This window comes from Phascolarctos cinereus, unplaced genomic scaffold, assembly GCF_003287225.1.
Source record: "Phascolarctos cinereus isolate Bilbo 61053 unplaced genomic scaffold, phaCin_HiC Scaffold_5;HRSCAF=322, whole genome shotgun sequence".
In the NCBI taxonomy this organism is placed as follows: Eukaryota; Metazoa; Chordata; class Mammalia; order Diprotodontia; family Phascolarctidae; genus Phascolarctos; species Phascolarctos cinereus.
This window is the reverse complement of record NW_027555958.1, coordinates 288,889,683-289,125,395: the sequence shown is the minus strand read 5'-3', so window position 1 is coordinate 289,125,395 and position 235,713 is coordinate 288,889,683. Positions and strand designations below refer to the sequence as shown.

The 235,713-nt window shown below is 40.2% G+C and overlaps 1 protein-coding gene, 2 long non-coding RNA genes, 2 other non-coding genes and 1 pseudogene across 7 annotated transcripts; 4 read left to right on the top strand and 2 right to left on the bottom strand.

The window, feature by feature from the left end:
• Positions 1–15,239: 15,239 nt before the first annotated feature.
• On the bottom strand, positions 15,240–20,353 carry LOC144457740 (uncharacterized). The gene is made up of 2 exons (XR_013487199.1): positions 19,887–20,353; positions 15,240–16,080 (listed from the first exon to the last, which is right to left on the bottom strand). It is a non-coding gene; the product is annotated as an uncharacterized LOC144457740 (long non-coding RNA).
• Positions 20,084–20,468, top strand: LOC110219384 (uncharacterized). Its single transcript, XR_002327607.2, has 2 exons — positions 20,084–20,158; positions 20,350–20,468. It is a non-coding gene; the product is annotated as an uncharacterized LOC110219384 (long non-coding RNA).
• Positions 20,206–20,271, top strand: LOC144458094 (small nucleolar RNA SNORD104). The gene has a single exon (XR_013487646.1). It is a non-coding gene; the product is annotated as a small nucleolar RNA SNORD104 (small nucleolar RNA).
• Positions 20,469–20,510: 42 nt separating the features above from the next.
• Positions 20,511–20,649, top strand: LOC144458127 (small nucleolar RNA SNORA76). The gene has a single exon (XR_013487679.1). It is a non-coding gene; the product is annotated as a small nucleolar RNA SNORA76 (small nucleolar RNA).
• Positions 20,650–28,469: 7,820 nt separating this feature from the next.
• Positions 28,470–181,668, bottom strand: TEX2 (testis expressed 2). 3 transcript variants are annotated; one of them, XM_078155935.1, is made up of 13 exons: positions 181,559–181,664; positions 149,716–149,855; positions 130,843–132,485; positions 101,196–101,396; positions 99,947–100,289; positions 80,213–80,460; positions 63,060–63,209; positions 59,222–59,321; positions 49,098–49,230; positions 37,954–38,079; positions 35,695–35,904; positions 32,792–32,912; positions 28,470–30,240 (listed from the first exon to the last, which is right to left on the bottom strand). In XM_078155935.1, exons 3-13 carry the CDS (start codon positions 132,445–132,447, stop codon positions 30,115–30,117), a joined length of 3,363 nt encoding a protein of 1,120 aa, XP_078012061.1. In that variant the 5' UTR covers positions 132,448–132,485; positions 149,716–149,855; positions 181,559–181,664; the 3' UTR covers positions 28,470–30,114. The 3 variants fall into 3 exon arrangements, with proteins under 3 accessions (XP_078012061.1, XP_020858142.1, XP_020858143.1); XM_021002483.2 differs by lacking the exon at positions 149,716–149,855 and having other exon boundaries at positions 181,559–181,668; XM_021002484.2 differs by lacking the exons at positions 149,716–149,855; positions 181,559–181,664 and adding an exon at positions 181,278–181,424.
• On the top strand, positions 87,158–88,390 carry LOC110219271 (tubulin alpha chain-like; annotated as a pseudogene).
• Positions 181,669–235,713: the final 54,045 nt, after the last annotated feature.

Genomic DNA, 235,713 nt, shown 5'->3' with positions numbered 1-235,713 from the left:
TTCCTGACCAATCCAGTCATATATACCTAGAGAAGCCTGAAGCAAACAAGCTGGGAGTTAATTTTTTAATTATTACCTTGCCAGGCTTGCAAGCTAAGAACAAGACCCTATGAGGTCAGAGTATGGTACTCAAAGAGAAATGTGAATGATGTAGGCCCCTTTCAGATACCCTTCTCACCCTCCTTGCCACTATTCCACCACATTCCACATTTGTTTGGGATTTTTGTTGTGTTTTCCCCCTCTCCTTAAAAAGATGTCTGAGAGAACTTTCTCCTTAGGAACTCTAGTAGCCTTTTTTCAGATTAAAATGTCACTGTGACCTGACCATAAGCACCACGGATGGAACTCATGGAAGTGGTGCCTCAGCCAAAGTCATAAATCAGATCTGAATATCCAGGAAAGAAAATGCTGAATAATAGAGTCTCCATCAGGTGAATTAAAATTGAACTGGCGCAGATTTGTCCAGATTGGCAGTATTTCTACAACCTTCGACATTCTTGGTGAATCAGTGGTAGAGTGGGATGGGATAATAAGCATGACTGTTCAACCACTCACATTTCCATGCCCTATCCCCCAATCCCCACTATTGACTGATTCATTGCCTAAATTGGGAGGAAAGTCTCCTGGGTCCTCAGCTGCTTTCCTGGCCTTTTCATATGTAAATGAATGACTCAAAGCTTCAAATCCTTTAGAATATGAGACAACTCAAAATTTTAAATCATTTATTAGGTATGAAATGATCCACTAAAATATGAGAGACTGACCTTCATAAGGCAAAACTGCAATCTGAAAAGGATAGGATATAGCTTTTCATCAGAATTTCTTGTCTACCCAACAGAACTGCTCTTAAAACTTGGCTTCACTTTCCTAGGCAACAGATGGGTTTTTGCAGGCAATGATTTTGTTGTTGTCTGACTCTTTGTGACCCCATTTGGGTTGGGTTTTTTTTTTTTTGGCAAAGATATTGGAGTGGTTTGGCATTTCCTTCTCCAGCTCACTTTACAGATGATGACACTGAGGCAATCAGGGTTAAGTGACTTGTCCAGGGTCACACACCTAGCTAAGTGTCTTGGGCCAATTTTAGACTCAGTCTTCTTGACTGCAGGCCCAGCACTCCATCCACTGTGCCACCTAGCTGCTGTTGGCAGGTACTGTATTTCAATAGAGGATCATACTCATAATCCTATTCCAAAGTCACAACATTGCTTCCTAGTACTCAGGCCAAACCATAACCTATTGTATAGTTATTGAGTAACACAGCTCCTGCTGGACTCTGGAATCTCTTGATATGGGCAGGCAACTGTGCCTACAGCAAATTTAGTGCAGTAGAAAGTGTGGGAGTGGTAAAGAACAATCACATAGCAGATACTCCTCTAATAAGTATCATCTCATTAAAAGGGTTTGGCCTGATCCCTTGAGACTCACATGGTGCACCCTATGCCTTGAAGATCCTGAAAGGGAATCATCACAGTAAAGACGTACATTGGGGCAGCTAGGTGGTGCAGTGGATAGAGCACTGGACCTGGGGTCAGGAGGACCTGCGTTCAAATCTGGCCTCAGACCAAACACTTGACACTTACTAGCTGTGTGACCCTGGGCAAGTCACTTAACCCCAATTGCCTAAAAAAATTTGAAAAACAGAAGTACATTGACTTTGGCACATAGGAAAAGGTGCTATTTGTGTTATTTACGCCTCTGACTCCAAGTTTAGTGTCAGATATTTGAGTTATAAGCAGGCATGTTGTTGTTCAGCCTTCAGTTTTCAAAGTGGACCAATGACATCACATGGAGATGTCTTAACTTGCAAAAGAATTGGATTTAATTGAGGCAGAGTTGTACAAAGTCCTCAGCCTCACTCTCACTTCCAGGGTCACTGAAGTCCAGTGGCAAGACAAAAGTCAGGATGACTGCTGAAAGCCTGGGATGCAGTGGATAATTTTGGTATCTTTGACGTCTGATCAAGCTCTAAGATTGCCATGGTGCCCACGTCAGCTGCCTTCATGGTCATTGGAACAAACTGTTCTCATCTGCCCATTCCACTGCAGCAGGTCTTCCCATGCTGGGGGTAGATATCCCCCTACCTCACTGATGGGTTAGAGGTCTTCTGATTACCCTCAACCTGGTTTAGCCTGTCTGCCGAGGCTCTAGCAATCAAGTCAGAGTCAGACTACTGCAGGCAATGTCTGACTCAGGCCAGTCTCATAGTTCAGATTTGAATTAGAAAGAAACAAGATGCTCATACATTATCTAACAACTAACAAAAAGAGGTTTACCTATACATAGCATGGAAAGGATACTTAGCAAGGATACAGCACTGGTTCAGGTAGAAGTAGTTCCTCTTGTCTACATATATAAATACATCTGGTCAGGGTATAATGTTGTTCGTCCTTCATAGTCAGAGAGGACCAGTGATATCACAATGTTAGGGTTAGGATTCGACTGTGGCTTATCAGATCAATACTGGCTCAGAAGGCTCTACCACAGGTCAGGCAAAAATAGTCCATATGAACATTTGGAATGGAGATGTCTAAATTTGCACATCTCATGGTTTTTGGTTTTTTGGGGGGTTTTTTGAGCTGCTGCAAATCTGCTTTGCTTATAGAGCATAGCACCTTCTTTGATGGGGACATACCATGTTGGGTGGTCCAGTGTTTCCCATGTCTCACAAGTGATTCCAAAGTTCTTCAGAGAGACCTTGAGTGTCCTTTTACGAAAGATTATTTATTTTATTCTGAACTTAAGAAATAAAACAATCATTTCCATAACATAGTAGAATTTTAAAAAGATGAAACTGTAAATCTATTATAAACAACTTGGTATTCCTTCTAAATGAATAATAAAGTTAGCATGTAACTCTTTTTTTTTTAAATATTCCCTACCCACCCTAGAGATGATCACTATTAGACACACACACACACACATACACACACACACACACACACATACACACACACACACACACACATATACACAGAATATGTAAAATCATTCTATATATAGTTCTATTTATCAGTTCTTTCTCTGGATGCAGATAGCATCTCCCTTCATGGGTACTTTGAAGTTAATTTTAGTATTAATAATTTATAAAAGATACTGGAGTGATTTGCCATTTCCTTCTCCAGCTCATTTTACAAATGAGGAAACTGAAACAAACAGGGTTAAGTGACTTGCCCAGGGTCACACAGCTAGTAAGTGTCTGAAGCCAGATTTGAACTCATGAAGATGAGTCTTCTTGCCTCCAGCCTCAGTGCTCTACCCACTGTGCCACCTAGACCCAAAGGACTGAGTCCCAGATCTTAACAATCTTATCCATGTGGTGGATGATGCCGAATCGTCACAGTTCACATCAGTTCTCCTAATGTAAAATGGTGTCACAGAGTAGGAACAGCACATCATGGTGAAAGCACAGATGATAACGCCTAGGGCACAGTCACCAGTTCTCAACATGGGTCAGGGCCATCTGTAGAAAGGAGGCTGAGAGATCATGATCCTCCCGCATGCAGCTTGTCCTGCTGCCAATGTCACTACCCAGGCTTTCTTGGTACCATCCCCTTGGAAATAAGTGTTCCTCAGCTCACCAGCTAGGACGTCCCCTTCCCTTGGAACCCCATGGGAGGTCATACCAAATTTCTGCCCCTTTAGAAGCCTCTGCTGATGGTCTGCCCCCTTCTTTTGCAGAAACTGGAAGAGGACTCTCCTATATCTTCATTTAGAAACTTGAGACGGTGACCAAGTCAGCTAAACACACATTTGCCATAACTTATGCAAAGCCATTATCACCTCCTCTGTGTCATTAGAAAGCAGGACACCTCCCTACAATATCAAACCTTGGCCTTTTCTAGGAAGGAGTTGTCTGACATCTCAGGGGGGAAAGCATATCTGCTAGTTCAGGATTCTGTGAATTGTTTCTCAAGGGAATATGTGGCACTTTGGCAGCAATATTGTCCCTCTGAGCCAGGGAAAGAACATAGAAGGGCTAGAGAAATTCAATCAGAACTATGTCCAAAAGCAGTCTGTCCTTATCCTGTATCTTCCTGGAAGCTGGATCTGAGAAGCTGCTGGACCAGAGAGCCCTTCCTTTCTTTATGTGTCATTGATTCATTGTAGATATGGCCTCTGGGAGGTGTACACCCAACCCTGGTCATCAAGGGGATAATAACAAAGCTGTTATTTAGCAGGAGGGCAAATATCTTTCCCTAAGATGGAGGAAAAAGGCAATTTTTCCAGTTGGGAGCAGATCAAGGACTAAATGTTCAAACTGGCATGAGGGGTCCTGTCAGGCAGAAATAGCTGCCTCATATTTAAGTAGGAGGATCATACAGTTCCATGTCTAGCACTACATAACATTGCAGCCCCCATGTACAGATTGGCAACAGACCCACTTCCCAACCTCTTCCAGACTTCAGCTTGGTTTTTTTGTTCAGTGGAAGGCATATAATGCTCTGATATTTGTTAATACAGCCTACAAACAACTATATGTGGTGGGAGGCATCCCCCAAAAATCCTCCCCCAAAGAAGAGTCTATATAAACGTCCAGTCCTGTTCTCTCCAGGCCTCAGACCGCTCAGCCATAAACATGGCCACCACCAGGTAGGAGAGTAGATAAAGATCTTATTTCTCAAGCTATCTCACAGACCAGCCATGTGGCTTACAACTCAACTCATTGGGAGGACTTGCCAGGACCCTCATTCTTGGGGCATCCCAGAGTCCTGGATTAAGAACCATTAAAGTCCAGTTGTTTGCCTTTCTCATAGCAGACAGAAATGTTATCAAACCAGGCAGAACAGGAACCAAATCCTCATAGGCAGAGGTCATAGAGCTAACAGAAGAAGTCACTTAACCTCCATTTGCTTTGGTTTCCTCAACTGTAAAATGGTCATAGTAATACCACCTCCTCACAGAGTTACTGTGAGAATCATATGATCTAATATTTGTAAAAAACACTTAATACTACACCTGGAACATAGTAGGTACTATCTAAACCCTTGTTTTCTTTCTCTTGTTCCCCTGGAGGCAAATAGGTGGCTCTGGGCCTCACCTAAGGAAGACTCGAATTCAAATCCAACCTCAGACTTACTGGCTGTGTGACTCTAGACAAGTCACTTAACTTTTGTTTGCCTTAACACTCTGGAGAAGGAAATAACAAACCACTACGGTATCTTTGCCAATAAAACCCTCTTAGACAATATGGTCCACAGGGTCACAGAGTCGGACACGAGTGAATAGCAATAACCCTTCCCCAAATGTCTGAAATCCTCTCAGAGTTTAGAGGACACAGTCCTAGCCTGATCCCCGCACATTCTATTCCAAGCCATTTGATAGAATTCCAAAAGGTGAGTGATAGGGGTAAATACAATTATTCAAATGTATCTTGAGCCCCCAAATAGTGCATTCTCTACTAAAAAACCAGGCGTGAGCCTTTAATCAAACAGCAAAGTATGTGATTAGGACAGAATAGCAAAGTAAATAATATGAGGAGATTAAGCAGTAGACTCATTTTCAAACCTTCCCCTGACTCTATACACAAAGAAATCATGTTTAATCCACTGGAGAAGGGAGTTCTCTCCCACACTCCTAGGTGAGGAAATGTCATTGTGGCCATGATAACTTTCATGTCTCCATCTCCCAGAAACTACACATAAAGTTCTTTGCAAACCTCAAAGCACTAAATATTAGTGGTTATTGTTACTGCTTCCTCCCCCATTCCTATTCCTGTTCCCACCACCCCTACCAGCACCATTGACACGGTACCTGACCACTGCTGTTCCATGTCACCTTCTCAGCTACTGCTCTACTCTGCTTCCATAGCCCTCGGCCATCGAAGCTCCAGTCTTCCTATACAGATGGCACTTTTCTGTGCCTCTAAAGCTTCCATTTAATCTTCCTCTACCAAGCTATTGCTGTCATTTACTATATGGAGCATTTGCAGCTATAACTTCTTGAAAGGCTATTATACCTTTTCTGTGAGACTCTCTAGGCCAAAAAGCCTTGGTATCATACATACAAAAAAGCGCTGGGCAGCTCTCAAAATCTTTTAGTTTTAGATCAGTGGAAACCTTAACTTGTGTTTGGGTCTCTTTTCATATCCCCGGCAGTTAGCATCTGAGACATGCTAATGGCCTTGAGTTTCTAACTGCCCCAAGGGGGGCACTCTGCCTTATTGGAAGGGGAGAGGAAGAGCAGGTAACCTTTGCCCTCTATTCCTGCCAATATGACATACATTGGGTTGCCACCTACTTTACAATTCTGGAGCATTATATTGTTATATATGTTGCCTTTTCATTCCTGATAAACTGTAAACTTCTTGAGGGCAGGTACTATAATTTAACAATCTTTGTATCTCTCACAGCCTCTGACTTAGTGTTTTTCACACTAGTCATCCATAATAAATGGTTGTTTCCTATTATCATTCTTGCTCCTACCATAACTAATCATATTGTTAGAGTTAGAAGGGCTTAAGTTTCCACAGGTAGAATAATGCAGAGATTTAAAGAACAAAGGTCCCAGGAAGTGCTACACTGTAGGTGGGCTGGGCTTGACCAATAGGAAGTAAGTGGATTGCTCCAAGAAGACCCCAAAATCAAGATAGGGGTCGAGCCAGCTCAGACCAGTGAGGACACCTGAAAAATGTTAGTGCGCCTGCTTAATGAACTTCATTACTATTATCTGACACACCCCGCATAAAATTAGAGCCTCATTAACGAGTCATGGGACGTATGACCAAGGGAGGGGGAACATACTTGAGCATATCAAGGGGAAACATGTAAGGAAAGGCGTAACCTGGGAAGGGCTGGACCAATCCTGGCCTGGGAGGTTTCGCCCCTAATTCAACTGCATAAAAGCACACTTTCCCTTGCACTCAGGGCCCAACCCTCCTGAAGAGGGGTGGAGCCCGCTTCTGGCCAGAAACGTCTAAATCCTCTGGACTTTCTTTATAATAAATTTTCTTGATACTAAATTTTTGGTGTCAAGCCTATTTCTAACAATATCAATACAGGTGAACTCAAAACACCAATCAAGAGTAGGATGGGGTTATGATAAAATGGGAGATGAACATCAGTTATAAACTAATATAAATGGAGATGTTTTGCGTGATGAAACCTTTGAAACCTTTATTAATGAGGGGTAGACAGGTGGTGCAATAGAGTGTATGACTTGAAGTCAGGAGGATCTGAGTTCAAATCTGGTTTCACACTGGCTGTGTGACCCTGGGCAAGTCACTTAACCCTATTTACCTTAGTTCCTCATCTGTAAAATGAGCTGGACGAGGAAACAGCAAACCATTCCAGGATTTTTGCCAAGAAAACCCCAAATAGGGTCAAGAAAAGTCAGAAACAACTGAAAATGACTCAACAATGACATACTGATGAAGAAGAGGGCCTTGTGTGGGACCTTGAGGGCAGGAATGACATCTTATTTACTTTCTATTTTTTCCACTATTACAGTATATTACACAGAGCAGATGCTTAGTAAAGGTTTGTTGAATGAATGAATGACCACTCCAAATAAAAAAAGTAGATATATTTTTGGAAATATTTTTAAATAACATGCACTAAAGGCAGAGTATTTTATCATTAGTGTAATGGAGGGTTCCCTCTTCCTGACAACATAAACTCTATATTGAGTTCAGTATAATTTGGGGAGAGGAGAGAAAGATGCTGACAAAGTTCTTCATTGCATAAACCTCATTTTATCTTAGCAAATCTCACCCTCTAGTGGGAGCTATCATGCCACTTGCTTTGAAAAAAACAAAAAACAACCTTTGAATTTGCAGCTAACCTTGGAAATCTAATTAAGAAGCTAAAAGGGACTTAGAGGTCATCAAGACTAATCCGTAATTAGTTTCTAGGGAGAGATTTTTAATGAAGCATAGTTAGAGATTGGTGTTCTCTGAAGAGGAAGACTTCAAAGACCAAGTTGGAAAGGAAAGTGATGAATAAAAAGCTTCCGATGAGGCAGTAAGAGATACGTATGAACACGGCTCCATCACGATAAAATGAATTCCACTTTTTTCAGTAATGTTACTACAGGTTCTTCTGGAAGTGCTTCACTGGTAACCAGGGCACGGTAGGTATATAGAGCTCAAAGAAGCAAGAATTGAGTCTTTATCGGCGAATCTGATTCTTCTCACTGAACCCTGTGTAATTATAATGACCAATCTTGTCCTGAAGAAGAAATGAGAAAATGTACCTTTCTCCTTCCAGTGGAGAAGTGGGGGACAGAGAGTGTGACATACGTTGCCAGATGCAGTCATTGGGTCAGTTGGTTTTTGCTTAGTTTTTTCTTTTTCTTTCTTACAATGGGAAAGTGAAAGGGAAAGAAATGGTTGGTTGTCATCCCTCTAGCTCTAAAAGGACTAAAGTGACATCACTATGTTGGGGTCAACACGCTGTGTGTCCAACTGTGACTGATCAGATGAGCTTTGAGGGTTCTACCACGTCAGGCACAAATAGTCTACATGAATGTTTGGAATGGAGATGTTTCTAAAGTTGAGCATCTCATGTTTCTTGTGAGCTGCTGAAATTTTGCTTCGATCATAAAGCACAATACTTTCTTTGATGTGGGCACACCATGCTGGGCGATCCTGTGCCAGTGTGTCCCATGTCTCACAATCAATTCCAAAGTTCTTCAGAGAGACCTTGAGACTGTCCTTGTATTTCTTCTTCCGACCTCCAGGTGAGCACTTACTTGCCTTGTGTGAGTTCTCAGTAAAACAGTCTTTGAGGTAAATGGACATTTGGCATTCAAACAAGATGGCCAGCCCATAGGCGTTGTGCTTTCTGCAGAAGAGTCTGAATGCTTGCCAGGTTAGCTCGAGGCAGGACCTCATTGTCCACAACCTTAGCTCGTCAGGTGATCTTCAGAATCTTCCTAAGACAATTCAAATGGAAGCGATTCAATTTCCTGGCAGGGCACTGCTATACTGTCCAGGTTTCACAAACATACCACAATGAGGTCAGCACAATGGCTCTGTAGACCTTTAGTTTGGCCGTCTGTCTAACACTTCTCTCCAACACTTTCCTTCAAAACCTTCCAAACACTGAGCCAGCTCTGACAATGTCTGTGTCAATCTCATCATCTTCCCTAGAATGTGTATTGCCAAGGTAAGTGAACTTCTCCACAGCATTTCCTTTCTCCATTTGCTGTAACCGATGGTTCCACATGTGCACAATGCAGCGCTGGCAGATGGAGAACCTCTGTCTACTTGATGTTAATCACTAGGCCAAAATTAGCATAAGCAGCACAGAATCCATTTATGCAGTGTTATATCTCCGCCTCAGAGGCTGCATTGAGCGCACAAACATCTTTTAACAGAAAGTCATGCACCAACTCTCCCTCCTATCCATTTTTACAATGGGAACAGGAAAGAAAAGGAATACGCTTATATAAATAGTGCCCACTACGTGCTAGGCATTTTTACAAATATTATCTCCTTTGATCCTCACTTATAATCCTAAGAGATTGGTGCTACTTTTATCCCCAATTTACAATTGGAAAAAGGAGGAAAATGTGGCAGCTAGGTGGTGCAATGGATAGAACACCGGCCCTGAAGTCAGAAGGACCTGAGTTCAAATCTGCCCTCAGACCACATTTGCTACTTATTAGCTGTTTGACCTTTGGCAAATCACTTAACCCCAATTGCCTAAAAATAAATAAAAATTTTAAAAAAGGAGGCAAATGGCAAACAGGGTTAAGTGACTTGCCCAGGGTCACACAGCTAGTTAAGTGTCTGAGTGCACATTTTAACTCAGGGCTTCCTGACTCCAGGTCCAGCTGTTTCTCCAGTGTGTCAGCAGCTCCCTATAATGGGAGGCTTATTAGGGATGTAGGAGGCGAGAGAGAGAGAGAGAGAGAGAGAGAGAGAGAGAGAGAGAGAGAGAGACAGACAGACAGACAGACAGACAGAGACAGAGAGAGAGAGGTAAATCTGCAAATTACTCTTCCCTAAAAGACATCCTACCTGTGTGACCTTGGGCAAGTCATTTAACCCCAACTGCCTCACCAAAAAGCAAAAACAAAACAAAACAAAACAAAAAACAAAACAAAACAACCCCCCCAAAAGACATCAATACAACTTAGTATACTTTTTTTAAAAAAGCAGAAATCTTTTCCTTCTAGTGTTTAAGGGACATAAAACTGTAAAAAACACTTAAACCGTTTTATTTATACATGAATTGGCATTTCTGTTCTAAAATCACTAGATTTGAAACTTCAATATTCTGTTCTAATATACTCTGTTGCTTCCTTGTATCTTGACACAGAGAGTCTACACTGTAGCCGTTCACCTTGTTGCTTGACAGCAGCACTAAAATGAGGTTCTACCATCAGCTACCTTGATTTTGAGAAAGTACAGAAAAGGAAGATATATATATTCTCATGAAACTGAGGAGGTAGGCAATGGGAGTTTACTCTGTGCCACAGAGAGCAGCTAGCAGCCGGTGGAGCACCTGGAGTCACAAAGGCCTGAATTCAAATCCGACCTCAGACACTTAGTAAGCGTATGACCCTGGGCAAGTCACTTAACCCTATTTGCCTCAGTTTCCTCATCCATAAAATGAATTGGAGAAAGAAATGACATACCAATTCAGCATCTTTGCCAAGAAAACTCCAAATGGAGTCATGAAGAGTTGGACATGACTGAAACAACTGAATAAGTATGCTCTGTGCTCTGCTAAGTGTTGGGATCTAAAGACAGGCAGAAATAGTCCCTGCCCTCAAGAAGTATACAGTCTAAAGGAGGAGACAACATATAAATAACAAGATAATATAAAATAAATATGGGGTAGATGGAAGATAATCTCAGAGGGAAAGGCATTAGAAACTAGAAGGGTACCATGAAAGGTTTCCTGCAGACAGTAAGACTTGGGTCGATGCTTGAAGGAAGCCAGAGAAACCAAGACGTGGAAGTGAAGGGGAAGAGCCTTCAGGTACAGAGATTAGGCAGTAGGAAGGCATGAAAACAGGGGATACAGTGTGTGTTTGAGGACCTACTAGTAAGGCCAGTGTAGCTGGACCATAGAATGTGTGGAGGGGAGTAAAGCATGAGAAGACTAGAAAGGTAAGAGGAGGCAAGTTTATGGAGAACTTTCAAGCACATAACAGAGAAGTTTATATTTCATTGTGAAGGTAATAGGGATCTGCTGGAGGTCATTGAGCAGGCAGTTTGATGCAATCACCCATGCTTTAGAGAAATCACAGAGCAGTTAGGTGGCACAGTAGATAGAGCACTGGTCCTGGAGTGAGGAAGAGTCATCTTTCTGAGTTCAAATCCAGCTTCAGACACTTAATAGCTGTGTGACCCTGGGCAAGTCACTTAGCCCTGTTTGCCTCTGTTTCCTCATCTGTAAAATGAGCTGGGAAAAGGAAATGGCAAACCGCTTCAGTATCTTTGCCAAGAAAACCCTAAATGGGGTCACGAAGAGTCAGAAAGCAGCCAAACAAAAACCTATTAGGTTTTTGAGCACGTTTTACCCATGCAAAGTTTACGCCTATTGCATTTCATTTTAACAGGATACACCACCGCCCCCCACCCCCCCACCAAAAAACTTGTGAACAAGGGGCAGCTAGGTGGTGCAGTGGATAGACCTCCAGCTTGTAGTCAGGAAGACCTCTCCATAGAGAGGAAAATATTGGAGCAGGAAGAGCTGTAAGCAAAATAAAATTCCTGATGCTGAAGGGGAGATTAAATGGAAAAAAGAAAAGAATGAGCCTCTGAGGGGATGCCTGTCAGTTGAGAAATGATTGAACAAACTATGGCATATGAATGTAATGGAATATTACTGTTCTTCAAGAAATGACAAAGAGATGATTTCAGGGGATTCTGGGTAGCATTGACTGATGATGCATAGTGAAGTGAGCAGAACCAGGAGAGCATTTTATACAAGGAGGAGGGGGAGGGGGAGAGAAGAGAAGGCAACAACATTTGTTAAGTTCCTTCTCTGGGCTAGGCACTAAAGGCTTAGGACTTGACAAGTATTACCTTGTTTGATCTCACCACTACCCTGTGAGGCAGAATCTATTCCTGTTTTACCCTTGAAGAAATGGATGCAGACTGAGATTGTGATTTGTCTAGGGTCATACAGCTAGTAAGTAACTCTGAGGCTGGATTTGAATTTGAGTCTTCCAGACTCCAAGTCCAGTGTTCTACCCATTGCACCATCTAGCTTACTTCTAACGTACAACATTTTAAAAAACAATAACAAAAACCCAACTTTGAAAGACTTAAGAATTCTGGTCAATTTAGCCTCCAGATAACAAAACATGTTATCTGCCATCTGACAGAAATATGATTAATTCAAGGTACAGAGATAGACATTTTTGGGAAGGGTCAATGTATGAATTTGTTTTACTTGACTATGCTTATTTATACAAGGGTTTTTTTCTTTCTCTTTGATTTTCTAATTGAGAAGGCAGTAGAGTAGGGGTTAGTAGCCTCGATGAAAAACAAAAGAGGGCCATTTAAACATTTTTTCTAATGCCTGGAAGAGAACAGAAGGAATATAAGAAGGAAGCACAGATAAAAAGGATAGCTTTTGAAAATTCCACACAGAAAAATTTTATATATAATACACACACATAAATACATATATATGTATGTATAAACAAGCAAGATGAAGTGGACATTCATAGTTTCACAGACAGCTCTTTTGTGTTCTGCTGTGTAAATGGAAATGTTTGTGGTTTGTTGTTGTTGGGTTTTTTTTTTGAGTGGATTAAGTTCAAAACAAAAAACAGAATGACAAAAGACAGAAAAAACATATCAGTGATTTGAGTATGCAACTAAAAAACAAACAGGAAAAGCAGCGCAGAGGGAGGGGGGGGATGACACGGAGGGCGGGAGGACCTGTTGGCTTTGCTCCCATCCCTTATTCCTGCTCCACTTCCTCCACCGGGTTGAGGAAAGGGTAGGTTTGGCCTGGTTCGTCTCATACTCTCTACGTTCTTAGTTTTTCTCTCCCTTTCTCTCTATTAGAAAAATTTCCACATGTAGATGTCCTGGGAATTGGTCCAGTCAACAAAATATGATCTGCAAACAAGACCATCTGGAATACCTCGCCATCTTAATAGTTCTTAACCTAGGATCTCTTGACCAGGGAGTCCATGAACAGATTTCCAGGAGTCTATAAAAAGCTTTTTTATGTCGTTGATAACCAAATTTTAATATGATTGGTTTCCTCTCTAATCTTATGTATTTATTTTATGCATTTAAACATATTATTCCGAGAAAGGATCCCTAGGGTCCACTAGCCTGCCAAGTGGATCCAAAAGGAGAAGGATGAGATGGAATGTCCTGTGTGATGGACAGCAAGTAAACCAGTTTGAACAGACCACAGAATCCAGTGGAATACATATGTATACGTGGATACACACGTGTGTGTATCCACATATAATATGTATACATATATGTATACATACATATAACACATATTCTAGAAAGGTAATTTGGAATTAAAATGTGAAGGTCTTTAAAAGCTAAACAGAGGAGTTCATATTTCATCCTAGAGGGAAAAGACAGCTTCTGAGTTTTATTGAGGAGGGGAGTAACACTTTTAGACCTGTGCTTTCAAAATATCACGCTGGCAGTTATGGAGAGTATAAATTGGAGAAAAGAGAAACTTGGAGTCAGGGAGACATATTGAGAAGCCCTTGAACGCACAGAAGCTGATGAGATCACCAAACGGGAGGATGCAGATAGTGAAGATGGCCCAGGAAAGAGCTCTGAGATACATAACCAGTTAATGGGCATAATATGGATAGAGATGTGGTAAAGAGACTGAGGAGCAGTTGGAAGGTCATGAAAAATCCAGAGAAGAGAGCTTGTGTTGGGAAGGAAAGGGCAGTCAACAGTGTGAAAGGCTGTAGAGGCAAAGAAGGAAGAAAATTCTGTCAAAAAGACAGAGCCTCCGGGCCTCTCTGAAACCCATAAAGCTTACTGTGATAATCTGTGATAATCTATTCTGGACACTGGGTATGTCCCTTCTTGACCAACATGCTCTTCCTACCATTTTCTGGAAACTTCCCTATTTCTTGCATAACAGTTGGTATATGAATAATACTTGTGCCATTATGCTGGCCAGCTTTGAGGGGGGTGGGTGGGGGTGATTAGTTACTTTCTCTTTCTGTCCCCCATCCCCAGACAGCAGTCTTTTCCAGTTCCTACCTCCAGGAATAACTCTCTATGATCAACTCCAGACCATGAGAAAGAAGTGCCCAAGGTGGCCCCCTCAGCAATACTAGCTCCTACATCACTTGTCACCTTCCCCTCTACAAAGGCTATTTTTTTCATGTGCCCAGAAATCAATTCATTCATTCTTTTTTGCTCTGAGAAGTTATACAAATATGAGCTACACTGAGCAAGGTCCCAAAGGTTCTTTGTTGTTGTTCAGTCATTTCTGACTCTTCATGACCTCTTTTGGGGCATTCTTGGCAAAGATACTGGAGTGGTCTGCATTTCCTTCTCCAGTTCATCTTATAGATGAGGAAATAGAGGCAAACAGGGTTAAGTGACTTGCCTAGGGTCACACAGCTGGTAATCTGAGACTGGATTTGAGCTCAGTTTTTCTTGACTCCAGGCCTGGCTCTCTATCCACTGTGGGAAAGGATTTAGAACCCGGGAATTCGGAGGACGACTTCCAAGGTCTTTCAGATAGCCCCTCAACTAATCAGAAAGTATCCTAAACATTCTGCAAAAAACCAGCTCCTTAAAACAGAGCCCTGGAGGCTAAACTGGTTGCAATCTGTCAGGGTCAAGGACAGGGCAAAGGCTTTTCTCCACTGGGCTTGTTTAATAAGCTTATTGAATATTAACTGACACACCTCAAGGGTGGAGATAGCTGCCATTTCTGAACATGGGACATGTGAACTGGGAGGAGTTAACATGACAAGGAGGAACATGGGATGGGCGTTTTAGGAAGAGAGTAACCCAGATGAGCTGGTCCAATCCCGGCTCAAGTGGGAGGAGTATGGATTTTACCAACCATTTAAAAGTTAACTCTACTTCTGTACCGGTGCGCACATGCCACTAGGGTGCGGTGTGCCCACTTCTCGCTAGAAGCATAATGAAGGCTTTCCTTCACACACTCCTGTAGCCAACTTTTGTTTCAGATTTTTCTAATACCACTGAGCCACCTAGCTGCCCCAAAATTCTAGTACTGTAAAATTCTCTCTCTCCTCTCTGTTACTCTCTGTCTCTCTCTCTCTCTGCCACCCTTTGCATAAGAACACACAGATCAACAATAAAATAGTTAACTACTTTATTATAAAGAGAAACAAATTAAAAAAAAATTCGTGAACAGAAAGCAAATAAAACTCTCCAGAAACAAAGATTGGGAATAGAATCTCCTGGCTCTTAGGGAAGCAAGAAAAGGAGTGGGGAAAAGAGGATGGGAAAGTGAAGGCCCACCCATTCTCTTCCCAGCAGAAGGAAAGGCTTTAGCCATCCTGCACCTGCTCCATGTGGCTCCAGAATTACGTGGCCACAATCTTCGTCTTGTTTTCTCATTTTCGCTCCCAGGTTACTCATGTTAGCCGGGGCAACAGTCACAGCAAGCAGTTTATTTGGTGACTCTGTCTTCATTTCCACTGGTTCCAGTGGAAGGGAGGAAGGAAACCAGCATTTATTAAGTGTTTACTATGTGCCAAGCACTTTACAGATACTATTTCATTTGATCCTCACAACTACTGGGGGGACGCAGCTGCTGTTATGATCCGCATTTTACAGTTGAGGAAACTAAGGCAGACAGAGGCTAAGTGACTTGCCCAGGGTCACAAAGCTAGGAGGTGTCCAGGCTGGATTTGAGTTCAGGTCTTTTTTTATTCCAGGCCTAGTGTTCCATCCACTGGGCCACCTGGTGGCTTTGATTCCTCCTGGGTCCCCAGTGTTCCTGTCTCCCAATCCTGTTCCAGCTCCATGCTCACAGGTCTTGCTCCATTTTGAGGTTTCTTCTCCCCTTCCTGAAAAGGTAAGGTCTAGGTTAATGGTCAGAGGGTCCCAATGGTTCTCCAGGGGCAGGAGTAGGGGGCCGCTGGAAGTTTCTGTCCCTCTGCGACATCTTCTCCAATGCGCTGTGACATTCTTTCCTAAGGTCAGAAATTTCGCAGTCTCTTACAAAGTCAGTCTTGGTCTAGCTGACATCTGTCATTATACATTACAGCACAAAAATAAGCATTAGATCTTAACAGAATAAGGATGATTAATCCTGCACCCAAGGGATCTATCCAATGTCAGAGTGCCATTCATAACAAATATACACAAACAATATGTTTAATAGAGATAGCATAGTGTAAAGTAGGGCAGGCATTAGGTGGCATAGCAGATAGAGTATGAAGATTCATCTTCCTGAGTTCAAATCTGGCCTCAGACACTTACTAGCTGTGTGACCCTGGGCAAGTCACTTAACTGTTTGCCTCAGTTCCCTCATCTATAAAATGAACTGGAGAAGAAAATGGTAAGCCACTTCAGCATCTTTGCCAAGAAAACCCCAAAAGGGGTCAAAAAGAGTTAGACATGACTGAAACTTACTGTGTGGCCTTGGGCAAGTCACCTAACCCAGTTTGCCTTAGCTTCTTATTTGTAAAATGAGGGGGAGAAGGAAACGGCAAATCACTCCAGTTATCTTTGCCAAGAAAACCCCTAAAGTCAAAATGACTGAACAGCAACTAGTGCAAAGTATTGTTTGATCCAAGGCTTTGGTGGCTACTAGTCTAAATTATGCAGGGAATATTACTCGCACACATCATAGAAATTCAATGCATATCCACTGAACAAGCAAATATGCATAACAGCAACAGAGAAGCAAGAACATCAGTGAGTCTACAGAGCAGCAAGACATACATAAATGCTGGCACACACACACACAATTATGTAAATGTATCAAGGGGACATGCCTGGTACTAAAACAAAAAAACTAAAACAAAAGTGAATAACCATGAATAAGAAAATAACAAAAGCAACCTCAAGCCACCAATAATTAATATGCATATGAATAAACATAAACAATTCCCTGCAAGACCCACAGTAAACATTAGCATTCTCCTTAGGCTACTCTGTCACCACTTCTACCGTTTCCTCTACATAACACTGTTTGGTTTGCTTTGCAAATGTTAAAAGGATTTAACTGAGCCAGTCTCTAACCTGACAAAGTGCCAGTAATCAGGTGGCCGTTTAATTAATTAGTTTCATTATGAGGAACAGATGTGCAAATCAGGAATTCTCCTGATGAGAATTCCACCTTGCTGAAGTGAAGACAGAGATTATATACATAAATCACAAATAAGAAGGGAGAGGGGAGAGGTGGATTACAAACAATCGTTCCCAGGGCCAGAGTGGTTTCCCACACCCAGTCTTTACAACAATTCCCACTATACAACAATTCTTTGCCAATTTTGGGGAGCGTGACCATCCCCCAAGACACAGAACCGGAGTTCTGTGATGGGAATAGTTTCTACAACCTTTGATTTGCTTCACTTAAGATACACAGGTACAAGTATGCCAGCGATTGTGTGTTTGAGTGATCATTTCAAGCTGCATTGTGAGCTTCTGATTCACAAGCCAGAAAAGGCAATTCTGAAAAATCTAATCTATTAGTATATTACCCATATCACACGAATTATTATAAAAATCATAATTCCTTCACACGAACTTGACAGTACTTTATAAATATTAGTTATTCTTAAGTTATATATTATCTATCATTATTAAGTTATTATTATCATTATTATTAAGCTTAGCAGGGATGAGAGTGAGAAAGGTGTAAAGACAAGAGGTTGTGATCAGAGATGGGGCTTTCACTGTTTGAGATTTTGAAGGGAGAACAGTTCTGTGTGATGATGATGCAGCCTAGCCTTGACTAGATTGGTGTGTGCTTGAAGTGAAATGGAACTAATGAGAACTCACATTTAATTTATTTAATTCAATGAGAACACACACTTTCTTTTTTTTTCTTCAAATTTTATTTATTTATTTATTTTTGGCTAGGCAATGGGATTAAGTGACTTGCCCCAGGGTCACACAGCTAGTAAGTGTTATGTGTCTGAGGTCACATTTGAACTCAGGTCCTCCTGAATCCAGGGCCGATGCTCTATCCACTGGGCTGCCTAGCTGCCCCCATTTTATTTTCTAACAGCTAGCATTTATATAGCACTTTAAGATTTGTAGCAAAGTAATAACAACAACAATAATAATGACTAGTATTTGTACAAAACTTTAAGGTCTGCCAAGCACTTTACAAATATTTTCTCATTTGATTATCACAACAACCCTGGAAAGTAGGTGCTATTATGTCCATTTCACAGATGATGAAACTGAGGAAGACAGAAAGGTCACTTGTTCTGGTCAAACCTGAACTCAGATCTCCCTCTATCCACTCCACCATCCAGCTGCCTCTAAGTACTTTCCTCACAACAAGCTTCTGAGATAGGGCCAGTATCATCCCCATTTTATCAATAACCAAAATGAAGGAAGCAGCCCTTAACTGATAATTAATTATTAATTCTTCTGTCTGTTAACTGATAATTAATTATTAATTCTTCTGTCTGTTCTTGTTCTCTAATTAATAATACTTCACAATTATGTAGCACCTTCCCCCAGTCAGTCAATTAAGAAACTTATTAAGCCCTTGCTATGTACCAGTTACTATGAAGTAGGTAGTAAAAGTGATTATTCTTTTCTATCATGCAAAGAAACGGGGTCAGAGAAGGGTCCCACAGCTGCTAAATGCTAGACCTGGATGAAGGGTACTTCTAAAGTGATTATAGAACTTAACAGGTAGCTTGGTGGCTCAGTGGTAGAGTTCCAGGCCTCATGTCAGGAAGACCTGAGTTCAAATGTGACCTCAGACACTTAGCTGTGTGACCCTGGGCAAGTTATTCATCCTCTTAGCCTTAGTTTACCCTTCTGTAAAATGGGGGAAATAATTGCACCTGCCTTACAAGGTTGTTTTAAGGATTGAATAAGCTAACTTATGGGGAGCACTTTGCAAACTTTAAAGCACTATATAAATGCTATTATTGTTAATACTACTACTGTTACTCTTGTGGTTTGTCCTTTGTTCTAGAAGAGGACCATGACATCAGGGAGATGATGCTATGGCATGCAAGTGAATTGGATTTAAGTGAGGGAGGACTGTGTAAGGTCACCAGCCTCACTTTCTCCTCCACAGCCATCTGGGTCCAGTGGCCAGATATGGATCAGAATGACTGGAGATGGTGCAGCACTGCTACTATGACAAGACAAGACAAGACAAAGGCAGCTGGGTGGTGCAGTGAACACAGTGCTCAACCTGAATTCAGGACGACCTGAATCCACATCCACTCTATCACTTGCTAATCCAGGGTGACACTGGGCAAATCACTTTAATTACTCTCAGTCTCAGTTTCCTTATATGTAAAATGGAAATAATAATAGCACTTACCTCCCAGAATCGCTGTGAGGGTAAAATGAGATAATATTTGTAAAGAAATCTGTAAATCTTAAAATGTAAATGCTAGCTGTCAGAAAATAAAATAAAAAAGAAAGACAACAAGGATTGTGATGGGAGGGAGGGAGTAGTACATTCTAACTATGGGGCACAGTCTCTGCAAAGGCTCAGAGTGAGGAACTTGCCAGAGACGTACTGGAGCAGGTCACAACTGGAGCCCATTGTTAAATTTTCGGTGTGAACGGAGATTGGCAAATGCTACAAATCAGGGCTTGATTCGTTGTCTTGTCGATTGTCTAGACTTAAGAAATTGTTAATAATGCGAATGATATTTAAAGGTGTGCCATGCGTGCATACATTTTAATTTTTTTTCCTGAAAGGCTGTTGTTAAATATTTACTAGCACATCCAGGGGATGCAGTTTGGCTAGAACTTAGAACTCGCGAAGGTGAAGTAAAACTTAACTTACTTAAGAGGGAGCCAAATCTTGCAGAAAGCAGGAGCTCCTCTCTTGCCCTCTCATGGGCTCTTTCACGTCTCTATGGTTGATGGAGACCTGTCCTATGGACTAGACGCCTATGGGAGAATGACCAATCCGAAGACGATTTCAGAATCACATGGTTAGGATCTGATCGATTATTGGTTGCCTTCGGTAAAGCACGCCCCCTTCTGCTCCCGCCTTCGGCTTTAACTCTCCGCCGCTCAGACGCCCGCTCCTTTCCATTCGGCGTTGGTCTCTGGGTAAGTCGTGCTCGTTGCCCGGGAGGTGGGAATTGGGGAATCTGGCGGCCGTGATGACAACTATGAAAGCGTGTTAGACTACTGACTACCGTGAAGTGAATCGGAGTCTGAGCCAAGGCCCTGCCGAGCGGTCCGGGTCGAGACTTTATCACCTCGAAGACCCTTCACTGACTTTGCCCTTGTCCCCGCAGGTCCCGGCGTGTCCGGACGTAGCGACGGAGCGGTTCTGCGCACGCGCGCCCCCATACGACCTCCGCCGCCCCTCCCCTTCGTGTAAAAGCTGCCAATAAAAAAGGTTCCTAAGGTCTCAGCCTTGTGTAGCGTCTGTGTCTGAGTCTGATTGACGTCTGCCGCACTTGCCTTTGAACCCGTGGAACGCCTGTGCTGTGGTATCCCGGGCCAAGTAGCAGTGCAAGAGCAGCCCAGGCTTGTTTATAACTGGTTCCGCTTAGCCCAAATTTGAGCGGATCTTTTAAGGACAAGCGACATACGGCGCGACCCCCCTTGGGGGGGAGGAGTTTCGAGGTGGGGGTGGGGCGCGGAATAGAACTATGCACGTGGTTATTGGTAGGAGATCACCCCTAAGTGCAAGCTTCAGGAGTGTTTCGCCAATCAACCCTCTCTGGCTGTTATCGCTAAGTACTTTTGTGTAAAGACAGTGAAATGCATCCTCCTCCAGGAGCTTATCTTTGGCATAGAAAGGCACACGTGTGTGATTATGGGTAAAATATTTTTAAAGACCTGGTTTTGGGCAGTACTAGCTGCCGGGTGGGATCAAGAAAGCGTTCAATGGCGGTGGCACCCGAGTTTTGAAGGAAACGGCTTTCTAAGGAGTGGAGGGAGCAAGTTAAGTTACCCGACTGAGAAAACGGCAAAGAGGCTGGAGATGTGAGAGGACCGAGAAGAAAGCCGTTTTGGCGGTAGCTTAGGATGCATCATAACGTGGTAGGACTGGAAATTCAGGCTGTAAAAATCTTTTGGTTAAAGTGCTTACAGGGTAGTTTTAAAAAAAAGTAGAACAGCTCCTGCCTACGAGAAACTTGCTTTCTAAAGTGGGGGAGATGTGCAGCATGTGGTTTTGTGGGAAAGGAACAGTCTTTGCTTCCTTTTTATTCCCAGGGCCTAACACAGAACGGGAGGTGCCTTGGGAAAGAGAAACCTATTGGGATACTCTGTAGTTTAGGACAAACCTGTCATGTTAAGGGGGGGGGATCCTGTAAAAGCTTTGGGGAGAAACACTTTAGACAAAATAGTACAAATTTTTGGCTGGGGGGAAAAAGAATGGGCAATTCAAATAGTTCGATTTTAGATTTTGAGACTTTGCTTCTCAAGAGATAATTAGGGATAGTCTTAGAGAAGACATTTTGGTAGTTGGCAAAAATGTTAAAGATTTGAGGTAAGGCACTCACTGTAGGGTGAAGGGCCCTTGGGTTTTTGGCTGGGACTAGAGCTTCCATCTTGGAAATATGCCTCAAACGTCTGATCTTGGCCCCCTTTCTTAAAAATTCCTAGCTCTGGCATAGATTCAGACTCTTCAGCTTGGTCTTCAAGGCTCTTAGTAATGCAATGTGCCTTCTGTATTTTATGCCACTTTTATGAATTTTACTTTACCCCACACCTCCCCAAAATTAACTTGCTGTGGGCAATAGCAGTCACCCACTCCTGGGATGTGTTACCTGCCTAACTACTACTTTTGGAATCATTTCAAAGCTTAGCTGATTTCACCCCCTCCGTTTTTGGTTCTCTTTACCCTTATATAACCCTTACAGAAACTTGCTTAGCTTGGTTGAATTTAAGGAAGATTAGGGTTATAGCTGGGAGTAGGAAGTCAGGAGGTAGAGATCAGGGTCTAGAAAATGCCAGGTGTGTATTAACACCAGTAAAAATGCTTGGAAATTGGAGAGTGTCTAACAGTCCCTACTGTAAAGCTTCCTCTTTTTTTTTTCCTTTTTTTCTCTTTTTGGTGAGGCAGTTGGGGTTAAGTGACTTGCCTGGGGTCACACAGCCAGTGAGTGTCAAGTGTCTGAGTCCCTCGATCTTACTTTCAAATGGAAACAAATCTATTGCTCCTTTCTGTATCCTCAGTGCCAGGCATGCAGTAGGTGCTTAAATGTGTTAGAGCAAATGACATTGAGGGAAGTGGGGGAGACTTAATGTGCCTCCTGCAAAGAGGCATAGGTTGGAGATAAGAGAACCACCTCTTGTAGATTCCAATTTCTGTACTTTTTAACCATTCAGTCTTCTGTCCTATTGTCATGACCACTGAATGTTGGCCCCTAGATACTTGTGTTCTATACACATTCATTCCCATGGGTTTAATTATGTCTGCAGTTGATTTCTACATGCAGACCGGGTCTCAGTTCCTAAGCTCTAGACCCAAATCAAGTGGGAATAGCTTACAGGACATTTTGAATGGTTAGAACTCACACTATTATGGGGTAGGCCCAAATTTCATCATGTCCAAAACAGTTCACCTATCCTTCCCTCTCCATGCCCACTCCCCCTTTTTAAACTTCCCTATTATTTCCAAGACACAGGTTTATCCCAATCTAAGGTCTGTTTTTGACTCCTGGCATACTTTAGCAGTGACTAAAGCAACATTTTTATTTCTGTGACATCTCAAATCTGTCCCCTTCTGGCTGTTATCACTATCATCTGAACTGTGCAACACTAGCCTGATTTTACTTTTTCCTGCCTCCTGTCTCAGGTCTGTGTTGTATTTAGGTGCTAGAGTGAGCTTCGTAAAGTGCAAGACAGATCATGTAACTCCATTACTAAATAAACTCGCTAGAATCAAACATAAAGTGGCACTTAAGTCAGCATGGCTGCTTCCTATATGTTTGTTTTTGGTGAGGCAACTGGGGCTAAGTGACTTGCCCAGGGTCACACAGCTAGTAGGTGTTAAATGTGTCTCAGGCTGGATTTGAACTCAGGTCCTCACTGCAGGGCTAGTGCTCTATCTGCTGTGCCACCTACCTGCCCTGGGTATTTTTTTATGTTCTTTACTAGTTAACAAACATGTAGTGTCCACTTAGTAGGAATATGAAAGGCAAAAAGGACCCAACTGTCCAATGGGGGACATGACAAATAACTATGTATAAACAAAATATATACAGGATAAATTGGAGAGAATCTCAGGGATTGCATAATGGAGGCACACACCCCATCCTGAACTTAACCCTGGGAAAACTGAATCATGAAGACCTGGGTTCAAATCCCACCCCATCCCCTCCCCCCAAACCCCATTTCACCATTTTTGATTCTATCACTTAACCGTTGTTTCTTTATCTGTAAAATGGGGCTGGAGGGGAGGATGGATTTGATAGTCTCTTGTCCTTTTTAGCCCCAAATCTTGTGACTACAAATGTTCTTTGCATTGGTTGTCCCTCTCAAGCTCTCTCTCTTGGAATCCCTGGGTTCAAGACTCAAATATCTCCTACAGGAAGCTTTTCCCAGTCCCCTTAGCTGCTAGTGTGTATTATAAATGTATATATAACTCCCATTAGAATGTGACCTCCTTGAGGGTAGAGACTTTTCATTTTTGGCATTTGTGCCTTGAAAGGAGCTACTTTTTATTTTAAAAAAATTCTAATTTAAATATTTGTTATTCAGTCATGGACCTTCATGACCCTATTTGGGGTTTTCTTAGCAGAGATACTGGAATGGTTTGCCATTTCCTTTTCCACCTCAGTTTACAGATGAACAAACTGAGGCAAACAGGGTTAAGTAACTTGCCCAGGGTCACACAGCAGTTAAGTGTCAGAGGCCACATTTGAACTCAAGATGAAAATTCCTTATTCTTCTATCCACTATACCACCTAGCTGCCCTAATTTAAATAAATTGAAATATTAACATGTACAATTACAAACAACAAGCACGTTTATATGGCAAGAACAGATGAAACTAAATCTTACATATGGCTTTTAAAAAAGGTTTCATTGATGCTCATTGCAGTTGCTACCCTTCTCTCCTCAGCCACCCCCCCCCAGAAAAAACTCAAAGCCCCTCCCTTACGTAATAAGTAATCAGTCAAGCAAAACAAGTCCATGCATGGAGTCAGTCTGAGAAGGCCGGTCAGCTTCCACACTAGTTCCCCACTTCTCTGCCAAGAGGTGAAATGCACAACGCTAATCACGGTTACTGTGTTGATCGCAGTTAAGCTTTTCAGTTTTTTCCTTCATAAGAGCTTGGTCATTGTATAACCTATTCCAATTCTGCTTACTTAGTTCATATAAGTCTTCCCACATTTCTCTAAGTCCATTCCTTTTGTCATTTCTTCCTGCAACAAAATATTGTTACATCTATATGCCATGATTTGTTTGGCCATTCTCTAGTTTATAGCCAGTCTACTTGTTTCCAGTTCTTTGCTAACACACAAAAAAGTCCTTGCTAGAAGTATTTTTGCCAGTAGGAGTCCTTTTCCTCTCTGTTTGATCTCTGGGATATTTGCCTACCAGTGATATCACTCTCAAAGGGACAGTTTAGAGACCTTTGGGGCACAGTTCCTACACCCCTCCAACTGCAATTTTTTGAATTACTGATTTGGGGCCTTTTCTCAGGTTGTTGATAGCTTGATTTTCTCCCTTCAAAAACTAACTGCATGCTCATATCCTTTAGTCATTTATCTATGGGGGAATGGTTCTTTTTCTTATGTTTGTGTCAGTCCCCTAATATTTAGGGTTTCAGACCATTAGCAATAATAGTCAAGGTTTTCTTTTTCCCCTAGTTAACTTTCCTTTCTAAATACATTGATGTTTATGCAAAAACTTCTATATAATCAAAAATAGCAATTTTATGTCTTGATCCTCAGACTCTTGTTTAACAATTCTCTCCCTATCTACAGCTGTGAAAAGTACCTTATTCCTGGAGGAGTTAGAGCAGGGGTTCTTAACCAGGGATCTATGAACTTAACTTTTGGTAACTTTTAACATAATTAATTTCTTTTCTAGACCTTATGTATTTTATTTTGTGCACTTAAAAACATTGTTTGAGGAGTCCATAAGCTTCCCCAGATTGCCAGATGGATCTGTAACACAAATAAGGTCAAGAACCTCTGAGCTAGAAGTTCTAAGGGTCGAGTTGAGGGTGAGCATCAGGGAATGAGCTCTGGTCTTGTTACCAATGCCAAATAGGATTTAACACAGGATGCCATCCCCGCAACATTTGACCTCCACAACCTGATCTCTTCTGTCCGCTCACAGGTCTACCACCCTAATTCAGGACCTAAGGACCTTTCTTAGGCTACTGAAATAGCCCCATAATTGATCTTGCCCCAAGTCTTTTCCCCTCTCAATCTTCTACTACTGCCAATGTGACATTCCAGTACCAGGTCTGACCATGCCAGTGCTGGTCAAGAGGCTCCCATGCTCTTATTTCTAGGATAAAGTGCAAACTTTTTGTTCCATATTTCCATAATCTGACTTCATTTCTAGGCTGATGACATTATTCCCCTTAATACACTTCATATCTGAGTCTAACTGGCTTACTTCCTGCTGTTCATTTACAGTATTCCATCTCCTTTTGTATAGTCGATCCTGAGCCTAATTCCTGGAATGTGCTCCTTCTTTGGTCCTTCAGCCTTCACTTCCTTCGTAGCCTAGGTCAGGCACCACCTTTTTTTTTTTTTTTTGCTAGGCAATGGGGTTAAGTGACTTGCCCAGGGTCACATAGCTAGTAAGTGTTATGTGTCTGGGCCAGATTTGAACTCAGGTCCTCCTGAATCCAGGGCTGGTGCCTGCAACCCACTTTTAACTTTGGGTCAAATTCACCTCTGCCACCATCTAGCAGTTGCTGAGAACAGAACTAATGTATTTCTGGGTCGCAATGGAACAGCCTTCTTCCCTCATCTAGAATAAAATGTGGGAAAGTAGAGTTTGGGACAAAAGGAGGTAGTTATTCAGGGAGTTTCATTATCGGTTTCCTTAGATTTTAGGACTGGCTATGGCAACCACCTTTTTTTTTTTCCTAGGCAGTGGGGTTAAGTGACTTGCCCAGGGTCACACAGCTAGTAAGTGTTATGTATCGGAGGCCAGATTTGAACTCACGTCCTCCTGAATCCAGGGCCAGCGCTCTATCCACTAGGCCACCTAGCTGCCCCCCTCAGGCACCACCTTTCTCATGAAGCTGTTCCTAATACTCAAGCTGTAGCTGCTAGTGCCACCCTTCAGAATAAATACCTTGTATTTATTTTGCATATATTTCAAATTTACTTATGTGTAAACGTTTCCCCTGATGGGATGCAAGCTTCTTAAGATAGGAATCTTGTATTTTGGTCTATCCCCAGGATCTGACAGAGTGCCTGGCACAAAGTAGGCAGTTAATAAAGGTAAATTGATCAGTTTTCCATGATTCTGATAGGCTTCTTATGAATCTTCCCATGTTATCAGAGTATTTGGGGAGGGGATCTTCAAGTAGGCATAGTTAGGGCTATTACTCTTTGTACTCATGGTTTGTCATCTTCAGAGACAGTGGGAGTAGCACCTGGGTTTCTTTTTCAGAGCCCTGAGACCAAATATCAAGAAATCATTGAATCTAACGATTGGACATGTATAGCCTATATCAGATTGCATGCCATCTTGGGGATGGAGAAAAAATTTATTACTCAAAATTTTATAAAAGTGAATGTTGAAAACTAAAAATAAAGGAAAGCTTTTATAATGACAGTCCAAATGTACTGGGCAATTTTTGCTTTTGAGGATTGGGGGCCAAGAGGTGAGAAGATTCTCAGGTGTGAAGGGGAAGATGTGGGAATGACTTCTGTTGCGGGGTAGAGAGATTCATTACCTAGGGGACTGGTGGTGACGATTCTTCAGGAGGCTCAGGAGAATGTGCCAAGGTTTATCCTTTCAGTGAAGAGATGACCATGCATGAGCATTGGGTTATGACAGCTGACAACCTATTTAGATACGATTAGATTGTCAGATCTACTCAGGCACCTTAGAATTCGAAGGATAATGGGGATCTTAGGTTATCTCCTCAAAATCTTTCACTTTACTAATGATGAAACAGACTGAGCAATCGTTGTCTAATGTCACACAACTAGTTAGCATATAGCCTGAGCCAGGTCTCTTGTGCCAGTTCAATCCTTTTTCTGTATTTTCAAATTCATTGCTGGGGAATCCATAAGAGATCACTAAATAATTTGTGTTTTCAGTTTGAGCCATTATAATTAGACTAAGCTCATCTTTGATTTTGAAACCCAAAGTAGAGCATACTGTATTTTGTACGTGATATACGTGAACCTGTCCATAACTGGTCTCCATATTCATTTTTTAAGTGAAAGAATAGTGTCTTCCACATACACAAGCTTCATTAGCGACAGAACGTGGGCAGCTGATTAATTTGCTGCTTAATAAAGTTTTTGAAGTCCTCTTTAGTTAACCTTCAGTCACTAGCAATTTTTATGTTATTCTTAGTGACCATGGGATTTTAAACAAAATCCAACAAGTGTATATTATGCATTGACTTTCTGCAGAACAATGGGCTTGGCATTTCAGGTACAAAGTTTATATAAGACACTATCCCTTTCTTCATGGACCTTTACCATATAGAAGTAGGAAGACGAAAAACGTTTCTAAATAATAACAACTGGTATTTATATGATGCTTTATAAAGGTGTACAAAGCCCTTTACAGAAATGCTTTCACACAGTCCCCACACAACTCTCTGAGGAATGCAAAGATTCTCATCTCAGCCCTCAGGGTTAGAAAGGCTTGAAGAAGCGAAAACCCACTTTAATACCTTATGCATCCAAAAGATATGTCTGTGCGAAAGAATGAGGACCATGGAAAGACAGATTAGGAATACACGTGAAAAGAGTACAAGTGTAAAGAACTAGATATTACAGAAAAATGTTACTAGCTGTGCAACCCTGGGCACTCCCTTCACCTCACTCTACCCCAGTTTCCTCATCAGCAAAATGGGGACAATAATAGCACCTACCTCCCATGGCTGCTGTGTGGATCAAATGAGATAATATTTGTAAAGCAGTTAGCAAACCTTGAAGTGCTACGTAAATGTTGGGTATTATTATGTTATGCCACGGGATTCCATTCAACATTCATTAAGCACCTACTATGTGTGAGAGACCATGTTAGGTACCGGGCAGACTATGACAAAACTGTCAACAGTTTCCCACAAACATTCTGCTATGGCTTAGCAGCTCTTAACACAGTTGAGCACATAATTAAAGTCACAAGCAGCAGGGGAATTGGATTTGCAGGTTATGTTCCAGGGCCAGGCAATCTTAGAATCTATAATCTGGCTCTATTAGCTAAGCAGGGTCAAGGAAAAATCAATGAGCTGCTCAGGTATTAGACATGAGATATTTATTTTGTGAGACAATGCAAGTGATTGTAATTCCCCACATACTTCTGATTAAGTGCAATAGGAGACAGTCGTGTGTAATCTCTACACAATAATGCACCTCGTCCTTTTATTTTTAGTTATTGCACAAAAATCAAATCATAAAGACCAGTGAACAAGACATGCGGACTTTATGAAAGGCATCTAAGCCTACATAATGAGAAATTAGAACTGGACACAAACTGGAATGGTCAAGAAATAGGAATTTAGTCAGATAGAATGCAATTAAAAGTAACCAAAATAAGTGTTCAAATATAATTTTCTTCAATATATTAAATGCTCTCTTTAAATCACATTCAGGCAAGGTGCACATTTTTTTTTCTTTTTTCCTTTTTAAACCCTCCACTATTAGCTTAGTTATGTTAGGTATGGATGGTAAATTACCCAAAGTTACACAAGGTAATTTTGATTTGGGTCAAATGCTGCTTTAACACAATGTAAAAAATAAGATTGACTTTCTGAAACTAAATTAACATTCTGACACAAATACAGAAAATAAAATTTGGCAACATTAAAGAGATGTCACAAATGCTTATTCTCAGCTATGTAGTGTTCTGATATGCAAACTTTTGGTTTTAAATCTCACGACAGGATAAGAATCCAGGAGCAGTTTTCTTTCCATTTTGGCCATTATTTAGAAAAAGAAACTGTTCCTAAAACCAGTTTACAATGAACTTTAGTAAGCATTTTAATTCCTATATAAAACTTCCAGGTATAACACAGTAAACACCAGATGGGAAGCCTGTGAAGTACAAAGGTCATCCCACCCACCATGATATCAAGATTCTCTTTCTACAAGCAGAAAAATTGGATCTTTCTGGTCACTGGGTGCAATGTTAGACATTTTCATGTGTGCTCATGTTTCAAAAAACATTCAGAGAAGTTACAAAGCACTGTGATTGTACCTCACTGGTAAAAGGCTTAGTATGGTTTGATCTCATGGCTTTGCCTGTTTCACAGAAGCCCAACATCCCCACCCTGGCTGAGAGTGTGTTAGTGTGTGTATATATTTTATGGCTACTTGCTTCCAAAGATGCGCAATTTAATGTGAAAAACAGTTGCTAGGCCTATCTCCTTACTGCCAATACAATCAGTGGCAGAACAACCCTCGCTGCAAGCGGTGCCTCCCCAATAAACACCTGTCATCAGAATCACCGCGACTGGGTTTTGTGACTGTCCCACACAGTTCCTTCGTACCGAGGCTGCCTGCGGACCAGCGCCGGGGAATTGAGGAGAGAGGGTGTCTTTGCTTCCCTAGGCTCACCCCCTTCTTGCTTGCTCTTTGTCCCTCTGTTGCCAAGGCATTTTTTGTAGTCCAGGGAGGCAACAGCTCCGACTATCTGTTGTGTGCTTAGAACTTCTGGATGGGCTGGGACGGCTCTTTCATCCTCTGCCCAAGGCAAACCTTCACAGCTGACCCAGGGAGAGACGCCTCACAGTGGAATGGGAACAGGCAGGCAGAGACATGGCAGAAGCAGGCCTTTGGGGGGAATCTCTGGCACAAGTGAAGGGCACAACTACAACACAGCTCAAAGAACCAAAAACCTTGATGAATAATCTCATAATACTGTAAACCACAGGTCTTGACACGTCACAGCTGATCGGCGGCAGCTTCCACAGCTGGATCTTGGAGCAGACAGGATGCTGATCGGGGATCCATGGCCGAGTGCATTATTGGGATATAAACATCATCCATGTTTGGCATGACAAAAATTTTCTGTAAAAAACACAAGAGAAAAGGTGTAATAGATCTAGAAATTAGGAGTCTCCCCAAGAAGTTCATTCTGTTTTCCCTAGCAAGTAAGTCATCCTACCCCATTCTACTTTTATCAAATTCATGTCACAGACTTTCTATGCACATTCTCAACTTCTCATTTCTGAAATAACCATTTTAAAAAGTAACCTAGCAACAATTTTCATCTAGTAAGCTTAGTAACTGGCCTGGAATGCAGTGGGTGACCTTGGCATCTTTGATGTCTGACCAAAGTTTAGGATTTTTACCAATCACTCACTGAATTCCACCATAACAAAACAGTATGAAAGTTGAAATTCAATATACTGGGATTTTTTTTTCTGTAAATTCTTCTAAACCCTTTCATAAAGAAAGTAAGAGGCTCAAAAATGTTCTAAAGGGCTATCAAATTACTAAGGAGCTGGCACAGTAGAATTTTTAATTTGGTTCTGAAGTTACAAGCTTTATCTATTTACATCTATTTCTCCTCTTCCTTTCACAGCCAACCTTCCAGAAAAAAGTCATTGTGCCTTCACTTCCTCAGTTCCCAGTCACTACTCAACACCCCTTGCAATTTGGTTCCCAACCTTGACACTGACTGAAACTGCAAAGTTACCATGGATGTCTCAGCTGCTAAATCTCACAGTCCTTTCCAATCCTTATCCTCCCTCAGTTTCTGTGACACTGCTCTCACCTACTTCTCTTCCTGCACACAGCTGATCTTTCCTGACTCCTGTGCTGGATCATCATTCAGTTCCCACCCTCTGAGCAGGAGTGTCCTAAGGCTATCTGTTGGTCTTCCTCTCTTCCTCCTTTATTCTCCCTCTTTCTGTGAACCCATTTGCTGCCATGGGTTCAACAGACAATGCTCAAATCTACACATCTATTTTTAGGTTGTCTCCTGACCTCTAGTCCCACATCAACTTCCTGCTGTATATCTAGCCCTACCAGGGTGACCTACAGGCATCTCAAACTCAACAGAACCAAAGTAGACCTGGTAGAGGAGCACGGATGTAGAGCTCATATTGTGGTCCAACCCGTCATTTTACCGACGAGGAAACTGAGGCCTCTAGAGGTTAAGTAACTTGGCTAACATTATGAAGGGAGTAATGAGTGGCAGATGGGAGATTTGCACTCCTCTGTTTCCAAATCCAACAGCTCTTCACTTCACCACACTGCTCCCCAAACTCACCCTTCCTCCCAACTTCCCTATTTCTGTTTTAGTCCCCCTGGTTCACAACCTTGGAGTCCTTCCTGGCTGCACTCTCATCCTCTTACATAGCAGCAATTGCTAAGTCTGATACAATCCACCTCACTGCTTTGCTGCAATCTGTCCTCTTGTCTCTTCTAACATAGCCACTATATCTTAGTTCAGTTCCTTACCACTTCTTGTTTTTGGTCTGGACTATTTCAGTGGCCTGCTAACTAACTGGTCTCTCCCCTCCCTAATCCACCTTCCACACAACTGCCAAAATAATCATTTCACTCCTCCCATGATAAAAATCTTCAGTGGCTCCCAATTGCCTCTAGGATGAATTTCAGATTCCTCCACATCTGGCTCCAGTGTGCTTTTCCAGACTTACTTCACAGTACAGTAGTCCCTTTATATTCCAGCCAAACTGGCCTTCTGCCTTTCCCCAGCACTTCACGTTCTGTGCCTGTGCCTCCCACATGCTCCACCCTGAGAGCCCAGAATGGGCTCCTGCCTCACCTGTGTCTTAGAATCCTCAGCCCATCTACTTGTTCAGACTGAACAGCTTTCCCAACCACCTACTCCCAGGGGTGGGTGTGCTCTTCCTCCTCTATGGACATTAATAACTGATCACTGCTTGTGGATCAAATGATGTTGTTTTCCCTCGTGGAAAATACAAAGTCCTTTGAGATCCAGGACTTCTTTGTCCATCTTAGCATCCCCCAATGCTTTGCTCCCAGTAGGTGCTTAATAAACATTTATTAAATTGAACCAATGTTGCCTCTAGTGCAAAGAAGCATTTGCCACCAAATGAAGGAACTGAAATGGGAAGAAGAAACTCATCAAGTCTCTTCATTTTTAAATTCCTCAAATTCAAAAAGCTTTTATTCCATCTGCCCCGAGTATGTGGCTCTCATTTCATTTGCCACAAGTGCCATAACTGGTTTCACACAAAGGACAGGAGGTTTGCTTAGGTGACTTCAAAGATCCTTAATAATGGAAACTCGTATCATTTTATGAGACTGAAGTGCTCATTAGCAGCTGTGGGAAAGGATACTCATGGAATCGGGGAAGATTGAGTTAACCCCCACACTTCACCACCCAAGATGCTTAGGAGCCAACAAACAATGAGACAGCCCTGGGCAGGTGGATCAATCTGGGATCCAACTGTGGTTCCAATAGGTAAGGAGAATGTAAAAATAGTTTTAGCATTTTGGCAGAGAGCTCCTGAGACCCAGGGAACTTCCTTGCTGACTCTACTGGTCAGCAACATTTACTGTCTGTACTGTTAAGAACTGAAAAAGTTCACAATGACTCCAAGGCTAGATGACATAATGAATGTACCTGAAACTCTTGTTCCAGTTTCTTCTCTATCCAGTCAGTTACATGAACTATAGTCACTTCTCTCTCACCAAGTTTTGGCCGAGCCTTCAGTTCCACATGTGGTGGCTTTCGGAAGCCATACCTTTAAAGAAAATACAAATACAGAAGTACAATTTCTTCATAAGCAAAGAAGATCTCCCATGTGAGATATATGGGCTATAACAAAAATATGCATGATGCATAAAAAAGACAATGTTTTTAATACCATTTAAAGTATGACCTTAAAATGGGGGTAGAGACACGCCAAAATAATAACTGATTCAAATGCTGTCCGACACAAGAGAAGTACAGGAAGCGCCTCCTAATTCTTTTTTGGTCCTTTAAATACCACTGTGCCATCTATGATACCGAAATGAATGAATGAATGCCTGTTTCAATTTTGCCACTGATTTCCTTGGAATACACTTACAGAGAACAATAATGGCGTATGGCCAATGGAAGGCTGTCGTTCCTGCTTTAGTGTTCTGGGGTGGATGTTTACAAGGCCAGCCAGAGTGAAGGTGCTCTGATCACCGACAGGTTCTGGAATGATTTAACAGCACTGGTTCCTGGTAGCCTTTGTTGGCTCTGACAATGAAAAGCTGCATTTGCAGCTTTGGAAAGACCTACTGGATCAGCATTTTAAAAAAGTGTTGTTTAAAAAAAAGTCTTTTATTTATATATGTGAGATATTTGAGTTATTTCCCACATCTCCTGTGATAGAGAAAAACAATTAAGTGAAAATATTCAATACGTAATTATATGTGACAATGTATACAGTGTTCTGTCAGTAGTCTCCCATTTCTCTGCTGAGAGGGAAGAAATAAATTTCTTGATCTAGTTTCTCAGTTACTCAGTCTGATTTCCTCTTAGTGATATTTTCATTGTGTTAGTCACTGTGAATTCTGTTCCCTTGGTTCTGCTTATTTTGCTCTGTATAAGTTCAAGTAAATCTTCACACACTTCTCTGAATTTCTCATATTCATCATTTTTTACTGCACAATAATATTTCATCACATTCATGCACCGTTACTTTTTTCGGCCATTCACCAACTGATGGACATTCACTTTGTTTCCAGCTTTTGCTACTCCCCAGTGCTGCTATGAGTATTTTGGTCTTAGGCTCCATATCTCAGATTCCCCACCCCCTCTGACCCATCTTCCACACAGCTGCCAAAATGATATTCCGAATGTGCAGGTTTGACCATACCGTTTGCTGTGCCAGAAGCTTCAGTGGCTCCTGGAGCTTGTCTACAGGATGAAAGATCAACTCCAGTCTCCTCTTCTTGACATTTAAAGCCCTTCGCCATCTGGCTCCAGCCTATCTTTGTAGTCTGATCATACATTACTCCCACTAACTCATTCTACACTCCCACCAAACTGGCCCACTTTCAACACCTCATACATAACATTCCAGCTCTCATCTCCAGGCCTTTTCACAAGCTGCACCCCCCCCACATAGAATGTTCTCCCTCCGCCTCTCTGCCTCTTGGGGCCCCAAGCTCCCTTCTAGGACCAGCACAAGCACCAACTACCTCCTCCAAGAGGTTCTCCCGATTGTTAGTTCCCCTCTCCTCCACTATGGCGTATTTACTTTGGGTACAGTTTGTATTTATTTATTTGTGACCTGATTGTAGCCCAGTGGGATGCAAGGTCCTTGAGGGCAGGAATTACCTCAGCTTTGTATTTGCATCCTGAATACCTAGCACATGATAAGTGTTTAATAAATGCTCCATTAACTGACAGACTTGACAGTCATCTCTGTCTTTGACTTCCTTAGAGTATATACCCAATAGTTGGATTGCTGGGTTAAAGAATAATAACAACTAACTCCCAGAGCCTCTAGCAACTCAGGTCCCAGGCAGTCAGTCCAGGTCTTGCTACAATGACTGTTCTGCTTGCATAATTAAAAAAACAAAAGACCAAACCAAAACCTGCAAGCCAGAAGGCTCAGACCATTTTACAGCTCTGTCAGCACTGCTTCAAGAGCATCTATCCTCCCACACCTCTTCTCCTTGTCACCTCACATCTCTGGGACGACTTCCCCTACTAGCTCCTCCTTTACTCCCTTCTCACTGCCAGAGTCAGCCTCCCACCCCTCAACCTAATCCTATCCCTTCTTGTCTTCTCTAGCAGGCTGTATCCACAATCTTTCCCCTTCACTCTCTTCTCTTCAAACTTTCCCTGTTCCCTGGTGCCATTTCCCCCCATCCTTAACAAACCACTCATTAGATCTTGCCATCTCACAGCATGGCTGTGACTGAAGAGGGTGTGGTGGGAAAGGAACAAGAATAATATTTTTAAAAGTTAGATAATTTTCTCCCTCTCACAGCTTCCAGGTCAGCTCTGGCTGAGAATATAATTAATATCCAGAACCTCCAATTCAACAAACCTCCCTCCCATACTGGTGTGTGTCTGCAACTCCTGGCAATCCCTGATCCAACGTGTTCTAGGAAGATGAGGCCTTATTGAGAGATGAGTCCTGGTGCAAGCAACAATGATGCAACAGGACTGGGGCTAGCATAGCCACAGATAAAACCCTTTTCTCCCCTGTCACAACAAAGCTCAAGACTCTGGCGTGGCCTGGGGTGGGAGCACGTGAAGCCAACCATCAGGCACTGGCTTCCTACTCACTGAAAAGGAGAGTTTTCTAATACATGAGGACCAATCCAATGTGATTCAATCTTTTGCAAAAGAATGTGAAACCAAAACCTAGTTAACTACCATTAAACTAAACTAAATCATGGTGAATCGATGAAAAAACATTTGGACTTCCTGTGGTTAGGACTGTGCTGCTTTCAACGATTAATAATTAAGGAAGCCAGGACCTTCTAACCTCAAAGTAAAGATACCTGAAAGGAAGAGCACAGTCTTGCTCTACGTACCATATTCGGTCAGTTGGAGGAGGCGGAATGTTAACTGCTAAGGTTCCTTTACACTCTTGTATTTCAACAGTCAGAAGCAGTGGAGTATTTGAGACTTCCTCAATCTTCTTTTTAATAAATTCTGTCTCAGTTGCTTTTTGGAAATATTTTGACTTGGTGATTTTGTCCACAAACCTCATAATCTTACTTGTCCGGTATCCTCCAACATACCTTCAAATTTAGGACAGGAAAAATTAAGTTACTATAATAAACTCTGCTGTTTCAGAAACCATCTAGTTCTAGTGGCACATGAGTGAAAACCTTTATTTATACTGTCCGTGTTCTGACTTAGAGACAGCTGTGGTATTGTGGAGAGAGTTGGCCTTGGAACCATGAAGATCTGGATTCAAGTCTGGCCTCTGATACATACTGTCTGTATGACCTTGAGCAAGTCACTTGACAGTTCTAGGCAGAGAAGATACTAACCTAAACTGAGAGAAGGAGTTTCCTTATTCATGGAGTTCCTATAACAACAGGTTTAATCCTTACCCTTCTCTTCCATCCTGAGAGGCAGCTAGTTGCTAGAGGACTGGCATTGGTGTCCAAAGACCTGACTACACTAGATGTGTGACCATAAGCAAATATTCCCAATGACCCAGGCAACTTTGGAAGACTCTATAAATTACAGATGAGTTGTCCAGCTGCATGATCTATGATCTGCAAGAGTAGAGGAGTTTCCTTACAGAGAATCTGCCACACCAATTAAATCACAGGTCTTTATATATGTGTGTATGTGTGTGTGTGTGTGTGTGTGTGTGTGTGTGTGTGTATGTGTGTGTGTGTATATATATAAAAATGCTCCATCTACTCTGAGAAGATAGTAAGAAAGTGTATAAGATTTGGTAACATCACAAAAAAGGGGGGAAAAAAAGAGTTACATGCAAACATCACATTTCATCATGGCCAAAAGCATCTCATACATTAATTTTTAAAAAAAAAACACCTCTCAGATATTAGAATATAGTCAGAATACTATAATATTCTTGTTATAACAAGTGATATCAATGACCACAGACTGAAACTCAGTTTCAATCTCACTAAATCACTACCATCTCTTTTCAAGGTCATACCACACGTGTATATTCTCTTCCCAACCAGACTGAAAACTCTGAGAACAGGTGCTATCAGGTTAATTTTACCGGCATTTCCCTTCTCTACAGCATCTAGTGGCAATCTCTACAATCACTGGAACAGCCAACAAACAGCCTCTTCTCCATTTCCTATTGAAAGCCTGACGTTCTCACACCATTACCAAATAGTGCCTGCTCAGTGGCATATGGTCCCCTAATCTGCGCTTCTTAAACTGTGGGTCCTGACCATATGGGGTCATGGCCCATAGTTTAAGAAGTACTGACGGGATGAGAGTGGAAAACGTTTCAGAGGCCCTGCCCCAAATGAATCTGGGATGAAATGCTACACAGCTTTAACTAAAAAGTCAGCAGATGGTAGGGTGGGGAACTGGGTTTTCATGTCTCATTTTCTAGTGGAAAAAATGCTCTAAAAAGAATATTTTGTACAGTTTTGAGACAGAATGCACAAGCATATCATGTCTAGGGAAACCAGAAGTAAAAGAATAAAGCTCACAAGCAGACACTTCAAATAAGGGCAGTAAAATTTAGTGTCAACCCGTCTGACCTAACGATTCTTTGCCTCCTACATGCGATTTCATAAGTGAATGGGGTGGAAATTTTCCTTTAAGGAAGTACTGAATCACTTGGTTTCTTTATAGTGATCTCTTGGATTCCAGTCTGTCCAAAGTATCAAGTGTTGTATTTACAATGAGCTCCTAAGAAACAAAACACCTAGGAAGTCGGAACTTTCAGAGTGGCTCCCTGAAATACTATTAGATCACCCAAATCTTTACTCTCCACTGAAAGAAGTGACCCCAGTTTTCTGCTGTCGAACCAGAAATCAGAATTTCTGTGAACCAAACATAGGGAGGAGCAGCTTCCCAGAGAAACCTAGTTTCTCTCCTCTCCGTACACAATCAGCCAACACTCCGGCACCTCAATAAAAGGGGCTGTCCACCTCAGCGGGAGATCTCCATCTACTCTGGTGAGCCAGAGAGACGAAGCATTTAGCTTTCGGACTCAGATTTTAAGCAATGACACAATGGTTATCAAAGCCTGAAGCTCTCAACTCAACAAAGCCCACGGCTGAAATTCACTGAAACATTTAACTGGGGGGAAGGAAGAAGGAAAAATGTTATGAACCACAAACCCTTCAGTCCCTGGAGTGAGCTGCTTGTCTCCACCAACCACTTCTGAAGCATCATCCTCATCAGAGGAGCCAGCACTGGAGGACTCCTCATCACTGTCAGCAAGGCAATATGCCCTCGGCCTGAAACTGAACAAGAAAGAGTCACCACCAAACTTCTGTGGATTGGAAAGCTTTAAAAAAAAAATCAGTTATCACACAAACACGGGAAACTAGGATGGACTAACAAGGTTAACATATTCTAATATTCTCTTCTGTCCAGCCCAAATAAATAGGCTAATCCTAGAGACCATGAGTAAGTATAATTAGTCATACAACAGACAAGCTGGTCCAAACACAGGTTGTACTTTTCCCCTCAAAATCTGTTTTGTATAGAACTTGTGTGCAGCCTATGATCATACTCTTAATTACCAAAGACATTATTACTTAGGCCTCACTGGTTGTCCCAGCAAGGAGTAGAAACCGTTCCTGCAGGAGCATAACTAGTAGCAATCGCTTTCCTCTGTTGGGGATGCACGTGAAGCCTGTCCCTGCTGCTGCGGTGGCAATGTAAGGGAGGCAGGTACTGCCCTCTTGCAGGCCCGGAGTAACTGTCTGCATCCAATCCCTGAATCCTTAGAGAGAAATATTATCAGATCTTCCTTCCACTGTCACGTCTGGGGCTGGAAATGACCCAGTAGGGACAGGTAATAGGAGAGGATTCTCAGAAAGCCTCTTCACCACAGAGTTTGCACTTTGCCCAGAACAAGTTTGCAGTTGGACTCTCCTCTTTTCCACCCTTAAAACAAACGACCCCAGGTTTGAGGACTATTCTGCCCTGAAGTGGAGCAGGGGAAGGAGACAGGAACTACTGAATCCCAGGGTAACAGTGAGGTTGTAGTGAAACTCCAAAGATTTGCTACCTAGAAGGCTTGCTTTATTAGGAACAGAGCTGGGAGTTGAAGGGAAGGAGAGAAGAGTGGGCAAGTGAGCATGGCCCATCTGTCTTAAGGGTACTCGGAGCCCTGAGTATCAGGCTTTTCATCCCTGACAACGAGGCTAGCTCCACAAAAGACAAGGGGGCAGAAGTAATTATTTTTCAGTGTCTATTTTTCCCCCTTCAAAAACATCTTGTTTTAATGATGCAGCTTATATTTGGACCAATACAGTAAATTTATTTAAAGGGATAGTAATTTGAGGCTAGAAGACTTTTTTGGCATGCATCAACAAACAGGAGGGTAGTTCATCACATTCTATGTATATAAAGTGCTCTGCAAACTTTAAAACACTTTGTAAATGCCAGTTATTATTCAATGGAATGCAATGATTTTTATACAAAGTACTGGCCATGTTTAGTTTATGGATAAATGGAAAGATGGTCATGATTTCAAGGGTGAGGTGATGTTTTGTCCCAGACAGGGGAATCCCTCACCAATGACAACAGGAGCCTCTTTGGTTAAGTTGCTCAACTTTGAATCCCAAAATCTCTGAAGCTGCTCTAAATTTTCACAAAATCAGTTTTGACTCCAAAGACCTCTTTGTAGCAGAAACTCATACCACCACTTGGATTTTTTTTCTTATGACTTCCTAGCCACTGTCCAAGGCAAACTCTTCTGGGCCACAGACAAGGTCAACGGCTACTACACCAGTCTTGGGGATCTTTAACAAATAACTAACAGAGAAACTTAAGAGCTGTTTCAGAGAAGTTTTTTGGTGTTTTTTTTTTTTTGCCAGTTGGTCAATAAACACTTGTTAAGCACCTACTACAAGCCAGGCACTGTGCTAAGCTCTAAGGATACAAAGAAAGACAAAAGATAGTTCCTGCCCTTGAGAAGCCCACAAAGTAACGGGGGAGACAATATGCAAACAGCTATACAAACTATATACAGGATAAATAGGAAATAATCAACAAAGGGAAGATATTAGAATTAAGAGGGCTCAGGAAAGGCTTTCTGTGGAAGGTGGGATTTTAGTTGGGCCTTGAAGGAAGCCAGGGAAGCCAGGACACAGAGTTGAAGAGACAAACTATTTGATGCAGTGGGTACAGCCAGTGAAAATGCTCAGAGTTGGGAGACCAAGCACCTTGTTCTATGGTTCATCCAATGTAGGCATCTGGAGATGTGAGACTCATCAGCAAAGAAATGATAACTCACTTCACAGGAGCTGATGAGATCACCACGTAAACCAGTACAGAGGAAAAAGAGAAGGGAGCCCAGGTCAGAAGCTTGAAGGACACCCAAATTTTACAGGATAATTGTCGTTGGTGGGCATGGCCTGGATAAAGAGCCAGCAAAGGTGACTGAGAAGAAGTCAAAGAGGTGGAAGGAGAACCAGAAGAGGAAGGTGTTCTGAAAACCTAGAGAAGAGGGTGACTGACAATGTCAAAGGCTGCACAGAGGTCAAGAAGGATGAAGACTGAGAAAAAGACATTAGATTTAGCAAGTTACAGATCATTAATAACCTCACAGAGAGCAGTTTGGGTTGAACAATAAGGCTGGAAGCCAGACCGCGGAGAGTTAAGAAGGGAGCAGGAAGAGAAGAACCTATTGTCCACAGCCTACTCAAGGAGTTTAGCCACAAAAGGCAGGACAGATGTGGGATGATAGTTAGAAGGGATGGACGAATGGAGGCAGGGAGACTGGAGGAGACAAGGGCATTATTTGTAGGCAGCAGATAAGCAGCCAGAAGACCAGGAAAGATTAATGATAAGTAAAGGGAGTAGGGATGTTAGCGAGGACAGTTGTAAGGTCAAGGTCAAGTCAGTTGTGTTTCTGACTTGTTTCTAGGCAGCCATAGTCCTTGGATTGCCTCAGGTCTGCTTCTCTGGCTCTGGGAGCCCTCTGTCGGCTGCCAGGATGGACATCAGAGCAGTGGAGGGCAAAGGGGGACACTGTTACATTCCCCCAGCCAAGTACGAGTTACATACACCTGAGCGCTGAAATGCATGGCGGCTATCAGAAGTTCATCTAGGGCTGGGATTGCACCCTCCTCCTCTGAAACAGGAGCCCATCTGTAAGGAAGGGTACCTTCAAGCTCCCTGTACAACATGCTGAACTGACCCTTCTCTGAAGCAGCCTTTGAAAGGTGAGAGCCGGCTTGTTTCAGCAGACAGACTTTTGTTTAACATTAAGGGAAAACTCCCTTGCCTGAAACAAACACACTTGTACCTAGTCACAGAAAAAAGCAACCAGCCTCCCCATCTAGTGGCTTGGTCTTCCAGGAAGTGTTTTCTCTAGGAAATGTTTACATGCATTCCAGGCTTACAAAGCTGGAACTGCTCACCATTAGAAAGAGGCATTTCTGCTGAATTTAGTAATTCCTGAGATACCCGCAGTGAAGTACTTGGGACAGAAGACACAAACCTTTTAGCAATGTGTCTTTAACATTCAGTTAGCAAGAATGACTTTGCTATCTATTCTCATTCTTGGTGGTGAGGGTGGCATAATCCCAGTGATTCCCAAGTCTCCAGGGTCCCGTCTATTGAATCAATAGAGTTCTTTTTCATCCAGAGCTCTTGAAGTATACTGAATACTGCTGACCCACCAACCTGATTATCTCTTCTCCTCCCACATCCATCACCTGGCAGCCTCCAGGCCTCACAGGGGAAAATACTAAATGCTGAGAACTGCAGAGAGGTCTCAGGTTACTGAATTAATCACTCCAGCAGAGCATAGGGGCAGGCAACTCTTCCTGGACTGAAAATAGTCATTTGGATAGAACTGTAGCAATCGGACTAAACCACAGATGATGTGGAAGCAAAGAAAGTGCCTCCTTCTAATGGCAGAGCAGGGAAGGGGGTAGCACTCTCATCAGCCCAAAAGCTTGGGGTCCCTCAGGATCCACAATGGGAATGGCCTTTGGCTTTGTGACTTTATAATAAAAGAACACCCAACTTATGATCTTGACCTCTCAGCATTCAACTTCAGGGGAAATAGGTGTGAGCTATTCACTGGCTTCTCAAAGAGACTGGACCCAAACATAGGTGTATGATCCTTTAAGGCATCACTTTGGGAGGCTGGCACTCACTTCAATGATGTTGTCTGTCACTGATCAAAACATTTTGGAAACAATCTTCACATACACAAACAAACAATCTTGGGGGGCATCTAGGTGGCGCAGTGGATAGAGCACGGGCCTGGAAGTCAGGAGGACCAGAGTTCAAATCCGGCCTCAGATCAAACACTTGACACTTACTAGCTGTGTGACCCTGGGCAAGTCACTTAACCCCAATTGCCTAAAAACAAATAAATAAATAAATAATGCAAACAAATAATCTTTCAATAGCTTGCTTAAATGATATTACCCAGTTTGGTGTCTAGACTTGGCTCTGAAAGCCTTCTTCTGGCTGTTGCCAGAAGCCAACCTTCTCTCCCCCTTCCCAGATTTGCTCCTCTGGAGGAGAGTTCAAAATAACGTGCTAAAGATTCTGCAGGTCTAAGGGTTGGGAAGTGAGTGGGGAGAGAAGAAGCTGTTGGCTACCTGACAAAGTGGTGACTTGGAAGGAGTGATCAGATTGGGGCGTCTATTTTGTTCATTTAAAAATAAAAAACAAAAAGAAAACCTGAAAAACTGTATAACTTGCATAATAACACTTCTTAGCTATCTCTTTCTTGAACAGGCATTTCTTTTGGTTATCACAGTGCCATACTGGACCTCAGGATAATTAACTTCTAAATAGTCCTTGAAGGTGGGAAGCCCACCAAAGAAGAAGAATCCTTGCCCATAGGGTGCAAGAGAGTATACTGGGATGGGGTGTATAGTATGTTGAGAGGGGAACAGGGACTGGAGGGGTGGTCCCCCAAGATTTTGCTCAGGAGAACAGAATTTAAATGTGCAATCAGTATGAGATTCAGTTGCACACACACATTCTCAGTTCTTCACTGGAAATACTTTTTAATTAATGTAAACAATAATTCAGAAACCACTTAAGAGTCAGATCTTACACCCACTGATCCCTTTATGTGCCACTTCAATGAGTTCCATTTGGGTATATCTTATTGCCACAGGGCTAAGATAAACTGAAGCAAATCTCAAGAACATAATTTTAGGAAAGTCTAAGGATAGGAGAAAACAAAAAGAACTGTATATCTGAAGTGTATGCCTTTCTTAAAGGGGAGAGGGCATGTGGGAATAAAATGAAAATAGTCTACTTTTCTTAATTTTACCCTCAAGATGGTGAGGGGGTTGAGGAAGCATGTGCGGGAAATCTTTCTGAACATAAGAAGTACCTACCTGTGCAGGAAGGGCGTGGTCACTTGGCATGTTTGAAACTGTACTGTGAAAAAGAGGGCAGTAAAGGACCAGCCTGCACTAGCAGAGACAGACTGGGTGAGTGAGATGCTGGAAAACTGGAAAGCTTCCTAGGAAGCCACCAATGGCCCTGAAACGAAGTGCCTGGGGCAAAAGGCAGTCAGTCAATTATGTTCAGAATCTGCTCTCTAGGTAAGTTAACTGCCCATCTCACCATCCAGCACTCAGTGGTGCTGACGGTTTATTCAAACTTATTTCATTTATCTTCCACTTTCCAGTGGTCCAGGACAGGGCCACTTCTGGGGTTTCTAATCCCTGCCTCTGGCAATTCATGTTCTGGGGTTTTCCTCTCCAATAAAAGCATTAGAACATATTATCTCACTTTGTTTTTCGATTTAAACAATGGTAATATAAGCATAAAAATTAAGTATCTCAGCAAGAAAAGACAGCTTACTGGGAGTCAGGAAAACACAGGTTGAAGTCATACCTCTACGCCTTTTGCAGGAAGCCTTTCCAGACTCCCCTTAATGCTAGTGCCTTATCTCGGCTGATTATTCCCGATTTACCCTGTATGCATTTTGTCTACACACAGTTATTTTCGAGTTTTCTCTTCCATTATACTGTGAGCTCCTGGAGAGCAGGGACTGTCTTTGCCTCTCTTTTGTATCTCCAGCACTTAGCACAGAGCCTGGCATATAGTAGGCGCTTACTAAATGCTTGCTGCCTTGCCTCTGACCCGTGATGCTGCTGTGTGATCCTATGGAAAGTCACTTAACACCTCTCAGCCCCAATTCCCTCAGCTGTAAGGCAGAAATAAAAACACCTGTAACATTTACACTCAAGGACTGCTGTCATAAGATGATATCAATTCAATTGATTTGAAATTTAGAAGCATTATGTCAGTTATTTTTGTTATTACTTGGCATGCCCTCCCATGGAATGCCATGCTAGACATATGTATGCGTGTACACATACATATACAAACACACACATGTGCATGTTCATAAGAAGCCCTGACCTCCACAAGGGCACCACTCTGTAATCAATGTCATCACTGGCAAGACTGTGATCTGACATACTTCCTCTTGTGAATCCAAAATGTACTGGGAGAAGAGCACAAAATTAAATTACCAAGGAAAGTCTAGCATGAAAACGTTTCAGTAACCTACACACATTTATGACTAAATTCCCCAGAGATCACAGTAGCCTTCCAGGAGCAGTAAACACTTTTCAGAGGGTTCCCTGGACACTGATAAATGCTTCTGCCTTCACTAGACTTCTTCTTAGGCATCATCAATTTCAGTCCAAAGTGAACTTCGCTGCCAAGGGATTCTGATGATAGCTAATAGTTCAGCATGCATGAAGAACTTCACTTCAGAAAAAAGTAGCCCTGGAAATAGGTTTTTCCCCAACTGCTAAAAGGGACATGATAGAATCATGGAGCTTGTGTTTTCTTTGGATGAGAAACTTCTAGTGACTAGAAGTTGAGACCTTAAATTAAAATGATTTTTTTTGGGGGGTGAGGCAATTGGGGTTTGCCCAGAGTCACACAGCTAATAAGTGTTATGTATCTGAGGGCGGATTTGAACTCAGGTCCTCCTTACTCCAGGGCCAGTGCTCTATCCACTGCACCACTTAGCCACCCCTGATTTTTATTTTATTAGCGGTATTATAAAATCCTTTTTGTTCCCACTAAAATGATTATTAAAATATTTTTAGTGAGAACAACAGGTTTTGTTATTTTTTAAAATCTTGGGTTTTTAACACTATTTTAAAGTCTCGTTTTATTTTGATACTTGGCTTTGATGGCTATCAAGCTGATTGATAGAAGATGTACACATTATAATCATATGAACCAAATAAATGCCATTTCTAAAACCAACAAGGTGAATGGGTGGTGAAAAAGTTGGGTTTTACTCTTTATCTTATTACACATAGAGGTCTTCCTCCCTAATGCTGAAAAAAAAACCCTGTAAATCAAAATAATATCCTTTATACACTACAAGAAGCCTTCTGGACTTCCTCAGGGTTGGTTCTCTGCCTCCATCACTGCTGAAATTCTGCTATATTTATTTTGAATGTATTTTTTACTTATTTACTTATCTGTATATGTTGTTTCCTTCCACTAGAATGGGAGCTCCTTGAGGGTGGGCAACGTGGTTTCACTTTTGCTTTTGCATCCATAGGACCCAGATTCAGGTACTTAATAAAGAACCTTCTGAATTGGGTTATGGAGTTTGTACATCCCCTCTACCTTACTCAAGTTTATATAATGAAGTGCAAGTGACTATGGACACTAAGTAATAATTCATTTCTAATCTGTCTCTAAAGGACAGTCTGTTTCTGAAAGATCATGTTAAGAAGGCCAAGAAAGCAAAAAACATACCTTAATAGAAACTCTTCTTAATACAATTTCTACTTTCTAAATTTTATGTCTTTCAGTCCATCAATCTTAAAAAGCACTGGCTTTGGAGTCAGAAGACTTGGGTTCAAGTCCTCACTCTGATGCCCTGCATGACCTTGAGCCAGTCACTTCTCTGGAACTCAGTTTCTTCATCTGTAAAATGAAGCGGTCTCTCCCAACACTAGGTCATGGAGCTATGCCTTGTGCAGCCCCTTTAGAATTCTCTCTCCCCAGTGCAGCATTCTAAGCGGGTGAAGCTCTTAGAAGGGACAGAGTAAAGAAAGGCGAAAGAAGGTAACCAGGGTGGGAGGAGGAAAGTGGAGGAGGAGGGAATTCTTAGTGACTAGGGGAGGAGAGAACCAAGAAAAATAGGGTGTCAAACACTCCAGGCTCAAATCTAGAAATTTTTAACCCTCTTCTAACCTGGCTCAACTCCTGATTCTCTGGACTTTTCAACTTTGCCCATGTCCCTTCTGCAACCTTTTTTCGGCTCCTTTTTATTGGATGGTCTCTTTCAATTAGAACATAAGCTTTTTGAGGGAATGGACAGTCTTTTTTTTTGGGGGGGGGAGTGTGTATCCACAGCAGTTTAGTACAGTGTCTAGAACATGGAAATTTACTAAATACTTTATTTTATCTAATCTAATCTCTAATTTGAGCCACAACTCCTTGGTACTTTGCTGTTGCAAGTCAACTTTCTGTCTAAACTTTTAGGCAAAGAGCCAACCCTTTGCTATGTTCCTTGACAGGACCTAAGCATGTGAAGAACACAGTCCTGCCCAGCGTGCCCTCTGTGAACCCAGCTCCCTAATCTAGGGTGCTGTGATGGAAATGTGGGAGTGGGAATGAACATGAGAGAGAAGGATGACAAGCATGAGATCCAAGGCAAGGGCTGGTTTGGCATAGGGACAGGGCTGACTAATCTGAACCAACCAACATGTAACCAACATGGATCAAATGAGGGTAAATCTAGATATTAATATTATTTTTTAAATTAAAAGTTCTAGTTGTTTTTTTCTCATGGATTGTCTTATACACCCTACTTTTGAGACCATTGCTCTAGATAGATCACTAGGTTAGAAATAACAATTACCTGAGGTCTCTCAGTAAATAAGTAATTCCACTTGTAATGATGCAAAAGAAACTCTAGTAAAATCCACTACGCTTGACCTATTTTATGAATGAAGAGGATGCTGATCACTGTTCAGATGTAATGCAATGATAGAAGAGTTAAGGATAGGATAGGGACTACACCTGGGATTTCATTGCTATAGGGAACTCACATGAGGACACTCGCTCCCTATATTAATGCAGTTTGGCATCTCAGCAATTGATCGTCTTAGAGAGCTGCCCAGAGCACTGAAAGATTAAGTGAAATCCTCAGGGTCACAAAATCATTATGAGTTAGAAGAACTAGAAACACTTTCCAAATCTTCCCCAATCTAAGTGCTCTGAGGCTCACAGTCTGGCACCCTTATTTGTAAGAAGGTGATGGAAGAAAACTCTTAAGATGGGTTCATACATGACCAACAAGACTCAGCACACACAGGAGGATGAAATGCTACACTGATAAATCCACTCACCAGGAAATACAAATCCATAGATTGCCGAGTCCAAACACATTATATAACACAACAGCAGAAACGAATGAAGGGAAAATAGCACAGATAGAAGTTAGATGAGAAACGGTAGGTGCAATGCTGTAACTATTATACTAGAAATAGGGATTAAAGAACCTAGTTGCACCAGAAGCATCTAAGTAAAATAAACATATTCTCAACTGCATAATCCCCTCTTTCCCCAAATATCTTCTGAAATATTTCTAAAGAATAGCATTTATACTGGGTTCATAAGTAAATAAAACCCAACTGTCTTGAGTTCAAGCCTGAGGTGTGATTAGATTAACCAGCATAGAAGGAAGCTTGCTTTCAATGGAAAATCCAGGGGTTTTTCCAAAAGGGACTACAAAATATGGAGCTATGGATTCCAAGCTAGGGTGTTGAAGCTGGAGTTATTCAAACCCAGGGTCAATTCTTTTAAGGTCAAGCCTTGATTGGATTGGTGCCCAGTCCAGCCCAGCCCCAGGGCCTAAATCATACAGATCTGTTACTGATCACATTCCTGTTTAAAATACCAATAGATAATTCTTCAAAGACTTTATCAGTGCAAGTGCCTAATGATCACAACAGCACATGTGGCTGATTTTACAGTGTACACAAGCTTTTCTAAGATAGGCATGTCCCCAGGGACATGAACAAAGGATCCCTCCTTTTGGCAGACAAGTGGTAGACTAGAGATGCCAAATGTTGTCTCGGCTGTAGGATATGGCTGATTGGTTTAATTTCTTTGTTACTAGTGAAGGTTCCACAGAAGAGGAAGGGGAGGAGAGAGTCTTTGGGGAATGAGAACAATGTAAAAAGCATCAATAAAACTTAAAAAAAAAAAACCAAACAGGCAATGACATAAACAAGTTCAAATATCGCAAAGCAATTCTTACGCTGATGATTAGCCATTCCCTAAAAATTATTTTTTGCAATGAATAGAACTTCTTACTAAATAAAACCTATAAATGCAAACTCACATTTGTGTGAAATGTTAACTGTTCAGAGTTTTCATTAAAAATTCAATCAAACTTCACTGACTTGGACCTCCAATTTGCTAACATTCAATCACGGGTAAATGATAAAGTGAAAAACAATGCAATCTACAGCCCAAGAAGGGTCAAGCCAGAAGGCAACATCTTGTATAGGCTAAAATATTCACTGTAGCACTTTCTGTGGCAGCAAAGAAACAGAAACAAAGTAGATGCCCACTGAGTGGCTAAACACACTGTGCTGAATGTAATAGAATATCACAGCCTCATGAGAAACGAAGACAATGAAGAACTCAGAAGCATAAGAAGACTTATAGGAACTGATGCAGAATGAAGTTAAGCAGAACCAGGAAAATGATGTACACAATGACAAAAATGTAAATGGTGGAGAACAATAAAATGAAAAAGAAGGCTATGCAATTATAATGACCCAGCTTGTACCTAGGAGAAGAGTTGAGAAGATCCATCTCCCTCTTTTTATTACAGGGGGGTTTGTATGTGAGGTGCTATGGGTGTGAAAGATTGCATATCCTCTCAAATGTGTTAATATGTTGGTTGGTTTTATAAAACTCTTCTTTCTTTTCATTTTTAAATCTTTGTTTCAAGGGAAGGCTCACTGGGTAATGATGAGGGGCAGGAATATATCTGGAAATGAAGGTGATGCAAAAACAAGAGGAACTGATTTTTTTAAAAAGCATTTTTTTTTAAAGGCAATGCAATTAGCCATAACAAGTCTCAGGTGGGAATTTACAAAACTATAAAATGTAACAGGTTAAATCCATAAAATGGACAGACCATTCACCTCCACTTGAATAATGAACTAAACGTCAACTCAAAATATACTTTAAAAATGGAACTAAATTATTCAAACAATGAAACTAGATGCTGAATGTTGCTTATTAAATTAGTGTCATCCCTTACCCTTCTTTGCCAATTTCTCCAACTCTGAAGGCTTCAACAAGAGGCTCTTTACCCAGTTTGGTCAAATTCATTTTGGTCTCAAGCGTCATCAGAAAGGGCCCATTGTAGGACATTTCCAAATCAATCCAGAGTCCTAAAGTGTTAACATAAAATATGAAAGTTACTTTCTGAAACCTATGACATTAAAAATAACAACCAATATAAATTCTCCAGATGGTGTTTAAAAATCACTAGTATCAGATTAATAAACTGATAATTGGCTTATCTTGCCAACATGCAAAATACAAGCTTTGGTTTTGGAAACAAATTCAATCAATTATATTTAAAGTTTGGTTTAGACTTAATATAAACAATGGACTCATTCATAGAATATTATCAATCAACAAGAGTTTCTGGGCCATGCATTGTGTATGGTGCTGATGTCACAAATAGTACCTGGCTTCAAGGGGTTTAAATTCTACTAGAATGAGACAACCCGGTCTCTTTAAACAAACGCAGAACATATAGAAAAAATACATAGTGAAGATGGAGAGGAGTTAGACAAGAAAAGCCTTCTTACTGGGGTTAAGCATTAAATGGTGGTCACCTGCCACAGATGACCAAGAGTTGATGGTTTAATGGTATATACTGGGATTAGCAACAACAAAATCTGACACTTATACTCTGCTTTGAAGTTTGAAAAGCTTTTTACATATATTACCTAATTCAATTCTCACAACAACCCTGAGAGGTGGGTATTATAGGTATCATCATGCCCATTTTATAGATAAGAAAACTGAGGCCCTATTCAAAAGGTCAAATGACTTTGCTCATGGTTACATGGCTATTCAGTGTTGGAGTCTAGATTTCAACTAGGCCTTACTGATTCCAAGGCCAATAAATATTTTATCTATTCTATTACAATATCTTAACAGTGGAACTGTTTCAAAACACTGTCGGACAGGACTAGCATATGGGTTAGAAGTTGCATTAAGACTTTCCCAGGGTGTAGTATAGTCAAATCTCTGCCCAAAAAAGTCTTTTTAAATAAAGCAGCAAGTAAAATTACTCCCAGCTAAGAATTTGGCAGGATAGACTCTACTTTAATGGTTAGTTTTTTGTTTTTTTTAAAACAAGCTATGCACAAAATGTCTGCCGTAGGTCCTGCCTGAAAGGGGTTCTAAGAGGTCAGGCTTCATCACAGTTAATTCTACTTGAATTCCAAGATGGGGAAGGAAGGCACGGAAGTTAAACTTTTCCCAAATTATGGAGTAGCAGAAGAGAACTCAACATAGAGAACAGCAGAGGAGGGGGTTCCACCATCACTCTCCTCTTTCCATTCCTACTTCCCCATGGAGCCCACTGGAAATTGTGATGTTAGGGTCCAAAGGAGGTGGCTCCACTGACACTGATGGAGAAAAGAGATTTTTTAATAGCTAGAAAAAGATCTTTGAGGTCACTGAGTTACTTTCCTTCATCTTACAGAAAAGGAAACTGAGGCCCAGAGGAGGTATGTGATTCACCTAAGACCACAGTGAGTTGGTGACAGGGTGGAGATTAGAGTCCTAGCCTCTTGATCCCCAATTCACTGGCTGAGCTTCTTCATAAAAGCAAGGTTGGGTGGGGAAGGAAAGCCACAAAACTGGACTGGATACCACTAGGATTCTTGATGGAAAGATTCAAGAATCATGATTTTCTGCACAGTGTGAAAACTGGAAGGTAAGAATTGACTTCTGAGTCACTGGGCTATCCTGGAGAAGAATCACTTAATCTCTGTATCTTAGTTTCTTCATCTGTCCTTTGGAAAAGAGACCATGTTAATGGGCTCCCATATCTCTAAGACACTAAACCTTCAGAAAAAATTACCTGTTGCCTAATAGCTAAGGGTTGCAAGAGGTTATAGATAAGATTCTGCCATTTAAACTGCCCCACTGGCAACGAATGTCATTCAAATGGAGAACACCCTATTAGATCACAGAATATTAGAACTGGCAAGGACTTTAGAGATAATCTACCTCTCAAATTCTTACCCAGTGGATTCTAAGAGTTGGCAGGTAAGAAGGCCTACATACACCTGGTGACATTTCTGGCTCTATAACCTTCCTGCCATTAATGATTCAATGCTGTTAATATTTTACAAATATTCCTCTAACATAGTACAGCATTTAAGCAAAAGCAGATTAACTTAAGCTCATTATCAAGGCACCCCAGCTTGCAAAGCCATCAACAGTAGATGACTCATCACCTCAATCTCATATAGCACCCTAACAAAATATCAAACAGTCTTCCATTTAATTATGTCTAATTTCCCATTAAAGTCAGCATTCCTTTCTGGCCCTCAATTTTTTTTGGTCACACTTCAAGTATTGTATAAGAAACCTAGTAAATTTGATCATAAGACACCGCAGACGGTTATACTAATTCTTCAAATGGTACAATTAATTTGCTTACTAGAGGAAGAAGAAGGAATATTAGGCATTCATATAATGCCTACTATGTGCCATGTGAGGCCTGAAGTCAGGAAGATTCATCTTCCTGAGTTCAAATCCGTTCTCAGACACTTACTAGATGTGTGGACCCCAGGAAAGTCACTTAACCCCATTCTTCAGTTTCCTTATCTGTGAAATGAGCTGGAGAAGGAAATGGCAAATCACTCCAGTATCTTTCCCAAGAAAAGCCCAAATTGGTTGATGAAGTCAGACATGACTAGAACGACTCAACAACAACAACAAAATACACACACACACACACACACACACACACACCCCTACCTCCATTTCCCTAACCTATTTGCTTCTGTTGTCAGAAGCCAGGCTTACTCCTGAGCTCTCCTCATCTCTACTGACTCTGCCGGCCCTTCTCACTTCCACCATTGCTAGCTCTAACCCTACATGTTGCTTCTCTGATGGCACCAAGTGGGACCACAGCCCATGGCAATGAGCATGGGAGCCAGGGGGGTGGCACACACACTAGAACACTAGGCCACTAGCAGGACAGACCAAGAACCAACTTCTGGGCTCTACACAAAATAGCCCCAATAATCTGGAGATCTGAATGGGTCCTCCGACTGGTGATGGTTTTCCACACTTCATACCTGTACTCTGTTTTACATACCTTTGAAGACAGTATCTACCATAAAATTCTTTTGTGAGTTGCTGTCAGGTAGGGACAGTGATGGGTCACAGGGCCCAGTGGTGAGGCCATGTGCTGCAACAGACAGCCACGGTACTTTAGGAGAGTCAGAGGAAAGCCCTGAACTACCCTGGAGGAATGCAGCATCACAGGTTGAGTGCTGGAAGGGACCTTTAAGACCGTCTAGTCTCACCCCTGAACTTTACAGATGAGGAAAACTGAGGTCCAGAGAAGTCATGTAACTTCCTGAAATTCACCTCAGCAGTGAATATCAGAGCCAAAATCTGAATCCAGATCTCAGTAACTCTTCCCATCATACCACAACACTTCTTTGGACAAGAGGCATACAGGATGCCAAGGTGTGGGTGGGTCAAGATCTGTACCATTGGGAGAGATACCCACATTGATTAGATCACAGATCTACTGAAATATTAAAGAAATAAGTGAGTGTATGAAGGCTTAAGAATCTTTAATAAAAGATATTGCTGGGGCAGCTAGGTGGTGCAGTGGCTAGAGCTCTGGCCTTGGAGTCAGGAGGACCTGAGTTCAAATCCAGCCTCAGACACACAACACTTACTAGCTTTGTGACCCTGGGCAAGTCACTTAATAACCTTGATTGCCTCACCAAAAAAAAAATACAAATATACATATTCACATACACATATATATACATATACACATACATATACATATACACACATATATATGTGTATATGTATATGTATATGTATGTGTGTATATATATATATATATGGATTAGATTAGACCCCTGGGTCTGAATCTATGGATCCTGTCTTCTCAAAGTACAAGGAGATATTACTGAGTCACAGCAAGTCATTCTAATGACTATAATAACTTTCTTCCTTTCCCATGACAGCTGTCTATTTTCAAACCAGGTGCAAATAAAGACCAAGTTTCTTCACTGACATTAATACAGTAGGTGAAAAGCACCCTGAAAATGTGATCGCATGTGGCTCTGACAGCTGAGCTGGTTATGTAACCGGTGAGTCAGTGCATGCTGCATCTGAATGATTTCACAACAAAATTAACAATGACAAGTAAGGCTACCTTTCCATTAGGGATAAATGGAATAAGAATGTGAATTAAAGAATGTGGACATAAGAACATTTCATGAGCAGAATCTTAACTAACCCACACGGAATCAAGTGTTACTAAACATACATAATTACTATTTTTTTTAAAAGCTCTTACAAGTGTGAAGGGTGTTTTATGCAACATTTAACTTAAAACCACCAACTTGCAGCTGTCTCCAATCGAGGAATATAAAAAGTCACAGAATACGAGAATCAATTGTTTTTCCATTTTCAGTATGAGTGACTTACTCAACCTTGCACTATAATCATTGTAGATCTCTCTCCTGGAATCTCAAGATGTGTTAACACAAGAGTGTCATCTAAACAAGGTGGCCCTCCCATGTTGGCAGCTAGGAGGTACCTTGAAAAGAGTGCTGGCGTTTAAATTCTGCCTCAGACACTCACTAGCTGTATGACCCTGGGCAAATCATTTAACCTTTGTGTGCCTCAGTTTCCTCATCTGTGCCTTGTTTAGAAGGAAACAGCAAACCATTCCAGTACCTTTGCCAAGAAAACTCCAAATGGGGTAAACAAACAAAACAACCTAGTTCCCAGGGTTGCTGTAGGGATTAAATAAGATAACACAGGTAAAGTACTTGCAAACCATAAAGGGCTATATAAATGTTAATTATTATAACTATTTTCACCATGCCCAAAGCACCAGACTCCATTATTTGCAACAAGACCCCATGAAATAGGCACTCCCATCCCCAACTCTGGCAGCTTGACTGACTCTAAGTACAAAGGATCATCCTGGTCTTTAGACAGCAACCTCAATAACTACATATTTTCCTACCAGTTATTCTGCCCTTGCCTCTGTTCCTGTAGAGAGATCTCAGTGGCCAACAATGTCATATCACCACACCACATTCAAGGTCATACAAGTCAGAAGCGGCCAGGATGACAAAATGTGCACCCCCCAACTTAGCGCAGCAATGAACTGTGCTAGAGGTCATCATCTAAGTTTATTCTGGAGATGAGGAAACTAAGGCCCACTAAGACTGAGTGACTCCCCAAGTTCACACCAGAAGTGGAGTAGGCAGCCAAAATCACCTCAAATGGTCCTGTCGGTGTTCTCCTGATGACCTATTCATTAAGATCACATATTTAGAGCTGGGAGAGGCTTTAGGGATGATCTTATCCCCATGTACATAGCTAAGAAAACTGAGGCCTCCAGAAGAGAAGGGTCTTGTCGGCACTGTGCAGGGAATAAGCAGAAGAGCTGGCATTTGAACCCAGATCAAGAGCGCAGAGTATTTTGGATCATTTTTAGCTTCACTCCTCTGAACTATTCAGTTAACACAAAACAAATTTAGTACTACGTCACAGAACAAAAGGGAAGAAAACAAGAGCAAAGTGGATGTCGTGGTGTGCACTTAACACATTTATGTCATAAGACAGGGCTCAAGGAAGGTAAGTTAATTCTTGTTAGAGATATCTATGCAAATGAGTGCAAAGCTCTTTTTCCATAGGCTTCAGGAAGTCCTGCAACTTCCCAAATTGGCACTCTCCTCTTCCTTGCCTGGCCCCACACTGTAACTCCTCAGGGTCTAATGGTCTCCCCTATGGTCTCCCCTACACTGTCTGGCCTGGGGACTTGAGCCACGCAGGATCAAGCTCTAAGGCACAGTCTTGCTATTGCCAATTCCCACCCAATCACCAGAATAAACCCAACCTTGGCCTTCCTATGTCTATCTTCTCTATCTTCCTGGAACCCTTCTATATTATTAAGGTGTCACAGAGCTAGAAGGGACTTTAAAGGTCATGTGGCTCAACCCTCTTTTCTAGATGAGATTCAGAGGTTAGATGACCTGCCCAGAGTCACAGGGTCAAGCTGGGGCTGGTCTTCTGCCTTCAAGTCCAAGCCTCTTTTCACTATACTACAGAACAAACTGCCCCTATCTTAGACCTTTTCCTCTCACTAAAATCTAGCTTTCTCCTTAAGCCCAAGCTCACTTGGCACAATTTCCAAGGCTGACTTGACTGCTCCTTCTCTCACACCTCCAGCACACAGGGACAAGAAAAGGAAGTGATCTACTACCTGCACCCCACATGGCACAGGGACCCACTGCAACTTTCGGACCCTCACTCTGCCTTGACCACTCAATTACCACATCTCTTCCTTAAAGTTCCCTCCATCCTGTCTAGATCCTTGTTCCTGTCACCTATGGACTTCAAGGCAATTTCCCTCCTCCCTAACAATTTTCAGCACCTGGGTCAGTTTTCTTCTCCACCCCAATCCCTGTTCCCTTCCAACATCCTGGCATCCAAGTTCCCCCAAAACTTCAGATTCCATGACCTTTTGTCTTAACTCAGCCTGCACAGGAGCTTTGGATAAGGCCGCTTCATCAGACTGAACATATCTCAGGAATCAGATTTTAAAGGGTCAGTTGCAGACTTCATCTTCACTCGTATTCTCCAAAACCTCTGCCTGATTCAGAGAGGGTATTTTCTCTACTTTAGGTCAAATATTCCAATGTGAACTAAACCCAAATTGAATCCTCTAATCTCTCTTCACCCATTTGTCTAATAAAAAAAGGGATACCAATTAGGAAGCAGAAACAGAAAATCAACTGGATCCCTAGAGATTTGTCTCTTCTTGGACCAATTAAAGTCTTCTCTGCCTTAAGTCATAATTCCCTTAGTGTCAAGCTACATCTTCAAAGCTAGTTCCAACAATTCTCTAAAGAAGAATTTGTTAGAAGATTCATGTTATAGCATCTCTTTTTGTGGTGGCAAAGAATTGGAAATTGAGAGGATGCCCATCAATTGGGGAATGGCTGAGCAAGTTGTGGTATATGAATGTAATGGAATACTATTGTTCTATAAGAAATGATGAACAGGCTGACTTCAGAAAAACCTGGGAAGACTTATATGGTCTGATGCTCAGTGAAGTGAGCAGAACCAAGAGGACTTTGTATACAATAGCAGCCACATTATGCAATGACTAAGAATGTTAAACTGAACCCTTCTCAGCATTACGAGGATCTAAGACATCTCCAGAGGCCTCGGGATGGAAAATGCTGTCCACATCCAAAGAAAGAACTATGGAAGTCAAATTGCTATCGCTTATTTTTACCTTCTTCTGAGTTTTGTTTCATCTTTCTGATGGTTCCTCCTATTGGTTTTAATTTTTACTTACAACTTCACTAATGTGAAAATATGTTTAATGGGTATGTAAATGTAAAGCCTATGTCAGATTGTGTGCCGTCTTGGGGGTGGGGGGAGGAGAAAAAGGGAGAAAAAAATTTTCAACTCAAAAGCATATGGAAAAAAAAATTATTAAAATATGTGAATCACATTAAAAATGCTAAATAAAATTGGGCACAAGAATGGAAAAAAAAAAGAAGATTCATATTAAGAGACAATCTAAATTCTCCATATTACATATGGTATCTATCTGTTTCTGTAAGGACAATTTTTACAAGCTATATGTTCAATAAGAATTCAGAGAGGGGAAGCAAAGCAGCCTGTAGAGTGCTGACCTTGCTGTCAGGAAAACTTGAGTTCAAATTCTGCCTCAGACACTTATTATGTGTGTCGCAGTGGTCAAATCAATTAACTCTCCTGGGCCTCAGTTTCTTCATCTGTAAAATGGGGATGGTATCTACAACACAAGCTTGTTGCGAGGATCAAATGATGTAAAGTGCTTTGCAAACTTTAAAGCACTGTATAAATGCTACCTATTATAGGACCTTTCCAAAGGTCCCCTTTCCTGGACCTCTCCCCACCAGAAGTTACTACTAATCAAAAAGATACACAGCGTTTTAGAAGACCTCTAAGGATTTGTAATATACTGCATTTACATAGAATACCCACTTTAAAAAGCACCAGTTACTTAAAGGGGGTATCCCTCTGCTGTTCACAAACTCAGAAGGCTGAAGGTTAATTGATAATATAGCTCTGGATAAAACAGAAAAGAGAATCCTTGAAGGGCTAGACTAAATTAGAGGAAGGGAGGAAATAGAATCAGTTTACTCTTCTATTTACATAAATACACTGAAGGAATGTAGGAAGGAAAAAACTTCCATAGTAATGTAATCTTCATTGCAGGACAAATCTGCCAGAAACAGCTTTTATTAATTTATCATTATCCTAATCCAATTTAACAGTTTAATCTGAAATCATAAGCTCTAGAAGTTTTTTTTAAATGCAACACAGAAGATTTAGTGTATATGTATATACATATATAACAAGAACATTCAGTAGAAATAGAACTTTTCTGAAAAATCTGAAGCACGTTTTAAGTGCATCTTCCCATGCTTCTTGCGTTATTTTAGCCCCAAGATGAAAACACTGTGGTTCACTGACAGATGTGCCTCAATTCTGGAAGCTCTGGGCTCCCATCTGGACTCTGACACATACAAGCTGTGAAGTCCAGGCAAATCACACAACCTCTCTCAGGACAACTCAACTAACCCTTCAAAGAACAGGTGGTATATCTGCAACAGTGGAAGGAATTTCCTCACCTGGAATTCCCAGGTTAGGTCGTGGCTGGAAAAGCATTCATTATGTATGTGAATCTTTTAATTCATCTGGATCCATGACTGCTCAACCCAATGAAGACTGAGAGATCTAAATGACAGAACTGACAGTTGTCTGCAGGCTGTTTCCAAACAACCAGACTCTCAGAGGCCCACTGTATAGCAAGTGTGATACTTCTGATAGTCTCCAAGTTTTGGGGATATTTCAAAATACACATTTCTTCTAGGACCAAATCCTACATAATGCATGTCCTAACATGCTCACTTCAATGTTGAGAAATAACAATGTAAATAAATTCTACACACTAATTAACTATACTGATTTTTTAAACGATGCAATAATTGTGAAGTAAGCTAATTATTTATATGGTGGGAGACAACTATTTCCTTGGATACACACACACACACATGCTACTGCTGCTTAAAAGGCTACTTTTGGCTAAACTGACATGCTTCTCTTCTAGATTCACGTTACTCATATTCATGAACACATTTTGTTATATTACAACTTCTCAATATCTTCGGGGAAAAAACCCCACAAAAATAAATGAAATGACATTTTAAAGAACTGCATATATTATTTTAAAATGTCAGCTTACAAATGCAACAACAATCATGACAAAACACATCTCGCCCATAATGTGCCTTTGGAAGCATTATAAATAAACAGCCTCGAGCACTGAAAAAAAAAACCAAACACTGTCCATGGATTAAGCCTTACTGTACCAGACTCAGCTAAGTTTTGAAAACTGTTCACATAGCCACCCCAAAATATAATTACTGGTTTTTAGCATTATAGAAAAAAATATATTTAAACAATAAAGAGTGCCTGACACCACTGAGAACCTGGTCATACAGCTCGTATGTGTCATAAGCAGGATATGGATGCGGGGGCTCCTGACTCTGAGGCTGGCCATCTTTCCATTATGCTATGCTGCCTCCCATTATTAAATCATCATCATCATCATTATTAAAAATGTCTTCTGTTAACATCTGGTTCCTTCTCTCTCCTCCCTTTGACAAGTAATGGATGCAAATACTGTCAATGCTGTGTTCTATAAATCAGACACCTGAAGTTCTTTCTCTCTCTCTTCTCTTTTTTTTGGCTAGGCAATGGGGTTAAGTGACTTGCCCAGGGTCACACAGCTAGTTAAGTGTTATGTGTCTGAGGCCGCATTTGAATTCAGGTCCTCCTGAATCCAGGGCTCTATCCACTGTGCCACCTAGCTGTCCCTGAAGTTCTTTCTCTAACTTGGGAGGGCCTGGATATTTTTAAAGGTGAAGCTTATTTGTCTTAGGATCAAAAACAACTAAGTAATTAAGAACAAGCCTACATTGTTTCTTTCAAAAAGAGAAATCTTGCTTCCTTAAAATGCAAGCACTTGTTATCCAATCTGAAAACATCCATCACCTCTTGTTTTCAACTGAAAATTACCTTGGTGATCAACGTACGGTTTGAAGGCCTGAAGGATTTTTGGCACAGCTACCCCCATGTCAAGTTCCGTCAGCGTTAGCTCATTCATAAAGTATGGGAGCTAGGAAGGAAGTGGATAAGGAAGGAGACAAGTTAGAAAACCTAACCATCATTTTCCTATGTTTGCTAAGATAAGGAGGCGTCAAGCTTCCTACAAACTCATGGGCTGGGGTGAAGAAGACTCAGGGCACATTTGCCCACAGGAAAAATTTTCAATGATGGGGTTATTAGCATTCCACCTAGGAAAACAACTAAAGTGAGATACAATTTAAAGGAAATTTCCTGTAGTGACCCTGGGCTGACGAGTGCCAGTGAGAAAACAGACATGGATTTGGCACTGACAATTTGCCCCTTGTGGTCTCAGACCCTGTAGAGGAAACCTGTCCATTAAATTCAAATGTTCAGTAGTCAAGAGGAATTTATCTTTGTGACTCTCTCCCTGTGCAGCAGTTATGACTACTCACTGTTGGACAGGCTGTAGTCATAGGCATTTTCCAGCTTGCTAACTAGTTGTCCTAAGAGGACTTCCAAAAAAAAAAAAGACAGCTAAAAGAAACTACTATATAGACTGTGTCACGGGTCCATACAGCAGCCTGATGAAACCTATGGACCCCTTAGAAAATAAGTTCGCAGGATTACAAAAAACCCCAGTTATAATGAAATACAGTCATCAAAACATTAGAAAAAAACAAGTAAATGGACCCTAGGTTATGGACTCCTGATCTAGACCAGGGCTTCTTAAACTTTTTCCACTCATGGCCTCTTTTTGCATTTCGGCAGCGTTCACTGGCGTTGTGTGGTGTGATGGCATGTGCAGTGCAAAGCGCACATGTGTGTTCAGAACGAAGGCTACAATGAAGTTGTATGATGCAACATGGGCAAATGCTGCCAGAAACACCTCAGATTCATTACGCATTTGATTTTTAATTAATTGTTGGTTGCATGTTCAGAAACCTTTTACTGTTGCCAAATCTTTCATGATGCCGTAAGAAGTGCCGATCTAGACCATCCAGTCCAACTGCTGAGGAAATGGAAACCCAAATGCTAATTTTTAAGCAAACTGCTATGGAATGTGGAAAGCAGAAATAATGTTCTAAGGAGCGGTAAGGTTGGAGACCTAGTCTATAATGTCCATTTACTATCATTTAAAATGACAGACTAGTTTGAACACATAGTATTTCAACTACTTCCATCTAAGAGCTGGAGGAAGACACCGAAGCGTTGCTGGCCCTTGAAGCTTTCAGGTGCTAGGTAACATGTAGCATCATGACCTAGGTGATGATCACCATTGTAGAGCTGGAAGGCCACCACTCAACCCCCTCATTCTTCAGACAAGGAAACCATGGCAAAGTAGATTAGGTGACTTGACTAAGATCACACAGGGAACAAATTTCTGACTCAGGATTTGACTTCAGTTCCTCTGTTGCAGTCAGTCTTTCTTCCATGCATCATGCTGCTCTTTTCCCTGTACTACATACCCAGGGAATATGCATCATTCCCAACTATATCATTTTAACGTTTTCATCTAATTACTCTAGGAAAAGAGATGTCCCCCTTGTTCCCCTTCAGCATTTCAGTAGTAAATCTCCATTGGAGCAGAACAGGAAATGACAAGGCACCCCCTTCCTTTCCTTTTCATACTCATTGGCTAGAACTCCTTCTGTTTGCAGAAACATATCTAGAAAGGAAGCAGTGTGAGAAAGATTCATAGATGAACATGTCTCCACACATCTCCCAAGAGAAAAGGAATCAATGTGGCTGCTGAGCCCTTATCTCCACTGTTTCTCTCACACTCAGAAACAGGCCAAAGAAGGCTTAACTTACACCCAGAGGACACAAGCAAACCTCAACACACTCGCTCCTCCTTCCCAAGTTCCCCCTGTTCAGCTCAAACACCAGCAACTTCAAAATCAAACGTTAGATCTTCCACACAGCAGGTGTGAGAAGAGATATAACTGCATCCTATCCCCTGCAGAAGGCTGTAATATGATAAAGCTTGCTCTTAAACCTGAGTTATACAAAATCCCAGTGACTCTATCCTCACGTTGTCACTAACATATTTAAAAAAAAAAACATTTGCAAACCAAAACACCATCCCACCCAAACCACTTTTCTCTATCTTACTGAATGGGTGGATAGGACAATGACTGTGGAGTCAGTAAAACCTGGGTTTGAATCCTACTCCAGATATTTAGTATCGGAATGATACTGGGAAAGCCACCTAATTTTTCAGGGCTTCCATTTCCTCACCTGTCAAATGAGGATGGACAACTCTCCAAGACTAGAGTCACTATGTGGCACAATGGAATCAGATCTGAGTACAAATCCTGCCTCAGATTCCTCATCTGTAAAATGGGGATAATAATAGCACTTTCCTCCCAGAGATGTTACGAGGATCAAATGAGACAATATATATAACAGAATTATAATTTACAAATATATAATCATATATAAAACTATAATTATAAATATATATATAAATATAATATATTCGCTTTCCAAATCTTAAAGTGCTGTAGAAATGTTATTATAGCTACCATGGCCGCTACTATAAGTTGCAAAAGAAGTACTGATCTACATTGGCAGAGAGCATTCCTTTATACCACTGAAAAAACAGGTCTGAGGTGCAATCTTCCCTCCTTCCCTTCCCCCCTTCCCAACCTCCCCCTGCTCCAGGCCTCCAGCACTGCTGGCCAACACAAGTCTTTATAGCTTGTTTGGACCTTGCAGCTTGTGTGGCTGACCAGTACAACCTCTGAGAACCCTGGGTATCCTCCCATGTCATAATGAGGCACTAGAGGGGGATCTCAAGAGTAGTTAAAAAAAAAAGAAAAGTATTACGTAAGCTAAACTAACCAGTGGTAAATACAGAATTTTCCCAAAGCCAAACATGCGTTTGGATTGTCTATATTATTATTCCCCTCAACTAGAGAGGTTAATTAAAAGCTGTCTGCACATGGAAAAAACTGTTAAAAAGATAAGAGAATCACTCCTTGGAAGGAGTAAGATGAAGAGTACAGAACAGACATTCCTTCCATAAGCCTTTATCATCCTTTATTGCTGTCAGAGCTGGAAAGGAGCTCAGAGATCATCTAAAACCAACCCCTCATTTTACAGACACAGACAAACTGAAGCCAGAGAAGGAGCTAATAATAACAGTTGTCATTGATATAGAGCTTTACGGTTTGTAAAGCACTTTTTGTATACTGCTTTCTTTGACCTTCACTGTCACCACATGAGGAAGATACTGTATGTATCATCAACTTTTACAGATGAGGAAAGGGAGGTTTAAAAGAGGTTCAATGACTTTCCAAGTGACACAAAGTGAGGAAGGGTTGGGTGGGACTTGAACCTGGGTCTTTCTTGAACTCAAGTCCAGTGAGTGCCTTCCACGACACCTTGCTGCCCTTAAGGGGCAGTGACTGACCAAAACATCACCTAGCTAGTGGCAGAGATGAGACTGACGCAGGATAGATCCTCTTACTTGTAATCTGGTCCTTTTTCCATCATAAGACACTGCATCAATAGTGATGATTAGACCCCTCACTGTACAGGGAGCATGAGGAAGAGCCAAGCCTGGCCCCATGTCTCCTTGTTGCTCCACTCTGGTTATACTTAAGTTTTACCTACAGCTGGCTGGTATGGGACTAGCATTATGAACCTTTGGCTTTGTTCTGTCATGTGGATGGGTCAAGTTACATTTATTTAGGAGATTATAGCACAAAACTTTCGTATAAAGGGGAATCTTCACAAGCTACAATTGAACTACAAAGAATATTACCCCATAAGAAAACAATACCTTTATTTTACTGAGTTTCATTTGGATTTTCTTTGACACAAAATGAGACCAATATTTCTCTCCTAGAAAGTCCCAAAATATTCTTCCAAGCAAGGCGTTGACCCAGGCTTCCTGTTCCTCTTCTTCTTGAGGCTGGGTCTCTGGTGTCAACTGGCAAAAGACACAAGGTCAAAAGTAGTGAGATGCCTATTGCAGAAGAGGACATGCACTTCCACTCTATAGACACCAACTTACGTGACTTTCAAAGATCATGCTATCAGCCCGTCTTTGTTAGGAATGACAAGTACAACATCAAACGGGGGAAAATAGAAATTCCCATACACACATCCCCATACCTCCCTGAAACCAGTCACTGATGAAAGATTACAGCAGTTTCCCCTTGTGGTCTACTCTTTTTGTGGTCTGCCTTGAAAATAGCTCTATATTATGTACTAATATTTCAACACTTTGACAGATGCACTGGCGCAGACACTTCTTTCTCCATCAGTGCAGCACAAGCCACCCATGGCTTCTCATCTTAAGTGGCTCTTGTCCACACCTTCCACACATTTTCTATGGACAATCTGTCCAATACTCTGGGGGCCTTTCTCTACATTTTTTGATATTCCATGTATACAGTACTGGGGAAGTCTGTTATCTCTTGCTTTTACTAGTTGACCAGCCTACTTCCTTTTAATTTTCCTGATTATTATTTTGTACTAAGAGTTTAATCAAATGATCAGGATTAAAAATCAGAAATCTTAACATCTTTTTCTTTCGCTCTAAGTTGCTCAGGCATAAGAATGAATTTTTTTTTTCTATTTGGAACACAGGAATTCTGAATAGCTATTCCTGGTATTCTGGCTTGCTCTTTGTAAAGCAAGTGTCTCAGAAGCTCTGAAAATTCCATCTTTCCTCCTTGAATTAAAAAGGGCCACGTGCATTCTTCCTTGTCTATGGAACTCCCATCTCCATTATCTCCCACAAACCTACAGAGCAAGCCCCACCTAGTTCATGCGAAGCGAGAAATCATTAACTTTCTATCTGATTACTCTTCTCTTCCCAATGTAGTTAAACAAGGGCTTCTGCCCAAACTAGGAAGGTGGGCTTGAGTCCGGCTCCCCAGGATGAAATGCATTTTTCTAGTGCACAGGGACTTGTTGGGCACACAGACAACAAACGGGCCTTGGGTACAGCAAGCTGAAGAGATCCATGATGAATGAATCTGCTGGTTGTGCCTGCCCTCCCTCTAGCCTCGAGCTGTGATATACAGGTCTATTCTCTCTTCACCTACGATCGATGATAAGCATATATATATATTACCACCTCATCATAACATCACAGATTCCATGTTCTGTGTGTTCCAGGTTCCACACTCAGACCAGTGCTACTTGTTTTATAAGGTCCAAGAGGGCAAGAACAGTTTCCCTGTCAGAGCCTAGTATAGCCCTGTGCACATTTATTTACGGTATCAGCTTTTGCTTAGCAGAGTGAAATCACTTAACAGTTTGTTAGGTGGTTCGAGAGCTGTGAAAGTCTCCTGGGTTATTTTTCTTCCTCCTTCTTTCAGATTTTAATGTACTGCTTGGTTTTTTTGTACATTTGGTCCAGTTCATGATGTTTGTTGTGTCGTTTCAGTCGTGTCCAACTTCTCATGACCTCTTTTAGAGTTTTCTTAGCAAAGATACCGGAGTGATTTGCCATTTCCTTCTCCAACTAATTTTATAGATGAAGACACTGAGGCAAATAGGGTTAAGTGACTTGCCCAGGGTCACACTACCAGTAAGTGTCTGAGGCTGAATTCTGAACTCAGGTCTTCCTAACTCTAGGCTCAGCGCTCTATCCACTGGGCTACCTAGCTGCCATTATGTCGTCTACTTTCACACTATGCCATGCAATCTTCTAAATAAATTCTCTTAGAGACCTTATTAAGGTCATGGAAACTAAAACTAGAAGGGAACTCACTACAGATGGTGAAACTGCAGCCCAGAGAAGGCAAATGACTTGCCCAAGGTCACACAGCCAGGTCTCTCTGACTCCCAAGAGTCTTCTTGAAGCAGTGGTCTAAGCAAAGCACTCCCCCACTCAGAAGTCTTCTATTTGCCCCTTCTGCCTCAAGAACAAAATACAAACTACATCAGCCAATGGGCATGAAGTGATTAAAACCTTCAGTTTGTACTGCCAAACAGGATCCTCTTCACTGCTTAAAGAAGAAGGGGAACTTTTTTTTAAATGGAATAATCTCCCACAACAGAGGAGGGATTCGGATGGAAAACCCCCACTGACCAAAACTAATTGAGTATACTCACTCCCACACGTCAACAGATCCTTTTCCCATTCCATTTCCCCCACTTTTTCTTGTCTCAGCCATTACCCAAAGAGAATGATTTTTATAAATGAAGAAGCAAAGGGTTGTCTCAACCTTTATGTCTAAGCTGATAATATATTCACAGTAGCTACAATGTGGATAATGGCCTTTTTTATGTGACTTTTTAAAAAAAGAAAACAAAAAATCTATTGTAAATCCAAAGCTATTTGTATTTATAAATAGAAACTATTCTCAGCACTTTTATTAGACTGTATAAATTTTTAAACAACTTGAGGACTAGTGGGGCATTTAACCTGCTGTTTATAACAAAAGCAAAAATGGGTAATAATAGGAAAAACATAGCATAACTCACCATATACAAACTTTGAATCATGTACATAAACAGTACCACTGTTGTTTATCCTTTACAGCAAGGGCTTCTACAGGGTGCAAAGATGGGACAGGTATGAATGTAAAATGACATCTAACTTCTCTGTTTGCATGCTAAGAAATTTTCAACTTATAAGCTGAGAATGTATTCAGAATACCTCACTTTTTTTTTTTTAAGAAGAGCTGGTTTTGTTTTGGGGTGGTTTTTTGGGGTTTTTTTTGACTAGGCAATGGGGTTAAGTGACTTGCCCAGGGTCACATAAGTAGTGTTATGTGTCTGAGGATTTGAACTCAGGTCCTCCTGAATCCAGGGCTGATGCTCTATTCACCTAGCTGCCCCCAAAAGAGCTGCTTTTACAACTCACTTTCTGTGTCATGTTTTGTTAATAAATTAACAGTCATTTTAGTACCACTAAGATGAATTTAACTCATTTTAAAGGCCATTTGAAGAGGGTTGGCTTGGTTTTTTTTTTTGTAGGATATATATGCAATGAACAAGAAGTCCTTTTTCTCGTGTATTTATCCTGTTCTTTTAAATCTCTGGGTTCCTGTGGGCAGGACTGACATGACATCTTGTTGCAGCTTTTTCTGGCTTTCTCCTTATGGCTGTCTCTATGCTACAGCTGAAAACGCTTTAAGAAACACTTTGCAGATCAGTGGGGTTTATGTCTCTGCACTATGGTCAAGCAAGCAATTACCACTTAATTTAGCCCCTACTTACAAGGCACTGTGCTACGGACAGTGCTAGGCACTAGAGATACAGAAATGAAAGTAAATTAGTCCGTGCCCTAAAGAAACCGACATTCTAACAAGGGAAATAACACGTTTACATACCTATAGAGAGAGAGGTATGCCCACTCTACGACCAAGCAAACAAGATAACTTTAGAGGGGAAGGCACAGACTCCAGGGGGACCTAGAAAAGGCTTTCTACAAAAGGTGGTGCTTGAGCAGTCATGAAAAAGGCAGAAAGGTAACTTTGACATTAAAAAAGAAAGCACCACCACGCCAAACCTCCAAACATCTGAAAGCATAAATAAAACATTAAAAGGCTACAAAGAAGTTGCTAGAACTGACAAGTGGGTTTTGGGTGATGTAAGGAAAATGATCAGGTTCCCAGGACAAATACTGGAATGGTTTGTGGACCAGAACAAGAAAAGGTGCTCATTTATCTCTCTAGGGACAAGAAAGGGGTGGGGGTGGAAAGATGGTAGTCTTGTTCAGTTGTCCTGACAGCCAATCTACAGGACAGCTAGATGGCGAAATGGATACAGCACTAGCCCTGAACTCAGGAAGACCTGAGATAAAATCCAGCCTGAGATGCTTACTAGCCCTACGACCCTGGACAAGTCACTTAACTCCCAATTGCCTCAAAAAAGAATAAAAGGCTAATCTACACACAAACAAAAATGAAGCCATCAAGAACAGCTCATCTGCTCCTAGTAACTTTCAGAATTTTTATGACCACCATATTGAAACAGATATTTGGGAATAGTTCATTTTCTTGGATTTTATAAAAACTGCAAGTTGTTTATTACCACCATGTGAATTTTCAAAACAGACAACCAAGTGAAGAAGTAACTGAAGCCATTACTTAAATAGACAATAAAGTAGAAACTATGCTCTCTCAAATTAGCACAGACTGCAAATTCCATTTAGATCATCTGTTGAAGAAATACTACTCTTATAGCAGAATCTATTAGACTCACATATCGCTCAGAGTAAAAGCAACAACTGTTTACTCAGACTTACTGTCCCAAACACTGTCTTCTATCTTACTTGAAGAAGCAGTACTTGACTCAGTGGCAGATTTGTCCAAATAATTTTGGTTTTATCCCAATTAACCTGAGGGAAAAACAAGCTGCACTGTTAAGATTTGGTATATGGCAATCTTGAGGCAGCTATTATTTAGGGGAAAAAAATCACTGATGAGTATTTTTTAATAAAGCTGTGGCTTATCTCCTCTTGACCATCATAGATAAACTGTGTTTTTCTGTATTTCTTTAGGGTTTTAGGGTTTTACAGAGTTTCATTGTGTAGTAAGTATTCATCATGTATGCATCATTTTCGTAATCAGAAACTTGAAATGTACATTTGAAATACGTACTGTACAATTTTATGAATAAAGATGACTGATTAAAAAAAAAGACTTCATTCTCTGACATTTCCTTCCGAGTATTACATCATGATGGATGAAGAAAATCCTTCAGGAGCAATAAAATGTTGCTGAACTATAGACAAAAAACCCATTTGAAATGAACCGGAATGTCCTGTAGGCATCTCAAACTCAATACATCTGAAACGGATGCATCTTTCCCTACAAACCTGCCCCTCCTCCCAACTTCTCTTGTCAGAGGAGGGCATTACCATCTTCCTAGACACCTCAGTTTGTTACCTTGAAGTCATCCCTGCCTCTCCCTCACGTTTTTTCTTCCATTAGGTCAGCTGCTCAGTCTTGTCATCACTCTCTCTACAAATTCCTCTTGCATCTGCCTCCTTTTCTCAGTCACCACCCTAGTTCAAGCTTTCATTACTCTTGCCTGGACTACTACCACTACATTCTCCTATGTGGTCTTACTACTATTGCTCTATTCCCTTTCCTCTTCGCACAGCAACCAAGACGATTTTAAAGGCAGAGAACTGCCCATGTGAAACCTTTGCTCAACAGCCTTTAATGGCCCCTTACTCCCTCTAGGATCAAATGCATACTCAGCCTGGCAGTTACAGCCCTCCACAGTCTGGCTTCAGTTTGCCTTTCCACATTCATTTCATGATAAGTCTCCTTCATGCCCTCTTAAGATCCAGCAAAAATAGGTCACCGGCTGCTCCTGGTTCCATCTGCATTTACCTGTGCAAGTCATACTTCATACCTGGAATGCACTCACTCCTTATTTCTCCTGCCTCCCAGAATATTTCTTCCAGGCTCAATTTGGCTACCATTCCTACAAGAAGTCTTTCCCAAGCCTCTTCCTGGGGTTGACTCTCTCTGTCTCATTAAAAGATTCAGTATTTGCATAACTATGTACATGCTGACTCCCTCCCCTTCTGCCCCAAGTCAAATGTAACCTCCTTGGTTACATATAAGCAGGGACTTTCATTTTTGTTTGTATTCCCAGCATTAAGCACAATGTTTAATAAATGTTTGTGAAATTAAATTGAGGAAAAGGTATTAGAAGACTATCCATTTTGCTATTTCAACTATTTATCGTTTAGCCATTCAGTCTTGTCTAACTCTTCATGACCCCATTGCGGGGGTCACACTGAAGTGGTTTCCTTCTCCAACTCATTTTGCAGATGAGGAAAATGAGGCAAACAGGGTTAAGTGACTTGCCCAGGGTCACAGAGCTTGTGTCTGAGGCCAAATTTGAAATCAGGTCCTGACTCCAGCTCAACACTCCATCCACTGCTCCACCTAGTTGCTCCATTTCAACAATAAATTTATATGCTAAGAAGCTAAATGAAACTCTGTATTACATAGTTGAAAAAAACCTACATAACATTATGTTAATCTTTCTGAGGCTGCTTTAAAAAATAAAAGCAAAAACATTTGGATGCTCTCCACATTGGGGAAGGCGGGGAGCCTCTCTGAGCCTTATTTCCCTATTTCAGAATAGTTTGTCTACACCCACTTCAAAGAACTGTCAGGAGAACTGAATCAAATGATCAGTGTAATAGTATGTCTGGTCACGGTAAGCCCCATGTGAGTTATTATTATTAGAACTGCCAAGTGAGCTCTTAAAGAGTATTCACAAAAAAATAAAGCTCCCAGCTGCAAAAAGATTCAACCATTTCTGCAATATGATTTGGAATTATGTGAGAAAAGAAAGTCATGATCCTTTTACATAGCAATCCCACTGCTGGACAGTAGCGCAAGGAGGTCAAAGACAGAAAGATCCCCCGTAGACCACATATGTCACAGCAGCATCAAAAAATTAGACACAAAGAGGGACCCACTGAAAAGCTGAACAAATACTACTGCACATATGAATACTGGTATGAAGTGATGTAGAGTGAAGAAAGCATAACCAGGAGAATAATATACACAAAGACTACGATGACATGAATGAAAACACACTAAAAGTCAGCAGAGCTAAGAGGAATAATCTTGGTGTCAGAGAACTGTTGATAAAACACATTTCTCTACCTTTGGCCAAGGGAGTAGAATGTTTAATATGCTGTCATTTGAGGCCATTGTGTTGACTGGTTTTTGCTTAACTTTTTTTTTCTTTGTTATAAGAGTGGATTCAATAGGAATAATCAGGTCATCAAAAACATAATAAAGCTCTCAGGCAAATTAAGTTAATTTGGCAAATTTATGCTTGCAAGCAGTTGGGAGACCCGCTTCTTCTCTGTTCTACAAAAGACAGCTTGGTGACATTTTTTTGTGTCTTCATACATACATGGTGGTAAACAATGAAGGTGTGGCACCAAAGAGTGCTTTTTTCCAGGAGAATGCACAATGGAAGACACTGTAAACTCCTTTTAAATATGAAAGAGGTGAAAGAGGTGAAAATGATCCTGGAAAATATTTCTGTTCAGCTACTGTTTTCCTGACTTATTTGATTTTTATTTGTTCATTTTGAGAAAACAATGCAAAACATCTACAGGTGTGTGTGTGTGTGTGTGTGTGTGTGTGTGTGTGTGTGTGTGATGACAGCACTGTTTTATTTGCTGAGTATTTAAAGAATCTTAGGATTCAGTTAAAGAAGATGAAAATTTCACTTCATTCAATTGAAATCAAGCTATCTCATTAAATGACAGGAATACCAACCAAACTGTAATAAGCAAAAAGGACTGTAGATCATGCATTTTTTGGATGGAATGTACCAGATGACTATTCACAAATCTGGGTTCTTACAGATTATGTTGTGGTTTTTTTCTGGTCACATTTTAAGGAATTCCCCTGGAGAAAGCTGCATGACATGAATTACATGTTTTCAACTGGCTTTTGGATGGAAATACTATAAGAAATGGGATAGCTAGATGCTGCAGCACTGGGTTTGAAGTCAGGAAGTATGAGTTCAAATCTGGTCTCAGTCACTTATTGGCTTGTGACCCTGGGCAAGTCACAACCCTTTTGCCTCAGTTTCTTCACCTGTAAAATGAGCTGGAAAAGGAAGGAAATGGCAAACCACTCTAGTATCTTTGCCAAGAAAATCCCAAATAGGGTCACAAAAAATTGGGCATGACTGAAAATGACTGAACAACAACAATAACACTTTAAGAACTAGAACTGGATTTAAGTAACTTGTTTACTAGTTGAAATAATCCATTATTTTAGACTGAATTAAAGTTATCCCGCTCATTGAAACCACAGAAACACAATAGGAGAACACGAGGAATGATACAGACCACTTATGTTATGCACTGTAAGTAACGAATAACGTAACTATAATTCATGAAGTATATGTGTGTATCTACACATACACGTCACCCTAAGGTTTAAAGCACCTACCTCACAAGATTGTGAAGGAACTGTGATACATTGAGATTAAGTGATTTGCTCAGAGTCACACCGCTGGTAAATGTCTAAGACAGGATTTGAATTCAGGTCTTCCTGACTCCAAATCCAGTCTAACTACTGCACCACTTAGCTGCCACAGAAATTTCTTCTAAGTCAGCTTACAGACACCAAGCACTTGATTCAGCTAGCAACAGCAACTGGCATTTCACCTTCTTTCCTTTCATCACCTATGCATCATGCTTTCCTAATAAGATTAAAAGGGAGAACTGTGTACCCTTAGATGAAGCTAGAGGCACAGTGGATTTGCCTGTCTGCCTCAGTTTCTTCAACTGCAAAATGGATATCATAAGATCATCTGCATCACAGGATCATTTAAAGCATCAAATGAGATCACATCTGCAAAGTGCTCAGCACAGTGCCTGGCACACAGTAGGTGCTTAATGCCTGCTTTCTTCCCCCTTCCCTTCTCTCAAATGATTCTTCTGAGTGCTGGCACAGCCCCCTTGACGCACCAGCTCAGGCAGCCTTGCATCTTTGTGACCACTCCTCTTTTCTTTTTTCCTCAGTGACCTTTCCATTAATTCAAGCTCACCTCAAAGAATCTCTTTAACTCTCATATCAGGATTGCTAATTCTCTCCTGAATTCATTCTGCCAAAACACAGACATTCCCAAAATTCCTCTCTTATCTCATGTGCTTTTCCTATATTCTTGCACAGAACAAAGACCTTGCACTTAGACATCTGCTCAGTTTTTGCTTATTTGTCCAGAGTCCCTTTATCAACTAGGGGTCGAGTCCTTTCCAGAGCCTGCACCACTGTGGGTGGAAAGGAAATATCTCCACTAATTTCTGAAGTCCCCTCCCTACCACGTAGACAACAGGAAAGCTCTTTATCTTATCTTGTGGGAACAGCTAGAACTTCATATGACCACAGAGTTAGGGCTGGAAAGGACCTTAGAAGCCATTAAATCTAACCTCCTCATTTTACAGATGAGGAAACTGAGGCCTGGAGAGATTAAGTGACTTGACCAGGGTCACATGTTTACTGAGCATCTGAAGAGGGATTTGAATTGTAGGTCTTCTTGACTTCAGTAATGTCATTGATGGCATGTGAAATGAACAAAGGGAGTTCCAAAGTGTTTTTAAGGGCCTTGGTCCTAGGTGAGAAAAAGGAGCCCTCTAGGCTCTTAGAGGGCACTTTCCTAGACTACCACCATTCCTTGGGATAGACCAGGAGTGGGGACCTGTGGCCTTGGGGCCACATATGGGCCTCTAGGTCCTCAAGTGAGGCCCTTTGACTGAACCTAAATTTCACAGAACAAATCCCCTTAATAAAAAGATTTGTTCTATAAAATTTGGACTCAGTCAAAAGGCTGCCCCCAAAGACCTAGAAGGCCACATGTGGCTTCAAAGTCATAGGTTCTCCACCCCTGGGATAGACTAAAAGACAGAAGCTAGGTTGTGAACCACTCTCTTAAAAAAATACCATCAGTCAACTATATTTAGTATGAATATTACCATTACCTCACTATTATAATAGCTTCCTATCTGGCCTTCCTGACTCAAGTATCTCTCATTTCTAATTCATCTTTCACACAACTGGCAAAATAATCTTCTTAAAGCAGTGGTCTGACCACAGCACTCCCCTGCTCAGTTTCCCCCTTCTGCCTTAAGGACAAAATACAAAGTGGCTTTTAAAGCCCTCTACAACCTCTCTCTACCTACCTTACTGGCTTCACTTGTTCTTCACACACCATGTTTCAATCAAACAGGATTACTAACTATTGCCCAATTTTGTCCTTTACTCTGCCTCCGTGCATCTGGGCTGCCCATTCCCTTTGTCTGAAATGCATTTCTTTTTCATCTCATCCTTTCCAGATCCTTTTCGTTTTTAAAGGCTCAGCTTAGGCATCACTTCCTCTGTGAAGTCTGTTCTGATTTCTCAAATTCAAAATGTTCTTTTCCTTCCCAAGAATTAACAGAGGCCTGTCTAGATTTCCCTACTTACACCCATCACTCATGATCACCTTTTCTATTTATGTGTGCCTAATGTATCACCCCAAGAGAATGCTCTTTGAGGACAGTGGTAGTGCTCATATGTACCACGGCAACGTCTATGTCTACATCAATGTTGTCTCCAATTATTAATCCTTGAGGAAAAGGACAGGAGCTCCTTAAAATGTCCTTTGCACAGAATGTAAGTCACATAAGCATGAGGCTTCTAACTACAAGGGATTCACAGGATTACAGATTCAGACTGAAAGGAACTTTAAAATTATATAACATAATCCTCTCATTTAACAGAGAAGGAAACAAGTACTGAGAAATTATATGACTTGTCCCAGGTAGTGACAGCACTGGAGTATGAACTCAGCTCCTCTTCAAATTCATTATTATGTCCAATGAGCCATGCTATACTATCTTAAGTAACAGGCAGAAAGAATCAAACCATTTCCTTGAACTAAAATATGAAAGCTGGAACAATCTGTAAATTAGAAACAAAATCATTGTGCTGGAAGGGACTTTTGAGATCATTTAATCTAATCCTTTCAATTTACAGAAGGCAGCTGAGGCCCAGAACAAGGAAGTGACTTGTTCGAGGTCACCAGGCTGGTTAGACCTCAGCCAGACAAATCTAAGTTTCATTCTGCACTCACAATCCATCCATCATCCTCCAGACAAGAGGTAGGAAGCATGCTTCATCATCAGTCTTGCCGAGTTCTGGTTAAGCACTGTATTGATGAGATAAGTCTTTCAAAATTGTTTTCCTTCACAGTATTGTTGCCATTGTATAAGCAGTTCTAGTTCTGCTCAGGTGACACAAGCTTTGCCAGGTTTTTTCTTAAATCTATCTTTTTCATCATTTCTCATGGCACCATAATATTCCATTATGTTTGTATGCCATAATGGATGCTCATTTTGTTTCCAGTTCTTTGCTATAATAAAAAGTGTTGCTCTAAATATTTCATGGGTCTTTTCCTTCATTAATCTTTTTGGGGATATATGTCTAGTAGTGGGATCACTGGGTCAAAAGATATGCAATGTTTAGTGCCCTTCAGGGTATATAGCTCCAGATCTTTTCCCAGAATGGGTGGACCAATTCATAGCTTTATGAACAGTGTATTCATGTGTCTGTCCTTCTGTTGCGACCAGCCCAATCGGCTCACTTTGAAGACTCAATACCAGCTTGATCTTCTATCTCGAATACGCACTGATGAGGTGGGAGGCAGGATGGAAGCAACTCCGTTTATTTCTAGCAAAGCACTTACTTATATAGTAAAACAACAGGAACTCTGCCTCAAGTTACAATGACGTATAGCCCATGCTGTGCTCAAGGACAGTGCATGCACAGTACGTGCACTTACCTACCACCAATTACAAATACACTGTTAATGACTAATGAGTAACTACGGAAGTTAGAGATACACAGAATGGAGCACTGAACCAGGCAATCTTTGCTCACGGACCAACACCCGAGAGGGGCCTCAGCCCTTCAGTGAGATCTCATGAACTCTCTGTGGCCCTCTACATCCTTACAGATCCCTAACATCCTTCCACAATTACAACTGTAATTTTCCTTTTTTGTCATCTTTGCCAATCAGAAGTTTAAATTCACATCTCTTTTATTGTTAATGATCAGGAATTTTTGCCTATGGTTTTTGAAACATTGCCTTTCTCCTTTTAAATACTGTTTATATCCTTTGACTATCTATTAGGGAATGACTTGCTCTTAAATATTTGTATTAATTCTTTATACAGCTTGGATATCAGACATTTATCAGATAAATTTGCTGCAAAGATTTCCCCCCAGTTAACTTATTCATTCTAACTACATTTTTATATGCAAAACCTTTTCAATTTTATCTATCAAATTTCCTGTTTAATTACTGTGATTAGAGACACTTTGGTCAGAGACTCCTCTTGTATCTATAGTTGTGAAAACTCTCCTTGCTACCTACATATTTTTTTAAGAATATCACCTTTTGGGGCAGCTAAGTGGTACAGTGGATAGAGCACCAGCCCTAGATTCAGGAGGACCTGAGTCCAAATCTGGCCTCAGACACATAACACATACTAGCTGTGTGACCCTGGACAAGTCACTTAATCCTACTGCCTAGCCAAAAAACAAAACAAACAAAAAAAGAATATGACCTTTTACATTCCAGGTCTGTACACATTTGGAGATTATTGTGCTATATGGTGTGAGATGGCCTAATCCTCATTCCAACCAGATGGCTTTCCAGTTTTCCCAGTGTTTGTTTTTTTAAGGAGCCATACTTATCCTAGTAGCTGGTATTCTTGGATTTATCAAACACTATGTTACAATGTTTGTTTGCTCCTGGGTCTTATATAACTAATTTGTTCCATTGGTCAACTTTTTTATTTTGTAACCATTACCAAACAGGTTTGATGATTATTGCTTTGCAGTACACTTTAAGTAGGACACTGTCCTCACTTAAAAAAAAAATCTTTAAATTAAAAATTTCTAGTAAAATCTTGTTTTCCTATCACCTATATTTCCTGATGCATCACCTACTCTTGCCTCCCCTCTCTCTCAGCCATCCCTCGTGATAAAGAATGAAAAAGAGGAAACAGAACAGTTCAGGAAAATTAACCAACACACTGAAAAAAGTCTGATGGTATATTCAGTGTTCTAAACTCAAAGTTCCCCTTTTCTGCAAAGTGAAAGAAGGTGCTTTCTCTAATCCTCCTTTCAAGCCAAGTTTGGTCCTATAGTCTCAGAGCCTTTAGTTTTCACTGCTCTGTTGTCATTTTTTTTTCCCATTTACATTGCTGGTCTATATGTATGCACATATTTATACATATATGTATGTGTGTGTTTTGTATATATCCATAATTATACACATTCACATAAATCACACAGATATATAATATGTAAATACATATATATATATATATAATATACATACATATACACATATATTTTCTTGGTTCTGATTACTTCACTTCCCATCAGTTCATATAAGTCTCCCCATACTTTTCAGTATCTATTACAACACAGGCCTTTATGTTAATGAACTACAACGTATTTATCAATTCCCCAGTCAACAGGCATCTGCTTTGTTTCCAGCTGTTTGCTTCTACAAAAAGAGTTACTATAAATGTTTTGGGGCTTTTTAAAAAAAACTTTTGGTCAATAATCCTGTGAGATATATGCTTAGCTGTAGAATCAAAGGATATAGGCATTTTAGTCACTTTACTGGCATAATTTTAAGCTGCTTTACAGAATGGTCAGACAATTCCACTGAGTGTGCCTGACTTTCCCCAACCTCTCTAATACCGACTCTTCCTAACTTTTGCAACTTTGGCAATTTACTTAGTGTGAAATGACACCTCAGAGTTGTTTTAATTTTTGTTCTCTTATTAATAATAATTTGAAGAATTCATTCATATGGTTGTTAGTAGTCCAATTACTGTGAGAATTGTTTGCTTATATCCTTTGTCCACTTGAGGAATGGCTTCTGGTTTTATTATGTGTTGGGGTGTGGGGGGGTGGGGTGTGTGTGTGTGTGTGTGTGTGTGTGTGTGTGTGTGTGTGTGTGTGTGTGTGTGTAGAGAAAGAGAACAGGAGAGGGAGAGGGGCAGAAGTGGGGGGTGGGGAGGAAGAGAGAAAGAGAAGGAAGTGGGGAGAGACAGAGATTTTAAATATAAGATCCTTATTAGAGATATTTGGTACAAAGATTTTTCCTAATTGACAGCTTCCCCTTCTTATTCCAGTGGCCTTAATTTTGTTCATACAAAAGCTTTTCATTTCATATAATTACATCTCTCCTAACTGACATAGTGGATACAGGCAGGACTTAAAGTTGGGAAGACCTGAGTTCAAATACTGCTTCACACACTTAGCTGTGTGATCCTGGGCAAGTCAACCTCTCTGTGCCTCAGTTTTCTAATCTGTAAAATGAATATAATAATAGCACCTACCTCCCAGGGTTGTTGTGAGGATTGAAAGAAACAAGATATGTAAAGCACTCTATAAATCTTAAAGCACTATATAACTCCTATTATTATTTTAAGAATTTATCTCCTAGTCATAGCTAGGAAAGATATCTGATTTGGTTCTTTAAAAATTTTTATAGTAGGAAATTGAATATTCTGGTCATAGATCTATTTTGAACTGAGTATGAGGCATAAGATGGTGGTACAAACCAGGGATCCTTTTTTTTTTTTTGTCATGGGCCCATTTCACAGTCTGGTGAACTCTATAGATCCTGCCTCAGAAAAATATTTTGTTTCCTACATTAATAATTGAAGAAAATGCTAAATTCCAATTAGAGAATATGAAAATGAAGATGTATTTTCCCCCATTCAGAGACCCCCTTGTTTACACAGTTCCATTGATCTACTTCACAATTTTTTAACCAGGACTAAATAGTTTTTCATAATTACCGCTTTATAATATAGTTTGAGGTCTGAAAGAAGATTGTTCCCTTCATTTATACTTTTAAAGTTATTTACCTTGATATTCTAGATCTTTTATTCCTTAAGAATTTTATCATTTTGTCTAGTTCTTTGATGTAGTTTTATAATTGGTATGACACTGAATCTGTAAATTAATTTAGGCAGTATTGTCATTTTTATTTTACTGACAGCTCCCAACCATGAGCAATTCATCTCTCTCCAACTATTTAAACTAGTCTTTATTTTTGTAAATAGTTCTTTGTAGCTGTATTTGTATAATTTCTATGTGTGTCTTGGCAGCTCTGCTCCAGATATTTTATACATTTTAATGGTATTTCTCTTTCTTAGTTATAAGCCTACATTTTTACTTTTCTGGAATATAATATTCTAAGATTTTCTTTCCTTTATAAAGGTTTCTGCTAAAGCTTAGGTGATCCTGACTGTGGCTCCTTGACACTTGAGCTATTTCTTTTGGGTTGGTCACAGAATCTCCTTGACTTGGGAGCTCTGGATTTTGGGCTTGACACACTTTAGTTCCCCACCCCTGCTTTGGTGCTTTCAATCTGCAGTTTTCTTCAGGAAGTGACTGGTAGATTCTATTTTCACTTTGCCCTAGGTAAGCAGTTTTCATTTGGGATTTCATGAAATAGGGTATCCAGAATTTTTGTATGATCATTGTTTCAATCCTTTGACTTTGTTTTAACATTTTTTACTGTCTCCTGGAGTTACAGAGTTTTGTTTGTTCCATTCTGTTTTTCAAGGAGTCTACTACTTGGGTAAGGAGCCTTCTAGTCTAAGCTATTCTCTTTCCAATTTTTTTCCCCCTCTACAGCTCTTAAACTGTGATGTCATTTTTAAACTCTTCCTTTATTTCTTATAGCTACTCCCAGAGTTCTTGTGATCAAACCATTTTTTTCTTTGAGGCTTGACTTGTATTTGTTATGGAGTTCTTCTTTTCTAATGTATTTGACTTTGGGCATTTTCTTAATTCGTAGTATATATTCACTGTGTTTGATGCCCTTTCCTGTTATCAAACAGTTTCTGTTTTGGGTTTTGGTGCTAGGGCCAGACTCTGCCTCTTCCTACTGCTCTTAAACTGGGGTGAAAAGTTCTGTTTGGCCCTATCTCCTCTAGTCTGAATGCCACTCCCACTGCTGTCCTGAAACACAACCTCTACCTCATTCTTTGTGTTCTGTCTCAGTTTCCTGATGGCCCAATACAGTGCTGTACTTGGCTTGTCAGTCTTTTCCTTGCATAACTACCAATGGTGAGTTGGTTCTATCACTTGCCATGGCTTTAACATGCCCCAACGAGATGCTACAGATCACACTGGTCTCAGATCTCCTGGAAAGTCCTTTGGCAAAAATGCCTTCTCACTGTGCTGGCTCAGCTGTTCCCAGGTGTGCATCATCTGCCCTGCCTTCTGTGAACTGACCTACAGAGGCTGGCAATCACCTGAGATCCAGCACTCACTGCCTTTAGGCCCCAGTGACTAGAGTTCCCACTGGTTTTGACCTCTCTTAGGGCATCTCTGCTCAGGGCTCCTAAAGGTTTTAGGCCCCCTGGAGCATCGTTGAGAGGTCCTACACACTTTAGGCTTCATTGGAGTTTCTGTGCTCAGGCCTGTTACCAGGGTTCTGGCTGGCTCACCTGTCCTGGAGAGAGTCTTCTCCCAGCCCACAAAGGCTTCTGGGTATCTTTTTATGCAGTCTTGGACTGGATGGACAAGCTTATTTCTGTTTCTCTTTGGTTTTCTTGATCATTAATGGATCTGATGCCATTTTTAGGTGTCTACTGAATTGCATGTGGAGGAACTTGGCTCCTCTATGGCATTTCATGCTACCATATTAATTGGATATTTGTGTCATATAAAAATATATGAAAATATTAAACTCACAACTAGACTTTCAGCTCCTTGAAGACAAAGACCATGTCCTCTCCACTATGTCTATGTGTTCCAGAGCCTACCCCAAAAAAATGCTGGAAAAAGATGAGGTGGCCAACAAGGACTTGGTAGCAGAACGCCCAAGACGTACTAATATTCAGTGAGGTTACCAGATAGTGGGAAGAATAAATAATCTCCTGTCTTTTTTTTTCCATGAATGACTTGTTTCTGGACACTTAAAAATTAGAGTCTGAGCACTGGAAAATTCCATTTTTTTCCTCATAGTTTGTGGGTCCAACCTTAAAAAAGTCCTGTTGATTTTATCATGGTCAGTCGGATCAGGTGGGGCAGGGGTCCACTGGGGCCTCTTTTGTTGGAATAAAATAGCTGGCACATTGAAAGTTGGTTGTCTAGGGACAGCAATATTAATGTCTTACACATTAAACTTGTGGTTAAAGCATGCAGGACTTGAAGAACAACCTGAACGACAAATGAAGATTTCCCAGGTCACCTTTTCACTTTTTCTTTGGACATTACAGTCTTGGGCAGCCCTGGATGTCTCTGAGAAAACTGAGTAGTGGGGAGCATAACTGGGATCTTATGCTCACATTCACATTCATCTTTACTTATCTCACTCAAGCATCCCTCCTTCCCTGTGCCTTAATTAAAAAGAGCAGAAGGGGGCAGCATGGATAAGTGAACATACCTTTTTGACAGCTGTAGGACTACTTTCTGCGCTCTGCACTGGGCTCCTCTGGGGACTTGGTATTTCTCTTGGGACGCACCTGGCCATATATACCTCATAGTGTAGGAGCACCTTCTGTCGCATGCTGCCTGCTAGATCCTTCTGCTTAGGCTGAGACGCAAATTCTTCCACGCTGCCTTTGCTGCTGCTGCGACTGTGGGTTAGGTTGCTGGACTGGCTATTCTGTCTGCTATGTGTAGGTAAGAACCCTGAAAAGCAAAAAACAACAGACAGATGGATAGACAGATAGATAGATGGATAGATAGATAGACAGATAAGTAAATGAGGCCGTAACTAAAGAGCTCATTAATAAAAAAACTTTTGATGTACAGTTAAAATTATTTGTGAGGTTATGTAAGCCTTTTATGCCACGTTACACCAGTTCAAACAGGAAATCTGCCTGAAAAAGACAACTTCAGTTTCTTGACCTCTTCAGTTTACTTACTAGACCATCATTCATATTATGCCCATCGTGGGTATGTACACATAAAGCTCTGTCCTGAACTTCCTTCTCTTTCCTCTCCATACTCTTTGTGACGTGATCAATTTCCATGAACTTAATTTTAATTATGAACTCCATGGAGAGGACTCAAAGATCTAGATAGCCATGCTCATTCTATTCTATCCTGAGCACCAGTTCTACAACCCATCAGACATTTTGAACTGGAAGCTCCATAGGCACTTCACACTTAATATGCTCATGCCCAAAAGAGAACCCATGATCTTTCACCCACAAGTCACCCTTTTCTGAACTTCCCTATTTTTGTTGACGATACCATCATTCTTTCAGTTACTCAACATCCTTGGAGTCATCCCTTACTCTTCACCCTCATTCATCCCACATGTCCAATCAGTTGCCAAGGATTGGTCAGCTCCACTTCTGCAACATCTCTTACACGTGTCTCCTTTTCTCTACTCACAGCCACCACCCTGGTTTAGGCTCTCATTACCTGGAGTCTGAATAACTGCAACAGCCTTCTAACTGGACACCCAGCCTCAAGCCTCTCCCCACTCCAATCCACCAAAATTAAAGTGATTTTCTTAAAGAATAGATCTTTAAAAAAAGATCTTTAAATATCTTTTTTTAAAATAAATCTTTAAAGTCCAATAGCTCCCTATTGCCTCTAGGATTACATATGAAATCTGTTTGCCACCAATGTTCCTTACAACCCAGTTCCCACTCACCTTTCTATCCTTAGTATAGATTGCACTCCTTCCTACACTCTTGGGGCCAGCCAAGCTTGCTATTCTTCACACATGACACTATGTTACATATCTCCTCCATGACTATGTACAAGACATTCCTGATGCCTAAATGCACTCCCTCCTCACCTGTCTCTTAGAATCCCTAATGTTCATTTGAAGCTTGGCTCACAGGCTGCCTTCTTCAAGAAGCCTTTCCTGATTCCTCCCCGACAGGGTAATAGTGCTCCTCCACCTTCCCCCAGTACTTTATTTTTGCAGTCAGAGTCCATATTTCTTTCTCTGGGCGTGGAGATAGAATATACTTCTAAAAAACACATATAGTGTCCCCCAACATAGCACAAGGTCCCTTGAGGGTAGGACCACCTTTTTTTTCCTTGTTTGAATTTCCAGCTTAGCACAATGCCTGATAAATAATAGGCACTTAATAAATGTGTATTGTATTGTATTGTATTTCTGCCTTAGAATCCCAATGTAGTGCCTGGCACATAGTAGGCCTTTAATAAATGCTAGCGGAGTGACTGAATTAATTGACATTGTCAACAGGAGACATCCTAGAATATGAACTGGTATATGGAAGCAGTTTCAAAACAACATTCATAGTAAAGAAGCGAGTTTTTATAAGTCATGGAACAAAGACAACAAAGAAGCTGTAGTAAAAGAGGCGAATGTAAAGTGATAAAAGAGTCTAACAACTGCAAATACGCATTTCATGGTGAATTCAAGAAAGAAAGGAGATGATTTTGGAAAGGCTTTATCAGACCTATGATCTACCATACTACTCAGCCTCCTCACTGGAAGCAATGTAAAACATCTGTTAATATTAAGATTCATTTAGAGTTTACAGAATTTTGCACTGAGTAATTTGTAAGAATAAACAGCTATAATTATAATTTTTTGTTACCCAACATCTCATTCATCTTGTTTTGAAGAAATTTTGGGATGAACACTACACCAAAGAATATTTTAATACTAAATGAAAATGCACAAGTCAATAGAAAATAAGCTTTTCATGTCAAGGTTAATAAAAATCCAAGAGTATATTACTCTCACACAATGCAGGGCAAAATAAACTAAGATTTCTGAAATCCAAAAGGAGATTCTTGTTGCAGCCTGAATCACTGTTCAGCATTTGTACAACGGGAGATGGCCAACTACTAAACAACCAAGACTCCCTGACATCATGTTTTCAATGTAATCACGCAGTGGAAAGGAAGGGAGCCAAGTGATAAAAGCACTGGGATCAGAATTGGAAAACTGGATTAGAGTCATGGCTCTGGTACCTAAAAAAAATTCATTATTAAAAATATTTATTAGTAAGTCAACAAGTGCCTACTATGTGCTGGGCAATGTGCTATGTGCTAGGGATACAAAGCAAGGCAAAAGACAGTTCATGTTCTCAAGAGGCTCACAGTCTAATCCTGGAGATAACAAACAATTATGTACAAACATGACATAGGCGGGCTCAATTTGGAGGAATGTGAAAGGGAAGGCATTAAGACTAAGAAGGATGGGGAAAGTTTCTGGCCACAAATGGATCTTCAGTGAGACTTGAAGGCAGCCAGGGAAGGCAGCAGGACGACAAGGAAAGTGACAATCCCCCAGGTGTTAGGTGGGGGGTTGGGGGGAAAGACAGGACACAGTGAGTGAAAATGCCCTGAGCTGAGAGATAGGCTGTCACTGGACCATAGAGGGGGATGGGGAACAAGGTGGGAGAAGACTGGAGAGGCAGACAGCGAATATGAAGGACTTTAAAAGCCAAACAGAGGCTGGAGAGATAGTGGAGAAGGTCAGAAAACTTGCAGCTCTCCAAATTTCCTCCACACACACACAAAAAAGCAGACCATCACCTCAGAGCAGCAGAAATAAACATGCAGTAAAGCAACTGTCCTCCTAAGACAATTTGAGAAGACCCCAGGAAAGACCCAACCTCTAGAAGTGGAGGTTTGGCTTGAGTGAAGTGCAAACACCTCCAGACTGACTCCACAGATTCAACAAACAATAAGCCCTGGAGACAGCTGGGCTGGGAGGCAGCAAGGAGGGCAAGGCCGCAGATAGGAGTAAAGCAAAGCAGAAGAGTGAGGAGGGACAGAGTAAATAGGGTGAGAAGGATAGTGAGGAAAAATACGAAGGAGGAAAATACAAGTAACTGTAGCTTAGAATGTGAATGGGATGAATTTACCCACAAAACAGAAAATGGGTAACAGATTAAAAATTTGAATCCAACAATATGTTGCTTTTAGGAATTATAAAAATGAGAGATACACACAAAGATAAACTTAAATGGCAGGAGTAGAATTTAGAACGTAAAAAAAAAAAGTAGGGGTAGTAATCACAATCTCAGACAAAGTTAAAGTTAAAATAGATTTAATCAAAAGTGAAAAACAGAGAAACTACACCATGTGGCAGCAATGTTATTCAACATTGTTTTAGGGGTGGGGAACCTGTGGCCTCGAGGTCTTGTTCTGGGAAATCTGGATTCAGCCAAAGGGCAGACTTGAGGACCTAGAGGGCCACATGTGGACTCAAGGCCACAGGTTCCCCACCCCTATTCAGACCACATAAAATACCTACACAGTATAAAGTACCTAAGCCTATACCTGCCAAAACACACACAGGAACATATGAACAAAAACCACTTTTTATACAAATAAACTCAGATCTAAATAATTGAAGTAATATTTATTGTTCAGGGTAAGTAAGGCCAATATAATTTTTTAAACAACAATTTTACCTACCTAATCTATTTATTCAATGTCATCTCAATCACATTACTAAAAAAATTATTTTACTGAGTTAGAAAAAATAACAACAAAGTTCATTTGGAAGAACAAAAGGTCAGGAATTTTAAAGAAAGCAGGGACAAAAGATGTAAAGGAAAATGATTCAGCAGTATCAGACTTTAAACTATACTGTAAGGTGAGGGCAATGATGAAATGTAAAAAGGATAATTTTGATTACTTTAAATTTTCTTGTATAAATAAAACCTATGTAGCAAAAAATAGAAGGAATGTAGAAAACTGGGGAAAAAATTTTCAAAGACAATCTCTCAAATAGGGTGTGATTGGGTTGGAATATTGCTGTGGTGTAGGAAATGATGAACTGGTTGATTTAGAAAAACATTGAAAGACTTGGACTTATGAAGGAAGATGCTACCCACCTTCAGAGAAACAGATGATAGGAGGAAATAAGCATAATATGGCCTTACACATATGTATATGTGTATAGATATCTATGTGTATGCATACGTGTGTGTGTGTGTGTGTGTGTGTGTGTGTGTGTGTGTGTATGCACGCTTAATTGTAGCCTTCTTTAGGTGGGGGGAGGGAAAAGAAAAAAATAAAGTAAAAAATGCACAGTAGAGAACAAAAGAAAGCTACCAAGGAAGCAAAGAAAAGCTGGGCAGATTTGAAAATAACATGTAGCATTTTATAAGATAAGCTTTCTTGAAATGGAAGTTTATTGTTTCATAATGAATCTTCTCTTATGGTCCGCTGTGTACATGGCAATGTTATTTTTTTCTTTTCTCATTTTGTATTTTAAGTTGAAATTTTAAAAATTTACAAAGAAAAAAAAGCCAAACAGAGGATTTTATATTTGATCTTAGAGACAATTAGAGAGCAACTGGAATTTTATTGAATGGGGGCATGATGACATGGTCAGACTAACGCTTTAGGAAGATCAATTAGATAGCTGAGTGAAGGATGAAATGGAGTAATAATTTAAAAATAAACACACATGAACACATGACTACACAGAGAACAGAAAGAGGATCGTTTGAAACTTAATTATATAAGGCAGCTTTTAAAATGTAGGTTAGATTTAATATTTACTTCAAGAATATCAAGATTGATATTATTAATCTCTCCCAGCAACATGCACACTTGTTGGCAGCCTAAAAACCCATGTGATTTTTTTGTGCCCTCTGTCCCCTTTCCAGCAGTACTGCCACTATCAGTCACCGCAGAAGCAGGAAGGTGCTACCCAGGACTAAGGATGATTTTAAAAACATATTTGTTTCATGGGTCGCCATGGCTAAAAGATTTTATCACTAGGTGGCCAGCCTACTGCTGATCTGCCTTTCTATGCTTAGCCAGGTCGATTCCCATAAAACAGAGTTTCTTCCTCCTCTCTGTTCCTACTTGCCCTATATATTTTGTCTTCTCATTAGAATGTAAGCTCCTTCAGGGCAGGGACTACTTTGATTGCATGTATTTGTACCCCCACAGCTTAGCCCAGAACCTGGCATATAGTAGGTGTTTAATTACTGCATTATTGTTCACTCCCTCATGCTGAAAGCCTTTCTAGCAAGGTAGAATCTGCCAAGACTCATGCTCAGATGGCATTACTTCTGATGACTTGCGGTAGGATTTTGTGCAGCTCAATCTTGACATTCTTGCTATAAACAACACCAGAGGAAGGAAGTTGCAGTTAAATGCAAGAATGGCTCACAAGTACTCCTTGGAGGGACAATGGAAGGAGTTTTGTCGTAAAACTAGCAGCTAAAAAACACTTGGTCACCACCTTTCTCAATACTAGTATGTTAAGCATTTGCAAAAAGACTATCAAGAAAACAATAGCTATTTATTAGCTATTATAACCAATAATAAAAGTATTTCTTTACTAGTTTAAGGTTTGCAAAGTGCTTTGCAAATACCTCATTTTGTGATCACAACAATCCTGAGAGGGGTGCCATTATTGTCCCCATTTTACAGATGAGGAAACCAGAGGTTTAGTGACTTGCCCAAGGTCATACAGCTAATTGTCTAAGTCTGGATTTGAACTCAGGTTTTTTTGACTCTAGGTCAGGCTCTTTATCCATTTTGCTACTTAGGTGACTCAACAATATGGTTGAAGTAGTAGAGAAATTCAACAAAGAACTTTATAACACCCCCCAAATCAAATCCACATTCACTCTGACACTTGGAGACTCCAAAGGAAAAAGTGAGGCTGGGGTGGTAAAGTACAATTCAGGAAAATAAAAAGAAAGGACAAAGACTTACAGACTATAAAAGATGTCTCATGACTCTATATCATGAACATTTCCTTTTAAAAAGAATTGTCAGGTGCTGGACATGATAAGCACCAAATAACCCCATAAAGAATGAAACAGATTTTATTTGAACACACAGGAAAAGTCTTGTTACTGAAGTGGGAATTATCCCTGAGTCAGCTGTCTGTGTGCAGTCAGGCCACTGCCTCATCAGAGCTAAGATCAGAGTTTGTGAAAACCAAGAAGAAAGAAAAATAACGAGAAAAAGAATGGAGGGCAATGAAAATAACTGCATCCAGAAGTTTAACCAATGTAAATTATTTGCCACAAGAAGGAGATCAAAAGAGCCCAGAAAGCACCTTGGTCAGCAATCACAATCATCCAACTTTAATTGTCAAAAGTGTGTGTGTGTGTGTGTGTGTGTGTGTGTGTGTGTGTGTGTGAGAGAGAGAGAGAGAGAGAGAGAGAGAGAGAGAGAGAGAGAGAGAGATGGCTGCTAGAAGCAACACTGTTTGGAATGTAAATTGGTTTGTAAAATCTTGTGAAGAAGGATGATTGACAATCATAGACAGTTTCATTTCAAACCAGAGAGAAGCAGTGGAGGGTAAAACCAGTTGAAAGAAGGCATAGAGGATTTATGGTGTTGGCAGAGTCCTATAACCCATGTGCAGTCAACAACGCCCTCCCCATCTTTATACTCTGGAGCAGCCATGCCCGAGTGTATTCCTATCCATGTCAGCCAGGCTGGGGTGCAGATGGGCAATGCCTGACAGGAATTATATTGCTTAGAGCACCATGTCAAGTGACAGAATCTTGGGGGAGAGGAGGTAACTCCTTTAAAACCTTATTTAGTGAGACATGGCGTGGCAAGCATGTACCCAGAATGGTCTTTGTAGACTCAGAGCCTGCTGTGATAGATGAGGTTTAGATCAGCATCTATAAATAGCTACTCCTAAGCAGCTGATCTCTGGCAAGGAGGATGCTGCTAATAACTATGCCTGGGGCCACTATACTGTTGGGAAGGAGATAACCGACCTTGTACTGGAGCACAACTGAAAACTGTTGGGCCAATGCACAAGGATTCCTGATAGTTCCTAGCTTTGGGGGTGGCACAGGTTCAGGTTTCACTTCCCTTCTGATGGACAGGCTCTCTGTTGACCATGGCAAGAAGTCTAAGCTGGAGTTTCCCATCTACCCAAGCTCCATAGTTATCCATAGCTGTAACAGAGACCTACAATTCCATCCTAACCACTCATGCTACACTGGGGGCACTTGGATATGCCTTCATGGTGGACAATGAAGCAATCAGAACCTGGGCACTGAGCTCCCCACATACACCAACCTCAACCAGCCCACTGACTAGATCATTCACCACCCATCACTGCACTTTGATGGTGCCCTCAATGTGGACCTCACAGAGTTCTAGACCAACCTAGGGCCTTATCCCTCAATCTACTTCCCACTCATCACCTACACTTCCATTGCCCCTGCTGAGAAGGCCTATCATGAGCAGCTTTTTATAGCAGACATCTCCAGTGCCTGCTTTGACCTTCCTAATGCCTCCAATTTATCACATCATGGTAAGGATGTGGCCTGCTACTAGCTGTACCAAGGTGATATGGTACCCAAGATGTCAATTCCATCACTGCCACAATCAATCATTCAGTTCATAGAACCCACTGGCTTCAAGGTTAGTATCAATTGCCAGTTCCCAACTGTGGTACCCAGTGGAGACTTGGCTAAAGACAGTATGCATGCCCAAACGACAGGCTCATCTAGATCACAAGTTTGAGCTTATGTATGATTTCTTCACTGGTATGTGAGTGAAAGCATGGAGGAAGGAGAATTCTGAGATGCAGGAAGATTTGGCTGCCTTAGAGAAGAATCATGAGGAAGCAGGTATAGATTCTATAGAAAATAAAGATGAAAGTGAGGAATTCTAGAAGGGACCCAGAAACAAAGCTCATCTGGCCTACCCATCTTTTCTATCTTCCACTTTTCTTACCACTCCAAAATAAAATCTTTTCTTCCTTGCAAAACAAAACAAACAAAAAGCATGGCAATATATACAACAAGCAAAGTGTTCCCAAGGGCATTTCAAGAATGAAAAGAGGAAGGGGCAGCTAGGTGGCGCAGTGGATAGAACACCAGCCCTGAAGTCAGGAGGACCTGAGTTCAAATCCGGCCTCAGACCAAACACTTGACACTTACTAGCTGTGTGACCCCTGGGAAAGTCACTTAACCCCAATTGCCTAAAAAAACAAAAAACAAAACAAAACAATGAAAAGAAGAGATACACAAACAGAAGAAAAAAATAGGAAAAAACCTATAAATGCCATCCTAACAAACAAATTCTCCACTAGATTTGGTGGAACTACCACACAGACTACCATCACAAGCCCTGAAGTGCTTGAAAAAGGATGAAGAAATAGCACCAATGGGAACAAATCCAAGAAAAGCTGCCGAATGGATCAAGTAGAAGAGATCTGGGCTGGAGGCAACATGATTGTGAAGGCACTGAGGGACTGATACACAGAGTATCTCAAATGTCTTAGAGCAGTTTTAAACTCCTTTGAGACCTTTGGAAAGAGGGGAAAGATATCAAAGGTGTGGGGAAAATCTTGTTAAAGGCAATCAAGAAAACATTAGTATTCCTCTAACTTATAAGCCCAATCTTCCATCCATACAAACTCGTTATGACAGTTGTTCATATACAAATGGAGGCTTTCATAGGTGATATTCAACGACAGACCACATCTTCACCACTTCACAATTAACTGAAAGATGAAAAGAATATAAAGAATCCATTGTGCTTACTGGTAGTGATAATTTAACAAAACATTTTATTTGATAGAGTTGAAAAGGGAGGAGAATGGGCTGGATTATTTTCAGAACATTACAAAGCTCTTTCCCTATCTCCAAGCTGTCTGTGAAAGCAGTCTTATCTTTTCAATACTAACATGCTGCCGTGTGGCAGCAAGACTTATAAAACACCATTGGCACTAAAGAACTAAATATGAGTGTCACACAGAGGGCAACGGAGAGGCACACAGAGCAGCTACCGCACACAACTAAAGAGGAGCTCTAAAGATGTCAGCAAGAACCGTGTAGCAAGAAGAAAAGCCAGGTTGGTCACGTGGCCATGAACAGGGATGACAGGTGGACAAGCAGAGTGCTCCACTGGTGCCCTCACAACCTGGAGAGAAATCAAAGGCCGCACTATTCCAGGCACATCCCAGCCGTGCTTCGCCACTCTGTCCCCCACTCCTAGCCTTCTTCTCACCAGTCTGACAGCAAGCTTGCTGCCATAAAGCCCCTCCTACCTCCCCCTCCATTTTTGGAGCCATAATTGAATCAATCCTGCCATTGCTCCTAGAAGGGGTGTGTAGAGCCTACTCCTTTAGCCCCACTCACCTATCTGTTACATTCTGTACCAATGTTCTTCCCCCTGCACCTTATGCGTGTGATTTTCATTTCTTTTTCCTCTTAGTCTGGCCACTTTGGGGGAAGGGAGTGTGGGAAAAATGGAAAAATATAGAGAGGAAGTTTCTCCCTCTTTTCCTTAAGATTCATTGTATTTTTTTTTAAAGGGTGACTGAATTCATGAAAATCTGCTGGGTTTTGGTGTAAATTTTAGTGGAAATAAGATTAAGCTATGTCACATACTAAATTTCATGGTAAAATTTCTCTGCATGTTCTTCTCTAAAAATTATTGTTAGGAATTAAGATTTGGCACCTGGACATTTTCTCGTGTGCCCTTCAGTCTTCATCTGTCTCTCAGTCACAGGGATGGAACCTGTTGGGTACAAGAGTTCCCTCAAGCACTATATTTACTTATCCCCTTGAGGTTGATGAATTTACTTCTGGGCTGAGCTCCCAGAATGAGGATGGTATTTTTTATTGACAGCCTTTGACTTTTGATAATCAAACAAGTCCAACTATGACCCTAAAAGATAATATCTATATTATAACCAAATGGAGACAGTTGGTGGGCCGTCCCAGACACCAACCAAAACCCAAGATGATCCCGCTTCATCTTCAATTAAAGTGGATGTAAGAGTTCATCACCCTCACCTCATCTTGTATTTCCACTAACCACGGGTGTCCAGACCTACAGACCTTGGAAGACGCTAGAAATTTTGTTATTATATTGGCAACAGTGCCATAGCTGTGCATTTCGGCCAAGTAGATATGTAATAACCAGGCTGCTGGCTGTGCATACCATCTTTTCATCAATGCTACTCTATCTATCTTTTCTCAAGGCCAAACATAGGGAGAACACGTCAAGAGGGATAGGACTCCTGAAACTGGTAAAATGTGTGATGATTTTCATACTTTGTGTTCATTTCATTTTGCTTTGCTTGAAATGCTTTATACTGTTTTAACTGTTACCCAGAGGCCCAGATGACTTATGATGTTAGGCCTTACAGAGAAGACAGTGAATGAATAACCATGAGGGATGGTTTCCAGTGGCACACCTTTTCTGTTCCTGATGCATGCTCTCTTTACCTATCTCCCCTAATTTGATCTTAGCCTTGTTAAAACAACTGCTGGTAGCCACTGATGTTTCTTTAAGTGTGTGTTAAGCTAAGACCAGAAGAAAAGACATGCAAACTGTCACAAAAGACTTCGTATATACTTAATGAGTACAAAAGATGGCTAGTTTGAAAGATTACTGTGTATTATGCTACAGCTATTGGCCAATTCCAACACCTGCTGCTACTGATGTTAACTTAAAAATAACATACCTTCCCTTAATTGTCAACAGGATAATTTGTCGTGTGAAGTACATAGAACTTCTTGGGACTGCAAACGGTATTTTGTTTAGTGACATTGATTCGGTGCTGGTAAAAGTGTTTATGCTGAAGAATCAGCAACCCACCTTGCAAGGGAAAATCACCAAAAGCCCACCAACTCAAGATCTCTGAGTAGCACATTCAAATTTAAACCTGTTACTCCTAGATGTTACTCCAGATTGCTGGGAAGGCTAGGAGGACAATTCTACAAAAGCAGGAGCAGGATATCTCTGATACTTCCCACTATTATTCCTTTTTGAAGCAGAAAGTTTCCCACCTGTTGGACCTTGGGCCTAGCTGCTATACTTTTTTGAATAATGCAAAGTTTCTCTGACCTCTACTCAGGCCCAGAGTCGGAGTTTTGAGCCACCATGCCCATGAAAGGTCAGTTTGTGACTTTCAGGCTCAGTTCTGGAAGAACCATCCAATGATGTTACAAAAATATCCCTTTTCCCCACCTCACACTAAATTCCTATAACCTCGGAAAAAAACATCTAAATGTTTGATTCCACAATGATGGGCTTATAGGAGTGGAAGAATTTTATTGAAAAAGAAGAAGGGGGGGGAAGAAAAAGGTCAACTTTGGCTGGCAGGTACACTGGATGGGTAAATAACTTCTTTTCATCCCAGGGTAAACTAACTCTCATTGTCCAGAAGCATCATTGCTAGGATGCCTTTAAAACATGGTTATCCCAAACCCATGGCTCTTCCTAACTTAACTATACTGTTTAGTGGTTTTTGGCAGAAGAATATTCCTGATGGCGCTCTAGACCTGCTATTTGTATTAATGAATTCTTATACTGTCAAATCCTATGAAGTTATTCTAAATGGATACAAGTCAAATACTGGAGTTAGTTTGAAGAGAGATTCCTGACGGAGTGGCACAGCAGACAATTACCTCAGAACTGTTTCAGGAAGTCACCCTGCACTTATCATGACCTCCCCCCCCCCAACCTTGTGCCTACTGTTTCCTTTATTTGAACACTGAACAACGATTCTGGCTAGGAAAAGTTAAATGAAACAAAACAAACACCTGTGGTTAAAGGTTTAAACAAGTCCTTCTGTCTGGAAGCATCTATTTTGAATGCTTAGGACTCACTGCTTTGGCTCCAGGGGGTCTTGGTACTGAGAGCTTTGGGTTTGGCTGTGTCAGGCTCAAAGGGCCTGGTAACCTTGTGGCCAGTGGGCTTAGCAACCTTGTAAGCTTTATAACCTTGGAATTACTGGGGTTGGTGGCCCTGATGACACTGTGACCCTTCAGGGATCAGGCCTGATGATAGAACTTGGGATCAACAGGCTCAGTATCCTTTGGTTAAGTGGTTCTATCAGCCCTGGTGACCTTGGGCCTGAGGAGTGAGGATGCAGAGACAACGGCACTGAGGGCCTTGACAGTCTCTACTTGTGCACTGATGGCACCTTCTTCAGTCCCTTCTGGTAATGCTATTTGGCAGTGGCATACTCCTGAGAACACCCTAAAGGTACTCTCAATCTCTTCATCTGGGTTTCTTAATATCGTATCTGCACCATTTGCTTCACAGATTATCTTTACACTACAGCCTTCACACACCGCTGGTTACTCTGAGCACTGGAAGAGACTGGAAGCAAGAAAGAAACAGCTCTAATTCCACTGAGTAAGAGAAACTGACTTGAAATTAACAGTGGATGCTACCACAAAGGATCTTTGTACAGTTACTTTTGTGACCTTAGGAGCTCATCATTTATTTATTCCACCTGAAGAGATAGTCTGCAGAGTACTCTTACCTCTTTCTTCATCTAAATGCCTTGCCCTCCAAGCTCCCCATTTCAAGTTTATGGATTTCCAAACAGGCCTTATTGTTCAATTATGAACTTGACAAACATGAATAATTCAATATATGAATAACAGAAAAAGAGGATTATATAACTGTGGGTCTCAATTAAATACGGCTTGTTTTTATGGCATATATCAAGTTTAACACAATAGTACCAACATTACCTTTGCTTGCCTTCTGAACTTCTTTCTGCTGTCTTCTGCGCATTTTAAAAACTGTTTCATTAGCACTCTTCATTTTTTTTTTCATCATGGAAACCCACCCATTCCCCCAGAAAACCTCCCCTCAAATAAAAGCCCTCCCTTCTAAGCATGGTCAAGTAAGACAACTCCATACATTGGCCAGTTAAAAATGTAGGTTTCGTTCTAAGCCTCTACTAAGTTGAGTCTGCTCCATCACCTGCCTCCTGAGAGCAGGAAGAATGCTTCATTTTTGGTCTTCTGCAGCAGTGACTGGTTGTTGCACTAATCAGAGCACTTAAGTCTTTCAAAGGTATTTTCCTTCCTGGCTATTGTTTACTGTGTTCCAAATCTGTTCACAACATGCTATGTCAGTTCATACAAATCTTCCCACATTTCTTTGAATCTAATTCTATATTACTCCACTGCCCATTCTATCTGTTCTGAAGAAGCTCTATCTTTCCATTGCTGTATCCTAGGAACGAATTCCATTTCAAGTCTCTTTGAGACTTGGATTACCTGCCTATTCTGCATTAAGATCTCATGTTCACTCTACTCTCTACCAATAGAATCTGAGGCCATAAGTATAATTCAAATCCTTTTCCCAGTTATTCTCTCTTGGCCATTGGTGGTTATTCCCTTCAGTATTATAAACCTACAAACCCTCTCCTCATATTTCTTGTAGTACTTTGTCTGGACTTCTCCTTTGTATTTATCTCTTTCTCTGAGGCTTCTAGCTGTAAAAGCATATGATCCTATGATCACAGTTATTTGTGTACTTGTCCTTCTAACCATTAATTAGGCTCTGAGTTCCTTAAGAGTAGCGTCGGTGTGGTATCTATCTTTATATTTCCAGCACTTACATCAGTGCCTAATACATAAATAGGTGCTTAATAAGCATTTGCTGAATTGATTTTTCTTCCTATGTCGAACCTAATTTCCTCTAAAGTAGCCACATTTAAAGTCCACTTGGGATTTTTCTCTCTTCTCCTCCATTTTCAGTCTCAAGCCATACTGATGAAGCCTGTGGACAAACATGTTCTTCTAGGTCTTACGAGCCAAACTACCAGTAGCCAAAAGCGCAACAAATATTGTGTTATCTTAAGCTGTGGTCCAGAAAATTAAACCCTACTCTTTGGCACTACGTATGTAGCTACTCACTTCCCATGACCCCTGTTTACTTTGGAAGTCCTCATTGGGAAGCCCAGCTGAGTGAACTGAGCACCGGCCTTGGAACTAATAAGACCTGAGATGAAGTGTCAACCTCTGATCTGCAACAGCTAAGTGACACCAAGCAAATCACTTAGTCTACTGGCAATTCTTTAAGTCTAGAAGTTACAAAGAAGGGATAAACTTGCATTTGTAAAGGGCATTTCTTTTTGATAGAACACTGGGCCTGGAGTCAGGAAGACTGTACAAATCTAGCCTCAGATACATACTATTTGACAAGTGATTTGTTTGCCTCAGTTTCTTCAGCTGTAAAAATGGGAATAATAACAGCACCCACCTCACAAGGTTGTTGATCAAAAGAAGCAATATGGGGCAGCTAGGTGGCGCAGTGGATAGAGCACCAGCCCTGGATTCAAGAAGACCTGATTTCAAATCCAGCCTCAGACACATAACACTTACTAGCTGTGTGACCCTGGGCAAGTCACTTAACCCCATTGCCTAGCGAAGGAGAAGAAGAAGAAGAAGAAGAAGAAGAAGAAGAAGAAGAAGGAGGAGGAGAGGAGGAGGAGGAGGAGGAGGAGGAGGAGGAGGAGGAGGAGGAGGAGGAGGAGGAGGAGGAGGAGGAGGAGGAGGAGGAGGAGGAGGAGGAGGAGGAGGAGGAGGAGAGGAGGAGGAGGAGGAGGAGAGGAGGAGGAGGAGGAGGAGGAGGAGGAGGAGGAGGAGGAGGAGGAGAGGAGGAGGAGGAGGAGGAGGAGGAGGAGGAGGAGGAGGAGGAGGAGGAGGAGGAGAGGAGGAGGAGGAGGAGGAGGAGGAGGAGGAGGAGGAGGAGGAGGAGGAGGAGGAGGAGAAGAAGAAGAAAAAAGAAGTAATATGTGTAAAAGTACTTGGCATAGTACCTGGAACAAAGGAGGAGCGATATAAATGCTTATTCCCTTCCTCTCCCTTTTCTTTCTTCATCTGGGAGTTTCTTTTATCAACGAAATTACATATCCAGTCCCTATCCATAACCACCAGTTAGAAAACATAATGATCTATTAATCCCACATCCTTCAGTTTCCACCCAAGACTTTACAGTCACAATGGAGTCTTTCCAGTTTTCCCCTAAAAGTATCATTTAAACCCACATATATCACAAGAAGTAGGCAGCAGCAGCTGGCTAGTTTGATTAGTGTCCATGGGCCATGGGACATGTCCTGGATACATGGCCCATGAGGACAGCATGCCTCTTGATTAACCACATAAGGGTAAATTTAGCAGCCTCTATACTACCTAACAGGGAGTCAGTGACCACAAATGGGTTTATCTCTTATTTCCTGGGGTTATTTAAAGGAGTTTCCTTATACCCACTGGTGCCAGTGAAGCCTCCCTCATTATGTGGAGCACGGAACACTGCTTCTTTTGCTCAGAAGGGTCATCCAGAGCCATAAGCTATAGAATATTACACTAATTATTCTGTCTGTTATTACTATACATTATTATATGTACATTATATACTATTATAGAGCTCCTAGGGTTCAACATTTTTTGTCTTTTCCCCTTTCTCTTCTGAATAACATTCTCCTATTATCTCTCAAGGTTTATTTTGATTCTCGTTTGTCATAGCAAAGACCTTTTCTTCCTTCTTAAGAAGGATTTCTTCTATCCTCCACAGGAACTCTTTACTAGCTAATAAGGACAAACATAGAGATATTCTTCAAGCCCTTTCATCTTTTCTTTTGGCAGGGAAACCAACTTGCATTTCTCTCACATACACACACACACACACACACACACACACACACACACACATATGGATTCCAGCAAAACAACAAATATAGAACACTTTCTGCAGAACACTGACACAGTCCCATCTGTTTCTATAACGCTGATGTGAAAGGATCAGGGCTAAGGTTACTTAGTAAAAACCATGTTCCCTTGGTAGTTCACCTGAAAATTCCTGCTGCTAAATGCCACAGCAAATGATCCGTTTGTGGCACCTACTCATTACCAACTAGGGTGTTGTCATTTGTGTTCTCCTGCTACTACTCCTATGACTAATTCTACCTTTCCCAGTCAGGCTCACACACGATGCTGAAGCTTTGTTCCAAAACACCTCGTGCTCATACATCATTCCCTTTACCTGGGAGATCTTCTCATGCTCTCTCTTCCTCCTTCTCCAAATCCTCATTCAACAACCTTCTCCTTAACAATTCTGACACTGATCTCTTCTTCCTTCTGTGAACTCCTGCAGCACTCATTGTCTGTACCATCCATTTTATAATTTCAATTGACTGTCATATTGTAAACTATCTCATGTGCATATTTTCTCTCTCCAACTACACCCTTTGGAAGAGTTTTATGCATGCATGTGTGTGTGTGTGTGTGCGCGCGCACACATGCATGCACATATACATGCTCGCGTACATTTCATAAAGCGCCTAGCTTAGCCAGTGCAGTAGACTAATATACTTGGTAAACTGAACCTAATAAATTAAAAACAGATATGGGAATAAGCATTTATACAGCAGCTACCATCTGTCAGGCACTGTGTGCTAAGTGCTTTTTACAAATATTATCTCACCTGATCCTCATAACAACCTTGGGAGGTAGGTGCTATTATTATCTTCATTTTATAGTTGAGGAAACTGAAGCAACGAGGGGTTAAGTAACTTGCCCAGAATACACAGCTAATGAGTATTGAGGCTGGATTTGCACTCAAGCTGTCCTGACTCCCAGCTTGGCACTCTTATCTACTGTGGCACCAGCTTATAAGGGACTTCTACAGTTCTAGGGGAAGAATAGATCAAGCAAGGGTTCTAAGCTTCAGGACTCTACTTCAGTTTTCCCATTGTTATAATAATGTTCAAGTAAAGTGCTAACATATCAACACAAGTCCAAGTAGTTCTACCAGTGTTTAAATAATTTTTAGAACAGAAAAACTATAACTGAACTCAATAGTACAAAGTACCATTTTGCTTGTTTGTCTACGCATAACTGTACGACCCTGGGCACATCACTTAAATCTGTCTGCCTCAGTTTCCTGATGTGTAAAATGAGCTGGAGAAGGAAATGGCAAACTGCTCCAGTATCTTTGCCAAGAAAACCCCAAAAGGGGGCCATAAAGAGTCAGACATGACTAAACAACTGAAACAAAAACTAAAAAATAACTAAACAACAACAAAACATACAAGACACTGTGCAAGGTTCTGGAAGAGGTTCCTGACCTCACCCAAGCTTGTAGTCCAGTTATGTGGCTTCTAAAACTTTTTCCACTTGTGACCCCTTCAGCACAGTTAAGAAGCGCTCTAGTACAGTAGGGGACAAGACAAGACATAAACATATTTAACTAAAATAGGAAATAATATGTAAATACATAAGAGCAAATGAAGTGCTATAAGGAAAGGATTTGTATTTTATAAACTCTGGGCTTATTAAGTTTAATTATTCTGAGTTTTGGGGAGTTGTTTATAAGAATATACTACCAGTTGAATTTCTTTGCTTTCTCTTAATGGGAGGGGAGGAAGGAGATATCTAGTGAACTAAGCCATTATAAAGTTATATGGATGGAATAGGCAAAAACAAACAAACAAACAAAAAATCATTCAAGCAAGAGGCTTCTGTACTGTGTCACAGGAAGCCTGGGGACTATTTAAAAAGGGAGTAAAATCAGGCCCAGGTGGGCCAACACGAAGTTGTTTTAGGCAGAAGACTTCATTCTTATATAAGGCTCATGAAGAAGCTAGTTGATCTAGAGAAAATCAGAATGGTCCTAAAACCACAGAATAGCATGGAATAAAAATAATAATGTACATAATTCTATTATATAATCATTAAAAATGATATAATTTATAATCATATTATATAATAATGATGTTATAAATTATGTAACATATAACTGTAGTTATAATTATATATTATTTAACTATAATAATGTACCGAATAACTTAGACATTATGTACCAATTTCTAAAGAGGGATGAATGCCAGCCCAGGGCATCTAATTACAGTGGCAATGGCTGTAGGAGGAGATGGTAATTAGGAAGCAGGTATAGCAGATCTCTTCCCTTAAGAACCAAAAAAGTGGGAAAAGGATCCACATGTACAAAAATATTTATAGCAGCTCTTTTTGTGATGGCAAAGAATTGGAAATTGAGGGAATGCCCATCAGTTGGGGAATGGATGAACAAGTTGTGGTATATGAATGTAATGGAATATTATTGTGCTATAAGAAATGATGAACAGGCTGACTTCAGAAAAACCTGGAAAGACTTGTATGGACTGATACTGAATGAAGTGACCACAACCAGGAGAACATTGTACATAGTAACAGCCACGTTGTGTGATGACTAACTTTGACAGACTTAGCCCTTCTCAGCAATGTAAGGATCTAAGACATCTCCAAAGGTCTCATGATGGAAAATGCCATCCACATCCAGAGAAAGAACTATAGATTTTGAATGCAGATCAAAGCATACTATTTGCTCTTTTTTTTCTTCTGTTTTGTTTTGTTTCTTCTTTCTTGTGGTTCCTCTTATTAGTTCGAATTCTTCTTTACAACATGACGATGTGAAAATATATTTAATAGGAATGTATCCGTAGAGCCGATATCAGATTGGGGAGGGTGTGAGGGAGGGAGAGGGAGAAAATCTAAAACTCAAAAGCTTGTGGAAGTGAATGTTGATAAATCGAAATAAATCAAAAAATTTCAAAAAAAAAAAGAACCAAAAAAGTCTAGGAGTCTTAATGCCTCAAACTAGAGTTCAGTGATCAGGGAACTTCAGAATAAATAATGAAACATGAAAGTCCTGGGATTAAAGGCAAAGGTCTGCTGTGTCAGTTTCAAGGAGCAGAACGATATCAAGGAAGTCAATACCAGTTCACTGAGGCCTGTGTATACACAAAGTCTGAAGTGGAAAGGAGAATTATTGTTGGAGGAAGGAGGGGAGGGAGGGAAAAAAAGGACTACTTTAGCATTTAGGCCACACTGCAAAATTCTGAGTACAAAATGGGAGATAAAGAAGTTGCAGTATGAGATACAGACCACTTTTTTAAGAAGTATGACTGTGAATATGAAAGAGTTGGGGGGAATGATGATGATACGGCACTTTAAAGTTTTCAAAGCATTTTATATAGACTATCTCAGCAAAGAACAGGGATATCTGTTTCTCTGTGGAAAGGGAAGAAGAGAATGGATAATGATTTGAGAAGTTCTGAGCAGTGGAGGAGGGAAGTTGGAACACTTCAATCTTTCAGTGATGTGGGAGGCAAGGACATATGCTGCCAGTGAGGATGGGGGCTTTAAGAGAGAGAAAAAGATTTACAACAGTCACTGTGGGGAGCTGTAGACTTAACGAGCAAGTAGAAGGGCCCAGTGGAAGTAAAGTGTGAAATACATCATGTGATTAACAGGAATACATCTTAGGTGGTTGCCTGAAATCAGATCAGTCATGATGAAATTTCTTAACTCATTAAGAAATGCCTTTTTTCCTAGACTGTTACACAGATCATTTAAATTACAACTAGTGCCAAAAAACCCACCAAAAACAAAAATAGGCATATCAGTACCTGGTGGGTTGCCAGAGACACTAAATGGTTTCTTGATGTCAGACTTCAACTTGGATGCCAAGAGAAATCTCCTAAACCATTCTTCTTTTTCTCGGCCAGTCCTCCCAAAGAGATATAATATCTGATCCTTCTGGCCTGTGGATTTTGTTCCATCTGAAGAATGGGTTGACTTCCTATGTTCTTCACTACCTGAGTCTTTCTCACATGAAGTCTTTTCTTCTGAAACATCTTTATCAGGCTGGGCCTTGGACATAAAGTCATCTTGTCTACCAAGTTCAATACAAATAGGGTACTTTTTATTCCAAATTCGTTTTCGAGCCAAACTCTTGGGAACAAGATAAATCTAAAGAAGAGAAGGAAATGGTGATTTATATATAGCAAGGTAAAGTCTGCATAATGCATTAACATCTTATACAACATAAGTTAGCAAGAGGAAAAAAAAAATTACAATGACACATCCCCTTAAGGTACACTTGATCTTAGATAAAAGACCTAGCATAGTTCTCATTCCAGTCTAGTGAGTTTCACTGATAATCTTCAATAGGACTGCAAAGCTTGGACACATGCAAATTGAAAAGCCTTCTAAATAGCACAAATAGCAAGTTTTTTTTAAAAATAGTTTTCAGATTGTTTCTTTACCAAAAATCATTGGAAAAATCCACTAAGTTCACCACATCATATCTCAGATTTTACCATCATCACCACGTGTGACATCTATGTTAGATTACGCATTTAAAACAAACAAAAAAGCCCCACCACCAGACTTTATAATTCTGGACAGAAAATTACTAACTTAAAAAGGACAACCCCCAAGACAAATTTTAGGCAGATTTTTGTCATCTCAGAAAACTAAGGCTCAATCAGAGCCAATAGTTCCCTAAATGCAGAGCCCATTTTTTTGGGGAATGACGCTCAGAGAAAAAAATGTCTATATTTTACAAAAATGAAAAGGAATTAATTTTGAAAGTTTCTAGGACATGTAGCAAAACACACAGCTACAGAACATATCTATTACGTTCATACTGACAGAGCCTCTCTCTCTGTCTCTCTGCCTCCTTCTGTCATACACACACACATCACGTCCTTTTGTTCTACTAAAGACTAATAATATCCTTGAAACTGTCAGAAGTATACTAAGTTATACCAATGTTCAAAAAAAGTACATTTTAGATAAAATATCATGGGGAGAAATGTCATAAAGCAATACATTTTCATCAATATTCTCAGTTCAAAAATTCCTAGAGCTCACCTTACTGTCTGAAAGATTGTAGATTTTCTGGCTGACATAAGTGACTTCAGGTTTGGTCTCATTGTAGCTGGCCCTTCTGGATATATTTTTATTGGGCTTTGAAAGCCTCAAGGTTTCCCCTTCAAGTCGAACAAAGATTGAATGTGTCAAAGTTGCATGGTACGTCTCTGGGTCATAGTTGTAGATCTCATTCATCCATCCCTAGTAGACAAGAGTTCTATTAATAACATTTGCACAACTGGAAATCTGATTAAAATATTAAAAAGTTGAAAATACTTAAGGGGTGATGGTTCTTCCCCCAAAATGAAACATATTCTTTCCCTCTAAGAAAAATCAAAATAAGACAATTTAGCAAACACTGATTAACAGGTAAAAAGGGGGTCATTCCCCCCCCAAAAAAAACCCTTTAGGATCACAGAATCATGTAACGTTAAAACCCAGAATGTTATGAGCTAGAAAGAACTTAAAGACAATCTAGTCCTACCCCATTTGTTTGTTTGTTTCTTCATTTTGCAAATGAGGAAACTATGGCCCAGACTGCTGAATTCACAGTTTATATAGATAGCATTTTGAGTTTGGGAGGACATTAGACAGATCTCATCATTTCATCAAACTGGCTTTCTCTCCATTTACACAAACCACAAAGCGATTTCTGACCATGTCACCCTTCTCTCTACTTTCTACGCCCCTTCAAATTCCAGGGGTACTCTACTACCTCCAGAATCCAACATATAGCCCTCTGTCATTTACAAGGCTGGCTGCTTCCTACACAAACTCAGTGACACCCTCTCTGGGCCTTTGCCCAGGCTGTCCTCATGTCCAGCCTGCTCTCCCTCCTCACCTCCATTTCTACTTCAACAACCTCTACTTCCCTGGCTTCCTTCAAGAAACCCAGCTCAAATCCCACCTTCTTTAGGGGATCTTTGCTGGTCACTCTTAACTGCTCCCCATACACCTTCTATCTGCTACTCTCCACATATCCTGTTAGTACCTAGTTATTTGCCTATCATCTCCCCGATTAGAACATGAACTCTTTGACTGACAGATCATGTTTTTTTCCTTTCTTTGTACCCCAGCACTTAGCATAGCATCTGGAACAAAGTAAGTGATTAATAAATGCTTATTGACTGACTAACACTAAAGTCTAGAATGACCATGGGCAAGTCACTGAAGCTCTGGGAGTTTTCTCATCTCTATAAAGGTACTGCCAGCTACCATAGGTGTACCAAGCAAAGTGCTTTCTAAACCTCAAGGTTTTTACCAGAAAAGGAGGGGGAGGGAACATTATCATCTCCATAATAATTGGGTTCCAAGTTCTGAAAGCTCAGCTGTGTGGCTTTGGGCACCCCTGTTAACATTCTGGGCCATGGCTTTCTCATCTGTGACAGGAAGGCACTGGATGAGATTGTTTTGCCTCCCAGTTCTGACATCCCTGGGATTCTGTTAATAAGCAAGGTTGATGGTCACTAAAATTATTTAGTATATTTTCATATTGAATATTTGGGAATATTTCTTTCATGGGAATGGCAGTTTTCATTAACTCAAGCACAAGCTTGAAGATATCTTTTTGGTAGGCAGGTCAGGAAATAGGGATCTGCATGAAAGTTTTGCTCCATTAACTATGGCAATCTTCCCAAAGTCATGGTTTCTAAGGGGGGGAAACAACTCAGTGAGAAGAATATTCATCCAAACCAATACAGTACTTCTTATTTGTCAAATAAATTCTTTGTTTATCTCCAGGTAAACTACTAATTAACTGGTGGAAGATATATAAAGTTATCATCATGGCCTCAGACTTTACACAATAAATATACATTTTTCAGTGACTTTTCAGCATTCTATCCCATATACTAGATGGACAACCCTCACTATTTATATATTACACATCCCTGGAAACTGCACCATGAAACAGATCATATTCGCCCACTGGGACAAGGTTATAGTTAGAATCTACATTCCAAACCAAGGACTCAGTATTAGATGAATCATGGATCTGACCAACAATGTGTTGCTAAAAAAAAAAAAGGATTCAATGGTAAAACTCTAATATCTTTTGAGATGGGGTAATTACTTTCCAGTCTTAAAAAGGGACATAAACTAGAAAAAAAGGAAAATAACAAATTTTGAAGGGACTGTGTGAAAATAGGCATATTAATGCAGTGTTGGTGAAGCTAGGAATTCATAAAAAAAATTATAGAAAACAGTTTGGAACTATCTCCAAAAAGTTTGATGTTGTTCAGTTGTTTTCAGTTGTGTCCAACTTTTTGTGACCTTATTTGGGGTTTTCTTGGCAGAGATACTGGAGTGATCTGCCATTTCCTTCTCCAGATCATTTTACAATAAGATGAGGAAACTGAGGCAAATAGGGTGAAGTGACTTACACAGGGTCTCATAGCTAGTAAGTATCTGAGACCAGATTAGAACTCAGGAAGACTCCAGGCCTGGCACTCTATCCACTTAGCCACCTAACCTCTCCATCCAAAAAGTTACTAAACTCTGAATATTCTTTAATACAGAGATGGCTCTACTAGGCCCTCCACCCTACAAAGAGATAAAAGAAAGAGGAAAAGGACTCACAAAAATATGTGTGACTTTGTAGTGGCAAAGAACTGTAAACTAAGGGAGTGCTTATGAACTGGGGAAATGGCTGACCAAATTATGGCATATGAATGTAACAGAATTCTACTATCCTATAAGAAATGAAGACAGCAATAGGTTCAGAGAAAACTGGGAAGACCTGTATGAGCTGATTCAGAAATGGCTGAATTGATAAAACTGATAAAAGTAGGAGCTGAGGGGGTAGGGGGAATGATTTTGTTTTTCTGTTTAGTTGGTGTTATTGGATTTAGATGGTGTTATTGGTTTTCCAAGGACGTTTTTTGTTTTAAATTTCATGCCCAATTCTTTATGTATTCTTTCTTCTTTCCTTCCTTTCTTTCTGATCTTTATAGATATACATTTTCCTCTAGGATTGCTTTGGCTGAATCCCAAAAATCTTGGTGTCATGTAAATTATTTATTGTCACATTCGTTAGAATTTTATTTTTAAGTCTCCATTTAAGTTTTAATTTTTTTCTTCAAATGCCCTTTCTTGATTATAATGTACGTTGCTTTGTGATCATTAAAGGATGTGTTTGTATTTGAGTTTTTTATGCCTAGGCTCATAAATTATTTGTAAAGGTGCCATGTAAAGCTGAGAAAAATGTATATCCCTTTCAACTCCTATTTAGTAACTGCTATGTCTAACTTTTCTAAAAATTCTAGTTCATTCCTAAACTTCTTTTTTGCTTATCTTTTTAATTAGATTTTAATTTTTTCAATTATTCTAAATTATTATTTTTATCTACATATTTACAAATTATTTTAAAAAAATTATATAAAATATCTACATATTTATTTATAAATTATTATTATTTTGTTATTAGATTTTTCTAGGTATGTTGCTTCTCCATATAGTTTGATTAGCTTTTCCTTTAAGTATTTAGTTGCTATGCATTCAATTCATACATACGCACATACATATATACCCACACAGGATTGATATTATTTCATTATCTCTGGAGTCCTTAAGCATGAAATAATCTCCCTGTTCACCTCTTAACCATCTTTTTTGCTGCTGACCTTCTTGAGATTATGATTAACAACTTGGTTACTTGTATCATCCTGAGGCATAATAAATTCTGCTTCAGCCTCTCATCTTAATTCTGTATTGAACCTTTATGGTTCAAGTGTGTTTACTGAAAATAACATGTTGCATTCTGCTTTCTAATTCTTTCTGGAAACTTTCTTAATTGTATGGGTGAGCCCATCCCAGTCACACTCATGGTTATGATTATTAATTGTATTTTTGCCTTGATCATATACTCGTAATCTTTACTTTTTGATGCCCTCCCCAAACAAACATCAATACAGTTAGAATAGAAGGAAAAATGTTAGGTGGGAAAATACTTTTGCAGCAAATTCCTCTGATAAAGCTTTGATATCCACAAAATATAGGGAATTGATAAATGTATGTAACAAAAGAGCCTTTCTTTAATGAATAATCTAAAGATATATACACAGGCAGCTACCAACAAGCACATGAAAAAAATGTTCCAAATCATTAATAAAAATAATCCAAATAAAACAACTCTGAAATGCTATCCCACACCCATAAGATTAGTAAAAATTACAAAAGTGGGAAATGGCAATTGCTAGAGAGGCTATTAGAGGATGAGCACACCAATACAATGTCTGTAGTGCTGTAAACTGGTTTAACTATTCTGGAAATTAATTTGGAACTTTACCCAAGGTTATTAAATGGTGCATACAATGTGATCTAGCAATATCATTACTGATACTATACCCTAAAAGGGTTAGAGAAATTGGAAAAGGACACATTTATAAAAAAATGTTACTAGTAGCACTTACTATCTTGGCAAAGAATTGCAAATTAATTGGTATTCATTAACAGAGAAACAGCTAAACAAAATATGGAATAACTGTGAAAATGGAATATCATTGTGGTATAAGAAATGATGAAAGGGACAGAATTAGAGAAATCTAGAAGGACTTGTACGAACTAACACAGAATAAGGTGAACAGAACCAGTAAAGCAATTTTTACAGTGACTTTAAGGAAAATAACTTGGAAGGCTTTAAGATCTCTGGGTCAATACAATCATCAATAATGACTTCAGAAGACTATTATGACACTTGCTCCCCAATTCTTGGTAGGAAGGGTTAGACTAGAGGTATGGGGTAAGATAAACATTTTAATATATGGCCAATGACTTTTTGGCATAATCATTTTATTTGTCTCAGAAAAGGGGAGAAGTGGTGTGTAATGAATGATAGAGATGTTAAAAAGAAGTAAACAAAGAAGAGAGTATAAATGAAACACTAAAAATACAGAAAAGAGAGTCGAAAGGAAGTTTAAAAAGAGACCCAGACAAAAAGGGCCATTTTGTTACTATCACATTAAATTTACTAAACTTCAAAAAACCAAACAAATTGTACGTAATAGAAATGAACATCATATACGATCCTCTTCCTTTTTCTTGTATTTCAAAATTTTCATGTTGGTTGGTATTTCCTAAGTAATAATAATAATAAAAACTTTTTTAAAAGCACTAACTTTCTCACTCACTCTTAAAACATCTCTGAGATCCAAAATATCCGGAGCACTAACATGAATAGATAACACTAAAAGCCATTCCTCATGGATAAGTGGTCAAAGGATCTGAACAAACAGTTCTCAAAAGAATTACAAACTATTAAGAACCACGTGAAAAACTGCTCCAAATCACAGTAAGTTGAGAAATGCAAATCAAAACAACTTGGAGGTTTCACTCCAAATCCAGCAGCTACAATGATCAGAACAGTGTGGCAAATGGAAAGGGATGCGCTGGCTCTGGAATCGAGAAATCTGGGTGCACGTCTCGTCACCAGCACCGCCTCTTTGACCTGGAAGGCCCCTGAATCCCCTGGGCCTCAGTGTCCTCATCTGTAAAGTGAAGTGATTAGACTAGCTGGTCCTTAAGGTCCCTTCCCGCCCTAAACTTATAGTGCTGTGACAAAAAACTGGAATAGTAAATGCTGGAGGAATTATGGAAAGACAGACAAACTAACAAATCGCTGTTTATTAGAGCTACGAAGTGGCCCAAATACTAAAACAGTGACTAAAACACATATCCTTTGATTCAGAATTCCCATCGTCCCAAGGAGATCAAAGTAGAAAGGTCCAACGCATGCCAAAATATTTAAAGCAGTCAGCCAAAAAACACTCATTAAGCTCCTAAAACTGGAAATATAAAGCAGATACCCACTGATTAGGGAATGGCTAAAGAGATTAAAGCACAGCAACGTGATAGAATATCACTGCACTGTAGAAAAGTATGGATATGATGACTACAGGGAAGCATTAAAGGGTATATATGAATGGGTACAAGGTGAAATAAACAGAACCAGGAAGACCATGTATGGCAAGATTACCAAAAACATAAATGAAAAGGACAACCACAAGCAATAAAATCTGAACAAATACTGAATCAAATACTGAACACTGTCCATATCCTGACCAAGCTTGGCCTCTCTCTTCTTCCTTTTCGTAGGGGTGGATACTGCCTATTTTGTGCAATTTCAATGTGTTGCTTACTTTTGCTGAACCGCCGCCTTTTTTCCTTTTTATTTGTTATAAGGAATGGAGCTCTGAATGAGGGAGGAGAGGAGCACACTGGAAATGAATGTGATACAAAAAGAAAGGATATAAATGAAAAGCTTTTTTTAAAAAACGTCATCTTTAACTTCAAGGAACAAATTAAGTGTACTTAATTTTTTGAAAATGTTTATTAGGCAGCAAACTACATACAACCATTTGCCATCACAGAAAACATCAGCAAATTTGGGACACAATTTTTTTCATAAAAGAAAAATGCATAACATCTTTAAGTATGACATTTAAGTACTTTGCCAGGAGATAATCAACGAGTGTGAACAAAATATTGGCATATACAATATTTGGGGGGGGGGTGTAAAGGTTTTTGGAGGCTTGTTTGCCTTGGTAGCACTTGCCAAATAAGTAAATACTTCATGGTTAAATATTTGTATTTTCCTCAATACTTTAGTTTAAAACTCCGAAAATGTTCTGACAGCATATTATGGATTTCTTTTTATTTTTCTCAAATATATTTCTTATTCACCAATTGCCAACCAAATGGCACTCACAGAGAGGGTAAACCGGCTCAACTGAAGCCGAAAGGCACCCTAAGGAAAAAACAGGAAGTCAAACAGGAAGTCTGACCATTCTTTTCCCTCAGACCCTGACAGAGACAGTCAACGACCTTGAAGCCAAGAGCCTTAAGAATACCAGTGTCCCCCAAGTCAGTCCAGCTCCCATTGCCATCAATGAGAGGTGAAATAATTGTGGAGTAAAGGGATGTGTTGGAGCCCTGAGGGCATCAGCAATCTGTGAACCACTGTTCCTGCTTTCTGCCCAGCCCTCACAACCACGATCCAGGAAGGCAACTTCCTTGGACAAGAGTTGAGTCATCACCACCAACTGCCAACCAAGTGCCATTCAGAGGGCAGATAAGCCAGACTCACTAAAATAGCAAGAAACCCTGAGGGAGAGAAAGCAGGCAGCATTTGTCGGGTACGTCAAACCACTACCATCAACCCTCAGACCCTGATGGAGACATCCAGGACCCTTGAACCCAAGAGCCTTTGAAACAGTAATGCTTCCATTACAGCCCAGTGTCAAATGGTACAACATCAGAAACTGATATGATTTAACCAGCAGAAATGGTATTTTAAAAGAGGTATTACCACCTGCTTTGCCACTGTCCCCTGAGCTCGCGCTGAAATCTTCCATGTGTTTTCTCTCCTGTTAGAATGTGAACTTCTTGAGAGCAGGGACTGCCTTGCTTTCCTGTGTGTATCCTTAGCACCTGGCACAGTGCCTTGCACATAGTAAGCTCTTACTAAATGTTTCACTCATTCATTCTTCCTGTGGCCTGTTTCACGAATTTGTAGATTTGGCTAGTCTGTAGATGGTGAGACTAGAAGGAGAATCTCTCAGATGCTTACATGGATCTGTAATCTCCTCCATAAGAAAGTTCTCTCCAGTGATCAACCAGTCCACAAGCGTTTATTAAGGGCTTACCATGGTGCCAGATACTACGCTAAAAGGACACCAAGGAAACAGTCCCTGCCTTTAGTCAAGGGAGACAAGACATACCAATAAATGGATGCAAAATAGATGTGAGGCAATTTTGAGAGGAAGACCATGAAGAAACGAGAGGAAATTAAATAAGGTTTCATACAGAAGGCTGTACTCCAACTAGGGATTCTAAGAGGCACAAGTGACCTGGGGGCCACCAGTTTCAACGGACTACAGAATGCAAGAAGGGGAGGAAGAGACAATAGAATAGGAAAGGTAGGTTGAGGCAGGGCTGTGATGGGCTTTAAAAGATAAACAAAGGAGTTTTCCATTGATCCTCAAAATAATACGGAGGCATTTGATTTTAATAAATAGGGAAGTGACATGGTCAGACTTGCCCTTTAGGACAATCACACTGGCAGGTATATAGAGGCTGGACTGGAGAAAAGAGGCAGGAAGATCAACCACTACTTTCTTGGAACAGTCCAGGTGACAAGTGATGAGGGACTGAGTAAGGATGGTAACTGTGTAAGGACAGAAAAAGGACATATTCCTGAGTTCAAATCTGGCCTCAAACCCTTACTAGCTATGTGACCCTGGACAAGTCATTTAACCCTGTTTGCCTCAGTTTCCTCATCTGTAAAATGAGCTGGAGAAGGAAATGACAAACCATTCCAGGATGTCTGCCAAGAAAACTCCAAATGGGGTCATGAAGAGCTGGACACAATTCAAAAATGACTAAACAACAACAACAAAAGAGGTATTGTGGAAGTCTATGCCATGGTTAGGTTATAACTGTTTGAATGGCTGTTGCCTAGCACAAAAGAGTGAAGGTTGGGAGTCTGTATAATATTGGGATGAGGGGGAAGGGGAGACTATGGGGCAACAAGTCTCCTGACTGTGTCATGGGAAGGGACGGATGTGATCCATTTTCTCAACGTTCAACTTGGTCACATGAGTCATCCCACAATCACTTTGGGCTGCACAGCATCACTTTGGAGATCACTTATTTAGAGTATTAGGAATACATAAATATAAATGGGTAGAAAGGAAAGAGGGAAGGGACACCCAGAACTGATGGCAAAAGCAGAGGGTGAGAGAATTAGAAAAAAAGTACAGTAACCCAAGTAGCTGAGCCAATCTAGCTCTGGCCCTCACTAAGAGGTATGCCTCCTGTTGGGGTTCAATTAATCCGGTAACCTAAGTAAGAGGTGAAGAGAAAGGGGAGCTCTCTGAAGGCAAGTTTCCTTGGCCTAACTACAAGGTGGGAGCTAGTTGCCAGATAAAACCAGCTTTAAGTACTAAGCAAATTTTGCTGAGGAGGGAGAAGGGTGGAAGTACAATTCTGACCCGAAGTCAGCCAGTCACATCAGAAGGGGGCGGCACGTCTCCCACATAGTCTATCCGTCACCCTTATAGGAATTTGGCATTAAAGGAAGGTGGGAGCCAGGACAAGGGTGCCACTGTGATGGGAACCGCAAGACAACAATCACAGGTGGTTATCGGGTTGTGAGTTGCTAGATCTGGAGTGAGATGTTAGGATGGCAGTTGCCACTATCCTCCTTCCTAAAGAAGAAACATCGCCCTTCCCTATCACGGCACGTTGAGGGTAAAACACTATTCATTCCATGCTAGTTGCCATTCTCTTGGTAACCTAGGAAACTAACTGCAGAAAAGTGAGGCCTAGGGCCAGACCTTTTATTCTTTATAGGTTCTCCTACCAGAAAAAGGAAATTTCTCTTCAAAAACTAATTAACTGATTTAATCCTATGTGAGCCTAGGCAGGGGAAGTCAGTTTCCTAGGAGCCTAACCACTGTGGACTAAGTTGTGATTCTAGGCTAGGAAATGGGAGAGAAAACATGAAATTCAGTGAGGTAGGAGAGACCTGGAAGACTTATTACCTGCCCCTCTGCACCTTTTCCTAATATACCCCCCTCCCCTCCCAAAAGCAAAAAACCAACAAAAGCCCTGAAATACTTTCCTGTGTTTTTTTTAAAAAAATCACTTAATTAGGGATTTTCTACTGCTCTTTGGCTGCAAAATTATATAATGCATGTGTAGTAAAGACAATCCTAGTGTCTTAAAAAAAAATGCACTCCCTAAGCCATCCAACAGTTCTGATTTCTGTCTCTGAAGCTGCTAAAAGGCAGACCATGACCGGTGCTGCCAGACAAAAGCCAGCGAGCGAGCCCATAGCTGTCTGGTTCTGCAGACTGATCTTATGATGTTCATTTGTAAAAGGCCACTGGTTTCTTTTCAGTTCCTTGCTCAATTTAGAAATATGTAGTCTGCCTATAAGAACAGCACTACGAACTATACAGGACCTTGATTAAATACAGGAAAAGATGACAAGCCACAGCTTGCATTTCACAGAAGAAAGCCAGAAGAGGCTTCTCCTCAGCTCAAACTTCCTGCTGCAATGCTAACGGCCAAAATCATTACAGATAACGGGAACATTGATCAAAACACTGATAATGACTTCAAAGCAATATTTATTTTTTCAATTTTACTACTGGCTTAGAAATAGAGGTATTTGCAGAGGCCTGGGAATAGGCAATGAATTTTTTGATCCTTTGCCTCATTCTTCTCTCTCTCTAGAAGGAAACAGACACAGGAACTCAGCGGAGATCTTGGGTCTAGGGCTGCCATAACCTATCATCCAAGAGAACAGCTGAAGTGCATAACATCCAGAGATTACTGTTCCCAATGCTCACATACGGGACATTTTAACAATTCATGAGGCTCACTTTTTAAAATGTATTGACACAGAGGAACAGCCATTAGTTAAACAAACTATCAGACAACGGTTATAGATCAGAGGATCAAAAACGGACCTAAGAGATCAGAAATGCGCACAGAGAAAAGCCAGTGAACTAGAGAACTTCAGTGGCTATTAACCCTCCTTTAGCCTCAACAGATGCGCACAGAGTTCTGAGGATGTCTGAAAGTTTCACAATGAACAATCAGGTGCTCAGAACCAGTGATCGTATTAAAGACACAGTCTGGAACAACTGTGATACAACAGTCCAGTGTTACCTCTACCAAACACATTAGTTGACCCTTTATTTCTAGTTATGACTGTAGTTGTGCAAATGAAGTCAGGGCTAGACAATCTGTCCTACTTAAGCCTGGATAAACGCAATATTACCACCATTATACCTAACCTCTAGGAGCAAAGCTTCCATGACTTTGCCACTAACAAAATATGAATGAAAATGCATTTGTGAAGCACTTAGTATGGGCAAAACACTGTGCTAAAAAGCCATTCCTCAGCAGATAAGTATGTAGTCAAAGGATATAAGCAACAGTTCCCAAAGAATTACAAGGTAAAACTGTCCATATGAAAGAATATTACAAATCATTAATAACAAAAGAAATGCACATCAAAATAACCGTGGGATTTCACCTCACACCCAGAAAACTGGTGAAGATAAAAGATAGGAAGAGTCAATGTTGCATGGGCTGTAGAAAGAGAGGAATGTGAATGCACTGGGGGTATGTGTGGAGGTTTGAATTACCACAACCATTCTGGGAAGCAATTATGCATTTAATGGGACTAAAATGTCCACACCCTCTGACTCAAGAGATTCCATTGCTAGGCATATACCCTAAGGAAATTATTGGTAAGAAGAAAGTCCCCATAGATACCAATCTTTATAGAAGCATATTTTATTTTTGTGGTAGCAGAGAACTGCAAACAAAGTAGATGACTATTGATTGGGAAAGGATAAGCAAATTGTGCTACATGAATGTAATGAAATATTACTGTCCTATAAGAAATGACTAATATGATGAATATGAAGAGGCATAGAGAGGTTTATAAGAACGGATACAAAGTGAAGTAGAGCCAAGAAAACAATATACACAATGGCAATGGAAATGGAAAGAACAAAAAAGGAAACTAAATGCTATGTATTTATAACAATCAAGGTTGCCTTGGGGAAGGAGTTGGGGAAAAAATATGCCTCCCTATCTTCACTGAATAGGTGGGGAGGGCTATGAGTGTGCAATATAGTGTATATACTATAAGACATGGTCAACGTGTTGGTAAGTGATCTGCTTTTTAAAATCTGTGTCATGAGATGGTGTATTATAAAGAACAAATATGTCTCCAGGAGTCCTAGACCACTTAGAGGAGTGTCTCTCTCTCTCTCTCTCTCTCTCTCTCTCTCTCTCTCTCTGCGCCAAGGCTTGTAAACAGTCACCCTGAGGCTCCCTGGCAACAGACCTGATTACATCCCTTCTCTGCTCCTTCCCACTACCACTTGGGAGTTATCAGTTCTGACCCCAATGTTAAAGGAGTTAGGGATCTGCTCTAGTCTGGAGGTGTGAGCCCTGGCCCAAACAAAGTAGCCAGTGGCCTTCTCTATCACATTTCTCTTGTCCCTACCTACTGCTACCTATTCCTGTCTGGGTTTTCCCTCAAACAAGCCAATTGAAGGGGCTTACTGCTTTCAGCATCAACTGGTTCATCTAACTCATCGGTGATGGCCCTTTTCAGTCCTAGCAATGAGCCCTGGAAACGTTTAACTTAGATCGAAGCAAGAGCAGACAACTGAAGCTTAACACAAATAAGTGGTACAGCTCTGTAAGAGTATTAGGCACTCTGAGTCCTACAAGGAGCTAAAGCTCATAATGAACGCTAAAGACATGAAAAGGGGCTGTCGTACTGTAGCTTTTGTGCTATGTGAGTGGTAAGAAGATAAAAGAGGAGCCAGGACTACTGCCTGATGTGGCCGGGGTAATAACAGACAAAGAAGAAAGGGCAAAACAGTTCAACTCTGAGTCTGCTTCCTAGGCTAAGGAGAATAATCTTTGGATTATGACACAGAGAAAAGAAGAGCTTAATAAGTTCATGAAACCCAAGATAAATATTGAGGTTGTAAAAAAACACCCACCAAGCTGCCTTAAATGAGCCCAATTCACCAGCTTTAAGCTAACTACATCCTGAGATACTGAAAGAATTTAAATGTAGGCTTGCTGAGATGCAGGCATCTTTTAAAAATCATGGTGAACAGTAGAAATGAACATATGGATCCTGATTTTAAAGGGGGAGAGGGGAGGTATATTCTTTAAAGTTAGAGGCAAGTGAACTTGATTCTGAGTTTTGGTAAAATTCTAGAACATGTCATCAAAGTAGGGATCACTTTGTGCCTGAATGGGCTCACCCAGAACACATCATGCCAAACTAATCTCACTTTTTAAAAAAAGGCTGTTGGACCAACAAACTGTAAAACATTCTAGATAGTTTAGCTGGATTGCAGCAAAACATTTGACAGTCTCATGTCTTTGGGGGTGGGAAGGACAGCTGTGATCTGATGATACTATAGTTAGGTGGATTCAGCACTGATTGAATGGTGATTCAAGGATCAATCAAAATCTGTCTCTGGTGGAGTGCCACAGAACTCTGTCCATGTCTTGCATTAGTCAACCTTTTGATCAGCAACTGTGCTGAAAGTATACAGTACATCGTATGCTTATCAAATCTGTCAATGACTTGAAGCTTGGAGGAATATCATATGATGTCTATGAGAATCAGGATCTCAAAGTTTCAACATGGTAAAATACTAGACCAAATAAAATAAGACAAAACTTAACAGGAATAAACATAAAGCCCTATAAATGGATTTTTTGAAAATCAATTGTATAAGTTCAGGATTATTAGACAACAGTTAATGTTTAAAAAAGAAAAAATAAAAAAGACTTAGGGGTTTCACAAACTTCATGGTAATTGAAAAAGTGAAGAGAAACATCAGGCCCAGACTGATAGCAGTTAAAGTCTCACCCTATTTCACGTAGTTATACTACATTTAGAAGCCAATGGCAGCACCCAATTTTAGGAAAGGCATTTACAAACTAGAATGCATCCCAAGCAAGCAGGGCAATGAAATCACAAGACGTGACACAGAATCACAGCTTTAAACAGAATCCACCTTTAATTTTTTGGAAGGTGCTCCAGAGATCATCTTGTCCAATCCTCTCATTTTACAGAGGAGTAAACTGAGACCCTGGGAGGTTAAGTAAGTTAGTTACCTAATGTCACACAGCTAATAAGTAGTGGAACTGGATTGTGAATGAACCCAGCTCCTCTGACTCCAAAGCCTCTTCTCCACCATAGCACCCTAACTCTTCATGGGAAGCCCACAAGAAATTAAGAACTTTAAACCTCAAGGTTAAGACTTGAGGTGGGGGCAGGAGAGCTGTCTTCAAGTTTTTAAAGTCTGTCATGTAGAAGAAGGATCAAGTTGGTTTTTCTTGATCCCAGAAGGCAGAACTAAGAGCGATGACTACAAATTTCAGAGTCAGATTTAGGCGTGCTAGGAGGAAAACCTCCTAACAATTAGAGATGTTCAAAAGTGGGAGGAGCTGCCCTGGAGTAGTGCTTTCATTATCAACAAACCACATCATCACAGACCTGGTTGTGTTAGAGGTGAGGAGTATTAGAAATGGCGCCAAAAAGAACAAAGGAGGGAAAGCAGCCAGAGTGAACCAAGGGCATAAAGAGGACATAAACGCTGGAAGGCAAAGACACCAACTGGTAGGGAAAAATCTCATACCTTAGACAGGGGCTAGGGGGAAGGAGGACTGGGAGAACATCAGCAATGTCTGGGTTCCCATCTATACAAAATCTTTGTGAGAGTCATGTACAAGAACTCATGGAATTGTCTAGGAGATGACTAGTGAGAAAAAATGAAGCGCTTGTAAGTGACAGTCAACAATGCACTGAAAGATATAAAATATACACAATGCCACTTGTATTGACTGCCTATTATGAAAAGGTTTTTGATTCAGGAAAGCAAAATGCTACCTGTTGCAGGCTCTTTTTCAGCATGTTCTCTCCAACCCATACAAAAAAGTCGTTCAAGCTGCTTTGAGAGATAACAGAAATAACCCTGTTCAATGATATTCTGATCATAAACACTAGGCAAGAAGTGCGAGATAATATATGCAAACTGTTTGTAAGCCTCAAAGCTCTATATAAATGCTAGCTATTATTATATTATTTTCTCAGTCCTCAATTATCTTAATCTGTCAGCTGCATTTGACACAGACAACCTGGATCATCTCTCCTCCTTGTTTTCATGAAACTCTCCTAGTCTTCCTCTTAACAATCTGACCCCTCCTCAGTCTACTTTACTGGTTCATCATCCACACTGCACCCTCTAAGAGTGCTGCCCAAGATTCTGTCTTAGGCCCCCTTCTCCTCTCTCTGGGTAATATTTCATCAGCTCTCATCAATTTCCAGAGGTTTAACTGCCAGGTAATACATACATACATACATGTATCTCTAAGTTTCCAGCCTCACTTTTGCCTGAGCTTCAATTCAGCATCACCAATTACCAACTGAAAGGTATGCCAGCAAGCAAAAGCTTTGTAAGCATCCAGTTAGAAATGCTCCTGCAACAAGCCTTGTCAGCTTTGAAAAGGCTCAGCAAGAAGTCGGCTGTATGGCAGATGAATGTAATGGAATACTATTATGCTATAAGAAATGATGAGCAGGCAGACTTCAGAAAAACCTGGAAAGACTTGTACGGACTAACGCTAAGTGAAGTGGGCAGAATCAGGAGAACATCATACACAGTTAACAGCCACACTGTGCGATGACTAACTTTGATAGACTTAGCTGTTCTCAGCAACGCAAGGATCTAAGACAACTCCAAAAGACTCATGATGGAAAATGCTATCCATATCCAGAGGAAGAACTATGGAGTCTGAATGCAGATAGAAGCATACTATTTGCTCTCCTTTTCTTTTGCTGTTTTGTTTTATTGCTTCTTTCTCCTTGTTCCTCCCATTAGTTCTAACTGTTCTTTACATCATGACTAATGGGAAAATATGTTTAATATGAATGTATAAGTAGAGCCTATCTCAGATTGCACACCACTGTCTTGGGTGGGGGGAGAGGAGAGAGAAGGTGGGAAAATTTTAAACCCAAATTCTTATGGAAGTGAACGCTGAAAACTAAAAATAAATTAATTATTAAAAAGAAGAAGAAGAAGAAGTTGACTGTAGCACGATGGATTCTTTAGCCACGGGTGCTCCTGTGGCTCCATCTGCCAGCACAAAGCAGGGCCGTGGTCTGCTCTGGTGGAGGGGCACCACTGGGACAAATTCATGAATCCTGGACATAGAGATATAAGCATTTCTGAGCTTCATGGCTCAATCAGAAATGTCAACAGAGGAAAATGTCAAGACTGGCTCCTTGGAGTAAAGTGACAGACATGAGGACGTTCATACATAGTATTACAAGTTAATAGGCACTGGTGGTTTTAATAAACGCGGAACTCTTAAATATTCAAATGGATATGTGGTCTCACTGATGTGGCTATTCTTTCCAAATGTAATCCATTCAAGCCTGCCATCTTATGTGACTCTTTCCCACAGGAGATCCACCCAACCCACCCAACATGGCCTTATTCTTTTTCTCCTAATATCACAAGGATACCAGTTGAGTACTTAAGCTGTCCATCTGTCATCCCTCCCCCTTACCACATGGCCTTTCCATCTTCTTTTCCTACTGTACATTTCCCTTATAACATCTTTTACTCCTTTTCTACTTTGAAGCTGCTCATTGGTTATACACTGCAGCCTACTAACACTCACCTTCTACTTCTCCATTGCCCTATGACATTCTTTTTCTTTCCTTTTTTTAAAAATAAGGCTGTGTTTCTCTCTCACCCAGGCTAGAAGTGCAAGAACTATTCTCATACCCAATCCTACTCTGGCACAGCAACTCCGACTTCCTCCGCATGGTGGACCTCTGATCCAAGGACTCACCAATGAATGCCAAACAGTGCAAACACCCAATATCGTAGCCTGCTGCAGCTCAGAATTCCTAAGTTCAAGAGATCCACTGACCTCAAACTCCCTGGTAGCAGAGATTTCAGGCATGTGCCACTATGCCTGACTAATTTCCATTTTCAGTCCTTTTGATTGTGTTTCCTGCCTTGAAGATACATAGAACCACCAGCCTAATACAGGTGTTAAAAAGACAACCTTTTGCTTCTGGGAGAAGCCTGAGATTACCAAAGGGGTTTTGCAGAACATCTTTCTTAAAAGGCCACCCCTTGAGCTGGGTTGATGGAGGTAATTTATTAGGAGCTGGTTGTGGTATAAAAAGGAAAAAAAGACTGACCTTGAAAGCAGAAGTGAATGCGGAGTACTAATTCAAAAATTTACTTACAATTTTTTCCTACTGAGAATATCACCCAATATCTTTAGATTTTACAAGATTTTGAGTTGTGAAAAAAGTTTCCTGTCCTAACAGTGTATTTCAAAAGGTCAACATTTAGGGAAGAATATGATTGTAATCTGGGGTCTTCAAAATGGAAAATGATTAGTGAGGGTGATACTTAAGTCAAATGGAACAAACCACTTGGAGAAAGGCTACAGATCAAGTCAATGATGACTCAGATGAGTGAGTCTTAGTTATCTGCCACTCAGTTGTCCCAAAATTAACAATATATCAGTGCTCTTATATTGAGCATCTTCACATCTAAAGCTACCCTGCTCAATAAGTTCAAACATTTGGGCAAATTATGAATTTGTGAGAAACACTAGGTATTTCATAATTATTTAGGAAACAAGTTTGACACAAGACAATCACACAAATGAAACACATAAACACATCCTTCTCTCCTTTCCCCAGCTCTCCAAAAAAGCACTGAGAATATTAAAAGTGACTCTTTTACTCAAAACTACCCTTCAACCTGGCAGTCCCACTACTGGGCAATATATCTCAAGGAGGTCAAACAAAGAAAGGTCTATAAAACTGCAAAGAACTAAAGTAGGTGCCCATTACTTGGAAAACGGCTGTGAAAACGAGGAATTCAGAGACACACGGGAAGACTTGAATAGTGATGCAATACGGAGCACGCAGAGCTGGAGCAAATAATACATGATGATTTCAATAGTAAAGTAAAAACACTAAAGTAAATCCAAATTCTCAGGGATTCTTAGAACTAATCCTGACCCCTGAGAAGAGATGATAAAACACACCACCCTTATTTTAGAAGCGAGATGAGGGACAGTAGTACAGAATGATGCATATGTTGTCAGACATGGTTTTCTACACGTGGTCCAGAAAGCTTGGTTGGTTTTGCTTAACATTTCTTCCTTTGCAAATATATTTGATATAAAAACAAAAGACTAACAATTTTTTTAATTACGTAGAAAAAAACACATAACATGAACATGACTCTGGCTTCTCAAACACTATACCAAAAGAGCATAATCTCTGGAAGGTGCTACCTAGTTAGAAACATCCATGTTTGGGCCCAGTGACAGGAGTACGTTCCTATTAGAAGGGCAGACTGCCTTGAGATAGACCTCATCAAATAAAGTAGCAGGTGATGATTGCTGTGACTATCTACCAAGCTAGAGAAGAGTTACATCCATGTTGGTTGAGGGAGTGCTCACTATGAGCAACCCAGGTATCTTCTATCTAAACTATTACGCAGACTGCATGCTATAAGGCCCTACTCTCTCATTTAGTCTTTCTAACAACCATTTTTATAAGAGCTATTAAAAATATTTGCCTATAGCAGGATCTGTCCAATAAAAACAAAATATGTTTTTTACATCTTGCACCGGGAACTGCATAATAATGCTGAAAATCAATGACGGGCAATAAATTCAATTTTTAAGAATTGCATAAGATTTAAAAACTTAAAAGTTCAAAAATGCACTAAAGCTAAAAAGTATCACAGAAGAAAGCTGGTGACACTTGCCCAATCTACTACAGAGACAGGGTCTTCTTATTTTGTAAACTTTTATGAAAATCTTAATCATTCAGATCACAAGACTCAAAGATTTAGAGCTAGAAGAGACCAGAGAGGTCATCTCCAATCCCTTAATTTTACAGATGAGAAAATAGAGACTAAGATAGGTTAAGTGGCTTGTCCAAAGTCATGTAAATGGTATGACACGTAATAATCATCCCTCCATTTCCAAGATGAGTTGACCCTTCACTGACATATTTAATGACAGAGCCTCCCAGTGAAAGGGCAGAAGTCACTTAAGAATAATAAAGTGATAACTCAGCTTTTAATGGCTTCTTCTGTGAATGACAAAATAAAACTGTATCTCTCCTCCCCGCCCTCCCCCACCAACTAAAATTTATTCGGAGTGGAGAATTCAGCTTTTTTCTTTAGTCACCCATCAAATTAAGGCTACTGGCTATATAATCTATTATGGTTTCTGGTGCTAATCAGGCTGGTTTCCCCCAAATTTCCCCACAGTACACATTTATAAGGAATATTTCAATGGACTTGTGTTCCAATGTAGGTATTCCCTCAACCACTGTCAATTGCAATTCTTCCACACTTTCTTGTCCTGCATGATTCTTGTCCATTTTTGTTATTGTCTAGTTGTTTCACTTGTATCTGACTCTTTGTGACCCCATTTAAGGTTAAAGACACTGGAGTGGTTTGCCATTTCCCTTTCCAGCTCATTTTATAGATATGAAAACTGAAGCAAACAGAGTGAAGTGTCTTGCCCAGAGTCACACAGCTAGTGTCTGAGGCCAGATTTGAACCCAGGAAGGTAAGTCTTCTTGACCCCAGGCCCAGTGCTCTATCCACTATGTCACCTAGCTATCTTTCTATAAAAGCTTTCAAAAAAGGATCCATCCAACAGGCTGCTGACATTCCTCTGGTTCTCTTAATGTTTTGTGGACAAAGAGAAGAACATTTGGACTGCCCATCTGTTATCCTTCACACCCTCTACATGCACAGCACCCCCTTCCTTTTTAGTCACACATGTCCTTAATAATGTCTTTTATCCATCATTTCTGTTGTATAACTCATCCCTGGCAATATGCTATGGCTTCCTAACATCTTATCCTGGTCTTACACAGCCAAATTTGGGGGCTATATTTGGGGATCAATATTGTACATATACACTTATTTTGTTCAATATTCCTATATGTGTGTATATACACTCATATATCCAGGGAACAAAAGTGTTTTAATTAAAGAATTAAAATTCCTGACTGAACAGATTTATCCACACATAGGGGATAGGAAAAGCAATGCCCAAATATTTTTGATAAACCTAACTGACTTAGAGATGGTGCATTTCCCAAGGACATTTCAATTTGCTTTGGCAAATGAAATAATTTCTGATAGAGAAATAAAATAAATCACCATTCCAACAATGCATAGTATTTACAGGCTAAGAACAAAGCCTCTATCTGCCTCATGAAGAATATATTAAAGGAACAAACAACAATATACCTCTTTCAGGAAAATATGTGGCTAAAGTGAAACTTAGACTAGCAATTATCCTACTGTCTAAATCAAGGGTTCTTAATGTAGGAGTCCATGGAATGCTTCTGGGAGAGATCGTGGATTTTGGTTTTTAATATTCTGATAACTATATTTCAATAACTGATTTCCCTTATATTTTTATATACTTTTTTATGCATTTAAAAACTTTTTGAGAATGGGTTGGTAGGCTTCAGACTGCTGAAAGGGTTTGCCTAAAATAAAAAAAGGTTAAGAATCCTTACTTTAAATTGAAGTATCCCTCTAAAATAAATGACCAATGACATGGGGAAAATATTCAGGCTTTTTAGTCTGCAAAGAAATTAATGGGAGAAATGTTCACAAATGAAGGATATGTGGTAAGTGACCATAGACCTGCTCACTAAGTATTAAAGAGAAACCTAAGTTTATGAGAAACAATGCTATTTACCCTAAAACTACTATCTCACACAGTGAGGTTAGTGAACTTCTAGAATTCATTATTCTAAGAAGACTAAAGACTCAGGTTAGAGAAGGGTTTGGAAATCTGGCCTCAAATCAAACACTTGACACTTACTAGCTGTGTGACCCTAGGCAAGTCACTTAACCCCAACTGCCTAAAAGCAAACAAGAGAGAGAGAGAAGAGAGCGAGAGAGAGAGAGAGAGAGAGAGAGAGAGAGAGAGAGAGAGAGAGAGAGAGAGAAGGGTTTGGATGAATTAATGGCTAACAGAGCCATAATGGATCACTAATCATAATGAAGCATACATTAACTAGGGATACACATCCTTTACATACTGAAGCTGGAGAGAATTTTAAACTTAACACTCTTAAAAATCTGCTATATTCATTGAAAGGCATCATGGCGTATGCTATAGTGGCAGGACTGCTATGCTTAGAGTCAATGGATCTAGGTCTGAATCCTGGCTTTGACACTAACTACCGATGTGACCTTAGGCAAATCACTTAGCCTCTGGGGGCCTCAGTTTCCTCATCTATAGAATGAGAAGGTTGCCCTAGATGACCTCCAAGGTCCCTTTCAGCTCTAAATATCTTTTAATAAGAGAGCTGGCCTTGGATTTAGGAAGACATAGACTGAAGTTCTGCCTCTGACATAAACCAACTATTTGAACATTAGCAAGTGCATTTAACTTCCCAATGTCCCAGGCAACTCTCTAAGGCTGTAACTGGAAAACAGCTGACCATCTCATTGGTGGAGGTATTGTTGTTTGTCCTTTGTTTTTTGAAGAAGACCAATGATATCACAAGGTGATGTCTGAATTGGATTTAATTGAGGAAGAGTTGCACAAAGTACTCAGCCTCACTTTCTTCCAGAACGATCAAAATCCAGTGGCAAGACAAAAGTCAGGAAGACTAGTGATGGCCCAGGATGCAGCAGATTCCCACGGCATCTTCCATGTCTGATCAAGCTCTAAGCACTCCATAGAGCCTGCTTCAGCTACTTTCATGGCTATTTAAATAAATTTTTCTCATTTGCCCATTCCCAGGGGGAAAAGGGAGCGGGGGTAGGAGTCTTCCCATGCTTGGGTAGATATCATACTAACTCACCAACAGATTTGTGGCCTGTCAATTACCCTGAACCTGGGTTAGTCAAAATGGTTTCCGGGGGTGTGGCTACTGAGTATGCTACAGCTTCCTGGAACCACAGATGAGAGTGCCAGGAAGACAATAAAGGTGAGCAGCCTTGAAAGGGTTCAACAAGCCCTCACACCAGAGGTGCTAGTCCTCCTGAACACATCTTTCACTGGTGCAGGTAGTTCCAAACTGACAATCCCTTATACATATGAAAAAACAGGTGTGGATCTTCCCAATTCCCCAATATTAACCAACACATTTTATTCTCAAAGATGGGTATTCTGTCTATCAAAGCAGATGAAGTCATCCATGCTGCTTAAGTTGCCACTAGAAAAAAATTTTCAATAACCTTCTGAGCTTCCTCATGCTTAGCTAAAGTTGTCGACATAAAACATACCTCATGGACCACAGACTCTAGATTTCCTTCAGAAACCCAGGTCACCTTCCATATCACTGGGCACTTGAGTTGGGTTTCACAGGGAAACTATTAATTCAACCAACCTAAGCATTAAATAGATTAGCTGGATCCTTACATAAGAGGATGGTACAAAGATATAAATACGATATACAGTATATTGTATAAATAATCAGGCTTATACTATACATTCCAAGTAAATCACATTATGTTGGAAACCTCTGAATGTAGGCAAGTTCTTGAGGTAACTGTTTGACATTACAGACTGATGGAAATAAAATTTTTTTAAGATGGCTATTCATGTTTGTTCCTGCTGGCCAACTGCCACCAATGCGCAGGTAAACCCAAGAGCTCTGTAAACAGTCTCCTCAAACCACTGACCCTACTTCCTCTTCAGTCCCTGAAGACCACTGAGAAAAACAACCCCTGAGGAGAAGAGCCAACTATCCCAACCAAATGCCAACCACCTACCACCTGCAGAGCAAAAAACAGTCCCTGCTCTAAAGGAATTCACAGTCTAATGAGGGAGACAACATACACACAACTATGCCAACAAGATACAGACAGGACAAAGTGGAGTAATCTCAAAGGGAAGGCATGAGCATTACAGAGAACCAGGAAAGCCTTCTTGTAGAAGGTGGGATTTTAGCTAAGATTTGCAGGAAGCCAGGGAGGCCAGGGAGCCTGCAACTGGAGTTAGCCTTAAACTTCCTGTATGAATTATCTGCCCCTTAAGAGCAGAGGCTTCTTCTACTATTTCTATTATTTTCTATTTATATTGCCATGCTTTGCACATAGTAAGTGCTTAACAAATTCAATCATTCATTCAGATACGGCTCTGGTACAGGGAAAAGAGCACCAAGCTAAGAGTCAGCAGTCTAGGGTTTAAGTTGTAGCTTGGCCATTAATCAGCTATATCACCTTGGACAAGTCATTTCTAAGCTCCAGTTTCTTCATCTGTAAAATGAGAAAGTTAGACTAAATGATCTCTAAAATCTCTTCTAGCTTTAAAGCTCTCTGATTCTGAAACAGATTCATTCAGAATAGAACAAATAATATGGCTCTGCTGTGAATAATTTCCCTTTTACTCTGCTAAAATTAGGACTGATTTTTTTCAGGTTGGCATGAAATTTAGGTAGTAGCAAGGTGGTAATTATGACTTTATCAAAAGCACTTAGCAACAACTAGGCAGAATGAGTCACTTTTGTTACATTTCACATAATGTAATGCCTAAGTGTGTCACTTTCCTCAGGAATTGCACCAACTTCTTTAAAAAAAAAAAAGCCAATGGATCTGAGAAATACTTTGTCTTTTTCAACATTCTACAACTGAGGGGGAAAATCCTACAGTGTATAGGCTTTGTGGGAAATATTTATAGTGATGAGGGTTGGGGGCAGGAGGGGGCTGAGTAAGTTGACTTTTGGATTTGACACTTGACTCCTTAACCTTCCCCCCACAATTTTATCAATGATATACTTAGCTGTACTTGACCCAATTTTTTAGCAACTAGGAAACCCTGGTAAGCTTATAGAGTTCAGCTGGCATAAATTTTATTGAAATACAATGTTGGGGGGGGAGGTTGGCAAGTCTCTGATAATCTAAATATTTCATAAGTGAATTAACATAACTCAAAAATTAGGACAGTGTACACTAATGAAATTGGGGGAGAGAAGGGAGGGTCTGGAGAATGAAGAGGCAACCAGAACATAAGTCTTAAAGGTATTGTTCAAGTAATAAGTAGTTATCAACTATAGCTTCCCTGCCAACCGTGCCCTCCCATCCAAAAAAGGGGGCCTAAATCAAGCATCCACAAATACAGTAGCCTTGGAATGAGGCTGAATAAGACCTTTAGTTAATCCATTAGTTTCTTTGCCTTTAGGCTAGAACTGACTTACCTTTCCACCAAAGTCTACCAGGGGTGAGGAACCTGTGGCCTTTTAACTGAATTCAAACTTCACAGAACAAATCCCCTTAAGAGAAAGATCTATTCCGTAAAACTTGGACTCAGTCAAAAGGCTGCACCCAAGGACCTAGAAGGCCACAGGATCCCCACCCCTAGGACTATGTCTTCCACCAATTAATTCGCTCAGGATCAAAATATGTGGTGTCATTTTTATTCTTTCCCCTTTCATCTCCCACATAAATGAGTTGTTGGTATTGATCCCCTACACGTTTCTTTTTCTCTTTTTGCACATCCCCTCCCTATTCCAACTCACAACTGTCAGGTTATGCGTCAACTGGGAGGGACTTAGAATGAAGGCTACAAAGACAAAATGAATGATATGGTCCCTGCTCTCAAAGGACTGATATTTACTGGGAGTGGGGGAGTATATAACATGTAAATGAATAAGTATAAGGAAAATAAATACAAAATAATTGGGAGAGGGGGAGAATCAGGATAAGCTTCATGTAGAAGGGGACCCTAGAGCAGAGGGAAACAAGAGATATTACAAGAACAGGAGGTGAGGTAGAAGTACATTCCAGATACTGGTGCCAGCTAGTGCAAGGACATGGAAAGGGGAAACGGGGTGTGACGTGGATAGAACGGGAAGATGACCAGTTTGGCTGGACCACAGAATGTGAGAAAGGGAGTAAAATACAAGTAGGAAAAGTAGGCTGAAAGTAAGTTGTGAAGGACTTTAAAAGCTAAACAAAGGTGCTTATGTTTGATCCTAGAAGAAACAGGGAATCATTAGAATCTACTGAGTATGGTACAGTATGACCTGCACCTCAGGAAAATCACTTTGGCAACTGTAGGAAGAGTGAGTAGGTAAAGGGAGAGCATTGAGGCAGAGAGAACAATCAGGAAGCTATTTGCAATATTCCAGGCAAGAGAGGATAAGGGCCTAAAGCTGTGTGAGTAAAGAGAAAAAGAGAAAGGGTTGGATTGAAGAGATATTGTGAAGGTAGAAAAGGCAAGATTTGTGAACTAAGGATATGTGGGGTTAGAGAGAGTGAAAAGTCAAGGCTAATGGTGAAGTTGTGAGCCTGGGTGACTGAAAGGATGGTGGTACCTTCAATAGAAATGAGGAAGTTGGAAAGGAAGGAAGGAAGATGGGCATGAAGGGGGAAGCAGGAAGGATAATGAATTCTGCTTGGGACATGTTGAGTTTGAGTTGCTTTGCGGACACCCAGTCTGGAATATCCAACACATAGTTGTAGACACACAAATGGAGCTCTCAGAAGAGAGACCAGGACTAAATAAATTTGAAAGTCTTCTGCACAGATTAAACCCACTGGAGTTGATGTCACCAAGTGAGTGTATTCAGTACATCCACAGTTATCAGACATGATGCGGATAATGAATCAGCAAAAAAGCCTGAAAAGAAAGGATCAGACAGGTAGGAGAAGAATTAAGAGAAAGTAGTGTCACAAAAATCCAGGAGGAGAGGCTGGTCAACACTGTCAAAGACATTAGAGGTCAAGAAGGATGAGAATTTAGAAAAGGCCAACCGATTTAGCAATAATGGGATCGCTGATAATTTTAGTGAAAGCAGTTTCATTTTAAGTGATGAGATGGGAAGCTAGACCGCAAAGGGCTAAGAAATAATAAGAAAAGAAATGGAGGCAATGGACGTAGAATTTTTTTTCTTTAAGTTTTGCCCTAAAAAGGAGGACAAATATAGCTTGAGGGGGTGGTGGGATCTAATGAAAGTTTTCTTCAGGATAAGACAGACTTGAGCAGGTTTGTAGGCAAGAGAGAAGAAATCAAAAGATAGGAAGTGTGTAGTGATAGGGACAAGAAGGGAATAGGAGCAAGGGCTTGTGCAGATGAGTTTTCCTTGATGCAAACAGTCACTTTTACACTGAAATAAAGCAAGAGAATGGGGGGGGGGCCCATAGCATAAGATGTCGAGGGAAGATTAAACTCAGACCAAATGATCTACAGAGGAGAAGGCCAAGAGGAGAGGGGGGCATGATAGCACCACTGTCTTCTGGTATTTTAAAGGCTAGAAGAGATATTAGACTTGTTCTGTTAGGTCTGGAGGACAGAACCAAGAGCAGTGGGTAGAAGTTACAAAGAAGCAAATTTAGGCATAATGTCAAGAAAAACTTTCTAAAAATTAAGAGTTGCAGCAGTACTATGATCCAAGACAATATGAGATAAGAAAAAAAAATTAAGGGCTGTTTAAAAGAAGAATGGAATGGTCTGGCTAATGAGATGAGTTCCCCTCCTTGGAAACCTTCAAGCAGAGGCTGGGTAAAACCTTATCAAGTACATTACAATGCGGTTGCTGAGGTCTCTTTCAGCTCTCAACCTCTGTCATTTTCCTTATGCATAGATTTATTTAGTCATATGACTCCTCTGTTCAAAATATTACAATGGTTCCCTACTGTCTATGGAGTAAAAGCCAAATTCCCTACCCTGGCATGCATGTCCCTATACAATCTCACATGTAACCCTGCATATGATCTATACTGCAGAGCACCTGGACCTAATGGTTGTCCCTCCTATATACCTTATACTTTGCCCATGACTTTGTTTATGCTCTCCTTCCCCGTGCCCAAAATCCCCTCCCTTCCCCAAACATAAACCCTACCAAATGCCTACCCATCAGTTCAAGCATCACTTTCTCTGTCAGCTGCTGCGGGTCAGGATAATTATCACATACAAGTATAAATATATTATTGCCTTTTCATCTTTTTCTAAGACCTTCAGATAGAAATGGTTCTAAGAGAAGTTGCTATCCAACTATCGGTGCCTTTCTGTTCGGTGTCCCACGGACTATTGCACAGACGGATAAAAAGACTGCAATGGTAACTGAATAAATGTACTGGAATGTGAATTCTCCTTCTGCAGGCTCACTCACAGAATCTTTGAGACAACTTAAGTACACTGTTCTGTTCCCATGTGGTTTTGACTTCTTCTCATAGGTCTCTAAATTGGGAAAGCTTTTCATTGAAAATAACCAAAGCTTGATGTATCTGGCATTTCTATTTCTATTATTAGGGATAGGGACTGGACCTGTGCCTTCATTGGGAAATAGGAAACCCCCCGAACCAATGCAGGTCAGCCTCGTCTCTTCAACTTAAAGTCTTAGAGAGTTACCTGAAACAGAGAAAAATTAAATGACATGCCCAGGGTCACAAAAGCTAGTATGTGCCAGAGACAGGACTCCTATTATAATCATCAAAAGAAGAAAATGAAAACATATTGGTCTATGGAGTATAGATGAAAAATGAAGCAAAACTGTTTGTCAAAAATGCAGGGCATGAAACACTCATTCTCACCCCGTGAGTCAAGCAGGCTTTGTTTTTGTTTTTGTTTTTTATCTAGGTAAAAACAAAGTCACTCAGAGTGTGTCAAATGCATTACTCATGGTCACAGTGAGTCAATCATTGGACCTGGAAACTTCTCATACTATAGTGATTGGTGATACTGCAGGGTTTAAGGAAGTTTTACTAGTCACCTTGGCCTACTCAATTGCAGGGGCATGACTCCTTCTAGAAGATCTGATATATAGGCTTTCCTTCATCCCCCCCCCCCCGACAGTAATGACCTTTCCCTTCATTGGATCTCTCCTAACACATTTTTGGCACCTCTCAAGCACTTGCTTTGTGTCACAGCTATTCGTGTAAGTATCATATTTCCCAGCATAAGCTGTATGAGGTCAAGGGACCCTTCTCAGTCTCTTCTGCTGGATGATCATCTATCTCACACATACACCCACCTCTGAGTATACCCCATGCTCTGTCCAGAACCCATTTCTCTCTCTACATTCTGTCTCAGTGACTTCATTAGGTCCCACAGGTATAATCACCATTTCTTTGCATATGACTCCCAGATCTCAAAGACACAGCATGGAGTAAGGGAAGGCAAAAACCTGAGCTTGAATCCTGCCCCACACACTTACTAGCTGTGTGGCTCTGGGTAAGGCAGTTAACTGCTCTGGGTCTCAGTTTCCTCATCTGTAAAATATGTAGGTTGAACTTAAAGAACTTTGAAAACCCTGCTAGCTCTAAATCTATGATCCAGGGATGTATACATCTAGTGGTACTTTCTTGAGCACCAGTCCAACAACACAAAAAGCCCAAAGGACATTTCCAACTGGATCTCCCATCAGCATCAAACTCAATATGTCTGCAACAGAATTCATTCTCTTTCCCTCCAAACTCAGACTTTCTATTTCTATCAAGGGTGCCACTGTCCTTCCCTTTATGAACTCAGGCTTGTAACCTCAGAGTCATCTTTCATTTTCTGCCCTCTCTACTCCCCCATATTCAATCCACAGCTAAGTCTTGTCAATTCCACCTCTACAGTATCTCTCAAATCCATCTCTTTTTCCATTCCAGACCAGAGTCAGCACCCTAGTTCAGACTCACATCACCTCTCATCTGGACTACTGTAAGAATTCCTTAATTGGTCTCCCTTCCTCAAGTCCCTCCTCTCTCCAATCTATTCTACACACTGCTGCCAAAGTGATTTTCTTTTTTTCTCATTAAAATTTTCCTTGTTATTATTATGACTTGGCAAGTATGAAACATGAACATTTTCCTATACAAAGTAAAACAGAAAAATATCATCTAGTAATATGAGACCAAGAATCTTCACTATGTATAGCTTGGATTTTTAAAGGTTTAGCTTTGGCTTGACTGCATCCCCTTCTGAAATTCCTTCTTCTCTCTTATTTATTTATTACATTACTATTAGTAATAATATAACATTATCTCCCACCTCTGTATCTTTGCACTGGCCTAGGATGCTTTCCCTCCTCACCTCAGCCTATAAGAATCCCCAGTTTCCTTCTATAGTCAGCTTGAGCTTGACCTCCCTCCAGCAGCTAAGTGCTGTCTTCACCAATAGTACTATACAGAGAGACACACACATGTACGTGCATATTTTTTGTGAGGCAGCAGAGGGTAATTAAAAGAAAGAAGAACGTAGTCACAGGCTCTGAGTTCAAATATTGACTCTGAGTGACATGGAACAAGTCACTAAATCTCTATGGGTCTCAATTTTCCTCATCTGTAAATGAGGAGCTTGAACCAGATAACCTCTAAAGTCTCTTCTAGCTCTTGACCTATAAGCCTATGGATTGCTTCACAGCAGTACAATTTATGGCTTATAGGGTAGTATTCCAAGCACATCAGTTATTTCTGGATGCCAAAACTGCACATGCTACAACTTTTGCACATCTAGGAAGTTCACATGGAAAACCTGCCCACAGGTTATTGGACCTTCCAGAAAAGACTACTGCTGCTGTAACTGAGTTGAACAAGATCACTAATAAAACTTCCTTAAATCTTTAAGTGTTAGAGCTATGAATCACTACACAAAGGTGCCCAGGTGTGACAACGTATGACTATGATCATAAAGGCCATTCAGACACTCAGGACTACATTGTTTCCACCTAAAAAAAAAAAAGCCAACTTCTTGTCTCACTTACCTACCTCAAGGATGAGGGTTCGTAAGGCACTCAAAAGAGTGTCTTTTAAAGCCCTGAAGTTTAGAGGGATAATCTTGATTCATTTCTCAACCAAGTTCCATAAATACTGGTTCTCTTTTTACTTTCTTCTTCAGGTAATAGTTAAATAATCATATAGCACATAAACTGACATTTAAGATAGACTGCACAATTTACAAAAAGTACATTATATACACTGTCTTGTAACATAGTAGGGCTAATATACTTGTCTTCTTATCTCCAGAGCTCATTGGAACACTACCACTTTAAATGATGCTCACCTGTCTCAAGGATGCTGGAATCACAATCACTTGCTTCTTAAGTAAAAGATCAGTTAAGAATTCTCACCTTCAGAATTTCCGGTTCTTTGATATCCAGAGATTCTGTATTCCAATGTTTTAGGCTTGTATGTAGCCTGTGATATTTATGAGCACTTGACGGTGTAAAAAACCAAATCACACAGACTGCAATCATAAATCCGAGACCAAATCCCAAGCAGAGTCCACTCACATAATTGGGAAGAGGGAGTATAAGGTACGCATAGACTAACAAAATAAGGAAGTATAGTGTCTTCATTGGTAGTTTAGGCTGATGCGTGTACAAATTCATTTCATGTTCACTGTCAAGTATGGTATTATTTTTCTCAAGCATCCCTGGCTTGAGAGAAATGTCTAGGGGCTTATCAATTTTATTTTCTTCTTCAGCATCCAGGTCAAAGTCCTCAGCATACAGCTCACAAAACTCTTCGTCTTCTTTGCTCACTAAGGCTGACAAAGAACATTTTTCAAGTACCGATGAGACAGTCTTTGCACTTGCATCCTTGACACTGCTGACTTGAAAGCCCTGTAGTTCCATCTCCCTTACCGATTCTTCAGCGGGCTTAGGGAACTCACTCCTACTGACATTAGAGTCACTTCCATCACAATCACCCTCCCAGTCACATTCCTCTTCTTTGATGCTGTAGTTGTTATTGCTTTCCAAGTGACCATTCAAGCTGGAAAGATTGGAGAGCTCTGAAGCACTTGAAGATAAGGCTTTGGGCCTGTGGCTACTACTTTCCTCCCCAATAATTTTGCTAAGGAGCTGAAAAGGCTCATAGATAACTTCAGAAAGGCGCCGTTTAGTATCTTCAATTTTAGCTTCCATTTCGGGCACTTTGAAAAAGGATCTAGTATCCGAGGGAGAAGTCAGTGGGGAAGAAGGAGCCGTCTTGGAATCTCCCCCTGTGTTTCGTGGCTGAGTAAACTGCTTGAAGAGATGTAAATTCAGTTTGGAGTCAGGTGGCTTATAGGATAGAGTGTCCAGTTCCTGCTTGGAAGTATCTGTGGACAGAGACTTGACTAGAGTTTTCATCAAGTGCCGGTGCCTGGGGGGCTGTGGGGATTCTTTTGGCTCCACCTCTGTTGAGAGGGACTTGACAAGGCTCATGAAGGGTTTTGCACTAGAAAGGGTGGAGGAAGAGGCACTGGATGACAGGATAGGAGACTTGGAAGGAGAGGACAATGGAGAGGAGGAACTGGTTTTCTGCTCTGATAGAGATGACACACTGGGTGAGCTCACTACGGGACCTGATGGAGAAGATGCTGGGGACAGAGAGGATTCCAATGATTTTACAGCATTCTCAGCGACGGGCAAAATGGGAGGGGGGGAGGACACAGAGTGTACAACTGCCATGACAGGTGAGGTAGCAGGGCCAGCAAAGTCATGGTGCCCACGTTCAAAGAACAAGTCTTCCTTGGCTTCAAGAGCAGTTACAATGCTTTGGTCGTCAAACTCTTCATCAGGAGGTTCCCTGAACTCCTCCTCCTCCTCTTTCTCTTCCTTCCCAGAGGCTGAGAAGTGAATGGTGATGGTATCTCGTGAAAGTGACCTTTGGACCTGAACTTTGGGGGTTGATGATGGTTTTGGCATATCATTAGTTTTCTCTGCATGGCTACTATTCAGACTTGTCATTGCCGTCTGTGCTCACTGCACTCACACAGTTTCAGGCTCTGTGAAGAGAACATTAGGAGAAACAGAAATCAAAAGGCAAATTTCTCATTAAGAGACATTGACATTTACAGATACAAACCACTCAGAAAACTCATTTTAAAATGGCAATTATACTTTTACTTTGGCAAGCATTCACTATTACTAAATTCCTAAAATTCCATGAATTAACCATAATTTGTTTAGTGAAAACTAAACCATTAAGTATTTTGTTATCAATCAAGTCAAACACTATTATGAACTTTATCATCCTTATTCTTGCCATGACAGCTAAGCTTTTTTTTTTGTTTCCCCTCTTTTCTATGGCTTGGTTCATAGTAACAATTCTTTCTTTCAGGGTTTATTATACTAGCAAACTGGACATCATCACTGCTATCAATACAGAAATCCAACAGGACAAAACGGGGTCATGAAGAATCCTGAAATGTTGTATTTCACCAGTGGTTTTCTATCTAAAGAAACTAACCAGACTCAGGAAGGCATTACCTCAAGTGAATTTTTCAAAGTGATATTTATAATCATTTGTCTTTCATCCCCCAATGCTTATAAAATCTTGTCATAAAACAAGAACTTAGCAAGAAAGTTTCTAAGTGTGTAAAGATTTCAAGCATATATGGGTTTAATTTTTTTAATATGCTAATTAAGAAGCCAAAATGCTTCAGCAGGCATAAATAGCACATGGATCCATGCCCTAAAGAAAACTAAGGCAAAGTCAAATGACTGTAAATGAGTTTAAAATTTGACAAATGAAGGAACACATAAATTATGGTACCACAGCTATACTCAACCACTTGAGTCTCAGTTCCCAAAATGTACCATCAGTACTGTGGGTGAGACAAGAGAAAGCAGCTTCAGTGTTGCATGGAAAGAAAAATGTAGCTAGAGTCACAGGACTTGGGTTTGAATTCTCATTCTGCCACTTATTGTATGACCTCAGGCAAATGACTTCACCTGTTTGTGACTATTTCATCACCTGTAAAGTGAAAGATCAGAAGGGCCCAGAAGGCCCCTTACAATGTCAAATCCTGTGACAAATGTAAGATAAGGTGCCTACCTTCTAGGAACTTACAATGTTGTTATGGACATAAAACACAGGTGCAAAGTTATAAACCTAAGCTGTAATACAAAAAAATGTCATAAGACATTCTGTAACATCTTGCTCAACTCTACCATTAATAAATGAAAAGATTAAGTGCCAAATGACTGGTCGGAAGTGCCCTAGAAACACAGATATCAGAGTGGGCTGAGATGCTCAGAGAAAGCCCCACAAAGATGGAAGGACTTGGGCTGGGCAATCAAGAATGTTGGGCAGGACTTGTATGGGCAGAGAGGCCCAAGGAAGGCATTAAATCAGACAGGAAAGGTGTGGCTGAGGCAGGAGCTAAACATGGTGTATGCAGAGGGCAGGAAAAAGACCAGACTGGGTAGAAAGCAGAGTTTGTGTTCAGGAGCAGTGGGAGCCGAGTTTGGTGATATCGCAGTAGTTTCAAATCGTTTCCCAGAATGGTAGGACTGCTGAACAGCTACACCAACATCCTGTGTGCCTAGCACATAGCAGTAATATGTAATAACAAACTAACAGCAACGTGCTTAATAAGCGCTTGTTGATTGGTTAACCATTAGTGTTCTCACAGACCCATCATTTATCATTCTTGTCTTTTGTCATCTTTACCAATATGAATGGTATGAGATGAAAACTTAGAGGTGTTATAATTTGTGTTTCTCTTATTGGTGATTGAGAGCATTCTCTCATATGGCTATTAATAGCTGCTTGTTTACATTCTTTATCTATTGATCCACTGAGGAGTGACTCTTACTCATACATACTTTTTATCAGTTCCCTATATATCTTGGATAGTTGACCTTTTTCAGAGACACTTGTTGCAAAGATTTTTAATTAACCCAATTAACTGTTTCTCGTTGAAATCTAGCTACAATGATTTTACTCATACAAAAGCATTTCAATTTTATGTTACAAACCCAGAAATGATCCTTCCTTGAATGATTACATTTTTTTTCCCCAACTCTATAAAGTAACCTTTAGTAGTCTGAATGGCATGGTACTGAATAAGTAAATTAATTTAGGTAGTATTGTTATTGGTAGTATACTGGCTTAGCCTATTAATGTGAAGATGTCTCAATTTTTGTAGTGAGTGTTTTGTGATGGTGTTTATGTATTTCCTGTGTATGTCTTGGCAAGTAGAAACCTAAGCATTTTATATTTTCTGTAGTTGCTGCAAAATGGAATTTCTCTTTCTATAATCTTCCTGCTGGATTTTGTTAGTAATTACAGAAATGTTAATGATTTATGTGGGCTTTATTTTGTATCCTACGATGTTGCTGAATTGTTTCAATTAGTTTTTAATTGACTCTCTAGGGTTCCCTAAGTAAGTCACCATCATCTGCAAAAAGTGATAATTTCATTTCTTTGTCCAGGCTTATTTCCCTCAATTTTGTGGTCTTACTGCTATAGTTAGCAATTCTAACACTATTTTGAATAGTAATGATGAGAATGGATATCCCTGCTTTTACCCATGAACTTAATTAGAAAAGCCTCTAGTTTATCCCTATGATATACAAAGCTGACTCTTTGGTTTCAATTTAGATACCACTAGTCATAGTTCAGAAAGATCCATTTATTCCCATACTTTCTAGAATTTTTAACAGGAATGAATGTTAAATCTCATCAAAAGCTTTTTCTGCATCTATTGACATAATCACATGCTGTTGTTACTTTTGTTACTAACATGGTCAATTTTTGTTTTACTAATATTAAACCAGCCTCATATTCCACTCTAGTTTTAGTAGATAATCTTTCTAAAAGATTGCCATACTCTTGCTAATATTTTATTTAAAATGTTTGCATCAGTACTCTTTAGGGATATTAAGTGCATAGGTTCTTTCTCTGTTTTGACTCTCCCTAGGTTAAACAAGTCCATATTTGTATCATGGAAGGAATTTGGTAGGACTTATTTTATTTTTTTTTAAGTTTGTGTAATATTGAAATTAAATGTTCTTTAGATGTTTGATAGAATTGTAAATCCATCTAGTCCTGAAGTTTCTTCTTTGAAATTTCATTTATGGTTTGTTCAATTTATTTTTCTAAGACTGAGTTGAGTCTTCTATTCTTGTTCTTTTAATCTGCACATTTTAGATTCTTGTAAATATTTATCCATTTCATTTAGACTGTCAGTTTTACTGGCATATATCTGAGCAAAAAAAAAATTCCTAATAACTTCTTTTATTTCTGTTTCATTGGCCGAGTTCACCTTTTTCTTTTTTGGACACTGATAATTTGGCTTTTTTTTTTTAAATCAAATTAGTGAATGGTTTTCCCATTTTACTTTTTGTATATTTTTAAACCAACTCTTAGTTTTATTTAAGTCAATGGTTTTTTGCTTGCAATTCTGCTAATTTCTTCCTTGATTTTAAGGATTTCTTTTGGTGTTTAATTGGGAGTTCTTACTTAAAATCGCTTTTCTGGGCTGGTGTTTCTGGTTTTGTTTTTTAGTTGCACGACCAATTCATTGATCTGCTCTCTGTCTTTTCCTAAAGAAAGTTTTTAAGACACATAAGTTTTCCCCTAGGGACTACTCTGGCTGCCTCTCAAAAATTTGGTATGTCTCATTGTCATCAACTGTTTCTATGAACCCACTGATATACTGTTTTCTTTTTTTTTTCCCCTCTAAGTTATACAAGCTGTACACATGTTTGTGTCTAAAGTACACAAACATGTAATTAGCTTGTGAACAAGCCATGAGTAAGGACCTAAGGTAAAGGCTTTGTGATAATCAATAAAGGCAGTATAAATGTTGTGGCTTTCTAATCAAATCAATTAGTTCATCTTTCTACTTCTGAAATTTTTAATACATCCTTTTTGCTCCTCAGCCAGCATATTGTTTTGTCAGATTTATAGTTATACAAGCTATGAATGCTTTGTATAAAATACATAGACATGTAACTGGTCTCTATCTGCAGGGGTCACTGGTATTCTCTTTTGGTAATAGATGTGATGCCTTCTGTTAAGAAAGATGGGCTCTAACAGGACTTTTTTATGATAGCAAAAAATTGGGAACAAAGTAGATGTTTACTGGGGAATGGCTAGGCAAACTGTCATAAATTAATGTAATGGAATATTACTGTACTATAAGATATTATATGTGGAATGAAAACACAGAGAAGCATGGAAAGATTTATAGGAACTTCAGGAACTGAAGTAAGTAGGGCAAAGAAAACAAAGAAAAAAATAACTTCAACAACATAAATGGACAAAATAACTACCCACCAAAAAGAAAAAATGACTGTAACAAAATTACATAGATCAAGTATGGCACAAATCAAGAGATATGAGAGGATACCCCTAAGCCACCCCTTCCTGGAAGGGAAAGGTCCACAGGTGCTATATAGTGTACAGGTTTTCAGATTTTTTTTTATTGCTCAATTGTACCGATTTTACCCTCTTTAAAAATACTATTTGTTATATGGGGTGGCTCTCTGAGAGGGAAGAGGGAGGAACCCTGGAGATGACTATGATAAAAGAAACAGAAGACATCAATAAACACACATAAAACTTTAAAATATGATAGGGATGCCTAAAACAAACTGTAGTACACAAATGTAACGGAATATTATTGTGTTGTAAGAAATGACTAAGCATGTGAAGACTCATCTGAACTGAACTGATGTAGAATTAAGTAAACTGAGTCAAGAAAACAATATACACAAATGACAAGGATGTAAATGGAAAGAAACACACACAAAAAAAGTGGAAGTAGCAAAATTACGAACTGGCATAGTTCCAAAAGACATAGGAGAAGAAATTCCCATCCTACTCTTTGGCAGAGATAGGAGGTCCACAGACATGGTATCCTGTATATATTTTCAGACTTTTTTTTTTAATACATTGATCAGTTTTATTGATTTTTTTTCCCTTAAAAATATTTATTATATGGAATGATTTTCTGGGAGAGGGAGAGATACCAAGGGAAATTTTGGTGATCAATAAAATTTACTTGAAAAGGAAAAAAAGGATCAGTATTATAACTGAGGAGGCTGGTAAAATGCTTTGCTAGTACAGTTCTCGACGGTGAAACATTTGTGCCAATAATTATGAGTGCTAATTGGACCCGCTGCCTTCTAGTTTTACAATTATTTAATATTATCATTATTACTGCTTCAATAAAGTACCATACACATCAGACATTTCTGCAGAGACAGTAAGGTGGATCTCAGAAAAGTAAAGCTTTGTATGAAGTTCTACTTCTAACTTCTAAAACTCCTAAAAAGCAGAGCTACTAAAAGCAAGCTCCCACCAGTACTACACATGCCTGTGTGCCTAAAGGAGTAGAGACCAGCCACACTGGCTGCATCTAGCTAACAAAAACTTCCCAAGAGACTATGAGAACATTTAGTGTCTTCCTACGGGACTAAGGACCCAAGTGCATGTCTACTTGGATGACAAAAACAAGCAAAAGAATATGGGGAGCAATTCACAACATTACTTTAACTTGATCCCATAAAAACCTATAATTAAATACATGTAGATGTTAGCATAAGAACTCCCTGTGATTAGATGAGAAAGAAGCATTCAAGTTACTTATGTCTGAGTTTCCCAGAAAACTAGCTGAAGTCATCTAAAAATTGTAGTTGTTCTTAGTGTCAAAAGAAGAATCCAGTGTCAATCAACATATTGTATGTCCAAGGTACTGGGCACATCTGCTTGGCCAGGTTGCCACAAGACCCCCAAAATATAAGATCTTATAAAAGTAATTGATATGAACTTTAAAAAATGGATTGCTAAAGGATAAATTATTTCATAAGGATTCTTTCTGTATTCCTTCCAAAATTTTGTCCTCATACCCAAAAAAGCCAAGATGTCATGGTTGAAAATTCGTATTTTTGGTAGTGTTTGTCATCCTAAAGCACATTATCATTCCCAAACTGCTTCATAGGAAATAAAGATAAAAGGCGGGGATGGTTAAAAAAAACACAACAAAAGAAAGACCACTGAACAGAGAGTTAGGAGACTTGGGTTCCAGCCCCAGCTCTGCTGCTAAACTTTGTTTGACTGTGGCAAGTCATTTTTTTTTAAACCTTTCCAGCCCTCAGTTTCTTCATTTATTTAAAAAAAAAAAAGTTGGCCTAGATTAGTGACACTCAAAAAGAAGCAGAATCTTTCACTTAAAAGAAAATCTCAGTGGAATCCTTGTAGTACATAGTTTCTCTAAATAATTATTCTAAAAACATTTATGTTTTAGTTCATCATGTTTTTACATTTTGGTAACTAGGTGGCATAGTGATAAGAGTATTGGGCCTGGAGTTAGGAAGAGGTGATTTTAAACCAAGCCTCAGATACTTATTAGCTGTGGAATCTTAAGCAAGCCACTTCACCTCTGTCTGCCTCCGTTTTCTCAACACAGGGCCTGGCACGAAGTAATAATAAATGCTTGTTTCACCCTGAGTCACTGCCCCTCCCACTTACAATTCAGGAGTTTTCAAGAGTTTATTTTTTAAGATGCTGCTTTGCTTGTAAATAGCTGATCTACAGTATTAGTCTTTAAAGTTTGGTACTAACATATACTACTACCAAGATTACTAAAAGTAAGTCAAAATGAAGATAGTTAACATTATGCTTCCGTTTTATTTGGGATTTTGTATTCAGATTAGACTGTGGATATTTGTTTAATCATCAGAATCCTGGTTACCAATCCTTTTGCTTTCTTATTCCAATTGTCTGCAACATTTCAAAGGCCTGTGATTTCATCCAAAGCACTTCAGGGCCCCTCTATGACCTTGAGACAATCTTTGAGAACTGACACAAATTCATTACCCTGTGATGAGCCTCTCTCTCAGTTTAGTCAGGATGTTCCTCAGACCAGAGAGACAGTCTATCACTAGATCTGCAATGGGCCTTCCCCGTCTGTGGAACCTGCCAGCGCTTTCATCTTGCTGGTCTTGCTGGTATAACCTTTCGTAGCCCAGGGTTCATCCCTAAGTTACTATGAGGCATTAGAACAAGAATAATCAAAAATTTAATACAAACAATAAGCGTAACTGTTCTTGCCCTGCCCTCAGGGAACTTAGATTCTTTTGGGGGAAAGTAACATGTACAAAGAAACTTAAACACAACATAGATAAATTCTGCAGAAACAAACTGACAATTCACAGCGTATGTTGTTGCTTTCTATGTAATACAAGAATGAATTACTTATTTTGCAACTCTTAGAACACAAAGCAGTCAACTTGAATGAATGAAAGAAGCACACTGAGGTCCCTTAACTATTATAGTTTTGCTAATTCTTCTATTTCTTCCTGTAATTCAATTAGCTTTTCCTTTAAGTACTCTTAGATATTATGCCATTCAGTACATAATATATTAAGTACTGAAATTATTTCAGTGTTTCTAGATGGCTTTAATTATAATGCAGTTTCCTGACATCTCTTTTAATCATGTATATTTTTACTGTTGTCTTGTCTGATCATGATTGTCAGACCTGCTTTTTGGAATTCCCCTAAGGCATAAAAAGTTCTGTTCCAGCACCTCATTTTAACTGTATGAATCTTTATATTTCAAATATCTTTCTTGTAAACAACGTACTCTTGGATTCTACTGTCTAATTCATTCTGCTACTTTTGTTTAATCAATGAATTAACTCCACTTACATTCTTGGTTATGACCGTTTACTTCCTTCCATATCCTCATATACTTTCTCCTCCCATATTTTTCAGAAAGAAGGTGAGGAGGAAAAAACAAGAAGGGAGGAAACTCGGTCTACAGTAGTAATATAACAGAAGAGGTCTGTTCCCACTTGTCACTTCACCTAGCCCTTTCCCCCCTTTTTGAGCCCCCTATTTGTGTTCCACTCTCCAAAGGTGACTATCCTCTCCTTGACTCTACTTTCCTTCTTAAACTCCTCTCTCTCCACATGTTAGTTGGACTTAATGTATTTAGGATGACAAGATCCTAGGTTTAGAAATGGAAGGAACTTCAGAGGCCACTGAGTCCAACCCCCTCATTTTGCAAATGAGGAAACTGAGGCAAAGAAAGGTTCAGTAACTTGCGTACCTGGGAAGTGTTTGGACTAAGATTTGAACCTAGATTTTCCTGACTCCAAGTCTAATCCTCTATCCACTACTCCATGATACTTCTCTTCTTATCCCAAACTATGTAAATGTGTGTTTTCAACCCCCTCTTTGTCTAGTTAAGATAAGGTTCATGAGATGTCTGTTTCTCCAAAAATTTCCTCCACTTTTGCATGTTCTAGCACATCTCATTTTTGGCAAACATTAAGTTTCCTCCTTATTACTTGCCCTACTGTATTCCTTTATTTCACTCTCTTTTTCCTCCCTCCCTTAAAACCAACAACACAATAAAAACACTCTTATACCTTGTGTTTCTTTCTTAGATTCTTCTAGGACCCTTGAAGAAAATGGGATTCTGATGGGGTCCTTGACTCTTTTCACCTAGTGATGTGTTAAGATTTCAATATTATTTAGCAGCTTCCAATTGATCTAATTTATTTACCTTTCTAGATTTCTCTTGTCTTCCGTGTTTGCATTTCAAAGATTTTACCCAACTCTCCTCTCTTCATCAGAAATGTTTGAAAGTCTTCTATTTCATTAAATGTCCATTTTCTCTCCTATGGAATTATGTTCCGTTTTGCCATGTTGCATTATTTTGGGTTCTAAGTTGCTATTTTTGTCCTTTTGATATACTCTATTCCAAGATTTCACTTATTTAAAGGAGCTGCAGAATAGTCACTTGGGGAAAAATTCATAAAAATTCTATTTATTATAGTTTCCAGAACTCTTTTTTTAATAAGTAAATAAATATCAATACTACAATTACAAAGTCCTTTAGCTCCTAGAATTTCTTAGGACATTTTTTTATTCTACATTCAGTATTCCTTAACAGGAAAAAAAATGATCAATAAAAACAACTATTTAAAAGGCTTCCACACCAGAAAACTAACTGTAGTTTTTTAGGTGAATTTCTTTCTTTCTTTTAACCCTAAGGGTTAAGTTCTCATATTAATCTGGTACTTCTATTCCAATTCTTGCCATATAAAACACTGACACTAAAAAAGACAAATGAAATAACCTTTTTTTTTTTAAGAGATGAACACCTAAATAACACAAGACTCAGAATTCTGGGCCACTCTTCATTTGACTTTTTGCCTGCCTGCCTGTATATCGATATGGAAGGAGCTGAAGCTGCCACAGCCATTTAATGCTAGAAGAATCACGACTGCTACTTGGGCATGCATAAAGCTTCCAGCAGGTTAATGACAGCAGCTTGTTCAAAAGAGAAGACCTGGTCTTGACTGGCTGAGCTGCTTCATGGTCTTGGGTGGTTCTGATCATTGCTCCTTGGTATCTGAGTTTTTGCATCTTGGCTGTAATTTTTCTGTGACTCGGGAACACTGGATTTTGGGTATGACATTCTTGGCTGTTTTCAATTTGGGATTCAACCAAGGATTGGTTCTGTCCTCTCCTATGGCCTGGACAGGCAGGTGCTGGAGATGACACTGGCGTCAGGCCTCTTACAGGGACCCCCAGCATGTGCTTCAGGTTGTTGAACCAGCCCTGTCTACTGATGCCCCTGAGCGCTCTAGGGCATGCACTGTTCTCTTGTCTCCCTGGCTAATGGGCTAAGGGCACTGACTCTGTCCCCTGCTACTCCTCTGACAGGCAGTAGTCCCTATAGTTACTGAATACTGGCTTCAGCCTCCCCTGACTCTGCCTGGTCTTCACTCCTCACATACCCTGGAAAATCAGGGTCTAGATCAATCCTGCTGGCACACCTCAGCTCAGAAAACCCACAGGCTTCTGGACCTGTAAGAATGGATGCTGCCAGTCTCAGACACTTAACATTTACTAGCTGTGTAACCCTGGGCAAGTCACTTAACCCCGATCACCTCATCAAAAAGCAAAAAAAAAAAAAAAAAAAAAGAATGGATGCTGCACATTCCAAGCATCTGAAGGTGTCTGGCCATTTACCATGCCTAACACTGGCTTCTGCTTCCCCTACAGTGCCTATTCTCTGAGTGCCCTAGGTCTTCTGGCTGTCCCCTTGTGTAATCCTGGACTAGATGGAGGACCATCCTGCAGTTTCTCTTTTGTTGATCAATGCCCTCCCAGATATTCTTTCAAATGTGGATGGAGGAGAGCCAGGCTCTCCTATAATCCCCTATATATCAAGCTTTTTCTGTCACTCAATTGTTGCTTTGTTATTTCAATACGTCGCCCAGCACATGTGTTATAACCTTCATAGGTACTTGTCTCATTTTCAGAAAGTTTGTTTCCTTATATAAATCTGACTCTTCAGCCAACACTTTTCCAGTTCATTTGAACAAACAAAATTTATTATCTCAACATTCTCAGAAGCTCTGGGTGATTAGATGAGTACTTTGTAAAATTGTGTGTATCACCATCCATCCCTTATCCTCTTTAAATGTTTATTACCAGTTAAAAATTCCTGTTTTCCAGCTTATTTCTTCCCCACAAGCAGCACTGTATACTAGATAAAATCCTGAACTTGGATTTAGAAAAACTAGGGGGTTCAAATTGTACCCTAGGAATTAATAGCTGGGTAATCCTGCGAGTATGTCATTTAAGCCGTTAGCCTCAGTTTCTTTTTCTGTAGCACTTACCTTACAAGGCTCTTCTGAAGATCAAGGGAGAAAATGTATACAAGATAACTTTGTAAACTTTGTAAACCTGTAAAACTCAAGTGACATGTAAATATCAGTTGTTATTGCTATTTTTTTGGACCAGACCTGAGATTTCATAGGTATAAGGAATACCCTATGAGGAAGGTCCCTCTCCCAAAGCAGATAAGCACTTATTCTGCCAGACAGTTGTAGCAAGTTGCAAGAGTCAATGAGGGGTTAAGTGACTTGCTCAAGATCACATGGCCAGTATATAGAGACAGGATTTGAACCCAGATCTCTCTGACATTAAGACTGGAGCTCTGTCTATAAAGCTACAGTGTCTTTATTAAAAATCACTCCTGAAAGTTTTACCAAAAGCCCAGACCCGGAGACTATTCAAGACAGCTGGACGGCTTGAAGAACTGCTACCACCAGGAACCCCTACCACCTCTCCCTTCATCCAGGCTACTGGACTGCTTTGCTCACAGTGCACAGTTGAAGACAGGAGTCAACAACTCCATTCCTTTTTTTTTTTTTGGCTAGGCAATGGGGTTAAGTGACTTGCCCAGGGTCACACAGCTAGTAAGTATCAAGTATCTGAGACCACATTTGAACTCAGGTCCTCCTGACTCCACTACCAGTGCTCTATCCACTACGCCACCTAGCTGCCCCAACCCCATTCCTTTTAATGAAATGGAAGACCACCAGGCCTTACCACCTACCCTGCCATTGCATCCTAAGACCCTGTAGGCATTACCATCAGCCTTGGCTCTATGCCCTACAGTCCTGGCCCCATACCCCACTTCTGCCATCTTAACTACCTATGTAATCCAAGGACCCCTCCATTTACCCTGTAGCTGCACTTTATAGTGTTGCTTCCCACAGTTAAAAAATGAGTTCCTCATGAGTAGGATCTGCCTTGATTCTATTTATATCCCCAGCAACAAACACTTATTGTTTTTTCATTGTCAGTCTCACTGATTTAAAGCGACACTTTCATTCCAAGTCTATCCTCATCAAAAATGTTCTTTCTAGCACAAATTTTATCTCACATATGCTATACACAGCACATATCATTAAGTTTTTTGAAGGAATGAAGCTACTCTAAAATTTTGGCTTTTTAAAGGTCTTTTGATCCTATGATAAATTCCATTTATAGACCTGAACAAATTCAAATTTAGAAAAGGATAGTCTATAAGGGCCTCATTTCTAAAATATATAGAGAACTAAGTCAAATTTATAAGAATACAAGTCATTCCCCAATTGATAAATGGTCAAAGGATATGAACAGGCAGTTTTCAGACGAAGAAATTAAAACTACCTATAGCCATATGAAAAAATGCTCTAAATCATTACTGATTAGAGAAATGCAAATAAAAACAACTCTGAGGTACCATATCACACCTATCAGACTGGCTGACATGACAAAACAGGAAAATGAGAAATGGTGGAGAAGATGTGGGAAAATTGGAACATTAATGCATTCTTGGTGGAGTTGTAAACTGATCCAACTATTCTGGAGAGCAATTTGGAACTACGCCCAAAGGGCTATAAAAATGTGCGTACCCTTTGACCCAGTAATAGCAATTCTGGGCCTGTATCCCAAAGAAATCATAAAAATGGGAAAAGGACCCACATGTACAAAAATATTTATAGCAGCTCTTTCAGTGGTAGCAGAGAATTGTAAATTAAGGGATTGCCCATCAAATGGGGAATGGCTGAACAAGTTGTGGTATATGAATGTAATGGAATACTCGGGCTATAAAAAATGATGAGCAAACAGGCTTCAGAAAAACCTGGAAAGACTTGTATGGACTGATGCTGAGTGAAGTGAGCAGAACCAGAAGAATGTTGTACACAGTAACAGCCACATTGGGCAATGACTAACTTTGACAGACTTAGCCCTTCTCAGCAATGCAAGGATCTAAGACATCTCCAAAATGATGGAAGATGCTATCCACATCCAGAGAAAAAAACTATAGAGTTTGAATGCAGATTGAAGCACACTATTTGCTTTTTTTTTCTTCTATTTTGATTCTTCTTTCTTGTGATTCCTCTTATGGGTCTAATTCTGCATTAGGGCTAAAACCAATTAGATTTCCCCATAAGGCCTGACACCAACATGGTGACTCCTCCCCCTCCCCCTGGGATATGACGGCCACCAAGTAACCCTAAGGAAGAGCTAAAGTAACCCAGGGCAGAAGGTTCTATGCCAATCAGTGGGAATGGCCCATAAGGCTTGGCAAAATAAAGAGACCTGGTCAGAAAAGGAAAAGGAAAATTATTAATCAACTGAAGAGTTGTTACTGAGTGAAGATCACTATACTGACAACGTAAGCTGCAAAGTGTATTAACCTTGCTAGCCAAATACGATGCCATTTGCACAGGGTCAACGAAGGACCACCGTCCTCCAAAGGCTGACAGAAACAGCAGAGTTCAATAGATTTCGAAGTATTCAATTCATCTGCTCCTTGAGAGCAAGCACTATTTCTTTTTTGTCTTTGTAGCCACAGCACTTGGCACAGTGCCTGGGACGTAGCAGATCCTCAATGAATTCTCAACGCATTATCTGCTTAGCTTTCATCTTTGCTTTTTTGTTTGTTTGTTGTGTTGTTGTTGTTTTGCTTTTTGGTGAGGCCATGGGGTTAAGTGACTTGCCCAGGGTCACATAGCTAGTAAGTGTCAAGTGTCTGAGGCTGGATTTGAACTCAGGTTCTCCTGACTCCAGGGCCAGTGCTCTATCCATTGTGCTACCTCCCTGCCCCTATGGTTTTCTTCCCCCCCCAAAAAAAGTCACTTCTCAATAATCTGTACCTATAAAAGAGTGACAGAACAATTAAAAATGGGATTTTTGTAATACAGAGTATTTTTTTTACAGCAGATTTACCTTGCTAATTATGTTTTCCTTAAGCTAATGTGAAGATAAGTTTATATTCCTTTAGCACATACCAAGTGCCTGACGAGAGAAACAACTCAACAGCAAATCAAACTTACCTAGGATTTTTTAAAACTGCTACAGTACGTCCATATGAACATACCCAGGAGCTGACTATATAATGTTTGCTGTACTTAATATCCATACTGCTGACTGTTCATTAATTTTAGATGAATTTCACAGTAAGTTTTCAGTAATTACCAGCACCTTGCATTACTAGCTCATGAGATCCCTGTACCAATTAAAAGATCTAGTTACTTAAGCAAAGCCTCTCAGATCACATGTCTCCTACAAGTTCTTCAGTGAAGTCCAGGGAGTTTTCCACTTCAGCTGCCCTCTGAGCTTTACAATGCTTACCATCCAGTAAAAATAAAATGAAGTATCCCCTCAACCTGACACCTTTCCAAAAATCACACAAAATCTGAGAAGTCCAAGCCCCTAGGTCACAAGGCTTTTATTTTTTAAATAAGTACTTTAAGAATAAAACCAATTAAATTGTCAAAAATATTTGCTCATTAAAGGTAATCTTCTAAAGATGTAAATAGTTGTCAGTGTTATTCCTTCCCTAGGCCCACTTCAAGGAGAGGGGAGAGGAGATAGTAATTTATGGTAATACTTTTGATAGTATCCAAGGGTTGGGAAAGAAAATAGGTGACCATCAAAAGGGAGATGGCTAAACAAACTCTGGTACATAAATACAATGGAATGTTACTGTGCTATAGGAAACAATGAAACGTGATGAATACAAGAGAAGCATGGGAAATCTTTTATAAACTAATGCAAAGTGAAGAAATCAGAGCCAGGAAAGAAATATACACAATGACTATAAAAATGTAAATAGAAAGAATAACAATGAAAAATTGAAAGTGAATGTTGTGAAATTATTAACGACTAAGTTTGGCCCCAGAAAGGAGAGAGGAGAAGGCATATCCCCCTCCCCTTCTTTGCAGAGGTTGAGGACTACAGATGTGGAACATCACACAATTGTTAGACTTGGTTTGTGTTATGGTTAGTTTTCCTAAATTGTTTTTCTTTTCTCTTTTTGTTATTCTTTGTTATAAGGGATGGCTCTGTGGGAGAGGAAGAAAGGAGGAGTAAAAACAAAAGATCAATAATTTAAGAAAAACAATAAATGAAGTGGTGAGACAGTCCTAATATATAAGATTATGATCATTATGTGCCCCCTTTATATGTATCTTGGCATCTTTTTGGCTATAGACTAGGGTCAGAGCTATAATTAGAAAGTTTTGTGCCTGGAAAATTCAGTTGAGCAAGGATTAAGGGGTAGGAGTATGCAGCAGCACCAAGGACAGTCCAAACATTGCCACAGTCAGGCTAAGAGAAGGGGAGATTTATGTACCAGATTATACAGCCTTTAGCCCTGAAAGGAGTGATTTAGGGGGGCCCAGTTTGGGACTGAACTCCCAAGCAATGCATGTCAAGCCCATCTTGAGAAATTAAACCGTGGACACATGTACCCCAGTTTCGTTTGTCTCCTTCTTAGAGCAGACTGTTTCAAATTGAGGTTTGTGGGGTTCATGGGATTCAGGGTTCACGCAACAAAGACTTGCTCAAGAAGTGGGAAGTAAAAGTCATCCTCAAGGAAGTGTAGAGCCAGAAAAGGAGGTGGGCCACTCATGTAGTGATGGGTGGTTAAGAGATGATAAATGGAAGACAGGAGTTGCTGCACTGGTGTCCACAAAGCAGCAGAACCAGAGGAAGGCCTCCACAACAAGGGCTAGACACCTTTACAGAAAGAGAAGGACATGGGGTGAGAAAGAAGGGATGTATGAAGTGTAATCTGCACTGGTGAAGGGAGTGACCCTATTAGTAGTGAGCACTATTTATAGTGCCGGTGGTCACACAGCTGAGTGTCAAAAACAGGATTTGTACCCAAATTTTCTTGACTTTAAGTTCTTCAGTTCATCCACTGGGATTTTGCTTCAAAAATGTAAATTCTTATTGGGTAAATGGATCACTGAATCTATATTAACCCAATTCCCAGCTCCTGGGAAAGCAGACATGTAAACGAACAATAGTACAATAACACAGAGACTATAAGGATGAGGAACACAGAACTATGAACATGGAGAAATCAAAGAAAAGTAAATTAAACAAAAGAGCTCGAAGACAATAGTTTCCAAGTTGATGTCTAGGAAGAGATTATTTATTTCATGTGGTACAGAGAGGGAAGAAGAACTACGTCAGGGGACAGGGGGATTTTCACAAAATACCAAGTAGGGCTGGACTACACGGTAACCTGGTACCATAAAGGGCCTTTTTCTGAGAGACAGAGGAGAGAGAGAGAACGCACATGAGTATGCTCCCCTATGTGTCCAGCTAACCTGGGAGTGGAACCAAGTAGAGCTAAGAAGAGAGGTCAGACATACTGAGCTGGACATATATTGTATACACAATACTGGATAGCCAGATATAGTTCATACTGCCAAATCCTCATACTAAAGTAATCTTGTTTATACTCTACAGAATAGTTGGATGAATATGTTAAGATTTCGGTGACTCACTGTGGAGAAGGCATAGTAGAGGCAAAGCTGTGGTCTTGAGGTTAAAGCCTAACCTTACTCTTTGGTTCCCAGCTGGCAGCATCCAAAGTGACTGACCAATGGTTAGCTCAAGAAGCCCTGGCTTTGCTTCCCCAGTCAGTCCCTCAGACTAGTGAAAAGTCACTGCACAGTTTAGGGTCATTTCATGAGATTTTTGCAGAAGGAACACGAATGGGCAGAAGAGAATGTGAAGCTATGGTCTGGGAAAATACAAAGTTAGATGCAATGATATCTTTGATATTTTCTATTCTTGAAAATAAGATATTAGCAGAAAAATAGATAACTACTTTCTAGAGATATCAACAAATGACCGGAACTTTCAAAAACAAAATGTCTGGCAGTGGATAAGGGAGGACTATATTTGTAAACAAAAATGATGTAAAACAAAAGATATCAGTAAAAATAGAAAAAGAAAAAACTAATCTATGAAATAACAAAGCATATTAAAATAATAAGTAATACATTTATAAACACAGCCCTCCACCTGCCCCATCAAGGCATGGGGTGACCCTGGGTTCTAGAAGACTATGTCAACAGAGTCCAAGCTCTGACAGGCTCTACTATGCAAAAAAACAAAATTTATGAGTACGATCCTGGCAACAGTCTGCTTTTCAAGGATCCACCTCACTAGACACAAAGCAGCTCATCACCCAGAGACTGGCCACTTGGAAATGGATTCTTTGGCCATAGCAATCTGTGAAACAAAGATAAAATGGCTCTCAGTTCTGTGGTTGTGTGTCAAAGTGATGGTAGCAAAGTAGTGGGAAGTGGATCAGAGTACAAAGAATCACAAAGCTCTAGACTGTTTATAAATATTAACTTGGCTGTTGACACTATAAATATGAGATTTTTGTCTAATGACTAATAAGTAGACATACTAAAGGAGAACTGAACCATACCAATCACTACCACTATTAAACAAATTCAGAAGATAAAAGTTGACGTGTGACCAGAAAAAAAGACAAGGCAAGAACAAGGAATGACCAACGAGCAACCTACATACGCCAGTGGTAACCATGCCATGCCAAGAGAATGCAAGGAAGCCCCAGTATACTGGGCAGGCCCCTTGCGGTGAACTTACGGAAAGACATGAACAAGAGTTGCACAGGATGGGCAGGCAGGGCTGCAATCTGCATTGTTGGAGGGAATACCCACATCGATGAGATCACAGATTCAATGGAATACTGGAGTATTATGAAGATAAGTCTTTTTTCATAGTTCCTGATCAGAGAAAGAACAGCCTAATTTAATATTTTACATTTGGAAGCCTATAGTATTAATGCTATGCAAGGACTATTAAACTACAAGATTAAGGCCCTTTGTAAAATCTATGAAGTATAAAATGCACTAAATTATACAGCCTTTTTCAAAGACATTACCATCTAAAAGGATTTCTGGGTGGAGGAAAATCTAACTTAAAAGACCCACAATAAAATGGCTAGTTCAGATCTGCCTATCTGTACCAAAGGTTCTGGGGTATTCTGCAGATTCACACCATAGCCACCCTTTCTTCTCCATGGGGGGAAAAAAAGCTAAGGGATCACAGGTCATTTTGATAATTTGTTGGAGTATTAATTCATTCTGGAAGCAATGTTTTACAAGCCTATTATCGTGCTTCAAGGAATTTTGTACATAATGGTCCAATGGTCAGACCTGAAGTATGTGTATATATACACATACACAAACACAGATATACACATACATAGCTCAGTTCTAGTTTTTGCCACCTTTAACATAGAATAAACCAAGTGTGATAGTTCAAGTCTGTAATCCCAGCTACTAAGGAGACTGGGACTGTCAGATCTCTTAAACTCAGGAGTTATGAGCTTCAGTGAGATAAGCTGTCTGGACTAAGCTAAGCATCAATACAGTGAGTGCCCCAAGAGCAGAAAGCCACCGAGATGCTTATAAGGGCCTGGATCAGGCTGGAAATAAGGCAGGTCAAAGTTTTCATGTTAATCAGAGTGGGATCAGGCAGTGAGATGCAGGGTAGTTTAAAAAAAATCTTTGGTATTTCAATAGGCAGGTATAATTTGCTTTACCAAATGTATTCAAAGGCAGGTAGGAGGTACAGTGGATAAGAGTACTGGGCCTAGAGTCAGGAAGAGTCATTTTTGTGAGTTCAAATCTAACCTCAGACACTACCTGTGTGACCCTGGGCACCTAACTCTGTTTGACTCAGTTTCCTCATCTGTCAAGTAAGACAGAGAAGGAAATGGCAAACTACTTTAGTATCTTTGTCAAGAAAACTCCATACGGGGTCATGAAAAGTCATACATGATTAAAAACAACAAAATATATTCAAAATTTGTGATTCCCAATATAGAACTAAGTAAAGACAATTTTTTAAAAACTGAAATTCTCCAACATTTTGACCTCTACAAAAAAAGACATCCTAATCTTCCTTTCAGGTTCAGCTCCATCAGGTACCAACAAGTCCATGAAACGTTGCTTCCTGCTGGGGACGTAAAGGAAGGAATCTCTCATTTCACTTTTCCACCTCTCCTGTGAATTCATCACGCCCTGTTTTGTGTTGTAGTCATCTGAGCTGAGAGGCAATGAGGAACAGTAATAGAATACTGGACTTGGGAATCAAATTCCACCTAAGATACTTACTGGCAGCGTGACACCATACGGGCAAGTCAACTTCATCTCTCTTACTATTTTATCACATGTACAATGGGGATTCTACCACCCATTTCACCATCTGAGTTGGTAAGGCTCAAATGAGATAGTTTTGTCAGTCAGTCAACAAGCATTTATAAAGCTCTCACTATGTGCCAGGCATTGTGCAAGGGATACAAAGAAAGACAAAAATAGTGTTTCGCAAGCTTTTTTTCAGTTAATAGTATTATTTGTCTTCTTTATCTTCATCCCAGTAACAAGACCAGTGGTTCTTAATCTTTTTTTGGTGTCCTAGACCCCTTTGGCAGCCTGAGAAACCTATCCTCAGAATAATGGTATTAAATGCATAAAATAAAATGCATAGGGTTATAAAGGAAGCCAATTATACTGAATAGCTGTCAAAATATTTTTAATAAAACATTTCATGGAGCCCAGATTAAGAATCCTTGTCCTAGTCTGAAAACTCCTGAGAAGTGACTGCATGCTGTGCATACCCAACAGCATGCCTGACACATACAGTAAACACATGCTCCACTTATTTTTCCTCTTTTCTGATACAAAACCTTTTTAGGCCTTGAAACAACACTTCTGATCCTGCCTCTCACAGTGACCTTAATCTCCTTTAGCCTCAGTTTCCTCATTTGTAAACGAAGGTGTTAGACTTGACAATGTTTGTGGCCCTATCTAGCTAGAGGTCCATGATCTTTGATCTAGAAAGACAATTAAAATTAAATTTGAGGCTTCTTCAACAATCTTCTGAGCAGCAAGGGGCTGGTGGTCAAAAAGTGGTGATCATGGTTTTCCCCCTAAGCTTACTGCTCTTTTCCAAGAAAGCTTACTGCTCTTTTCCAAGAACTTTGGACACCGGCAACAAAGCCAACACACTCCAAACTGCTATGCTCATAATGCAGGAAAACGAGCTATTTGAAGAAAAGCCTTGGACAATCATGTTTAAATAGGTAAATGTTTAAGCTTTCACAAACACACTCTGGCAAATTGTCCATAACACAGAATGGCTTGTTTTGAGAATTATCCAGAAATTCCCAGATGTTGCTCCAAAGAGTTTTGAGGGGCAGCTAGGTGGCACAGCACCGGCCCTGAAGTCAGGAGGACCTGAGTTCAAATCCAGCCTCAGACCAAACACTTGACACTTACTAGCTGTGTGACCCTGGCCAAGTCACTTAACCCCAATTGCTTTTTAAAAAAAAAAAAGCCAGAGTTTTGAGAAATGAGAGAGCATTTTCTTAAGATACCCACCTACCATGAAAAATCTGGTTCTGACCTATAGGGCTTAACATTTAGGCACTGCCAGTGTCCCTGTTACTTTAAAAACAGCTAATCTCAACAAATCACAACCTCTGCTTCAGCTCCTTTTACTTGCTGCATACATATAGAAATACCATCGCCTGAGATTGTTATAGACTATTATAGGATCTCATAGGTGCAGTGTAGTGTTGGACTTGGAGTCAGGAAGACCCATGTTCAAATCCCACCTCGGACAACAGCTGTGTAACTCTGGACAGATCAGTTCAATCTCTCTGAGCCTCAGTCTCCTCATGGATAAGATGAGGATAACAGCATCTACGACACAGGGTTGTAGTGAGGATTAATCAAGCAAAAAGCAATCAGTTGCTTATTATGTGGCAAGCATTGTGCTAGGCACCCAGATTGCAAAGACCAAAATGAAACAGTCCCTGACCTCAAAGAGCTTAAATTCTAAATTGAGGGAAACCACATGTGTAAGTAGATACCAAACATATGAGGTGGGTGTGGAGGGAGAAAAGAGCATTCAGCAATCCCCAACATTCCCCTTCCAAGGCAGAAAAGGTTTCAAGTAGGAGGTGACATTTGAGCAAAGCTTTGAAGAAAGTCAAGCATTTACCAGTGAAGAGGGGGAGGAAGTAAAGCGAGAGTGCATTCCAAGCATGGGGCACAGCCTGTGAAAGGCCACAGAGACAGAAGATGGAAGGTCATGTGTGAGGTACAACAAAAAGGGCAATTTGGCTAGATTTCAGGAACTCATTAATGTGTAACAAATTGGAAAAGGTAGCTGGAATCAAATCACGAAGGAAATTTCAATGACAAGCAGAGGACCTTGCATTACCCCTAGAAGCAACAGGGTACCCTGGACCTTTCTGAAGAAGGGAGTGGTATGGTCAAACCTGTGTTTGACAGATGTGTGGAGGATGGATAGAATGGAAAAGGTAGACATTTGAAACAGGGAGATCAATTAGAAGGCTACTGAAATAGTCTCTGTGAGAAGTAATGAAGGCTTGGCCATGTGAGAAGATGGACAAAGAGACAATACAGAGGCAGAAACGATAAGACTTGACAGTTGATTAGATATGGTGAGGAGAGGGCAGGGGAATGAAGAGTCAAGCATGGCTAAGGATGCAAACCTGGGTGACTGGAAATATGGTGGTGGCCTTGACAGAAATAGGAATGTTAGGAAAAGGCATGGGTGAGAAGCTAATAAATTCTTTTTTGGAAATAGCATTTGAGCTGCATATAGCACACTCAAATGGAAATAACCAATAGAGAATTGGTGATAAGGAACTGGAGCTTGGGAAGGAGATTAGGGCTAGATAGATACAGAAATGGGAGTCGTTTACATGGAGATGATAATTGAACCGTGAGTGCTAATGAGAGCAAGAATATAGAAAGAGATGGGAATGTAGGACAGAACCAAAACAAATGGCAATGTTTACAAAGTACTTTTAATCCTTAAACAGTTTTACACACACATACTCACACATATGTAAACATGTATGGACTTTGATCATGAAAAGGACCTTGAAGATCATCTAGTCCTTTTACAAAGGAGGAAACTGAGGCCCAGAGGTGAAGTGACTTGCCCTCAAGGACACACACATAATGACGGTCAGGATTTGAACATAGGTCACCTGACTATAAATTCAGAATTCTTTCCCACTATACCACATTTCCTTTCTTTTTCTAAGACTTCAGTATATCAGGTATCAAAAACTATGAAATAAAGCTTGCTTCTGTAGTCCATTAGCCAATATAACATATTTCTCAATTACACAAAGCCTCAAGACTTTATATTTTTTTAAAAAAAAAGCTCAGAAGCATGAAATTAGTTTGATTTTCAATTCAACAACAGTTTTTAAGCTCAAATTACCTACAAGGAGGTGTGGGAATCTAAAGACAAATAAAACAGTCCCTGCACCAGCAGAGTGGGGATGAACATGACATGTACACAGACTAACAACTGGGAGTGGGGAGAAAGAATCAGGAAAGGGTTTTTCTAGAGGTGGCCCCTGAGGTGAACTCTAGAAGAACCTAGGGCTTCTAACAGGACTAGATCAAGCAAAAAATACTAACTCTGAGAAAATGAACAAGAGTGATTTCTCCCCCAGATGTTGTTTGAAACCTTTCTCTTCTACTACACTGACCTCCACTCTCAAACCGGTGTGGGCAAGAATGTCACAGAGGTCAGATCCCTCCAGAGTTTTCGTTTATAACTTCTGACACCACATAGGCAGTATGGGCCCATTGGGAAATCAAGTATAATATGACACAACATTTAAATAGATTCCTCTGTGTTATTTAACTTTCTGTATTTTTCACACTTCAATGGGACCTGGGCTCTCATCCACATAGGGCCTCCCTCCATCAGTACAGACCACAACACATCTACACCTTCTCATCCTGGGCGAGGCTCTTGGCCACTTTGACCCGTAAAACTTCCACAGGAAAACACCCAACTGGGGCCCTTCCTCTCTTGACACTCTATGCTCACCAATGGTCTCAAAGACCTTAGCTTAAAAAGGCCAAAGTTTCCCACTGAATCCAGGGCCATCTTCAGTTGTCCTGATCCATATCTGGCCACTGGACCCATATGGCTCAAAAGGAAAAAGTGAGGCTGGTGACTTTGCACAGCCCTCCCTCAATTAAATCCAATTCACTTGCATGTCATAGCATCACCTCCCTAATGTCACAGTCTTCTTGGAGAACAAAGGACAAATAACAATCACCAATGGACCACTCAGGCTGTTATCCCTTACCCATCCTCTCATACATCTCTCTGGCCACTTCTGCATAATTTTTCATTGGTAAATAAGTTGCAGGTACCTCTAACCCAACAGAAGCCTCTCCAGTGCTTTTCCATATGAAATAGTTATTGAGGGCCTACTATTTGCAAGGCAGATTGCTAGGTGCCCAATTAAAAGAGTATAAGACACTTTCCTTGCCCTCATGCATCTTATAACCTAAGCAGAGGAGATTAAGCATATACACATAAGGATCAGAAAGTAGATAAGGTAGTAGGCACTATTAAGTGTTAAGTGAGTGCCAGAATGGGTATGAAGACCCAGAAGTAAGAAGAACCTAGACAAGTCAGACCTTGGAAGAAGATACAAATCTCTCCCTAATCACTGGTTCCTTTCTACTGCCTACAGACCTGCCTAGATCTCACCCATCCTGTGAAAAAACAAAAAACAAACCTCCTAAGAGGCTGCCATCACTACAAGCCATAGTCATCTCTCTCCTCCCTTGCTATCTACTTTACTTCCTCTCTCCTCTCATTCCTCAACCTTTTGAAATTTGGCCTCCAATCTCATTACTCAACCACAGCAGGATAAGAAATTCCAAGAACTTGTGGACAGTTCCTCAACCAATCAGAAAGTGCTCCAAACTTTCTGTAAATAACTAGTTCCTTAAGAAAGAGCCCTGGATAAGGGCAGGTCTTCGACTGGGCAAAGGCTTTTCTCAAACACTGTGCTTGCTTAATAAGCTTATTAAATATTAACTGACACACCCCGTGGGCAGAGATAGCCCCCATTTTTTTTTAATCATGGGACACATGACCTAACATGACAAGGAAGAACATGGATGAACATGCAATGGGCTTTGCAGGAAGGGTGTGACTCAGATGAACCAGACCAATCATAGCCCTGGTGGGTGGATTATGGATCTTACTAACTGCTTAAAAATTGATTGTACTATTGAACCAGAGCCCACTAAAGTGGACTACTCAAGTGTGTTGTGCCTGCTTCTCTCACGAGAAGTGCAATAAAGGCTTTCCTTCACTCACTTACTGTAGCAGATTTTTGTCTCAGATTTTCCTAACACTCCAAAATTACGAACAACTTCTCAACTGAAAAATATGATGGCTTCTTCTCAATCCATATCATTCTTCACCTCTCTGCAGCCTCTGACGTTGTGGATCACCCTCCACTGTGGACTACTCTCTCTTCCTGGATGCTCTCTCCTGTTTTCCTAATATTGTTACCTCCTGATTCTCTTCCTACTTTCTTAACCATTTGTTCTCATTCATCTTTGCTAGTTCATCTTCCTAATCATACTATCTAACTATGGGTAATACCATAAGACTTTCTCCTTGGTTCTCTAATTCTCTCTACATACTTGGTGGCTTCATCAGTTGTTATACGTTCAATTATCATGTCTATGCAAGTAACTCTCAAATCAGCAGAGACTGTCATTTGTCTCTGTTTGTGTCGCTAGTGCTTAGCACAGTGCCAGGCACATAGTAGATATTTAATGAATGCTTGACTGATTGTCTCTCAGCATAACGAAAACTGCTTACTGGATTTTCAAATTGGATGTCCCATAGGCATATCAAATTTAATATGTCCAAAAGAGAATTATCTTTTCTTCTAAAATTACTTCCCTTCAGAATTTCCCTATTTCTGCCAAAGGATGGTTCATACCATTCTTTCAGCCATGTAGGTTCACAACTCTGGCATCATCCTCCTTCACTCCATATATTCAATAAGTTGTCAAATTTTATCATTTCTACATGCACAATCTCTCTTGAATCTGTCCCCTTCTCTCTATTCATACAAACCATCACCCTAATTCAGTCCCTTTTCATCTCTTACCTAGACTATTGTAACAGACCACTAATTGGACTCCCTGCCTCAAGTCTCTTTCCTCTATGATCCATTCTCAATCCAGCTGCCAAAATGATTTTCCCAAAGGACATCTTTCTACTCAAACTCCAGTGATTTCCCATTGCCTTCTGGATCAAATTGGAAGCTCCTTCGTTTAGCTTTTTTTGGGGGGGAGGGCAATTGGGGTTAAGTGACTTGCCCTGGGTCACACAGCTAGTAAGTGTCAGGTGTTTGGTCTGAGGCTGGATTTGAACTCAGATCCTCCTGACTTCAGGGCCGGTGCTCTACCCACTGTACCATCTAGCTACCCCCAGCCCCCCGGTTAGCTTTTAAAGCCCTTTACAATGTGGTCCCAACCCACCCTCTATATACTTTTTTTATACACTAACCCCTTTCCCATGCTCAATGGTCAATAAATCAATTGAGAAGAGCCTACTATGTACACATCAGGCACTATGCTAAGCACTGGAGATACAAAGAAAAAAGCAAAATAGTTCTTGTCCCGAAATAGCTTACATTCTAACAAGGGAGACAACATGTACTTATATAAATATATACAAGATACATACAAAGTAGATACAATGTAACCTTATGGGGAAAGGTTATGGCTGCTGGAGATTGGGCAAGGCCTCCTACAGAAGCTGACATTTGAGCTGAGCCTTGAAGGAGACCAGGAATTCTAAATGGCTGAGACAAGGAAGAAGAACATTTGACCATGAGAGGCAGTCAGTGCAAAGGCTGGAGAGCTGCATGTGAGGAACAGAGATAGTCCAGTACCACAGACCTGGTGAGTATGTAGAGGGGAGTCGTATATGAGGAAGTCTAGGAAGGAAAAGGCAAGGTCATGGAGATCTTTAAATGTAAAACAGAATTTATATTTGATCCTGCATGTAATAAGGAACCTCTAGAGGTTATTAAGTGTTTGAGGGTGGGGAGGTAGGTGGGGTGGAGGTCCATGAGAAAAGTCACTTTGGAAGCTTTCAGGAGGTTGGATTATAGGGGTGAAAGACCTGAGGTAGGGAGAAGAGTTAGGAGGCTGTAGGAATAGTCTAGACCAGAAATGAAGAGAGGTTGAAGTAGGGTTGTGGCTGTTAGGAGTGGAAAGAATGAGACAAATATAAAACATGCTGTAGAAATAGAAAGATTTGACAACTGGAAATATAGGTGAAGGTAAAGCCTGTAGGATGCACTGTGGTGACTAGAAGGATGGTGTTCCCCTTGAAAGAAGGGGAAGGGGAAGCTAGGTGGCGCAGTAGATAGAGCTCTGTCCTTGGAGTCAGGAGGACCTGAGTTCAAATCTGGCCTCAGATGCTTGGTACTTACTAGCTATGACCCTGGGCAAGTCACTTAACCCCAATTGCCTCACCCGCCCCAAAAAAAAGCCAAAAAAAAGAGAGGGGGGAAGTTAAGACAACTGGTTGCTTTTGGGGAAAAGACAATGAGTTACCCTTTGACCCAGCAATAGTACTTCTAGGGCTATATCCCAAAGAGATCATACAAATGGGAAAGAACCCACATGTACAAAAATATTCATAGCAGCTCTTTTTGTGGTGGCAAAGAATTGGAAATTGAGAGGATGCCCATCAATTGGGGAACAAGTTGTGGTATATGAATGTAATGGAATACTATTGTGCTATAAGAAATGATGAACAGGCTGACTTCAGAAAAACCTGGAAAGACTTGTGTGGTCTGATGCTGAGTGAAATAAGCAGAACCAAGAGAACGTTGTACACAATAACAGCCATGTTGTGCGATGACTAATATTGATAAACTTAACCCTTCCCAGCAATACAAGGATCTAAGACATCTCCAAGACATCTCGCGATGGAAAATGTTCTCCACATCCAAAGAAAGAACTATGGAGTTTGAATGCAGATTGAAGCATACTATTTGCTCTTTTTTTTCCTTCTGTTTTGTTTTGTTTCATCTTTCTGGTAGTTCCTCCTATTGGTTCTAATTCTTACTTACAACATTCTAATGTGAAAGTATGTTTAATAGGAATCTATATGTATAGCCTATATCAGATTGTGTACCATCTTGGGGAGAATGGTGGGGAGGAAGGGGGAGAAAAATTTTAAACTCAAAAGCATATGATTGTTTAAAATTTTATACTCAAAAGCAAAAGCGATTGTTGATAAATCAAAATAAATTAATTTTTAAAAAAAACACAGTGAGTTTACTTTTGAACCTGTTGAGTTTGAAATGTCCAACAAGCAGTTGGTGATGTGGGACTAAATTTAGAGAAAGACCAGGGCTGGATATATAGATCTAGGAGTCATCAGCATAGAGAAGAAAACTGAGCCCATGAGAGTTGATGAAATCATCAAGTAAAAGAATGTGAAGAGATAAGCACAGATGACCCAGGCATACGCCTCTGGGTATACCTGAAATTAGCAGGAGCGATATGGAAAAAGTCCAGGAAAGAAGACTGAGAAATGAAAAGACAGATAGGAGGAAAAGCAAAAGAAAGAACAGTGTCATGAAACCCCAGACAGGAAAAAGAATCTAGTTTAAGAGGGTGGTCAACAGTGTCAAATGCAGATAAGAACTAAGAAAAGGCTATCAGATTTGACAACGAACAAACTATCGGTAACTTTGAAAAGAATAGTTTCAGTTGAGTAATGAAGTTGGAAGCCAGACTGCATTGGGTTTCTGTGTGAGAGGAGAGAAAGTGGAGATAGTATATACGGGTTTGTTGAGTTTAGCTGAGAAGACAGCTACAGAATGATAGCTAACAAAAATGTTAACATCTAACGAGAATTCTTTCAGGATAGAGGAAGGGAAGGAGGATGGAGGAAAAACCAAAAGAATGAGGGAGAGAGGGAAGAAAAGAGAGACAGAGAGAAAGATGGTGTTAGAGGTGATCTGCCAGAGAAGATAAGAGGAAATGGGATCAAGGAAGGGTCTATGTAATGAGCTGGCCTTGGCAAAAAGGCCCATCTTTATCAAAGCCTGAAGGAGAAAGTCACAAGCAAAAGTGAACAAGGCAAATGGCCTTGATTTTCTGTGTAAAGTATGAAGAGAAGCCCTCAGATGAGAGGGTGAGAAAGAAATACGATGGGAGGTTGAGGGAAGAAAGTTAGAGAATCAATTAAGGAGGAATAGCAGTACTGCCTCGCTGTAGTGAGGGCCCAGGTGAGATTAGGAAACAGAAATGTGTAGCAGCCTGGGTCAGCACAGTTACATGACCTCATTTCTACTCAGCAGCACATTAGCAGAGGAGCATGAGACAAACAGTGGAAGCAATCCAGGTTTAGGAAGGCATGAGAGGTGATAGGAGAAAGGAGCATGGGATTAGAGAATGGAGGAGAGAGATAGATGTGAAGTGAAAAATGGCCTCCAAAATGTGGAGATCGGCTCCTCCATTAGCAAAATATTCTGAACACTCTTCCCAAATGTGTATATTTGCTTACATATTTGTGTATTACATATATGTACTACTATAGTAATAATTATGTACATTATGAAATTAAAATGTAATCAAGTTTTTAAACTTTACTTATTAGTGATACCATAAAGCTTCTTTGTTCTTGAAAGCAATGTGATCGAGTATGCTTCATTATTTTTTTCTGAAATTACTGCGTAGGTCCTGGAAGATAGGCCTTGTAAATGATAATTATCAGTAATTAATTATTCAGTTAATTTTACGAATATAGCTAGCCAAGCAGGTGAATTTCAAAGATTTTTTTGTTGTTGAAAGATATGCAATATAATAATTAAATAATGATACATAGTACACAATGAACATAATAGCTTTGCAGCCAGGTATCACAAGGAAAAGTGAACCATCTGGTTTTAATTCTGTTTCAGTGCAAGTCTGTTCCTCTTTCATTATGTAGTTTTGCTTAAAGAATACCCTCTCTTAATTCCCTATTCACATTTGGATATTAGTTGTCTCTTCATGAGTGAGGAACTAGCAGGAGGGCAAGTTTGGTTAGAGAACAGCAGACACGCGGGAGAATAATGTGCTAAGCCTGGAAAGGTTGACTGGGGACAGACTGTAAAACGCTGTAAATGACAAATAGGAATTTGTATATGATCCTAGAGTGAACAGGGGCCCACTAATGTTTACTGAGTAGGAGGGTCAAGGTTGCTCTTTCGGGAAATCACTTTGGCAGGTGTGTAGAGGATGGACTGAAACAAAGAGACCAGGCAAGCAAAGATGAGGGCCTTAACTGTGCACAAGTAGAAAGAAAAAGGCCAGAGAATCTAGGAAGGTAGGAATAGTAAGTAAGATTTGGAAATTGCTTGGATAAGTAGGCAGTGTAAATGAAAACTTGGAAGATGACACCAAGGTTGGAAGCTGGGGAACTAGAAGGATGCTGCTGCCCTCTGTTCAAAAGAAGGGCTATGGGTCTAACGCAACAAAATCTGCAACCTATCCAGCGTGACTCATTTCGTCCCACCCAAAATGAGGGAAGGTTTACTAATCATTGTGCCCCAGAGCAGAGAGCCTGCCCTTACAGGAGGAAGCAGTGCCTGCTGCAGCCAGGCAGGAGGTAGGTATGCTGGAGAGTGAAGAGACAAGAGGGACACAAGGGACCCAACGACACTGTGCAGCCACTCTTAAGAGTGCCTAGTTTGGAATTAAACTTGCTTGCCATTTACAACGCCTGGCTCAGAGTGAGTTCTACATAAATACTTGTTGACTTTATTATATCTCTCCGCTTGGATACCACTGCAATGCCTAAAGCTAATTGAATTTTGAGATCTCCTCATTCTCAAATCCCAAATCATCACCACTCCCTAATTTTCATATGATGGTCAATGTCAGTTTTTCTGCACCGCAGGCACCCAACAGTGGGGACGATAACTCCTCCATTTCCATTTCACAGCTACCAACTTATTAGGGATCCTTAAAGGCTGGGGTCTGTAAACTTTTTAAAAAATATATTTTGAGTAAAAATATGTTTAATAGGAATGTGTATGTATAGCCTGTATCAGATTGCTTGCCATCTTGGGGGGGGGGAGAGGGAGAGAAAAATTTAAAACTCAAAAGCTTATGGAAATGATTGTTGATAAATCAAAATAAACTAATAAAAAATATATTTTAACAAGTTTATTTTAGTGTAATTGATCTCCGTTGTAATCCTACATATTTGATATACTTTTAAAAAATGTTATCTTGAGAAGGGATCCATCAGCTTCCCCAGAACCCTGCCCAAAGGCTCCTACGTCTCAAAAAAGGCTAAGCATCCCTAGACTAGATCCTTTTTCCTTCACTCCTGAATGACTGTAGCTGCCCCAATCTTTTCCCCATAACAACCTATCAAACATATAGCTGCCTAAATAAAATGCTATCATCATGTCACTCCCCTATTCAAGAAACAACATTCTTTAGAATCTTATGATTGGAAGGGACCTCCCACAGTCATCTCATCCAGCCTCCCACCTAATACAAGAGTCCTTTCTGGAGTAACCCTGGCAGATTCAACTCCTTCTCAAACACCTCCAGTGAAAAGGAGTTACCTCATGGGGTAACTTTTTCAACCTGCTGCACAGCTAAGTGGGGCTTTAAGTACAGTCTGTATTTGATGGGCTAGTTAGATCAACTCACATTGATTTTCTATCAACCCTGTGAGGTAGGTAGTGCCCCACAGCATTACTGTCTCCGTTTAATGGATGAGGCAGCCTAGAAAGGTTAAAACTACCTCCCCTAGGGATTATACAGACAGCAAATACAAGAGCTAGGACTCAAACCTGGGTGTCCATCCTGATTCCAAATTCAGTGCTCTTTCCACTATACCACACTGCCTCTCATTTAAGAAAACTAAGTCAAAATCTGCTTCCCTATAGCTCTTCCTGGGCACCTAGGTGGCACAGTGCATAGGGCACTGGGGCTGGAGTCAGGAAGACCCATCTTCAGGAGTTCAAATTCAGCCTCACTTACTAGCTGTATGACCCTGGGCAAGTCACTTTACCCTGTCTGCCTCAGTTTCCTATTCTATAAAGAGGTAGAGAAGGAAATGGCAAACCACTCCAGTAGCTTCGCCAAGAAAACCCCAAATGGTACCACAAAGAGTCAGACATGACTGAAACAACTCAACAACAAAACAACTCTCCCACCATTGGTTCTAGATCAGGAGATCTAAATAGATGTGGTCATGTCAGGCAAGAAAGGAAATATACTGTAGAGCTGACACAAGGGGTTGCTTTAGAGGTCAATATTTTATTGGTTCATTAGATATAGTACAAATCCTTCTTAGATTCCCTCAAAGCCATGAGAAACTGTCAGCTTCCATAACTGTTTCCCAGTGCACTTGGAAACTTCCAGGAAAGCTGCTTTTATTTACTTTCCTGAAGAAGAGTTGAATAAATGAACCTCCCACCCTTCACAGCAGGTGACTAAAGATGTTAAATAAGACATACACTGTCAGACACAGTCAAAGCATTAGGCAGTTTTGCAGAAGCCTACTTTTTCTCTCTCTTTCAATCTCTGTTACATTTTCTGAAATGAATGCAATGTTAAAACAAGGAATGCTAATAAAAATAACATTTTTTAAAAATCCAAAGTTAAAAAAAATTGTAGCCTCACCCATCGCTAACCACTAACACAAGCTCCCAGAGAGTAACAAGTACTATTACTACATAAGCAATATCTCATAATATTCTGTTCCCTAAAAGCTGTAGTTTAGTGACCAACCTAAATTCTCCACTTTAGTATTCAAGGCTCTTTTCACCTCAACTCCATTTTCCACGACTTTCATTCCAGCCAAGCCACTACAGTTATCCCTTCCACATCAAGGGGGTTGGGGGCAAGACATCCCTGCGATCTTGAAAATCCTGTAAAATTTTTTGCCCCTCTGTTTGTACCAGAGAAGTCTGAATTTTCTTTTTTCTTTTATGGGATGTTTGCAGTACTAAAAGATAAAATATATTGATGTTATCCAATAGAATACATGTATTTTGTGCATTTCTGAGTTTCTAAGGTTTTTCTGTATCATCTGCTGGCTTTCATGTGTCACCGGCAGCTTCCACAAAACTCCCCCAAAATTCCCATTTAATCTCTTATGCCAACCTGAGATATATCAAAACTGTGATGGAGAAGGAAAGTGGAAATGTGGAAGAGATAACTATACGTACAAACTGGTTGCTTCTATGTCCCTGACTCTGCACATCTCTCTCCTCTAGGACTGCCACCCTCTATCAATTTATAGACCTAAGCATTTTGAAAATCCCATTCAACTTAACCATCTCCAAGATCCTCTCTGGCTATTCTCTCCCCTAATTGAATTGACTTTCCCTTCCCCTCTCCTAAGATGTTCTGTTTCTCCTATGCCTGAGTTACATTTCATTTGTAGTCTAAGTATATTCTCATATTTGGTGTTATGTTAAATTATTTGCAGAGGCAAAGCAGCATGGTGGATAGAAGGGGAGGGGAGCCTAGGTCACTACAGCTAGGTTCATATCCCTCCTATGACACGAGTTGTGTGGCATTGGAAAAGTCATTTAACCTCTGCAGTATCTACTTGATGGGGCTGGGAGGATTAGATGAGATAATATATGTAAAATGCTATACAAATATCAACTGCTACTGTTGAGGACAGTGCAGAGATGATACATTCTACGTTCCTCAAGGGGAGCAGACTCTATGGCACAATTTCACTTATCCCTCCTATACCCAGGTGTTCTGCACAGTAGGTATCCAATAAATTTAACAGACTGAACAGACTATAACTTTAAAAGTATAATGATTTTCCAGGGTAAAGGTCACTTTGCGTAAATACTATACATGACAACTGACTTAACAAGGAATATAAAAAATTCAGATTCAAGGTTATAACTCCCAACATCAGTCCTGAATAATCCAGAATACTTTTAATCCAAGTGCTCTTCCCCTCAACAGCTCTGTCTGAGATTTCACTGTCTGGTGATAAAATTTTAAACACTGACAAATCCACCAACAGGATTATAAGTGAAAAATCAAGGAACTATAACAGAGACATTGTCCAGGCTTAGTCACCTTCACCAAACATTATACAAAATCAGTTTTAACTACAATATCTATCTGTGTTCATAAAACCTTCCACTGGCTTGTCTATGAATCACCAAAGGTCTAAAATAAATCATTTATCCTACCAGATTACTTTTACCATAAGATAGGGTTATTCCTCTGTTAAAGTCTCTCAAAATTTTCAGTAAGATATTAATGCTAAGGGCACACAGAGAAGTGGGAGCTTGCTCTAACAACTCAATTCAACATTTATTAAGTACTAAATGCAAAGAAGCACTATGCTAGACACCGGGGACATAGGCAAAAATGAAACAGTTTATTTCCTAAGGGCCCTTACATCTCAATGGAGACTGCTTGTGTTACCCTCCCTGTCTGAAAATAAGCTCAAACTTTGCCTCCTATGACAAAGTCCTGAACCAGACTTAGGAGTTTTACAAGGTCAATGTGAGTTAACCATGAGATATGGTAGCCACAAAGGCTAATCTGATCTTAGTCCACATAAGCTGAAGTGGAGTGCAAAAACAAGTGAAGTGACAGACAGATCTGCTGCACACTGGCTCTGGTCAGACATCAGCTGAATCACCATGTCCCATTCTTGGCACCACAAACTCATAGATGGAGAATGCTAAGGGCTTTTCCAGCTCATCTCACCCAAACTCCCTTTTAAGAAATATAACAAAAAATAAAAAAAAATTTAAATTAAAAATAAAAGAAAGATAACAATTCTGCTTTTGCAGAGGAAGTGTGGACCCACGTGGTGAGAGGGCTCAAAATCATGTCAGACAAAGCTGGATGAAGGAATCAGGGGATGTTTAATCTAAAGAACAGATTTAGGACGAGCATGAACTGTTGTCATGTGGAATAGGGATTGGACTTGTTTTGCTTTGGCCTCAAAAAACAGAATTGTGAACAATGGATGGAAGTTACAGTCAGGCAGATTTTTTTGTTAAGAAACACTTTCTAACAAAGTTGTCATGAGAGGTTATGGGTTCTCCGTCTGAAAGTCTTCAGAGTTGGATGAACACTTGCCAGGGAAGAAATTCTTCCTCAGGTATAATTCAGAAATGTAACTGTGAAATACTTAACAAAATAAATAAAAATACAACAAAACATATTGCTAGTGTATGGTTTTCTAAGTCAATATATGGCCCCAGGGATCCTTATGTATAATTTAGTGGTCCTTGTTTCTATTTGAGTTTAAAACCATTGGCCTAATTGATTTCTGAGGTCCCTTCCAAAAGTGAAATTCTATGTATACTAAGTAGTATAGTAGTTATCTGACATAGTAGATGGAATCAGCTTCAAGGCCAGAAAGACCTGGGTTCAAGAGCCACCTCTGACACATGCTGTCTCTGTAATCCTGGGCAACTCTGTCTACCTCTGTTTCCTCATCTATAAAATGGGGCTAATAACAGTATCTATCTCCCAGGGTTCTCGTGAAGATCAAATGAAATAATATCTATAAGACGTTTGTATATAGTAAAGTGCCATAGAACTGATAGGTATTGTTATTGTTGTTGTTAAAATAGTCCTAGCAAGCAAAGTTGGTACTGCATGATTTTCTTTGTAGAGTTTGATAGGTACTCTTTGAGGATAATAATGAGAAGGCATCCCAAAGGGAAGACACTTTGTTCTTCTGCCTTCTTACTTAAATTCAACTAAGTAAATTACACTCGATATATTAATAATCTGTATTTTCTTTCAAGTGTTGAGTTTGGTTTCATGATTACTTTATACATGGAATGATTAAAAATCTTTCATTAAAAAAAGGGAAACATCACTCATCCTCTGTCATGCTGCTACTCTTAATGCAGCCTTCACCATAATAATAAAGTTATTACTTTGAGCACAAAGACTTAAAATGTTCCATTTTAAGAACAAAATGTATAAATAAACTTTGGGAATATTGCCTCAAACTTCATTAGGCAAAAGAAAGGACTTCCAATAAAACAGAAAAGCAGGCAAGCATAGCCATTCCAAGTGGTAAGTGGGCACTAGAACTCAGTATAATATGGTTCTCAGTTAAGATTCTAAAATTATTTACAAGGGCACTTCAAGGCATGAGTTTTAATCTAAAGTCCTCTATAATCTTATTAGAACTTCAGAGAATTCTCTCCCTAGGCTCTCCTTAACTATTAGAATAACTCACATAGAAAACTTATTTAGGTGGTAGGTAAGATACTCTTAGTGTAATGCTGGCCCATCCAGAACAAGTGTCCCTGGTTAATTCCCCTGAGCAAATGTACCTAGATATAATGTAAGACCGCCCTAATTTCTAATTCTGCAACCATGAATATGACGTAGAGATTAAGGGTTTGGGAAGTGGGGCTAAAACCTATCAGTAGAATTCTTCTGATCATATTAAGCCAAAGACTTGGCTTATTGGCTGTTCTCCCAATTCAACATTCCATCTCCTAGTAGGTGGCATACTGATACAGCACCAGGCCTGGAGTCAGAAAGAGATGAGCTCAAATCTGGCCTCAGACATTCTCTGTTTGACACTGGACGTTACTTAACTGCTGTTTACCTCAGTTTCTTTATCTGTAAAATGAGGATAATAATAGCAACCCACTGTTACTGGGAGGATTAAATGAGATAACTGTAAAGCACTTAGCACAGTGCCTGGCACACAGTAGGTACTATATAAATATGAACTATTGTTATTATTATTGCTAAACCTTTTCACAGGTGTCCCTCAAGCTTGGAATGTACCTCTTCCACACCTCCACTTGGAATCCCTAGATTACTTCAAGATGCAGCTCAGGTACCACCTACTCCATGATACCTTTCCTGATCCAGGCCTCTCCCAAACCTCTCTGCCTCTTCAAATAATCTTGTAAAGTCATCCCTCAACATTCAAGAGCTTCTCATTAGAGGCTCTGGTTATTTGCATGTTAGCCATCAATAATTATATGGGAAATTTTGGAGATTTGTGGCTTACTGTGGAAAATTGCAGACAACACATATATGTAAACAAAAAAAATTTAGTTAAGTCATAAATGCATAAATACTGTATGTTATTAATATATTTTATCATTTACTACCATAAGTATACATAAGTAAATTTATTATAAACTGATTTTGTTAAAAGTTTCAGTGCACTAAAGAACTATGGGCTAAGCACTCTTTGGGAACACCTCCTCTTTGTGTCTCTACCATCCAGACTGAGTCATGTGATTTTTTCCCCCATGGTGACATAGTATCTTGCAATTTTTGTAGGAGAAGGAAATCCACGAAGCTGTTGCTGCAGCTTCACCAGCTGTTGCAAAGTCTCTGCATGGTGTGAGAGATACTAAGCTTCTTCATGAAACTGCAACTCTTTAGGTGCAGTGTGTTGTTTTGTATGTTAAATAAATATGGTCAGAATTATTAAAAATAAAGGTTTGGGATGGGGCTTAAGAGTTATTCGTGAGGGTCCTACACCCTTAAACCTCAAGAATATTGAAGGATGACTATATATTTAGATACGTATTTGCTTACCCCTCCCGCAGAATCTAAGTCTCTTGAGGATAGTGTCTCTATCCTCAGCCCCTAGCATAGTGCCTTTGCACAACTGTTTTGGTTTGGACCTGCAATTTCATTAATACAGGGGGATCTATCAGCAACTGATGTACAATTACAGTCACAGAACTGTCCGGGACGCTGAGAAGCTGAGCCAAGTTACACAGGATCATGAAGCCATGTGTCAGAGTCAGAATCTTCCCAACTCCAAGGTCTCTAACCTCTTCCTAACACTACCTGGCACACAGTAGGTAAGTAATTAATATAGAATTGAACAATTTTCCTGGGGCTGTTTCCAGCACACAGAGCATAGGCCAGCAGCAGTCAGTCAACAAACAATGCTGAGGATATAAAGAAACACGAAGGATAGTCCCTGCTTTTAAGGAGCTCACTGTGTGATGTGGGAAACAAGGAGAAAACAACTCTGTACTAAGGCAATACAGAGAGGTTAAACTGAGTAGAGTAGTGCTACCAGTGAGCACCAGAAAGCAGTGGGAAACCAGAGGCAGGCCCAGAACAACTGACTGGGAAACAGATGTACAACACCTGGGACCACACCACTCGCTAGGCTAAGGGATACATTTTAGGAGCTGAGTCCTTGAAACCTGTCGTTCAGTCGTGTCGGACTCTCCATGACCCCATTTGGGGTTTTGCTGGCAAAGATACCAGAGTGGGTTGCCATTTCCTTCTCCAGTTCATTTTACAGATGAGGTTAAATGACTTCTCCAGGGTCACAGAACTAATTAGTGTCTGGGGTCAGAATTGAATTTAGGAAGATTCCAGGCCCTGCACTCTATCCACTGTGTCACCTAGCTGCTCCAAGAACGGAATTACCAGTCAATAAATACTGCTGGTAAAAGGGGGTTTAGAACTACACTACAATAAACTCTAATGCACACTTCAATGGATTAGTGGGCAAAGGGCACAAAGAAACTGTTAAAAAGCTATATGCCTAATAATCAGATAAATGAAAATGGTGATTACCTGAAGATGACCTCAGAATGGTAAAAAACATAAAAATGTGAGGTCCATTGTTGGCAGGGCTATGAGAAAGGAGACATACATCATTAATAAGACCGCAGACTAGTATAAATATTTTGGAGAAAATATGGCAACAAGAATAAGGGTAGCACAACAAACTCCTCTCAAATAAAAGACTCAGATCACAACTTTCCAGGCAAGTCCATTTTCTATCAACGGTTCGGTTTGGTTTGACTCTAGGGAACATCATACCTCCCCCAGGATAAATGGATCACCTGAAATCTCATCACCATGTTGACTAAGGTTTTGATTACTTAACACCTTCAACTCTCTCAGCTTCCTCTCCTAAAGGAACTCAGGTCTTCCTGCCTCCTGCTCCTCCAGGCAACTCTTGCCAGTAAAGTATGATTTATTGTTTTACATGCTGCTCAGCCTCAGTGACCCGTCAGGAAAGGGCACCTTCCATTAAGACCTGAGTTCAAATCTAGTCTCAGATACTTACTAGCTGTGTGACCCTGGGCAAGTCACTTAACCCTTTTGCCTCAGTTTCCTCATCTGTAAAATGAGCTGGAGAAGGAAATGGCAAACTACTCCAGTATCTTTACCAAGAAAACCCCAAATGGGGTCACAAAAAGAGACACAAGTGAAAACAACTGAACAACAATTTCCTGACTCCAAACCCAGCACTATCTACTTTGCCACCTAGCTGCCCTCTTCTGGGCATTTAATAGATACTTAATAAATGTTTTATTGAATTGAATTATTGCATTGCTAGGATATGTTCAAAAAACACTGCAAAAAAAAAGATCCACACATACAAAAATATTCACAGGTGTTCTATTGGTAACAGGAAAAAAAAAGGAAGCAATTTATATGTCCAACAACAGAATGGCTGAATTATGACAGATTAATACAATAAAATACTGTAATGCCATAGAAGAACATATGTGAAGCATACAAGAAAATGTGGAAAGGCATTTATAGGAGGTGATGGAGAGTAAAATCAACACAACTAGAACTCTATCCACACTGACTACAACTCTGTGTATGTGTGTGTGTGTGTGTGTGTGTGTGTGTGTGTGTGTGTATACTGCTTTTAAGGAAAATGGGTTCAAAGGTAGCAGAACTTCAGAACACGAAGTTGCTTATTAATATGTTTGGTTCTCCCTAGTCAAAGCCTAGGTGTGTGGGGCAAGATTTTGTTCTTTGTTTGGTATGTGTGTTTGGCTGTTTTGTTGATAGTTATTTATTAGATTTATAATTAAATTAAAATAATCAGAAAAGCCATACGTGCTAAATAAGCAGATACTTTGCAGTATTAATACAAGCAAAGCAAGTAAGTGAAAATGCATAATATAACAATTCAATAAAATTTATTGATTTACACATTCTTTAGGGTTTTGTAAATTCATTCACAAAAATGCCTAGGTATTTTACACACATTCATAATACAAACTTGAATAGTCTCAAATTTCACATTTAACTGTGTAATGATAATAGCCATTTAGCTTCTTTTTATAATACAAGATGGTATAGTGAAGAGAGTACTGGGATGAGAGTCAGAAAGACCTTCAAATTCTATCTCTGACCCTTATGTGGCACCGAGTCATTAACCACCACTCTAAGCCCCAGTTTCCTTATCTGTAAATTGGGGTGACAATCCCACAGTACCTACCTCATAGAGTCACTGTAAATATCAAATATGTTTTGCAAAATTTAAAGCATCATATAAATGTCAGTTATTATTCTCAAATAAATCGTGATCTAATCCATTTGGAAGTTCTTGCCAGCAAAGATGATCACAATTTACCCATGCCTTCCCCATCTCCTCCAACTCTAGTCCCTGAATTTGACAGAGAAAGCACTGGGGAGGCCTTCATCAGTGTGCCATAGAGCACTCTGGTTCCCTGCCCATGACTCTGGGGCAGCCTTACCCCTTCTGATTGTATAATCCCTTGATACCTTCTAGTCCTGTTCTTCTTCCACGTTCCTGGTTGATTAAATGTTGCGGCCCGTTCACCCCCGCCACATGCCTCTCCACTGCCCTATGACAGTCATTTCATTCTTTGGAGATTATTCATTTTATGCCCCTATACCATACAACACCAGTATAACATACAGTATGGTAGCATTAAAAAAAATGAAACTTTGCTTCTGTGGGAAGTCTGGGGTCAATTAAAGGAGTCTTGCAATTTGGTCTGCCTTCCTTTTCTTGCTCGACTTGGGTCCAAATTAATTGTCCAGGCTGCTTTTTCTCTAGTGTTACCCTCAATGAGAAGGCCAACTGTGCAGAGATGATTCTCCAAGTCTTATATAAATGGGGAAAGTAAACATACAACTCAGTAGTTACTGAAATTCTCTCAGTTTCCTTTCTTTTTTTTTTGGTAGTAATAAGGTCTAAGATTTTCCCCCATGCCTTTGGTATTTGCCCCTGTTTCAAATATTTTGTATACTGAGTCCTTTATGCCCTCAAATTGTGCCATTCTAGTATAGGGCTCCTCTATATGTTTTGTCCAATCAACTGCTTTTCCCATCTTTGCTCCCTATAGTGCCATTTCTAATTCCCCACAAGCTTATCCTAGTACTATGATGTTAGGGTCCATGTATGCTAATTCCACTGTCCCTGATGGGAGTGGAAGGAAGAGCTTATATAATAATTTTTACAAATCTTTTCCATGTTTTTCTTCTGTTTGTCATCTTCCTTCCATTTTTGTCCTTAAATACCTGTGAGATAACATCACTTAGTCAAATGTCTTGCCAAGCTCTCTTTAAACTAGTTTCAAAGTGCTTGTCTCTGCTTTATGAGAGTTATCTAGACGTCCTTCACTGTAAGATTTCCAAACAAGTTTATATTCTAAATTGGAAGTGGCTTTGGCTTTTTCATTCCCTGTTTGGCAAGTTAAGTCAGATCTCTGTCAATTAATATATTCTCTAGGCTTCTGGTCTTCTTGGTGGGGCAATTAATTTATATTGGTTAAGTTTCTGTATAAAATTATTATAATTGGTATCAATGTCATTTCTGTTGTCCATTTCCCACTTTTGATTGTCAATACTTGTTTAAATGGTTCAAAACTGAGTTCCATTATGCACCATATGTTTTCCTCATTATTCTTCTTCTTGCTTTTTACTAACTCTAATTTTAGCTCTAACAAGCCAATGGTCTAATTATATGGACAGTCAATTTAGGGATAACACCAAAATCAATACAAGCCTTTTCCTATCTACTATAATATGATCTATTTCATTTTTTGTAATGTTATTTAACATGTCCAATACATACCAATTATTTTCTCATAGAAAAGATATGACAAAACAGGAAAATGATAAATGTTGGAGATGATGTGGGAAAACTGGAACACCGATGCACTGCTGGTGGAGCTGTGAACTGATCCGACCATTCTGGAGAGCAATTTGGAACTATGCCCAAAGAGCTACAAAAATGTGCATACCCTTTGACTCAGCAACACCACTTCTGGGGCTACATCCCAAAGAAATCATAAAAATGGGAAAACGACCCACATGTACAAAAATATTTATAGAAGCTCTTTTTGTGGTGGCAAAGAATTGGAAATTGAGAGGATGCCCATCAATTAAGGAATGGCTGAACAAGTTGTGGTATATAAATGCAATGGAATACTATTGTGCTATAAGAAACGATGAGCAAACAGACTTCAGAAAAACCTGGAAAGACTTGTATGGACTGATGCTAAGTGAAGTAAGCAGAGCCAGGAGAACATTGTACACAGTAACAGCCACGTTGTGCAATGACTAACTTTAATAGACTCAGCCCTTCTCGGCAATGCAAGGATCTAAGACATCTCCATCTAAGATGTCTCATGATAGAAAATGCTCTCCACGTCCAAAGAAAGAACTATGGAGTTTGAATGCAGATCGAAGCATACTATTTGCTCTTTTTTTTCCTTCTGTTTTGTTTTGTTTTGTTTCCTCTTTCTGGTGGTTCCTCCTATTGGTTCTAATTCTTACTTACAACATGACTAATGTGAAAATATGTTTAATAGTAATGTATATGTATAGCCTATATCAGATTGCGTGCCATCTTAGGGAGGGAGGGGGAGAAAAATTTAAAACTCAAAAGCTTATGGAAGTGATTGTTGATAAATCAAAATAAAATAATAAAAAAAAGAAAAGATATGATATAAAGACATGAGACTTCTGTGCAACCTACAAGCCTATGCCCTCTCTTCCTGAACCACGCTTTCTTATACATTTCTCCCCATCTTCATCTCCTTCATATTTTATACTGAAGTCACCATGTATCAGAATATATGTAGACTTAACTTGGAGGGTTTAATCAAGTTCTTAAATTTCTCTACTTTATCTTAAGCAACCAACATTGGTGTATAAGCTATAACTATTTTCACGGGAGTCATTTTGCAAATGCTTGTCATTATTACTGCAGTAGGTTATAGCCATATAACCCATGAAATAATGTTCCTTGTTGCCACTGGGGTATGACAAAAACCCTTCCACCGATTCCTTTGCTTCTCCAAGGAGTGAACTGCAATATCCATCTTACTTCTGGTTCCTGACATAGCAAGAATGTCAGATTCAAGATGGCAAGATTCAGCAATTCCAGCGTTATGTCCATATGTTGGTCACTGGACCAGACTATTCCATTAAGAGAATACCAACAGGCAAATTAAAGTTCATAGACTGTCTAAAGACAATGTGACTTCATCACGTTCCCTCCCCTTTCTCCCTCTCTGCCACCATTACTGCAGGGCTACTTTACATGTCAGGTTCATGGGTTGCTATAGCGACGCCCCCACCCACAATACCTAACTGACCAGTATACTGGTGATGTTCCTCTCCATTACTAGCCAGGTCGGTCCTCAGAAGAAAAAAAACAAAACCTCAAACCTGTTGCCGTGGCCATACTCAAAGCCTTTCCAGAATGATCTGCTGTTGTTCAGTCATGTCCAACTCTTCATGACCCCATTGGGGGTTTTCTTGCCAAAGATACTGGAGTGTTTGCCACTTCTTTCTCTAGTTCATTTTATAGATGAGGAAACTGAGGCACACAGGATTATGTGACTTGCCCAGAATCACCCAGCTAGTAAGTATCAGAGGCCAAATGTGAACTCAGGTCTTTCTGACATCAGGCCCAATGCTCTATCCACTGAGACACCCAGCTGCTCCTTCCAGAACAGCTTTTGGGAACTCAGCTACCTCGGGGCTAAAGTGAGGCATGAGAATAGGTCTCAGTGGAAGTATTCTTATATTTAAATTAGCTTATTATTTGAAGCTACCAGAGTTGAAACACTGAAGCTAGATAATTTCTAACTTCTCTTTCAAGCACTATATAGTACTAGTCAGAGTATTCATTTTCTTGGCCAGTCCTTTTTATACATTGACTGTTCCTCAGTTTCTGAAGCTAAAGCTTGATACACGTAGGTGAAGCGGAGGGGACGGGGTAAAGGGGGCAGAGGGAGGTGGCTGTCCCAGAATCAAAGAATTTTCAAGCTGAAATAAGAGCTGGAGTTAGAAAACTTTCCTATCTACCATAAAAGTTTAGTAATTTAACCCATTTTGGAGGAACTAATTCTACAGCTGTTTCAGTTGTTTCACACATTTACTAAATATTCTAATTTACAGTCAGATGTATAAACTGAGGGTTGTAACAGAATTTTAAAATGAGGAAGGCTGGCTAAATAACCTCTCAGTTTCCTCCCAACTCCAAAATTGTGATTCTTTTCCCTTTTCCCTTTTAACCACTACATTGTTCTAAAAAGTACAGAACAGAAATTCCTTAGACCCTCAATAACTCATACACTGAGATACTCAAGAGAAAAACCAGCAATAAGTGAACACTGATGAGGATGAAATGAACAAGGAAATGAATGAGGGTCCTCATTGGCCAGGAAGAAGTCCAAGGTAAAGAACAAGACGATTGTGATGGCTGTCTATGGCTTCCAGGCTTCAGGCAGACAACAAAACAAAAAGGAAAAATGTATTTAAGCCTCCATCTGTCCCCCATCTTCGAAATGCGGGCCCTGTCAGCCAAGTACAGTAGTACCATCTTTTCTCTTCCCACTGAATAGTCCCTAATCTAGTCACTGCCCTCAACCCCACCCCTGCAAAGAGGTATCTCTGGGTAAAGGCAGGAGGGGTGTGTGAGGAGGGAGAGCAAGGGCTTGGGCAGAGGAGTGGAACCTTGCCCTGGGCGGCAAAAATGGTTCTCTGACTCATTTTTAGTCTAGAGCAAAAGAAGGAATACTCAGATCCAGTCTTCTGGGAAGCATAAAAAATTATTACTAGTCAAAGCCTTAAGATTCTTTCTTATTTTTAACTCTGAGCCCCTAACCAGGAAAAAAAAAGGGAAGAAAATAAGTATTAATACAGCACCTACTATGCTAAGTATTAGCATTCTGCTAAGTATTTTTTTACAAATATTATCTCATTTGATCCTCAAAACAGCCCTGCAGGTGAGTGCTATTACACCCATTTTATAGTTGAGGAAATTGAGGCAGAGGATAAGTGACTTGCCCAGGGCCATATGGCTAGTAAGTATCTGAGGCAAGATTTGAACTCAGGTCTTTCTGATTCTAGGCATAACAATCTATCTACTGTGTCTCCAGGTGCCTCTGAGAAAGCTTAGCACTTTGAGACCAGGGCTTGAATCCCAGTCCTTTCTAGATCTCTATATACCAATACCCAAATACCAATCCCTCTCTGCTGGAGCCCTCCTACTTGGAAATAAAGTAACACAGAACAACATTTAGATCAATTGGACTTATCTAGCCAGCAGAAGAAATGCAAACTACTTATACAGAAATGAGAAAAGTAACATTATTGGAGTAGAATAAACTGAGGAATCAGTTTGTACCCTATGAGGCAGAAAAGATAGGAGACCATACTTCAATCTGGTATCTAGTCAACAACCACCTTCCCATTCTAACCCCTCAAAAGAGAAGTGCAGTACCAGGGGCTCCCATCACCAGCTCCACGGGCAAAAGCACCTCAACGTGCACCCAGTAGTCCTGAAGTCACCTGTTCAAGCTGGGCCACTGCTTTTCTCTGGCAAGAATAAACACAAAAACCTCCTGAGCCCACAGTTTCTCCCAGGGTGGGAAGAAAACGGCTGTCTGGCCATTTCCCAGAAATTCACACTGGGACCCACCTCAAAAGCTAGCTACATACAGGTATAAAGAGGGGGCTACTGAATTTTATACTCATTAATTGGAATGAGACCTAAAACAGGTTTGTGAGGTATAGCCCAAAGGGCTACATCTGCAGGAGGAAAAGCTTGACTTTCACCTTCTTTTTTGGGCAGCTAGGTGGAAAAGTAGAAAAGGCACTGAACCTGGAACGAGGAAGGCCTGAATCTAGCCTAAATCTAGCCTGAGACCCTTACTAGCCCCTAGGCAAGTCACCTAACCACTATCTGCCTCAGTTTTCTCATCTGTGAAGAGGTGATAATTTTAGCACCTACCTTAAAAGATTGTTATGAGGATCAAATGAGATAATATTTATGAAACCACTTTGCAAACCTTAAAGTGCTATAAGAATGCTATTGTTATTGTTATCATTATTATTATTATTATTATTATTACTCTATTTAGGAAAAGTGAATGGACTGGGAATGTTTTCTTCCTACCTCTCCCAAGAACTCTGTGATATTAAGGCGTCTCCATTTGAACTTCAGGCAATCTTTATGAGACAGGAACCTCTCATTCTGAGGGTAAGTTAGGCAGATATTATTATCCAAACTGAAGTAGATACAAACATGAACTTTCAATTTGTGTTTTCCTTCATTTCCCTTGTTTCCATGGCAGTTCCTTTTCAATATAAAACAATCCACTGTACCCAGTGGATTTATCTTTCTTTCTGGAAGTGGGACATTCTGTACTACTGTATTTACCAACATTAATGTTCTATTAAGAGCATAAAGTTGGGGTCAGCTAGGTGGTGCAGTGCACAGAGCACCAGCCCTGGAATCAGGAGGACCTGAGTTCAAATCCGGCCTCAGACACTTAACACTCACTAGCTGTGTGATCCTGGGCAAGTCACTTAACCCCATAGCCTATCAAAATACAAAAACAAAAAACAAAAAAAAAGAGCATAAAGTCGAACAGGATAATATATGGAAGGTATAACTCCCTTTCTTTTCCAAGGATGCCATCCCAGTGTGTCTTCTATTCAGAGTAGTGCCCTTCCAGTCCTTCAGAAGTATCGGTACTCCAAGAAAGAACAACGCTTAAATAAGATTAAGCTACTCACCATTTCATTAAATCTTTCTGTGAAACATACTAACATCATCACTTAATTTGCATCAGTTTGTCAATCTCCACTCAAAAATGCATCACCTTTTCCTGGAGATAAATATGCTAGTAAATTTAGCTTTCCTAAGGGTCACCATGGTGGGAAAAATGAAGCATGGGATGGCAGAAAAACCACTGGACTGGGAGTCAAGAAGACCTATAGCTCACTAGATTCTCTACGTGACCTCCCATGAACGGCCTTCTAGGCCGGTGGATAGACCCAAAAACACAGTACAAATTTGGCCTCAGGCACTTACCAGCTGTGTCACTCTGAGCTAGTCACTTAATCTCTCAGCTTCAGTTTCCTCATCTGTAAAATGGAGATAATAGCACCTACACCTCCCTGGATTATGAGGATCAAATGAGATTATGTGTGTATGTATATCACTCTGAAAACCTTAAAGCACTACATGAATGTTGGTTATTATTATAATAAAATGGGGAGGTTTGAATAGATAGTCCCTAAGGTATGTTCCCTCAGTAAAGTCTCTTTCTAGCTCTAAATGTATGAATTTATGAATAATAATACTGTCTTCCTCACCCTCACTGAGCCCTTCCACTTATAATTTGATATGATTTATCCTTGTAGCCTTAAGTAAATCAATCTGTCAGATTTATGGATAAGGGAAGAATTTAGGACCAAAGAAGATATAGAGACCATTACAAAACGTAAAACAGATAATTTTCATTATATAAAATTAAAAAGGTTTTGCACAAACAAAACCAATGCAACCAAAATTATAGGGAAAACAGAAAACCAGGAAAAATTTCTGCAACAATTACCTCTGATAAAGTCCTCATTTCTCAACTATATGGAGCACTGAGTCAAATTCATAAAAATACAAGTCATTCCCCAATTGATAAATGGTCAAAGGATATGAGCAGGAAGCTTTCAGAAAAAGAAATCAAAGCAATCTATAGTCATATGAAAAAATGTTCTAAATCACTACTGATCAGAGAAATGCAAATTAAAACAACTCTGAGATACCACCTCACACCTATCAGAATGGCTAATATGACAAAAAAGGAAGATGTTGGATGTTGGAGGGGATGTGGGAAAACTGGAACACTAATGCACGGCTGATGGAGTTGTGATCTGATCCAACCATTCTAGAGAACAATTTGGAATTATGCCCAAAGGCCTATAAAAACTGTGTATACCTTTTGATCCTGCAATATCACTGCTAGGTCTACATCCCAAAAACATCCAAAAAAAAAAGGGAAAAGGACTTATTTGTACAAAAATATTTACAGCAGCTCTTTTCGCGATGGCTAACAATTAGCTATGAAAGGGATGTGCATCAACCGGGGAATGGCTAAACAAGCCCTCTATGTGACTGATTGTAATGGAATATCATTGTGCTACAAGAAATGATTAGAAGCATGATTTCAGAAAAACCTGGAAAGACTTACATAAACTGATGCATAGTGAAGAGAACAGAACCAGCAGAATGTTGTACACAATAACAGCAATATTGTTAGAGGAAGAACTGTGAACAACTTAGCTCTTCTCAGCAATACAATGATCCAAGACAATCCCAAGACTAATGATAAGGAATACTATCCACCTCCAGAGAAAGAATTGATATTGATTAAATACAGACTGAAGCATGCTATTTTTATTTTTCTTTCATTTTTTGTCTTTTATTCAAGTCTTCTTGTATAAAGTGACTAACCTGGAAATGTGTTACATAATTGCACATATATAACCTATATCTGATTGCTTACCCTCTCAGAGAGGGGAGAGAGCAAGAAGGGAGGGAAAGCCAGAATTTAGAACTTAAAACTTTAAATAAAAAATTTTTTGATTTTTTTTTAAAAACCACATGGCAAAAAAAAGTAAATCACATTCTCCACAAATTTGAGAAATTAACTTCTGAAGAATCTGGGTAATAACAATGAAATAAAAAAGGCAGTTGAGTGCTAAAAGTCATCTGATGGAGAGAAACAGCTGTTCTAACAGAGTAGGCACCCCACTATACAATCACTATGTTGTTCAAGTACAAAAACTGCTTAGCCTGAACCTTCTCAAAGATTCTTTGGCTTAAATTATATGCAAAATTATCACCTCAAACGCCTGACTTTTTCCCCCCTAGGTTCATTACCCCCTTCAATGACACCAATATCAGTCAACACATAAAGCTTCCTTTCTAATTTAACCAATGTCTTTTCCTCAAATATTTTTCTTCAAAGCCTTCTGGCACAATACATTAAAAATACACAATAAACTCATTCTTTGTGCATTCTAATTCTTGTAGCCACTTGGAAAAATCCACTTATATTTTTCGTCCAAATTTGAACCACATTCTAACAAAGCATAAGGCTGCATGGAATCTAGCGATAAGTGTACTCCCGTGGCTTTGGGGGAGGAAGAAAGGAGACTTTGCCCTTACTATCCATGGCAGGTAACCATGACAACAGACGATGTGAGTAACCAACTTGTTTATGTACTAAATACAAAAAGAAAAAAAATTGCAAAAGCAATATAATTGTACTGAACGACGACTGTATACTTTCTCGAATTCTATAATCAATCTATATTTAGCAAAGTCCATCACAGCTATTTAAGTTGGAATTCATCTATCTCCCTGGTTCTACTAAAACTGTATTTTAATCTTTAAAAGCAGCCAAGTAAGTCTAAAATAATAGATCACCCTACAACAAACAGACTGGCAGAAGGCCTAGTCCCGATATCACTTGTTAATTTCTAAGTTTTCCGGTTGGGGTTTTTTTGTTTTTGCAACTAGTCAACGACTTTTTGATGGCATATGAATAAATGCACGTTTTAAAGACTACAAGTCCTTCCCTCCCCCCCACCTCCGCCAGAAGAGCAAAGGGACAAGCTCGGGATAAACACAGACATAAAAGTAACACCTTTTCTGCAGTCCCTCCCTGGGAGCTTAAGCCAGCTCTGGAACAGAAGCTGGCACTTGAGGCCCATTCATAAAACTCAAGGTATTTTTCAGTAGTTTTTATTTTCCGTTTCCCACACCCGGCGTCAGGCCAGCCCCGCAGACAGGCAGGCTGGAGCACAGGAGGACAGCCAGCACGACCCCGCGTGCAGCAGGGTCACGGCCAGACCCGGCTGGCCCGAGGGAAGGGAGAAGCGAGGGTCCCTCGGCGGCGGCGGCGGCGCTGCAGCAGGAGACGGGGAAACGCGAAGCAAAACGAGTCCGGGCACCCGGCTCGCGCTGGGCCCCCTCCAGCCCTGGGCTGCAGCCCCACTGGCCACGCCGCAGGAACGGCCAACCGCCAAGAGCCAGGCGGCGCCGTCCCGCCCGCACCTGAGGCGCAGAGGGGCCGTGAACTTGGCCGGCTCCAGCCTGCCGCCCCGCGGGGCCTCGGCCCAGGGAGGGGGAGCACAGCCTCGGCGGCGGCTCCTCCTCTGCCCTCCCCCGGGGCCCCACCGGCAGGGGAAGCTCACCTGCTCCGGGCCCGGCTCCAACCTGGCTCCAGCGTGCGCGCGGCCGCCTGCCTGCCCACCCGCCCCGCCGCCGCGGCGCGCGGGCTGCCCAGCTGTGCGGGGCCCCAACAGGGGGAGCGCGGCGCGGACTACGGAACGGCCTCCCTCCCGCTCCAGCTGCTCACAGCTGGCGCAGCGGGACGTCCCGCCCCCTATTCCCCCTCACCCGCCGCCGCTGCCCCCCGGGTCCCTGTGCCCGCCCTTTCCCACGCCTCCGCCGCGAGCCACCCAACTTCACTCACCTAGGATCCGCGGCTCCCTCACTCATCGCCCACCTCCGGTAGTAGTGCGGCGGCTGCAGCCTCAGAGGCTGGGCTTGGGCTCTGGCTCCGGCCCCCAGGCAGTCTGTGGTCCCGCCTCCCGCCCCCCGGCCTCGGGCCAGCCCCAGCCCCAGCCCCGCCCCTCGCTTCGCAGCCCGGCCCCTCCCTGCTCCGGCCGCTAGTCCCGCCTCTCCCTTCTCCTCCCATCCTCTCATTCTAGGCCTTGCAAGCTTCTAGCCCCGCCCTTCCCTCCAAATTCCCCCCTCCCCTCACCCCTTTCTCCAGGCCCCGCCCCACCATCGAGTCTGAAGACCAACCAGAGTCCAACCTCGGAGGGGAGGGCGGGAGCCCCAGACCTGACGAATCAAATCCAACCCAGGCCGAAGAAGATATAGGAGGCTAGTTCTGTCTGTTAAAGGGGCCGAGCCTCTTTAGTACATGAGTAGAAGTTGGGGCTACCTGCTTCTCACCTTCTGTTTGTGCCCTAGTTTAGGGGGTGACCTGCGGAGCTTCTTCCTTAACTGCACTGCTAGTTGGGCCGAAGGGAGACTAGAGTGAGAAGGCGTTGAACGCCCTCACTCCTCCAGGGATCAGGGCTGCATTCCTACCTGTCTCCCGCACCTGAGGCAGCCACACACCGGCTTTTGCCGTAAATTAACGTGCACTGAACATCACCTCCCTGATGTCATGGTCCTCTTCGAGAACGAAGGACAAACAACAAGAGCCTCTAGAAGGGACCTCAGTAGCCAACCTGTGGCCGAACCACTGCATCCGCAGCAAGGAAATGCTCGAAGATTTCTAGAGAACTGCTCCAGGCAGCCCATTCCACTTTGGGACAGCGCTAATCGTCGAGAGCTGAAATCCGCCTCTCTACAGTTACTGCTCTTTGTTCTGCCCTCTCGGGACCAAGCAGAACAAGTCTAATCTCTCTTCTCATATATGATAACCCTTCCAATACCTGAAGTGAGCTATCATATCCCCTTCGTCGCCCAAAACCTTCTCTTCTCCCCTCAAAAAAGTCATCCCCGGTTCAATATGTCCTCCTCAAGTAACGTTCTCTAAATTTTTTGGATCAGCCACCCCATCAGTAAAAATATTTTTGAGCACATACTCTCAATATATGTATATTTATTTACGTTAGATACATGTACTACTTTGTATATCATAATGCAAATGTTAAATATGTAATATGTTTTGTACAATAGTTTATATTACAAAACATTTGTCAAGTAGATGTTAATATCCTGAAATAGTTTCGAATTCTTTTTAAATTTTATTTACTGATGCTACAAAAACCTTTTTGCTCTTGAGAACAATGTGAGTTTCTCTCTTTTTTTCTTTTATTTTTGGAAAATCTCGGAGGGATAGGATGGAGTTGAATATAATGGCTTGTTAATAGTTATTCATTTAATTTGATCAATGTAGGTAGCCAAATAGGTGAATTTCATTTTTGTTTAAATACTTTTATGTTGAAAAACACAATACAACAACCAAATAATAGTCCATAACAGTCTATGAACATAACTTTTTAGCAGGAGTCATGTTTCTCTGTGTATTATATTCAATATATTCAATGGGAAAAAAAGCAAAATTGAATTATTTCTTCAGTAGAAAGTTTTCTATAAGAATGCACTCTTCTTGATGTGGTTCTGCTTAATGGATACTATCATATCGTAATTTCCTATTGTGGTTTTTGCATGTATGAGGAAAAACAGGAAGGCCAGCTTGGATGCACTGTAGAATACAGAAAGGGAAGCATAATATAATACTAGGATTTATGTGGTGCTTTAAGGTTTGTAAAGTGCTTTACAAACATTATCTCATTCTATCCTCCCAACAACCCTTCATCACAATCTCTATTTGACAGATGAGGAAACTGAAGCACAGTGACTTGCTCAGCATTAAACAGTATATCTGAGGCTAGATTTGCTCTAAGCTCTTTCTGACTCCAAGTCTAGTGCCCTGTGCCAGGTAGCTATTTCAGAAAAGAATAGAAAAGTAGATTGGGGTCAGGTTGTGAAGGATTTTAAATGTGAAACAGTTTATATTTGATCCTTGAGTTAATAGAGAACCAATGGAGTTTATTGAGTGGGGTGGTGACATGGTCCAACCTGTACTTTAGGAAAATCACTTAGTTTAACAGATGTATATTGAAGTGGGGAGAAACTCAAAATAGGGAGATTAGGTAAGAGGCTATTTCGATGGTCCAGGTGAGAGATAATGAGGGCCTAAAGTAGGGTAGTGGTTGCTGTGTAAATGAAGAGAAGGAACCAGACTAGAGAGAAGTAGGGGAGATAGAACAAGATTTGGCAACTGCTTCTATGTTTATTGTGAGCAAAAGTGAGGAGTCCACGATGACACTGAGGTTGTGAACCTGGATGACAGGAAGAATAGTGGTGCCCTCTACAGAAATAGCTAAGTTTCAGAAAGGGGTGGGTAGGTTTAGGGGAAAAAGAAAGGAGACCTACAATGCAAATTGAAAAGCATACTGGCTTGCTATCTTGTACAACTCACTTGGTCCTATCCAAACTGGAAGGGCAAGGCTTTTACCAATCATTGTTATACACCACAGACTGCCCTGAGAGAGGTGCCTCCAAATATTTTGAGTATATTTGTGATATAATTGTTTAATTTTTTTTTTTTAGGCAATAGGGGTTAAGTGACTTGCCCAGGGTCACACAGCTAGTAAGTGTCAAGCATTTGGTCTGAGGCCAGATTTGAATGCAGGTCCTCCTGACTTCAGGGCTGGTGCTCTATCCACTGCTCCACCTAGCTGCCCCATATTTGTGATAATAATCAAACTGATAACATTAGAAAAGTTTTGCAAATCATCACTTATGTTCTTAACATTTTTTGTGTCCCCTTCCACAGACTGGTAAAACCTACAGACCTCTCCTTAGAATCATGTTTCTAAAGGCACAAAATAAAAACACAAAAATTACCAAAAAAATAAATTATATTAAAATACAGTAATAGTAAAGAGGGCAGTGAGGTGGTGCAGTGAATAGAGCACTGGGCCTGGAGTCAGGAAGACCTGGATTCAAATCCAGTCTCAGACACTTACTAGCTGTGGGACCCTGGGCAAGTCATTTAACTGTGTTTGCCTCAGTTTCCTCATCTGTAAAATGAACTCCAGAAAGAAATGGTAAATCACTCCAGTACCCTTGCCAAGAAAATCCCAAAAGGGATCAGGAAGAGTTGGACACAACTGAACAGCAACAAATAGCAAAGAACAAATTCACAGACCCCAAGTTAAAAACCCCTGAGTAAGCGCCAGTGATTCTGATGGGGTGATGGGACCTGGACCCCTGAAAGGAAAAAGACCATGTCTTTGAAAGCAACCCAGTCCCTGAATTTTCCCATATATTTCAGTAGCCATCATTGGCACCTCTGCCCAAGGCATCTGGCCCATCCCAGCCCACCTAGATCACTTAATTAGCTTACTGGACAGTGCTTTCACAGTTGCTCTTGGCCCACCTGAGATTACTTAATATTCCTTTCACTGCTGCCCCTGCCCTATCCCAGACTATTTACCACTCCTTAATCCCATCCAGATCCTTTCACTGTCCTTTTTTGTATATAAGCATCAGTCTCATCCCTGTTAAGCTTCACATTCCCCAAGAATCTCACCAAACTATTGGCCTTACAATAAACCTTGCCACTTTGACGAGAAAACCGTTTGAGTGGAGGAATTCATTCTAGGTGGATGCCACTCTGTACCCTGAAATTTTGGGGTTCCCAGAAACCCCAAACCGCATCAGTTCTCCATGGTAGAAATAAAAGCTCTCTCTTCTTAGTGTGGTTATTCCCTCCAACAATGCAGATTGCAATATATCATTCTAGCCCATCCTTTATGACTTATATACATCCTTCTAAAATTTGTCTGGAGGACTTCTTTTGACCTTATGATACCAATGGAGCCTAGGGATTGCCCCAATTATCCTTTATCCTCACAGTGTGACCACCTCATCTTTTTGCCAGGGGTCTCTTGGGGATTTTTCAGCTTCAATTATATGCCCTGCAGCCATATCTAAAACAACAACAGACTCTTGATATTCAAAATATGGGACTTTGTATTTAACTGATAAAAGGCAGAATTTAGCAACCAAAAATAAAAGAATACATTCCTCCAGAAAGAACATTCTGGGAAGTTGTGCATAAAGAACATGACTCAGCACAGAGAAGGTGCCTGAGGGGAAGGGAGGATAGGAACAAGCATTTATTAAGCACTCACTGAATGCCAAGCACAGTGCTAAGGGCTTTATAAATATTATCTCATTTGACCCTAACAACAGTCCCGGGAGGTAGAGGGAAGGAAGCACTATAATTATCCCCTTTTTGCAATTGAGGAAACTGAGGCAGGACAGAGCCTAGGGTCTGCCTCTATCCTTATCTTTTCCCCATCTGGCATCAATTTTCAACTGCTGTCTAATCCTCAAAGTCACCACTTGCCTGACTGCTTCCTCATAGCTTCATAAATTCAGATTTATGTCTTCCCTCACATCCTAGTCTGACCTCCCAGTCCACTCAGTTCAATGAACATTAAGTGCCAGACATTGTGCTAAGCGCCGAGAATACAAAAAGAGCCAAAAGACAGTCCCTGCCATCAAGGAGATTACAATCTAATGGGGGGGGCAGGGGGGACAATATGCAAACAAATACATACAAAGCAAGCAAAATACAGGATAAATAGGAAATAATTAACAGGGAAGGCACTGGAACCAGGGAAAGTAGGGGGGTAGGCTTCCTGTAGAAGGTGAGGTTTTAGTTGGGACTCAAACCACTTTAGTATCTTTGTCAAGAAAACCCCAAAGGGATCACAGAGAGCCAGGCATGACCAAAATAACTCACTAATGAAAGGAAGCCAGCGTTCAGTAGTCAGAATAGAAGATGGAGAGATGCCAGACCTGGGGGACAGCTGGAGAATCACAGACTCTCCAAGTCACAAAAAATCTCAGAGGCCATCTACTTCAACCTCACACCTGAAGAATTTTCTCTAAAATAGGCATTCTTTTTTTTTTCAATATTATGAATTTATTTCAAAAGTCTTATAAATGTTATCATTTGAAAATTTTTTCATAGCATCATTATTTATTGTTGCAAAAGAAATGGGAGAAAACAATTTCCCCCCAAGAAGGGAAAGCTTGAATAAATGCTAGTACATTAGTTTAATGAAATACTATAATCAAATTATAACCGGCAAGTATGGGGATTCTAGAGAAACTGAGAAATATTTTTATGAAACAAAGAAGGAAGAAAAGGAGGAAAAAGAAGAAACACACACTAACAATTACCATATAAGAGAAAGTGGAGACTGAGTCAACAAACAAAATGTGTGTGAAAACCAAAAGGGAATGACTGAAAAGATGTCATAATACATGTTGAAAATAATTTACATACCTAGTTGCACAGCATGTTTAACTAATGCCAACAGTTTGTATTAAGTTTATAATAAAAACACTTTTTAAAGAAGAAAGTCTCATTTTGTGAGTAAACCCAGCAACCAGAAGGGAAAAGGATGATGGAAAGCTCAATTGAGGCAGGAATAGAATCAATATTGTCATTGGAGTGTACTACAGGCCACCTAGGCAGGAAAAGAAAGTAGATGAAGAGTTTGGGAAACAGATCGTGTTTTGCTTATTACATAATAGTGTTATGAAACTCCAGTCATACAGATATATACTTGTCCCTGAACCAAAAATATAGCTATTAATTAAGTGTAAGCTTGTCTTAACTATAATTTCATAGTTCAAATGATGGAGGAATCAATAGGGAAATATTTCTTTTTTTTTTCCAATTAAATTTTTTCTCTCCATTCTCCCCCCGCCTGGAAAATAACATAACAAATATGTGTAGTTAAGCAATACGAATTGCCACATTGCTAATGTCTAAAAATATGTCTCATTCTGCATTTTGAGCCTAAAAACCTCTCTGTCAGGAAATGGAAAGATAAGTCTTTTTAGAATCATGGCTGGTCATTGCATTGACCAGAGATTTTAAATCTTTCAAGATAATAAAACAGGCATTCTTAACATACTACCAAAGGGTCAGAGGACAAAAAAAAAGTTAAGTTACTCAAAAACATATCTGACTAGTGGCTCTCCAACCCTTTGCTTGAAGACTTCCATCGAGGGAAATCCTATTACCTATTATTTATTACCTTCCAAGGTAGCTCATTCCATTTTTAGACAGCTCTGTTAGGAAGTTGGGGTGGGGGGGGAGTTGGTTGGTTGTTTTTCCTTGTCTGCTTCTTTTTGGCCTTCTGGCTCTGCCCTCTTGAACCCAAGCAGAATTGGTCTAATCACATCTTCCTCAAGACAGATCTTCAAATACTTTAGGAAGTGTCATATCCCCTCTAAGACATTTCCTTTTCAGGCTAAACAAATCTACTTTCTTCTGCTGATCTTCATATAGAATGAACTCAAGGCCTAATCCTTAGTACCCTTCCCTGGACACTCTCTGATTTATTTGTATCCTTCCTATGGAGTGCTCAGAGCCACCACAATAGTCCCAATGTGGTCTGACCAGGACAGAGTGGAGTAGAATGACCATTGTACATTGAACTTCTTGGCCATTATGCCTCGAAATGAAGTCAAACATCATATTAGTTTTCATGACTACAATATCACTCTACAGACTCATCAAGCTTGTGATGCCTCATCATGCCATTAAGGTGAGTGGTGAGGGGACTATCAGTTTCTATGATCCAAAACACCCATGACCTAATGACCAACTCCTCTAGTGATGAGCTTTTTCTTACTTATCTAGGCTGGTCTTCAGATAACAGATAAACGATTTTTCCCTAGGCCCTTACCCAAAACCCTTTTAGCTTGGAATTGTTCTAATGGAATTGCCTTCAAGAATCCAGGGTTACTCACCTTCATGCTGTGTTGAGACATCAAAATAGAACTTCAATGGAGGCCAATATTATATTAATTTAATTATAATTACAAACACCATTAAAAGGTGTGCCCATATTGATGAGATCACAGATCCATAGAAGTCTTAAAATAACAATAACATCTTAGACACCTCTAGGTTTAAGTTTAATAATATACTTTCCTCACAACACCCCTCTAAGGAAGGTGGGTCATTTAGCATTACCACTGTTTCACAGGTGAGAAAACTAAGGGTCTGAAAACCTAATTGACTTGCCTATATTCACAGAGGCAGTAAGTGTTAGAGGTAGGATTTGAACACAGAACTCCTGACCCAAAGTCCAGTGTTCTTTCCGCTATTAAATTCAATTCAATAAACACTTACATAAGCCACTTTTAGGTGATAGGATATACAAAGTCAAATTTTTTATATAGTCCCTATCCTTAAGGGCCTTGCTTTCACTACAGAGAGAGAGAGAGAGAGAGAGAGAGAGAGAGAGAGAGAGAGAGAGAGAGAGTGAGCACTAGCAACTGTTAGCAGCTGATGCTTTCTTATACTGGCCCCAGATGTAATGAGCAATGAGTATAGAGGCAGCAAGGTGGCACAGTAGATAGAGAGAGCTTTGGACCTGAAGTCAGGAAGACGTACATTCAAATCAACCCTCGGACATTTGTGAACTGGAGATAATGCTAGCTTTTATCTATCAGGGTTGTTACATACATGTCTGTATGTATCATTTGATTGTCACAACATAGATAAATAGTGCTTTGCAAACCTTAAAGCACTATAGAAATACTAGTTTTCAAAGTATTAGGAAACTACCTGAAAGTTTTCTAATTATAAAGGGGTCTTACTGCATAGGAATACTAGTCCAAGCAACTATCTAAGTCAATTACCACTACTCTGATTTATGTGAAGAACAGAAGATCTCAGACATCTACTAGCACTACAAAGCCATGGACAGAAATATATGAATATAATAGGCATCTATAATCCTATATTTGAGGCATTCATTGCATACTATTGCCACATCAAATCCTCAAAAGTTTCTCAAACTAGAAGCTTAGTTACATAATTTTAAAAACATTTTTAAAATAATTTATTTTTAGTTTTCAACATTCACTTTCATAAGCTTTTGAGTTTTAAATTTTCTCCACCTCCCTCTGCTCCCCCCCTCCCCAAGACAGTGTGAAATCTGATATAGGCTTTACATATACATTCTTATTAAACATATTTTTAAATTTATTTTTAGAATTATTTTTAGTTTTCAACATTCACTTCCACAAGATTTTGAGTTCCAAATTTTCTCCCCATCCCGCCCCTCACTCCACCCCAATAAACATATTTTCACATTCGTCATGTTTTAAAGAAGAATTAGAATGAATGGGAAGGAACCACAAGAAAAAAGAAACAAAACAAAAAAAGAGAGAGAGAGCAAATGGTATGCTTTGATCTATATTTTCTTTCTCTGGATGAGGATAATATTTTCCATCATGAGTCTTTTGGAGTTGTCTTAGATCCTTACATTGCTGAGAAGGGCTAAGTCTATCAAAGTCAGTCATCGAACAATGTGGCTTTTACTGCCTACAACTTTCTCCTGGTTCTGCTCACTTCACTCAGCATCAGTTCATATAAGTCCTCCCAGGTTTTTCTGAAGTCCTCCTGCTCATCATTTCTTATAGCACAATAGTATTCCATTATATTCATATACTACAACTTGTTCAGCCATTCCCCAATTGATAGACATCCCCTCAATTTCCAATTCTTTGCCACCACAAAAAAGAGCTGCTATAAATATTTTTGTACATGTGGGTCTTTTCCCCATTTTTTATGATCTCTTTGGGATACAGCCTTTGAAGTGGTATTGTGGGGTCAAAGGATACATCATTTTGTAGAAGATTAAATGTAGCACTTTTGGGGAGAGGGACTGAAGAAGGAAAAGTAAATATGGTGAATCACAAAATCAAACAAGGGACAGTTTCATGAATAAAGCAGCATCTGAGTTAGACATTAACAGACCATCAGGATTTCAATAGGTATGATTAGGGCTGGGGACTAAAGAGGGCATTTCAGAAATAGAGGCTGTTGCCTATCCCAAAATGTTCCCCATGGCTTCCTCTCCTCCTTTACTTACTTCTTTAAAATGTTTTTTTTAATTGATAGCTTTTGGTTGTTGTTTTTTTTTTTATCACTTTTATTTCTAGGTATATTCCTCCACCCAGTCATCCCTAGTGACAATGAACAAAAGAGAAAAAAGAAAAAAAATAAGTTAACCAAAACTAACCAACATATTAACCTAGGCCAATAATGTATGCCATGTTCCTAGAGAAGGCAATATTTTCTTAACTTTTGGGGGCTAATCTTGGTCACTAAAATTACATAACATTCAGTTTCACTTTTTTGTTTTCTACTGGCATTGTTATTTTCCTGGTCTGTTTATCTCATTCTATATCAGTTCATTTAAGTCTTTTCCTGCTGCTTTGATTTTGTCAGTCATTGATTCTTATGGCACAGTAATATTCCATTATATTCATATGCCAAATTTTGTTCATGTATTTTCCAATCAACAGGCATCAGCTTTGTTTCTATTTCTTTGACACCACCAAAAAAAGTGTTGTTATGGATATTTTCTCTCTGTCTTTGACCCTCTTGGGTTTATAAAACAGTAGAATCTCTGGGTCAATGGGTGTACATACATATGTACATATATACATACATAGAGATGTATATATACACATACACATATACACACATGTATCTTAATAACATTTTAAGCATAATTTTAAATTACTTTCCAGAATGGCTAAACCATTTCACAACTCCACCTACAGTGTAAATAGTATGCCTCTCAACTCCTATTACTTACAAGGAGAGCAACTACAGAACTAAGTATTGTTCACAATGTCCTGGACCCAGTCAGCACTTTTTAGGGTAGCTAAACATGGAAGCAAAGTGGGTATCCATTAATCTATTAGTTAGAGAATAGGGAAAGGAAACAAACATTTATTAAGCACCTACTTCATGCATTTATCACTATGCTGAGTGCTTTACAAAAATTATCTTATCTCATTCTGTGAAGTAGTTGCTATTATTATCTCCAGTTGAGGAAACTGAAGCAGACAGAGATTAAGTGACTTGCTCAAGGTCACACAGCTAGGAAATGTGTGAGGCTGGATTTGAATTCAGGTCTCCAAGTCCAACACTCTTATCTACTTCACCACTAAATGCCTCTAATGGTTGAATAAATTGTGGTATAGTACCTGTGGCACCCGCCTTTCACACATGAATAGATTCTTCAGATTAGCTACCCCAAGGTCCTGCTACTCTGTAGGTCAATATCCAATCTAAACAATAGCCCATGAACACCTACCAATATATCTACCTTTTCTGTTCCCAGTCAGAGGACACAGTTCAAGCACAGACATTTAGGGTAATAAGATAGTAAAGGGATTTGAAGTAGAAAATTCCCTCATAACCATAGAGTAAATCTCACACAAATGATCATGTTATCAGTGGCAAGTGAGAATTCATTAGGGTCCCACAAATAGGGAAGACAAGTAAAGGGACGACTCACCCTTCCTATTCACCAAGGTGTTATGCTACTGTGACACCTCTGCCAGGCCTGTGCTCAGCACGCTGCTGTCCTAAATTCACTGAGGAAGGCGGAGTTCATATCTGCCCTTTTGGGCCTTCAATCTACTTCAGTATAGTGACTAGAATCTGCTTTAATAATTCCAGACTGACAGCTTTTTGGGTATAGCCACTAGACCCAGCTAATAAAAGCTAGGCAAAGTATCTCAGGTTAAGATTAAGTCTTTCCTTTTGATTCTTACATCTGGGTCAGAGGTCAAAATTTTCTGTTACAGATTAATTGCCTTCTTTAGGGTTAGTATTCTTGCTAATACTCCAGATTTCTTTGCTTTAGTTGGAAATGAGTTTTAGCCAAGGAAAAAAGGCAATCTCAGAAAGAAAAGTCAGTGTTCTCCACTCTTCTAGTCTATAATCCTATTTTTATTATGTATATTTGTAAGGAGCAAAACCTGAGCCTTCCCTGCTATATTTTGGGCAGCAAAAAAAAAAAAATCCGTCTCCCTGAAGTGATATGGGGATGTAACTGAAGTGTGTGGTGCAATGAAATAAGAAATATAAGGAATTCATCAAAGTATAGGAAAACCTGAACAAAATGATTTAAAGAAAAGTAAGGAGAACCAAGATGATCTCAATGAAGGAAATAAAAATAACACTGAAAGGTACTGAATTCGTGGAGGAAAAATTAGTATTTATAAGTGCCTACTACATGCTAAGCACTATGCGAAGCACTTGACAAATATGATCTCTTTTGATTCTCACAATAACCCTGAGAGGTAGGTGCTATTATTATCTCCATTTTACAGTTGAGGAAAATGAGACAACTAAAGGTTAAGTGACTTGCCTAGGGTCATGAAGCTAATAACTGTCTGAGGCTGGATTTAAACTCAAGTCTTCCTGATTTGAAGTCCAGGGTTCCATCCACTGTACTACCTAGCTGTCTTGTGATTCTAACCATATTGCAATGTAACCATAATTAAATGTAAAAACTTATGATTAATTGGGATTTTTTAAGATTCATTGTTAATTGACCAATCTTGTCTCTAAAAAACAGTTGGTGAAATATGACTCCCCTCAGTAGAGAGGTAGGGGAGGACAAATACAAAATGTTGTACATGCTTGCTGTCAGACAGGAACAATGTGTTAATTGGTTTTCTTAACTGTGGTTTCTCCCCTCCAGCTCCCCTCCCCCTTACCCCCCACCATGTTCAGTCCAGGACAGGGTGGGATAGTGGGGGAGGGGAGAGGGAGCATGCATGGGAAATCTTTGATTGTGAGGTAAATGCAAAAGGTATTAATAAAGTTTCCCCTCCCCCCAATAAAGAACCTTAGGGATAATTATCAAAAGGAGGAAACCAGTTCTTTGTTTCCTTTCTACAGCCTCCTTAACTTGTTACTAGTACTAAAGGATTTCTATTCTGGAATAGATGAGTGTCTTAGCAAGAAGTATTCTTGTAGAAAACTTCAAGAGGTTTAGAGAGCCCTTTGGCTCTGGTGGATGAGTAGGGTTATTTGGTTTGGTTTTTTTTAATGCTATAAATAACTTTCTGCTTAATGGAGAGAAGCTGCTGATGCTGTCAATGACTTATCTTGCTACTTAGTAGTTGAAGTGGGAAGTTATTAAATATAAATGCTTTCACCAACCTCTTTGGTAACTGTAACATTTAATTGGCTTCCAGCTGATTTTGCTGTGTTCAGAGACATTTTACCATACTGTAGTCTCCCACTAGGCTTTTAGCTTTGCCCTTAGGCAACATCCCCTTCCTCTCTCCCTACCTAGGATCAGGAAAGAAGGAAGGAAGGAAGGAAGGAAGGAAGGAAGGAAGGAAGGAAGGAAGGAAGGAAGGAAGGAAGGAAGGAAGGAAGGAAGGAAGGAAGGAAGGAAGGAGGGAAGGAAGGAGGAAGGAAGGAGAGAGGGAAGGAGGGAGGGAAGGAAAGAAAAGAAAAAGAGCAGTATGGTAGACATTTTTCTCCAGTCCTGCATCTCCACCTGCCTTTCAGATATCTCGAATTTGATATCCACTAGAATCTTAAAAGGAAACTCATTATCTTTCCTCCCCAAGCCTGATCACCTCCTACCTTCCCTATTACTGTAGAAGGTAACACCATTCTCCTAGTCCCTCAGGCTTGAAACCTATCTCTCGTTCCTCGTATCCAATCTGTTGCCAAAGCCTGTTGATTTCACCTTTGCGACATCTTTGGAATATGCCCCCTTCTCTCCTCTAACACTGCCACCACTCTGGTGCAGACCCTTATTACCTCACACTTAGATTGTTGCAATAGGCTGTTGGTGGGTCTTCCCCCACATGGGTCCTGCCATTCCAGTCTTTCCACTCCACTCAACCACTAAAGTGATTTTCCTAAAAAGGAGGTCCAGCCACCTACTCAGTAAACTCCAGTGGCTCCCTAATTGACTTCAGAACCAAATATAAAATGTTCTGTTTGGCATTCAAAGCCCTTCATAACCTAGCCCCCTACTACCTTTCCAGTTTTCTTAGACCATTCTCCCCTGCACATACTCTTTGATACAGTGACACTGGCCTCCTGGCTTTTCTACAAATAAGATACTACATCTCTCAACTCTGGGCATTCTTTCTGGCTGTCCCCCATGCCTGAACTGCTCTTCCTCTGCTCTGACTACAGACCTCCTGGCTTCCTTTAAGTCCCACCTAGAACCTACTATCTATAGGAAGCTTTCCTCAACTCTTCTTAATTCTAGTGTCTTCCCTCTGTTAATTACTTTCTGTATATCAGTCAGTATGATGCAATGGAGCAGTCTATGGATTTGGAACCAGAGGACCTAGGTTTTAATCTCAGCTCTGACATTTATTACCCCTGTGACCTTGATTTAAGTCATCAGATCTTTCTGGGCCTTGCTCTCCTCCTTGGGTTTCCAAGTGGGTCTAATGATTGCTATTAAGTTCCCATCCAACTCTTTTTTTTTAGGCAATTGGGGTTAAGTGACTTGCCCAGGATCACACAGCTAGTAAGTGTCAAGTGTTAAGTCTGAGGCTGGGTTTGAACTCAGGGCCAGTGCTCTATCCACTGCACCACCTAGCTGCCCCTCCCTCCACCCCCCACCCCATTCAACTCTTAATCTTTGATCCTACTCTTGGCCACAGGGCTTTCCACCCAAGCCAGTCATCATCCCCTGGTTCTACCACTTTCTTTATATACTATGGCTGAAGTCCTAGTGAGGCACAATTTGGATGAAAGGATGGAATAATTTGGGGATGGGAAGGAGAGTAAACATATGTTTTAAATATAGGTCAACCTGGTAGCTAAGGCATAATTATTCCCTAACAGTATTGGTTAATAGTCCAATGAGAAGATATCATGAAAACAACTATCTATAGACAAGATATATGCAGGGTATATCTCAAGAGGTAATCTCAGGAGGTAATCTCAGGAGGTAATCTCAGAGGGGCAGCATTGGCAGTAAGGGGGATGGGAAATCTTACAAAAAGTGGGATTTTAGCCAAAACTTGAAGGAAGACAAGGAAGTCAGGAGGCAGAGATGAGGAGGGAGAGCTTTCCAGGCTTGGGAGAGAGCCATTAATAACTGCTTAAACAGGAGGGAGTAAGGGTTAGTTTTCCTTATATAAGAATTTGTTGTTAAGACATTTTTCAGTCCTGTCTGACTCTTCTTGACCCCATTTGGGTTTTGGTTTTTTGTGTTTGTTTTTTGTTTGTTTTTCTTTTTGTGGGTTTTTTTTTGTTTGCTTTGTTTTTGGCAAAGATACTGGAGAGGCTTGCTATTTCCTTCTCCAGCATATTTTACAGACAAGGAACTGAGGCCAACAGGGTTAAGTCACTTGCCCAGGGTCATACAGCTAGTACATATCTAAGGCCAGATTGGAACTCAGGCAGATAAGCCTTCTTGATTCCAGGGCTGGCATTTAATCCACTGTGCCCTTATATAAAAATATCAAACCTCAACTTGGGGGAAGATTTTTCTTCATCTGAAAATGCAATTTATATATTATTGCAGCATTACAACTACTTACATGAACTCATAGAACTGGGGTACCCAACCCTTTCTATTCTACGCCTAGCCATGGAGTTTAGACCATATTCAGTCCTGGGGAGCCTGGCATCTAGTGAGAGAAAGGTTCCCTTTTCTCATACTCTTTTTTTTCTCATCCCCCCTGCCTCAGAGGACTTAACAAATTTAATTAAAGTAAATCAGATCATAATTCACAGATCTAGGGGGTTCCCTAAAAGGTATTCAATATACAAAATGGATCAGGTACAGACTGGGTAATTTATTTCTTCGTAACAGAAGAAAGGCTAAATACTAATAACTAACATTAGAGCAGCTAGGTGGTACAGTGGATAGAGCACTGCACTTGGCATCAGGAAGACTCATCTTCATGAGTTCAAATCTGACCTCAGACACTAACTAGACCCTGGGCAAGCCACTTAGCCCTGTTTGCCTCAGTTCTTCATCTGTAAAATGAACTGGAGAAGGAAATGGTAAATCACTCCATTATCTTTGCCAAGAAAACCCCACGTGGGATCAAGAAGAGTTGGCCACAACTGAAAAATGACAATATTTATAAAATACCACGTGCTAGACACTGTGCAATCCTGGGAAGTAGGTGTCATTATTATCCCCATTTTACAGATGAGGAAACTGAGGCAAACAGAGTTAAGTGATGAGACATAAAGAATTTACATGTTCACATTGACACAAAAGGATTCAATAACATTATAAGTACTGGTAAAATCTGCCAGGAGACTAATAAATATTTGAACCTTGCCAGGAGCAGTATTGCAAGATTACTAATCAGACATTTTACATTCCCCGTTGGTCTTGCACTATCACTCCGCTCCAGCTCCAAACTTCTTTTGAATTTCATAATCAGCTATTGCCAAAACCAACTGCTCCAGGAAACGCCACCATTGCAGTGGGCACTGCAGGAAAGAGCCTCTATGCACAAAAATATCGATAGCAATGCTTCTTGGTATAGCAAAGATCTAGGAACTAAGTGGGTGCCCCTCATTTAGGGAAGGACTGAACAAAGATGCCAAGAAAATAGAATATAATGATATACCAATATTATTCACCAATATAATAGAATATTATCGTACTATATGACATGACAAAAGGGATTTGAATGAACTGATGCAGAGTGAAGTGAGCAAAACCAGGACAATAATTTATATAACAACTGTGACATTGTAAAGGAGAATAGCAGAAAGGTTTAAGGTCTATGTAATGAGCAGTCAAGGCTCCAGAAAACTGATGATGAGTGGCGCTTCCCTTCTTTTGGCAGGGACAAGGGACTAAAGGGACAAGATGAAACTTACATATTCAGACACAGACGATGCACGGATTTGTTTTGCTTGTTATGAAAGAGAGCTTTTCTTTGTATGGAGTGATGAGAATCATAGGAGGAGTAACGGTAGTCACAGTGACACAAAAAGAGAAAAAGAAAACAAAGAAAAGAATGTCAACAAAACATTTCAAAACACACAGAACAGAACAGACGGAAATTCAGAAGGGGACACAGATAAGCAAGACAATGGTGTAACTGCTGAGTTGATAAATTTAATATAAGCCAGGTGGTGCAGTAGATAGAACAGTGGGCCTTGGAGTCAGGAAGATCTGAGTTTAAATCCGACCTCAGAAACTTAATAACTATGTGACTATGGGTGAGTTAACCCTTAGTTGCCTCAGTTCCTCATCTGTAAATGGGGATGCACTGGAGAAAGAAATAGCAAACCCCTCTAGTATCTTTGCCAAGAAAACCCCATGGACTTTTAGGTAGAGTTGGACACAAATAAGCAACTCAACAATAACAACAATAAAATCTAAGTTGTGTATATTTATTTTTTCAATCAGGCAATAAGCAGCTTTTTTCTAGGCCCTTTTTGAGGTAAATAAGAACTTTGAGGGGATATCTATTAATCATTGGGGAATAAGTTGTGTTATGTGATTGGGATGAAATACTACTGTGCTATATAAGAAGACAAGTGGGTTGATTTCAGAAAAACCTGGAAAAACTGATACAGAATGTAGGGAGCAGAACCAAGGGAACATTGTACACGGTAATAAGGATATCATACGATGAACAACTGTGAATGACTTTGAGAAAATCTCAAAGGACTTCTAATGGAAAGTGCCATCCACCTCTAGAGAAAGAACTGATGGAGTCTGAATGCAGACTGAAACACACTATTTTTCACTTTTTCCTCTCTTTACTTTTTTTTAGAGTTTTCTTCTATAAAATGACTAATATGGAAATATGTTTTATATGATTCCACGTGTTTAAACTATATCAGATTGTTTACTGTCTCAGGGAGGAGGGAGAGAGGGAGGAAAGGATAGAATTTGAAACTCAAAACTTTTAAAAAAGAATGTTAAAAATGTTTTTACATGTAATTGGGGAAAAATAAAATATAATTTTTAAAAAAGAACTTTGTGCTGGGAACACAAAGGCAAATACATGGTCCCTGCCCTCAGGGAGCTAATAATCTAGTGAGGGAGAACACATGCTAACAACTATGTACATACAAGATATATACAGAATAGCTGGAAGATAACCTCAGAGGGAAGACACTGGCATTAAGGGAGACAAGGAAACGCTTCTTACAGAAAGTAGCATTTGAACTGAGAAGCTAAGAAGGCCAAGAGGCATAGGTGAAAAGGGAGAGTATTCATTCCAGGAATGGGGGCACAGCCAGTGAAAAGGAACAGAGTTGGGGATGAAGTATCTTGTGTGGGGAACAGGAAGGAGGCCAGAGTCATCGGAGCTTAGAATTTGGAGGGAATAAAGTATGAGAAGATTGGAAAAGTAGGAAGAGGTAGGTTGTGAAGGAGTTAAAAAACTAAACAGAGGAAATTATGTTTGATACTGAAGATAATAAGGAGCCACAGTAGTTTATCTAATAAAGGGGTGATCTGATCATGTCTGTGCTTTAAGAAGATGACTGATAGCTGAGTGGAGGATGGACTGGAGTGGGGAGAGAGTTGGGGAAGTGAGGATCAATCAGCAGGCTGTTTCAGTAAGTCCAGGCAGGAGGTGGTGAGGGCCTGCCCCATAATGACAGCAGCAGCAAAAGAGAGAAGGGGCTGTGTAGAAGACATGTTGCAAAGGTAGAATGGACAGGATTTGGCAACAGAGAGAATGAAAAATTGAGGGTGACACCTAGATTGCTAGCCTGAGTAACTGAAAGGATGGTGGTGCTCTCTACAGTGATAGGGATGTTTGGAAGAGAGGAAGGCTTGGGGAATGTTATATAGAATCTTTTTTTTCTGTTCTTTATAGAGAAATATTCATGTTAAATGCTTTTCACCACCAGAGAAAGAACTGATGGAGTCTGAATGCAGGTTGAAGCATACTTTTAAAATTTTTCTCTAATTTTCTTGGTTTTTTTTAGTCTGTGTGTTCTTTTGCAACATGTCTAATGTGGAAAGATGTTATGCATGACTGCACATGTATAATCTATGTCAAATTGCTTGCCTTCTTAAGGAGAAGGGAGAGGAGGCAGGAAGGAAGGAAATTTGCAACTCAAAATTTGAAGGTAAAAAATTGTTTTTACACGTAATTGGAAAAAATAAAATATAAAATTAAAAAAAGATTCATGTCTATTTTTGTTTAAAAAATAAAACTAAATTATAAAACAGTAGCTAAGTTAGATGGAACCCTGATCATATTGCCTAGTCTAACAATATTTAATGCAGCAGATAGATATACATCTAATCTATTACCCCCTTCCCTCTGAGAGCAGAGTGATAGCCCCAGGCCTCAACTTCCTGGCAGGAATGAAAGTCTCCTTCTGAGAGAGGTGAGGGACCCAAAGACCCCAGCTTCTGGGATAAGAACCCATTCTTGGAAAAAAACTGCTGGGAAAACTAGAAAAGAGTATGGCAGAAACTAGGCATAGACCCAAATCTCACACCATATACCAAAATAAAGTCAAAATGGGTTCAGGACTTAGATATAAAGGCTGATACCTTAAGTAAACTGGGAGAACAAGGAACAGTTTACCTATCAGATCTATGGAGAACAGAATTCATGACCAAACAGGAAATAGAGAACATTATGAAAAGCAAAATGGATAATTTTGATTACATTAAATTGAAAAGGGTTTTGCACAAACAAAGCCAATGCAACTAAGATTATTAGAAGGAAGGTAGAAAACTGGGAAAGAATTTTTACAACCAGTCTCTCTGATAAAGGCCTCATTTCTAAAATATATAGAGAATTAAGACAAATTTGTAAGAACACAAGCCATTCCCCAATTGATAAATGGTCAAAGGATATGAACAGATAGTTCTCAGATGAAGAAATTAAAGCCATCTATAGTCATATGAAAAAATGCTCTAAATCGTTATTGATTAGAGAAATGCAAATCAAAACAACTCTGAGTTACCACGTCACGCCTATCAGATTGGCCAACATGACAAAACAGGAAAATGATAAATGTTGGAGAGGATGTGGAAAAATTGGAACGCTAATACATTGTTGGTGGAGTTCTGAAATGATCCAACCATTTTGGAGAACAATTTGGAACTATGCCCAAATGGCTACAAAAATGTGCATACCCTTTGACCAGCAATAGCACTTTTAGGGCTATATCCCAAAGAGATCAAACAAATGGGAAAAGGAACCACATGTACAAAAATATACATAGCAGCTCTTTTTGTGGTGGCAAAGAATTGGAAATTGAGAGGATGCCCATCAATTGGGGAATGGCTGAGCAAGTTGTGGTATATGAATGTAATGGAATACTATTGTGCTATAAGAAATGATGAACAGGCTGACTTCAGAAAAACCTGGGAAGACTTATATGGTCTGATGCTGAGTGAAGTGAGCAGAACCAAGAGGACTTTGTACACAATAGCAGCCACGTTATGCAATGACTAAGAATGTTAAACTGAACCCTTCTCAGCATTACGAGGATCTCAGACATCTCCAGAGGCCTTGGGTTGGAAAATGCTGTCCACATCCAAAGAAAGAACTATGGAAGTCGAATTGCTATCACTTATTTTTACCTTCTGTTGAGTTTGGTTTCATCTTTCTGATGGTTCCTCCTTATTGGTTTTAATTTTTACTTACAACTTCACTAATGTGAAAATATGTTTAATGGGTATGTAAATGTAAAGCCTATGTCAGATTGTGCACCGTCTTGGGGAGGGTGGGGGGGAGAAAAAGGGAGAAAAATTTTCAACTCAAAAGCACATGGAAAAAAAATTTTTTAAATAAAAAATTTTTAAAACGAAGAGAGAGAGGTGAGGGGAGAAGAGGCTAGAGATGTCTATTCTGCCTCCCTTCAGGCCACACAACACACAGAGCCTCACTGCTGCCTCCTCTATTCTCTCATATTCTTATACTGGTGAATATTCAACAGCTGGCTCTCTGAACACACTTTTAAGTTTAATTTATGTTATTAATATTTTCTCCATCACTTCCTTGAGTCTAGACCAGAGTGGGGAAGCTGTGGCCTCGAAGCCACATGTGGCCCTGTAGGTCCTCAAGTGTGGCCCTCTGAATACAAACTTCACAGAACAGATCCCCTTAATAAAAGGATTTGTCCTGTAAAATTTGGACTCAGTCAAAAGACCACACCTGAGGACCCAGAAGTTCACAGGTTCCCCATCCTGGTCTAGACAATCAACAAAAGAATAAATCAAATCCTTATTTTGTAGCATTTGCAGATTTCCCAAGAATAAATGCTCCCAGTAAAAATTGATCAATTTGCTCTGGAGTCAGTTCTAGCTGACTCCAACACACCCCTGCAAGTTATTCTCCAGATTGGCTATATGCTCCACGAGGTCAGGGATCTGCCTTTCTTAAACTTTGTACTTCCTCTAGCATAATGCTCTGCACCCAGTGTCATTCAGTCATTTTTCAGTCATGTCTGACTCTTTGTGACCCCATTTGGGGTTTTCTTGACAAAGATACTGGAGTGGTTTGCCATTTCCTTCTCAAGTTCATTTTACAGGTGAGGAAACTAAATAAACAGGGTTAAGTGACCCAGAGCCACACAGCTACTAAGTGTCTGAAGCCAGATTTGAACTTGGGAAGATGAGTCTTCCTGACTCCAGACCTGGCACTCTATGCACTATGGCACCACCTAGTCCCACCCAGTAGATGTTTAATAGATGTTTGCTATGTTGTATACCTTGGAAGAGAAGAAACAGAGCATCTCAGAGACCCAAGGCAGTTGGAATTCTCATTTTCACTCCCCCATCAACCTGTTGTACAACTCTGAAGAAACTCTTCTTCCCATTACTCTTCCATCTCAGTGACAGCATAGGGAGGTGCTTCTCTGACACAGGCCTTTGTGAACATACCCCAATTAAAGCTGGCAAAGGTCTCTGAAAAACCAATTATTAAAATGACAGTAAATGCCTTCAGCAAGGCCTCCAACAGAAGCTGGGCACACCTAGGTGGAGCCTAACTAATAGTTATACAATCTGTCACAGCAGGAAGTAGAAAGAGGGCCAGAAGTTTGTTCATTTACATGTTGAGGAAATATGCGTTTTATGTGCAAAACATACCAATTAGTCAGCCTTTATTGATTCGACTGCTCAGAATACTTTTTTTTTTTTGGTAAGGCAATTGGAATTAAGTGACTTGCCCAGAGGCCAGAATTGAACTAAGGTCCTCCTGACTCCCAAGTGGGAGCTCTTTCCATCGTGCCACCTAGCTGCCCCTCAGATTACTTTTTTAAAGCAATATTGACCTTTTAAACTAGGTATTGTTAGTTTGATACTGCCCCTCTTTAGAGAGATTCAATTTACCCAAGAACTTTGAAAAATTCTCTTTAGATGCAACAGAGCAACCAATTAGGATTTGTTGAGCACTTACTACGGGCTTAGTACCCCATTATAGTAGTGCTATTAGTCTCTCTTCCTCAAGTTTCTTCCTTCACCAGTCTGTCTTCTGCACAGCTGCCAAACTGATGTTTCTAAAGTTCAGGTCACACCATGCCACCATGCGCCTCTAGCATGAAAAGTGAACTCTAGGCTGATTGCATTACCTTCCCTCATATACTCTCAATACTCCAGTTAATCTGGCCTACTTGTTCCTGATAGCAACCATACATCTCCCATCTCTGCCTCTCCATAGGATGGCCCTTGTTCCTGGTATGCTTTCAAGAATCAGCCCAGAGGGCAGTTAGGTGGTGCAGTGGATAGAACACCAGCAGAGGACCTGAGTTCAAAGCCGAACCCAGACAGTAACTAGATGTGTGACCCTAACCAAATCACTTAACCCTTAAGTGCCTTAAAAAAAAAAGACTTAGGCCAAGTGCTGCCTCTTTCTAGGGGCTTTTCCTGATTAGCCTAGCTGTTAAGGAACCCCCCCCCCATCACTTTCTAATTAATTTGTGTTGTTGTTTTGTTTCAATTATGTCCAATTCTTTATGACTCCATTTGGGGTTTTCTTGGCAAAGATACTGGAGTGGTTTGCCATTTCCTTCTCCAGATCATTTTACACATGAGGAAACTGAGGCAAACAACGTGAAGTGACTTTCCTGGGGTCACACAGCTAGCAAGTGTCTGAGGCTAGATTTGAACTCCTGAAGATGGGTCTTACTGACTCCATACCTTGGTGCTCTATCACTGCGCCACCTAGCAGCCCCTTCCAATCTTAAGATGAGTACAAATGAAACAGAGAACAACTAACTGTATGGTGTTGATAATCAAGTCAATGGGAACTCAGCTCTATATGGCATTGAACTGGATGCCACTTTATAGGAAGGTTTTACAGAATATTAAACCTTGAGGTTTTTGTTTGTTTGTTTTTGGAAATTTAGATGTAGAGCTGGAAGAGACCTTGGAGATCATTTAGTTCAACCCTGTCTTTTTTTCCAGATGAAGAAACTGAGGTGCAGAGAAAATTCAGTGACTTTCCAAGGTTGCATAGATAGTAAGTGCCAAAGTCCAGATTTGAACCCAGGTCCCCTGACTCCAAGTCTATTGGTCTTTCCATGGTACCACACTGTCTCTGGGCCTTCAAGATCACTAGGTATCTAATTGTTGAATTTCTTGAAGTATCAAGTGACCCAGGTGGTTCAGAGAGGTTGCAAAATACTTCTCAGCAGCTCCCACTAACCAGTTTTCTGCTATCTCTTTCTTGCTCTTCAATGGCCAGAGCCTGACTGGATTTCTTGACTTTTTAGGGACCCCTGGCACCAGTCGTACCAGACTCAATTTTAAAGGCAGCTCTTAATCCTATAGTTAGAATAATGAACCCTCACATTTCTATAGCACTTTGAGGTTCACAAAATATTTTTCTTCCAGTGAAAGAAAAGGAGGGAGATATTATTTGCTAGTATTATTCCTGTTTTACAGATATTAGGGCCCACAGAAATTTAAGTGACTTGTCTAAGGTCACATAGCTTTTAAGTGTCAAGAGTTGTTCTAGTCAGGCCATAGGGGATGTGGCAGGGGCCTTGTGCAGCAAAGATCAATTGCCTTCTTTGTTCACAGAAAAATGGGGATGGATATATGGTGCTGATGGGGCCCCAGGAAAAGAGCTGGACAAATGCAGGAAGCCTTCTTCCTGGGCTCTTCCTCTCCCTCCTTCAGCCTTGGTGCTATCACCTAGCAAATGATTACTATCTTTCCATGTATTCAGAGCTTGTGTAGTCTCCAGTGCTGGAGACCAGAAGTCTGCTAGTGCTTGCTTTTCAGTTTATTGTAATCTCCTGTGAGCAAAAGAAACTCTATAATTTTGTTGGCTATCCCCCATGCCCACTCAAGAGGCAGATCTCTATCACCCCTGTCTTAAAAGAAAGGGGAAAATGGAATCCTAAGGAAGTCAAATGGCTCAACCAAGACTACAATGCAAATCCTTATCACCTGTGGGATCAGAACTGTCTCTTCATTCCCTTTGCCAGGCTATCTCCTTCCCATTTCTATTCTAAACAGAAGCCCAAAATATGTCTGGCTTAAATGACCATTCAGAAGCTCAGGATGCTTCCTTTAACCCCTAGATGATTAAATGAAGATACTAAATCCAAGTTTCAGATACTGTAATGGCAGCTTGGTGCAGTGCTACAAAATGAGGGGGTTGGACCTGGCAACCTCTAAAGACACACCAATCCCTAAATCCCTGCGATCTTGTGACTGGGAATCAGAATACCTGGGGTTGAGTCCCAGCTCTGTAACTAAGTAGCTATGTAAAAAAGGGCTCACCAGAAGAACCCCTCATCAACTTAGACCTTTGTCTAGAGGCATCTGAAGGACACCTCTCCTGGACGTAGGCATGAACACAGGCACCTTCCCAAGAGGGCACAGGAAATTCCACTGATTGATTTACCATGACTGGCAACTGAGAGACGGAGTGACTAGATTCTTCAGAGGACCGGCCCCCCCTTCAAGGCCTATATAAAGAGAGTCATCATTCAGTCGATATCAATAAACATTTATTAAGTGCCAACTATGTTCCAGGCACTGTGCTAAGAACTAGGGATATACAGAAAGGTAAAAGATAGTTCCTGCCCTCAAGGAGATCATAGTCTAATGTGTGAGATAACATACAAACCACTGTGTACAAACAAGTTATATACAGGATAAATGGAGAATTATCAGCTGAAGGAAGGCATTAAAATTAAGGAGGATTGAGGAGGGCACCCTAAAAAAAGGTGGGATGCTAATTAAGGGGACTCTCTGGATCTTGATTATACCCTCGTTTACTTTTCCTTATGACTTTTTCAGAAGTACAGCAGGAATGGGAGTATATGTCTTCTTCACCCCAGGAGCATCTTGCCAGAGAAGCACACCACAAGCAGTACGTTTGCCCAGATGGCCTGAAGTTTCTAGACCTTGAGTTCCTGGTGCTTTCTGTTTTTCTGTTTCTGAACATGCAAGTTCTAAGGATGGATTCTTCCTACCCAAGCAGCTAGACCATCAATTGAGTACCTACAGATGGACATAGATTGAGTGTATGTGTGTGTGTGCGTGTGTGTGTTTGTGTGTGTGTGTGTGTGTGTGTGTGTGTGTGTGTTTTTCTCATCTTGAAAGGGGCAATATTAGAAGTGGACTTTCTCAACTTTGGGGGTCACATGAAGTTCATTAATGCAGCTCAAGGCCTGGAGCCTTGACATGAGATAGGGGACTGGGAAGGTAGTAAGAGGGGAATCTGGGCCCTGACAATTCTTCTCATTTTTACCATGTGGTGCTGATCTGGGGTCAAGGTGAGTGCCTATTTAGAAGTGTGTTTATCTTGGGTGTGTGTCTGTGTGTCTATGTGTGTGGGAGGGGGTGTCTAATGGTCTGTCTGAGTATTCTACATGCTTCTGTATCTGTTCATGGGCTCTATGAATCCTTGGCATCTTATGAATGGGAGTGAAATAAAGGCTGTCCCTTAACTGATACCCATACTATAATTTGAGTGCCTGTGTAGGAATTGGGAGCCCTGTTACCTGTATTTGTGGAAATCTAGATGCAAACTATACCATTAGAATATTTAGAGAACTTTCTGGAAAATTCCAAGTTGGGGCAATAAACCAAGGAGAAGAACAGACCTCCTTGAGTCAGCTCCCCTAGGATTAGCAGAATTTAGCTATCTTTCAGTATTCTTTTTGGCTAATATCACATTGTAGTCAAATGGGGCTATTGTTCTCCTGGTACTGGTTAGTCACTAAACAGAGGGGCAGCTAGGTGGTACAGTGAATAGAGTGCCACAGGAGTCTGGAATACCTGAGTTCAAATCCAGCCTCAGAAACTAGCTGCGTGACCCTGGGCAAGTTACTTAACCCTGTTTGCCTCAGTTTCCTCATTGGTAAAAAAAAAAAAGTCAGAAGGAAATCACAAACCACTTCAATATTTTTACCAAGAAAACCTCCAATAGGGTCGCAAAGAGTTGGACACAACAACAACAATAAAGCACCAACTATGTTCCAGACACTGTACGAAGTACTAGGGATATATAGAAAGGTAAAAGATAGTTCCTGTTTTCAAGGAGCTCATTGTCTAATGTGGAAAACAACATGCAAACAACTATGGAGGCTTGCGAAAGGCTTCCTAAAGAAAGTGGGGTACAGGGGTGGCTAGGTGGTGCAGTGGATAGAGCACCGGCCCTGAAGTCAGGAGGACCTGAGTTCAAATCCAGCCTCAGACCAAACACAACACTTACTAGCTGTGTGACCTTGGGCAAGTCACTTAACCCTAATTGCCTAAAAGCAAAAAAAAGAAAGAAAGAAAAGAAAATGGGGTGCTAACTAATGCTCTGAAACAATTCATATAGGTCTTTTCGTGCATTATTGAGTTACTCATATTCATCTTACTGCTCAATAACATTTCAGAATCCCTTTGAAGGGTCTTAAGCTGCAGGTTACATTTGAAACCTTGGACAATCTAATCCAATCCAATCTTATTCAATCCAACAAATAGTTAAGAACCCCACTATTTACAATCATTTATTTTCTGCCAGATCTTATACTAAGTGCTGAGGATGTAAAGAAAGATAAAAATAGTCCCTGCCCTTAAAGAGTTTACTATCAAATGGGAGAGAAAACATGCAGATAACTATGTACAAACAAGATACATACAGGATGAATCAAAGATAAACAACAGAGGAAAGGCACTAGCAAAACCGGAGATCAAGAAAGGCTTTGTGCAGAAGGTGGGATTTTAGCTGAGACTTGAAGAAAGCCACAGAAGTCCAGAGATGGAGATAAGGATGAAGAGCATTCTGGGCCTTGGGGGGCAGGCAATGAAAACATATGGATTTGGGAGATGAAGTATCTTGTTTGAGGACCAGCAGGAAGGTCAGTGTTTTGCACCATGCACCTCATAACCATGCTAGATGTCAGGAACACAGAGACAAAAAACAATAGCTGTGGTCAAGGAATTCACATTCTACTAGATAAGTCACTTAGTCAAGAATAAGCAAGTTATTTATTCAGTACTAAGTATGTGCCTAACACCGCTAGGTGGGAATACAAAGACAAAAAAAAAGTTCCTGCACACAAGGAGATTACATTTTATCAGGGGAAACACTACTTACCTATATAAATAGATAGCTACAAAGTAAATACATGATGATTTCTGGGGTGGAGAATGGAGATATTCACAGTTTGAGATGAGCTTTGAGGGAGGCTAGGGATTCCAAATATCAGAGGAGAGAGTGCATTCCAGGCACAGAGAGAGGATATGAAATGTTGTTATGTGGGAGGGCCAGAAAGCAGGCTAATTTGGCTATACTCTAGTAAGCATGAAAGGGAATAATTAGTAATAAGTATGCAAAGGAAAGCTGAAATCTGATTATTCTGATTATCAAGGGCTTTAAATGCCAACCAGAAAAGTTTGTATTTTAGCCTAGAGGTGATTGGGAACCACTGGAGATTCTTGATCAGGGAAGTGGCATGATCAGATTTGTGTTTCAGTAATATTAATGTGACAGGAGGGACTGGAGAAGGGAGAAAGTAGAAGGAAGGGAACCAATTAGGAGGCTATTGCAATAATCCAGGTGAGAAGTGATGAGGGCTTGAACTCTCCAGATAGCCATGTGAGTGTATAGAAGAGAACGTATATAACAGAAGTTGTAGAGTATATTTGACAAGACTTGGGAACTGATTGGATGGAGAGAGTAAGAGAGCATGATGACTTTGAGGTAGATAACCTATGTGATTGGAAAGATGGCTATGTCTCCAGGCTTCACTTTCCTGCTTTGGAAAAATGAGAGTGTTGAGAGACAGTAGGTGGCAAAGTGGACAGAGCACCAGCCTTGAAGTCAGGAGGGCCTGAGTTCAAATCTGGCCTCAAACCAAACACTTGACACTTACTAGCTGTGTGACCCTGGGCAAGTCACTTAACCCCAAATGCCTAAAATAAATAAATAAACGAGAGTGTTGAATTATATGACTTCTAAGATCTCTCATTCCTTGTGGTGAAAAAAGAAACACCTTTACTCCTCATTAAGAAGGACAAATGTCTTAATGTTCAGAAAAGGGCATTGAGTATCATCTATGGGGTATAGACTAGTGAGTGTGACTTTAATTCCCTGCCAAAATTCTGGAATGCATTTTTAAAAGGGGTGATTAAAGAATAACTAAATTTTTAAAAAAACTAAAAAGAAAGAGTGGTCACAAAAAGCCAGCAAAGCTTCATGAAGAACGGAACAGTCAAATGATCAATGAGCACCTATTTGCCAGGCACTAGAGAGAAAGAGACAAAAATGAAGCAATCTCTGTCCTCAAGGAGATGATGACATTCTATCAGGGAGGCAATATGTACACATGTAAATCAGTACAAAATCTAAATATATACAAATAAATACAAAGTAAAACATTTCCCTCAGCACCTGAGGGCATTCTCTCTCTCACTACTTTTGTCCCTGGGAACAGTGGGCTCAAATTTAACATAATTTATTTAAATTTTTTTATTGACATCTATTTCCTCTCCCTCACACTTCTCCCTACCTCCAATGAGCAATAGAAAGAAGAAGGAAACCCTTATAATAAATGTGTAGTTTTTTAAAAATCCCACATTGGCCAAAAATAGATGTCTCATTCTGTATTTAAGTTCATTCTGAATGTAAACCCATCACCTCTGTGGCAGGAGGTGGGTAGAATGCTTCATCTTTAGTTCTGAGGAATCATGTGAACCCAGTTTCTACACAGGGGTTCAATCCACTGATTTCACTCCCAGATGGGGGCTTGCCAATGGACTGATGATTCCACATCTCTGCTGCTGCTGGGTTGGGTCAAACTAGTTACTCAGAACTTTGCTCCCTAACCATCTGACTTGTGGCAAAATCTGGCAAGGATTAATAGCTCCCAAACCTCTGGCAGCTTGTCCTTTTGTCCTTTCGAAGCACATGCTATCTATCATAGCTGCCTCTAATCTTTTTCACTTAAAAGCTGGAAAGAAAAGGCACTGTAGAGACAGGAACAATGGTATATCCATTTGATCTTGGCTTCATGCCAGTTCCAGGTGAAAGAGTGTCTGAGGCCTACCTTTGCCTGGAGGCCCACAGCACTTTATCCTCCTTTTCCAAACCCATTCAGGCCAGAAAGAGCCAGAGCAAGAAACTCTATTTGACTTGCCTTTTGAAAGCATCCCAGTTTTGACTCCAGAGCATGAAGGTGTGAGAGGCAGCTCAAATCAGAGAACTGATTATTAAAGTTTCTGCATCAGCATTTGTATCTTAGAAATCTTCTAATATGAGGTCTTGATTTATTATATTGTGGATTGTCTAGATTTAATAAAGCAATAAAGATAATGTTGGTAAGTCAGGTTAAACTAAAAGTGTGCTTTTCACATATCTGTCTTCCAGAGAGTTGTTAAACATTTACTAATGCATTCCTTCTCCAGAGCCAATCAATTCACTATGTGATTAGTGAACCAGAACCATTAACATCGTGTTTGAATATCCTCCAAATTGGGCATCAGAAGCCTTCCATTATGCATGATCATGTCTTTCCAGAAGCCGGCTGCCTGCTGTAATGGTGTAATATGCCTTTAATTCTTGCCACTAGGGGAAACTGAGGCTGGTGGATTGACTGAGCTCAGGAGTTCTGAGGTGCAATAGGGCTAAAACCACAATAAGTATGGCACCAATATTGTGAACCTCCCAGGTCGAAGAGAAGGAAGGGAAGGATGAGAAAGTAGGAAGAAAATAAGAAGGAAGAGAAGGAGGAGATGGAAGAGGGGAAGTAAGAGATAAAGGAAGTTGGAGGAGGAAAAGAGGGAGAAGAGGAGAGTAAAATAATGATAATGATGATGATGATGATGATGATAATACCTAATATTTGTATAGTGTTTTCTACATGCAAGGCATTGTGCTAAGGTCTTTATGATTATTATCTTATTTTATCCTTACAACAACCTTGGGAGATAGGTGCTATTATTATTCCCATTTTACAGTGAGGAAACTGAATCAAATGAGTTAAGTTGCTTGACACAGTAAGTGTCTGAGGCTTTCTGACGCTAGGATCTCTGCCACAGTTGCCTTCTACAACAAGAGACAAGAACAACTAAGCCTATAATCTGAAGAATCTAATTCAGATTAAAGTATAAGGGAAAAGAAATAAGGAGAAGGACAAAGCAAAGGAAAATTTCTCAGAATAGAGTACAGTGAAAGAACATTACTTAGATGAGAAGGTTGATGGGAGGTGTACTTAGCTCTTCCATGTGCTCAGCTGATCAGGGAAAGAAAAGGATCAATAAAAAAGAAAAAGAAATTAATAATTTAAGGGAAGTCAAGAAACTCGCTGAAACAATATAAATCATTGCTAAATTGAGGGAGGAGAGAGAGACAGAAACAGAGAGACAGGGACACAGAGAAACACAGAGAGAGAGGGAGAGAAGGAAAGAGAGAAAGGGAGAGAGGTAAAGAGGGAGAGAAAGAGAGAGAGAGAGAGAGAGAGAGAGAGAGAGAGAGAGAGAGAGAGAGAGAGAGAGAGAGAGAGAGAGAGAGAGAGAGAGAAATAAGTTGAAGGCAATAAAATCCAGTGAGTGGGCCACTCCTGCGGGCTTAGTGGAGTAATTGTCTCTGACAGCTCTGACAATTTAGACTCAGCTTTCCCCTTCCTTCAGCCATTACTGGGTGTGGGAATAAGGGACTACCAAGAATTTCTTCTTCATCCCAAAGTGACCAAATCCGGAGGTGAGCACATGTTCATCTGGATGTGGACAGGGCATAGGTCCTGAATTCCATAAAGCGTGCTTAGTTAGAGCAGACACAGGTGGCTTGCCGTTTACCACCATCCCTATTACATTGGCATAGGGCAGGTGAACCAGGCAAGGTAACAGAGACTGTAGTACCAAAGTAGTTGTTGCAGAACTCACTGAAACCAATTTGTTAGCTCAGGTTCAAAATAAGAATGAAATGAAGTGCTCACAGATCACCTTGCAATTAACTAAAGGAGGATTACTTAGACATAGCATGGAAAAAGAAATTCCAAGTGTCTGGCATTGATTTAGTTGCACGTAGTTTCCCTGCCTGGGTGTTGGTTATAATTGTCTGCCAGTCAGAAGGTTGAGGAAAAATCAGGTGACTCCTCTGCCTGGCTTTTCTTTCTTTCTTTCTTTCTTTTTTTTTAATGGACTTGGGCTACCAAGAAGCTACGTTAATACCCTGAGTCTTATTCTCCTGAGCCAATTAAGCCAAGGATAGTTTCAATTATTGTCAAGGGAAAACTACCCTAGACTGTGTGTGGGTAGAAGCTTGGGATATTACTACTGTCAAAATGTGGAAACAAAACTAACCATTGGGATAAAGTGCTCACTCAAAACAGGAAGAGGATAAAAATTAATACAAAAATAAAGGAATGTTAATGCTCTGTAAGAAGCAATGAATGTGAAGAACAAAGGCGTAGGAAGGCATAAGAAGTGATACAAAGGGAGATAAGCAGAACCATAAAAATAATATAAACTACAACTGTGTATATGACTACAACTACGTATGTGGAAAGAACAACCAAAAAAAAAATCCAAACCCTCAAAATAAATTTGTAAAATTATAATTACCAAAGGAGAGATATGAGAATGTATCTCCTTTCCCTTTTTGAAAAGATGGGGGAACCAAAGGTATGGAACACTACATATAATGCTAGAATTGGTTATATGGTGGTTAGTTTCGCTGAACCGTATTTTCTCTCTCATTTTTTATTCTTTGCTATAAGAGAAGGCTGTCAGGAAGAAGAAAGGGTAAGGGACATATTGGGAGATGAAGGTGATATAAAAAATGGTATAAACAAAACTTTAAGTGGAAAAATGGAGACAAAAAAAGAAGGAAAACATAAGTCTAATTACTGTAAATTTAAATGTAATTGGATTACAGTATCTAATAAAATGAGAGTGGAGGAAGGGCTAAGAAAAAACAACAATATTTTTCTGTCTATAAGAAACACATAAAAAAAATAAAGACACATAGGTAAGAACAAAATTTACTATGCATTGGATAATTCCCCAAAAGTATGAACTGCAATCACCTATAAGACAAAACAAAAATAAAAATTCAAGATTTTAAGAGAAATGAACAAGTGAATTATATTATACATAATGGTGCCATAGCCGAGAAAATGATTTCAATATAAAACATATGTTTGCCAAATGTCTTAGCATCTAAATCCATAAAGAAGCAGTTAACTGAATTACAAAAAGTCATTAATAATTACACAGTAATTGTAGTAAACCTAATATTTCTTTCATAATCCTAGATAAATCTAATAGAAAAAAAAGGAAAACATAGAACTGAAGAAAATATTGTAGAAATTAGATTTGAAAGGCTTGTGACATCTTATGAATGAGAACATTAAAGACAATACATAGTAATCAATATTTTAAAATTTAAATTACTTTTTATTTTCATTCTGCATTTAAGAAATAAAACAAGCATTTCCATAATAAAATAGAAGGGGAAAAAAAAGGATTGCACATAAAACTACAAATTTATTATCTACAACTTGCTTTTCCTTTTATCATGTAACTTTTTTTTGTCATCCTCCTTCCCTCCCTCTCTTGCCCTAGAGATGGCTATCATCAGACACACATATGTATATGTATGTAAAACTATACCATACATACGTCTGTTTATCAATTCTTTCTCTGGATGAAGATAACATCTTTGTAGATCCTTTGCAGTTAATTTGGGTATTTATAATAGTCAAAATGACTTGGTCACTCAAAGCTGTTCTCAAAACAATATTGCTGTTGCTGTATACAATATTCTCTTGCTTATGCTCATTTCACTCTTTATTATTTTGTGCAAATCTTTCTGTGTTTTTCCAAAGTCATCAAGCTCATCCTTTCTTATAGCACAGCAGTATTCCATCTCAAGAGGTGTAAGGTGTGTTCAGGGAAGACTAGTACCTCTGGTGTGAAGGCTGCCAAGGCCTTTTCAGGGCTGCTTTCCACCTTTGGTGTCCATCTGTTCCACCTAACTCTCACCTGTGGCTCCAAAAGCTATAGCATGTGCAGTGGCCACATTCTGGTAAACCGTTTCAGCAGACAGGCTAAACTAGGTTGAGGGTAACCGAGGTGTCTCAAACCCATTGTTGTCTACTCCCAGCTTGTGAAGACTTCCCCTGGTGGAATGGGTAGATGAGAATAATTTGTTGCAATGGCCATGAAGGTAGCTGAAGCAGGTGTTGTGGAGCGCTTGGAGCTTGGTTAGACATTGAAGACACTAGAGTCATCCACTTTGTCTTGATCCATCACTAGTCGTCTTGACTGGTCCTGCCACTGAACTGTGATGGCTCTGGAGGAGACAGTGAGGCCAATGACTCCATGCAACTCTGCTTCACTTAAATCCAATTCATGCATGAATCAAAAGACATCATCTGTACCATTTTCCAATTTTCACCTATCTCAAAGTCCTATGTCAACAGGCAAGTGGTGAAGCAGCAGGTGTCAGGGGCAGCTAGGTGGCACAGTAGAGAGAGCACCAGCCCCGAAGTCAGGAGGACCTGAGTTCCAATCCGGCCTCAGATCAAACACTTGACCCTTACTAGCTGTGTGACCCTGGGCAAGTCACTTAACCCCAACTGCCCAAAAAGAAAAAAAAAAGCAGCAGGTGTGGATACACTGGGAGCTATAGTCACAGCCCTGCACACAGGTGATCTAGGCCATAGGGTTGTCTTCTCAGTGAAAGCAGCTGTGGGATTTGGCAGCCTTCTGGATGTCTGAGCAGCCTTTTAAGGATAGCACTACTCACCTCATGGTGTGAAGAAGGGGTTAGAAAAGGTGCCCTAAAAATCATCTTTTTACCCAACCCTGGCCTGATTACCATGGCAGGTGGGGATCCTACCCTATAGTCGAAACACAGGAAAAGTACAAAAATGCCTGCAAAAGCGATTCCACTCACCATTGGTACATGGAATGTGCACACACTTATAGACAACACAAAATCCAGCAGACCTGAAAGACAAACAGCTCTTGTTGCAAGAGAACTCAGCAGGTATCACATCCAAGTAGCAGCCCTGAGTGAAGCAAGGCTGGCAGATGAAGGCCAGCTTACTGAAGTTGAAGCTAAATATACACTTTTCTGGAGTGGCCACAGTGAAGAGGAGCTCCGTGAAGTTGGTGTAGGTTTTGCGATCAAAACTAATCTAGTGAACAAAGGACTGAATGACAGGCTCATGACAATGAGATGGCCACTTGCAGGAAAACGTCATGCCACCGTCATCAGTGACTATGTTCCCACCATGACAAACTCTAATGAGGTCAAAGAAAATAATTTATGAAGACCTGGAGAGCCTTATCATCAATGTGCCAAAAGAGGACAAGCTTATAATTCCAGGTGACTTTAGTGCTGGAGTAGGCTCAGATTACCAGATTTGGTGGAGAGTCCTAGGGAGGAATGGAGCTGGAAATTGCAACAGCAATGATCATTTACTACTGAAGACTTGTGCATCTCATGACATTCTCATCACCAACAGTCTTCCATTTACCTAACGCAATAAAACTTCATGGATGCACCCTTGTAGCAAACATTGGCACCTAATAGACTATGTGATTATAAGGAGAAGAGACAGGCAAGATGTGAGAGTGATAAGGCAATGTGTGGCACAGAGTGCTGGAGTGATCATAGACTTATCCTCTCCAAGCTAAATATTTGCATTCAACAAAAGTGGTGGCCCCAAGGCAAAATGACTACCAGAAGAATTAATAATAATGGATTAGAGGGCTTCTCTGAGGGGGAACAGTTTGTTGCTAACTTGGAGGGAAAATTGAGTCAACATACAGTTGGCAACAGTAGAGCAAAAAAGGAGTGGGCAGCTTTCAGAGATTTGGTGTACAACACTGCATTTGCTCCTCTGGGTGAGAACACTTGCAAACATCAAGACTGGTTTGATGAAAATGAAGGGGAAATTCAGAAGCTGCTAAATGAAAAACATGAACTTCACAGGATTTATCAGCAGGATAGTTCATCCATCTCTACGAAGGCAGCATTTAATTCCATCAAAAATAAAGTACAAGCAAAGTTTAGAGAGATGTAGGATTCTTGGTTCAGTAAGAAGGGCAGATGAAATTCAGTCTTATGCTGATAGTAACAATTCAAAGTATTTTTTCTCTCTTTTTTATTTTATTAATTTATTTTGATTTATCAACAATCACTTCCATATGCTTTTGAGTTTAAAATTTCCCCCCCCCTTCCTTCCCACTACCCTCCCCAAGATGGCGCACAATCTGATATAGGTTTTACATTTACATTCCTATTAAACATTTTCACATTAGTGGTGTTGTAAGTAAAAATTAAAACCAATAGGAGGAACCATCAGAAAGAGGAAACAAAACTCAACAGAAGAGGAAAAAAAATAGCAATTCAACTTTCTTTGGATACGGATAGCATTTTCCATCACGAGGCCTCTGGAGATGTCTTATATTCTTGTATTGCTGAGAAGAGTTAAGTTTATCAATATTAGTCATCGCACAACATGGCTGTTGTTGTGTACAGCGTTCTCTTGGTTCTGCTCACTTCACTGAGCATCAGACCATATAAGTCTTTCCAGGTTTTTCTGAAGTCAACCTGTTCACCATTTCTTATAGCACAATAGTATTCCATTACATTCATATACCACAACTTGCTCAGCCATTCCCCAATTGATGGGCATCCTCTCAATTTCCAATTCTTTGCCACCACAAAAAGAGCTGCTATGAATATTTTTGTACATATGGGTCCTTTTCCCATTTGTATGATCTCTTTGGATATAGCCCTAGAGTGTATTGCTGGGTCAAAGGGTATGCACATTTTTATAGCCCTTTGGGCATAGTTCCAAATTGTTCTCCAAAATGGTTGGATCATTTCACAACTCCACCAACAATGCATTAGTGTTCCAATTTTCCCACATCTTCTCCAACATTTATCATTTTCCTGTTTTGTCATGTTGGCCAATCTGATAGGTGTGATGTGGTACCTCAGAGTTGTTTTGATTTGCATTTCTCTAATCAATAATGATTTAGAGCATTTTTTCATATGACTATAAATGGCTTTAATTTCTTCATCTGAGAACTGTCTGTTTATATCCTCGAGAACTGTCTGTTCATTTCCTTTGACCATTTACCAATTGGGGAATGGCTTGTATTCTTATAAATTTGTCTTAATTCTCTATATATTTTAGAAATGGGGTCCTTATCAGAGAGACTGGTTATAAAAATTCTTTCCCAGTTTTCTAACTTCCTTCTAATCTTAGTTGCATTGACTTTGTGCAAAAACTTTTCAATTTAGTGTAATCAAAATTATCCATTTTGCTTTTCATAATGTTCTCTATCTCCTGTTTGGTCATGAATTCTTCTGTTCTCCATAGATCTGATAGGTAAACTATTCCTTGCTCTCCCAGTTTGCTTGTAGTATCAGCCTTTATATCTAAATCATGAACCCATTTTGACTTTATTTTGGTATACAGTCCAAAGTATTTTTATGATGCCCTGAAAGCTATTTATGGGCCAAAGACCTATGGAGCATCTCAACTACTCAGTGCTGATGGAGCCGCATTGATTAGTGTTAAGGACATGATCCTGGAGAGATGGGCTGAACACTTCCATAGTGTTCTCAACAGACCATCATCAATCAATGCCGAAGCCACTGACCTTTTACCGCAGGTTGAAGTCAATCCCTCCCTAGCTGATGTTCCAACTAAGGAAGAGGTTTTTGAATACCATTAAGCTCCTTTCATGTGGAAAAGCACCTGGTGCTGATTCTATTCCACCTGAGATTTACAAGTTAGGGGATCCATTGCTCATACAAAAGCTGACTGAAATTTTCTGGGTTATACGGCAAGAGGAGGTTATTCCCCAGGAGTTCAAGGATGCCGCCATTGTTCATCTGTATAAAGGTAAAGGCGATAGATTGCCCTGTGACAATCACAGAGTGGTCTCTCTGTTAGTCATTGCTAGTAAGATTCTCACCACAGTCCTCCTTAATAGGCTGACTCTTACCTGGAAGATGGTCATCTATGTGAGAGCCAGTAAAGGCTGAGGATTGGTGTTTGCTACTCAACAACTCCAGGAGAAATGCCAGGAGCAGAATAGAGTTCTGTACACAATGTTTGTAGATCTGACCAAGGCCTTTTCAGTTGTGAGGGCTTTTGGAAAATTATGTCAAAATTTAGTTGCCTGGAGAAGTTCATCAACATTGTACATCAATTTCATGACAGCATGCTTGCCCAGGTTCTGGATAATGGACAGTGCCCTTGTACTTTCCCAGTCACCAATGGAGTGAAACAAGGCTGTGTGCTTGCTCCTAGACTTTTTTTTTCTTTTTTTGGTGAGGCAATCAGGGTTAAGTGACTTGCCTAGGATTACCCAACTCCCATGCTTTTTAGCATGATGTTTTCAGCCATGTTGTCAAATGCCTTAAATGAGGATGAACACAGCATCAAAGTCAGCTACCACACTGATGGCAAATTCTTCAACTTTAAAAGGCTACAAGCCAAGACCAAAGTAGAGTGAGTGTTGGTGCATGATTTTCTGTTTGCAGATGACTGTGCACTCAATGCAGCCTCTGAAGCTGAGATGCCACAAAGTATGGGTCAATTCTTTGCTACTTGTGCTAATTTTGGCCTAACAATTAAGACCAAGAAAACAGATGCTCTATCAGCCACCACCTCACCATCCATATGTGGAACCATCGATTACAGCAAATGGGGAAGTTTTGAATGCTGTGGATAAGTTCACTTACCTTGGTAATGTTCTTTCCAGGGATGTACACATTGATAATGAGGTTAATGCACGTATCGCCAGAGCTAGCTCAGTGTTCGGGAGGCTCCAAAGGAATGTGTAGGAGAGAAGACTGACTACCAAGCTGAAGGTCTACAGAGCCATTGTGCTGACCTCATTGTTGTATGTCTGTGAAACCTGGAAAGTAAACCAGCACTGTGCCAGGAAACTGAATCACTTCCATTTGAATTGTCTTAGGAAACTTCTGAAGATCACCTGGCAGGATAAGATACCATACACTGAGATCCTTTCTCGAACTAAACTGTCAAATATTCAAACTCTGCTGCAGAGAGTGCAACTCCAAAGGGCTAGCCACATTGTTCAAATGCAAAATGTATGTTTGCCAAAAAGACTATTTTATGGAGAACTCACACAGGGTAAGTGTTCACATGGTGGTCAGAAGAAGCAGTACAAGGATACTCTCAAGGTCTCTCTTAAGAACTTTGGAATTCCTGATAGAATATAGGTTACTTAAAGACAAGGACAATTTTGGTTTTGTATTTACATCCCCATCTCCCAATACAGTACCTAGCACACATTGGGTACTTAATAAATGCATACTGCTTGACTGACTAATTGATGTATGCCTCACCCCCCCCCCCCCGTAGAACGTAAGCTCCTTAAGAGCAGAAACTGATTGTGAAACGATCCAACAATTTTGGAGAGCAATTTGGAACTATGCCCAAAGGGCTATAAAAATGTGCATACCCTTTGATCCAGCAATAGCACTTCTAGGGCTATATTCCAAAGAGATCATAAAAATGGGAAAAGGATCCATATGTACAAAAATATTCATAGCAGCTATTTTTTGTGGTGGCAAAGAATTGGAAATTGAGAGGATGCCCATCAATTGAGAAATGGCTGAGCAAGTTGTGATATATGAATGTAATGGAATACTATTGTGCTATAAGAAATGATGAACAGGCTGACTTCAGAAAAACCTGGAAAGACTTGTATGGTCTGATGCTCAGTGAAGTGAGCAGAACCAGGAGAATGCTGTACACAGTAGACTTAGCTCTTCTCAGCAATGCAAGGATTTAAGACATCTCCAAAAGTCTCGTGATGGAAAATGCTATCCACATACAAAGAAAGAACTATGGAGTTTGAATGCAGATTGAAGCATACTATTTGCTCTTTTTTTCCCTTCTGTTTTGTTTTGTTTCCTCTTTCTTGTGGTTTCTCCTATTGGTTCTAATTCTTCCTTACAACATGACTAATATGAAAATATGTTCAATAGGAATGTATATGTAGAGCCTATATTACATTGCGCACCATCTTGGGGGAAGGAGGCTGGGAGAGAGGGAGAGAAAAATTTAAAACTCAAAAGCTTATAGAAATGATTGCTGAAAATTAAAAATTAATTAATTAATAAAAAAGAAAGATAAGAGTTCCAAGAAGAGGAAGAACAATTAAAAAAAAAGAGCAGAAACTGATTACTTTCTGTTTTTGTGTCCTGTTGCATAGAAGAGTACCTATCACACAATAGTTGTTCAATAAATGTTTGTTAAACTTAATTATTTAATTCTATGAATAAGCAAACTGAGGTCCAGAGTACCAACCTGACTTGTCCTAAATCGTTTAGAGATAGGATTTGAACTTCTGTAAAAACCTATCTTTTACATGCCGAATCCAAAGAATTCTTCAACAATTCAGAGATATGAGATTTTGTTGATGTGGGTCTATTCTCTGCTGTTATTCATGGTATATAACATCTCTGCACCTTGGTAGATTGTGCTGATAAATTTCTATGGAAAAAAAAATCATCACCCTTCTGTCAAACCTGCTCTGGTCTTAGCTGTACTGTTCTCACTGTGTCTGGGGCCCATATTTGATCATACCTAATAGGACCTGACAGACTTTGATTCCCACTGGTGCAGCCTTTAAGAATATAGCATCACCTCCATTCCATCATAAGGCATCTGATGTGACTATGGTGGAGACAGGAATCAATCATGTTCCATATTCCAGCTCATGGAGGATAACAAGGGCTTACCATCCACCCCTTCCACTGCCTCCTGAAGTCTTTTAAGCCTCATCATCTGCCTTGTCTCTATTCCTTGCATTCTCCCAGCATGGTCACCTGACCTACGTATGAAATCTATGGACCCTATGTGCCTTACCATTTGCTCAGCCACCACATCTTCAGGACTACTGGACTTTTCCATCTTAAGTGTTATCTCCCACAAGAGAGTGGGAACCCCTTAAGAGCTGGACTGTAGCAATATTTTCTGCTTTTATTCCCAGTATCTTAGCATAGTGCTTGGTATATTGTAAGTACTTAATAAATGCTTTTTCATTCATTAAAAAAAAAGAAGAACTTTGGAATTGATTGTGTGACATGAGAACCAATGGCACAGGACCACTCAGCATGGCTTGCCCTCATCAGAGAGGGTGCTACACTCTATGAGCAAAGCAGAATTAAAATAGTGCAAAAGAAGCATGAGAAGCACAAATTTAGAAAATCCACCCCAAATGTTCACATAGACTATTTGTGCCGGACCTGGTAGGACCTTCTGAGCTCATATTGGTCTGATCAGCCACAGTCGTATACACTGTAACTTGACTCCAGCATAATGATGTCATTGTGATCCTCTTTGAGAATGTAGGACAACAATCAACCAATTCCATTATAATCATATACCACAGCTTATTTAGCCATTCCCCAATTGACAGGCATCTCTGCAATTTCCAGTTCTTTGCCACCACAAAGAGAGCTGCTATAAATATTTTATAACATATTGGTTCCTTTCCTTTTTCTCTAATTATCTTGGGACATAGACCTAATAATGGTATTGCTGGGTCAAAGGGTATGGGCAATTTTATAACTCTTCAGGCATAATTCCAGATTGCTCTCCAGAATGGTTGAATTAGTTCACAGCTCCACCAACAATGAATTAGTGTCCCAATTTTTTCATGTCCCTTCCAACATTTCTCCCCTTCAATCATTTTAGCCAATCTGATAGGTATAAAATGATATCTCAAGGTTGTTTTAATTTGCATTTCTCTAATCAATAATGATTTAAAACATTTTTTCATATGACTATAAACTGTTTTGATTTCTTCATTGGAAAACAGCCTATTCATATCTTTTGACCATTTATCAATCGGGGAATGACTTATATTCTTATATATTTGACAAAGTTCTCATATATTTGAGGTATGAGACTTTTATCTGAGAAACTGTCTATAAAAATTTTCCCCCAATTTTCTGTTTTCCTTCTGATCTTGGCTACATTGGTTTTATTTGTATAAAACCTTTTTAATTTAACGTAATACAAGTTATCTACTTTATACTTCCTAATGTTCTGTATCTCTTGCTTATTCATAAATTGTTTGCCTATCCCTAAGTTTAAAAACTAATATGGCCATGTTCTTCAAATTTTCTTGTAATATTTCACTTTATATCTAGGTCATGTAACCATTTTGACCTTATCCTGGTAAATGGTATAAGATATTGGTCTGTGCCCAATTTCTGCCAAACTGCTTACTAGCTTTCCCAACAATTTCACTCATTTATTTATTTATTTATTTATCCGTTCACTTATTTATTTATTTAATTGATTATTCATTCATTCATTCATTCACTTATTTATTTATTCATCCATGTATTTATTTACTTGTTTGTTTGTTTGTTTGAACCAAATAATGAATTCTTATCCCAAAAACTTAAGTCTTTCCACTTGTCAAACATAAGGTTATCTACTGTAAATTTGCTGCTGTAAATTGTATGTCTACTCTGTTTCACTGATTTAGCTTTCTATTTCTTAGCCAGTAACAGATAGTTTTGATAAGTATTGCCTTATAATATTATTTAACATCTGGTACTGCTAAACTTCCTTTCTTTACATTTTTTTCATTAGTTCCTTTGATATTCTTGACATATATTCTTCCAAATTAATTTTGTTATAATTTTTCTCAGTAAAATAATTTTTTGGTAATTTAATTGGGGTGATACTGAATATATAGATTAATTTAGGCAAAATTGTCATTTTTATCATATTGGCCCTGCCTAACCGTGAGCAACCAATATCTTTCCAATTATTTAAATCTGTTTTTATTTGTATAAAAGGTATATATATATATATATATATATATATATATATATATATATATATATATATATATATATATATATATATATATATATATATATATATATATATATATATATAATTTTGTTCATATAATTCCTGTGTTTGTTTTGGTAGGTTTACTCACAGGAAGCTCATTTATGACCTATTCAATTTTTTTTAAGGCAATTGGGGTTAAGTGACTTGGCCAGGCTCATACAACTAGTAAGTGTCAAGTGTTTGGTCTGAGGCCAGATTTGAACTCAGGTCTTCCTGACTTCAGGGCTGATGTGCTATCCACTGCACCACCTACCTGCCTCTTCAATTTCTTTTTTTAAAATAGGTCTATTTAGATATTCTATTTCCTCTTCTGCTAATCTAGGAAATATATGTTTTTGTAAATATTTCTCCATTTCACTTAAATTGTTAAATTTAATGGCATATAATTGGGCAAAATAACTCCTTATAATTGCTTTGACTTCATCTTTATTAGTAGTTTTTCACCCTTTTCATTTTTAATACTAGTGATTTGATTTTCATCTTTTTAAAAATCATATTATGGTTCATCTATTTTATTGTTTTTTTTATAAAACCAACTCCTAGTTTTATTTATTAATTTAATGGCTTTCTTGCACTCAATTTTGTTAATCTCACCTTTAATTTTTAGGATTTCCAATTCAATATTTGATTGGGGATTTTTAGTTTGTTCTTTTTTTAGTTTTTTTAAATTGCATATGTAATTCATTGGTCTGCTCTCTATTTTGCTGATGTAAGCATTTACAGATACAAATTTTCCTCTGATCACTGCTTTTACTGTATCCCATAGGTTTCAATATGTTGTCTCACTATTGTCATTCTTTCTTAAAAAATTATTGATTGTTTTTATAATTTATTCTTTAACCCATCATTCTTTAATATCAGATTGTTTAACTTCCAATTAGTTTTTATTCTATGTCTCTGTGGTCCCTTATTAAATATAATTTTATTGCATTACGATCCAAAAAGAATGCACTTAACATTTCTGCTTTTAACTTTAAAATTTTTATGCCCTGATATATGATCAATCTTTGTAAAGGTACCATGTACCACTGAGAAAAATGTGTATTCTTTTCTATTCCCATTCAGTTCTTTCCAGATATCTATTATGTCTATATTATCTAAAATTCTACTCACTTCCTTAACTTCTTATTTATTTTTTAAAGCCCCCCACTATTGTAGTACTACTGTCTATTTCTACCTTTATTCCATTTAACTTTTCTTTTAAAAATTTAAATGCAATATATTTGGTGCATATGGGTTTAGTAGTGATATTGTTTTTTATCATAATGTAGTTTTCCTGTTTATCTCTTTTAATTAAATCTATTTTAGCTTTAACTTTGAGATCATGATTGCTACTCCTGATTTTTTTACATCAGTTGAAGCATAATAAATTCTACTCCAGCCCTTTATTTTAACTCTGTGTGTATTTCTCATTTTTAAATATATTTCTTGTAAACAGCACATTGTTGGATTCTGATTTTTAATCCATTCTGCTATCCTGTTCCATTTTAGTTTTATGGGTGAACTCATCCCATTCACATTCAGTTATAATTACTATTTGTGTATTTCCCTCCATCCTATTTTTCCTCACTATTGTCCTCAGCTTCTCTTTTTACCCTATCCCTCTTCACTCATCTAGTCTGCTTCTAACCACTACCTCCCAAATCCATAACCTTTAAAGAATCCCTTCCTTATCCTTTCCCCTTACCCTCCTGCATCCAGGGCCATCTAAAGTTGTCCCGATCCATAATTGGCCACTGGACTCAGATGGCTTCAGAGAAGCCACCCACAGGTGGGCAACATGGTTTTCTTTCTTTCATTCTCTCTTCCTTCCTTCCTTCCTTTCCTTTCTTTTCTTTCTTCTCTCTCCACATAGGGTACCACATCCTTACCCACCATGCTCTGCTCAAAGAGAATGTAAAATTTAATCCCTGAAACTTTGTTTTGTTTTATATTTCTCTTAAAGACTAGCCTTAACCCCGAATCACTCTGGTCCTAGACCAAGCCTTTCATGGTCACTGTTTGGGCCCTGATTGGCTCAGACAATTGTTTCTGTTTTGACCAGAAAACCTGAGGGTCTTCCTCTCCCACCTCTACTTTTTTTTTTTGAAAGAGGCTATTCTTTGACTCTTTATTCTTTTTGATTAAGCCTTAATCACTGAATGGGTACTGCCTCAGTCAAACTGAGACCTGCTAAAGACCTTACCTTAAAAAGGTCAAGGTCCCCTACTGCTTCCTGGGCCATCTCCAGTTGTCCTGATCTACATTTGGCCACTGGACAGGTGGTTCCAGAGGAGAAAGTGAGGCTGATAACTTTGCACAGTTGTTTTATTTTCTTTTTAGCAGCCTATTATTGTAATTGGATTCTAGTCCTAAGGAAGTGGCAATGGTGTCTTGGGCTTCAGGTCCTTCTTTTTTTTTTTTTTTTGGTGAGGCAATGGGGGTTAAATGACTTACCCAGGGTCATACAGCTAGTAAATGTCAAGCATCTGAGGTCAGATTTGAACTCAGGTCCTCCTGACTTTGAGGCCAGAGATTCAGGTCCTTCTTATTAATATTTTCTGAACTCTGTGTGGGAGCCCAACTTCAGGCACTCCTCTCCACCCCTAAGCCATAGCAAGGGCTCCCCAGCCTGCAAACCCTCTTGCTCCCTAGGGTCTCTCCTGGAGCTACAAACTTCAGCTCTCCCCTCTGCCCTGGAACCAAAACCAGGTACTCCACTCTCCCGAAAGCACTCATAGCCAACAGACTCTCCTGATCCTCTGCTACCACACTCATCAGGCATGTGCTAGCTCCTTCTCAGCCTGCAGCTGCAGCCCAGGACTCCGTGTCCAGAGACAGTGGAGGGTCCTTCAATCTTTCCCTGCTCAGCCCTCCTACTCCCACACAGCCCAGGAGGTGGAAGTTCCTGAGGCCCAAGACTGCCTCCTAGCTTGTAGTTGATCCAGTAAAGTTGGCCTGGAGGTGTTTGCACTTCAATTTGGCCAAACCTCAGCCCCTGGAGGTAGTCTTTCCTGAGGTTCTCTCAGGCTGACTTAGTAGGACAACTGCTTTACCCCGACTTTTGTTTATTTTTGGCACTCTACATTTACTTTGAGGAGATGTTCTGTCTTGTTTGTGGAGGAAATTTGTAGAGACTGAAATTTTCTGACCTACTCCACCATTTTCCCAAAATCCTGCCTCATCATCAGTATGCTAGAAGTTTTCATTTTGAGATCTCTTTCAGGAGGTGATCAGTGGCTATTGAACCATGATCAAACTTCCATAGCTTACAGCCAGGATCTCCATGGCACTGAAAACAGGGAGGGGGGCCTGGATATAGGTGTGGGTTTTGATTTGTTGTGTTATACTCTTGGATCTGCTAGTGAAGGCTTATTGCTGGTACATAGGTGGTGGGGGAGGGGTGCTAAGTGAGCTCAGATTCAGTGAGTATCAATCCCTGGGTTTGTTTTTTTTTCAATCTTCTTTTGGACTCTTCTTGTCCTAGACCATGGAAATAGGTGAAGTCGCTTTATCTTTTGTGCATAATTTCTGTTTTGGAGAAGTTCGAAAGACCACGGAGATTGGAGAAAATGTCTAATCCACCATTTTGATGCTCACATGACCTTAAATTCCCTGGGCCCTTTTCTCTTCTCTTGCTATATTCTCTCTCTTGGTGATCTCAGCAGATCCCATGGATTCAACTATCCAATATATGCAGATGACTCCCAGATCTACCTATTCAGCCCACATCTCTCTCAGGAGCTCCAGTCATGAATTTCCATCTTCCTGCTACATATCTTCAGTTGGATGTCTTGCAAGCATGTCAAACTCCACATGTATGAAATCAAACTCAATATCTTTCCTCCTAAATCCACTCTTCTTCCCAACTTTCCTATTTCTGTCAAAGACACAGCCATTCTTTTAGTCTCTCAGGTTTATAACCCAGGAGTCATCCTTGACCCCTCCACTTTAACCCACTCAACATATCGAACCAGCTCCCATATCTTGTAGATTCTACCTCCCTAACATCTTTGGCATGTGTAGTACCAGGGATTTAGAACATCTAAGATCAAGCCTATGGGTCAGGATGGAAATCTTCCATTTGTTTTGATTCACTGACTAAGAAAGACAATGGTCTAAAGATTCATTATTATCTTTTCCTTTCCCTGGATAAGTGTTGTAAAATGTAGTATGTGGGCAGACATGGAGTGGGTATGGAGGTAAGTGGGGCTGCAGGCATTTGAGAAGCCATTAGAATGAGACCTCCACCACCATTGTTCCCTGCTAAGGCTAGGGGAGAGCCTGAGGAGATGGGAGGCATGTCTAGGCAGACCAGATGTTGCTGAACTTTCCATCTGGGAAAACTGATACCAGATGATGATTTCTGCATGGTTCTCTTTTCCCATTTTGCTGCCTGGGAGAAAGCAACTGTTAAGGCCCAAACTTGCCTGTTCTTTAAATTTTGTTTTCATTTCAATAATAATAATAATAATAATAATAATAACTAGCATTTATATAGCATCTACTATGTGCCAAATACTGTGTTAAGCCTTTTACAAATATTATCTCATTTTGTCCTCATAACACTGAGAGAAAGGTGCTATTATTATCCCCATTTTATACTTGAGGAAACTGAGGCAAGCACAGATTAAATGACTTGCCCAAAGTCACACAGCTAGTAAGTGTCTGAGACTGGTTTTGAACTCAGGTTTTTCTCAGATCTTCCAGGAACAGCTCTCTATCTAGTGTGCCACCTAGTTGCCTGTTAAATTAGTAGTGAAAGCAAATATAAAAGTGTGGTTACCATAGCAATCTCTGATTTTGTATGTGCTTCATTCTTGAGAATGGGATATGAGAGTGAGAGAGGGGAGCAGCAGCCAGCGTGTGTGTGTGTGTGTGTGTGTGTGTGTGTGTGTGTGTGTGTGTGTGTGTAAGACAGAGAGAGACAGAGACAGAGAGAGAATAGGTTTGCTTTCTGATATTGTCAGGATCATCCCAAGCTAGGAGCTCTGGAGGAAAATGAAAAGAAATCTTATTGATTTATATTCCATGACTTCCCAAAGTAAGGGTAAGAGCATGAATCCAGTTTTTCCCTGATACAAAAAGTGAGCCCAATAGTAAGTCTCTGCTGAGGGCATTGGTGAGCTGCAGCACCACAATGACCCTCACCCTTGTTCTATTCCAAAAATGCCCAAGGAGACTCCTCCTTGGGGTTGGGACTGAGGGTGCTAATGATCAAGAAAGTTACCCCAGATTGCAGGAGGAGAATGTCTGGAAAGACTGATGATGCCCACATCCCAACGATGGAGACCAGAGGAGAGGGAGTAACAATCTTAATCCTATTTTCCTGCAGCAGCCCAGCAGAATCTTCTCTTCTTATACATACAACACATCACAGAGACACGGTATACATACAGCCCTTCTCTGCACCCTCACCGCAACCACTTTAGGTCAGAACCTTATGAAGTTTTGCTTAGGCTATTGCAATGGTCCCCCAGTTGCTTTCCCTAGTCCACCCTCCAAACCATCCTCCACACAGCTGCCAAAGTGTATTCCTGAAGCACAGCTCTTACCGTGTCAGGCCCCCAATCCAAAAGCTCCAGTCGATCCCAATTACCACTGGGATAAAATACAAATTCCTGTGTTTGGCATTTAAAACCCTTTACCGTCTGGTTCTAGCCTACCTATCTAGGATGATTAGCATAATGCCTGGTACATAGTAGGTGCTTATTAAAAAAAAAAAGTTCATTGACTGACCAACTGACTGAGTGCAACATACTTTGCATGCCAGCCAAAATCACCCATTTGCTGTTCCTCGTGCACAATATTCCATCCCCTCTCTCTGTACCTTTGTGCAAGCTGTCTCTCATGTCTAGTATGCACTCCTTCCTCCATGTTGGTTCTTACAACTCCTATTTCCCTTCAAGGTTCAGCTCAAGCCCTCCCTCCTTGAAGAGATCTTTCCTGATTCCCTCTAGGTGTTGCTCCTCTCTCACCTACCAAATCACTTTCTATTTATTTTGTTTATGTAACAGTGGCTAGGCTAGCCTGGATGCCTCCATGTTAGGTGAATTGGGTATGAACAGAAAAGCCCCCATTAGATTTGTGAGAGATGATTTCCCCTTTCTCATGAGAAAGCAATAAACTCCTTTTTGCCTTTCTTAAGAAAAGTCTCTGACTGATTATTACAAGGGGGTCACAAATACCCCACACAGATTCATATACAGATAATTCTGGCTTTAGATAAATTTGCAGTATGCAAATTCGACTGTATATAAAGAATTCTGAAAGAAATCCATATTCCAAAAAAAACCACCTGTGTTAGTTTTACTGTACAGTACCATGCTTTCTCTCTCCCCACTCCTGCCCCTCTGCTTGACACTCCATGGCCTCCCACCCCTACCTCCACAAAACAAAACAAAATAAAAAGAGACCTCTATATAGAAGCAGAAAAACACTTGAAGAGACCTCCTCTGACACCCGCTTAAGTCTTGGCTTGACCTCCAGGTCAGAGAGAGGAGACCTTTGCTCCACTCAGCCCATCCGCCTGGGTGTCTGGTGCTGACATGTTTATCTTCCTTCCTTCTGGGCACCCATGTTTGTCCCCAGCCTGGCCCTGTCCTCTCCTGCCTGTGTCTGGGTCCAGCCCCCACCTAGTTGCCCCCTATCCCCAGCTTCTTCGTCTTGGTTCCAGCCAGGTCCCCACGTGGCTGGCCTCAGCTTTTGTGTTCCTCTTTCTACTCTCTCTTCTTCATCCTGTCCCGCGTGTGTCCTTGAACTTTGTGCTGGTCCCTTCCCTCCATGGACATGCCCCCTTCCTGCCTCCCTCCCTTGCACAAGTCCACAAGCAAGTTTACATTACTTAAAAATAAAAATCACTTTACTATGGAGGGCTGCGGAACAGTCCGCTTATGTTGAGCGAACACTGTACAGTGAATAAATACTTAACAAGTATTTACTTATCGGAGAGCACAGTGAATCGCTTCAGTAGAATATCCACTTTTTGGAGAGCAGGGACTGTCTCACATTTACATTCCTATGCCCAGTAGCTCACACAGTGCCTGGTCACAGCAGGCAGTCAGCGCAGTAGAAAGAGTGTTCACCTTGGAGTCACCCAAGCTCAAATCTAACTTCTGCCACCCGCTGCCTATGTGATCTTGGGCAAGTTTGTGATCTGGGTCTGTTTCTTCATCTAGAAAATGAGGAAGTTGGGCTAGAGCGGAGATGTTAAACACACTGCCCACAACACTTCCAAGTGCCTCCCAGATCAGAAAATATAATTGGGGAATAGCTAACAAAATAAATAAAATACGATTAAACTTAGATAATATTGCATTTAAAAACTTAGTCAAGATGTGGACTGCAGTGTTCTTTATGAGGCTCATCATAACACGGCTAGGCAGTGTCATAGTGCATAGAGTACTGGGCCTGGAGTCAGAAAGTCTCACCTTCCTGAGTTCAAATCTGACCTCAGACAGTTACTAGTTGTGGGCTGTAGACGCTGGGCAAGTCACTTAACTCTGTTTGCTTCAGTTTCCTCATCTGTAAAATGAGCTGGCAAACCACTCCAGTATCTCTGCCAAGAAAACCTCAAATGGGGTCATGGAGAGTTAGCCATGACTGAAACAAGTGAACAACAGTGGCAGGCAACGACATTGTTCTCCACCTACATAGCCCACGTTCCTGTTTGTATCATGCGTCTCTATCAGCAGCAAAGACTGATTGCTATGGTGCCATATTTTGGTCAGTAAAAATTCTCAGCCTCCCTACATATTTAAGGTCTCTTCTAGCCCTAAAACTGGTCCTATGAAGCAAGGCACAGTAAAGTGATTTGCCCAAGGTCACATGGGATAAAACTGAGATTAAAGTTTTAAGTCTTTGATTCCAGATGCAGGATTCTCACCATTGCGTCACTGCATATTCCTATCTCCCGCCCATCCCTGACACCTTGGTCTACTAAACCATAGGTTCCTTTAGGGCAGGGGTCAAACATTAATAAGGTTATAAGTATTTTTAAGCTGGAAAGTCCTTCATTCCTTCTCTCCTTCTCCGTCTCTTCCTCCCTCCCTCCTTCCTTCCTTTTCTTCCTTCCTTCCCTTCTTCTCCATCTTTCCTTCCCTTCTTCCTTTTCTTCCTGCCTTCCTTCTTTCCCTTCCTTCCCTCCTTTCCTTCCTTCCTTCCCTCCTTCTCCATCTCTTCCTCCCTCCCTCCTTCCTTCCTTCCTTTCCTTCCTTCCTTCCCTTCTTCTCCATCCCTCTTTCCCTTCTTCCTTTCTTTCCTTCCTTCCTTCCTTCCTTCCTTCCTTCCTTCCTTCCTTCCTTCCTTCCTTCCTTCCTCAGTCTTACCCCTTTATTGTACAGAAGAACTACAGTTGAAAAAGAAGAAGCAGCTTCCTCAAAGTTGTAGATATTAAGTGTCCAAGCCAAGTCTAAACTCAATATTCTTTTCTCTGTACTGTGCTGCCTCCTCTCTATTTTTCTTCTGTATTCCTCAGTGTCTAGCATGGTTCTTGGCACATGGGAGGCACTCAACTCTTGGTTGAATTAATGATTTATAAGACCCTTCTTGTGATGAGTTGACAAAACTGGTGATGTGCTTATTAAATGTTTAACAATTGGCTCTCTGGGGGGAAAATGTATGCATGACACACTTTTAAGTTTCATCTGTATTATTAACATTTTCTCCATCACTTTCTTAAGTGGAGACAATCAACACACAATAAATCAAGCCTTAGTGTGTAGTGTTTGTCAATTTCTCACGGAAAAATTAACAATTGGTTCCCACAATACAATTGGAGCTGGCTCCAACACATCCTTGGAAGAAGTTATACCATGGAAGGAACATTGAGATCAGGAAGGAAGTTATACCATTAGCTTGGAGGTTGGTGTGAATGGAAACCAGTCAAAAAAAGACAAGAGATGCATCTCAAGTATGAGGTTCTGATTGGTTACCTTAACAATTAGGAAGAACTTTGGAGTTCAGACAGAGTGAATACCTTAAAGGTACAAGAGAAATTGCCAAGAATATTAGATTAGGGGAGTGTACTAGAGTGTAATAGACTATGAAATCAGAAGAATATTTGGGCAAGAGGTGGCGCAGTGGATAGGGCACTGGACCTGGAGTTAGGAAGACTCATCTTCCTGAATTCAAATCTGGCCTCAGACACTTACTAGCTGTGTGACCCTGGGCAATTCAGTGAAGCCTATTTGCCTCAGTTTCCTCATCTGTAAAATGACCTGGTGAAAAAAATGGCAAACCGCTCCAGGATCTTTGCCAAGAAAACCCTAAATGGAGTCACAGAGAGTCAGACACAATCAAAAAAGACTGAAAAGGAAAAAAAAAAAAGAAAATTGACTGATTATACATAGTTTGTTTTCCTTGCAAGATTATGCTGAAGGATATCATCATATCCTGGTCCTTAGAAGGGACCAGAGGTCATATAGTACTACCTTCTGTTCAATACAGGAATCCTTTTATAACAAATTCAGCCCTAGATGGAACATTGCCAGTGACAGGGAGACAATATGGCACAGAGTCAAGTTGGATTTGGAGTCAGGAAGACCTGGGTTCAAGGTCCTTCCAATACTTACAAGCTGTGTGACCATGAGCAAGTCAATTAACTAATCTCCCTGAGCCTCAGTTTCCTCATCTGTAAAATAGAAACATTAATATCTGAAGTACTTCCTTCATAGAATTATTGTGGGACTTACATCAAATGATATATGTGATATGCTTTGCAAAACTTAAAGCAGTATATAGTTATCAGATGTCATCACTACCCTCAAGGTGGTCCATTTTTTTTTTTTGGACAGATCTAATTGTTGAGTTGAAATCTGGCCTCTGTAATTTCCATTGGTGGTCTGGAGCTATTATTGTGATGCATTTAAGCCCTGTTCCGCATGATGGCATGTCAAACATATGATGACAGTTATCTTGTGATCCCTTAAGTCTTCTCTTTCCTAGGGTGAACACCCACTTCCTTCCACCAGTTCCTCCTATAACATGTTTTCCAGATCTTTCACTCTCTTCTGGACAAACTCCAGTTTATTAATGATGTCCCTCTTAAAAAGGAAAACCCAGATTGAGTCTGACCAATGGAAGGAAGGAAATAAGAATTTATTAAGTGCCTGCTATGTTCCAAGCACTACAAATATTATCTCCTTTAATCCTTATGACAACTCTGGGAGGTAGGTGCTATTATAATCTCCATTTTTTACAGTTGAAGAAACAGAGGTTAAATGACTTGCCCAAGGTCACACATCTAGTAAGTGTCTGAAGATGGTTTTTAACTCAAGTCTTCTTGACTCCAGGTTTTCCTAAATGGAGTTCTTCACTGGATGGCTACTTGTTGAGAATGTCCTAGAGTTCAATTCAATTCAACAAGCATTTATTAATCACCTATTATGAGCAAGTTCCTGTGCAAATATGAAATTTAAAATGATTCTTGGCATTTAGGAGCAAATAGGGAGGCAGTAATCATTTTTAAAGCACTTACTATGTGTCAGGGAGGCAGCTAGGCAGATCAATGGTTAGAGCCCTGGGCCTGAAGTCAGAAAGACCTGAGTTAAAATCCTGCCTCAGACACTAGCAGTGCGACCCTGGGCAAGTCACTTAACCTCTGTTTGCCTTAATCCACTGGAGAAAGAAATGGCAAACCACTCCTGTATCTTTGCCAAGAAAACCTCATGGACAGTATGGTCCGTGGAGTCACAAAGAGTAGAACACAACTGAACGACTGAACAACAGCCATCTAAATGATACAAATACAAGCCAAAAGAAAGAGCTTACATTCTGATTGGAAAGACAACACATAAAAAAGCTGAAAAAAGGGAGGAAAAGGAGAGAAGGTGCCCACATAGGTGGATGGTGGTAAACTTCAGAGAGTCAGAAGCACATCTAAGAGGAGAATAAAGCATCCAGCTCGGGCCGTTTCTTTAAAATAGAGGCCCTGGAAAGAGCCCACCAATGGGAGATGGGGGCTGGCATGGCAGAATGTTCCAGGGCGAGAAGGTCACAACCCTGAGGGAAGATCCAGGATGAGAAGGCAGCTGAGTCATGATGGCAATGCCTGGAGCTTACATTCTGCTGGGATTTGAGTTCAGGTATTACATTGGATTAGATGGTGCTTGCGTTTCCTTTGGACTCTGAATAGAGAGATGTGGACTAGAGGGCAGTTAAATGGATTTGGAACCCAGCTGAAGAGCCAAACTCAAAATGAAGTTGTTAACGGCTTAATGTCAACTTGGCAGGAAATCTCCAGTGGAGTATCCCAGAGAAAAGCTGAGCTCTGACTTGCTTTTCAAAGACTTTCATAAAGGTGTAGACGGTCAGATCATCAAATTTGCAGGGAAGGATAGCTAAGACACTGGATGATAGAGTCAGAATCCAAAAAGTTCTTGAAAAAGGCATCATTTCTAAAAAAAAATACAGGGAATAGAGTCAAATTTATAAGAATAAGAGCTATTCCCCAAATAAATGGTCAAAGGATATGAAGACAGAATTGTCAGAGGAAGAAATCCAAGCTATCAATAGCCATACAAACAATGCTTTAAATAATTAATAATTACAGAAATGCAAATTAAAACAACTCTGAGTTACTACCACATACCCATTGGATTGGCTAAAATGACAAAAACAGAAAATGATGAATGTTAGAGGAGATGTAGGAAAATAGGTACATTAATGCATTGTTGGTGGAGCTGTAAACCATTCTGGAAAGCTATTTGGAACTATGCCCCAAAAAGCTATTAAACTGTGCATACATACCTTTGACTCAGCAATACTACTAGTAGGTCTATTGCCTAAGGAGATCAAAGAAAGGGGAGAAGGACCCATATGTACAAAAATTTTCACAGCAGCTCTTTTTGTGGAGACAAAGAATTGGAAAATGAAAGAATGTCCATAAACTGGGGAAGAGTTGAACAAGGTATGGCATTGAATATGATGAAATACTATTGTGTTTTAAGAATGATGAAGGAGATCATTTCAGAAAAACCTAGGAAGCCTTGTTTGAAATGATACAAAATGAAGTGAACAGAACCAGGAGAATAATTTATACAAGAACAGCAATTTTGTAAAGGTAATTTTGAAAGACTTAGTAACTCTGATCAATAAAATGACCCCCCTTCCCATAATTCCAAATGACTAATGATAAAACATGCTATCCACCTCCAGATAAAGAACTGATGACTCAGAGTATATATTAAAGCATATATTTTCTCTTTTTTCCTTTCCTTTTTTTTGGCAGGGGGAGGGTGAGACCTGGTTAATGTAGAAATTTGTTTGGCATGACTATACGTATTTATAGTGGGTTTTATATTTCTTGTCTTCTCAGTGAGTGGGACAAGGATGGAGGGAGGGAGAGAATCCAAAACTGAAAAGAAAAGAAAATTGAATAAATTTAAAAAAAAAAGATCTTGACAGGCTATAGCAGTGGGCTTCTAAGATGATCTCTTAGAAGTGAAGCCTTCTCAAAGGGTCAATAGTTCTTGTTAATAGTTCTTGTACTGTTTTCAAAACCCTTCTCCACTCAGACTCTGTTTTTAAGCATGTAGCAGAAAGAATAGCCCTATCCTCAAACTGAACTACTTGCCCTTGCAAAACTTCCTGCCTTTTCTTGTCCCGGGGCAAACTTGTATAAAAAGCCCAGCCAATGGAATAAGGGGAAGGGAATTAGGGAGGAGGAGCTCACATTAGGGTAGAAATAAGGCTTGCTTTCTGTAACCAACTCATACTCTCCTGGCCAGCAATGGGACTAGGAAAGGTACCCTTTTTCATGAGAAAGCAATAAACTCCTTTCTGCTTTCAAGGCATCTAAGTCTTTGTTTTTATTTTGAGTCTCTGTCCCACACAGGCTGACTCTGATAAGATGAAATTCAGTAGAGATAGATATAAAGTTTTAAATTTGGGTATGAAAAAAAAATCAGCTTTGTAATTACAAGTTGAAGAAG

What these genes read in the sequence shown, in the direction of transcription:
- TEX2 (XM_021002483.2), bottom strand. Translation starts at nt 132,447, where the DNA reads ATGACAAGTCTGAATAGTAGCCATGCAGAGAAAACTAATGATATGCCA. An exon ending in ACAATCTTTCAGACAGTAAG is followed by an intron (nt 100,290 to 101,195) that starts GTGAGCTCTAGG and finishes TCTCTTCTTTAG; the next exon opens with ATTTATCTTGTTCCCAAGAG. An exon ending in AACTGGAACAAGAGTTTCAG is followed by an intron (nt 30,241 to 32,791) that starts GTACATTCATTA and finishes TGTTTTTTACAG; the next exon opens with AAAATTTTTGTCATGCCAAA.